The sequence below is a fragment of the Somniosus microcephalus genome, unplaced genomic scaffold (genome assembly GCF_052327205.1).
Source record: "Somniosus microcephalus isolate GS21.2 unplaced genomic scaffold, FLI_Smic_1.0 unresolved_chr9, whole genome shotgun sequence".
Classification (NCBI taxonomy): Eukaryota; Metazoa; Chordata; class Chondrichthyes; order Squaliformes; family Somniosidae; genus Somniosus; species Somniosus microcephalus.
The window spans coordinates 11,609,688-11,898,045 of NW_028225187.1; the positions used below are offsets into that span (position 1 = coordinate 11,609,688).

Below are 288,358 nucleotides of genomic sequence, written 5' to 3' on the forward strand. Positions count from 1 at the left end.
ACCAGGATCCTGCCAGGTGTGTATGGGGTTTCACAGTGTGTCAGGATCCTGCCAGTTGTGTATGGAGTTTCACAGTGTATCGGGATCCTGCCAGGTGTGTATGGGGTTTCACAGTGTATCAGGATCCTGCCAGGTGTGCATGGGGTTTCACAGTGTATCAGGATCCTGCCAGGTGTTTATGGGGTTTCACAGTGTATCATGATCCTGCCAGGTGTCTATGGGGTTTCACAGTGTATCAGGATACTGCCAGTTGTGTATGGGGTATCAGTGTATAAGGATCCTGCCAGGTGTGTATGGGGTTTCACAGTGTTTCAGGAACCTGCCGGGTATGTATGGGGTTTCATAGTGCATCAGGATCCTGCCAGTTGAGAATGCGGTTTCACAGTGTATCAGGATCCTGCCAGGTGTGTATGGGGTTTCACAGTGTATCAGGTTCCTGCCAGGTGTGTATGGGGTTTCGCAGTGTATCAGGATACTGCCATGTGTGTATGGGGTTTCACAGTGCATCAGGTTCCTGCCAGGTGTGTTTGGGGTTTCGCAGTGTATCAGGATCCTGCCAGGTGTGCATGGGGTTTCACAGTGTATCAGGTTCCTGCCAGGTGTGTATGGGGTTTCGCAGTGTATCAGGATACTGCCATGTGTGTATGGGGTTTCACAGTGCATCAGGTTCCTGCCAGGTGTGTATGGGGTTTCGCAGTGTATCAGGATACTGCCATGTGTGTATGGGGTTTCACAGTGCATCAGGTTCCTGCCAGGTGTGTTTGGGGTTTCGCAGTGTATCAGGATCCTGCCAGGTGTGTTTGGGGTTTCGCAGTGTATCAGGATCCTGCCAGGTGTGTATGGGGTTTCACATTGTATCAGGATCCTGCCAGGTGTGTATGGGGTTTCACATTGTATCACGATCCTGCCAGGTGTGCACAGGGTTTACCAGTGTAACAGGATCCTGCCAGGTGTGTATGGGGTTTCACAGTGTATCAGGACCCTGCCAGGTTTGCCTGGGTTTTAACAGTGTATCAGGATCCTGACAGGTTTGTATGTGGTTTCACAGTGTATCAGGATCCTGCCAGGTGTGTATGAGGTTTCACAGTGTATCAGGATCCTGCCAGGTGTGTATGGGGTTTCACCGTGTATCAGGACCCTGCCAGGTGTGTGTGGGGTTTCACAGTGTATCAGGATCCTGCCAGGTGTGTATGGGGTTTCACAGTGTATCAGGTTCCTGCCAGGTGTGAATGGGGTTTCGCAGTGTATCAGGATCCTGCCAGGTGTGAATGGGGTTTCAAAGTGTATCAGGATCCTGCCAGGTGTGTATAGGGTTTCACAGTGTATCAGGATCCTGCCAGGTGTGAATGGGGTTTCAAAGTGTATCAGGATTCTGCCAGGTGTGTATGGGGTTTCACAGTGTATCAGGATCCTGCCAGGTGTGTATGAGGATTCACAGTGTATCAGGATCCTGCCAGGTGTGTATGGGGTTTCAAAGTGTATCAGGATCCTGCCAGGTGTGTATGGGGTTTCACAGTGTATCAGGATCCTGCCAGGTGTGTATGGGGTTTCACAGTGTATCAGGATCCTGCCAGGTGTGTATGGGGTTTCAAAGTGTATCAGGATCCTGCCAGGTGTGTATTGGGTTTCACAGTGTATCAGGATTCTGCCAGGTGTGTATGGGGTTTCACAGTGTATCAGGATCCTGCCAGGTGTGAATGGGGTTTCAAAGTGTATCAGGATCCTGCCAGGTGTGTATGGGGTTTCAAAGTGTATCGGGATTCTGCCAGGTGTGTATGGGGTGTCACAGTGTATCAGGATCCTGCCAGGTGTGTATGGGGTTTCACATTATATCAGGATCCTGCCAGGTGTGTATGGGGTTTCACGGTGTATCAGGATCCTGCCAGGTGTGTATGGGGTTTCACAGTATATCAGGATCCTGCCAGGTGTGTATGGGGTTTCAGTGGATCAGGATCCTGCCAGGTGTGTATGGGGTTCCACAGTTTATCAGGATCCTGCCAGGTGTGTATGGGGTTTCAGTGGATCAGGATCCTGCCAGGTGTGTATGGGGTATCAGTGTATAAGGATCCTACCAGGTGTGTACGGGGTTTCACAGTGTTTCAGGATCCTGCCGCGTATGTATGGGGTTTCATAGTGTATCAGGATCCTGCCAGGTGTGTATGGGGTTTCACAGTGTATCAGGATCCTGCTAGGTGTGTATGGGGTTTCACAGTGTAACAGGATCCTGCCAGGTGTGTATGGGGTTTCACGGTGTATCAGGATCCTGCCAGATGTGTATGGGGTTCCACGGTGTATCAGGATACTGCCAGGGGTGTATGGGGTTCACAGTCTATCAGGATCCTGCCAGGTGTGTATGGGGTTTCACAGTGTATCAGGGTCCTGCCAGGTGTGTATGGGTTTTCACAGTGTATCAGGATCCTGCCATGTGAGTATGGGGTTTCACAGTGTATCAGGATCCTGCCAGATGTGTATGGGGTTTCACAGTGTATCAGGATCCTGCCAGGTGTGTATGGGCTTCACAGTGTATCAGGATCCTGCCAGGTGTGTATGGGGTTTCACAGTGTATCAGGATCCTGCCAGGTGTGTATGGGGTTTCACAGTGTGTCAGGATCCTGCCAGGTGTGTATGGGGTTTCACAGTGTATCAGGATCCTGCCAGTTGTGTATGGGTTTTCACAGTGTATCAGGATCCTGCCAGGTGTGTATGGGGTTTCACAGTGTATCAGGATCCTGCCAGGTGTGTATGGGGTTTCGCAGTGTATCAGGATCGTTCCAAGTGTGTATGGGGTTTCACAGTGTATCAGGTTCCCGCCAAGTGTGTATGGGGTTTCACAGTGTCTCAGGATACTGCCAGGTGAGTATGGGGTTTCACAGTGTATCAAGATCCTGCCAGGTGTGTATGGGGTTTCACAGTGTATCAGGACCCTGCCAGGTGTGTATGGGGTTTCACATTCTATCAGGATCCTGCCAGGTGTGTATGGGGTTTCACAGTGTATCAGGATCCTGCCAGGTGTGTATGGGGTTTCACTGTTTATCAGGATCCTGCCAGGTGTGTATGGAGTTTCACAGTGTAACAGTATCCTGCCAGGTGTATATGGGGTTTCACGGTGTATCAGGATCCTGCCAGGTGTGTATGGGGTTTCACGGTGTATCAGGATCCTGCCAGGTGTGTATGGGGTTTCACAGTGTATCAGGATCCTGCCAGGTGTGTATGGGGTTTCACAGTGTATCAGGATCCTGCCAGGTGTGTATGGGGTTCCACAGTTTATCAGGATCCTGCCAGGTGTGTATGGGGTTTCAGTGGATCAGGATCCTGCCAGGTGTGTATGGGGTATCAGTGTATAAGGATCCTACCAGGTGTGTACGGGGTTTCACAGTGTTTCAGGATCCTGCCGCGTATGTATGGGGTTTCATAGTGTATCAGGATCCTGCCAGGTGTGTATGGGGTTTCACAGTGTATCAGGATCCTGCTAGGTGTGTATGGGGTTTCACAGTGTAACAGGATCCTGCCAGGTGTGTATGGGGTTTCACGGTGTATCAGGATCCTGCCAGATGTGTATGGGGTTTCACGGTGTATCAGGATACTGCCAGGGGTGTATGGGGTTCACAGTCTATCAGGATCCTGCCAGGTGTGTATGGGGTTTCACAGTGTATCAGGGTCCTGCCAGGTGTGTATGGGTTTTCACAGTGTATCAGGATCCTGCCATGTGAGTATGGGGTTTCACAGTGTATCAGGATCCTGCCAGATGTGTATGGGGTTTCACAGTGTATCAGGATCCTGCCAGGTGTGTATGGGCTTCACAGTGTATCAGGATCCTGCCAGGTGTGTATGGGGTTTCACAGTGTATCAGGATCCTGCCAGGTGTGTATGGGGTTTCACAGTGTGTCAGGATCCTGCCAGGTGTGTATGGGGTTTCACAGTGTATCAGGATCCTGCCAGTTGTGTATGGGTTTTCACAGTGTATCAGGATCCTGCCAGGTGTGTATGGGGTTTCACAGTGTATCAGGATCCTGCCAGGTGTGTATGGGGTTTCGCAGTGTATCAGGATCGTTCCAAGTGTGTATGGGGTTTCACAGTGTATCAGGTTCCCGCCAAGTGTGTATGGGGTTTCACAGTGTCTCAGGATACTGCCAGGTGAGTATGGGGTTTCACAGTGTATCAAGATCCTGCCAGGTGTGTATGGGGTTTCACAGTGTATCAGGACCCTGCCAGGTGTGTATGGGGTTTCACATTCTATCAGGATCCTGCCAGGTGTGTATGGGGTTTCACAGTGTATCAGGATCCTGCCAGGTGTGTATGGGGTTTCACTGTTTATCAGGATCCTGCCAGGTGTGTATGGAGTTTCACAGTGTAACAGTATCCTGCCAGGTGTATATGGGGTTTCACGGTGTATCAGGATCCTGCCAGGTGTGTATGGGGTTTCACGGTGTATCAGGATCCTGCATGGTGTGTATGGGGTTTCACAGTGTATCAGGATCCTGCCAGGTGTGTATGGGGTTTCACAGTGTATCAGGATCCTGCCAGGTGAGTATGGGGTTTCACAGTGTATCAGGCTCCTGCCAGGTGTGTATGGGGTTTCACAGTGTATCAGGATCCTGCCAGTTGTGTATGGGGTTTCAGTGAATCAGGATCCTGCCAGGTATGTATGAGATTTCACAGTGTATCAGGATCCTGCAAGGTGTATATGGGGTTTCACAGTGTATCAGGATCCTGCCAGGTGTGTATGGGGTTTCACAGTGTATCAGGATCCTGCCAGGTTGGTATGGGTTTTCACAGTGTATCAGGATCCTGCCAGGTTGGTATGGGTTTTCACAGTGTATCAGGATCATGCCAGGTGTGTATGAGGTTTCACAGTGTATCAGGATCCGGACAGGTGTGTATGGGGTTTCACAGTGTATCACGATCCTGTCAGGTGAGTATGGGGTTTCACAGTGTATCATGATCCTGCCAGGTGTGTATGGGGTTTTACAGTGTATCAGGATCCTGCCAGGTGTGTATGAGGTTTCACAGTGTATCACGATCCTGTCAGGTGAGTATGGGGTTTCACAGTGTAACAGGATCCTGCCAGGCGTGTATGGGGTTTCACAGTGTACCAGGATACTGTCAATTGCGTATGGGGTTTCACAGTGTATCAGGATCCTGCCAGGTGTGTATGGGGTTTCAGTGAAGCAGGATCCTGCCAGGTATGTATGAGATTTCACAGTGTATTAGGATCCTGCCAGGTGTATATGGGGTTTCACAGTGTATCAGGATCCTGCCAGGTGTGTATGGGGTTTCACAGTGTATCAGGATCCTGCCAGGTGTGTATGGGGTTTCACAGTGTATCAGGATCCTGACAGGTGTATATGGGGTTTCACAGTGTATCAGGATCCTGCCAGGTGTGTATGGGGTTTCACAGTGTACCAGGATACTGCCAGGTGTGTAATGGGTTTCACAGTGTATCAGGATCCTGCCAGGTGTGTCTGGGGTTTCACAGTGTATAAGGATCCTGCCAGGTGTATATGGGATTTCACAGTGTATCAGGATCCTGCCAGGAGTGTATGGGGTTTCACAGTGTCTCAGCATCCTGCCAGGAGTGTGTGGGGTTTCACAGTGTGTCAGGATCCTGCCAGGTGTGTGTGGGGTTTCACAGTGTATCACGATGCTGTCAATTGCGTATGGGGTTTCACAGTGTATCAGGATCCTGCCAGGTGTGTATGGGGTTTCAGTGAATCAGGATCCTGCCAGGTATGTATGAGATTTCACAGTGTATTAGGATCCTGCCAGGTGTATATGGGGTTTCACAGTGTATCAGGATCCTGCCAGGTGTGTATGGGGTTTCACAGTGTATCAGGATCCTGCCAGGTGTGTATGGGGTTTCACAGTGTATCAGGATCCTGCCAGGTGTGTATGGGGTTTCACAGTGTATCAGGGTCCTGCCAGGTTGGTATGGGTTTTCACAGTGTATCAGGATCCTGCCAGGTTGGTATGGGTTTTCACAGTGTATCAGGATCATGCCAGGTGTGTATGAGGTTTCACAGTGTATCAGGATCCAGACAGGTGTGTATGGGGTTTCACAGTGTATCACGATCCTGTCAGGTGAGTATGGGGTTTCACAGTGTATCATGATCCTGCCAGGTGTGTATGGGGTTTTACAGTGTATCAGGATCCTGCCAGGTGTGTATGGGGTTTCACAGTGTATCAGGATCCTGCCAGGTGTGTATGGGGTTTCACAGTGTGTCAGGATCCTGCCAGGTGTGTATGGGGTTTCACAGTGTATCAGGATCCTGCCAGTTGTGTATGGGTTTTCACAGTGTATCAGGATCCTGCCAGGTGTGTATGGGGTTTCACAGTGTATCAGGATCCTGCCAGGTGTGTATGGGGTTTCGCAGTGTATCAGGATCGTTCCAAGTGTGTATGGGGTTTCACAGTGTATCAGGTTCCCGCCAAGTGTGTATGGGGTTTCACAGTGTCTCAGGATACTGCCAGGTGAGTATGGGGTTTCACAGTGTATCAAGATCCTGCCAGGTGTGTATGGGGTTTCACAGTGTATCAGGACCCTGCCAGGTGTGTATGGGGTTTCACATTCTATCAGGATCCTGCCAGGTGTGTATGGGGTTTCACAGTGTATCAGGATCCTGCCAGGTGTGTATGGGGTTTCACTGTTTATCAGGATCCTGCCAGGTGTGTATGGAGTTTCACAGTGTAACAGTATCCTGCCAGGTGTATATGGGGTTTCACGGTGTATCAGGATCCTGCCAGGTGTGTATGGGGTTTCACGGTGTATCAGGATCCTGCCAGGTGTGTATGGGGTTTCACAGTGTATCAGGATCCTGCCAGGTGTGTATGGGGTTTCACAGTGTATCAGGATCCTGCCAGGTGTGTATGGGGTTCCACAGTTTATCAGGATCCTGCCAGGTGTGTATGGGGTTTCAGTGGATCAGGATCCTGCCAGGTGTGTATGTGGTATCAGTGTATAAGGATCCTACCAGGTGTGTACGGGGTTTCACAGTGTTTCAGGATCCTGCCGCGTATGTATGGGGTTTCATAGTGTATCAGGATCCTGCCAGGTGTGTATGGGGTTTCACAGTGTATCAGGATCCTGCTAGGTGTGTATGGGGTTTCACAGTGTAACAGGATCCTGCCAGGTGTGTATGGGGTTTCACGGTGTATCAGGATCCTGCCAGATGTGTATGGGGTTTCACGGTGTATCAGGATACTGCCAGGGGTGTATGGGGTTCACAGTCTATCAGGATCCTGCCAGGTGTGTATGGGGTTTCACAGTGTATCAGGGTCCTGCCAGGTGTGTATGGGTTTTCACAGTGTATCAGGATCCTGCCATGTGAGTATGGGGTTTCACAGTGTATCAGGATCCTGCCAGATGTGTATGGGGTTTCACAGTGTATCAGGATCCTGCCAGGTGTGTATGGGCTTCACAGTGTATCAGGATCCTGCCAGGTGTGTATGGGGTTTCACAGTGTATCAGGATCCTGCCAGGTGTGTATGGGGTTTCACAGTGTGTCAGGATCCTGCCAGGTGTGTATGGGGTTTCACAGTGTATCAGGATCCTGCCAGTTGTGTATGGGTTTTCACAGTGTATCAGGATCCTGCCAGGTGTGTATGGGGTTTCACAGTGTATCAGGATCCTGCCAGGTGTGTATGGGGTTTCGCAGTGTATCAGGATCGTTCCAAGTGTGTATGGGGTTTCACAGTGTATCAGGTTCCCGCCAAGTGTGTATGGGGTTTCACAGTGTCTCAGGATACTGCCAGGTGAGTATGGGGTTTCACAGTGTATCAAGATCCTGCCAGGTGAGTATGGGGTTTCACAGTGTATCAGGACCCTGCCAGGTGTGTATGGGGTTTCACATTCTATCAGGATCCTGCCAGGTGTGTATGGGGTTTCACAGTGTATCAGGATCCTGCCAGGTGTGTATGGGGTTTCACTGTTTATCAGGATCCTGCCAGGTGTGTATGGAGTTTCACAGTGTAACAGTATCCTGCCAGGTGTATATGGGGTTTCACGGTGTATCAGGATCCTGCCAGGTGTGTATGGGGTTTCACGGTGTATCAGGATCCTGCATGGTGTGTATGGGGTTTCACAGTGTATCAGGATCCTGCCAGGTGTGTATGGGGTTTCACAGTGTATCAGGATCCTGCCAGGTGAGTATGGGGTTTCACAGTGTATCAGGCTCCTGCCAGGTGTGTATGGGGTTTCACAGTGTATCAGGATCCTGCCAGTTGTGTATGGGGTTTCAGTGAATCAGGATCCTGCCAGGTATGTATGAGATTTCACAGTGTATCAGGATCCTGCAAGGTGTATATGGGGTTTCACAGTGTATCAGGATCCTGCCAGGTGTGTATGGGGTTTCACAGTGTATCAGGATCCTGCCAGGTTGGTATGGGTTTTCACAGTGTATCAGGATCCTGCCAGGTTGGTATGGGTTTTCACAGTGTATCAGGATCATGCCAGGTGTGTATGAGGTTTCACAGTGTATCAGGATCCGGACAGGTGTGTATGGGGTTTCACAGTGTATCACGATCCTGTCAGGTGAGTATGGGGTTTCACAGTGTATCATGATCCTGCCAGGTGTGTATGGGGTTTTACAGTGTATCAGGATCCTGCCAGGTGTGTATGAGGTTTCACAGTGTATCACGATCCTGTCAGGTGAGTATGGGGTTTCACAGTGTAACAGGATCCTGCCAGGCGTGTATGGGGTTTCACAGTGTACCAGGATACTGTCAATTGCGTATGGGGTTTCACAGTGTATCAGGATCCTGCCAGGTGTGTATGGGGTTTCAGTGAAGCAGGATCCTGCCAGGTATGTATGAGATTTCACAGTGTATTAGGATCCTGCCAGGTGTATATGGGGTTTCACAGTGTATCAGGATCCTGCCAGGTGTGTATGGGGTTTCACAGTGTATCAGGATCCTGCCAGGTGTGTATGGGGTTTCACAGTGTATCAGGATCCTGACAGGTGTATATGGGGTTTCACAGTGTATCAGGATCCTGCCAGGTGTGTATGGGGTTTCACAGTGTACCAGGATACTGCCAGGTGTGTAATGGGTTTCACAGTGTATCAGGATCCTGCCAGGTGTGTCTGGGGTTTCACAGTGTATAAGGATCCTGCCAGGTGTATATGGGATTTCACAGTGTATCAGGATCCTGCCAGGAGTGTATGGGGTTTCACAGTGTCTCAGCATCCTGCCAGGAGTGTGTGGGGTTTCACAGTGTGTCAGGATCCTGCCAGGTGTGTGTGGGGTTTCACAGTGTATCACGATGCTGTCAATTGCGTATGGGGTTTCACAGTGTATCAGGATCCTGCCAGGTGTGTATGGGGTTTCAGTGAATCAGGATCCTGCCAGGTATGTATGAGATTTCACAGTGTATTAGGATCCTGCCAGGTGTATATGGGGTTTCACAGTGTATCAGGATCCTGCCAGGTGTGTATGGGGTTTCACAGTGTATCAGGATCCTGCCAGGTGTGTATGGGGTTTCAAAGTGTATCAGGATCCTGCCAGGTGTGTATGGGGTTTCACAGTGTATCAGGATCCTGCCAGGTTGGTATGGGTTTTCACAGTGTATCAGGATCCTGCCAGGTTGCTTTTGGTTTTCACAGTGTATCAGGATCATGCCAGGTGTGTATGAGGTTTCACAGTGTATCAGGATCCAGACAGGTGTGTATGGGGTTTCACAGTGTATCACGATCCTGTCAGGTGAGTATGGGGTTTCACAGTGTATCATGATCCTGCCAGGTGTGTATGGGGTTTTACAGTGTATCAGGATCCTGCCAGGTGTGTATGAGGTTTCACAGTGTATCACGATCCTGTCAGGTGAGTATGGGGTTTCACAGTGTAACAGGATCCTGCCAGGCGTGTATGGGGTTTCACAGTGTACCAGGATACGGCCAGGTGTGTCATGGGTTTCGCTGTGTATCAGGATCCTGCCAGGTGTGTCTGGGGTTTCACAGAGTATCAGGATCCTGCCAGGTGTATATGGGATTTCACAGTGTATCAGGATCCTGCCAGGTGTGTATGGGGTTTCACAGTGTCTCAGCATCCTGCCAGGAGTGTGTGGGGTTTCACCGTGTGTCAGGATCCTGCCAGGTGTGTGTGGGGTTTCACAGTGTATCACGATACTGTCAATTGCGTATGGGGTTTCACAGTGTATCAGGATCCTGCCAGGTGTGTATGGGGTTTCAGTGAATCAGGATCCTGCCAGGTATGTATGAGATTTCACAGTGTATTAGGATCCTGCCAGGTGTATATGGGGTTTCACAGTGTATCAGGATCCTGCCAGGTGTGTATGGGGTTTCACAGTGTATCAGGATCCTGCCAGGTGTGTATGGGGTTTCACAGTGTATCAGGATCCTGACAGGTGTATATGGGGTTTCACAGTGTATCAGGATCCTGCCAGGTGTGTATGGGGTTTCACAGTGTTTCAGGATCCTGCCAGGTTGGTATGGGTTTTCACAGTGTATCAGGATCATGCCAGGTGTGTATGAGGTTTCACAGTGTATCAGGATCCGGACAGGTGTGTATGGGGTTTCACAGTGTATCACGATCCTGTCAGGTGAGTATGGGGTTTCACAGTGTATCATGATCCTGCCAGGTGTGTATGGGGTTTTACAGTGTATCAGGATCCTGCCAGGTGTGTATGAGGTTTCACAGTGTATCACGATCCTGCCAGGTGAGTATGGGGTTTCACAGTGTAACAGGATCCTGCCAGGCGTGTATGGGGTTTCACAGTGTACCAGGATACTGCCAGGTGTGTAATGGGTTTCACAGTGTATCAGGATCCTGCCAGGTGTGTCTGGGGTTTCACAGTGTATCAGGATCCTGCCAGGTGTATATGGGATTTCACAGTGTATCAGGATCCTGCCAGGTGTGTATGGGGTTTCACGGTGTATCAGGATCCTGCCAGGTGTGTATGGGGTTTCACAGTGTATCAGGATCCTGCCAGGTGTGTATGGGGTTTCACAGTGTATCAGGATCCTGCCAGGTGAGTATGGGGTTTCACAGTGTATCAGGCTCCTGCCAGGTGTGTATGGGGTTTCACAGTGTATCAGGATCCTGCCAGTTGTGTATGGGGTTTCAGTGAATCAGGATCCTGCCAGGTATGTATGAGATTTCACAGTGTATCAGGATCCTGCAAGGTGTATATGGGGTTTCACAGTGTATCAGGATCCTGCCAGGTGTGTATGGGGTTTCACAGTGTATCAGGATCCTGCCAGGTTGGTATGGGTTTTCACAGTGTATCAGCATCCTGCCAGGTTGGTATGGGTTTTCACAGTGTATCAGGATCATGCCAGGTGTGTATGAGGTTTCACAGTGTATCAGGATCCGGACAGGTGTGTATGGGGTTTCACAGTGTATCACGATCCTGTCAGGTGAGTATGGGGTTTCACAGTGTATCATGATCCTGCCAGGTGTGTATGGGGTTTTACAGTGTATCAGGATCCTGCCAGGTGTGTATGAGGTTTCACAGTGTATCACGATCCTGTCAGGTGAGTATGGGGTTTCACAGTGTAACAGGATCCTGCCAGGCGTGTATGGGGTTTCACAGTGTACCAGGATACTGTCAATTGCGTATGGGGTTTCACAGTGTATCAGGATCCTGCCAGGTGTGTATGGGGTTTCAGTGAATCAGGATCCTGCCAGGTATGTATGAGATTTCACAGTGTATTAGGATCCTGCCAGGTGTATATGGGGTTTCACAGTGTATCAGGATCCTGCCAGGTGTGTATGGGGTTTCACAGTGTATCAGGATCCTGCCAGGTGTGTATGGGGTTTCACAGTGTATCAGGATCCTGACAGGTGTATATGGGATTTCACAGTGTATCAGGATCCTGCCAGGTGTGTATGGGGTTTCACGGTGTATCAGGATCCTGCCAGGTGTGTATGGGGTTTCACAGTGTATCAGGATCCTGCCAGGTGTGTATGGGGTTTCACAGTGTATCAGGATCCTGCCAGGTGAGTATGGGGTTTCACAGTGTATCAGGCTCCTGCCAGGTGTGTATGGGGTTTCACAGTGTATCAGGATCCTGCCAGTTGTGTATGGGGTTTCAGTGAATCAGGATCCTGCCAGGTATGTATGAGATTTCACTGTGTAACAGTATCCTGCCAGGTGTATATGGGGTTTCACGGTGTATCAGGATCCTGCCAGGTGTGTATGGGGTTTCACGGTGTATCAGGATCCTGCATGGTGTGTATGGGGTTTCACAGTGTATCAGGATCCTGCCAGGTGTGTATGGGGTTTCACAGTGTATCAGGATCCTGCCAGGTGAGTATGGGGTTTCACAGTGTATCAGGCTCCTGCCAGGTGTGTATGGGGTTTCACAGTGTATCAGGATCCTGCCAGTTGTGTATGGGGTTTCAGTGAATCAGGATCCTGCCAGGTATGTATGAGATTTCACAGTGTATCAGGATCCTGCAAGGTGTATATGGGGTTTCACAGTGTATCAGGATCCTGCCAGGTGTGTATGGGGTTTCACAGTGTATCAGGATCCTGCCAGGTTGGTATGGGTTTTCACAGTGTATCAGGATCCTGCCAGGTTGGTATGGGTTTTCACAGTGTATCAGGATCATGCCAGGTGTGTATGAGGTTTCACAGTGTATCAGGATCCGGACAGGTGTGTATGGGGTTTCACAGTGTATCACGATCCTGTCAGGTGAGTATGGGGTTTCACAGTGTATCATGATCCTGCCAGGTGTGTATGGGGTTTTACAGTGTATCAGGATCCTGCCAGGTGTGTATGAGGTTTCACAGTGTATCACGATCCTGTCAGGTGAGTATGGGGTTTCACAGTGTAACAGGATCCTGCCAGGCGTGTATGGGGTTTCACAGTGTACCAGGATACTGTCAATTGCGTATGGGGTTTCACAGTGTATCAGGATCCTGCCAGGTGTGTATGGGGTTTCAGTGAAGCAGGATCCTGCCAGGTATGTATGAGATTTCACAGTGTATTAGGATCCTGCCAGGTGTATATGGGGTTTCACAGTGTATCAGGATCCTGCCAGGTGTGTATGGGGTTTCACAGTGTATCAGGATCCTGCCAGGTGTGTATGGGGTTTCACAGTGTATCAGGATCCTGACAGGTGTATATGGGGTTTCACAGTGTATCAGGATCCTGCCAGGTGTGTATGGGGTTTCACAGTGTACCAGGATACTGCCAGGTGTGTAATGGGTTTCACAGTGTATCAGGATCCTGCCAGGTGTGTCTGGGGTTTCACAGTGTATAAGGATCCTGCCAGGTGTATATGGGATTTCACAGTGTATCAGGATCCTGCCAGGAGTGTATGGGGTTTCACAGTGTCTCAGCATCCTGCCAGGAGTGTGTGGGGTTTCACAGTGTGTCAGGATCCTGCCAGGTGTGTGTGGGGTTTCACAGTGTATCACGATGCTGTCAATTGCGTATGGGGTTTCACAGTGTATCAGGATCCTGCCAGGTGTGTATGGGGTTTCAGTGAATCAGGATCCTGCCAGGTATGTATGAGATTTCACAGTGTATTAGGATCCTGCCAGGTGTATATGGGGTTTCACAGTGTATCAGGATCCTGCCAGGTGTGTATGGGGTTTCACAGTGTATCAGGATCCTGCCAGGTGTGTATGGGGTTTCACAGTGTATCAGGATCCTGCCAGGTGTGTATGGGGTTTCACAGTGTATCAGGATCCTGCCAGGTTGGTATGGGTTTTCACAGTGTATCAGGATCCTGCCAGGTTGGTATGGGTTTTCACAGTGTATCAGGATCATGCCAGGTGTGTATGAGGTTTCACAGTGTATCAGGATCCAGACAGGTGTGTATGGGGTTTCACAGTGTATCACGATCCTGTCAGGTGAGTATGGGGTTTCACAGTGTATCATGATCCTGCCAGGTGTGTATGGGGTTTTACAGTGTATCAGGATCCTGCCAGGTGTGTATGAGGTTTCACAGTGTATCACGATCCTGTCAGGTGAGTATGGGGTTTCACAGTGTAACAGGATCCTGCCAGGCGTGTATGGGGTTTCACAGTGTACCAGGATACGGCCAGGTGTGTCATGGGTTTCGCTGTGTATCAGGATCCTGCCAGGTGTGTCTGGGGTTTCACAGAGTATCAGGATCCTGCCAGGTGTATATGGGATTTCACAGTGTATCAGGATCCTGCCAGGTGTGTATGGGGTTTCACAGTGTCTCAGCATCCTGCCAGGAGTGTGTGGGGTTTCACCGTGTGTCAGGATCCTGCCAGGTGTGTGTGGGGTTTCACAGTGTATCACGATACTGTCAATTGCGTATGGGGTTTCACAGTGTATCAGGATCCTGCCAGGTGTGTATGGGGTTTCAGTGAATCAGGATCCTGCCAGGTATGTATGAGATTTCACAGTGTATTAGGATCCTGCCAGGTGTATATGGGGTTTCACAGTGTATCAGGATCCTGCCAGGTGTGTATGGGGTTTCACAGTGTATCAGGATCCTGCCAGGTGTGTATGGGGTTTCACAGTGTATCAGGATCCTGACAGGTGTATATGGGGTTTCACAGTGTATCAGGATCCTGCCAGGTGTGTATGGGGTTTCACAGTGTTTCAGGATCCTGCCAGGTTGGTATGGGTTTTCACAGTGTATCAGGATCATGCCAGGTGTGTATGAGGTTTCACAGTGTATCAGGATCCGGACAGGTGTGTATGGGGTTTCACAGTGTATCACGATCCTGTCAGGTGAGTATGGGGTTTCACAGTGTATCATGATCCTGCCAGGAGTGTATGGGGTTTTACAGTGTATCAGGATCCTGCCAGGTGTGTATGAGGTTTCACAGTGTATCACGATCCTGCCAGGTGAGTATGGGGTTTCACAGTGTAACAGGATCCTGCCAGGCGTGTATGGGGTTTCACAGTGTACCAGGATACTGCCAGGTGTGTAATGGGTTTCACAGTGTATCAGGATCCTGCCAGGTGTGTCTGGGGTTTCACAGTGTATCAGGATCCTGCCAGGTGTATATGGGATTTCACAGTGTATCAGGATCCTGCCAGGTGTGTATGGGGTTTCACGGTGTATCAGGATCCTGCCAGGTGTGTATGGGGTTTCACAGTGTATCAGGATCCTGCCAGGTGTGTATGGGGTTTCACAGTGTATCAGGATCCTGCCAGGTGAGTATGGGGTTTCACAGTGTATCAGGCTCCTGCCAGGTGTGTATGGGGTTTCACAGTGTATCAGGATCCTGCCAGTTGTGTATGGGGTTTCAGTGAATCAGGATCCTGCCAGGTATGTATGAGATTTCACAGTGTATCAGGATCCTGCAAGGTGTATATGGGGTTTCACAGTGTATCAGGATCCTGCCAGGTGTGTATGGGGTTTCACAGTGTATCAGGATCCTGCCAGGTTGGTATGGGTTTTCACAGTGTATCAGCATCCTGCCAGGTTGGTATGGGTTTTCACAGTGTATCAGGATCATGCCAGGTGTGTATGAGGTTTCACAGTGTATCAGGATCCGGACAGGTGTGTATGGGGTTTCACAGTGTATCACGATCCTGTCAGGTGAGTATGGGGTTTCACAGTGTATCATGATCCTGCCAGGTGTGTATGGGGTTTTACAGTGTATCAGGATCCTGCCAGGTGTGTATGAGGTTTCACAGTGTATCACGATCCTGTCAGGTGAGTATGGGGTTTCACAGTGTAACAGGATCCTGCCAGGCGTGTATGGGGTTTCACAGTGTACCAGGATACTGTCAATTGCGTATGGGGTTTCACAGTGTATCAGGATCCTGCCAGGTGTGTATGGGGTTTCAGTGAATCAGGATCCTGCCAGGTATGTATGAGATTTCACAGTGTATTAGGATCCTGCCAGGTGTATATGGGGTTTCACAGTGTATCAGGATCCTGCCAGGTGTGTATGGGGTTTCACAGTGTATCAGGATCCTGCCAGGTGTGTATGGGGTTTCACAGTGTATCAGGATCCTGACAGGTGTATATGGGGTTTCACAGTGTATCAGGATCCTGCCAGGTGTGTATGGGGTTTCACAGTGTACCAGGATACTGCCAGGTGTGTAATGGGTTTCACAGTGTATCAGGATCCTGCCAGGTGTGTCTGGGGTTTCACAGTGTATCAGGATCCTGCCAGGTGTATATGGGATTTCACAGTGTATCAGGATCCTGCCAGGTGTGTATGGGGTTTCACAGTGTCTCAGCATCCTGCCAGGAGTGTGTGGGGTTTCACAGTGTGTCAGGATCCTGCCAGGTGTGTGTGGGGTTTCACAGTGTATCACGATGCTGTCAATTGCGTATGGGGTTTCACAGTGTATCAGGATCCTGCCAGGTGTGTATGGGGTTTCAGTGAATCAGGATCCTGCCAGGTATGTATGAGATTTCACAGTGTATTAGGATCCTGCCAGGTGTATATGGGGTTTCACAGTGTATCAGGATCCTGCCAGGTGTGTATGGGGTTTCACAGTGTATCAGGATCCTGCCAGGTGTGTATGGGGTTTCACAGTGTATCAGGATCCTGCCAGATGTGTATGGGGTTTCACAGTGTATCAGGATCCTGCCAGGTGTGCATGGGGTTTCACAGTGTATCAGGATCCTGCCAGGTGTGTATGGGGTTTCACAGTGTATCAGGATCCTGCCAGGTGTGTATGGGGTTTCACAGTGTATCAGGATCCTGCCAGGTGTGCATGGGGTTTCACAGTGTATCAGGTTCCTGCCAGGTGTGTATGGGGTTTCACAGTGTATCAGGATCCTGCCAGGTGTGTATGGGGTTTCACAGTGTATCAGGATCCTGCCAGGTTGGTATGGGTTTTCACAGTGTATCAGGATCCTGCCAGGTTGGTATGGGTTTTCACAGTGTATCAGGATCATGCCAGGTGTGTATGAGGTTTCGCAGTGTATCAGGATCCTGACAGGTGTGTATGGGGTTTCACAGTGTATCACGATCCTGTCAGGTGAGTATGGGGTTTCACAGTGTATCATGATCCTGCCAGGTGTGTATGGGGTTTTACAGTGTATCAGGATCCTGCCAGGTGTGTATGAGGTTTCACAGTTTATCACGATCCTGTCAGGTGAGTATGGGGTTTCACAGTGTAACAGGATCCTGCCAGGCGTGTATGGGGTTTCACAGTGTACCAGGATACTGCCAGGTGTGTCATGGGTTTCGCAGTGTATCAGGATCCTGCCAGGTGTGTCTGGGGTTTCACAGAGTATCAGGATCCTGCCAGGTGTATATGGGATTTCACAGTGTATCAGGATCCTGCCAGGTGTGTATGGGGTTTCACAGTGTCTCAGCATCCTGCCAGGAGTGTGTGGGGTTTCACAGTGTGTCAGGATCCTGCCAGGTGTGTGTGGGGTTTCACAGTGTATCACGATACTGTCAATTGCGTATGGGGTTTCACAGTGTATCAGGATCCTGCCAGGTGTGTATGGGGTTTCAGTGAATCAGGATCCTGCCAGGTATGTATGAGATTTCACAGTGTATTAGGATCCTGCCAGGTGTATATGGGGTTTCACAGTGTATCAGGATCCTGCCAGGTGTGTATGGGGTTTCACAGTGTATCAGGATCCTGCCAGGTGTGTATGGGGTTTCACAGTGTATCAGGATCCTGACAGGTGTATATGGGGTTTCACAGTGTATCAGGAACCTGCCAGGTGTGTATGGGGTTTCACAGTGTATCAGGATCCTGCCAGGTTGGTATGGGTTTTCACAGTGTATCAGGATCATGCCAGGTGTGTATGAGGTTTCACAGTGTATCAGGATCCGGACAGGTGTGTATGGGGTTTCACAGTGTATCACGATCCTGTCAGGTGAGTATGGGGTTTCACAGTGTATCATGATCCTGCCAGGTGTGTATGGGGTTTTACAGTGTATCAGGATCCTGCCAGGTGTGTATGAGGTTTCACAGTGTATCACGATCCTGCCAGGTGAGTATGGGGTTTCACAGTGTAACAGGATCCTGCCAGGCGTGTATGGGGTTTCACAGTGTACCAGGATTCTGCCAGGTGTGTAATGGGTTTCACAGTGTATCAGGATCCTGCCAGGTGTGTCTGGGGTTTCACAGTGTATCAGGATCCTGCCAGGTGTATATGGGATTTCACAGTGTATCAGGATCCTGCCAGGTGTGTATGGGGTTTCACAGTGTCTCAGCATCCTGCCAGGAGTGTGTGGGGTTTCACAGTGTGTCAGGATCCTGCCAGGTGTGTGTGGGGTTTCAAAGTGTATCACGATACTGTCAATTGCGTATGGGGTTACACAGTGTATCAGGATCCTGCCAGGTGTGTATGGGGTTTCAGTGAATCAGGATCCTGCCAGGTATGTATGAGATTTCACAGTGTATTAGGATCCTGCCAGGTGTATATGGGGTTTCACAGTGTATCAGGATCCTGCCAGGTGTGTATGGGGTTTCACAGTGTATCAGGATCCTGCCAGGTGTGTATGGGGTTTCACAGTGTATCAGGACCCTGCCAGGTTGGTATGGGTTTTCACAGTGTATCAGGATAATGACAGGTGTGTATGGGGTTTCACAGTTTATCACGATCCTGTCAGGTGAGTATGGGGTTTCACAGTGTATCATGATCCTGCCAGGTGTGTATGGGGTTTTACAGTGTTTCAGGATCCTGCCAGGTGTGTATGGGGTTTCACAGTGTATAAGGATCCTGCCAGGCTGGTATGGGTTTTCACAGTGTATCAGGATCATGCCAGGTGTGTATGAGGTTTCACAGTGTATCAGGATCCTGACAGGTGTGTATGGGGTTTCACAGTGTATCACGATCCTGTCAGGTGAGTATGGGGTTTCACAGTGTATCATGTTCCTGCCAGGTGTGTATGGGGTTTTGCAGTGTATCAGGATCCAGCCAGGTGTGTATGAGGTTTCACAGTGTAACAGGATCCTGCCAGGCATGTATGGGGTTTCACAGTGCACCAGGATACTGCCAGGTGTGTATGGGGTTTCACAGTGTATCAGGATCCTGCCAGGTGAGTATGGGGTTTCACAGGGTATCAGGATCCTGCCAGGTGTATATGGGATTTCACAGTGTATCAGGATCCTGCCAGGTGTGTATGGGGTTTCTCAGTGTCTCAACATCCTGCCAGGAGTGTGTGGGGTTTCACAGTGTATCAGGATCCTGCCAGGTGTGTGTGGGGTTTCACAGTGTATCACGATACTGTCAATTGTGTATGGGGTTTCACAGTTTATCAGGATCCTGCCAGTTGTGTATGGGGCTTCACAGTGTATCAGGATCCTGCCAGGTGTGTATGTGGTTTCACAGTGTATCAGGATCCTGCCAGGTGTGTATGGGGTTTCACAGTTTATCAGGTTCCTGCCAGGAGTGTATGGGGTTTCACAGTGTATCAGGATCCTCCCAGTTGTATATGGGGTTTCACAGTGTATCAGGATCCTGCCAGGTGTGTTTGGGGTTTCACAGTGTACCAGGATCCTGCCAGGTGTGTATGGTGTTTCACAGTGTGTCAGGGTCTTGCCAGGTGTGTATGGGGTTTCAAAGTGTATCAGGATCCTGCCAGGTGTGTATGGGGTTTCACAGTCAATCAGGATCCTGCAAGGTGTGTATGAGGTTTCGCAGTGTATCATTATCCTGCCAGGTGTGTTTGGTGTTTCACAGTGTATCAGGATCCTGCCAGGTGTGTATGGGGTTTCACAGTGTATCAGGGCCTGCCAGGTGTGTATGGGGTTTCACAGTGTATCAGGATCCTGCCAGGTGTGTCTGGGGTTTCACATTGCATCAGGATCCTGCCAGGTGTGTATGGGGTTTCATAGTGTATCAGGATCGTGCCAGATGTGTATGGGTTTTAACAGTGTATCAGGAGCCTGCCAGGTGTGTATGGGGTTTCACATTGTTTCAGGATCCTGCCAGGTATGTATGCGGTTTACCGGTGTAACAGGATCCTGCCAGGTGTGTATGGGGATTCACAGTGTATCAGGATCCTGCCAGGTGTGTCTGGGGTTTCAAAGTGTATCAGGACCTGCCAGGTGTGTATGGGGGTCCACAGTGTATCAGGATCCTGCCAGGTGTGTATGGGGTTTCACAGTGTGTCAGGATCCTGCCAGGTGTGTATGGAGTTTCACAGTGTATCGGGATCCTGCCAGGTGTGTATGGGGTTTCACAGTGTATCAGGATCCTGCCAGGTGTGCATGGGGTTTCACAGTGTATCAGGATCCTGCCAGGTGTGTATGGGGTTTCACAGTGTATCATGATCCTGCCAGGTGTCTATGGGGTTTCACAGTGTATCAGGATACTGCCAGGTGTGTATGGGGTATCAGTGTATAAGGATCCTGCCAGTTGTGTATGGGGTTTCACAGTGTTTCAGGAACCTGCCGGGTATGTATGGGGTTTCATAGTGCATCAGGATCCTGCCAGGTGAGAATGCGGTTTCACAGTGTATCAGGATCCTGCCAGGTGTGTATGGGGTTTCACAGTGTTTCAGGTTCCTGCCAGGTGTGTATGGGGTTTCGCAGTGTATCAGGATCCTGCCAGGTGTGTATGGGGTTTCACAGTGTATCAGGTTCCTGCCAGGTGTGTTTGGGGTTTCGCAGTGTATCAGGATCCTGCCAGGTGTGCATGGGGTTTCACAGTATATCAGGATCCTGCCAGGTGTGTATGGGGTTTCACATTGTATCAGGATCCTGCCAGGTGTGTACAGGGTTTACCAGTGTAACAGGATCCTGCCAGGTGTGTATGGGGTTTCACAGTGTATCAGGACCCTGCCAGGTTTGCCTGGGTTTTAACACTGTATCAGGATCCTGCCAGGTGTGTATGGGGTTTCACAGTGTATCAGGTTCCTGCCAGGTGTGTATGGGGCTTCACAGTGTATCAGGATCCTGCCAGGTGTGTATGGGGTTTCAAAGTGTATATGGTTTCTGCCAGGTGTGTATGGGGTTTCACAGTGTATCAGGATCCTGCCAGGTGTGTATGAGGTTTCACAGTGTATCAGGATCCTGTCAGGTGTGTATGGGGTTTCACAGTGTATCAGGATCCTGCCAGGTGTGTATAGGGTTTCACAGTGTATCAGGATTCTGCCAGGTGTGTATGGGGTATCAGTGTATAAGGATCCTGCCAGGTGTCTATGATGCTTCTCAGTGTATCAGGATCCTGCCAGGTGTGTATGGGGTTTCACAGGGTATCAGGATCCTGCCAGGTGTGTATGGGGTTTCAATGTTTATCAGGTTTCTGCTAGGTGTATATGGGGTTTCACAGTGTAACAGTATCCTGCCAGGTGGATATGGGGTTTCACGGTGTATCAGGATCATGCCAGGTGTGTATGGGGTTTCACGGTGTATCAGGATCCTGCCAGGTGTGTATGGGGATTCACAGTGTGTCAGGATCCTGCCAGGTGTGTATGGGGTTTCACAGTGTATCAGGATCCTGCCAGGTGAGTATGGGGTTTCACAGTGTATCAGGCTCCTGCCAGGTGTGTATGGGGTTTCACAGTGTATCAGGATCCTGCCAGATGTGTCTGGGGTTTCAGTGAATCAGGATCCTGCCAGGTATGTATGAGGTTTCACAGTGTATCAGGATCCTGCCAGGTGTATATGGGGTTTCACAGTGTATCAGGATCCTGCCAGGTGTGTATGGGGTTTCACAGTGTATTAGGATCCTGCCAGGTGTGTATGGGGTTTCACAGTGTATAAGGATCCTGCCAGGCTGGTATGGGTTTTCACAGTGTATCAGGATCATGCCAGGTGTGTATGAGGTTTCACAGTGTATCAGGATCCTGACAGGTGTGTATGGGGTTTCACAGTGTATCACGATCCTGTCAGGTGAGTATGGGGTTTCACAGTGTATCATGTTCCTGCCAGGTGTGTATGGGGTTTTGCAGTGTATCAGGATCCTGCCAGGTGTGTATGGGGTTTCACAGTGTATCACGATCCTGTCAGGTGAGTATGGGGTTTCACAGTGTAACAGGATCCTGCCAGGCGTGTATGGGGTTTCACAGTGCACCAGGATACTGCCAGGTGTGTATGGGGTTTCTCAGTGTATCAGGATCCTGCCAGGTGAGTATGTGGTTTCACATGGTATCAGGATCCTGCCAGGTGTATATGGGATTTCACAGTGTATCAGGATCCTGCCAGGTGTGTATGGGGTTTCTCAGTGTCTCAGCATCCTGCCAGGAGTGTGTGGGGTTTCACAGTGTATCAGGATCCTGCCAGGTGTGTGTGGGGTTTCACAGTGTATCACGATACTGTCAATTGTGTATGGGGTTTCACAGTGTATCAGGATCCTGCCAGGTGTGTATGGGGCTTCACAGTGTATCAGGATCCTGCCAGGTGTGTATGTGGTTTCACAGTGTATCAGGATCCTGCCAGGTGTGTATGGGGTTTCACAGTTTATCAGGTTCCTGCCAGGAGTGTATGGGGTTTCACAGTGTATCAGGATCCTCCCAGGTGTATATGGGGTTTCACAGTGTATCAGTATCCTGCCAGGTGTGTTTGGGGTTTCACAGTGTACCAGGATCCTGCCAGGTGTGTATGGTGTTTCACAGTGTGTCAGGGTCTTGCCAGGTGTGTATGGGGTTTCAAAGTGTATCAGGATCCTGCCAGGTGTGTATGGGGTTTCACAGTCTATCAGGATCCTGCCAGGTGTGTATGGGGTTTCACAGTGTATCATTATCCTGCCAGGTGTGTTTGGTGTTTCACAGTGTATCAGGATCATGCCAGGTGTGTATGGGGTTTCACAGTGTATCAGGGCCTGCCAGGTGTGTATGGGGTTTCACAGTGTATCAGGATCCTGCCAGGTGTGTCTGGGGTTTCACATTGCATCAGGATCCTGCCAGGTGTGTATGGGGTGTCACAGTGTATCAGGATCGTGCCAGATGTGTATGGGTTTTAACAGTGTATCAGGAGCCTGCCAGGTGTGTATGGGGTTTCACATTGTTTCAGGATCCTGCCAGGTATGTATGCGGTTTACCGGTGTAACAGGATCCTGCCAGGTGTGTATGGGGATTCACAGTGTATCAGGAACCTGCCAGGTGTGTCTGGGGTTTCACAGTTTATCAGGACCTGCCAGGTGTGTATGGGGGTTCACAGTGTATCAGGATCCTGCCAGGTGTGTTTGGGGTTTCACAGTGTACCAGGATCCTGCCAGGTGTGTATGGGGTTTCACAGTGTGTCAGGATCCTGCCAGGTGTGTATGGAGTTTCACAGTGTATCGGGATCCTGCCAGGTTTGTATGGGGTTTCACAGTGTATCAGGATCCTGCCAGGTGTGCATGGGGTTTCACAGTGTATCAGGATCCTGCCAGGTGTGTATGGGGTTTCACAGTGTATCATGATCCTGCCAGGTGTCTATGGGGTTTCACAGTATATCAGGATACTGCCAGGTGTGTATGGGGTATCAGTGTAAAAGGATCCTGCCAGGTGTGTATGGGGTTTCACAGTGTTTCAGGAACCTGCCGGGTATGTATGGGGTTTCATAGTGCATCAGGATCCTGCCAGGTGAGAATGCGGTTTCACAGTGTATCAGGATCCTGCCAGGTGTGTATGGGGTTTCAGAGTGTATCAGGTTCCTGCCAGGTGTGTATGGGGTTTCGCAGTGTATCAGGATCCTGCCAGGTGTGTATGGGGTTTCACAGTGTTTCAGGTTCCTGCCAGGTGTGTTTGGGGTTTCGCAGTGTATCAGGATCCTGCCAGGTGTGCATGGGGTTTCACAGTGTATCAGGAGCCTGCCAGGTGTGTATGGGGTTTCACATTGTATCAGGATCCTGCCAGGTGTGTATGGGGTTTCACAGTGTATCAGGTTCCTGCCAGGTGTGTATGGGGCTTCACAGTGTATCAGGATCCTGCCAGGTGCGTATGGGGTTTCAAAGTGTATCAGGATTCTGCCAGGTGTGTTTGGGGTTTCACAGTGTATCAGGATCCTGCCAGGTGTGTATGAGGTTTCACAGTGTATCAGGATCCTGCCAGGTGTGTATGGGGTTTCACAGTGTATCAGGATCCTGCCAGGTGTGTATAGGGTTTCACAGTGTATCAGGACCCTGCCAGGTGTGTATGGGGTTTCACAGTGTATCAGGATCCTGCCAGGTGTGAATGGGGTTTCAAAGTGTATCAGGATCCTGCCAGGTGTGTATGGGGTTTCACAGGGTATCAGGTTCCTGCCAGGTGTGTATGAGGTTTCACAGTGTATCACGATCCTGTCAGGTGAGTATGGGGTTCCACAGTGTATCAGGATCCTGCCAGGTGTGTATGGGGTTCCACAGTTTATCAGGATCCTGCCAGGCATGTATGGGGTTTCAGTGGATCAGGATCCTGCCAGGTGTGTATGGGGTTTCACAGTGTATCAGGTTCCTGCCAGTTGTGTATGGGGATTCACAGTGTGTCAGGATCCTGCCAGGTGTGTATGAGGTTTCACAGTGTATCAGGATCCTGCCAGGTGTTTATGGGGTTTCACAGTGTATCAGGATCAGGCCGGGTGTGTGTGGGGTTTCACAGTGTATCAGGATTCTGCCAGGTGTGTATGGGGTATCAGTGTATAAGGATCCTGCCAGGTGTGTACGGGGTTTCACAGTGTTTCAGGATCCTGCCGCGTATATATGGGGTTTCATAGTGTATCAGGATCCTGCCAGGTGTGTATGGGGTTTCACAGTGTATCAGGATCCTGCTAGGTGTGTATGGGGTTTCACAGTGTAACAGGATCCTGCCAGGTGTGTATGGGGTTTCACGGTGTATCAGGATCCTGCCAGATGTGTATGGGGTTTCACGGTGTATCAGGATCCTGCCAGGGGTGTATGGGGTTCACAGTCTATCAGGATCCTGCCAGGTGTGTATGGGGTTTCACAGTGTATCAGGGTCCTGCCAGGTGTGTATGGGTTTTCACAGTGTATCAGGATCCTGCCATGTGAGTATGGGGTTTCACAGTGTATCAGGATCCTGCCAGATGTGTATGGGGTTTCACAGTGTATCAGGATCCTGCCAGGTGTGTATGGGCTTCACAGTGTATCAGGATCCTGCCAGGTGTGTATGGGGTTTCACAGTGTATCAGGATCCTGCCAGGTGTGTATGGGGTTTCACAGTGTGTCAGGATCCTGTCAGGTGTGTATGGGGTTTCACAGTGTATCAGGATCCTGCCAGTTTTGTATGGGTTTTCACAGTGTATCAGGATCCTGCCAGGTGTGTATGGGGTTTCACAGTGTATCAGGATCCTGCCAGGTGTGTATGGGGTTTCGCAGTGTATCAGGATCGTTCCAAGTGTGTATGGGGTTTCACAGTGTATCAGGTTCCCGCCAAGTGTGTATGGGGTTTCACAGTGTCTCAGGATACTGCCAGGTGAGTATGGGGTTTCACAGTGTATCAAGATCCTGCCAGGTGTGTATGGGGTTTCACAGTGTATCAGGACCCGGCCAGGTGTGTATGGGGTTTCACAGTCTATCAGGATCCTGCCAGGTGTGTATGGGGTTTCACAGTGTCTCAATATCCTGCCAGGTTTGTATGGTGTTTCACAGTGTATCAGGATCCTGCCAGGTGTGTATGGGGTTTCACAGTGTATCAGGATCTGCCAGGTGTGTATGGGGTTTCACAGTGTATCAGGATCCTGCCAGGTGTGTTTGGGGTTTCACACTGTACAAGGATCCTGCCAGGTGTGTATGGTGTTTCACAGTGTGTCAGGATCCTGCCAGGTGTGTATGGGGTTTCACAGTGAATAAGGATCCTGCCAGGTGTGTATGGAGTTTCACAGTGTATCAGGATCCTGCCAGGTGTGCATGGGGTTTCACAGTGTATCAGGATCCTGCCAGGTGTGTATGGGGTTATACAGTGTATCAGGAAGCTGCCAGGTGTGTATGGGGTTTCACAGTGTATCAGGATCCTGCCAGGTGTGTGTGGGGTTTCACAGTGTATCAGGATTCAGCCAGGTGTGTATGGGGTATCAGTGTATAAGGATCCTGCCAGGTGTATATGGGGTTTCACAGTGTTTCAGGATCCTGCCGGGTATGTATGGGGTTTCATAGTGTATCAGGATCCAGCCAGGTGTGTATGGTGCTTCACAGTGTATCAGGATCCTGCCAGGTGTGTATGGGGTTTCACAGTGTATCAGGATCCTGCCAGGTGTGTATGGGGTTTCACTGTTTATCAGGATCCTGCCAGGTGTGTATGGAGTTTCACAGTGTAACAGTATCCTGCCAGGTGTATATGGGGTTTCACGGTGTATCAGGATCCTGCCAGGGGTGTATGGGGTTTCACGGTGTATCAGGATCCTGCCAGGTGTGTATGGGGTTTCACAGTGTATCAGGATCCTGCCAGGTGTGTATGGGGTTTCACAGTGTATCAGGATCCTGCCAGGTGAGTATGGGGTTTCACAGTGTATCAGGATCCTGCCAGGTGTGTATGGGGTTTCACAGTGTATCAGGATCCTGCCAGGTGAGTATGGGGTTTCACACTGTATCAGGCTCCTGCCAGGTGTGTATGGGGTTTCACAGTGTATCAGGATCCTGCCAGGTGTGTATGGGGTTTCAGTGAATCAGGATCCTGCCAGGTGTGTATGGGGTTTCACAGTGTATCAGGTTCCTGCCAGGTATGTATGAGATTTCACAGTGTATCAGGATCCTGCCAGGTGTATATGGGGTTTCACAGTGTATCAGGATCCTGCCAGGTGTGTATGGGGTTTCACAGTGTATCAGGATCCTGCCAGGTTGGTATGGGTTTTCACAGTGTATCAGGATCCTGCCAGGTTGGTATGGGTTTTCACAGTGTATCAGGATCATGCCAGGTGTGTATGAGGTTTCACAGTGTATCAGGATCCGGACAGGTGTGTATGGGGTTTCACAGTGTATCACGATCCTGTCAGGTGAGTATGGGGTTTCACAGTGTATCATGATCCTGCCAGGTGTGTATGAGGTTTTACAGTGTATCAGGATCCTGCCAGGTGTGTATGAGGTTTCACAGTGTATCACGATCCTGTCAGGTGAGTATGGGGTTTCACAGTGTAACAGGATCCTGCCAGGCGTGTATGGGGTTTCACAGTGTACCAGGATACTGCCAGGTGTGTAATGGGTTTCACAGTGTATCAGGATCCTGCCAGGTGTGTATGGGGTTTCACAGTGTATCAGGATCCTGCCAGGTGTATATGGGATTTCACAGTGTATCAGGATCCTGCCAGGTGTGTATGGGGTTTCACAGTGTCTCAGCATCCTGCCAGGAGTGTGTGGGGTTTCACAGTGTGTCAGGATCCTGCCAGGTGTGTGTGGGGTTTCACAGTGTATCACGATACTGTCAATTGCGTATGGGGTTTCACAGTGTATCAGGATCCTGCCAGGTGTGTATGGGGTTTCAGTGAATCAGGATCCTGCCAGGTATGTATGAGATTTCACAGTGTATTAGGATCCTGCCAGGTGTATATGGGGTTTCACAGTGTATCAGGATCCTGCCAGGTGTGTATGGGGTTTCACAGTGTATCAGGATCCTGTCAGGTGTGTATGGGGTTTCACAGTGTATCAGGACCCTGCCAGGTTGGTATGGGTTTTCACAGTGTATCAGGATAATGCCAGGTGTGTATGAGGTTTCACAGTGTATCAGGATCCTGACAGGTGTGTATGGGGTTTCACAGTTTATCACGATCCTGTCAGGTGAGTATGGGGTTTCACAGTGTTACATGATCCTGCCAGGTGTGTATGGGGTTCTACAGTGTATCAGGATCCTGCCAGGTGTGTATGGGGTTTCACTGTGTATAAGGATCCTGCCAGGCTGGTATGGGTTTTCACAGTGTATCAGGATCATGCCAGGTGTGTATGAGGTTTCACAGTGTATCAGGATCCTGACAGGTGTGTATGGGGTTTCACAGTGTATCACGATCCTGTCAGGTGAGTTTGGGGTTTCACAGTGTATCATGTTCCTGCCAGGTGTGTATGGGGTTTTGCAGTGTATCAGGATCCAGCCAGGTGTGTATGAGGTTTCACAGTGTATCACGATCCTGTCAGGTGAGTATGGGGTTTCACAGTGTAACAGGATCATGCCAGGCATGTATGGGGTTTCACAGTGCACCAGGATACTGCCAGGTGTGTATGGGGATTCACAGTGTATCAGGATCCTGCCAGGTGAGTATGGGGTTTCACAGGGTATCAGGATCCTGCCAGGTGTATATGGGATTTCACAGTGTATCAGGATCCTGCCAGGTGTGTATGGGGTTTCACAGTGTCTCAGCATCCTGCCAGGAGTGTGTGGGGTTTCACAGTGTGTCAGGATCCTGCCAGGTGTGTGTGGGGTTTCACAGTGTATCACGATGCTGTCAATTGCGTATGGGGTTTCACAGTGTATCAGGATCCTGCCAGGTGTGTATGGGGTTTCAGTGAATCAGGATCCTGCCAGGTATGTATGAGATTTCACAGTGTATTAGGATCCTGCCAGGTGTATATGGGGTTTCACAGTGTATCAGGATCCTGCCAGGTGTGTATGGGGTTTCACAGTGTATCAGGATCCTGCCAGGTGTGTATGGGGTTTCACAGTGTATCAGGACCCTGCCAGGTTGGTATGGGTTTTCACAGTGTATCAGGATAATGCCAGGTGTGTATGAGGTTTCACAGTGTATCAGGATCCTGACAGGTGTGTATGGGGTTTCACAGTTTATCACGATCCTGTCAGGTGAGTATGGGGTTTCACAGTGTATCATGATCCTGCCAGGTGTGTATGGGGTTTTACAGTGTATCAGGATCCTGCCAGGTGTGTATGGGGTTTCACAGTGTATAAGGATCCTGCCAGGCTGGTATGGGTTTTCACAGTGAATCAGGATCATGCCAGGTGTGTATGAGGTTTCACAGTGTATCAGGATCCTGACAGGTGTGTATGGGGTTTCACAGTGTATCACGATCCTGTCAGGTGAGTATGGGGTTTCACAGTGTATCATGTTCCTGCCAGGTGTGTATGGGGTTTTGCAGTGTATCAGGATCCAGCCAGGTGTGTATGAGGTTTCACAGTGTATCACGATCCTGTCAGGTGAGTATGGGGTTTCACAGTGTAACAGGATCCTGCCAGGCATGTATGGGGTTTCACAGTGCACCAGGATACTGCCAGGTGTGTATGGGGTTTCACAGGGTATCAGGATCCTGCCAGGTGTATATGGGATTTCACAGTGTATCAGGATCCTGCCAGGTGTGTATGGGGTTTCTCAGTGTCTCAGCATCCTGCCAGGAGTGTGTGGGGTTTCACAGTGTATCAGGATCCTGCCAGGTGTGTGTGGGGTTTCACAGTGTATCACGATACTGTCAATTGTGTATTGGGTTTCACAGTGTATCAGGATCCTGCCAGGTGTGTGTGGGGTTTCACAGTGTATCACGATACTGTCAATTGCGTATGGGGTTTCACAGTGTATCAGGATCCTGCCAGGTTTGTATGGGGTTTCAGTGAATCAGGATCCTGCCAGGTATGTATGAGATTTCACAGTGTATCAGGATCCTGCCAGATGTATATGGGGTTTCACAGTGTATCAGGATCCTGCCAGGTGTGTTTGGGGTTTCACAGTGTATCAGGATCCTGCCAGGTGTGTATGGGGTTTCACAGTGTATCAGGACCCTGCCAGGTTGGTATGGGTTTTCACAGTGTATCAGGATCATGCCAGGTGTGTATGAGGTTTCACAGTGTATCAGGATCCTGACAGGTATGTATGGGGTTTCACAGTTTATCACGATCCTGTCAGGTGAGTATGGGGTTTCACAGTGTATCAGGATCATGCCAGGTGTGTATGAGGTTTCACAGTGTATCAGGATCCGGACAGGTGTGTATGGGGCTTCACAGTGTATCACGATCCTGTCAGGTGAGTATGGGGTTTCACAGTGTATCAGGATCATGCCAGGTGTGTATGAGGTTTCACAGTGTATCAGGATCCTGACAGGTGTGTATGGGGTTTCACAGTTTATCACGAACCTGTCAGGTGAGTATGGGGTTTCACAGTGTATCATGATCCTGCCAGGTGTGTATGGGGTTTTACAGTGTATCAGGATCCTGCCAGATGTGTATGAGGTTTCACAGTGTATCACGATCCTGTCAGGTGAGTATGGGGTTTCAAAGTGTAACAGGATCCTGCCAGGCGTGTATGGGGTTTCACAGTGTACCAGGATACTGCCAGGTGTGTATGGGGTTTCACAGTGTATCAGGATCCTGCCAGGTGTGTATGGGGTTTCACAGTGTATCAGGATCCTGCCAGGTGTATATGGGATTTCACAGTGTATCAGGATCCTGCCAGGTGTGTATGGGCTTTCACAGTGTCTCAGCATCCTGCCAGGAGTGTGTGGGGTTTCACAGTGTGTCAGGATCCTGCCAGGTGTGTGTGGGGTTTCACAGTGTATCACGATACTGTCAATTGCGTATGGGGTTTCACAGTGTATCAGGATCCTGCCAGGTGTGTATGGGGTTTCACAGTGTATCAGGATCCTGCCAGGTGTGTATGGGGTTTCACAGTTTATCAGGATCCTGCCAGGTGTGCATGTGGTTTCACAGTGTATCAGGATCCTGCCAGGTTTCTATGGGGTTTCACCGTGTATCAGGATCCTGCCAGCTCTGTATGGGGTTTCACAGTGTATCAGGATCCTGCCAGATGTGTATGGAGTTTCACAGTGTATCAGGATCCTGCCAGGTGTGTATGGGGTTTCAGAGTGTATCAGGATCCTGCCAGGTGTGTATGGGGTTTCACAGTGTATCAGGATCCTGCCAGGTGTGTATGGGGTTTCACAGTGTATCAGGATCCTGCCAGGTGTGTATGGGGTTTCACAGTGTATCAGGTTCCTGCCAGGTGTAGGCAATGTGCAGTTAGTTTAACTGGAGCATACAAGACCTGCAAATTTGCCAATAATTCCAAAATCGGAGTTAATTGTAAATTGAACCTATGCAGAACTTTTGTGGATTAATCACAAATCCAAATGACGTTTAAGGCTTTTTTCTCTGGCCTTTGTACCTCTGACTGCCAGATTCTGACAACCTCTCACCAAACAGCTACTGTCAAATACTTGGATTCTATAGTGAAATAAACGGTTTTATCTCCCCATTTCATCACTTACCTCTCAGCTTACTGGGTATTTCGGATAAACCTTCTGCGATGTTCATGTAATCAAATGGATCGGAACCTGTTTAAAACAATTAACTTTCATCAATTCAGATCTGGGTGATATTATAGTAAAATCTGCAGTGTTAGAATCTGTCATTGAATTCAGTGGGTGATGTTAACGTACCAAGTTCCTGTATCTCTTTCAGTATTTTGTTCAGCTTTGGTAACCTGTGGCGCATTTTCACCAAGGATTCCCACATCACCCTTCGGGCCCCAGAGCATTTCTCCATCACCAGAGTTAGGAGAAGTTTGGAACTGTCCGCCCGGTTTCCCTTCTCCGTGAGCTCAGTGACTATCTGTAAAGAATAATAATGAATATATTGAGGAGTGGAGTGAATGACAAACACTGATAATGAGAAGGAAAGGATCTGCTCAGTGATATGATCTCCCAATTGTTTTGAGCACAGAAAGCAATCACTGGGACGGGTACTGATCCATTCTGAACATGGGCTGAATATTCTGTGAACATCTTGATTCACTCATTAACGGGAAATAAATGAGATAAAAGGAAAATAGAAATCAGGAATATTGTTCTCGGAGAGTGAGCAGTCACTGAGAATCGGCAATAGTTTCAATGGGATTAGTATTCTCTGTGCTTCAGTGACCAACATGACATCAGCTTCCTGATTAACAATATGATGCACTCGTTTCTCACTCTTACTTCCTGCTGTCACACTTTGTTATTTACCAAGAACTGAACCAACAGCGAATCGGAATTCGAGTGGCAGGGAAGGGACGATTCTGAAGTCAGGGAAGCTGCTAGAAAACTACCTGAGGAATTACATCGAATAATCGACACAACCACTGTTGATTTATTCGAAATAACAACAGAAAACCCTGGAAAAACTTAGCAGGCCAGACAACATTCGTGCAGAGAGAAACAAGAGTTAATGTTTCAGGTCGAAACCCTTCCTCAGAACTGAGAAAAAAGCAGGAAATGAGACAGATTGAACAGCGAGTTTGGGGGCTGGGAAATGGTGGAAGGGATGAAAGGGAAGGTCTGAGAGGTGGAGAGACATTAAGAGATATTCAAGGTGAGACGAGATGGTAATAGGACAGGTAAGGAGACAGAGGATGGCTCTAGATGAAGTGTGAAATGCGCTGGCATATTGGTCAGCAGAATCAAAAATAAGAATAATAATGATGACAAATCCAATCACTCCAATCGCATGCTTCTTCGGCAATTGAAATGACAGGCACTCAATTTTTTGCACAATCGCTACCGGTATGAAACCTCAGTAACCAGGATCACGTGTCCACCAATGGATAGTCAGCACTTCAATCACCAACTTACATTTATATGGGGCTTTTAAAGTAGAAACTAGTCCCAGGGTGTTTCAGAGAGGTGGAATCAGACAATGAACCCGAGACAAAGCAGGATAAGTTAGCAGAGGTGCTCAGAAGCTGGAGGAAAGATAAGGATTAAGGAGAAGAGGGAGGTGGAGAGGCCGAGGGGTTGATGGAGTGATTTCCTGAGCGTGGGGCCCAAGACAACTGAACGCGCAGCCACCAGTGGTGGTGTGAAGGACTGGGTGCACAAGAGGCCAGATTCAATGGAGAATTCCAGTGGCATAGGAGGTTGTAGGGCTGGAGTGGGTTACAGAGTTAGGAAGGGTCGAGGTCCTTAATTTGTTTCAAGAGCAGCATGGGAATTTTAAATTAAGGCATTCGAGGAGCGGGTGCCATGAAAGGTGATGGAGCACACGAGTGATATCTGAATGACTCCTGGGCAGGTTGCAGAATTTGGGAGTTACTGAAGATTAGAGAGGGTGCAAGGATGGAGGCTGGCCAGGGGAGCATCGGGACAGTCGGGATAAGAGATGGGCCGAGGCAGGGGCGGGCAATGTTACGGGGACAGAAGTAGGCGATCTTTGTGATGGCGAGTATATGGTGCAGGGAGTTCAGCTCAAGGTTGGACGTGGAATTTGCGAACAGCCTGGCTAGTCTCCGGCAGTGGCCAGGGAGGGAGATGGACTCAAGCAATGAGGAGACAGAATTTGTGGTGGGTTAGCAGACGATGGCATCAGTCTTCCTAAATGGAGGAAATAGGGAGTGACGTTCCACACCAAGAGCGCTGGGGCAGGTCATTTACCCAGATGAATATAGTTTTGGAAACTCAATTATAGAAAGGAAATAAAATTCCTTGAGGAACTGCTCAGCGGGTTTACTGGGATGTGGAATTCCTGTTAGAGGGGATTTGAGAATTTAGGAATTATGCTTTGCGAGTTGAGCAGATTAGGTGAGGAGTTGATGGAAGTCTTCAGTTTCTCAAAGCTTATGATGAAAGAAATGTTTACAGATTTTCTCCACTGTTTGGTCAGAAGGCTTATTCGAAGTATTAAGGGTGAGGGTGGATACATTCATTTCTGTACATGGCGGTTAGATGTATAATTTATTCCCACAAACTGTTGAGGAACCAAGTCAATCAATTTCTTTGATTGTTGACTGTTGCCTCACAGCGCCAGAGACCCGGGTTCGAATCCGGCCTCGGGCGACTGTCTGTGTGGAGTTTGCACATTCTCCCCGTGTTTGCGTGGGTTTTCTCCGGGTGCTCCGGTTTCCTCCCACAGTCCAAAGATGTGCGGGTTAGGTTGATTGGCTATGATAAATTGACCCTTAGTGTTGGGGGATTAAATACGTGGGGTTACAGGGATAGGGTGGGATATGTGTTGGTGTAGGGGTTACGGGGATCGGGTGGGATATGTGTCGGTGCAGGCTCGATGGGCCGAAATGGCCTCTATCTGCACTGTGGGGTTTCTGTGATTCTGTGATTCTGAAAAAGGACGGTTAGAGTTCAGGGAGTGAGCAGAAGGTTGGGATTAGACTAGATGGGATATTAACGGTAATGGGTAGTGAGCAGGAGGTTGGGATTAGACTGGTGGGATATTAAACATAATGAGCAGTGAGCAGGAGGTAGGGATTAGACTAGGTGGGATATTAACAGTAATGGGTAGTGAACAGGAGGTTGGGATTAGACTAGGTGGGATATTAACGGTAATGGGCAGTGAGCAGGAGGTTGGGATTAGACTAGGTGGGATATTAACGGGAATGGACAGTGAGCAGGTGGTTGGGATTAGACTAGGTGGGATATTAACAGTAATGGGCAGTGAGCAGGAGGTTGGATTAGTCGAGGTGGGATATTAACTGTAATGGGTAGTGAGCAGGAGGTTGGATTAGACTAGGTGGGATATTAACAGTAATGTGTATTGAGCAGGGGGTTGGGATTAACCTCGGTGACTCGATGGAGAAAACTAACAATTGCACTGTACTGAATGGGGACTGTCCGGTTTTTCCATCCTCAGTGCTTTTGTTGGCTTGTTTCCTTTCTTTGTGTCTCAATATTTCACCGTATGAGTGAACTCTCCTGTTTTTAACGTCTTTTCTTTAACCCAGAGGGATTTTTTCGTGTCATCTAACCTTTCCCCGATTTACTATGAAGTAGTTTCCTGGTCACTCAGCACATTGCCTTCCCTCTAACTCCTGTCTGTTGCCTCTGGTCTCTCCTTTCCCAGTCCCACTAAAACCATTTCCCTTTGTTTTCAGTCCACACCAGTGTTATACCCGACCCGTTCCCCTGTTCTTTGTCCAGATACTGATGGATCCGCTGGGTATTTTCACCTCTTCGTATCATTGTTTCAGTTTCACAATAATTGCAGTTTTATCCATCTATTTGATATTTTGCCAATTCCATTCTGTAACATTCTCAGATTCCAATATTTGATATTGGAACAATTCTCAGTGGCAGTGAGGAAAGAAAATCAGATTTTGGATGTGCTCACAGATCAATATTGAGCAGATGTAGTGAGATAATCCCACTACTTTATTAATCATTGGTGTGACCGCACTGAGAATATTGTGTACAGTTCTGATTGCCTCAGTACAAAAAGGTTATCACAGCTATTGAAGTGATCAACTAGAGTGACTGAGGGAATGGAGGGGTTGGATTAGGAGGAGCTATTGTCTAAATTGAGCATGTTCTCACTGGAAGAGAAAAGGTTGAGAGGTGATATGATCGCTGATTCACTTTGTCCAGTATATGAAGGAGGGTAATTCCAAAACTAGTCTGTGGAAAACGATTTCAGTGAGCGAGTGGTCAATCTGGGGAACAGGCTCCCTAGGGAGACGGTGGAAGCGTTAATATTGAATCATTAAACAGCAAATTAGATAGATTTACTTCAGAAAATCACATTTTGGGATGCAGTATATGAGTAATTTGAAATATGACGTGGTAAGTATAGAATGCGTGAGGGGAACAGGTGACTTTTGGACTCTGGTTCCCAAAGTGCTCCACCTCTGGGGTTTCCTCACCTCATGTCTGGGTCTGTTGTAGATTAATTGATATAGATCGATTAGTCAACAACTCCATTATCATTGTAGCAGTCGATTATCAGCATGTTAGGATGGGGAATTACATAGACCATGATCTTTTTTCAATCGAGTTCCTATGTTAGGATATTTTCAGTTCTGTGATGTTAGAATAAACTAAACTCATTCCGTGTCCCTCCCACTCACAGAAATCACAGAAATCACAGAAACCCCACAGTGCAGATAGAGGCCATTTCGGCCCATCGAGCCTGCACCGACACATATCCCACCTGATCCCCGTAACCCCTACACCAACACATATCCCACCCTATCCCCATAACCCCACGTATTTAATCCCCCTAATACTAAGGGTCAATTTATCATAGCCAATCAACCTAACCCGCACGTCTTTGGACTGTGGGAGGAAACCGGAGCACCCGGAGGAAACCCACGCAAACACGGGGAGAATGTGCAAACTCCACACAGACAGTCACCCGAGGCCGGATTCGAACCCGGGTCCCTGGCGCTGTGAGGCAACAGTGCTAACCACTATGCCACGTGATACTCTTCTCCACTGAAATGTTCCTCGCCTGTTAACCAGAGACCGAGTCCCTCCACACCATCTTCAATCGCCTGTTCCAGTCTGTTCCGGTAGAATTTCGTCAACTGGAACAGCTGGTAATCGTTGTATTTTGTCAAGAACTTATTGATTGTCGAGTTTGGATCTGTGAACACAAAGAACCACATTAACAAACAGATTCTGAAAACCCACATGCATCGCATGTGCTAAATTCCTCAATCTATAAAGTCAATTCTGTGTGCAAATTTGTCAAACACGACTTATCGACAGCTTATCGGATCCAGCCAACCCGATCATCCCCTGTATCAGTAAATGTTTACTAATATACCTTCATAGAAACATAGATATAGAAACATAGAAGATAGGAGCTGGAGTAGGCCATGCGGCCCCTCGAGCCTGCTCCGCCTTTTAATGAGATCATGGCTGTTCATCCAAATTCACTACCTGATCCCTGCTTTCTCCCCATATGCCTTGATCCTTTTAGCCTTAAGAAATATATCCAACTCCTTCTTGAATATATTTAATGTATTGGCCTGTTCTGCCTTCTGAGGTAGAGAATTCCACAGGTTCACCACTCTCTGGGTGAAGAAATTCCTCCTCATTTCTGTCCTAAATGGGCTACCCCTTATCCTTAGACTGTGACCCCTGGTTCTGGACTCCCCGAACATCGGGAACATCCTTCCTGCATCTAGTCTATCCAGTCCTGTTAGAATTTTATAAGTTTCAATGAGATCTGCTCTCATTCTTCAAAACTCCAGCGAATACAAGCCCAATCGACCCAATCTCTCCTCATACGTCATTCCTGCCATCCCAGGTATCAGTCTGGTGAATCTTCGCTGAACTCCTTCCATGGCAAGAACATCCTTCCTCAGATAAGGCGACCAAAACTGCACACAATAATCAAGATGTGGTCTCACCAAGGCCCTGTACAACTGCCGCAAGACATCATTGTTCCTGTACTCAAACCCTCTCGCTACGAAGGCCAAAATACCATTTGCCCTCTTAACCGCCTGCTGCACCTGCATGCTTACCTTCAGCGACTGGTGCACAAGGACACCCAGGTCTCGTTGCACTTCCCCTTCTGCCAATCTAGTGCCATTCAAATAATAATCTGTCTTCCTGTTTTTGCCACCAAAGTGGATAACCTCGCATTTATCCACATTATACTGCACCTGCAATGATTCTGCCCAATCAACCAACCTGTCCAAATCATCCTGTAATTTCTCGGCATCCTTCTCACAGCACACACGCCCACCCAGCTTTGTGTCGTCTGCAAATTTGGAGATATTACATCTGGTTCCCTTGTCCAGATCATTAATATATATTTTGAATAGCTGGGGTACAAGGACCGATCCCTGCGGTACCCCACTAGTCACTGCCTGACACTTGGAATAAGACCCATTTATTCCAACTCTTTGCTTTCTGTCTGCCAACCAGTTTTCTATCCAAGTCAATACCTTGCCCCCAATCCCATGTGCCTTAACTTTACATGCCAATCTGTTATGCGGGAACTTATCGAAAGCCTTCCGAAAGTCCAAATACACCACATCCACTGGTTCTCCCTGATCTATTTTACCAGTTACATCCTCAAAAAATTCCAGATTAGTCAAGCACGATTTGCCTTTCGTAAATCCATGTTGACTTTGTCCGATCCTGTCACTGTTTTCGAAGTGCTTTGCTATTACACCTTTTATAATGGACTCTTGCATTTTCCCCACTATCGATGTCAGGCTTACCAGTCTGTAATTCACCATTTTCTCTCTACCACCTATTCTGAATAGTGGGGTAACATTAGCTGCCCTCCAATCCATGGGTACTGTTCCAGATTCCATTGAATGTTGGAAGATGACCAGTAATGCATCTACTATTTCTAGGGCCACTTCCTAAAGCACCCTAGGATGTAGATTATCAGGCCCTGGGGATTTATCGGCCTTCAATCCCATCAATTTCCCTAACACAATTTCCCTACAAATACTGATTTTATTCAGTTCCTCCCTTTCATCAGACCCTATGTTCCCCGACATCTCTGGTAGGTTATTTGTGTCCTCCTTTGTGAAGACAAAACCAAAATATGTATTTAATTTGTTTGCCATTTCTTTGTTCCCCTTTATATATTCCCCTGGTTCTGACTGCCAGGGACCTACGCTTGACTTCATCAATCTTTTTCGCTTCACATATCTATAAAAGCTTTTACAGTCAGTTTTTATGTTCTCTGCAAGCTTACTCTCATATTCTATTTTCCCTTTCTTAATTAATCCCTTTGTCCTCCTTTGTTGAATCCTAAACTGCTCCCAATCCTCAGGTTTACTGCGCCTTCTGGCCAATTTATATGTCCTCTCCTTAGATCTTATGCTATCCCTAATTTCCCTTGTTAGCCATGGTTAAATCACCTTTTTTGTTTTATTTTTATGCCAAATTGGGATGAGCAAATTCTGTAGTTCATCCATGCGGTCTTTGAATGTTTGCCATTGCCTATCCACCGTCAACCATTTGAGTGAAATTCCCCAATCAATCCTACCCAACTCGCGCCTCAGACCATCGTAGTTTCCTTTATTTAAATTCAGGACCCTAGTCTCTGAGTCAACTACTTCATTCTCCATCTTAATGAAGAATTCGATCATATTATGATTGCTCCGACCCAAGGGGCCTCGTACAACAAGATTGCTAATTAGTCCTTTCTCGTTACATAATTCCCAGTCTAAGATGGCCTGATGTCTAGTTGGTTCCTCGACATATTGGCCCAGGAAACCATCCCGTAAATGCTCCAGGAATTCATCCTCCACAGTATTGTTACTAATTTGGTTAGCCCAATCTATATGTAGATTAAAGTCACCCATGATGACTGCTGTGCCCTTATTGCACACTTCTCTAATTTCCCTTTTAATGCCATCCCCAACCTCCGCATTACTGTTTGGAGGTCTATATACCACTCCCACTAACGTTTTCTGCCCCTTGGTATTTCTCAGTTCTACCCATACAGATTCCACATCATCAGAGCTAATATCCTTCCTTACAATTGTGTTAATCCCTTCTTTAACCAGCAATGCTACCCCACCTCCCTTTCCTCTTTGCCTATAATTCCTGAATATCGAATACCCCTGGATGTTGAGTTCCCAGCCTTGGCCACCCTGGAGCCATGTTTCCGCTATCCCAATCAAATCATATTAGTTTACCTCTTTTTGCGCAGCTAATTCATCCACCTTATTTCGAATGCTCCTCGCATTAAGACACAAAGGCCTAGAAATTCAGTTGATAGCGCCACCGATTAGCGCCGAAAATAAGCGTTAAAAGGGGCTATAAGCAATTTCAGGTGGGTCGCAGGGAGTTTAGCACCATGTCCCATATTGGTGATGGGTAAGGCGCACACTGGTCATGATGTCATTTCAAGGTGCAACGCCTCTTTAACGCCCCCTGCCAAAAATTGGGTAGTTCCAGAACTGTTTGCGCCTGGCGCTATTAGTGACAGCTCAAGGGAACATTACCAAGGCACTCTCGCCGTCCAGTGGCGCTATTTAAAGGGGACACCACTGCTGTGAGAAGGTCAGCCCTTCTGTGAGCACTACCTGTTGGGTGCTTACATCTTGTGGCGCTTCTGCATTTGGAGATCCTTACAGCCTTTGCCCCAGCGGCGCCAGAGGATCTTTGGCCCTTTGAGCAGCACCTAGCTGCTGATAAGACATTTAGGTCCCTTATTCACTGGTATGATGGGGGCTGCTTTGGAAGGGAACCTTATTCTGCTGGATCATTTTGAGAGGGCACAGAGACGGATGGAGAGGGGCCCAGGAGTGGGCAGATGGAGGAGGTCCAACAGACATCGACACACCAGACCTTACGCAGCGAAGGTTTTCAGAGACCACTTCCACTACAACAACATGTCGGAGGAGCAGTTTGTCAGCAGGCTCCTATTACATTAGGAAGTACTGACTGAGCTGTTCCAACTGCTTCAGGATGATCTTCTGCCACGCATACGGTGCAGGACATCTCTGTCGGTGCCTGTAAATGTTCCCCTTTAAGAGCTGGCCGGCTACTGACTCTCTCGTGATCATCGATGAATGACAGCACCTGCACTGCACCCAGCCGCCCCGATATTCGGTAGCGCCACCATGTTAGCACCTTTATTCGACCGTGCAATGCCAGAATTAGTGCCATGATCACTTTAGGCAGGCTACAACCCAATATCGCGGTAGATGGCGCTAAAAATTAGTCCTGTGCCTTCTCCAGCACCCCACTGGTGGCTATAACCAATTTCTTGGCCAAAGCCTTCAGGGTTATTTTTTTTAACGCTTTTAGACATTTTAGAATTATTATTTACTGTGGCCATGTTTGATTTAAACCATTGATTTCTCTGACTGCCACTTTTGTTTTTCTCCTTCATATCTTTTGCTTTTATCCTTGTTTCCCTTTCCTCTGTCCCGCTGCTCAGGTTCCCAAACACCTGCCATTTTAGTTTAAACCCTCCCCCAGAGCACTAGCAAACACTCCCCCTAGGACATCGGTCCCAGCCCTGCTCAGGTGCAAACCGTCCGGTTTGAACTGGTCCCAACTCCCCCAGAACCGGTTCCAAAGTCCCAGGAATTGAGTATTGTGTGCAGTTTTGGTCACCTTATCTGAGGAAGGATGTTCTTGCCATGGAAGGAGTTCAGCGAAGATTCACCAGGCTGATACCTGGGATGGCAGGAATGACGTATGAGGAGAGATTGGGTCGATTGGGCTTGTACTCGCTGGAGTTCAGAAGAATGAGAGGGGATCCCATTGAATCTTTTAAAATTCTGACACGACTGGACAGACTAGATGCAGGAAGAATGTTCCCGATGGTCAGGGAGTCCAGAAACAGGGGTCACGGTCTAAGGATAAGGGGTAGGCCATTTAGGACAGAAATGAGGAGGAATTTGTTCACGCAGAGAGTGGTGAACCTGTGGAGCTCACTACCACAGAAGGCGTGGAGGCCAGTTCATTAAATATATTCAAGAAGGCGTTGGATATATTTCTTCAGGCAAAAGGGATCAAGGGGTATGGGAAGAAAGCAGGGACCGGGTACTAAATTTGGATGCTCAGCCATGATCGCATTGAATGGCGGAGCAGGCTCGAGGTGCCGAATGGCCTACTCCTGCTCCTATTTTCTGTGAATGTTTCTGCACTCCTTCAGCAGCCCAATGCAAAACAATCCGGAGTTTAACAGCTTGACGCCTTGTTTCTCAGTTTAATGCCTCAGTCTCAATAGTCCCTCTATAAACGTATTTCTGTCCGTGTTATTGGTTCTGACCATGGCTATTTTCTGCTCCCCTTTGCTTCCCTGAGACAGTCACATATGTTTCAGGATGTTCTTCCCTCTGGCAGCAGGGAGGTAACTAATCATACCTGACCTGCTCAGGGCTGCAGAAAAGTCTGTCTATTCCGCCGACGATAGAATTTCTCACCAGTATCGCTCTCCTATCCCTGGGCCCCACCTGCCTCTCACCCCCGCCCCACTGCGTGTCCTCCTGCTCTCTGGTGCCGCTGATACTCAGGAAGACGATCCTCTGAGTCACTCTCTCTCGTTACCTTACAATCCCCAATACCAGGTATCTATTGGACAGTTCCAGTACTCAGGGGCTTCCTCCACTGTGACTGTGATCCTCTGAGTCACTGTCTCTCTCCACCTTACAGTCTCCAATACCAGGTATCTTTTGGACAGTTCCAGTACTCAGGGGCTTCCTCCACCTGTGACTGTGATCCTCTGAGTCACTGTCTCTCTCCACCTTACATTCTCCAATACCAGGTATCTTTTGGACAGTTCCAGTACTCAGGGGCTTCCTCCACCTGTGACTGCGGTGTCCCTCTAGATGGTCACTCACTTCCCTCTTTGTACTCAGCCCCTGTCCTGTTCCCTCGACCTGTGAGAGCTTCAGGTTCAGGCAATAGATCTGGACCTTTTGTCAGGACAGAAATTGTATTTTAAAGTATTTTGTGAATCTACCTATTTCAATTCTCATTCTTCTTGAAGATGTTGGTTCTTCTCCCCTGTCTGGACCTTCAGCCATGGTGGTGACAGGCGTTCCCAGGCTCTGTTGCTCTGTAACAAATATAATATAAATGGGAGGGTTAGACGGAAATATTAAAATGAGGAGAATGTTGCCTTGTTAAACATGATATCAAGGCCTCCTCCCCCATCAGTACAGCAGCTGGTAGCTCTGGGATCTCAGAAAACACCATGAATATACAACTGGTGGATGTGACTGCTGTTTTACAATCATAATTCCCCATTTGTGTGTTTGCCCGTGCACGTGTGTCCATTGAAACAATCAATCAGTGGCCTTTCATTTCCCCACTGTGGAAATGTAAAAGTGATTCAGTTAATTCAGTACCAGTTTCAGACTTTGTGACTTTGTAAAATTCATTACATTGCTGTTTCACTAACGCTGCCACTAGTGGAATAAACACACAAAAGCAACAGAGGGGCAAGGAGAATGTATGAGAAATGATTAGTGGTAACATAATATGGAACACAAACGCCTTTTATAAACAATATAAATAGTGAAAGCGTAGTCCAAGCAAAGGTGGGGCTGATTAAGGACCAAAAAGGCAATCATCTTGTGGAAGCAGAGGACATGGCTGAGGTATAAATTAACACTTTGCATCCGTATTCACTAAAGGAGAGGATGCGGCCAATCGTACAATAAAGGAGGAGGTGGTAGAGAAATTGGACAGGATATAAATAGATTAGAACGATGTACTCAAATGGTCGACAGGGCTCAAAGTTGAAATGTCACCCGCTCTGCCACAATTTTCCAATCCTTGGATATGGGAAAGGTGCCAGCGGACGGGAGGGCTGCAAACATTACTTCCCTTTTCAAAAAAAGAGTGATGAACCAAATAACTACAGGCGACTCAGCTTAACATCGGTTTTGAGGAAACTCTTCGGGACAACATTTCCGAAACAAAATTAACTGTCACTTGGAAGAACATGGGTTAATTAGCAACAGCCAAAATTGATTTTTTTTTAAAGGCAAATCTAACCTGGCTGACTTGAATGAGCTAATGGATGAAATAGGAGAGGGTTGATGAAGGCGGTGCAGTTGATGTTCTGTATATGAACTTTCAGAAGGCGTTTGATAAAGTACCTCGTAATAGACTTGTTAACAAAATTGGAGCCAATGATATTAAAGGAGCAGTGGCAGCGTGGATACTAAATTGGTGAAGGGACAGAAAACAGACAGAAGTTGTGAACCGATATTGTTCACACTGGAGGGAAGTTTACAGTGTCCCCAGGGGTCGGTATTAGGACCACTGCTCTTTTTGATATATTTCAGTGACATGGACTTAGGTATACAGGGCATAAGTTAAAAGTTTGTCGGTGACACGAATCTCGGAAAAGTCGTAAACCATGAGGGGGATAGCAGAAGAGTTGAGGAGGAAATAGAGACACTGGTGAAATGGGCAGACACATGGCAGGTGAAATTTAATGCAGAGAAGTGTGAAATGCTGCATTTTGGAAGGAGGAATGAGGAGATGCAATTTAAACCAACTGGTAAAATTTAAAGGGGTTGCAGGAACAGTAAAACTTGGGGGGATAGATAGAAATATCTTTGACAGTGGCAGGACAGCACGATAAAGCTTTTAGAAAAGTATATGGGAGCATTGGCTTTGTAAATTGTGGCACAGGAACATAGGAACAGGAGTAGGCCACTCATTCGTTCCAGCTTGTTCCTCCATTCAATTCGATCATGGCTGAGCTGTATCTTAACTCCATCTCCCCACCTTGGTTCCATAACCCTAAATACCATTGCCTAACACAAATCTATCAATCACAGTTTTGCCAATTTCAATTGACCGAGACTCAACAGCTTTTTGAGAGCGAGTGTTCCAGATTTCCACTAAACTGTGTCTGAAGAAATGCTTTCTAACATCACCCCTGAACGGCCTCGCTCTGAGTTTAAGGTTATGCCCACTTTTTCTGGACTGGTCCACCGAAGGACATAGTTAACTCTTTCTGTCCTAGCCATTCGTTTGATCATCTTAAACACCTCAATTAGATCACCCCTTAATCTTATATAATCAATGGAATAAAAGCTTCATCTGTGCAATCTATCCTCATAATTTAAAGCTTTTAGCCCCGGTATCGTTCTGGTGAATCTGAACTGCACCACCTCCAAAGCCAAGATATTGTTGCCGAGGTGCGGTTCTCTAAATGGGTCTAACCAGAGCTCTGTACAGCTGGAACAGGACTTCTACCCATTTGTATTCCAGCCCTCGAGATAAAGCCCAACGTTTCATTCGACTTTTACTTATTTTTGGTACCTATCAACTAGCTTCTAGTGATTCCTGTACTTGGACCCCTAGGTCTCTCTGCTCATCCACAGTTCCTAACTTATAACCATTTAGAAAATTCTCTGATTTATCCTTTTGAGCTCCAACGTGAATGAGCTAATTTTTCTGAAGTGAGGGGAGTGCGACAAACTCACTCAATCCATTCCAGGAGGACGGGTTCTCCGGCGTTCTGAATGTTATTTAATGTTGGTGTCGCGAGTCTAACGCTCTCGAATGTATATGTGGATACGGTGCCAAGATGTAATTAGAGTGGGAGGAGGCTCCCGTGGAGTACAAAGACAGCATAGACCACTTGAGCCGAATGGACTGTTTCTCTGCTGCAGTTTCTATGTAAATCTAATCTGCCCTGAACAGTCAAAAACTACAATCTCTGTGACTGTGACCATGGTGTGTAACCCTTCCTTGTCCATGACTCACCTTCCAACAGCATTCGATATAGTCTCATCTGGCATCCTTTTCCATGTTCCCTGTCTCCATTGTCCATCCCATAAAAATGTTTTTTAATTTGCTAATGGCATCTGGCGTCGCTGGCAAGGCCAGCATTTATTGACCATCCCTAGTGGTCCTCGAGAAGGTGGTGGTGAGCCACCTTCTTCAACTGCTGCAGTCTGTGTGGTGAAGGTACTCCCACAGCGCTGTTAGGGAGTTCCAGGATTTTGACCCAGCGACGAAGGATCGGTGATATACTTCCAAGTCAGGATGGTGTGTGACTTGGAGGGGAACTTGGAGGTGGTGGTGTTCCCATGCACCTGCTGCCCTTCTCCTAGGTGGAAGTGGTCGCGGGTTCGGGAGGTGCTGCTGAAGAAGCCTTGGCGAGTTGCTGCAGTGCATCTTGTAGATTGTACACACTGCAGCCACGGTACGCTGGTGGTGGAGGGAGTGAATGTTTAAGGTGGTGGATGGGGTGCCAATCAAACGTGCTGCTTTGTCCTGGATGGTGTCGAGCTTCTTGAGTGCTGTTGGAGCTGCACTAATCCAGGCAAGTGGAGAATATTCCATCACAGTCCTTACTTGTGCCTTGTAGATGGTGGAAAGGCTTTGGGGAGTCAGGAGGTGCGAAACGCCGCAGAATACCCAGCCTCTGACCTGCTCTTTTTGTCACAGTATTTATGTGGCTGGTCCAGTTAAGTTTCTGGTCAATGGTAAGCCCCAGGATGTTGATGGTGGGGGATTCGGTGATGAAAATGCCTTTGAATGTCAAGGGGAGGCGGTTAGACTCTCACTTGTTGGAGATAGTCATTGCCTGGCACTTCTGTGGTGCGAACATTACCTGTCACTTATAAGCCCAAGCCTGAACGTCGTCCGGGTCTTGTTGCATGTGGGCATGGACTACTTCATTATCTGATGAATTGTGAATGGCGCTGAACACTGTGCAGTCATCAGCGAACTTCCCCATTTCTGACCTTATGTTGGAGGGAAGGACGTTGATGAAGCAGCTGAAGATGGTTGGGCCTAGGAAATTGCCCTGAGGAACTCCTGCCTCGGTATCCTGGGGCTCTGATGATTGACCTTCAACCACCACAACCATCTTCCTTTGTGCTAGGTATGACTCAAGCCAGTGGAGTGTTCCCCCGATTCCCACTGACTTCAGTTTTACGAGGCCTCCTTGATGCCACAGTTGGTCAAATGCTGCCTTGATGTCAAGGGCAGTCACTCTCACTTCCCCTCACGTCTGGAATTCAGCTCCTTTGTCCATCTTTGGACCAAGGTCGGAAGCCGAGTGGTTTTTGTGGAACCCAAACTGGGCATCATTGAGCAGGTTATTGGTAAGTGCCGCTTGGTAGCACTGTCGACGACACTTTCCATCAATTGGCTGATCATTGAGGGTAGATTGATGGGGCGGTAATTGGCCAGGTTGGATTTGTCCTGCTTTTTGTGGACAGGACATACCTGGGCAGTTTTCCACATTGTCGGATAGATGCCAGTGTTGTAGCTTTACTGGAACAGCTTGGCTAGAGGCGCGACTAGTTCTGGAGCACAAGTCTTCAGCATGATAGCTGGGATGTTGTCGGGGCCCATATCCATTGCTGTGTGCAATGCAGTCAGCCATTTCTTGATGTCACGTGCGAACAGTATGTTTAAATCTGAGACACTGATTGGGATGGGGAGGGAACAGAATTCCTGGCAGCGGCCAAAGACCATGTCTTTGGTCTTCCCAATGTTTAATTGGAGAAATGTGTAGCTCATCACAGATGGATGTTGGACAAGCAGCGTGAGAAAGCAGAGTCAGTGGAGTGTTCGAGAGAGCCAGTGGAGATGTGGAGCAGAGTGTCGTCAGGGTACATGTGAAAGCTGACCACTTGTCTTCGGCTGTCTCCAAGGGGTAGCACGTAGATGAGAAATAGGAGGGGGTGAGGATAGATCCATGGGGGACTCCAGAGGGAATAGTGCGGGAGCGGGAAGAGAAGCCATTGATGGAGATTCTCTGGCTACGACTGGATGGGCAAAAGTGGAACCAAGTGACTGCAGTCCCACTGAGCTGGACAACGGGGGTGAGGCGTTGGAGGATGTTGCGCTCGACCGTGTCAAATATGGCAGAGGTCGAGAAGAATGAGGAGGGATGGTTTACCACAGTCACAGTTTCAGAATGTATCGATTGGGACTTTCGTTACTGCCATTTCAGTGCTGTGGCAGGAGCAGAAACCCGATTGGAGAGACTCAAATATGAGGCTGTGAAAAAGATGGGCAGAAATTCGGGAGGTGACAAAGCATTGAGGAAAGGGAGGCTGGAGATGGAGATGCATCTGCCTGACTCTTCACCCACGTGTCAAACGGGACCAGTCTCTGATCAAACCCTCTTCTGTGACATACACAAGCCTTATTTGTGATTTAATATTTTAGAAGTAGTTAAACTCATTTCACTTTTACAGAATATACTACGCGCTCTGGCTGGGCGACTGGAATCTCCCAGTTCCACCGGAGGAGTTTGCTTGTTCCAGCTACAGAATTAGAGCAAAGTTTCTTGTGTTCTCTTTATACCAAACTGTCTCAGAAAATGCAGCATCGTCACCTCCTGTTTTACATCGAATTAACAGCAGAGAAACAAGCTATTCAGCCAACGTGGTCTGTGCCACTTTATGGTCCACACGAGCCTGCTGCCAGCGCTCTTCATCTAACCCCATCAGCATTACCTTATAATCCTTTCTCCCTCATGCAGTTATAATGGGGAACAAAGAAATGGCAGACCAATTAAATACAAATTTAATGGCATAGTGGTTAGCACTGTTGCCTCACAGCGCCAGGGACCCGGGTTCGAATCCGGCCTCGGGTGACTGTCTGTTTGGAGTTTGCACATTCTCCCCATGTTTGCGTGGGTTTCCTCCGGGTGCTCCGGTTTCCTCCCACAGTCCAAAGATGTGTGGGTTAGGTTGATTGGCTATGATAAATTGACCCTTAGTGTTAGGGGGATTAAATACATGGGGTTACGGGGATAGGGTGGGATATGTGTTGGTGTAGGGGTTACGGGGATCGGGTGGGATATGTGTCGGTGCAGGCTCGATGGGCCGAAATGGCCTCTATCTGCACTGTGGGGTTTCTGTGATTCTGTGATTCTGTGAAATTCTGGTTCTGTCTTCACAAAGGAGGACACATTGAAACGTATAATATTCTAACAGGTCTAGACAGACTAGATGCAGGAAGGATGTTTCCGATCGTGGTGGAGTCCAGAACCAGGGGGTCACAGTCTAAGGATAAGGGGTAAGCCATTTAGGACTGAGATGAGGAGGAATTTCTTCACGCAGAGAATGGTGAACTTGTGGAATTCCCTGCCACACAAGGCAGTTGGGGCCAATTCATTAAATATATTCAAGAAGGAGTTAGATATATTTCTTAAGGCTAAAGGGATCAAGGGGTATGGGGAGAAAGCAGGGACAGGGTACTGAATTTGGATGATCAGCCATGACCTCATTGAATGGCGGAGCAGGCTCGAGGCATCGAATGGCCTGCTCCTGCTCCTATCTTCTATGTTTCTATCAAACACCTCATTCAATGTATATTTTACTTGGTGAGGCTCAGCAACATGGAACTTTCCTTCTGACCGACCCTGTACAATTCAAGTGATGTTGTTCATCCGTACCCCCACAGGATCAGCGCCCCCTCCCCCAAACTGACTCAGCCCCCCGCCACCTCACTGGCCCAGATACCCGGCCCTATGGCCCATCACTCCGCACTCTCCCACGCTGGTCCAGGCCTCCGCCCCCCACACCCACTGGCCCACCCCCCGCCACCTCACTGGTTTCAGATACCCGCCACCTCTGGCCCAGATAACCACCACCTCACTGGCCCAGATACCCAACCCCCCCTCTGACCCAGCCCCCGCCACCTCATTGGTGCACGTGCCCGCTACCTCACTGTCCCAGCCCCCTGTAGCCCCCGCACTCCGCAACCCCCCCACACTGGCCCAGGCCTCCGCCCCCTACGACCCAGCACTCCACAGCCCCCCAACACTGGCCCAGCCCCCTGCCACCTCAGTGGCCCAGCCACCCGCCACCTCTGCCCCTGCACTCCACACCCCCCACACGCACTGGCCCAGGCCTCCACCCCCCACACGCACTGGCCCAGACCCCCGCACCCTCACCATAACTGAAGAAGTTACGGATAGCATTAGATTGAAAGAAGAAGATTATAATGTTGCAAAGAATAATAGTAAGCCTGAGGATTGGGGGAGATTCAAAAACCAGCAAAGCTTGACCAAAACATTGATGAGGGGAAAAAAAAATTGAGAGAAAACTAGCAAGAAATATAAAAGCAGATTGTAAGAGCCTCTACAAGTATGTAAAAAGGAAGAGAGTAGTAAAAGTAAACATTGGTCTCTTAGAGGCTGAGACAGGAGAAATTATTAAGGGGAATAAGGAAATGGCAGAAACGTTAAACAAATACAAACTTTGTATCTGTCTTCACAGTAGAAGACACAAAAAGCATACCAAAAATGGTAGGGAACCAAGGGTCTAATGAGGGTGAGGAACTTAACGTAATTAATATAAGTAGAGAAAAAGTACTAGAGAAACTAATAGGACTGAAAACCGACAAATCCCCTGGACCTCTCGGCCTACATCCTAGGGTTCTAAAAGAGGTGGCTGAAGAGATAGTGGATGCATTGGTTTTGATCGTCCAAAATTCCCTAGATTCTAGAATGGTCCCAGCGGATTGGAAGGTCGCAAATGTAACACCGCTATTCAAGAAAGGAGGGAGAGAGAAAACAGGAAACTACAGGCCAGTCATCGGGAAAATGCTGGAATCCATTGTTAAGGAAGTTGTATCAGGGCACTTAAAAATCATAACATGATTAGGCAGAGTCAACATGGTTTTATGAAAGGGAAATCATGTTTGACAAATTAGAGTTTTTTGAGGATGTAACTAGCAGGATAGATAAAGGGGAAACAGTGGATGTAGTATATTTGGATTTCCAAAAGGCATTCGATAAGGTGCCACATAAAAGGTTAGGGCTCTTAGGGTTGGGGGTAATAAAGCAGCATGGATAAAGGATTTGTTAACGGACAGAAAACAGAGTGTAGGGATAAATGATCTTTTTCAGTTTGGCAGGCTGTACCAAGTGGGGTGCCACAAGGATCAGTGTTGGGGCCTCAGCTATTTACAATCTACATTAATGACCTAGATGAAGGGATCGAGTGTAATGTATCCAAGTTTGCTGACGATACAAATCTAGGTGGGACAGTAAGCTGCGAGGGGAACACAGAGCCTGCAAAGGGATATAGAGAGACTAATTGAGTGGGTAGGCAGGTGGCAGATGCAGTATAATGTAGGGAAATGTGAGGAAGAATAGAAAAACACAATACTTTTTAAATGGTGAAAAACTTTCAAATGCTGGTGATCAGAGAGGTTTGGGTGTTCACATGCAAGAAACACAGAAAGCTAACATGCAGGTAGAGCAAGCATAAGGAAGGCAATGGTATGTTGGCCTTCATTGCAAGCGGCCTGGAGTATAAGAGTAAGGAATTCTTGCCACAGTTGTACAGGGCCTTGGTGAGACCACACCTGGAGTACTGTGCAGAGTTTTGGTCTCCTTATCTAAGGAAGGATATACTTGCCTTAGAGGCGGTGCAACGAAGGTTCACTAGATTGATTCCTGGGATGAGAGAGCTGTCCTATGAGGAGAGACTGTGTAGAATGTGCCGATACTCTATGGAGTTTAGAAGAATGAGGTGTGATCTCATTGAAACATATAAGATTCTGAAGGAGATTGACAGGGTAGATGCTGCGAGGTTGTTTCCCCTGGCTGGAGTGTCTAGAACTAGGGGGCATAGTCTCAGGATAAGTGGTCGGCCATTAAAGACTGAGGTGAGGAGGAATTTCTTCACTCAGAGGGTTGTGACTCTTTGGAATTCTCTGCCCCAGAGGGCTGTAAATGCTGAGTCATTGAGTACATTCAAGACTGAGATAGATAGATTTTAGAACTCTAGGGGAATCAAGGGATATGGAGATCGGGCGGGAAAGTGGAGTTGAGGTCGATGATCAGCCATGATCGTATTGAACGGTGGAACAGGCTCTAGAGGCTGTGTTGCCTACTCCTGCTCCTACTTCTTACGTAATAACGCTGTGTTCAGCATTCAGTATCTGACAATACTCCATATCTGCTGGTCACAGGCTATAGGTTTGTCTCTGAATCGTGATCAATGAATTGATTTTTATTAGATTCCCTGTTCAACCTTTGCCCTTGATTTGTCACCAGATCTGAGCTATTTTAACACTGAGATCTGAAGGTGTCGGTGTGAGTTCTGCCCCACCTAACAAACAGACACGTGTCCATCTGCTGGGCTCTGCCCCAGAGTCACTTCTTAGATAAAACCACTTTACTTTAAAACATGCAAAAGATTCAGTGTGACTGTGTGTTTAGAGACAGAAACGGATCTCACTTCACATCCCATTGCACAGCCTCATGCTGGATAATTGTGCTCGGTGGTCAGACTTGCCCAGTCTCATTCTCACCATTTCCTGCCTCACTTTGTAACCTGTGTGTACTGTCCCCAGGACCAGTGTGTATCTGAGTCAATGGGACTCTCTCTGAACTTTCTCCCCATTCCATCTCTAGGACCAGTGTGTATCTGAGTCACTGGGACTGTCTCTGACCTTTCTCCACAGTCCATCTCCAGGACCAGTGTGTATCTGAGTCAATGGGACTCCCTCTGACAATTCTCGCCAGTCCATCCCCAGGACCAGTGTGTATCTGAGTCAATGGAACTCCCTCTGACCATTCTCGCCAGTCCATCTCCAGGACCAGTGTGTATCTGAGTCAATGGGACTGTCTCTGACCTTTCTCCCCGGTCCATCTCCAGGACCAGTGTGTATCTGAGTCAGTGGGATTCTCTCTGACCTTTCTCCCCAGTCCATCTCCAGGACCAGTGTGTATCTGATTCACTGGGACTTTCTCTCTGCCCATTCTCCCCAGTCTAACTCCAGGACCAGTGTGTATCTGAGTCAATGGGACTCTCTCTGACCTTTCTCCCCAGTCCATCTCCAGGACCAGTGTGTATCTGAGTCAATGGGACTCTCTCTGACCTTTCTCCCTGGTCTATCTCCAGGACCAGTGTATATCTGAGTCAATGGGACTTTCTCTTACCTTGCTCCCCAGTCCATCTCCAGGACCAGTGTGTATCTGAGTCAATGGGACTCTCTCTGACCTTTCTCCCCAGTCCATCTCCAGGACCAGTGTGTATCTGAGTCAATGGGACTCTCTCTGACCTTTCTCCCCAGTCCATCTCCAGGACCAGTGTGTATCTGAGTCAATGGGACTCTCTCTGACCTTTCTCCCTGGTCTATCTCCAGGACCAGTGTGTATCTGAGTCAATGGGACTCTCTCTGACCTTTCTCCCTGGTCTATCTCCAGGACCAGTGTGTATCTGAGTCAATGGGACTCTCTCTGACCTTTCTCCCTGGTCTATCTCCAGGACCAGTGTATATCTGAGTCAATGGGACTCTCTCTGACCTTTCTCCCCAGTCCATCTCCAGGACCAGTGTGTATCTGAGTCAATGGGACTCTCTCTGACCTTTCTCCCTGGTCTATCTCCAGGACCAGTGTGTATCTGAGTCAATGGGACTCTCTCTGACCTTGCTCCCTGGTCTATCTCCAGGACCAGTGTGTATCTGAGTCAATGGGACTCTCTCTGACCTTTCTCCCCAGTCCATCTCCAGGACCAGTGAGTATCTGAGTCAATGGGACTCTCTGACCTTTCTCCCTGGTCTATCTCCAGGACCAGTGTGTATCTGAGTCAATGGGACTCTCTCTGACCTTTCTCCCCAGTCCATCTCCAGGACCAGTGTGTATCTGAGTCAATGGGACTCTCTGACCTTTCTCCCTGGTCTATCTCCAGGACCAGTGTATATCTGAGTCAATGGGACTCTCTCTGACCTTTCTCCCCAGTCTATCTCCAGGACCAGTGTGTTTCTGAGTCAATGGGACTCTCTCTGACCTTTCTCCCTGGTCTATCTCCAGGACCAGTGTGTATCTGAGTCAATGGGACTCTCTCTGACCTTTCTCCCCAGTCTATCTCCAGGACCAGTGTGTTTCTGAGTCAATGGGACTCTCTCTGACCTTTCTCCCTGGTCTATCTCCAGGACCAGTGTATATCTGAGTCAATGGGACTCTCTCTGACCTTTCTCCCCAGTCTATCTCCAGGACCAGTGTGTTTCTGAGTCAATGGGACTCTCTCTGACCTTTCTCTCCAGTCTATCTCCAGGACCAGTGTGTATCTGAGTCAATGGGACTCTCTCTGACCTTTCTCCCCAGTCTATCTCCAGGACCAGTGTGTTTCTGAGTCAATGGGACTCTCTCTGACCTTTCTCCCTGGTCCATCTCAAGGACCAGTGTGTATCTGAGTCAATGGGACTTTCTCTGACCTTTCTCCCTGGTCTATCTCCAGGACCAGTGTATATCTGAGTCAATGGGACTCTCTCTTACCTTTCTCCCTGGTCTATCTCCAGGACCAGTGTATATCTGAGTCAATGGGACTTTCTCTGACCTTTCTCCCTGGTCTATCTCCAGGACCAGTGTGTTTCTGAGTCAATGGGACTCTCTCTGACCTTTCTCCCTGGTCTATCTCCAGGACCAGTGTATATCTGAGTCAATGGGACTCTCTCTTACCTTTCTCCCTGGTCTATCTCCAGGACCAGTGTATATCTGAGTCAATGGGACTTCCTCTGACCTTTCTCCCTGGTCTATCTCCAGGACCAGTGTATATCTGAGTCAATGGGACTCTCTCTTACCTTTCTCCCTGGTCTATCTCCAGGACCAGTGTATATCTGAGTCAATGGGACTTTCTCTGACCTTTCTCCCTGGTCTTTCTCCAGGACCAGTGTGTTTCTGAGTCAATGGGACTCTCTCTGACCTTTCTCCCTGGTCTATCTCCAGGACCAGTGTGTATCTGAGTCAATGGGACTCTCTGACCTTTCTCCCTGGTCTATCTCCAGGACCAGTGTATATCTGAGTCAATGGGACTCTCTCTGACCTTTCTCCCCAGTCTATCTCCAGGACCAGTGTGTATTTGAGTCAATGGGACTCTCTCTGACCTTTCTCCCTGGTCTATCTCCAGGACCAGTGTGTATCTGAGTCAATGGGACTCTCTCTGACCTTTCTCCCCAGTCTATCTCCAGGACCAGTGTGTATTTGAGTCAATGGGACTTTCTCTGACCTTTCTCCCCTGTCTATCTCCAGGACCAGTGTGTATCTGAGTCAATGGGACTTTCTCTGACCTTTCTCCCCCGTCTATCTCCAGGACCAGTGTATATCTGAGTCACTGGGACTCTCTCTGACCTTTCTCCCCAGTCTATCTCCAGGACCAGTGTGTATCTGAGTCACTGGGACTCTCTCTGACCTTTCTCCCCAGTCTATCTCCAGGACCAGTGAGTATCTGAGTCAATGGGACTCTCTCTGACCTTTCTCCCCAGTCTATCTCCAGGACCAGTGTGTATCTGAGTCAATGGGACTCTCTCTTACCTTTCTCCCTGGTCTATCTCCAGGACCAGTGTATATCTGAGTCAATGGGACTCTCTCTGACCTTTCTCCCCAGTCTATCTCCAGGACCAGTGTGTATCTGAGTCAATGGGACTCTCTCTGACCTTTCTCCCCGGTCCATCTCCAGGACCAGTGTGTATCTGAGTCAATGGGACTCTCTCTGACCTTTCTCCCCAGTCCATCTCCAGGACCAGTGTGTATCTGAGTCAATGGGACTCTCTCTGACCTTTCTCCCCAGTCCATCTCCAGGACCAGTGTGTATCTGAGTCAATGGGACTCTCTCTTACCTTTCTCCCCAGTCTATCTCCAGGACCAGTGTGTATCTGAGTCAATGGGACTCTCTCTGACCTTTCTCCCCAGTCCATCTCCAGGACCAGTGTGTATCTGAGTCAATGGGACTCTCTCTGACCTTTCTCCCCAGTCCATCTCCAGGACCAGTGTGTATCTGAGTCAATGGGACTCTCTCTGACCTTTCTCCCCAGTCCATCTCCAGGACCAGTGTATATCTGAGTCAATGGGACTCTCTCTGACCTTTCTCCCCAGTCCATCTCCAGGACCAGTGTGTATCTGAGTCAGTGGGACTCTCTGACCTTGCTCCCCAGTCCATCTCCAGGACCAGTGTGTATCTGAGTCAATGGGACTTTCTCTGACCTTGTTCCCCAGTCTATCTCCAGGACCAGTGTGTATCTGAGTCAATGGGACTCTCTCTGACCTTTCTCCCCAGTCCATCTCCAGGACCAGTGTGTATCTGAGTCAATGGGACTCTCTCTGACCTTTCTCCCCAGTCCATCTCCAGGACCAGTGTGTATCTGAGTCAATGGGACTCTCTCTGACCTTTCTCCCTGGTCTATCTCCAGGACCAGTGTGTATCTGAGTCAATGGGACTCTCTCTGACCTTTCTCCCCAGTCCATCTCCAGGACCAGTGTGTATCTGAGTCACTGGGACTCTCTCTGACCTTTCTCCCCAGTCCATCTCCAGGACCAGTGTGTATCTGAGTCAATGGGACTCTCTCTGACCTTTCTCCCTGGTCTATCTCCGGGACCAGTGTATATCTGAGTCAATGGGACTCTCTCTGACCTTTCTCCCCAGTCCATCTCCAGGACCAGTGTGTATCTGAGTCAATGGGACTCTCTCTGACCTTTCTCCCCAGTCCATCTCCAGGACCAGTGTGTATCTGAGTCAATGGGACTCTCTCTGACCTTTCTCCCTGGTCTATCTCCGGGACCAGTGTGTATCTGAGTCAATGGGACTCTCTCTGACCTTTCTCCCCAGTCCATCTCCAGGACCAGTGTGTATCTGAGTCACTGGGACTCTCTCTGACCTTTCTCCCCAGTCCATCTCCAGGACCAGTGTGTATCTGAGTCAATGGGACTCTCTCTGACCTTTCTCCCCAGTCCATCTCCAGGACCAGTGTGTATCTGAGTCAATGGGACTCTCTCTGACCTTTCTCCCTGGTCTATCTCCGGGACCAATGTGTATCTGAGTCAATGGGACTCTCTCTGACCTTTCTCCCTGGTCTATCTCCAGGACCAGTGTGTATCTGAGTCAATGGGACTCTCTCTGACCTTTCTCCCCAGTCCATCTCCAGGACCAGTGTGTATCTGAGTCAATGGGACTCTCTCTGACCTTTCTCCCTGGTCTATCTCCAGGACCAGTGTGTATCTGAGTCAATGGGACTCTCTCTGACCTTTCTCCCCAGTCCATCTCCAGGACCAGTGTGTATCTGAGTCACTGGGACTCTCTCTGACCTTTCTCCCCAGTCCATCTCCAGGACCAGTGTGTATCTGAGTCAATGGGACTCTCTCTGACCTTTCTCCCCAGTCCATCTCCAGGACCAGTGTGTATCTGAGTCAATGGGACTCTCTCTGACCTTTCTCCCCAGTCCATCTCTGGAAGCTCTGTGAATCGGAAGGGTTCTCTCCGGTCGGTGCTCACAATCCTGCGCTGGTTCACCTACTGTCGTTCCTCAGTCTAAAATCCCTGTTTCCTTCCAGCTGTGGACCTTCCTCAATCACTCCGTCATTCACCAGGAGATCTAATTATGTTAGAGCAGAAAATTAGAACAATATATATTGAAAGCGTGAAATAATGTAATGTAGGCTTTTAATCTGCTTACTAAAAATCCAATTTGAAGGCCGAGTATTTGTTTGATTTTGTGCCTTTCCTCAGATCCCCAGTTGCGAGGCTGTGTGTTTAGTTTGGAAATTTTCCTCATAGTAAATTTCCGCCCTCCTGAGACTCCCCAATTCTCACTGCTCTGGGTGGAAATGCGCCATTTTCTGTGCGGAGTTACTGCCCAGAACGGTGACCCTGTGAATCCGCTCCCTCCCTCGCTGTGATCTAAACTCGGGGCTGAGCAGCCACTATCGGGCCGGGTGCTGAATGGAGACGAGTTCCCTCAGTCACAGAGCAGGCCCTGTAACCCGGACAACCAGCCTGTGTCTGAGCCTCACTCACCGACCAACCCACGCCATGCCGCACTGCCCAGCACTGCGCCTGCGCGGAATGGCAAGAGAGTGGCACTGCGCCTGTGCGGTATTGTGATCATTAATAACTAGACATTCTTATTATGAACACAGCTAGCTTCTAATCTAGTCACTTTATTTAGTAATATGAGGACTTCAGCCCATGAGGACTTCTACAGCATCATTCTAGATGTTTCCATCTTGACTACTGCCTTGTGGGTAGCCTAGTGCATCGTGGGTAGTGTAGTCTTAAACACATACAGCTGGGTAGTGTAGTCTTATATACATACAGCTATATACAGCTCTACGGCTCCACCTAGTGTCCACTATAGAATGACATGTTATTGATCATTACATCCCCCTTTCTTTGAGGTTAAACAAAATCAATATCAATCAACTTTCAAGAAAAACAATAAAGATGATATCAGTAACACTTTTGTTAGTGCTCTATAAACATATAAACATTTTCACAACAGTCAACACATTTTCATAGCTTTACATTATATTCAAAGGTTAAGCCTATCAGGCTTCTTTACTTCACGTGTGGATCTTCTCAACACGGGAAAGTCTGATGTGTATTCATGAGATGGTTCTGGTGGTGATTGACAAGATGCAGTTGTGGCATTGTCATCAATCTGCTCTTGGATAGTTTCTTGTGTTTTCAGGAGGGAACGGCGGTTCCTCCTGAGAATCAGTCGTCAGTCGTTCCTCAGTTCTAACAGTGTATGACCTTGGTCGTACTTCCTCAAGAACTGTAGCTTTCCTGCTCCATGCATCTGGATCCTCAATCCTGACAACACCATCCCTTGTCAATGGTTTTAGAGGTTTGGATGACTTGTCTTAGTATGATTTCTGTTTCAGCTTTAACAGTTGATGTCTCTGTCTCAGTTCCTTACTTTGCTTTTCTTCTGCACTGCAGGGTAGTGTGGTGCACAACTTGCGACCCATTAGTAGTTCCCCAGGAGAAGAACCACAGTCTAAAGGTGAGGCTCGGTAGCTCAGCAGGGCGAGATAAGGATCAGACTTGCTTTCTGTCGCTTTCTTCAATAGCTGCTTGAGAACCTGAACTACTTTCTCTGCCTTACCATTTGACTGAGCATACAGAGGACTGGATGTGATGTGCTGAAAGTCATACTGTGCTGCAAACCGTTGCCACTTCTTACAGTTGAAGCGCGGACCATTGTCGCTAATGGCAATCCTGGGAATTCCATGTCTGGCGAAGATGGATTTCACATGCATTATGACACTGCTTGCTGTGGTGCTTGAGAGCAGTGCCATCTCAGGATAGTTAGAATAGTAGTCAATCACTAATAGATATTCTTTACCATTTAAATGAAAAAGGTCCATACCAAACTTATGCCATGGTGCTGTTGGTATGTCAGCTACTATCTTTGGTTCCTTTGTTTGTTTGTTTTGGTGTTTCTGACATGTCTCACATTTGCCTATCATGTTCTCAATGTCCTGATTTATGCCAGGCCAATAAACAGTGTCTCTTGCTCTCCTTTTGCATTTATCAATTCAGAGGTGTCTCTCATGAATCCTTTTGAGCATGTCTTGATGTAGAGCCTGTGGAATGACTATTCTGCTCTGTTTTAGTAATAGTCCACTTGCGACACTCAATTCTGACCTTATGTGAAAATATTTCGGACAGGAACCTTTTGGCCAACCATGATGAATGTTCTCTATTACTGTTTGTAATACTGTATCATTTACTGTTTCTTCTGCTATTTGCTTTGATTTTGCGTCGGACATGGGCAGCGCAGCAGTAACCATACTCACATGAACATCCACGTCTTCTTCAGTAGAGCTCACATGACTCAATGTGGGTGCTCGGGATCGTGCATCTGCTAACACTATATATTTGCCTGGTGTGTAGATCAGTTCAAAGTCATATCTTTGCAGCTTCATCATGAGTTGTTGAATCCTTGGAGACACCTCATTCAGATTTTTTTTATGATGGCAACCAGTGGGCTATGGTCTGTCTCAACTGTGAAGGTGGGAAGTCCATATATGTAGCCATGAAACTTTTCTAGTCCAACTACCAAGCCTAGACATTCCTTTTCAATCTGGGCGTATCAACACTCAGTATCAGTCATAGACCTGGAGGCATAGGCAGCAGGTTTCCAATCTTCACCCTCTGCTTGTAGCAAGACCGCGCCTAGGCCATCTTTTGATGCATCCATTGACACTTTGATTCTCTTTGTTGGGTCAAAGAAGGTGAGTACAGGTGTGGTTGTCAGCACTGTTTTGAGATTCATCCAACCTTGTTCATGCCTTTCCGTCCATGCAAACTCATTTCTTTTATGTAGCACGTCTCGCAGACAGGCTGTCTTGGCTGACAAGTTAGGAATGAACTTTCCAATGAAGTTTATCATCCCCATGATGCGTAGCACTCCTTTTTTGTCAGTGGGTCGGGGCATTTTGAGTATGGCGTTTACTTTTTCCATATCTGGCTCTATTCCTTTACCAGATAGATTATCTCCTAGGAAAGTGACTTCCTGGACGCCAAACTGACACTTCGCTTTGTTGAGCTTCAGTCCATTCCGGTGTATGCTCTGTAGCACTTTAGTCAGCCTCTCATTGTGTTCTTTCAGTGTGGAGCCCCAGATGATGATATCATCAACATAGACCCGAACTGCTTCCAGACCTTCAATTATGTGTTCCATCACTCTATGAAAGATTTCAGAAGCAGATATTATCCCGAAAGGCATTCTGAGGAAATAATACCTGCCAAATGGTGTGTTGAAGGTACAGTATTTGGTGCTCTCTTCATCCAGTTTTAGTTGCCAAAATCCTTGTGAGGCATCGAACTTTGTAAAGTATCTGGCACCTGACATTTCACTGGTGATTTCTTCTCGCTTGGGAATCTGGTAGTGTTCACGTTTTATGTTTGCATTTAAGTCCTTTGGATCCATGCATATTCTTAGATCGTTGTTCTTTTTCTTTACACATACCATGGAGTTAACCCAGTCTGTTGGCTCTTCAACTTTCCTGATGACTCCTAGTGTGGTCATTCTGTCCAGTTCATTCTTGAGCCGGTCACGCAGGGGTGCTGGAACTCTTCGTGGAGCATGTACCACTGGCTGAGCATTCTCTTTTAGCTGGATCTTGTAAGTGAATGGTAGAATTCCAAATCCTTTGAACACATCCTGGAAGTTATTTACTACAGAATCCACTGAGTCATCTGGTCTGCTTATTGTACAGTTTATACGGTATACTCTCTTGACCAGTTCTAAGTCATCACAAGCTTTGTCACCCAGTAGTGAATCAAGTCATTCAGCCACAACAGAAAACATGAGATGATGCACTTTGTCTTTGACTGTCACTTTAAGTCTGCATACACCTAAGCTATCTATTTTCTGTCCATTATAGTCCTTCAGTAGTACTGACTGTTTCTGTATTTTGGGCTTTTCCTTCATGTTTTTAATGTCACCCATACTGATTAAGTTTGCTTTTGCCCCAGTGTCCAGTTTCAATGTAACTAATGCTCCATTTACCTGCAGTGGGATCATCAATTTGTCCTCTTTTACTGCATTAATTTTATGTTCAGCATTGTCCATATCTGAGGGCTGCACATTTTCTGTATCCTTTTTGATATTGTCACATGACACCATTCGTACAAAAAATGTCTCACTTAAATCAGTGTCCTCAATCACATTGACTTGGACTTATTGCCCTTTCTTTGTTTTTACTTTAGAAAAGCATTGTTTGGCAAAGTGATTCTTTCCATGACATTTTGTTCACATTTTTCCAAACGCTGGACATTGTTTTAACTGGTGTTTGTAACCACAGCGTTTACAATTAAAAATTCCTTCCTCCGATTGCTTTTCATTTCTGTTCTGCCCACGTTTCTTCCCTTTGTAGGACACAGCACCGACAGCAATCGCATCATTATTGATTTCACTGAAAGTCTTCGCATGCTTTTGAGCTAGCTCGCTGGCTTGGCATATTGTCACAGCATTTTCCAATGTTACTTCGGTTTCTCTCAACAGACGTTCCCTGACCTTTTTATCATGAATACCGAACACAATTTGATCACGAATCATGGATGCTTTCAGCTCAGAGAAATTACATGTCTGTGCTTTCAGTTTTAGATCGGTCACAAAGCTATCAAAAGCTTCATTTTGCCCCTGTGTCCTCGAACAGAACAGGAACTTTCATAGGTTCCATTCTTTTTGGGAGAACAATGTGTATCAAATTTGTTTAGCACTTCATCTAATTTTCCTCTGTTCTCCTCTGGATTAAATACACATGTATTAAATACCTGCATCGCCTGTGGGCCTGCAAACTTGAGCAGCAACGCTATCTTCCTTGTGCCTGGCTTCGTACCGAACCCGATGGCAGCAATGTAGAGTTCGAATTGTTGTTTAAAACTCTGCCAATTGTAGTCAACATTTCCCATGAGATTCAAACCTCCTGGTGGCTTCAAAGACTCCATGTCGTGTTTCACAATGTTTAGCAGATTTTCACAACTCCTGTTACCATATTATGTTCATTAATAACTAGACATTCTTATTATGAACACAGCTAGCTTCTAAGCTAGTCACTTTATTTAGTAATATGAGGACTGCAGTCCATGAGGACTTCTACAGCATCATTCTAGAGGTTTCCATCTTGACTACTGCCTTGTGGGCAGCCTAGTGCATCGTGGGTAGTGTAGTCTTAAACACATACAGCTGGGTACTGTAGTCTTATATACATACAGCTATATACAGCTCTACGGCTCCACCTAGTGTCCACTATAGAATGACATGTTATTGATCATTACACGCGGGACAATGGAGCAGCACTGCACCTGTGCGGGAGGGCAAGGGAGTGGCACTGCACCTGACGGCAAGGGAGCAGCACTGCGCCTGTGCGGGACGGCAATGGCGCGGCACTGCGCCTGCGTGGGAGGGTAACACAGCAGGAGAGTATCACTATCGCTCCCCCAGCGTTGGGAGGTCTTCATCGGAACACAGCAACAGGAGGCGGCCATTCAGCCCCTCCAGCCTGTTCCACCATTCATTTAGACCATGGCTGATCTGTGTCTTAACCACATGGACCTGTCTTGGTTCTGTAACCATTAATGACCAGCAAACATCTATTAATACAATAGCAAAATACTGTGGATGTTGAAATCTGAAATAACAACAGAAAATGCTGGAAACACTAAACAGGTCAGGCACCATCCGTGGCGAGAGGAAAACATCTATTAATCTCAGTTTTGATATTTTCAATTATCCCCCAGCCTGAACAGCTCTTTGGGGGAGAGATTTCCAGATTTTTACTACCCTTTGTATTAAGAAATGCTTTCTGCCCTCCAAATGGAACTGGAGAATTACCTGAAAAAATTGCAGGGCTACGGAGAAAGGGCGGGGGATTGAGCTGAAGTGCTCTTGGAGAGAGCCAGCACTGGCTGGACGGGCCAAATGGCCACCTACTGTGCCATGACAATTTTTCTATGATTCTATCCCCCCTGAACAGCCTCGCTCTAAGTTGAAGTTTAAGCCTCATTATTCAGGACTCCCCCAGCAGAGGAAAAATAGTTTTTCTCGATCTATCCTGTCAACTCCTTTAATCATCTTAAACACCTCAATTAGATCACCCCTTGATCTTCTATATTCAAGGGAATACAAGCCTAGTCTTTGCAACCTGTCCTCATAATTTAACACTTTTAGCTCAGGTATCATCCGATGAATTGGCGCTACATCCCCTCCAAGGCCAAAATCTCTTTCCTGAGGGGCGGTGCCCAGAACTGAATAACATGTGAACAATATTCCCGACTCAAAAATATATTGTGACAGAGGTTATCAAATTTAAAAAAGAACATTACATACCATTGCTAGAGGAAGTCTGACCAATTATATGTATCTACATACCTACTGCTCAGAAACAACAGGTTCCTACTCCTGGACTGCCGAGTACATAGACAAGAGTTTACACTGAATGTTTCACGGTCTTTCAGATATAAATTGGAGCCAAGGCCTCTTGTACTGAGATCTGACAGATTGTTACCCTGGCAATAGAGGAAATCACGCACCGACAATAACTGAAGACGGAAATATCTAAACCAACATCACATTTTCGGAGTTTAGTGAAGAACATTAACCCTGAACATTCAGCCAGTGTTTCTAACCATGAAGCTGCGATTCCAATAACGGATTTTTTACAACACCAGACCTGACACTGCGGGTTCACTGAATCCACCGTCAGTTCCAGCTGTACAGAATATTAAGCAGTGCCGCATCTACAGAAGTACATCAATAAAATAGTGATATTGTTGGAGATTCACCCTGTGACCGCTGAAAATCAGATTGTCTTAAACCATCTAAATCTGTTACTGTTATGGAATTGTATGTATCTATACACCTGGATCATGGGACCAACAAGAAACTTTTCTGACAACACAAAATAAATTTACTAATAATCATTAAAATATATGATTTACATATCATTTTATCAGTTTATACTTAAACAATAATCATTTAATTCAACTGCCATCGTGAAATTCAGAAATAGATTTGCTGATAGAAAATAACTCAGTAAATCCAGCGTCCAGTTCAGAATTGTAATTCACAACTGATGCAGTTTGTCATGGAGTGCAGCTTAGAACAGAAACATAGAAACATAGAAGATAGGAGCAGGAGTAGGCCATTCGGCCCCTTGAGCCTGCTCCACCATTCAATGGGATCATGGCTGATCATCCAAATTCAGTACCCTGTCCCTGCCTTCTCTCCATATCCCTTGATCCCTTTAACATTAAGAAATATATCCAACTCCTTCTTGAATATATTTAATGAATTGGCCTCTACTGCCTTCTGTGGTAGAGAATTCCACAGGTTCACCACTCTCTGGGTGAAGAACTTCCTCCTCATCTCTGCCCTAAATGGCTTACCCCTTATCCTTATACTGTGACCCCTGGTTCTGGACTCCCCCACCATCGGAAACATGCTTCCTGCATCTAGTCTGTCTAGTCCTGTTAGAATGTTATAAGTTTCAATCAGATACCCTCTCATTCTGCTAAACTCCAGTGAGTATAAGCCCAATCGACCCAATCTCTCCTCATACGTCCTTCCTGCCATCCCAGGTATCAGTCTGGTGAATCTTCGCTGAACTGCCTCCATGGCAAGAACATCCTTCCTCAGATAAGGCGACCAAAACTGTACACAGAACTCAAGATGTTGTCTCACCAAGGCCCTGTACAACTGCAGCAAGACATCCTTGTTCCTGTACTCAAACACTCTCGCTACGAATGCCAACATAACATTTGTCTTCTTACCCACCTGCTGCACATGCATGCTTACCTTCAGCGACTTTTGCACAAGGACACCCAGGTCTCGTTGCACTTCCCCTTCTCCCAATCTATAGCCATTCAGAAAATAATCTGCCTTCTTGTTTTTGACACCAAAGTGGATAACCTCGCAAGTATCGCCGTTATATTGCATCTGCCACGATTCTGCCCAATCACCCAACCTGGCCAAATCATCCTGGAGTTTCTTGGCATTCTCCTGACAGCACACAGTGGGAGACTTTCAGAAGGGAAATAGAGAGAGTACAACACCAACATGTTCCTGTAAAGGTCAAGGGTGGGACCAACAAGCAAAGGGAACCTTGGATGACAAGGGATATACAAAAATGCATTAGGAGAAAAAGGGGGGCTTTTGGCAATTACAAAAGACTAAAGACGGAGGAAGCCCTAGAGGGGTATAAAAAGTGCAGGGCCATGAAATAACACTGGCGAGCAAAATAAAGGAAAATCCTAAGATGTTTTATAAGTATATTAAGGTCAAGAGGATAACCAGGGAAAGGGTAGGGCCGATTAGGGACCAAAGTGGCAATCAGTGTGTTGAGCCAGATGATGTAGGCGGGGTTTTAAATGAATTATTTGCATCTGTGTTCTCTATGGAGAAAGACGATGTAGACATATAAATCGGGCAAGGGGACTGTGACATACTTGAACATATTAGCATCGAGAGGGAGGAGGTACTAGCGGTTTTAGCATGCCAAAAAGTGGATAAATCCCCAGGCCCGGACGAGATGTATCCCAGGCTGTTGTGTGAGGCAAAGGAGGAGATTGCAGGGGCTCTGACACAAATTTTCAGAACCTCTCTGGCCACAGGAGATGTACCAGAGGACTGGAGAACAGCTAACATAGTACGATTATTCAAGAAGGGAAGCAGGGATAAATCAGGGAATTACAGGCCAGTGAGCCTAACATCTGTGGTAGGGAAATTATTGGAAAAAATTCTGAGGGACAAAATTAGTCACCACTTGGAAAGGCAAGGATTAATTGGGGATAGTCAGCATGGCTTTGTCAAGGGTAAATCATGTCTGACCAATCTGATTGAATTTTTCGAGGGGGTGACAAGGTGTGTGGATGAGGGGAATGCTGTGGATGTGGTTTACATGGACTTCAGTAAAGATTTTGACAAAGGCCCGCATAGGAGACTGTTCAAGAAGGTAAGAGCCCATGGGATCCAGGGTGCTTGGCGCGTTGGATCCTAAACTGGCTGAGTGGCAGGAGGCAGAGGGTGATGGTCGAAGGTTGCTTTTGTGACTGGAAGCCTGTGTCCAGTGGGGTACCTCAGGGATCGGTGCTGGGTCCCTTGCTGTTTGTGATCTACATAAATGATTTGGATGAGAATGTAAAAGGTATGATCAGTAAGTTCGCAGATGACACGAAAATTGGTGGGGTGGTAAATTGCGAGGAGGAAAGCCTCAGGCTACAGGACGATATAAATGGGTTGGTCAGATGGGCGGAAAAGTGGCAAATGGAATTTAACCCTGAAAAGTGCGAGGTGATGAATTTTGGAATGACAAATAAGGCAAGGGAATACACAATGAGTGGTAGGACCCTAGGAAGTACAGAGGGTCAGAGGGACCTTGGTGTACATGTACATAGATCCCTGAAGGCAGCGGAACAGGTAGATAAGGTGGGTAAAAAGGCATATCGGATACTTGCCTTCATTAGCCGAGGCATAGAATATAAGAGCAGGGAGGTAATGATGGAGCTGTACAAAACGCTGGTGAGGCCACAGCTTGAGCACTGTGTGCAGTTCTGGTCGCCTCACTATAGGAAGGATGTGATTGCTTTGGAGAGGGTGCAGAGAAGATTCACCAGGATGTTACCTGGGATGGAGCGCCTCAGCTATGAAGAAAGGCTAAACAGGCTGGGGTTGTTTTCCTTGGAGCAAAGAATGCTGAGGGGGGACCTGATTGAGGTGTACAAAATGATGAGGGGCATAGATAGGGTAGATAAAGAGGAACTTTTCCCCTTAGTGGGGGGTCAGTAACAAGGGGGCATAGATTCAGTGTAAGGGGCAGGAGATTTAGAGGGGATTTGAGGAGGAACTTTTTCACCCAGAGGGTGGTTGGAGTCTGGAACTCACTGCCTGAAAACGTGGTAGAGGCAGGAACCCTCAAAACATTCAAGAAGCATTTGGATGAGCACTTGAAATGCCATTGCATACAAGGCTATGGACCAAATGCTGGAAAATGGGATTAGACTGGACAGGGATTGATGGACGGCGCAGACACGATGGGCCGAAGGGCCTCTTTCTGCGCTGTAAAACTCTATGACTCTGTGACTCACACACGCCCACCCAGCTTTGTGTCGTCTGCAAACTTGGAGATATTACATCTAGTTCCCTCTTCCAGATCATTAATATATATTGTGAATAACTGGAGTCCTAGCACAGATCCCTGTGGTACACCACTAGTCACTAACTGCCACTCAGAAAAAGACCCATTATTTCCAACTCTTTGCTTTCTATCTGCCAGCCAGTTCTCAATCCAGTCAATACCTTGCCCCCAATCCCATGTGACTTAACTTTACACAGAGTGTAAACCTGCGTGTTTGATGAGAAATGGAGTTAGGCGAGGAGTGAAAAGAGGTGCTCCTTTCTTTATCTATCCCTTGCCCTCCCACGCAGGCGCAGTGCCACTCCCTTGTTGTGCGCAGGTGCAGTGCCGTGCAGTGCCGGGCGGTGCGGCATGGGTTGATCGGTGAGTGAGGGTCAGACAGAGCGAGCATAAAACACGTGCTGCAAATAGTTGAGCTTAAGTCTAATATGGAAGCAGGTGAGAAGGTTAAGATTTAGCTCTGATCCTTCATGAAAGACTCATGGTTACTAGCAGATCTGTTAGATTAGCATCATGGCAGCGGGATATGATGTGAGGTAACTGCTGCAGTTTCCTGTGTTTGCAAACTGTTTGTCTAATACGAACACATCTTCATGCTTCAGGCCTAGTTCATTTGGTCGCACTCTCACTCTGATATGGCAGTCCCTGGGTTTGAGCCCCACTCTAGAGATTTGAGCCTCGATATAGCCGAGGTTGACACTCCCACAGTTGAGGGAGTGCTGCACTGTCGGAGGCGCCGTCTTTAGAATGTAAAAGTCCCACGGCACTATTGGAAGAACAGAAAGAGTGTTTCCCAGATTATAACAGTGTCTACACTCCAAAAAGTACTTAATTGGCTGTAAAGCGCTTTGGGACGTCTTGGGAACGAGAAAGACGCTTTCTTTCTTTCATGAAGTTCAGAACACCCATTGAAAATCGAGGATTGATTTGAGTTAAACAACACGATTCACCAACTGTAACTGTAACTGAGGAGAAACAGGAATGTATTGTTGCGGTGATACACCGAGATGAATAAAAGCGAGCGATAAATTGCAGTGAATGAAAGGAATAGCTCTTAAACTAATGCAAAATCAAAAATAAAAGCTGCATATGCTTGAAATTTGAAAAAAGAGACAATGCTGGAAATGCTCAGCAGGTCAGGCAGCATCTATGAGAGGAGAGCAGAGCAGACGACCTTCCATCAGGCCTGAAACGTTAACTCTATTACTCTCTCCACAGATGCTGCCTGACCTGCTGAGTATTTCCAGCATTGCATTTGTTTTTATAACACGGATTGTGTTTAGGTGCCAGAGTGAGTGGAAATAACTGGAATAGATAAGTGTGTGCTGCTGTGTATATGAGTGTCTGTACATCACCTGTGCAGTAATCAATCCCCTCACCCTCTTCTCCATTGTAGTCAACCTGCCAGGAGCAGAAATAGGCCATTGGGTTCTGTCTGAAGTGCAATTACCCACCATAGCTCAATAATATATCTCTATCCGTTTGCCCCCCGCCCCTCCATTAGTGACCATGCCTTTAGCCGCCTGAGCTCTAAGCTCCGGAATTTCATCACTCAACCTCTCTGCCTCTCCCTCCTCCTTTAAGGCACTCATTAAAACCTACCTCTTTGAAGAATGTTTTGGTCACTCGCCATAATATTTAGCTCGGTGTCAAATTGTATTTGATTATCGCTCCTGTGAAGAGCATTGGGACGTTTTACTACGTCAGAGGCGCTATACAAATGACAGTTATTGTTGCTGATACCGTTACATAACAGAAACCTAGCGATTTCACTTTTGAAAGCATCAATTGACCCCTGCTTCCACAGCCTTTTTTTGGGTACAAATGCCAGTTTTAACTACCTCTGTTTCAAAAAGTGCTCCCCGAATGAACAAGCTCTATTGTTAAATTTAAGTCCTACTTTCTTAATTATAGAGAGCTGTTTTTAACTCCACATTGCTCCTTAACCTCCCCAATCTCCACATCCCATACCACTTTTAACCTTTATGACCTCCCTCCCATACTTTCTGTTAGCCTTCCTTATCTCCATCCAATACACAATTTCATCCTTGCTAATCTCCCTCTCATACTCCATCTTCTCCTTTCCTATGCTTCCTCCCATACTATCCCCATTTTCCTAATCGCGCTACCATAACCCTACATCCTTACTAATCACCCAACCACACCTCCGCATTCTTCTTCATTGTCCTCCTATACTCTCCCAAGTCTTCCTAATCACCATCCTTTACTCTATTTTAACCTTCCTAATTTCGGTTTCATGCGGATTTACATTTCCTGAACTCCCTTCCGTATTCCTCTCAAACATGCTAATCTCCACAATTGTCCCTCTTAGCATTCCCAATGACCACACCATATTCCCATTATCCTTATTGATCTGCCCTTTCGTCCTTATCCATATTAGCCTCTCTGTATTTATATTGTGCTTATTTGAATCTATTTTTGTTCTACTCTATCTCCATCAGTGGAACCCTAATCTATAGATTCACACTCAGTCCTAGTTAGAATGTTTTAATAGGTAAACGGTCTTTGTTATTCTTAAATAACTCCCACTGCAACTCAGCTGGTTGATCTGTCTATTCCAGCTGGTTAATATAAACCAGGCCATCTGCGTATCGCACTGAGAAGAACTTATTTCCTGACAAACTATTCTGTTTGATTCATTTCTTTCTAAATTTCTATCGTGCAACTCATTAATTTACTGGCAGTAATTGCTAACAGTTATCCTACCGTTAGGTTGTTAACATGCTCTGCTGGTTCCTTAAGGTCAGCTTATAAGATTCCAGAGGGACCCAGGCTCCAAATGATTCGAGATTGACCAGGAGTGCAGACAATGACTTAACTTGATTCAGCACAAGCAGGACTCAATAAAATACAGTATTCGAAAAGCAGTTCACAGAATATAATTTAGACTTATATTACCATGTATACTTTGAGTAGAAGCCGTAACCATGTGTAAGCTGCACCCTGTGTCTCTTGCCACTCTCTCTCTCTCCGCCTCGCGGGTGTCTCCTTGCTTCATCCTGTAATCTTTTACTCCTGAAATCCACTACTCCTGAAATCTTCTGCAATTTGTAGCTTTTAAGTCCCCCTTCTTATACACTCACTCTCAATCAAAACGTATGGAGTCCTCCTGAACCAATCAAAGTCTGACACCCAACCCCAAAATTCAATCGTTTAGATAACCTGATCGTAGCACATAGGCTTATGCAGGTATTTGGTCTGATGACACTCTTACCCCGGTTGCTTTTGACCATCAAGTCTCATATCTGTGATAATTATGTAAATACACAAGGAATATGTCTCCATGGGGTGAGACACGGCCCTTGCTGTTGGCCTTTTTTTTATAATTCACTGCGGATGTTATTATATTCCAGCACAATGGCAAACTGCAGCTAACCTTCGTTCCCAGTCTAACTGCAGTCTATTCGACCATGGCAATCTCATTCTCACCCCAGGCTGTCTGGTTACATCTTTCTTACAGACTTTTAGACAAAAGGAATAGAGTTACATGTTATACATAATTCAGGTTATACTTGCATGCAGTTGATGATTAGAAACAGTTAACTGTTACACCCGATTATAGATCTATTACTGATGATTATAAGATAATAATGTTTACAAGAAGTCGAAACAAATATTCAAAAAAAACAACTAACAAGTAATTCTTAACAATCCCACAGTCCCTGCCTCATGCCTAATCCTCTGGAAATCCTGCAATTCTCTCAACTGTTCGCACAGACTGCTAGCAAGTCTTGTTGAAGTCTGTATTTTTAATATTTTGACAAGAAGGCCTAAAGTAAGAACATAAGGTTATAAGAACATAGTAAGAAACAGGAGCAGGAACAGGCACATCTGGCCCTCAGCACCTGCCCCGCCGTTCAATAAGATAATGGCTGGTCATCTATATCATTTCCATTTCCCTGCACTATCCCCATATACCTTTCACTATCCCCATATCCCTTGCACTATCCCCATATCCCTTGCACTATCCCCATATCCCCTTGCACTATCCCCATATCACTTGCACTATCCCCATATCCATTGCACTATCCCACATCCCCTTGCACTATCCTCATATCCCCTTGTACTATCCCCATATCCCTTGCACTATCCCATATCCCCTTGCACTATCCCCATATCCCCTTGTTCTATCCCCATATCCCCTTGCACTATCCCCACATCCCTTGCTCTATCCCCATATCCCTTGTACTATCCCCATATCCCCTTGCACTATCCCCATATCCCTTGCTCTATACCCATATCCATGCACTATCCCCATATCGCTTGCACTATCCCCATACCCTTGCACTATCCCCATACCCTTGCACTATCCCCATACCCTTGCACTATCCCCATATCCCTTGCACTATCCCCATACCCTTGCACTATCCCCATACACTTGCATTATCCCCATATCCCTTGCACTATCTCCATACACTTTCACTATTCCCATATCCCTTGCACTATCCCCATATCCCTTGGACTATCCCCATATCCCTTGCACTATCCCCATACTCTTGCATTATCCCCATATCCCTTGCACTATCCCCATACCCCTTGCACTATCCCCATATCCCTTGCACTATCCCCATATCCCTTGCACTATCCCCATACCCTTGCACTATCCTCATACCCTTGCACTATCCTCTTCTACCTTGCACTATCCCCATATCCATTGCACTATCCCCATACCCTTGCACTATCCCCATACCCTTGCACTATCCCCATACCCTTGCACTATCCCCATATCCATTGCACTATCCCCATATCCCTTGCACTATCCCCATACCCATGCACTATCCCCATACCTTTGCACTATCCCCATATCCCTTGCAATATCCCCATATCCCTTGCACTATCCCCATACCCTTGCACTATCCCCATATCCATTGCACTATCCCCATACCCTTGCTCTATCCCCATATCCCTTGCACTATCCCCATATCCCTTTCACTATCCCCATACTCTTGCACTATCCCCATATCCTTTGCACTATACCCATATCCCTTGCACAATCCCCATATCGCTTGCACTATCCCCATATCCCTTGCACTATCCCCATACTCTTGCAGTATCCCCATACCCTTGCACAATCCCCATATCCCTTGCACTATCCCCATATCCCTTGCATTATCCCCATACCGTTGCACTATCCCATACCCTTGCACAATCCCCATACCCTTGCACTATCCCCATACCCTTGCACTATCGCTATATCCCTTGCACTATCCCCATATCCCTTGCACTATCCCCATATCCCCTTGCACTATCCCCATACCCCTTGCACTATCCCCATAACCTTGCACTATCCCCATATCTCTTGCACTATCCCCATATCCCTTGCACTATCCCCATATCCCTTGCACTATCCCCATATCCCCTGCACTATATCCTTATCCCTTGATTTCCTTAATATTCAAAATCTATATATCTCTGCCTTGAATATACTCAATGACTGAGCATCCACAGCCCTCTATGGTAGAGAACTCCAAAGATTCACCACCCTCTGAGTGAAGAAATTCCTCCTCATCTCAGTCCTAAATGGTCGATTTGGCGTAAGGCCTGCTTTTACTAACATAAAAGTTTAAAAGATTAAAATAAAGTCTGTTTTCACTCATTTATAATTTTAAAATACTTTTTAAAAAAGTAAGTTTATTTTTAGCCCCGTAAAAAAATTACTTTTTCCAAAAAATTAATTTAAAAAAAAATTAATTCAATATAATTAACTAATTTTAAATATTAGATTTTTTTAATTGATTTAACATTTTAGTGTGTTTTTGAGTCATTCCCCATTCATACTTTTCACAGGTCTATCTGGAGAGACCTGTCAAAAGTGTGCACGGGGATTCTCATCTTCCATTGGTTCCCCGTGGCCAACGTGATCCCAGGGATGCTTGAGAACTGCCTGCTCCGCTGGGATACCTGTGCCTCTGCACGCGCGCACCTGGAGAGGCCCAGGAGGGGAAGTGTCGGGACCTACAAAGCTAGCAGATAACTTCGTAGATTTTGTCCAGATCATAGGCATCCGCACGCAGGAAGCCTCTGATTGGAAAATCCGGGCCCTTATGTTATTAACACAGATAAAAAAAGTAGTCAATTTCACTGTTAATAAAGAGGAAAGGAAATCTTCTTGCAAGATCTAATGAAATCAGCCAGAATTCTGAAAATTTTACACCAATCGGAAGTCTGGTAGGGGGTGCCATCGAAATTTTGCAGAGGTTTGATGGTTGGCTCGTGGGCCGAGCGCAGTAACGGTAATACCGTGTCCTAACTCGCACGAAGTCTAGTTCACTCATCTCTCCTGTGCTCGATGAACTACCTTTGCCCTCGGTCCGGCAACAACTCGATGTAAAAATGTTCGTCCTTCTTTTGAAATCCCTCCGTGGCTTACCTCCCCGACCCCCCACTAGCTGTGTAACATCCTTCAGCCCAACCAACATCCGCGATCTCTGCGCTCCACCAAATCTGGCCTTTTGAGCACCATTGGTGGCCGTGCCTTCAGCTGCCTTGGCCCAAAGCTCTGGAATTACCACCCTAGACCTCTTTGCATCTCTACCTCTCTTTCCTCCTTTAAGTTGCCCCTTTAAACTTATCTCTTACATGAGACTTTTGGTCACCTGACCTAATATCTGCTTATATTGTTCGATATATATAGTGGTACTGAAATTGGATGATCAGCCATGATCTCATTGAATGGCGCAGCAGGCTCGAGGGGCCGAATGGCCTACTCCTGCTTGTATCTTCTATCTTTCTATGTTTCTATGATATCAGTTTTTGTCCCATTGACGTTCCTGTGCACGCCTTGGTGACGTTTTACATTAAAGGCGCTATCTAACTTCAAGTTGTTGTTGTTGTGCCTGACGTTGGTTCTGGGGAGATGGGGTAAGATCACACGGATGCAACAGAGCCCTCGGTTTCTCGGTCGACTGTAATTGATACTTTCAGACGCTTCACCTAGCGATCCATCCCACCAGATATTCCACTTTCCGTTCCTCATATGTGTTGCAGAATGCCCGGGCCTGAAGTCGAAAATCCGATTCCATTAGTGAAGCTTCACAAAGGCTTTGAAAATTATTTTCTGGGCAAGTATCCACTCCCAGTGAGAGTGTGAGCAGCACAAAAGACGGCCCTGATACCTGGCTAAATGGATAGACATCACAAACCTATACTCGTTTACCTGGTTCAGGCATCTGTGCCTTTCAGTCCAGGAAAGTTCCGGGGAGTCATTTAAATCTGGCTGGTATCAGCCCAGCAACAAGTATTCTGTCCAAGATGTCCCGGTGATGCCCCACCCAGTTAAATAGTCGTCCTTACCACAACATTGCAAATAAAGCACTGTGGTTCATTTGTAGGTCAATAGAATTTAAATGAAGAGATGCTATGTTAAAGTTAAGTAGAATCTTGGTTAGACCACTCTTAGAGCATTGTGCACAGTTGTGGCCTCCAGATTACAGAAAGGATAAAGAAGTACTGCAGAAGGAGCAAAAATATTTAAACAGATGATACCAAAACTGAGAGGAAAGACTGATCACGCAAGGGCAAAGAGAAGGCTGAGAGGTGGCCTGACAGAGGTCTTCAAATCGTTGAAGGGATTTGACAGGGCAGAGGTAGAGAAAATGTTTCCCCTTGTGGGGCGTGCAACACTGGGGCCATAAATATAAGATAGTCAGTAATAAATCAAATAAGGAATTCAGGGTGAACTTCATTACTCAGAGAATGGTTAGCATGTGAGATGTGTTACAAGAGGGGGTAATAGAGGTGAATAGCACCGATACCTTTAAGGGGAATTTAGATAAACTCACGAGAGAGAAAGGAATACAAGAATGTGCTAACATGGTGAGATGAAGAGCGGTGGGACGAGGCTCCTGTGGAGCAGAAACACCGGCATACACCAGTTGAACCCAATGGCCTGTTAATGCGCTGTAATTTCTATGTAATACTTTGTAGCCTGATTGAGCTGACGAGTGGCGAGGCATCAGCTGATTGAGGCACTAGACGACCCTCAGCAGAAGCATCAATCTCTCCGGGGAAAGGGGAAAGGGCCAATTGTTTTTTGGAAATGAGAGAAAGGAAATTCTCCTTTTCTTAAAAAAAAACGTGTGGTTTGGAGCCAGTTCTTAACAGAATGGAACACGGTTTCCGCCCAGGGTTTGAGATTTCCTGAGGCTCCAAGATCTCTGCTCGGCCGTTGAACTTTTTGAAGTTTGATTGTTCACTTCAGAGTTGAGCACTTGCGGTCACAATTTCTAAAACTTTTCTTGTTTCGCCGAATAATGCAGTTTCGTTCACACATTTCTCCAACTGAAAACTGCAACTTGCAATTCTCTCGGCCTCTGATTTCACAACTAACTGTCCATTTATCGAATCACTTCCTTATAGGTTTTGTGTTTACACTATAAAACTCTGCTTTCTGACTGCTGTCTGTGAGCGGAAACTCCCTTTCTTTGCGGTCAAAACCTGCTAAACCCAGATACTAACTAAGGACAGCTTCCTCTCAGCCTGTCAGCTAACGGTCACAGTCCATCTCTTCAGAGACAGAGTTCCAACTGCGAGTTGTGTAACAGTAGGTAAGCAGCAATGTGGTGGCCCCTGTGCTTGTTTTAAGGAGACGGTGAAAGTGTCCTGTCCCGTCTTTACTGGAACGGCTGCGAAACTGACTTGTAAAGCCCACGAGTGCTGTGCCGTTGTCTGTCCCTGGGGATTGCCACTTCCCTCCGAGATTATAAGCTGTGCAGCGCCGCTCCGTGCCGTGCTATTGTCCCCGTGCCATCGTCTCTTTGTCCAATAGTTCTGGCTTCATTGTTTTTGGCTGATTTGGTGAGTTTGTGTTTGTGTGTGTGTTACTAGGCTAGCGGGTTCCTCTAGAGCACACGATGCTTTTGAATACCTCGTCTATCTCTTTCAAACTCGCTGCTCTTCCGTGGCTCAGAACTGAAAAGAAAACGAGCAGAGAAAGTCATGCAGATTTCGGCAGTGCTGACGCGGCTCTGAGTTGGTGAAGCAATTTCTGTTACAGAGAGAGAGCAAGATGTATCTTCCATTGGCTTTTGTACTACTCTGTAAGTATCGCGATTTATTATTATGGTTATAATTGTGTCTCTTGAAGCTTACCTCACCTCACATCAAGCGTAGAATCTGAAAAAAATAAATAATTTTCGAAGGTGCAGCCTGGTTTCCTTACGAAAGTGCTCAGTGGATTGTAATCCTTTACAAATAAGCGAGACAGGAAATTGCAACTGGCTAAATCAATGCCCGGCGATTGATCCCAGGGCACCGTGAGCGAGTGATGTAGGCGGGAAGAGCGCCCTTAGTGGACATAAGGGTCTGGGAAAATGCCTTGATTTACCGTTGTTACATTCGGTGAGATTTGAAAGCAAACTTGGCGTGACTGAGCGCCACTTGCACAACGAGGGAAATGGAATTTGTGTTTTGTGTCTGTGCGGATGTGTGAAAATGTGTGTGTGTGTGTGAGAGAGAGAGTGTGCGTGTATATGTTTAGTGGGGAGAAGGGGCCGAGAAGGACGGTCGGGAGCAGAAAGGTTAGCCCGTAACCTGCCGCCCCTCCGTGTGTGTACGAGGTGCGCACGCACCCGTAAGGGTCGCGCAAGTTCCGGGTTTTCGCGTATGCACATTCGAAATGTCAATATCAATTCCCTTGACAGATGATCCAAATCCCCGGGAAAGAGGCCTACGCGGGCGGAGGGTTGGGCTATTTCCTCAACTTCTGTCCAGTGAATGACTGTGAAATTCTAGAGTTAAAAATAAACATAACACATGTATTTTTGTTCCATCATTTAAACATTATAAAACCTCTACAGTAAGGTGACGTTATCTTATCCCCTCTAAAACATATAATTATATTTTTCAAAAAATTACATTTTTGTTTTAAATATTTAATTAAGTGAATTTTAATACATTTTAAATATGTAATTTTTAATTGACTTAAGGTGTAGATGTATTATTAGGGTATTCCCAGTCATGCCTAAGGGGTTTCCATACATACGGAATCCCCTTCATGCATTGCTTGGGCCGGCCCATGTGATCAGAGGGGCGTCTGTTCTGAGATAGTGGATACACATATAACAGGAGTGGGAGGAAGTCTGCAAAGGGAATTCAGGATTTTAGACGCATGAGTAGGCCTCTCTCTGATATGGTAATCAGTGATGAAGTATCGTGATTTTGGAAGAAGGGAGGAATGTCTGGTAGGGGACATGGATAATGAGGCGCCAAGAGGTGGTGTGGTAAGGGCTGAGATTGGGAATCATTGAATCGTAGAATTATACAGCACAGAAGGAGTCCATTCGGCCCCTTGCCTGTGCTGCTGGAAAAGCTATCCATTTAGTCCCACGCCCATGTTTGTACAATATAGACCTGCAAAATTTTACCCGACAAGTACTTATCCAATTCTCTTTTAATATTTTATTTTTTTAAACTGTTGCCTCCACACTTTCAGGCAGGGCTTTCCAGTTCATAACAAATGCATGTTTATTTTTTTCCCACTTGTCGTCTCTGGCTCTGACACCAATTACCTTAAATGCGTTTTCTATCAGTAACAACCCTGCTGCCATTGGAAGCAATTTTTCCTTATTTACTCTATCAAAACCCGTCATGATTTTGAACAACTCTATCAAATATCGCCTTAGCCTTCTCTGCTCCAAGAAGAACAATCCCAGTTTCTCCACGTAGCTGAAGTCTTTCAGCCCTGCTACCATTCAAGTAAAGGTCCCCTGCACCCTCTCCAAGGCCTTGACATCCTTCCTAAAGTGTGGTTCCCAGAATTGAAATTGCAGCATAACCAGTAATTCATAAAGTTTTAGCAGAACCTCCTTGCTTTTGAACACTGTGCCACTATTTAATAAAGCCAAAGATTCTGCTCGCCTTTTTAATAACCTTCCAAACCAGTCCTGCCGCCTTCAAGGAGCTGTGCACATACACCCCCAGGTCTTGCTGTTCCTGTGCCACCTTAAAAATTGAACCACTTTGTTTAAAATGCCTCTCCTGATTCTTCCCATTTCCCACTACTTTAGGTTAAATTTGATCTGCTATATTTTCAATGACTGAAGTGTCGACAACCAGAGGGCACAGGTTTAGGATGATTGGCAAGAGAACCACAGGAGATTGAAGAAAAATTCTTGTTTGCAACGATTCGTTAGGATTTGGAATGGACTGCCTGATAGGGTTTTGGATATAGATTCAATAGTAGCCTTCAAAGGGAGATTGGATAAATGTTTGAAGGAGAAAATATTGCAATGCTATGGGAAAAGAGTGGGGTGGGGGTAAGTGGGACTAACTAGATTTCTCTTCAAAAGATTCAGCGCAAACTCGATAGGCCGAATTGCCTTCTACTGTGCCGCACTATTCTCTGATTCTCTTGTCCGTCCATGACAAATGTCTGCCTATGTCCTCCTGAAGTCTATTGCTATCCTCCTCAATAAAGACATTAAGAACATAAGAAATAGGAGCACGAGTAGACCATTCGGCTCTACGAGCCTGCTCCATAGCTGATCTTCTACCTCAACTCCACTGTCCCGCATAATCACCTTGATTCCCCTTGAGTCCAAAAATCTATCGATCACAGTCCTGAATATACTCAACGACTGAGCATCCACAGCCCACTGGGGTAGATAATTCCAAAGATTCACAATCCTTTGATTAAAAAAATAATTCCTCATCTCAGTCCTAAATGGTTGAACACTTATTCTGTGACTGTTACCCACAGTTCTAGACTAACCAGCCGGGGGATATATCCTCCCAGAGTCTACTCTGTCAAGCCTTGTAAGAATTGTATATGTTTCAATGAGTTCACTCCAGGTGTGATCAAAACAAAGCCCAATGTAATTGCATAAACACTTATTTACTCTAACACTCCACACCTTTTCCAATAAAGTCTAACATCGCATTTGCTTCCCTAGGTACTTGCTGCACCTACAGGTTAACTTTCATTGATTCATGTATACAGACACCAACGAACCTCTGAATACCAACATTTCCAAACTCTCAAAATCCTTGTTTTCAAATCCCTCCAATGTCTCACCCCTTGCTAACTCGGTAAGCTCCTTCAGCCCCAACACCCACCAAGTTATCTGTGCTCCTCCAATTCTGCCCCCTTGAGCATCCCTGATTATAATCGCTCAACCTTTGGTGGTCGTGCTTTCTGTTGCCTAGGCCCTAACCTCTGGAATTCCCTTCCTAAACCTCTCCGCCTCTCTATCTCTCTTTCCTCCTTTAAGACACTCCTTATAACCTATCTCTTTACCAAGCTTTTGGTCACCTGCCCTAAGTTATCCTAATGTGCATCTGTGTCAAATTTGTTGTCTTAAAATACCCCTGTGCAGCGCTTTGGAATATTTTATTACGATAAAGGCGCTACATAAAAACATATTGTTGTTGTTGTTCAAAATGTTTTACTATTCTATATTTCCTACCAAAGTTGATAATTTCATATTTCTCCACATTATACTCCATCTGCCATGTTGTTTCCCACAGATAAACCTGTCTATATACGTTTGCATCCTCTTTACATCCTCCTCTCAAAGTTATCAAATTCCTTCTGAAAGTTCATATATGGTGCATCCACTTCACTACCCTCATCAACACTGCCCATTACACCACCAAAGAACTCCATCAAATTATTCATAAACGATTTGCCGTTAAAGCATCCGTGCTTTATTGGATATTTGATCCCACATTTTTCCAAGTGGCAGTTTGCTGTGTCCCAGTTTATTGTCGCTTGGAGTTTTCCCACCAATGTTAGAATTACTGGCCTGTCATTGCCGGGTTCATGCATCTCCCCTTCTTTGAACAGGGGTGTAATATTTGTAATCATCCAGTCCTCAGGCATCATTACCATATGGAAGGAGAATTGCCTCTGCAATTTTGATCCTATTATTTATTTATGTATTTAACTATTTAGTGCTGCACTTTGGTTGCACCTCTGCACCGAATTCCCATTCTCACCAAATTCCCACTTTCATGTTTTCACTCTGTTTGCAGTTCACTCCGTTTGGCATAAACGTCAAGCTCTGTGCTCAAGCTCTGTGCTTTTGCAGACTTCTCTCTAATATATAAATTTCAGCAGCATGCTAGCTACAACTGAGCAGCCAGCTTTCATCCAGGAAACTCACACATAGTCATGGACCCACTTACAGCTGGTTGGCTGTTACCTGCTACAGATCTTGTGTTTTTAAAGTTAGAAAACGTATTTAAATGACAGTTTCATAAACACAGCATTACTATACTACTCACCCACTACTTACCAGAAAGTTCCCTCTCACCAAATTCCTGTTTTACTTTTTTCTTGCAATGGACTCCGTTTTTCAGATTCACCCAACTCTCACCAATTTCTCTGCCAAAGTACTGGAAAGACAGCCTTGATTCTAATAATTACCATTCGGGATCAGTGATAATTTAAACAGAGCTTTTGGTCAAAGGCTCATTTCTAAGTTTGTGGATTCAAACAATGTCAATTAACAACTATGAATGAGTTCATCGCTTACTCTCCTTTGTCAGACTAACATTACTATAAATCACAGGAAACTTATACTTTATATTTCTGTTTATCCCTCCAGTGGGAATGATGCCCTCGGAGACAGCACCAGGTAGGTTGAGTTGAAAACTTTCTGATATAAGCATGTTGTGTGTCCTTTAACAATCTGTTATTGAACTCATAGTCATAGAGTCATAATGGCACACAGGAGGCCATTCGGCCCATCGATTCAGTGCCAGCTCTCTGTAGAGCAATCCAGTCAGTCCTATTCCCCCGCTTTATCCCCGTAGCCCTGCAAGTTTATTTCCCTCAATTGCCTATCCACTCTCCCGTTTGAAAACTTTGAGTGTCTCCGCTTCCACCACGTCTGTCAGCAGCGAATTCCAGGTCCTCAACACTCGCTGTGTAAAAAAGTTTTTCCTCACATCCCCCCCGCATCTCTTGCCCAAAACCTTAAATCTATGTCGCCTAGTCCTTGAGCCATCAACTAGTGGGAACAGCCTTTCCCTGTTTAGCCTATCGAAACCCGTCATAATCTTGTACACCTCTATCAAATCGCCCATCAAATTCCTTTGCTCTAATGAAAAAAATTGCAGCTTCCCCAACCTGGCCCTGTAGCTAAGATCCCCCATCCCCAGAAACATTCTGGAAAATCTCCTCTGCACCCCCTCAAGGGAATTCACATCCTTCCTAACGTGTGGTGAACCAGAACTGGACGCAAAACTCATGCTGTGGTCTAACCAGTGCTTTATAATGATTCAGCATAACTTCTCTACCTTTGTACTCAATACATCTATTTATGAAGCCCAAGATCCAATATGCTATATTAAGCACATCCTCAATATGTCCTGCCACATTCAGGGATTCATGCAATTGAATTCCCAGCTCCCTCAGTCCCTGCACAGCATTTAAAACTGTGCCATTACGTTTATATTGCCGCGCCCGGTTGCTTCTATGAAAATGCATCACCTCACAGTTCTCTGTATTAAATAATACCTGCCACTTGTCTGCCCATTCTGCTAGCATTTCTATGTCCTTTTGCAGTAGATTGATATCATCACCACTGTTTGCCACACCCCCAAATTTGGTGTCATCGGCAAAGTTAGAAATTGTACTCTGTATTCCAGTATCCAGGCCATTTATATATATCAAAAGAAGCAGTGGCCCCAGCACTGAACCTAGGGGAACACCACTGACTACCATCCTCCAGTCTGTAAAACAGCAAATTAACACAACTCGCTGTTTTCTGTCCTTAAGACAATTCCTTATCCAAGCTGTCACTGATCCACCTATTCCCAAGAGCCTCAATTTTGTTAACCAACCTCCTATGTGGTACTTTTTCAAACGCCTGCCGAATTTCCATGTAGACAACATCCACTGCATTCCATTCATCAATTCCTCTCCCTCCTTTCCCTTGACCCGAGCATTATACCAATCAATATTTGGGTAATTAAAGACCCCAATATCACCACTCAATAGCTCTTGCATATCCCTGCAGTTTACGTGCAAATTTGCTCCTGTACTTCACTCTCACTATTTGGAGGCCTACAGGAGGCTCCCAATAGCACGTGTGATAGCGGCATGACATCTGCCAGTAAATGTGCTCTAACTTAAAATAAGGAACAGGCATAGCCTTAATTAAGGGGCATTTTTTAGATTCGTTCACGTGGGCGTCGCTGGCAAAGGCCAGCATTTATTGTCCATCCCTAGATAAGAACATAAGAACATAAGAAATAGGAGAAGGAAGAGGACACTTTGCCCCTCGAGCCTGCTCTCCCATTCAATAAGATCTTGGGTGATCTTGGGCTCAGAGCCACTTCCCCACCCGCTACACATAACCCTTCATAGAGTCATAGAGTTTTACAGCACAGAAAGAGGCCCTTCGGCCCATCGTGTCTGCGCCGCCCATCCATCCCTGTCCAGTCTAATCCCATTTTCCAGCATTTGGTCCATAGCCTTGTATGCAATGGCATTCCAAGTGCTCATCCAAATGCTTCTTGAATGTTGTGAGGGTTCCTGCCTCTACCACCCTTTTGGGCATTGAGTTCCACATCCCAACCACCCTCTGGGTGAAAAAGTTCCTCCTCAAATCCCCTCTAAATCTCCTGCCCCTTACCCTGAATCTATGCCCCCTTGTTATTGACCCCCCTACTAAGGGGAACAGTTCCTCTTTGTCTACCCTGTCTATGCCCCTCATCATTTTGTATACCTCAATCAGGTCCCCCCTCAGCCTTCTTTGCTCCAAGGAAAACAACCCCAGCCTGTTTAGTCTTTCTTCATAGCTGAGGCGCTCCATCCCAGGTAACATCCTGGTGAATCTTCTCTGCACCCTCTCCAAAGCAATCACTTCCTTCCTATAGTGAGGCGACCAGAACTGCATACAGTACTCCAGCTGTGGCCTCACCAGCGTTTTGTACAGCTCCATCATAACCTCCCTGCTCTTATATTCTATGCCTCGGCTAATGAAGGCAAGTATCCCATATGCCTTTTTAACCACCTTATCTACCTGTTCCGCTGCCTTCAGGGATCTATGTACATGTACACCAAGGTCCCTCTGACCCTCTGTACTTCCTAGGGTCCTACCACTCATTGTGTATTCCCTTGCCTTATTTGTCCGTCCAAAATGCATCACCTCGCACTTTTCAGGGTTAAATTCCATTTGCCATTTTTCCGCCCATCTGGCCAACCCATTTATATCGTCCTGTAGCCTGAGGCTTTCCTCCTCGCAATTGACCACCCCACCAATTTTCGTGTCATCTGCGAACTTGCTGATCGTACCTTTTACATTCTCATCCAAATCATTTATGTAGATCACAAACAACAAGGGACCCAGCACCGATCCCTGAGGTATCCCACTGGACACAGGCTTCCAGTCACAATAGCAACCTTCGACCATCACCCTCTGCCTCCTGCCACTCAGCCAGTTTAGGATCCAACGCGCCAAGGCACCCTGGATCCCATGGGCTCTTACCTTCTTGACCAGTCTCCTATGCGGGACTTTGTCAAAGGCTTTACTGAAGTCCATGTAAACCACATCCACAGCATTTCCCTCATCCACCCCCCTCGTCACCCCCTCGAAAAATTCAATCAGATTTGTCAGACATGATTTACCCTTGACAAAGCCATGCTGACTATCCCTGATTAATCCTTGCCTCGCCAAGTGGAGACTAATTTTGTCCCTCAGAATTTTTTCCAATAATTTCCCTACCACAGATGTTAGGCTCACTGGCCTGTAATTCCCTGGTTTATCCCTGCTACCCTTCTTGTATAATGGTACTACATTAGCTGTTCTCCAGTCCTCTGGTACATCCCCTGTGGCCAGAGAGGTTCTGAAAATTTGTGTCAGAGCCCCTGCAATCTCCTCCTTTGCCTCCCACAGCAGCCTGGAATACATCTCGTCCGGGCCTGGGGATTGATCCTCTTTTTGGCCTGCTAAAACCGCTCGCACCTCCTCCCTCTCGATGCTAATATGTTCAAGAGTGTCACAGTCCCCTTGCCCGATTTCTATGTCTGCATCGTCTTTCTCCATAGTGAACAGAGATGCAAAAAATTCATTTAAAACCCCGCCTACATCATCTGGCTCTACACACAGATTGCCACTTTGGTCCCTAATGGGCCCTACCCTTTCCCTGGTTATCCTCTTGCCCTTAATATACTTATAAAACATCTTAGGATTTTCCTTTATTTTGCTCGCCAGTGTTATTTCATGGCCCCTCCTCGCCCTCCTAATTTCTTTTTTAAATATGCCCCTGCACTTTTTATACTCCTCTAGGGCTTCTTCCGTCTTTAGTCTTTTGTAACTGCCAAAAGCCCCCCTTTTATTTCTAATGCATTTTTGTATATCCCTTGTCATCCAAGGTTCCCTTTGCTTGTTGGTCCCACCCTTGACCTTTACAGGAACATGTTGGCGCTGTACTCTCTCTATTTCCCTTCTGAAAGTTTCCCACTGTTTTGATGTGGATTTTCCTATAAGTAGCTGCTCCCAGTCCACTTTGGCCAGATCCTGCCTTATCATATTAAAATCGGCCTTCCCCCAATTTAGAACCCTTATTTCCGGGCCGTCTTTGTCTTTTTCCATGACCACCTTAAATCTCACCGAATTATGGTCACTGTCGCCAAAATGTTCTCCTACTGATACTTCCACCACTTGCCCGGCTACATTCCCCAGAATTAGGTCCAGTACCACCCCCTCTCTTGTAGGACTTTCTACATGTTGGCTCAAACAGCTCTCCTGGATGCACTTTATGAATTCTGCACCCTCTAAGCCTTTCACACTCTGACTATCCCAATTTATATTGGGGAAGTTGAAATCCCCCACTATTATTACCCTATTATTTTCGCACTTCTCTGAGATTTGCCTACATATCTGTTCCTCTATCTCCCCCTGACTGTTTGGGGGCCTATAGTACACTCCCAGCAAAGTGCTTGCCCCCTTTTTGTTTTTAAGTTCTACCCATATGACCTCATTAGAGGAACACGCTAATATATCGTCCCTCCTTACAGCAGTAATTGACTCCTTAATTAATATTGCAACACCCCCTCCCCTTTTACACCCCCCTCTGTCTCGCCTGAAGATTCTATACCCCGGAATATTGAGCTGCCAGTCCTGACCCTCCCTCAACCATGTCTCTGTGATAGCAACAATATCGTACTCCCATGTGTTCAACAACAACTTCAGTTCATCCACCTTATTTGTAAGACTCCTTGCATTAAAATATGTGCCTTCCAGCCCTGCCATATTCCCTTTTGCCTTCACATATTTGCTCTGCCTTCCCAGCTGACTTGTTTTTTCCTCTGTATTTGGCTGTAAATCACCCCCTACTATAGCTCCACTCTGTACCCCATCCCCCTGCCAAGTTAGTTTAAACCCCCCCCAGCAGTGCTAGCAAACCTCCCCGCAAGGATGTTGGTTCCCCTCTGGTTCAGGTGTAAACCGTCCGACTTGTACAAGTCCCACCTTTCCCAGAAGCAGACCCAGTGATCCAGGAAACTAAAGCCCTCCCCCCTGCACCATCCCTTTAGCCACGCATTCATCTGTTCTATCTTCCTATTCCTATACCCACTAGCACGTGGCACGGGGAGTAATCCAGAGATTACAACCTTTGAGGTCCTGCTCTTTAATCCTTCACCTAGCTCCTTAAATTCTTGCTGCAGGACCTCATCCCTCTTTTTACCTATGTCGTTGGTACCAATGTGGACCACGACCTCCGGCTGTTCACCCTCCCCCTCCAGAATGCCCTGCAGCCGCTCAGTGATATCCTTGACCCTTCACTTCCTTAACTTGCAAAAATCTATCTATCTCCACCCTAAATGTATTTAATGACCGAGCCTCCAGGACTCTCTGAGGCAGAGAATTCCACAGATATAACTCCCTCTGAGAGAAGAATTTCCTCATTATCTCAGTTCTAAAAGGGCGACCCTTTATTCTGAAATTATGAGTTCCAAATTTCCGCACGAGGGTATATATACTCTCTGCATCGACATTTTCGAGCCCCCTCAGTATCTTATATATTTCAATAAGATCACCTCTCATTCTTCTAACTTCCAATGAGTATATGGCCAACCTGCTCAACCTTTCATCATAATCAACCCCGCATCTCTGGATTTAACCTCCAATGCAAATATATCCTTCCTTTCATAAGGAGACAAAGTTTGCATGGTGTACTCAAGGTGTGGGCTCACAAATACCCTGAACAGTTGACCTTGAGAAGGTGGTGGTGTGCCGCTTTCTTTAAACACTGCAGTCCATTAGGTGAAGCTACTCCCACAGTGCTGCTAGGGAGGGAGTTGCAGGATTTTGACCCAGGGATGATGAAGGAACGGCCGATATATTTTCAAGTCAGGATGGCGTGTGACTTGGAGGAGAACTTGGAGGTGGTGGTGTTCCCATTCGCCTGCTGTCCTTGTCCTTCTAGTTTGTAGATGTTGTTAGGTTTGGGAGGAGCTGCCGAAGAAGCCTTGCAGATAATCTTGCAGATGGTACACACAGCAGCCATGGTGCGCCTGTGTTGGAGGGAGTGACTGTTTCTTATTTCTGTATTATTTGATTAATAAGCTATTTATGCTGTTGATGAGGATATAAACGCTTCTAGCAATGAAAATATTGTTTCCATTTCGATACTGACACTCGCTTTCAGAAGTTACGGCAGCCATATAGCACAGAAATGTTTTCTAAAGAACTTAGGAATAGAGATAAGCAGAGAAATCTCCAATGTGGTCAATCCTGCTAGTCCCAGTTCTTTACTATCTTTCCTCAGTTATTTTCTATTGTCACCAAATACGTGCTCGCCTGCCTCTTAAAATGATGGTTATTATTGAAATCTTCATTCTCTAGTTAATTTTACCCACAAATTCACTAATCTCTGCGTGAACTAGCAGAATCGTTTCAGGGCGTTTGTCACCGTTTGCTGGAGTCCCTTAGGAGGACGCAAGGAGTCTGCAAAGCGATGTAAACAAGTTATGTGGGTGGGCAAGAGCGCGGCATATGGAACATGATGGGGAGAAATGTGAAGTTATCCACTTTGGTAGGACAAACATAAAAGCAGAATGTTTTTATAAAAGGTGAGAGATTGGAAAATGTTGATATTCAGAGGAACCTGGATGTCCTTGCACACGAATAACTGAAAGCTAACATGTAGGTACAGCAAGAAATTATGAAAGCAAATTGTATGTTAGCCTTTATTACAAAGGTATTGGAGTAAATACAGCTTACTACAATTATATAGGGTCATGGCGAGACCACACCTGGGGTTCTGTGTCCAGTTTTGTTCTCCTTACCAAAGGAACGATATACTTACCTTGGAAAGAGTTCAACGGAGGTTCACCAGACTGTTTCCTGGGATGAGAGGATTGTCCCATGAGGACAGATTGAGTGGATTAGGCCTATATTCCCTAGACTTTGGAGAAATGATAGGTGATCTCATTGAAACATATACAATTCTTAAGGGGCTTCACAGGGTAGATACTGGGATGATGATTCCCCTTGCTGGGGATTCTAGAAATAGGGGTCACAGTCTCAGAATAAGGGGTCAGTAATTTCGGACTGAGGTGAAGAGAAATATCTTTATTCGAAAGGCTGTGAATCTTTGGAAATCTCTACCCCAGGTGGTTGTGGATGCTCAGTCATTGATTATATTGATGACTGATATCGATATATTTTTGGTTACTAAGGGAATCATGGGATATGGGAATAGTGCGGGAGATGGAGTTCTGGTAAGAGATCTGCCATGATCTTATTGAATAGCGGAGCTGGCTCGCGGGCTGCATGGCCTAATCCTGCAATATTTCATATGTTCTGATGTTATTAACATTTAGGGGACATGGGGATTCTTACAGAAGCAATACATTGAAGCCATGGTAGAATATAAACATGCCTGTAGTGTATAATAAAAACCTTAATCTGTGTACATGGTCTGTTTACATATCTTATATCCTGGTGTCATAGGTATGTCAAACTTCCGTGTCAGCTTTTTCTATTATAATATACATGGTATTTATCACATTGTACAAACAGTTTCTCTTTTCGAACCCTCAAGTAAATCGGGCTTGTCTTGTCTAATATTATCCGTGAGGGCAATGCATGGGGTGTGGCCGCATCGTGGTTATGTTGCTGGATAAGTAATCCAAAGCCTGGACTGATAATTTGTAAACATGAATTCAAATCCCACCATAGCAGTTTGTGAATTTAAATTCTGTTAATTGAATAAAAAGCATGATTTATTTATAAGGGAGAACCAGTGGATGTGGTGTATTTGGACTTTCAGAAGGCTTTTGATAAGGTCCCACATAAGAGATTAGCGTGCAAAATTAAGGCACATGGGATTGGGGCAAGGTATTGACTTGGATAGAGAACTGGTTGGTGGACAGAAAGCAAGGAGTTGGAATAAACGGGTCGTTTTCCGAGTGGCAGGCAGTGACTAGTGGGGTACCGCAAGGATCGGTCCTAGGCCCCCAGCTGTTCAAAATATATATTAATGATCTGGACGAGGGAATTGGGTGTAATATGTCCAAATTTGCAGATGACACAAAGCCGGGTGGGAGGGTAAGCTGTGAGGAGGATGTCGTGAAACTCCAGTACGATTTGGACAGGTTGGGTGATTGAGCAGAAACATGGCAAATGCATTATAATGTGGATAAATGTGAGGTTATCCACTTTGGTGGCAAAAACAGGAAGGCAGATTATTATTTGAATGGCAATAGATTGGGAGAAGGGGAAGTGCAAAGAGACCTGGGTGTTCTTGTGCACCAGTCGCTGAAGGTAAGCATGCAGGTGCAGCAGGCGGTTAAGAAGGCAAATGGTATGTTGACCTTCGTAGCAAAAGGGTTCGAGTACAGGAACAAGGATGTCTTGTTACAGTTGTACAGGGCCTTGGTGAGACCACACCTTGGGTATTGTGTGCAGTTTTGATCGCCTTACCTGAGGAAGGACGATCTTGCCATGGAAGGAGTGCAGCGAAGATTCACCTGGCTGATACCTGGGATGGCGGGAAAGACGTATGAGGAGAGATTGTGTCGATTGGGCTTATACTCACCGGAGTTTAGAAGATTGAGAGGGGACCTCATCGAAACCTATAAAATTCAGTCAGGCCAGGACAGACTAGATGCAGGAAGGATGTTTCTGATGGCCGTGGAGTCCTGAACCAGGCGTCATAGTCTAACGATAAGGGGTAAGCCATTTAGGACTGAAATGAGGAGGAATTTCTTCATGTAGAGAGTGGTGAACCTGTGGAATTCTCTGCCACAGAGGGCGATGGAGGCCAGTTCATTAAATATATTCAAGAAAGAGTTGGATATATTTCTTAAGGCTAAAGGGATCAAGGGATATGGGGAGAAGGCAGCGACAGGGTACTGAATTTGTATGATCAGCCATGATCTCATTGAATGGCGGAGCAGGCGCGAAGGGCCGAATGGCCTACTCCAGCTCCAATCTTCTATATTTCTATGTTTCTATGTTTCTTTGTTGATCAAGACTGCCTCCCCTCCTGCTTTTCTCCCTTCCTATCACTCCTGAATATTTTGTAGCCGAGAATGTTTAATTCGCATTCCAGCCCTGTTGAAAATAGTTCTCTGTTAAATCAACAATATTATAACCCCCGCGTGTCAACTTGCGACTGTAGCTCCTCATCCATATTTGTAAAGCTCCTTGCATTAAAACACATGTGTTCCAACAGAATGCTGGTCTGCTCTACTCTCCCCACCTCAACTATTTCGTGCACTTTCTACATTTTTCCTTGTTCTGTTGTTGTTTTTCTCTCTTGCTTTTCCATGTGCCTTGTCTCTACTACCTACTGTCGTGTCCTGGTGCCCCTACATCAGCCAAATTAGGCTAAATGCTCCCTCACAGCATTCGTTAACCTCCCCGTCAGGACATTGGTCCCAGCCCTGTTCAGGTGCAACGCATCCAGCTTGTCCATGTCCCTCCTGCCACTGGACCTGGAATCTGAACCTCTCCCTCCTGCACCACCTCTCGTGCTACACATTGACCGGCACTATCTTACTATTTTCTATACTCACTAGCACGTTGCACTGGGATCAACCCACAGATTAACACCATTGAGGTCCTGTGTTATAATCATTTTTTAGCTCCTGATACTGTACCACTAGGGCCTCAACCCTTTCCCTACGTATGTCATTGGCTCAACACGGGCCACGACTTCTGGCTGCTCCCCTTCCCCTCGCAGCGTGTCCTGTACCTACTCATTGATATCCTTTACCCTAGCACATTAACCTGCAAATTCATTTTCCAACTGTCCATGGATAAACATCGATGCTATTAATATCTTAAAAAGGTCGCTCTCTTCGTGCTCGGCAGATATTGAACCACCTGCAATTCTGCCGTGCATTCTTCACTGGAATTGCTCTCATGCAGCTTTCGATTTGAACTTACCACTTTGTATGCATAGAGTATAATCTATCTCATTTAGCAAGCTTTTGCTCACCTGTCCTAATATCTCTTTCTGTGGCTTGGTGTCAAGCTCAGTTTGATCAAAGCATGAGTGCCCTGGGTCGTCCATGTCATGTGGTTTTGCACATTTTCCCAACGGCAGAAACCAGTTGAGGCTGAACTGTTGCTGACATATTTTGTTCTGAGATGAGTCACGAGCCTCCTGATATCCGGACTTGGGCAGGACGGATTGTGTCAGCCAGAAATCTTTGAGCAGCGCAGTCCAAAATTCAAAATGAATCCAGAGAAAAAGGAACAAGTAAACACAGAAACGGGAAATAGTTCACTACCTAAAATAACATCACGATTACATAGAAACATAGAAACATAGAAGATAGCAGCAGGAGTAGGACATTCGGCCCCTCGAGCCTGTTCTGCTATTAAATGAGATCGTGGCTGATCATCCAAATTCAGTACCCTGTCCCTGCTTTCTCCAAATATCCCTTGATCCCTTTAGCCATAAGAAATATATCTAACTCCTTCTTGAATATATTTAATGAACTGGCCTCCACTGCCTTGTGTGGTAGAGAATTCCACAGGTTCACCACTCTCTGGGTGAATAAATTCCTCCTCATCTCTGTCCTAATTGGTTTACCCCTTAACTTTAGACAGTGATCCCTCGTTCTCGACTCCCCCGCCATCGAGCTCATCCTTCCTGCATCTAGTCTGTCTAGTCCTGTTAGCATTTTATAAGTTTCAATGAGATCCCCTCTCATTCTTCTAAATCCCAGCGAATATAAGCCCAATCGACCCAATGTCTCCCCTACGTCCTTCCTGCGATCCCAGGTATCAATCTGATGAATCTTCGCTGCACTCCCTCCATGGCAAGAACATCCTTCCTCAGATAAGGCGACCAAAACGGCACTCAATACTAAAGGTGTGGACTCACCAAGGCCCTGTGCAACTGCAGCAAGATATTTTTGCTCCTGTACTCGAATCCTCTGGCTATGAAGGCCAACATACCATTTGTCTTCTTAACCGTCTGCTGCACCTGTATGCTTACCTTCAGTGACTGGTACACAGGGACACACAGGTCTCCTTTCACCTCCCCTTGTTCCAATCTATTGCCGTTCAGATAATAATCTGACTTCCCGTTTTTGCCACCAAAGTGGATAACCTCGCCTTTATCCACATTATACTGCATCTGTCATGCATCTGCCCAATCACCTAAAGAGTCCAAATCATATTGGAATTTCTCAGCATCCTCCTCACAACATACACGCACACCCAGCTTTGTGTCGTCTGCAAACTTGGAGATATTACATCTAGTTCCCTCGTCTAGATCATTAATATATATTGTGAACAGCTGGGGACCTCGCACCGATCCCTGCAGTACCTCACTAGACATTCGGAAAAAGAGCCATTTATTCCAATTCTTTTCTTCCTGTCTGCCAACCAGTTGTCTATCCAAGTCAGAACCTTACCCCAAATCCCATGTGCTTTAACTTAACGCACTATTCTGTTATGCTGGACCTTATTGAAAGCCTTCAGAAAGTCCAAATACACCACATCCACTGGTTCTTCCTTATCTATTCTACAAGTAACGTCATCAAAAAATTCCTGTAATTGGTCAATCACGATTTACCTTTCGTAGATTTATGTTGACTTTGTCCGATCCTGTCATGGTTTTCCAGGTGCTCTGCTATTACATTCATTGTGCTCAATGAAACTTAAAAATTCTAACAGGACTAGATGCAAGAAGGATGTTTCCGATGGTGGGGGAGTCCAGAACCATGGGTCGCAGTCTAAGGATAAGGGGAAAGCCATTTAGGACTGAGAGGAGGAGGTATTTCTACACCCAGAGAGTGGTGAACCTGTGGAATTCTCTGCCACACAGGGAAGTTGAGGCCAAATCATTAAATATATTCAAGAAGGAGTTGGATATATTTCTTGAGGCTAATGTGATCAAGTGATATGTGGAGAAAGCAGCGACAGGGTGCTGAATACGGATGATCAGCCATGATCTCATTAAATCACTCGAGGGGCCGAATGGCCTACTCCTGGTCCAATCTTCTATATTTCTATACATCTTTTATAATGGGTTCTAGCATTTTCCCACTACCGATGTCAGGCTTACTGGACTATAATTCCCCATTTTCTCTCCACCACCTTTTTTGAAAAGTGGGGTTACATTAGCTACACTCCAATCCATGGGAACTGTTACAGAGTCTATAGAATTTTGGAAGATGACCAGCAATGCATCTACTATTTCTAGGGCCTCTTCGTTAAGCAACCTAAGAGGTAGATTATCAGATCCTAGTGATTTACCGGCCTTCAATCCTGTCAATTTCTCTAACACGATTTCCCTACAAATACTGATTTCATTCATGTCCTCCCACTCATTAGACCCCATGATACTCGACATCCCTGGGAGGTTAGATGTGTCATCTTTTGTGAAGACAGAACCAAAGTATGTATTTAATTTGTCTGCCAACATAAATTCCCCTGATTCTGACTGCAAGGGACCTGCGCTTGACTTCACCAATCTTTTTCTCTTAACAGATCTATAAAAGCTTTTACAGCCAGTTTTTATGTTCCTCGCTGGCTTACTCTCATATTCTACTTTCCACCTCTTAATTAACCCCTTTGTCCTCGTTTGCTGAATCCTAAACTTATCCCAATCTTCAGGTTTGCTGATGTTTCTGTTCAATTTATATGTCCTCACCTTGTATCTTATGCTATCCCTAATTTCCCTTGTTAGCCACGTTTGAGTCAACTTTTTTGTTTATTTTTATGCCAAACAGTGATGAACAAATTCTGTAGTTCATCCATGAGACCTTTAAATGTTTGCCATTGCCTTTCCACCATCTAGCCTCAAAGCAACTTTTCCCAATCCATCCTAGATAACTCACGCTTCATACCATTGTAGTTTCCTTTATTAAACTTCAGGACCCTAGTTGTTGAGTCAAATACATCACTCTCCATCTTAATAAAGAATTCTATCATATTATGATCGCTCCACCCCAAGGGGCCTTGCACAACAAGATTGCTAATAAATCCTTTCGCATTACATAATACCCAGTCTAAGATGGCCTGATCTCTAGCTGGTTCCTTGACATATTGACCCAGGAAAGCACCCCATATACACTCTAGGAATTCATCCTCCGTAGTATTATTACAAATTTGGTTAGCCCAATCCATATGTAGATTAATGTCACCCATGATAACTGCTGTGCCCTTATTGCACACATCTCTAATTTCCCGTTTAATGCCATCCCCAACCTCAGCATTAATGCTTGGGGGTCTGTAAACAATTCCCTCTAATATATTCTGCCCCTTGGTATTCTCAGCTCTACCCATACAGATTCCACCTCATCCGAGCTACTATCCTTCCTTAATATTGTGTTATTCTCCTCCTTAACCAGCAATACTACCCCACCTCCTTTTCCTTTTTGCCCCTCTTTCCTGAATATTGAATAACCCTGGATGTTGAGTTCCCAGCCTTCGTCACCCTGGAGCCATGGCTCCGTAATCACAATTACATCATATCTGTTTACATCTATTTGCGGAGCTAATTCCTCCACCTTATTACGAATGCTCCTCACATTAAGACTCAAAGACTTCAGGCTTGTTGTTTAGCACTCTTAGACCTTTTCGAATTATTATTTACTGTGGCCATGTTTAATTTAAACACATGATTTCTCTGACTGACACTTATGTTTTTCTCCTTCCTGTCTTTTGCTTCTAACCTTTCTTCACTTTCCTCTCTCTCCCTGCACAGTTTCCCCACCTCCTGCCATTTTATTTAATCCCTCCCCAGCAGCACTAGCAAACACTCCCCCTAGGTCATCGGTCCTGGTCCTGCCCAGGTGCAAACCGTCCAGTTTGTACTGGTCCCACCACCCCCAGAAACGGTTGCAATGTCCCAGGAATTTGAATCACTCCCCCTTGCACCATTCCTCTAGCCACGTATGCATCTGCAATATCCTTCTATTTCTACTCTGACTAGCACGGGGTACTGGTAGCAATCCATAGAGTAGTGTCATTTAAATGTTAATTCACACAGTTTGAAGGAAGCTCGGGTTTATGGGGGCCTGCAGGAGAGTGCTTTGCTACAAACTTTACAGGGGCTAAGCTTTGGATCAGTACCATAGAGGGAAACACATCAGAGATTTCTTGACAGATCGGAAATGCCGGTTTCCAGCGCATGCACAGTGCATGCCTGAACACGGCATTTCTGATGTCCCTACGGGGGAGTACACAATGCATACACACCCGTAGTGATTGGAATATCCAGCCCATTGACTATAACTGTAACCGATATTGTAGACCTCATCTCATGAATGGTTTGTCATTATTTCAATTATTTTCACTTCAATCCAGTGCATTCCTGATAAGGAAAATTTGTATGTATAGTGTCGCCTTCCAATTATTTCTTTCTTTCAATTGCTTGGCCTGTATTTACCGACCGCAGGCATCCCGCAGGTGGACACTTGTGAGCTGGAGAAATCTACGCCCTTACCTGATGGCTCCGGGGACCCATATGTTTCCACTGCTGGGACTCGCCAATCTTGAAGTGTGCAGGGCCCAGGTATCCCAGAGGCGCATGTAGTTCACAGCATCTCTGAAATTAAGTGGGCCACGGGCAGACAATCACAGAATGGAATCTCCCTTCATACATTTGTCAGGAAAACCTGTCAAATATATGAATGGAGATCACCCCAAAAACATAGTAAAACTTTAAATCAATTTAAAAAACACCATATTTTTTAACTGACTTGAAATTACAATAAATTAAGTACTTTAAAGAAAAAAATTAATTTTTGGAAAAAAATAATTCAAGATTTTTACGGGGCAAAAAATAAACTTACCTTTTCTAAATATATTTATAAATGACAAATCAGTGAAAAAAATGTGTTTTTCCTTTTTCGAGCTCCTTTCCTGGAAAAGCAGGTCTTATGCCTGCTTTTACCAGGCCTAAGAATTGTAAGTGTTTTCTGCGGGTGGAGGGTCTCCAAAAAGCAGAACTACCCACCCACAGATGCCCTTCTCCATGGTAGCCACAGGATCTGTCAAGAGCATTCTTGACAGATCGGAAATGCCGCTTTTCAGTGCACGCGCTGTGCATGCCTGAAACCAGCATTTCCGATGTCCCTATGGGTGGGTGCACAGCTCGAATATACCCGTAAGGATCGGAATATCTGTGCCAATATACACAACCAAATACAATGTGGAATCATAGAACAGTACGGCACAGGTGGGGGCCATTCGGCCCATCGAGACACTGCCCACTCGTTGGAAGAGCGACGCAGTAAATCCCACTCCCCCGCTCTGTCCCCATACCTCTGCAATTTTTCCTCCTTCAAGTGTTGATATAATTTCCCTTTAAAAGCTACTATTGAATCTATATCCACTACCCTATCAGGATGTGCATTCAATATCCCAAACACTCCTTATGTAAAAGAGATTTTTCTCCGATTCTTTTGCCAATTTCCTTCTCCAATTTCTATTTTCTTACGTTATTAACATTTAGGTGGCAAGGGGATTCTTACAGAAGCAATACATGGAAACCATGGTAGAATATACATCTGGATGTAGTATATAAAAAAACCTTAATATGTGTACACAGTCTGTCTACAAAGCCTATATCCTGGCGTCATAGATATGTCCAACATCTGTGTCACCTTTTTCTATTATAATATCTATGGCCTTTATCTCATTCTACAAACAGATTGTGTTTTCAAGCCCTCAAGTAAATTGTTCCACTCTAGAACTCTAATATTAGCCTTGATCAAGACTGCCTTCCCTCCTTCTTTTCCCCCTCCCTAGCCCTCCTGTATAATTTGTAGCCAGGAATGTTTAATTCGCATTCCAGCCCATGTTTAACATAGTTCTCTGTTAAAGCCACAATATTATAACCCCACGTGACAACTTGTGACTGTAGCTCCTCACCCTTATTTGTAAAGCTCCTTGCATTAACACACATGAGTTCCAAAGTAATGCTGGTCTGCTTTACTCTCCACCCCTCAACTACTTTGTGCACCTTCTACATTTGTCTTTGTTCTATTGCTGTTTGTCCCTCGTGATTTTCCATTCACCTTGACTCTCCTGTCTGCTGGTGCCCCGCCCTCTGCCAAATTAGGCTAAATGCTCCCTCACAGCATTAGTAAACCTCCCTGTCAGGTCATTGGTCCCAGCCCTGTTCAGGTGCAACCCCTCCAGCTTGTCCATGTCCCTCCTGCCCCAGTAATATTCCAATACCACTGGAATCTGAAACGCTCCCTCCTGCACCACCTCTCCTGCTACACATTCACCGGCACTATCTTACTTTTTTCTATGCTCATTAGCACGTGGCACTGGGATCAATCCACATATTACCACCATTCAGGTCCTTTTCTTTAATGTTGTTCTTAGCTTCTGACACTGTTCCTGTAAGACCTCAACCCTTTCCCTAAATATGTCATTGCTTCAACATGGGCCACGACTTCTGGCTGTTGTCCTTCCCCTCGCAGAGTGTCCTGTACCCGCTCATTGATATCCTTTATCCTAGCAAGTTAACCTGCAAGTCGATTTTCCAACTATCCATGGATAAACAGCCATGCTATTAATATGTTAAAAGCTCTCAATGTTCGTGCTTGGCAGATATTGAACCATCTGCAATTCTGCCATTCACTCTTCACTGGAATTGCTCCCATGCAGCTTTCGAGTTGAACTACCACTCTGTAAGTATAGAGTATAATCTGTCTCATTTACCAAGCGTTTGGTCACCTGTCCTAATATCTCTTTCTGTGCCTAGTTGTCAAGTTTTGGTTGATCAGATCAAGAGTGCCACTAGGTCGTCCAAATCATAACCTGGTGCACATTTTCTCAATGGCAGAAAGCATTTGAGGCCGAACTGTTGCTGATATATTTTGCGCTGAGAAAGTCACGAGGCTCCTGATATCCTGATTTGGGCAGAACAGCGTGTGTCAGCCAGAAATCCTTGAGAAGCGCTGTCCAAAATTCAAAGTGAATCCACAGAAAAAGGAACAACTAAACACTGAAACGGGAAACAGTTCACGACCTGAAATAAAATCACGATTAGTATCATTCAAATGTCAGTTCACACAGTTTAGAAGCAGCTCGGGTTTCTAGGGGCCTGCAAGACTGTGCTTTGCTAGAATCTTTTCAGGGGCTAACCTTTGTATCAGTTCCATAGAGGGAAATCCATCATAATTTCTTCAGCAGCAACGACACGCCCCAAATAAATGCACTGATAGTGACATATTGTAATCAAACCTCCAGTTCTCTGTGTTCATGTCCATTGCACAATCCGGAGCAAGTGCCTTCTAGCTGCATTGGTACTCATCCTTCTTTCTGCTCTCTCCATCCTCACTATATGTCCGAACCCACAAAGCACAGAAGTGCGATTTCAGCCCCATATTGACGTTAACTGTATGCTGTATTGTAGCCCTGACCTCATCAATAAATTATCCTCATTTCAATTATTTTCCCTTCAATCCAGTGCATTCCTGATAAGGAAAAGCAGTGTCGCCATACAATTATTTCGTTCAATTGCAGGAATAATATACACAATCGAACACAATGTAGAATCATAATATCATAGAACAGTACAGCACAGAAGAAGGCCATTCAGCCCATCGAGTCGGTGCCTGCTCTTTCGAAGAGCGACCCAGTTAGTTCCACTCCCCGCTCTTTCCCCATGTCCCTGCAATTTTTTCTCCTTCAAGCATTTAACTAATTTCCCTTTGAAAGCTGCTACTGAATCTGTATCCACCACCCTATCAGGAAGTGCATTCAATATCCTAACCACTCCTTGTGTAAAAGAACTGTTTCTCTGGTTCTTTTGCAAATTACCTTAATTTTGTGACTTCTTGTCATCTATTGTGAAAACATAGATCTAACTTGATACCGTAAAAATAGTTCTTAATGCTCCTCCAATTATTTACCCTTGTTTTAATAAATGAATAATCTACCAGCTTCTGTACTAAGCTTCCTGTTAAAATAAATGTGAACTTTTAGCTGAATGCTCGCCTTCCCCCCCCCGTCCCATAATTTAATATTTTAAGTATATAAGCCAATATAAACAATTGCATATAAAACGGCCATCAAAGCACAAATTACATGGACAAAGGTGTCCTTTACAGCCCAGTCCAAAAGGGCGAGTCTGAACAAATGTTAGCAGCACCGCAGCAAAGTTGCTCAGGAAGAGAGGGACAGGAGAAAGACAAACGGCAGGAAATGAATGGAGAACCTGAGCAATGGGGCCACAGAGAAAACATGCCAAACTCCTGCAGTGCCAGAAAGAATTGGCCCGCTGACCAACAGGTCCAAAAATGCTCCACCTGTGGATTAGAGGGCTACTGGCGTACTGTAGGGGGAATAATATGACACTGTAGGAACGGAGGTTCCTAACTGAAGAATTGAGATCGACTCAGAGAATCAAAAACAATAAAATTTAATGAACAGTTGAAAAGTAAACTGCTGGATACAATATAAAGAGGTCTGGTCTTGCTGGAAGCTCCTCGAGGACTGCTAGAATGTTCCGAACGCTGACGTCATGACGTCATCACGTTCTTCCCGCCATTGGGAGATCACGTGACGGGCTGCATGACGTCGTCACGCAGAGTAAAAGTAACAAGCCATAGTACAGTTAACAGATACATTAAAGGTACAGCCACAGGCTGCACTACATTGCTGTTAAAGGAATTATGTACAACTGTCCTGAGTCCCCTGCTGGCTCCGCCACATGCAACCCCCAGAAATGTCTTTAACAGAAAAGGTAAGACAAGAATGGGGTCTGGCGAGTCTGTCCGAATGACTTCGAGAACCTGGCAGCTGCAATGGAGCACTGGAGGACGAGCTGGTAGTCGGCCATGGCTGCGGTGGTGCAGCCGGCATAGGTGAAGAGGTGGCTGGCTATGGTTGAACCAGTGCGGTGGGCATACGTGAACTAGCAGATGGCTGTAGCTGCCCTTGACCAGCCCCTGTATTGTGAGCTGGTTCAGCTCATTCCCCAGGACCAGATGAACGCACCACGCTGTCCACCCCCGGACCACTCCTGTATTGTGAGTCGGTTCAGCTCATTCCCCGGGACCTGATGAACCCACAGCGCCCTCCACCCCCGGACCAGCCCCTGTATTGTGAGCAGGTTTAGCTCATTCCTGGACCTGATGAACCCACCGCACCCTCCACCCCCTGACCAGCCCCTGTAATGTGAGCCGGTTCAGTTCATTCCCCGGGACCTGATGAACCCACCGAGCCCTCCACCGCTGGACCAGCATCTGTACTGTGAGCCATTTCAGCTCATTCCCCGGGACCTGATGAATCCACCGCGCACTCCAACCCCGGACTAGCCCCTGTATTGAGAGCTGGTTCAGCTCATTCCCCGGGACCTGATGAAGCTACTGCGCCCTCCACCCCCGGACCAGCCCCTGTATTGTGAGCCAGTTCAGCTCAAACCCCGAGACCTGATGAGCCCACCGCGCCCTCCAACCCCGGTCCAGCACTTGTATTGTGAGCTGGTTCAGCTCATTCCCCGGAACCTGATGAACCCACCGCAACCTCCACACTCGGACCAGCCCCTGTAATGTGAGCTGGTTCTGCTCATTCCCCGGGACCTGATGAACCCACCACGCCCTCCACCCACGGACCAGCACCTGTATCGTCAGCCAGCTCAGCTCATTCTCCAGGACCTGATGAACCCACCACGCCCTCCACCCCCGGACCAGCCCCTGTATTGTGAGTCAGTTCAGCTCATTCCCCGGGAACTGATGAAGCCACCGCGCCCTTCACCCCCGGACCAGCCCCTGTATTGTGAGCTGGTTCAGCTCATTCCCTGGGACCTGATGAACCCACCGTGCCCTGCACCCCCGGACAAGCCCCTGTATTGTGAGCCAGTTCAGCGTATTCCTTGGGACCTGATGAACCCACCCTGCCCTCAAACCCCGGACCAGCCCCTGCATTGTTGGGCAGTTCAGCTCATTCCCCAGGATGTGATGAACCCACCGTGCTCTCCTCCCCCGGAGTAGCCCCTGTATTGTGAGATCGTTCAGCTCATTCACGGGGACCTGTTGATCCCACCGCGCCCTCCACCACCGGACCAGCCCCTGTATTGTGAGACAGTTCAGCTCATTCCCCGGGACCTGATGAACACACCGCGCCCTCCTCCACTGGATCAGCCCCTGTATTGTAATATGGTTCAGGTCAATCCCCGGGACCTGATGAACTCACTGCGCCCTCCACCCCCAGACCAGCCCCTCTATTGTGAGGTGGTTCAGCTCATTCCCCGGGACCTCATGAACCCACCGCGCCCTTCACCCACGGACCAGCACCTGTATCGTCAGCCAGTTCAGCTCATTCTCCAGGACCTGATGAACCCACCACGCCCTCCACCCCCGGACCAGCCCCTGTATTGTGAGTCAGTTCAGCTCATTCCCTGGGAACTGAAGAAGCCACCGCGCCCTCCACCCCCGGACCAGCCCCTGTATTGTAAGCTGGTTCAGCTCATTCCCCGGGACCTGATGAACCCACCGTGCCCTCCACCCCCGGACAAGCCCCTGTATTGTGAGCCGGTTCAGCTCATTCCCCGCGACCTGATGAATCCCCCGCGCCCTCCACAGATGGACCAGCCCCTGTATTGTGAGCCAGTTCAGCGTATTCCTTGGGATCTGATGAACCCACCCTGCCCTCAAACCCCGGACCAGCCCTTGCATTGTGAGCCGGTTCAGCTCATTCCCCAGGATGTGATGAACCCACCGTGCTCTCCACCCCCGGAGCAGCCCCTGTATTGTGAGATCTTTCAACTCATTCACGGGGACCTGTTGAACCCACCGCGCCCTCCACCACCGGACCAGCCCCTGTATTGTGAGACAGTTCAGCTCATTCCCTGGGACCTGATGAACACACCGCGCCCTCCACCATTGGATCAGCCCCTGTATTGTGAGATGGTTCAGCTCAATCCCCGGGACCTGATGAACTCACCGCACTCTCCACCCCCGGACCAGCCCCTGTATTGTGAGGCGGTTCAGCTCATTCCCCGGGACCGGATGAACCCACTGCACCCTCCACTCCCGGACCAGCCCCTGTAGTGTGAGCTGGTTCAGCTCATTCTCCAGGACCTCATGAACCTACTGTGCCCTACACCACCGGGCCACCCCCTGTATTGTGAGCTGATTGAGAACATTCCCTGGGACCTGATGAACCCTCCGCGCCCTCCACCCCCGGAACAACTCCTGTTTTGTGAGCCAGTTCAACTCATTCCCTGGGACCTGATGAACCCACCGCCCCATCCACCCCCAGACCAGCCCCTGTATTGTGAGCCAGTTCAGCTCATTCCCCGGGACCTGATGAACCCACCGCAACCACTCCCCACGTACCAGAACCTGTATTTTGAGCCAGTTCAACTCATTCCCCGGGACCTGAGGAACCCACCGCTCCCTCCACCCACGGACCAGACCCTGTATTGTGAGCCATTTCAGCTCATTCCCCAGGACCTGATCAACCTACCGTACCCTCAAAACCCGGACCAGCCCCTGTATTGTGAGCCGATTCAGCTCAATCCCCAGGACCTGATGCAACACCCGCACCTCCATCACCGGACAAGCCCCTGTATTGTGAACCAGATCAGCTCATTCCCCGGAATATGATGAACCCTCCGCACCCTCCACCACCGGACTAGCCCCTGTATTGTGAGCCGGTTCAGCTCATTCCCCGGTACCTTATGAACCCACAGCAGCCTCCGCCCCTGGACCAGCACCTGTATTGTGAGCCAGATCAGCTCATTCCCCGGAACATGATGAGCACTCTGCGCCCTCCAACACCGGATTAGCCCCTGTATTATGAGCTGGTTCAGCTCATTCCCCTGGAACTGTTGAACCCACCGCGCCCTCCACCCCCGGACTAGCCCCTGTATTGTGAGCTGGTTCAGCTCATTCCCCGGGTCCTGATGAACCCACCGCACCCTCCTCACCCGGACCAGCCCCTGTAATGTGAGCTGGGTCAGCTTATTCCCCTGGACCTGGTGAACCCACAGCGCCCTTCACCCCCTGGACCAGTCCCTGTATCGTCAGCCAGTTCTGCTCATTCTCCGAGACCTGATGAATCCACCGCGCCCTCAACCCCCGGACCAGCCCCTGTATTGTGAGTCTTTTTAGCTCTTTCCCCGGGATCTGATGAAGCAACCACTCCCTCCACCCCCGGATCAGCCCCCGTATTGTGAGCAGGTTGAGCTCATTCCCCGGGACCTGATGAACCCCCTGCGCCCTCCACAGATGGACAGACCCTGTATTGTGAGCCGGTTCAGCACATTCCTCGGGACCTGGTGAACGCACCGTGCCCTCAAACCCCGGACCAGCCCCTGCGTTGTGAGCCTGTTCAGCTCATTCCCCTTGATGTGATGAACGCACCTCGGTCTCCACCCACGGAGTAGCCCCTGTACTGTGAGCTGGTTCAGCTCATTCCCCGGGACCTGATGAACCCACCGAATCCTCCACCCCCGGACCAGCCCCTGCATTGGGAGCTCGTTCAGCTCATTCACGGGGAACTGTTGAACCCACTGCGCCCTCCACCCCTGTACCAGCCCCTGTATTGCGAGCTGGTTCAGCGCATTCCTCGGGGCCTGCTGAATCAACCGCGCCCTCCACCCCCGGACCAGCCTTTGTATTGTGAGCCATTTCAGCTCATTTCCCAGGACCTAATGAACCCACCGCGCCCTCCACCAACGGACCAGCCCCTGTATTGTGAGATGGTTCAGCTCATTCCCCGGGACCTGATGAACCTACCGCGCCCTTCACCCCCGGACCAGCCCCTGTATTGTGAGCCAGTTCAGCTCATTCCCTGGGACCAGATGAACCCACTGCGCCCTCCACTCCCGGACCAGCCCCTGTATTGTGAGCTGGTTCAGCTCATTCCCCGGGACCTGATGAACCCACCGTGCCCTCCACCCCCGGACCAGCCCCTGTATTGTGAGCCGGTTCAGCTCATTCCCCGGGAATGATGAACCCACAGCGCCCTCCACCCCCGGACCAGCCCCTGTATTGTGAGCTGGTACAGCTCATTCCCCGGGACCTGATGAACCCACTGCGCCCTCCACCACTGGACCAGTCCCTGTATTATGAGCTGGTTCAGCTCATTCTCCGGGACCTGATGAACCTACTGCACCCTACACCACTGGACCAGCCCCTGTATTGTGAGCCGATTGAGATAATTCCTCGGGACATGATGAACCCACCGCGCCCTCCACCCCCGGACCAACCCTAGTATTGTGAGTTGGTTCAGCTCATTACCCAGGACCTGATGAACCCTCCAAGCCCTCAAACCCGGACCAGCACATGTATTGTGAGCCAGTTCAACTCATTACCCGGGACCTGATGAACCCACCGCGCCATCCACCCCCAGACCAGCCCTTGTATTGTGAGCCAGTTCAACTCATTACCCGGGACCTGATGAACCCACCGCGCCTCCACCCCCGGACCAGCCCCTGTATTGTGAGCTGGTTCAGCTCATTCTCCAGGACCTCATGAACCTACTGTGCCCTACACCACCGGACCAGCCCCTGTATTGTGAGCTGATTGAGATCATTCCCTGGGACCTGATGAACCCTCCGCGCCCTCCACCCCCGGAACAACCCCTGTATTGTGAGCCAGTTCAACTCATTCCCTGGGACCTGATGAACCCACCGCCCCATCCACCCCCAGACCAGCCGCTGTATTGTGAGCCAGTTCAGCTCATTCCCCGGGACCTGATGAACCCACCGCAACCACTCCCCACGTACCAGAACCTGTATTTTGAGCCAGTTCAACTCATTCCCCGGGACCTGAGGAACCCACCGCTCCCTCCACCCACGGACCAGACCCTGTATTGTGAGCCATTTCAGCTCATTCCCCAGGACCTGATCAACCTACCGTACCCTCAAAACCCGGACCAGCCCCTGTATTGTGAGCCGGTTCAGCTCAATCCCCAGGACCTGATGCAACACCCGCACCTCCATCACCGGACAAGCCCCTGTATTGTGAACCAGATCAGCTCATTCCCCGGAATATGATGAACCCTCCGCACCCTCCACCACCGGACTAGCCCCTGTATTGTGCGCCAGTTCAGCTCATTCCCCGGTACCTTATGAACCCACCGCAGCCTCCGCCCCTGGACCAGCACCTCTATTGTGAGCCAGATCAGCTCATTCCCCGGAACATGATGAACACTCTGCGCCCTCCAACACCGGATTAGCCCCTGTATTGTGAGCTGGTTCAGCTCATTCCCCTGGAACTGATGAACCCACTGCGCCCTCCACCCCCGGACTAGCCCCTGTATTGTGAGCTGGTTCAGCTCATTCCCCGGGACCTGATGAACCCACCGCACCCTCCACACCCGGACCAGCCCCTGTAATGTGAGCTGGGTCAGCTTATTCCCCTGGACCTGGTGAACCCACAGCGCCCTTCACCCCCCGGACCAGTCCCTGTATCGTCAGCCAGTTCTGCTCATTCTCCGAGACCTGATGAACCCACCGCGCCCTCAACCCCCGGACCAGCCCCTGTATTGTGAGTCTTTTTAGCTCTTTCCCCGGGATCTGATGAAGCAACCACTCCCTCCACCCCCGGATCAGCCCCCGTATTGTGAGCTGGTTGAGCTCATTCCCCGGGACCTGATGAACCCCCGCGCCCTCCACAGATGGACAGACCCTGTATTGTGAGCCGGTTCAGCACATTCCTCGGGACCTGGTGAACCCACCGTGCCCTCAAACCCCGGACCAGCCTCTGCATTGTGAGCCGGTTCAGCTCATTCCCCTTGATGTGATGAACGCACCTCGGTCTCCACCCACGGAGTAGCCCCTGTATTGTGAGCTGGTTCAGCTCATTCCCCGGGACCTGATGAACCCACCGAATCCTCCACCCCCGGACCAGCCCCTGCATTGGGAGCTCGTTCAGCTCATTCACGGGGAACTGTTGAACCCACTGCGCCCTCCACCCCTGTACCAGCCCCTGTATTGCGAGCTGGTTCAGCGCATTCCTCGGGGCCTGCTGAATCAACCGCGCCCTCCACCCCCGGACCAGCCTTTGTATTGTGAGCCATTTCAGCTCATTTCCCAGGACCTAATGAACCCACTGCGCCCTCCACCAACGGACCAGCCCCTGTATTGTGAGATGGTTCAGCTCATTCCCCGGGACCTGATGAACCTACCGCGCCCTCCACCCCCGGACCAGCCCCTGTATTGTGAGCCAGTTCAGCTCATTCCCCGGGACCAGATTAACCCACTGCGCCCTCCACTCCCGGACCAGCCCCTGTATTGTGAGCTGGTTCAGCTCATTCCCCGGGACCTGATGAACCCACCGTGCCCTCCACCCCCGGACCAGCCCCTGTATTGTGAGCCGGTTCAGCTCATTCCCCGGGAATGATGAACCCACAGCGCCCTCCACCCCCGGACCAGCCCCTGTATTGTGAGCTGGTACAGCTCATTCCCCGGGACCTGATGAACCCACTGCGCCCTCCACCAGTGGATCAGTCCCTGTATTATGAGCTGGTTCAGCTCATTCTCCGGGACCTGATGAACCTACTGCACCCTACACCACCGGACCAGCCCCTGTATTGTGAGCCGATTGAGATAATTCCTCGGGACATGATGAACCCACCGCGCCCTCCACCCCCGGACCAACCCTAGTATTGTGAGTTGGTTCAGCTCATTACCCAAGACCTGATGAACCCTCCAAGCCCTCAAACCCGGACCAGCACATGTATTGTGAGCCAGTTCAACTCATTAACCGGGACCTGAGGAACCCACCGCGCCATCCACCCCCAGACCAGCCCTTGTATTGTGAGCCAGTTCAACTCATTACCCGGGACCTGATGAACCCACCGCGCCTCCACCCCCGGACCAGCCCCTGTATTGTGAGGCGGTTCAGCTCATTCCCCGGGACCGGATGAACCCACTGCACCCTCCACTCCTGGACCAGCCCCTGTATTGTGAGCTGGTTCAGCTCATTCTCCAGGACCTCATGAACCTACTGTGCCCTACACCACCGGACCAACCCCTGTATTGTGAGCTGATTGAGATCATTCCCTGGGACCTGATGAACCCTCCGCGCCCTCCACCCCCGGAACAACCCCTGTATTGTGAGCCAGTTCAACTCATTCCCTGGGACCTGATGAACCCACCGCCCCATCCACCCCCAGACCAGCCCCTGTATTGTGAGCCAGTTCAGCTCATTCCCCGGGACCTGATGAACCCACCGCAATCACTCCCCACGTACCAGAACCTGTATTTTGAGCCAGTTCAACTCATTCCCCGGGACCTGAGGAACCCACCGCTCCCTCCACCCACGGACCAGACCCTGTATTGTGAGCCGTTTCAGCTTATTCCCCAGGACCTGATCAACCTACCGTACCCTCAAAACCCGGACCAGCCCCTGTATTGTGAGCCGGTTCAGCTCAATCCCCAGGACCTGATGCAACACCCGCACCTCCATCACCGGACAAGCCCCTGTATTGTGAACCAGATCAGCTCATTCCCCGGAATATGATGAACCCTCCGCACCCTCCACCACCGGACTAGCCCCTGTATTGTGAGCCGGTTCAGCTCATTCCCCGGTACCTTATGAACCCAGCGCAGCCTCCGCCCCTGGACCAGCACCTGTATTGTGAGCCAGATCAGCTCATTCCCCGGAACATGATGAACACTCTGCGCCCTCCAACACCGGATTAGCCCCTGTATTGTGAGCTGGTTCAGCTCATTCCCCTGGAACTGATGAACCCACCGCGCCCTCCACCCCCGGACTAGCCCCTGTATTGTGAGCTGGTTCAGCTCATTCCCCGGGACCTGATGAACCCACCGCACCCTCCACACCCGGACCAGCCCCTGTAATGTGAGCTGGGTCAGCTTATTCCCCTGGACCTGGTGAACCCACAGCGCCCTTCACCCCCCGGACCAGTCCCTGTATCGTCAGCCAGTTCTGCTCATTCTCCGAGACCTGATGAACCCACCGCGCCCTCAACCCCCGGACCAGCCCCTGTATTGTGAGTCTTTTTAGCTCTTTCCCCGGGATCTGATGAAGCAACCACTCCCTCCACCCCCGGATCAGCCCCCGTATTGTGAGCTGGTTGAGCTCATTCCCCGGGACCTGATGAACCCCCCGCGCCCTCCACAGATGGACAGACCCTCTATTGTGAGCTGTTTCAGCACATTCCTCGGGACCTGGTGAACCCACCGTGCCCTCAAACCCCGGACCAGCCCCTGCATTGTGAGCCGGTTCAGCTCATTCCCCTTGATGTGATGAATGCACCTCGGTCTGCACCCACGGAGTAGCCCCTGTATTGTGAGCTGGTTCAGCTCATTCCCCGGGACCTGATGATCCCACCGAATCCTCCACCCTCGGACCAGCCCCTGCATTGGGAGCTCGTTCAGCTCATTCACGGGGAACTGTTGAACCCACTGCACCCTCCACCCCTGTACCAGCCCCTGTATTGCGAGCTGGTTCAGCGCATTCCTCGGGGCATGCTGAATCAACCGCGCCCTCCACCCCCGGACCAGCCTTTGTATTGTGAGCCATTTCAGCTCATTTCCTGGGACCTAATGAACCCACCGCGCCCTCCATCAACGGACCAGCCCCTGTATTGTGAGATGGTTCAGCTCATTCCCCGGGACCTGATGAACCTACCGCGCCCTCCACCCCCGGACCAGCCCCTGTATTGTGAGCCAGTTCAGCTCATTCCCCGGGACCAGATGAACCCACTGCGCCCTCCACTCCCGGACCAGCCCCTGTATTGTGAGCTGGTTCAGCTCATTCCCCGGGACCTGATGAACCCACCGTGCCCTCCACCCCCGGACCAGCCCCTTTATTGTGAGCCGGTTCAGCTCATTCCCTGGGAATGATGAACCCACAGCGCCCTCCACCCCCGGACCAGCCCCTGTATTGTGAGCTGGTACAGCTCATTCCCCAGGACCTGATGAACCCACTGCGCCCTCCACCACTGGACCAGTCCCTGTATTATGAGCTGGTTCAGCTCATTCTCCGGCACCTGATGAACCTACTGCGCCCTACACCACCGGACCAGCCCCTGTATTGTGAGCCAATTGAGATAATTCCTCGGGACATGATGAACCCACCGCGCCCTCCACACCCGGACCAACCCTAGTATTGTGAGTTGATTCAGCTCATTACCTAGGACCTGATGAACCCTCCAAGCCCTCAAACTCGGACCAGCACATGTATTGTGAGCCAGTTCAACTCATTACCCGGGACCTGATGAACCCACCGCGCCATCCACCCCCAGACCAGCCCTTGTATTGTGAGCCAGTTCAGCTAAATCTCCGGGACCTGATGAACCCTCCGCAACCACCCCCCATGTAACAGAACCTGTATTTTGAGCCAGTTCAACTCATTCCCCGGGACCTGATGAACCCACCGCTCCCTCCACCCCCGGACCAGCCCCTGTATTGTGAGCCAGTTCAGCTCATTCCCCGGGACCTGATGAACCCACTGCACCCTCCAAACCCGGACCAGCCCCTGTATTGTGAGCCAGATCAGCTCATTCCCCGGAAAATGATTAACCCTCCGCGCCCTCCACCACCGAACTAGCCCCTGTTTTGTGAGCCGGTTCTGCTCATTCACCGGTACCTTATGAACTCACCGCAACCTCCACCCCCGGACCAGCCCCTGTATTGTGAGCCAGATCAGCTCATTCCCCGGAACATGATGAACCCTCCGCGCCCTCCACCACTGGATTAGCCCCTCTATTGTGAGCCGGTTCAGCTCATTCCCCTGGAACTGATGAACCCACCGTGCCCTCCACCCCCGGACTAGCCCCTGTATTGTGAGCTCATTCAGCTCCTTACCCGGTAACTTATGAACCCACCGCGCCCTCCACCACCGGACCAGCCCTTGTATTGTGAGCCAGTTCAGCTCATTCCCCGGGACCAGATGAACCCACTGCGCCCTCCACCCCCGGACCAGCACCTGTATTGTGAGCCAGTTCAGCTCATTCCCCTGGAACTGATGATCCCACCGTGCCCTCCTCCCCCGGACAAGCCCCTGTATTGTGAGCCAGTTCAGCTCATTCCCCGGGACCTGATGAACCCACCGCGCCCTCCACCACCGGACCAGCCCCTGTATTGTGTGCCAGTTCAGCTCAATTCCCAGGACATGATGATCCCACCGTGCCCTCCACCCCCGGACCAGCCCCTGTATTGTGAGTTGGTTCAGCTCATTCCCCGGGACCTGATGAATGCACCGTGCCGTCCACCCCTGGACTGGCCTCTGTTTTGTGAGCTGGTTCAGCTCATTCCCCGGGACCTGATAAACCCACTGCGCCCTCCACTCCAGGACCAGCCCCCGTATTGTGAGCTGGTTCAGCTCATTCCCCAGGACCTGATGAACCCACCGCTCCCGCCACCATCGGACCAGCCCCTGCATTCTGAGCTGGTTCATCTCATTCCCCGGGAATGATGAACCAACAGACCCCTCCACCACTGGACCAGCTCTTGTATTGTGAGCTGGTTCAGCTCATTCCCCGGGAATGATGAACCAACAGCGCCCTCCACCACTGGACTAGCCACTGTATTGTGAGTCAGTTCAGCTCATTCCCGGGACCTGGTGAACCCACCATGCCGTACATCCCAGGACCAGCCCCTGCATTGTGAGCTGGTTCAGCTCATTCCCTGACAACTGATGAACCCACCGCTCCCTCCACCCCCAGACCAGCTCTTGCATTGTGAGCTTGTTCAGCTCATTCCCCGGGACCTGATGAATGCACTGTGCCCTCCACCCCTGGACTGGCCCCTGTATTGTGAGTTGATTCAGCTCATTCACCGGGACCTGATCAATCCACTGCGCACTCCACTCCCGGACCATCTCCTGTATTGTGAGCTGGTTCAGCTCATTCTCCGGGACCTGATGACCCCCCGTGCCCTCCACCCCCGGACCAGCCCCTGTATTGTGAGCCGGTTCAGCTCATTCCCCGGGAATGATGAACCCACCGCGCCCTCCACCCCCGGACCATCCCTATATTGTGAGCTGGTTCAACTCATTACCTAGGACCTAATGTACCCTCCGAGCCCCCCACACCCGGACCCGCACCTGTATTGTGAGTCAGTTCAACTCATTCACCGGGACCCGATGAGCCCACCGCGCCATCCACCCCCACACCAGCCCTTGTATTGTGAACCAGTACAGCTCATTCCCCGGGACCTGATGAACCCTCCGCAACCACCCCCCACGTACCAGAACCTGTATTTGGAGCCAGTTCAACTCATTCCCCGGGACCTGATGAACCCACCGCTCCCTCCACCCCCGGACCAGCCCCTGTATTGTGAGCCGGTTCAACTCATTCCCCGGGACCTGATGAACCCACCGCAACCTCCAAACCCTGACCAGCCCCTGTATTGTGAGCCAGTTCTGCTCAAACCCCAGGATCTGATGCAACACCAGGACCGCAACCCCCGGACAAGCCTCTGTATTGTGAGCCAGATTAGCTCTTTCCCCGGAACATGATGAGCCCACCGCGCCCTCCACCACCGGACTAGCCCCTGTATTGTGAGCCAGTCCAGCTCATTCACCGGTACCTTATGAACCCACCGCAACCTCTACCCCCGGACCAGCCCCTGTATTGTGAGCCAGATCAGCTCATTCCCCGGAACATGATGAACCCTCCACGCCCTCCACCACTGGATTAGCCCCTGTATTGTGAGCCGGTTCAGCTCATTCCCCTGGAACTGATGAACCCACCGCGCCCTCCACCCCCGGACCAGCCCCTGTATTGTGAGCCAGTTCAGCTCATTTTCCGGGGCCTTGTGAACCCACTGTGCCCTCCACCCCTGGACCAGCCCCTGTATTGTGAGCCAGTTCATCTCATTCCCCTGGAACTGATGAACCTACCGCGCCCTCCACCCCTGGACCAGCCCCTGTATTGGGAGCCGGTTCAGCTCATTCCCCGGGACCTGATGAACCCACTGTGCCCTCCACCCCTGGACCAGCCCCTGTATTGTGAGCCAGTTCAGCTCATTCCCCTGGAACTGATGAACCCACCGCGCCCTCCACCCCCGGACCAGCCCCTGTATTGGGAGCCGGTTCAGCTCATTCCCCGGGACCTGATGAACCCACCGTGCCCTCAACGCCCGGGCCAGCACTTGTATTGTGAGCTGTTTCAACTAATTCCCCGGGACCTGATGAAACCACAGTGCCATCCACTCCCGGACCAGCCCCTGTATTTTGTGCCCGTTCAGCTCAATCCCCAGGACATGATGATCCCACCGTGCCCTCCACCCCCGGACCAGCCCCAGTATTGTGAGCCAGTTCAGCTCATTCCCCGGGACCTGATGAACCCACCGCGCCCTCCACCACCGGACCAGCCCCTGCATTCTGAGCCGGTTCATCTCATTCCCCGGGAATGATGAACCCACAGCGCCCTCCACCTTCGGACCTGCCACTGTATTGTGAGTCAGTTCAGCTCATTCCCGGGACCTGGTGATCCCACCGCGCCCTACACCCCAGGGCCAGCCCCTGTATTCTGAGCTGGTTCAGCTCATTCCCTGGCACCTGATGAATCCACTGCCCCCTCCACCCCCGGACCAGCCCCTGTATTGTGAGCTGGTTCAGCTCATTCCCTGGGAGCTGATGAACCCACCGCATCCTCCACCCCCGGACTAGCTCCTGTATTGTGAGCAGGTTCAGCTCATTTCCCGGGACCTGATGAACCCACCACGCCCTCCAACACCGGACCAGCCCCTGTATTGTGAGCAGGTTCAGCTCATTCTCCGGGTCTTGATGACACTGTGAATCTGCTCCATCCCTTTTCTGTGCAGTGTTACTGGCCGGAGTTGGGACCCTGTGTATCCGCTCCCCCCTCGCTGTGACTTAAACTCGGGGCTGAGCAGCAGCTGTTGGGCCAGGTGCTAAATGGAGCTGAGTTTCCTCAGTCACAGAGCAGGCCCTGTAACCCGGGCAACCAGCCTCTGTCTGGCCCTCACTCACCGATCAACCCATGCCACACCACCCGGCACTGCAACTGCGTGCTTTTGGGTGTGGCACTGCGCCTGCGTGTGAGGGCAAGGGATAGATAAAGAAAGGAGCACCGCCTTCCACTCCTCCCTTTACTCCCTTTCTCATCAAACACGCAGGTTTACACTCTGTGTAAAGTTAAGTCACATGGGATTGGGGGCAAGGTATTGACTTGGATAGAGAACTGGTTGGCAGATAGAAAGCAAAGAGTTGGAAATAATGGGTCTTTTTCTGAGTGGCAGTTAGTGACTAGTGGTGTACCGCAGGGATCTGTGCTAGGACTCCTGTTATTCACAATATATATTAATGATCTGGAAGAGGGAACTAGATGTAATATCTCCAAGTTTGCAGATGACACAAAGCTGGGTGGGCGTGTGTGCTGTGAGGAGGATGCCAAGAAACTCCAGGATGATTTGGACAGGTTGGGTGATTGGGCAGAAGCATGGCAGATGCAATATAACGGCGATAAATGCGAGGTTATCTACTTTGGTGTCAAAAACAAGAAGGCAGATTATTATCTGAATGGCAATAGATTGGGAGAAGCGGAAGTGCAACGAGACCTGGGTGTCCTTGTGCAAAAGTCGCTGAAGGAATGCATGCAGTTGCAGCAGGTGGTTAAGAATACAAATGTTATGTTGGCCTTCGTAGCGAGAGGGTTTGTGTACAGGAACAAGGATGTCTTGCTGCTGTTGTACAGGGCCTTGGTGAGACAATATCTTGAGCAGTGTGTGCAGTTTTGGTCGCCTTATCTGAGGAAGGATGTTCTTGCCATGGAGGGAGTTCAGCGAAAATTCACCAGACTGATACCTGGGATGGCAGGAAGGACGTATGAGGAGAGATTGGGTCGATTGGGCTTATACTCACTGGTGTTTAGCAGAATGAGAGGGGATCTCATTGAAACTTATAAAATTCTAACAGGACTAGACAGACTAGATGCAGGAAGGATAAATGAATTTTTTGCATCTGTTTTCACTATGGAGAAGGACGATGTAGACATAGAAATAGGGCGGGGGGACTGTGATATGCTCGAACATATTAACATCGAGAGGGAGGAGGTATTGGCGGTTTTAGCTGGCCTAAAAATGGATAAGTCCCCAGGCCCGGATGAAATGTATCCCAGGCTGCTGTGTGAGGCAAAGGAGGAGATTGCGGGGGCTCTAACACATATATTCAGGACCTCTCTGGCCACAGGGGATGTGCCAGAGGACTGGAGAACCGCTAATGTAGTACCATTATTCAAGAAGGGTAGTAGGGAAAAACCGGGGAACTACAGGCCAGTGAGCCCAACATCAGTGGTAGGAAAATTATTGGAAAAAATCCTGAGGGACAAAATTTGTCTCCACTTGGAGAGGCAAGGATTAATCAGGGATAGTCAACATGGCTTTGTCAAGGGAAGATCATGTCTGACTAATTTGATTGAATTTTTTGAGGGGGTGACTAGGTGCGTGGATGAGGGTAACGCAGTGGATGTGGTATACATGGATTTCAGTAAGGCCTTCGATAAAGTTCCGCACAGGAGACTGGTCAAGAAGGTAAGAGCCCATGGAATCCAGGGTGCCTTGGCACATTGGATACAAAACTGGTTAGTGGCAGAAGGCAGAGGGTGATGGTCGAAGGTTGTTTTTGTGATTGGAAGCCTGTGGCCAGTGGGGTACCACAGGGATCAGTGCTGGGTTCCTTGCTGTTTGTGGTCTACATTAATGACTTGGATATGAATGTAAAGGGTATGATCAGTAAGTTCGCGGATGATACAAAAATTGGTAGGGTGGTAAATAGCGAGGAGGGTAGCCTCAGTCTGCAGGACGATATAGATGGGTTGCTCAGATGGGCGGAACAGTGGCAAATGGAATTTAACCCGGAAAAGTGCGAGGTGATGCACTTTGGGGGACTAACAAGGCAAAGGAATACACAATGAATGGAAAGACCGTAGGCAAGACGGAGGGTCAGAGGGATCTGGGTGTGCAAGTACACAGATCCCTGAAGGCGGCGGAACAGGTGGATAAGGTGGTAAAAAAAGGATATGGGATACTTGCCTTCATTAGCCGAGGCATTGAATATAAGAGCAAGGAGGTTATGATGGAGCTGTATAAAACACTGGTTAGGCCACAGCTGGAATACTGTGTGCAGTTCTGGTCGCCACACTACAGGAAGGATGTGATCGCATTAGAGAGGGTGCAGAGGAGCTTCACCAGGATGTTACCAGGGCTGGAGTGCTTCAGCTATGAAGAGAGACTGGGCAGATTGGGTTTGTTTTCCTTGGAGCAGAGGAGGCTGAGGGGGGACATGATTGAGGTGTACAAAATTATGAGGGGCATAGATAGGATGGATGCTGAGGAGCTTTTTCCCTTAGTAGAGGCGTCAATAACTAGGGGGCATAGATTCAAGGTAAAGGGCGGGAGGTTTAGAGGGGATTTGAGAAAGAACTTTTTCACCCAGAGGGTGGTTGGAGTCTGGAACTCACTGCCTGAAAGGGTTGTGGAGGCAGAAACCCTCACAACATTTAAGAAGCATTTGGATGTGCACTTGAAATGCCATAGCATACAAGGCTACGGGCCAAATGCTGGAATATGGGATTAGATTAGACAGGGCTTGATGGCCGGCGCGGACACGATGGGCCGAAGGGCCTCTAACAGTGCTGTATTACTCTATGACTCTATGACTCTATGTTCCCGATGGTGGGGGAGTCCAGAGCCAGAGGTCACAGTCTAAGGATTAGGGGTAAGGCATTTATGACAGGGATGAGGAGGAAGTTCTTCACCCAGAGAGTGTTGAACCTGTGGAATTCTCTACCACAGAAGGCAGTAGAGGCCAATTCATTAAATATATTCAAGAAGGAGTTGGATATATTTCTTAAGGTTAAAGGGATCAAGGGCTATGGAGAGAAGGCAGGGACAGGGTACTGAATTTGGATGATCAACCATGACCCCATTGAATGGCGGAGCAGGCTCAAGGTGCCGAAAGGCCTACTCCTGCTCCTATCTTCTATGTTTCTATGTTTCTGTTCCAAGCTGCACTCCGTGACAAACTGCACTCAGTTGTGAATTACAATTCTGAACTGGACGCTGGATTTACTGAGTTATTTTCTATCAGTGAATCTATTTCTGAATTTCACGATGGCAGTTGAATTAAATGATTATCGTTTAAGTATAAACTGATAAAATGACATGTAAATCTTATATTTTAATGATTATTAGTAAATTATTTTGTGTTGTCAGAACAGTTTCTTGTTGGTCCCATGATCCAGGTGTATAGATACATACAATTCGATAACAGTAACAGATTTAGATGGTTTAAGACAATCTGATTTTCAGCGGTCACAGGGTGAATCTCCAACAATGTCACTATTTTATTGATGTACTTCTGTAGATGCGGCACTGCTTAATGTTCTGTGCAGCTGCAACTGACGGTGGATTCAGTGAACCCGCAGTGTCAGGTCTGGTGGTGTAAAATTCTGTTATTTGAATCGCAGCTTCATGGTTGGAAACACTGGTTGAATGTTCAGGGTTAATGTTCTTCACTAAATTCCGAACATGTGATGTTGGTTTTGTTATTTCCGTTTTCAGTTATTGTCGGTGAGTGATTTCCTCTATTGCCAGGGTAGCAATCTGTCAGATCTCAGTACAAAAGGCCTTGGCTCCAATTTATATCTGAATGACTGTGAAACATTCAGTGTAAACTCCTGTCTATGTACTCGGCAGTCCAGGAGTAGGAACCTGTTGTTTCTGAGCAGTAGGATATGTAGATACATATAATTGGTAAGACTTCCTGTTGCCATGGTTTATTAAGTTATTTTTAAATTTGATAACCTCTGTCACATTATATTTTTGAGTGGGGAATATCGTTCCACATGTTATTCAGTTCTGGGCACCGCCCCTCAGGAAAGAGATGTTGGCCTTGGAGGGTATGTAGCGCCGATTCATCGGATGATACCTGAGCTAAAATGGTTAAATTATGAGGACAGGTTGCAAAGACTAGGCTTGTATTCCCTTGAATATAGAAGATCAAGGGGTGATCTAATTGAGGTGTTTAAGATGATTAATGGAGTTGACAGGATAGATCTTGAAAAACTATTTTTCCTCTGGTGCGGGAGTCCTGAACAATGAGGCTTAAACTTCAACTTAGAGCGAGGCTGTTCAGGGGGGATAGAATCATAGAATAATTGTCATGGCACAGTAGGAGGCCATTCGGCCCGTCCAGCCAGTGCTGGCTCTCTCCAAGAGCACTTCAGCTCAATCCCCCGCCCTTTCTCCGTAGCCCTGCAATTTTTTCAGGTAATTCTGTAGTTCCATTTGGTTGGCAGAAAGTATTTCTTAATACAAAGGGTAGTAAAAAGCTGGAAATCTCTCCCCCAAAGAGCTGTTCAGGCTGGGGGACAATTGAAAATGTCAAAACTGAGATTAATAGACGTTTTCTCTCTCCACGGATGGTGCCTGACCTGCTTAGTGTCTCCAGCATTTTCTGTTGTTATTTCAGATTTCAACATTACAGTATTTAGCTATTGTATTAATAGATGTTTGTTGGGCATTAAGGGTTACGGAACCACGACAGGTCCATGGGGTTAAGATACAGATCAGCCATGGTCTAAATGATTGGTGGAACAGGCTGGAGGGGCTGAATGGCCGCATCCTGTTGCTGTGTTCGATGAAGACATTCCACCACTGGGGGACCGACAGTGATACTCTCCTGCTGTGTCACTCTCCCGCGCAGGTGCAGTGCCACGCCCTTGCTGTCCCGCGCAGGTGCAGTGTCGCTCCCTTACTGACCCGCGCAGGCGCAGTGCCACTCACTTGCTGTCCCATGCAGGCACACTGCCGCTCCCTTGCCACGCAGCAGAGGCGCAGTGCCGGGCCCCTGCCGTGCCACGCAGAAGCAGTGCCGGGCCCTTGCCGTGCCACGCAGTGCCGAGCCCTTGCCGCGCAGGTGCAGTGCCGGCCCCTTGCCGCATAGCAGAGGCGCAGTGCCAGGCCCCTGCCACACCGCCCATGCACAGTGCCAGGCCCGCACAGGCGCAGTGGCCGGACTCTTGCAAAACGCGCAGGCGCAGTGGCCGGGCCCTTGCCACGCAGGCTCAGTGGCCAGGCCATTGCGGCACAGGTGCAGTGGCTGGACCCTTGCCATGCATCGCAGGCACGGTGGCCGGACGCTTGCCGTGCCACGCAGGCACAGTGGCCGGGCCCTTGCCACGCAGGTGCAGTGGCCGGGCCCTTGCCGCGCAGGCGCAGTGGCCAGGCCCTTGCCACGCAGGCGCAGTGGCTGGGCACTTGCCATGCAGGCGCAGTGGCCGTGCCCTTGCCACGCAGAAGCAGTGGCTGGGCCCTTGCCGTGCCATGCAGGTGCAGTGGACGGGCCCTTGCCGCACAGGCGCAGTGGCCGGGCCCTTGCCGCGCATGCGCAGTGGCCGGGCCCTTGCCGTGCAGGTGAGTGGCCGGGCCCTATCCGCACAGGCGCAGTGGCCGGGCCCTTGCCACGCCGACGCAGTGGCCGGGCCCTTGCCGCGCAAGTGTCAGGTCCTTTCCACCGTGCAGGCACCGTGCCCACGCCGCGCAAGCGCCGGGCCCTCGCCGTGCAGGCGCCGGGCCCTCACGGCACCATGCCCACTGGTCAGCCAGGCCCTTGCCGCGCCGCGCAGTCGCAGTGCTGCGCAGGCGCCGGGCCGTGGCGTGCCCATGCCATGCAGGCGCAGTGACGGGCCGTTTCACTCTCCCACACAGGCGCAGTGCCGCTCCCCTGGTGATCATGGGTTTGCTGTGTGCTGGGCCGCGCGGCGCCGGCCGCTCAGTAACAGGATCATTGCCCGGGTTACAGGTCCTGCTCTGTGACTGAGGGAACTCGGCTCCATCCAGCATCCGGCCCGACAGTGGCTGCTCAGCCCCGAGTTCAGATCAAAGCGAGGGAGCAAATTCACACGGTCACCGCTGCGGTCAGTAACTCCGCACAGAAAATGGCGCATTTCCGCCCAGAGCAGTGAAAATGGGGGAGTCTCAGGGGGCCGGAATTTTACTGTGAGGAAAATCTCCAAACTAAACACACAGCCCTGCAACTGGGGATCTGAGGAAAGGGACAAAATCAAACAAATACTCGGCCTTCAAATTGGATTTTTAGTAAGCAGATTAAAAGTCGACATTACATTATTTCACGCTTTCAATAAATATTGTTCTAATTTTCTGTTCTACCATAATTAGATATCCCAGTGAATGATGGAGTGATTGAGGAAGGTCCACAGCTGAGAGTAAACAGGGTTTGTAGACGGAGGAATGACAGCAGGTGAACCAGCACAGGATTGTGAGCACCAACCAGAGAGAACCCTTCCGATTGAAAGAGCTTCCAGAGATCGACTGTGGAACAAGGTAAGAGAGAGTCCCATTGACTGAGATACACACTGGTCCTGGAGATGGACTGGGGAGAAAGGTCAGAGAGAGTCCCATTGACTCAAATAGACACTGGTCCTGGAGATGGACTCGGGAGAAAGGTCAGAGGTCGTCCCATTGACTCAGATACACACTGGTCCCGGAGATGAACTGGGGAGAAAGTTCAGAGAGAGTCCCATTGACTCAGAGACACACTCGTCCTGGAGATGGACTGGTGAGAAAGGTCAGAGAGAGTCCCATTGACTCAGATACACACTGGTCCTGGAGATGGACTGGGGAGAAAGGTCAGAGAGAGTCCCTTTGACGCAGATACACATGGGTCCTGGAGATGGACTGGGGAGAAAGGTCAGAGAGAATCCCATTGACTCAGATACACACTGGTCCTGGAGATAGACTGGGGGGAAAGGTCAGAGAGAGTCCCATTGACTCAGACACACACTGGTCCTGGAGATGGACTGGGGAGAAAGGTCAGAAACACTGATCCTGGAGATGGACTGGGGAGAAAGGTCAGAGAGAGTCCCATTGACTCAGATACACACTGGCCCTGGAGATGGATTGGGGAGAAAGGTCAGAGAGCGTCCCATTGACTCAGATACACACTGGTCCTGGAGATGGGCTGGGGAGAAAGGTCAGAGAGAGTCTCATTGACTCAGGTACACTCTGGTCTTGGGGACAGTACATACAGGTTACAAAGTGAGGCAGGTATTGGTGAGAATGAGGCTGGTAATGTCTGACCACCGAGCACAATTATCCAGCATGAGGCTGTGCAATGGGATGTGAAGTGAGACCTGTTTCTGTCTCTGAACACACAGTCACACTGAATCTTGTGTATGTTTTAAAGTAAAGGGGTTTGATCTAAGAGGTGACTCTGGAGCAGAGCCCAGCAGATGGACACGTGTCTGTTTGTTAGTTGGGACTGCACTCACACTGACACCTTCAGATCTCAGTGTTAAAATAGTTCAGATCTGGTGACAAATCGAGGGGAAAGATTGAACAGGCAATCTAATTAAAGTCAATTCATTGAACAGGATTCAGAGACAAACTTATAGCCTGTGACCAGCAGATATGGAGTATTGTCAGATAGTGAATGCTGAGCACAGCGTTATTACGTAAGGAGCAGGTGTAGGCCACACAGCCCCTAGAGCCTGTTCCACCATTCAATAAGATCATGGCTGATCATCGACCTCAACTCCACCCTCCCGCCCGATCTCCATATCCCTTGATTCCCCTAGAGTCCAAAAATCTATCTATCTCAGACTTGAATGTACTCAATGACTCAGCATTCACAGCCCTCTGGGCAGAGAATTCCAAAGAGTCACAACACTCTGAGTGAAGAAATTCCTCCTCACCTCAGTCTTTAATGGCCGACCACTTATCCTGAGACTATGCCCCCTAGTTCTAGAAACTCCAGCCAGGGGGAGCAACCTCGCAGCATCAACCCTGTCAATCCCCTTCAGAATCTTATATGTTTCAATGAGATCACCACTCATTCTTCAAATCTCCCGAGAGTATAGGCCCATTCTACACAATCTCCCCTCATAGGACAACCCTCTCATCCCAGGAATCAATCTAGTGAACCTTCGTTGCACCGCCTCCAAGGCAAGTATATCCTTCCTTAGATAAGGAGACCAAAACTGTGCACAGTACTCCAGGTGTGGTCTCACCAAGGTCCTGTACAATTGCAGCAAGACTTCCTTACTCTTGTACTCCAGGCCCCTTGCGATAAAGGCTGACATACCATTGCCTTCCTTATGCTTGCTCTACCTGCATGCTAGCTTTCTGTGTTTCTTGCATGAGGACACCCAAACCTCTCTGATCACCAACATTAGAAAGTTTCTCACCATTTAAAAACTATTGTGCTTTTCTATTCTTCCTCACGTTTCCCTACATTATACTGCATCTGCCACCTGACTGCCCACGCAATTAGTCTCTCTATATCCCTTTGCAGACTCTGTGGTCCCCTCGCAGCTTACTGTCCCACCTAGATTTGTATCGTCAGCAAACTTGGATACATTACACTCGGTCCCTTCATCTAGGTCATTAATGTAGATTGTAAATAGCTGAGGCCCCAGCACTGATCCTTGTGGCACCTCACTAGTTACAGCCTGCCAAACTGAAAAAGATCCGTTTATCCCTACTCTCTGTTTTCTGACCGTTAACGAATCCTCTATCCATGCTGCTTTATTACCCCCAACCCCATGGGCCCTAATCTTGTGTAGTAACCTTTTATGTGGCGCCTTATTGAATGCCTTTTGGAAATCCAAATATACTACATCCACTGGTTCCCCTTTATCTACCCTGCTAGTTACATCCTCAAAAAACTCTAATTTGTCAAACATGATTTCCCTTTCATAAAACCATGTTGACTCTGCCTAATCATGTTATGATTTTTCTAAGTGCCCTGATACAACTTCCTTAACAATGGATTCCAGCATTTTCTGAATGACTGATGTCAGGCTAACTGGCCTGTAGTTTCCTTCTTTCTCTCTCCCTCCTTTCTTGAATAGCGGTGTTACATTTGCAACCTTCCAATCCACTGGGACCGTTCTAGAATCTGGGGAATTTTGGAAAATCGATACCAATCTATCCACTATCTCTTTGGCCACCTCTTTTAGAACCCTAGGATGTAGGCCGTCAGGTCCAGGGGATTTGTCTGCTTTTAGCCCCATTAGTTTATCTAGTACTTTTTCTCTACTTATATTAATTACGTTAAGTTCCTCACCCTTGGTTCCCCATCATTATTGGTATGCTTTTTGTGTCCTCTACTGTGAAGATAGATACAAAGTTTGTATTTGTTTAATGTTTCTGCCATTTCCTTTTTCCCCTTAATAATTTCTCCTGTCTCAGCCTCTAAGAGACCAATGTATACTTTTACTACTCTCTTCCTTTTTACATACTTGTAGAGGCTCTTACAATCTGCTTTTATATTTCTTGCTAGTTTTCTCTCATTCTATTTTTTCCCTTATTAATTTTTTGGTCAATCTTTGCTGGTTTTTGAATCTCTCCCAATCCTTAGGCTTACTATTATTCTTTGCAACATTATAAGCTTCTTCTTTCAATCTAATGCTATCCCTAACTTCTTTAGTTAGGGCGGGGGGATGGGCCAGTGGGTGTGATGGGCGGAGACCTGGGCCAGTGTTGGGGGGTGTGGAGTGCGGGTGCGGAGGGAGCGGGTATGTGGGCCAGTGAGGTGGTGGGGGGCTGGGCCAGTGTGGGGGGGGGGTTGCAGTGTTGGGCCAGAGGGGGCAGTGGGGACCTGGGCCAGTGAGGTGGCTGGTATCTGGGCCAGTGAAGTGGTGGGTATCTGGGCCAGTGAGGTGGCGGGGGGCTGGGTCAGTGGAGGGGGCCTGTATTTGAGCCAGTGAGATGGTGGGGGCTGGGCCAGTGTGTGTGGGGGGCGGAGGCCTGGGCCAGTGTGGGAGGCTGCGGAGTTCTGGGCCTTAGGGGGCGGGTATCTGGGCCGGAGGTGGTGGCTATCTGGGCCAGTGAGGTGGCGGGTGGTGGGCCAGTGGGTGTGGGGGGCGGAGGACTGGGCCTGTGTGGGGGATGTGGAATGCTGGGCCAAAGGGGGCGGGTATCTGGGCCAGTGTGGTGGTGGGGGGCTGAGCCAGTTTGGGGGAGGGGGCGCTGTGCCCGTGGGGTGACGGAGGAACAACATCACTTGAATTGTACAGGGTCGGTCAGAAGGTAAGTTCCATGTTGCTGAGCCTCACTGCAAGTAAAATATGCTTTGACTGAGGTGTTTGATAGAAACATAGAAGAAAGGAGCAGGAGTAGGCCATTTGGCGCCTCGAGTCTGCTCCGCCATTCAATGAGATCATGGCTGATCAACCAAATTCAGTACCCTGTCCCTGCTTTCTCCGCATATCCCTTGATCCCTTTAGCCTTAAGAAATATATTTAACTCCTTCTTGAATATATTTAATGAATTGGCCTCAACTGCTTTGTGTGGCAGGGAATTCCACAAGTTCACCACTCTCTGGGTGAAGAAATTCCTCCTCATCTCAGTCCTAAATGGCTAACCCCTTATCCTTAGACTGTGACCCCTGGTTCTGGACTCCCCGACCACCAGAAACATCCTTCCTGCATCTAGTCTGTCTAGTCCTGTTAGAATTTTATACGTTTCAATGTGTCCTCCTTTGTGAAGACAGAACCAAAGTATGTATTTAATTGGTCTGCCATTTCTTTGTTCCACATTATAAATGCATGAGGGAGAAAGGAATCTAAGTTTATGCTGATGGGGTTGGATGAAGAGCGCTGGCAGCAGGCTCGTGTGGAACATAAAGTGGCACAGACCACTTGGGCTGAATAGTTTGTTTCTCTGCTGTTAATTCCATGTAAAACAGGAGGTGACGATGCTGCATTTTCTGAGACAGTTTGGTATAAAGAGAACATCAGAAGCTTTGCTCTAATTCTGTAGCCTGCAACAAGCAAACTCCTCCGGTGGAACTGAGAGATTCCAGTCGCCCAGCCAGAGCACGTGGAATATTCTGTAAAAGTGAACTGAGTTTAACTGTTTCTTAAACATTGAATCACAAATAAGGTTTGTGTATTTCACAGAGGAGGGTTTAATCAGAGACTCGTCCCATTTGGCACGTGGGTGAAGAGTTAGGCAGGTACATCTCCATCTCCAGCCTCCCTTTCCTCAATGTTTTGCCGCCTCCCGAATTTCTGCCCATCTTTTTCACAGCCTCATGTTTGAAGCTCTCCAATCGGGTTTCTGCACCTGCCACAGCACTGAAATGACAGTAACCAAAGTCCCAATCGACACAATCTGAGACTGTGACCGTGGTAAACCATCCCTCCTCATTCTTCACGACCTCTGCCGTCTTTGACACGGTCGAGCACAACATCTTCCAACGCCTCACCCCCATTGTCCAGCTCAGTGGGACTGCCCTCAATTGGTTCCTCTTTTACCCATCCAGTCGTAGCCAGAGAATCACCATCAATGGCTTCTCTTCCCGCTCCCACACTGTCCCCTCTGGAGTCCCCCGTGGATCTATCCTCGCCCCCTTCTATTTCTCATCTACGTGCTACCCCTTGGAGACAGCCAAAGACAAGTGGTTAACTTTCACATGTACCCTGACGACACTCTGCTCCACATCGCCACCAGCTCTCTCGAACCCGCCACTGACTCTGCTTTCTCACGCTGCTTGTCCGACATCCATCTGTGATGAGCTACACGTTTCTCCAATTAAACTTTGTGAAGACCAAAGACATGGTCTTTGGCCCCTGCCAGGAATTCTGTTGCCTCCCCATCCCAATCAGAGTCTCAGATTTAAACAGACTTTTTGCACGTGATATCAAGAAATGTCTGACTGCATTGGATACAGCAAAGGATATGGGCCCCGACAACATCCCAGCTATCGTACTGAAGACTTGTGCTCCAGAACTAGTCGCGCTCTAGCCAAGCTGTTCCAGTACAGCCACAACACTTGCATCTATCCGACCATGTGGAAAACTGCCCAGGTACGTCCTGTCCACAAAAAGCAGGACAAATCCAACCAGGCCAATTACTGCTCCATCAGTCTACCCTCAATGATCAGCAAAGTGATGGAAGGTGTCGTCGACAGTGCTATCTTGCGGCACTTAGTCACCAATAACCTGCTCAATGATGTCCAGTTTGGGTTCCACCAGGACCACTCGGCTCCCGAGCTCATTACAGCCTTGGTCCAAACATGGACAAAGGAGCTGAATTCCAGAGGTGAGGGGAGAGTGACTGCCGTTGATATCAAGGCAGCATTTGACCAACTGTGGCATCAAGGAGCCCTAGTAAAACTGAAGTCAATGGGAATCGGGGGGAGCACACCACTGGCTGTAGTCATACCTAGCACAAAGGAAGATGGTTGTGGTGGTTGAAGGTCAATCATCAGAGCCCCAGGATATCGAGGCAGGAGTTCCTCAGGGCAATATCCTAGGCCCAACCATCTTCAGCTGCTTCATCAACGTCCTTCCCTCCAACATAAGGTCAGAAATGGGGATGTTCGCTGTTGACTGCACAGTGCTCAGCGCCATTCACAACTCCTCAGATAATGAAGCAGGCCATGCCCGCATGCAACAAGACCTGGCCGACGTTCAGGCTTGGGCTGATAAGTGGCAGGTAATGTTCGCACCACAGAAGTGCCAGGCAATGACTATCTCCGACAAGTGAGAGTCTAAACGACTCCCCTTGACATTCAATGGAATTTTCATCACCGAATCCCCCACCATCAACATCCTGGGGTTCACCATTGACCAGAAACTTAACTGGACAAGCCACATAAATACTGTGGCAACAAGAGCAGGTCAGAAGCTGGGTATTCTGCAGCGAATATCTCACCACCTGACTCCCCAAAGCCTTTCCACCATCTACAAAGCACAAGTAAGGAGTGTGATGGAATATTCTCCACTTGCCTGGATGAGTGCAGCTGCAACAACACTCAAGAAGCTCAACACCATCCAGGATAAAGCAGCCCGCTTGATTGACACCCCATCCACCACCTTAAACATTCACTCCCTCCACCACCGGCGTACCGTGGCTGCAGTGTGTACCATCTACAAGATGCACTGCAGCAACTCGCCAAGGCTTCTTCGGCAGCACCTCCCAAACCCGCGACCTCTTCCACATAGAAGGACAAGGGCAGCAGGCGCATGGGAACTCCACCACCTCCAAGTTCCCCTCCAAGTCACACACCATCCTGTCTTAAAAGTATATCGCTGATCCTTCATCGTCACTGGGTCAAAATCCTGGAACTCCCTCCCTGACGGCACTGTGGGAGTACCTTCACCACACGGACTGCAGCGGTTCACGAAGGCGGCTCACCATCACCTCCTCAAGGACAAGTAGTGATGGTCAATAAATGCTGGCCTTGCCAGTGACGCCAGATGCCATTAACGAATAAAAAAACAGTTTTATGGAATGGATAATGGAGACATAGAACATGGAAAAGGATGCCAGATGAGACTATCGAATGCCGTTGGAAGGTGAATGATGGATAAGGAAGGGTTACACACCATGGTCACAGTTTGCGACGGTTCAGGGCAAATTAGAGTTGCATAGAAACTGCAGCAGAGAAACAGTCCATTCACCTCAAGTGGTCTATGCTGTGTTTATACTCCACAGGAGCCTCCTCCTACTCTAATTACATCATGACACTGTATCCACATATACATTCGAGAGCGTTAGACTCGCGACACCAATATTAATAAACATTCAGAAAGCCGGAGAACCCGTCCTCCTGGAGTGGATTGAGCGAGTTTGTCGCACTCCCCTCACTTCAGAAAGAAATGAGGTCATTCACGTTGGACCTAAAAAGGATTGATCAGAGAATTTTCTAAATGGTTAGAAGTTAGGAACTGTGGATGAACAGAGAGAACTAGGGGTCCATGTAAAATTAACCGCAGAGCTCAGCCGTTCAGGGGTGATGTTAGAAAGCATTTCTTCAGACACAGTGTAGTGGAAATCTGGAACACTCGCCCTCAAGTAGCTGTTGAGTTTCGGTCAATTGAAAATGACAAAACTGTGATTGATAGATTTATGTTCGGCAATGGTATCTGGGTTATGGAACCAAGGCGGGGAAATGGAGTTAAGATACAGCTCAGCCATGATCGAATTGAATGGAGGAACAAGCTGGAACGAATGAGTGGCCTACTCCTGTTCCTATGTTCCTGGGCCTCTATTTATAAAGCCAATGCTCCCATATACGTTTCTAAAAGCCTTCTCGCCCTGTCCTGCCACCATCAAAGATTTCTGTGTCTATACCCCAAGTTTTTCTGTTCCAGCAACCCCTTTAAATTGTACCAGTTGGTTTAAATTGCATCGCCTCATTCTTCCTTCCAAAATGCAGCATTTCACACTTCTCTGCATTAAATTTCACCTGCCATGTGTCTGCCCATTTCACCAGTGTCTCTATTTCCACCTGAAGTCTCCTGCTATCCTCCTCACGGTTTACGACTTTTCTGAGATTCGTGTCATCGACAAAATTTTAAATTATGCCTTGTATACCTAAGTCCATGTCACTGAAATAATTCAAAAAGAGCAGTGGTCCTAATACCGACCCCTGGGGACACTGTAAACTTCCCTCCAGTGTGAACAATATCGGTTCACAACTACTGTCTGTTTTCTGTCCCTTCGCCAATTTAGTATCCACGCTGCCACTGCTCCTTTAATATCATTGGCTCCAATTTTGTTAACCAGTCTATTATGAGGTACTTTATCAAACGCCTTCTGAAAGTCCATATACAGAACATCAACTGCACTACCTTCATCAACCCTCTCCTATTTCATCCATTAGCTCATTCAAGTCAGCCAGGTTTGATTTGTCTGTCGCTAATTAACCCATGTTCTTCCAAGTGACAGTTAATTTTGTTTCAGAAATGTTGTCCCGAGGAGTTTCCTCAACACAGATGTTAAGCTGAGTCGCCTGTAGTTGTTTGGTTCATCACTCTCTCCTTTTTTGAAGAGGGAAGTAACCTTTGCAGCCCTCCCGTCCTCTGGCACCTTTCCCATATCCAAAGATTGGACGATTGTGGCAGAGCGGGTGACATTTCTACTTTGAGCCTTGTCCACTGTTTTAGTACATCGTTCTAATTGATTTATATCCTGTCCAATTTCTCTACCACCTTCTCCTTTACTGTACGATTGGCAGCATCCTCTCCTTTTGTGAATGCATTGGCAAAATGTTAATTTAGTACCTCAGCCATGCCCTCTGCTTCCACAAGATGATTGCCTTTTTGGTCCTTAATCGGCCCCACCTTTACTTGGACTATTCTTTCCCTATTTATATGTATAAAAAAGGCGTTAGTGTTCCCTATTATGTTACCACTAATCATTTCTCATACATTCTCCTTGCCCCTCTGTTGCTGTTGTGTGTTTATTCCACTCGTAAGAAGTCACACAACACCAGCTTATAGTCCAACAGTTTTATTTGAAATCACAAGCTTTCGGAGCGCTGCTCCTTCGACAGGTGAAGTGGAGAGATGCATAAAGACACAGCGTATAAAGTCGGAGAATAATGTCAGATGATTACAGGTAATCTTTCTAGCTGCCATTTATCACACCTTGGCAGAGAGATAATCACAGCGATCAACGGTGTGAATGGTGTCCAAACATGTTAGTCAGGAAAACATTACATCAAAGAACAATGAGGTGGGGTCACAAGGTGTCAAATGTTGCAGATGCTGGGGTCTGTATGAAAAACAAAAAACAGGCAAAAAATCATATTTTTTTGCTGGAAATCACAGCAGGTCCGGCCGCGTCTGTGTGGAGAGAACAAGCCAACGACAACTCCACTATTGGCAGCGTTAGTGAAACAGCAACATACTGAAATTTACAAAGCCTCAAACTGGTACTGAATTAATGAATCGCTTTTACATTTCCACAGTGGGGAAAAGAAAGACGGCTGATTGATAGTTTCAATGCACGCACGAGCACGGGCACACACACAAATTGAGAATTATGATTGTAAATCAGCAGTCACATCCACCAGTTGTATATTCATGGTATTTTCTGAGATCCCAGAGCTACCAGCGGCTGTACTGATGGGGGAGGAGGGACTTGATATAATGTTAACAAGGCAATGTTCTCCTTCTCATTTTAATATTTCCATAGATCCCCCTGTTAATATTATATTTGTTACAGAGCATCAGAGCCTGGGAACACCTGTCACCAGCATGGCTGAAGGTCCAGACAGGGGAGAAGATCCAACATCTTCACCAAGAATGAGAATGGACAGAGGTAGGCTCAGAAAACTCTGTAAAATACAATTTCTGTCCCGACAAAAGGTCCAGATCTAGTGCATGAACCTGCAGCTCTCACAGGTCGAGGGAACAGGACAGGGGCTGAGTACAAAGAGGGGAGTGAGTGACCATCGAGCGGGACACCGCAGTCACAACTGTCCAATAGATACCTGGTATTGGGGACTGTAAGGTGGATAGAGACTGTGACTCAGAGGATCATAGTCACAGGTGGAGGGGCCCCCTGAGTACTGGAACTGTCCAGTAGATACCTGGTATTGGAGACTGTAAGGTGGATAGAGACAGTGACTCAGAGGAGGGTCATCCTGAGCATCAGTGGCACCAGAGAGCAGGAGGCCACCCCGAGTGTGTCGGGGTGAGAGGCAGGTGCGACACAGGATTAGGAGAATGATAATGGTGGGAGATTCTCTCGTCAGCGGAATGGACAGACTCTTCTGCAGTTCTGAGCAGGTCCCGAATGGTAAGCTGCCTCCCTGGTGCCAGAGGGAAGAAGAACCTTGAACATGTGGGGCCATCTCTGGGAAGGAAAGTAGAGCAGAAAATATCAATGGTTGGAGCCAGTTACACGGATAGAAATACGTTTATAGAGAGAATTTTTAGCCTCGGTTTAACGTCTCCTCCGAAAGACGGCACCTCCGACAGTGCAGCACTCCCACAGTACTCCACTGGAGTGTCAGCCTAGATTTATGTGCTCAAGTCCCAGTTATGAACCCACAACCTTCTGACTCAGAGGCGAGTGTGCTACCCACTGAGACACAGATGACACTCTGGGAATGAGTGAGTGGAGCAGTGGGAGGGTGAAACGGGGGCGAATGTGTTGTCCACTGAGACACAGCTGACACACTGGAATGGGTGAATGGAGCAGTGGGAGGGTGACTCGGGCGAGTGTGCTGTCCACTGAGACACAGCTGACACTCTGGGAATGGGTGAGTGGAGCAGTGGGAGGGTGACACAGGGGCAAGTGTGTTACCCACTGAGACACAGCTGACACTCTGGGAATGGATGAGTGGAGCAGTGGGAGGGTGACTCGGGCGAGTGTGCTACCCACTGAGACACAGCTGACACTCTGGGAATGGGTGAGTGGAGCAGTGGGAGGGTGACTCAGGGGCGAGTGTGCTGTCCACTGAGACACAGCTGACACTCTGGGAATGGGTGAATGGAGCAGTGGGAGGGTGATTCGGGCGAGTGCGCTGTCCACTGAGACACAGCTGACACTCTGGGAATGGGTGAGTGGAGCAGTGGGAGGGTGACTCAGGGGCGAGTGTGCTGTCCACTGAGACACAGCTGACACTCTGGGAATGGGTGAATGGAGCAGTGGGAGGGTGACTCGGGCGAGTGTGCTGTCCACTGAGACACAGCTGACACTCTGGGAATGGGTGAATGGAGCAGTGGGAGGGTGACTCAGGGGCGAGTGTGCTGTCCACTGAGACACAGCTGACACTCTGGGAATGGGTGAGTGGAGCAGTGGGAGGGTGACTCGGGCGAGTGTGCAGTCCACTGAGGCACAGCTGACACTCTGGAAATGGGTGAGTGGAGCAGTGGGAGGATATCAGCTTATATGACTGGAGGGTGAGAAATATCCGGATTTGGGGCTAGAATGCAGAATGACTAAAACTGTTGAAAGAGGAACACTTGGGTAGGGGTTTCCATGATGTTGACCTAGCGATGATGACGAATGGCGATATATGTCTAAGTCAGGTGGGTGCATGACTTGGAGTGTAAATGGGAGCCGGTGGTGTTGCCATGCACATTCTGCCTTTGTCCTCCTGGGTGATGTGATTGATTAACTATGAGACAGCAGTTAGGTTTGAACGGGACTCGGAGCAAAACGATCCTGATTATAACATTTTGAGGAGTGTGAAAATATATTTGTGGATGCCAGTATTACTAAAGGGTTCTATTTCTCTATTTCTGCCCTGGAACACTAGGATGTTCCCTGGAGCTATGTTATGATAGAATCTATATTCTATACAGCTAAGGCATAGGAAGGGCAATAGCACATTTCGCGGTGGGTTTTGCAGGCTATCGAGCAGTGGAGATGAGATAGAGCGAGGACTGTGTTGTGAGTAAACTCCTGGAATCTGTATTTGAAGGTCAAATTCGTGAACATTTATTGATACAGGGGATGATCGCGGTGGCTGGAACCGATAAGCTGTAGGCAAGTCGTGTTTGACAAAGTTCACACTGTTTTTAAGAATTGTCTACATAGATCGATGGAATGAAACACATGCGATGTATGTGGGTTTTCAGAAGGTATTTATTAATTTGGTTCTTTGTGTTCACAGATCCGAACTCCACAGTCAATAAGTTCTTCACAAAGTGCGACGATTACCAGCTGTTTCAGTTGACGAAATTCTACCGGGACAGACTGGAACAGGCGATTGAAGAGGGTGTGGAGGGACTCGGTCTCTGGTTAACAGGCGAGGACCATTTCAGTGGACAAGAGTATCACGTAAGTGGTAGGGACACAGAATGGGTTTAGATTATTCTAATATCACAGAACTGACAGAATATCCTAACATAGGAACAAAGAAATTACTCGATTGAAAAAAGATCAAGGTCTGTGTAATTCCCCTCCTCACACCTTGATAATCGAATGCTACAATGATAATAGAGTTGTTGACTAATCAATCTATCAATTAATCTACAACAGACCCAGACATGAGGTGAGGAAAACCCCAGAGGTCAAAGGTCACCTGTTCCCCTCAAGCATGCTACACTTACCACATCTCATATCTCAAATTACTCATACTGCATCCCCAAATGTGATTTTCAGAAATAAATTTACCTTTTGAAGAATCAAGGCAAACTGTTTCTGCCATCTCCCTAGGGAGCCTGTTCCCCAGATTGACCACTCGCTCACTGAAATATTGTTTCCACAGACTAGTTTTGAATTTACCCTCCAAGCGCAGGCCGTGTCCTCTGTTTCTACTTTATTGGACAAAGTCAATCAGCGAACATACCGCCTCTCAAACTTTTCTAATCCAGTGAGAACAGGCCTAATTTACACACGAGCTCCTCCTAATCCAACCCCTCCACCCTCTCGATCACTAGTTGCTGTCTTCATTAGCTGTGATAACCTTTGTACAGAGGCAAGCAGAACTGTACACCGTATTCTCAGTGCGGTCACACCAATGATTTATAAATAGCAGGATTATCTCACTATTAGCCCTCAAAAATGTTAATAAACGCCAACATCGCATTTACTTTATTCACTGCCACCGAGAATAGTTGAAACAACAAATTTTAGAATCATATTGTAATGATCATTTACATGTCATTCTAGAATGGTACACTAGGTAGAGCTGTATGTATATAAGACTAGGCTACCCACAAGGCAGTAGTCAAGATGGAGGCTGTAGAAGTCCACATGTGCTCAATAAAGTGACTATCTCGAAGCTAGCGGTTCCTAATGAAAACGACTAGTTATTAATGAACATAACAGTAGTGACCCTCTCTCCCCCCGTAGTGACTCTCTCCCAATGTATGTAATGATCAGTAACATGTAATTCTAGAATGGTACACTAGGTGGAGCTGTATGTTTAGTGTTGGCTACCCACGATGCAGCAGTCAAGATGGATGCTGTACACTAGTCCACATGGCTGAATAAATGACTAGCTCAAGCTAGCTGATCATAATGAAAACGTCTATATATCTATGAACATAACACATATAATGTTACAGAACATGAACCTGAAAAATAGGGAAGGAATTAATAAAACAGCAAATATTGTGAATCTGAAACAATGATACGAAGAGGTGAAAATACCCAGCGGATCCGTCAGTACCTGTACAAATGACAGGGGCACGGTTCGGTATAACTCTTGAGTGGATGGAAAGCAAAAGGGAAACGGTTTTATTGGGACTGGGAAAAGGAGAGACCGGAGACAATTGACAGGAGTTAGAGGGAAGGCAATGAAGGGAGTGACCAGGAAACTACTTCATACTAAATCGGGGAAAGGTTAGATGAAACAAAAAACATCCCTTGTGGATTAAACAAATGGTATTTAAAAAACACAGGAGCTCAAATGATGTAAATGCAAAAGACACAAACCGGGAAAACAACCCAGAAATAACTGTGGATGGAAAAGTCAGGCCGTTCCTTCCTGGATACTGCTTTCTCCTCCCTTAGTCACGGAGTCTAATTCCCAACCTCCTGCTCACTACCCATTACCGCTAATACCCCACCTAGTTGAATCCCAACCTCCTGCTCACTACGCATTACCGCTAATATCCCACCTAGTCTAATCCCAACCTCCTGCTCACCGCCCATTACCGCTAATATCCCACCTAGTCTAATCCCAACCTCCTGCTCACCACCCATTACCGTTAATATCCCACCTAGTCTAATCCCAACCTCCTGCTCATTGCCCATTACTGTTAATATCCCACCTAGTCTAATCCCAACATCCTGCTCACTACCCATTACTGTTAATATCCCACCTAGTCTAATCCCAACCTCCTGCTCACTACCCATTACTGTTAATATCCCACCTAGTCTAATCCGAACCTCCTGCTCACTACACGTTACTGTTAATATCCCACCTAGTCTAATCCCAACGTCCTGCTCACTGCCCATTATCGTTAATATCCCACCTAGTCTAATCCCAACCTCCTGCTCACTGCCCATTACTGTTAATATCCCACCTAGTCTAATCCCAACCTCCTGCTCACTACACATTACTGTTAATACCCCACCTAGTCTAATCCCAAACTCCTGTTCACTGCCCATTACCGTTAATATCCCACCTAGTCTAATCCCAACCTCCTCCTCACTACCCATTACTGTTAATATCCCACCTAGTCTAACTCCAACCTCCTGCTCACTGCCCATGACTGTTAATATCCCACCTAGTCTAATCCCAACCTCCTGCTCCCTGCCCATTACTGTTAATATCCCACCTAGTCTAATTCCAACCTCCTGCTCACTACCCATTACTGTTAATATCCCACCTGGTCTAATCCCAACCTCCTGCTCACTGCCCATTACTGTTAATATCCCACCTAGTCTAATTCCAACCTCCTGCTCACTACCCATTACTGTTAATATCCCACCTGGTCTAATCCCAACCTCCTGCTCACTACCCATTACTGTTAATATCCCACCTAGTTTAATCCCAACCTCCTGCTCACTGCCCATTACTGTTAATATCCCTCCTAGTCTAATCCCCAAATCCTGCTCACTACCCATTACTCTTAATATCCCACCAAGTCTAATCCCAACCTCCTGCTCACTGCCCATTACCGTTAATATCCCACCTAGTCTAATCCCAACCTCCTGCTCACTGCCCATTACTGTTAATAGCCCACCAAGTCTAATCCAAACCTCCTGCTCACTGCCCATTACTGTTAATAACGCACCTATTCTAATCCCAACCTCCTGCTCACTGCCCATTACTGTTAATATCCCACCTAGTCTAATCCCAACCTCCTGCTCACTGCCCATTACTGATAATATCCCTCCTAGTCTAATCCCAGCCTCCTGCTCACTACACATTACTGTTAATATCCCACCTAGAATAATCCCAACCTCCTGCTCACTGCCCATTACCGTTAATATCCCACCTAGTCTAATCTCAACCTCCTGCTCACTACGAATTACTGTTAATATCCCACCTAGTCTAATCCCAACCTCCTGCTCACTGCCCATGACTGTTGATATCCCACCTAGTCTAATCCCAATCTCCTGCACACTACCCATCAATGTTAATATCCCACCTGGTCTAATCCCAACCTCCTGCTCACGACCCATTACCGTTAATATCCCACCTAGTCTAATCCCAACCACCTGCTCACTGCCCATTACAGTTAATATCCCACCTAGTCTAATCCCAACCTCCTGCTCACTACCCATTACAGTTAAAATCCCACCTTGTCGAATCCTAACCACCTGCTCACTGCCCATTACCGATAATATCCCACCTAGTCTAATCCCAACCTCCTGCTCACGACCCATTACAGTTAATATCCCACCTAGTCTAATCCCAAACTCCTGCTCACTACCCATTACAGTTAAAATCCCACCTTGTCGAATCCTAACCACCTGCTCACTGCCCATTACCGATAATATCCCACCTAGTCTAATCCCAACCTCCTGCTCACGACCCATTACTGTTAATATCCCACCTAGTCTAATCCCAACCTCCTGCTCACTGCCCATTACTGTTAATATCCCACCTAGTCTAAACCCAACCTCCTGCTCACTACACCTTACTGTTAATATCTCACCTAGTCTAATCCCAAACTCCTGCTCAACACCCATTACAGTTATAATCCCACCTAGTCGAATCCTAACCTCCTGCTCACTGCCCATTACCGATAATATCCCACCTAGTCGAATTCCAACCTTCTGCTCACTGCCCATTACCGTTAATATCCCACCTAGTCTAATCCGAACCAGCTGCTCATTGCCCATTACCGTTAATATCCCACCTAGTCTAATCCCAATCTCCTGCTCACTGCCCATTACTGTTAGTAACCCACCTAGTCTAATCCCAACCTCCTGCTCACTGCTCATTACAGTTAATATCCCATCTAGTTTAATCCCAGCCTCCTGCTCACTGCCCATTACCGTTAATATCCCACCTAGTCTAATCCGAACCAGCTGCTCATTGCCCATTACCGTTAATATCCCACCTAGTCTAATCCCAATCTCCTGCTCACTGCCCATTACTGTTAGTAACCCACCTAGTCTAATCCCAACCTCCTGCTCACGAACCATTACTGTTAATATCCCACCTAGTCTAATCCCAACCTCCTGCTCACTGCGCATTACTGTTAATATCCCACCTAGTCTAAACCCAACCTCCTGCTCACTACACCTTACTGTTAATATCTCACCTAGTCTAATCCCAAACTCCTGCTCACTACCCATTACAGTTATAATCCCACCTAGTCGAATCCTAACTTCCTGCTCACTGCCCATTACCGATAATATCCCACCTAGTCTAATTCCAACCTCCTGCTCACTGCCCATTACCGTTAATATCCCACCTAGACTAATCCCAACCTCCTGCTCACTGCCCATTACCGTAAATATCCCACCTAGTCTAATCCCAACCTCCTGCTCACTACACATTACTGTTAACATCCCACCTAGTCTAATCCCAACCTCCTGCTCACTGCCCATGACTGTTAATATCCCACCTAGTCTAATCCCAACCTCCTGCTCACTGCCCATTACCGTTAATACCCCACCTAGTCTCCTCCCAACCTCCTGCTCACTGCCCATTACCGCTAATATCCCACCTAGTCTAATCCCAACCTCCTGCTCACCGCCCATTATTGTTAATATCCCACCTAGTCTAATCCCAACCTCCTGCTCACTGCCCATTACCGCTAATATCCCATCTAGTCTAATCCCAACCTCCTGCTCACCGCCCATTATTGTTAATATCCCACCTAGTCTAATCCCAAACTTCCGCTCACTGCCCATTACCGCTAATATCCCACCTAGTCTAATCCCAACCTCCTGCTCACTGTCCATTACCGTTAATATCCCACCTAGTCTCTTCCCAACTTCCTGCTCAAGGCCCATTACTGTTACTCTCCACCTGGTCTAAACTCAACCTCCTGCTCACTGCCCATGACTGTAAATATCTCACCTAGTCTAATCCCAACCTCCTGCTCACTACCCATTACTTTTAATATCCCACCTAGTCCAAACCCAACCTCCTGCTCACTGCCCATTACAGTTAATATCCAACCTTATCTAATCTCAACCTCCTGCTCACTGCCCATTACCGTTAGTATCCCACCTAGTCTAATCCCAATCTCCTGCTCACATCCCACTACATTTAATATCCACCTAGTCTAATGCCTGCCTCCTGCTCACTACCCATTACTGTTAATATCCCACCTAGTCTAATCCTAACCTCCTGCTCACTGCCCATTACTGTTAATATCCCACCTAATCGAATTCCAACCTCCTGCTCATTACCCATTACTGTTAATATCCCACATGATCTAATCCCAACCTCCTTCTCACTACCCATTACTGTTAATATCCCACCTAATCTAATCCCAATCTCCTGCTCACTGCCCATTACCTTTAATATCCCACCGAGTCTAATCCCAACCACCTGCTCAATGATCATTACCGTTAATATCCCACCTTAGTCTAATCCCAAACTCCTGCTCACTGCCCATTACTGATAATATCCCACCTAGTCTAATCCCATACTCCTGCTCACTACCCATTACAGTTAAAATCCCACGTCGTCTAATCCCAACCTCCTGCTCACTGCCCATTACCGATAATATCCCACCTAGTCTAATCCCAACGTCCTGCTCACTACCCATTACTGTTAATATCCCATCTAGTCTAATCCCAACCTCCTGCTCACTGCCCTTGACTGTTAATATCCCACCTAGTCTAAACCCAACCTCCTGCTCACTACACCTTTCTGTTAATATCTCACCTAGTCTAATCCCAACCTCCTGCTCACTGCCTATTACCGTTAATATCTCACCTAGTTTAATCCCAACCTCCTGCTCACCGCCCATTACTGTTAATAACCCACCTAGTCTAATCCCAATCTCCTGCTCACTGCCCATTACCGTTAATATCCCACCTAGTCTAATCCCAACCTCCTGCTGACTGCCCATTACCGTTAATATACCACCTAGTCTAATCCCAACATCCTGCCCACTACACATTACCGTTAATATCCCACCTAGTCTAATCCCAACCTCCTGCTCACTGCCCATTACCGTTACTATCCACCTAGTCTAATCTCAACCTCCTGCTCACTGCCCATTACTGTTAATATCCCACCTAGTATAATCCCAACCTCCTGCTCACTGCCCATTACCGTTAATATCCCACCTAGTCTAATCCCAATCTCCTGCTCACTACCCATTACATTTAATATCAACCTAGACTAATGCCAACATCCTGCTCACTACCCATTACTGTTAATATCGCACCTAGTCTAATCCTAACCTCCTGCTCACTGCCCATTACTGTTAATATCCCACCTTATCTAATTCCAACCTCCTGCTCACGACCCATTACTGTTAATATCCCACCTGGTCTAATCCCAACCTCCTGCTCACTACCCATAACTGTTAATATCCCACCTAGTCAAATCCCATACTCCTGCTCACTACATATTACAGTTAAAATCCTACGCAGTCTAATCCCAACGTCCTGCTCACTGCATATTACCGATAATATCCCACCTAGTCTAATCCCAACCTCCTGCTCACTACCCATGACTGTTAATATCCCACCTAGTCTAAACCCAACCATCTGCTTACTACACCTTTCTGTTAATATCTCACCTAGTCTAATCCCAACCTCCTGCTCACTGCCCATTACCGTTAATATCCCACCTAGTTTACTCCCAACCTCCTGCACACTACCCATTATCGTTAATATCCCACCTAGTCTATTCCCAACCTCCTGCTCACCGCCCATTACTGTTAATATCCCACCGAGTCTAATCCCAACCACCTGCTCACTGCCCATTACTGTTAATATCCCACCTAGTCTAATCCCAACCTCCTGCTCACTGCCCATTTCCGTTAATATCCCACCTAGTCTAATCCCAACCGCCTGCTCACTAACCATTACTGTTAAAATCCCACCTAGTCTAATCACAACCTCCTGCTCACTTCCCATTACTGTTAATATCCCACCTAGTCTAATCCCAACCTCCTGCTCACTACCCATTACTGTTAATATCCCACCTAGTCTAATCCCAACCTCCTGCTCACTGCCCATTACTGTTAAAATCCCACCTAGTCTAATCCCCACCTCCTGCTCACTGCCCATTACCGTTAATATCCCAACTAGTCTAATCCCAACCTCCTGCTCACTGCCCATTACCGTTAATATCCCAACTAGTCTAATCCCAACCTCCTGCTCACTACACCTCACTGTTAATATCACACCAAGTCTAACCCCACCTCCTTGTCACTGCCCATTACCGTTAATATCCCACCTTGTTTAATCCCAACCTCCTGCCCACTAGCCATTACGGTTAATATCCCACCAAGTCTAATCCCAACCTCCTGCTCACTGCCCATGACTGTTAATATCTCACCTAGTCTAATCCCAACCTCCTGCTCACGACCCATTACTGTTAATATCCCACCTAGTATAATCCCAACCTCCTGCTTACTGCCCATTACCGTTAATATCCCACCTAGTCTAATCCCAATCTCCTGCTCACTACCCATTACATTTAATATCAACCTAGACTAATGCCAACATCCTGCTCACTACCCATTACTGTTAATATCGCACCTAGTCTAATCCTAACCTCCTGCTCACTGCCCATTACTGTTAATATCCCACCTAATCTAATTCCAACCTCCTGCTCACTAACCATTACTGTTAATATCCCACCTGGTCTAATCCCAACCTCCTGCTCACTACCCATTACTGTTAATATCCCACCTAGTCAAATCCCATAATCCTGCTCACTACATATTACAGTTAAAATCCCACGCAGTCTAATCCCAACGTCCTGCTCACTGCACATTACCGATAATATCCCACCTAGTCTAATCCCAACCTCCTGCTCACTACTCATGACTGTTAATATCCCACCTAGTCTAAACCCAACCATCTGCTCACTACACCTTTCTGTTAATATCTCACCTAGTCTAATCCCAACCTCCTGCTCACTGCCCATTACCGTTAATATCCCACCTAGTTTACTCCCAAACTCCTGCACACTACCCATTATCGTTAATATCCCACCTAGTCTAATCCCAACCTCCTGCTCACCGCCCATTACTGTTAATATCCCACCTAGTCTAATCCCAACCTCCTGCTCACTGCCCATTACTGTTAATATCCCACCTAGTCTAATCCCAACCTCCTTCTCACTGCCCATTTCCGTTAATATCCCACCTAGTCTAATCCCAACCTCCTGCTCACTACCCATTACTGTTAAAATCCCACCTAGTCTAATCAGAACCTCCTGCTCACTGCCCATTACTGTTAATATCCCACCTAGTCTAATCCCAACCTCCTGCTCACTACCCATTACTGTTAATATCCCACCTAGTCTAATCCCAACCTCCTGCTCACTGCCCATTACTGTTAATATCCCACCTAGTCTAATCCCAACCTCCTGCTCACTGCCCATTACCGTTAATATCCCAACTAGTCTAATCCCAACCTCCTGCTCACTGCCCATTACCGTTAATATCCCAACTAGTCTAATCCCAACCTCCTGCTCACTGTCCATTACTGTTAATATCCCACCTAGCCTAATCCCAACCACCTGCTCACTGCCCATTACCGTTAATATCACACCTAGTCTAATCCCAACCTCCTGCTCACTACCCATTACAGTTAATATCCCACCTAGTCTAATCCCAAACTCCTGCTCACTACCCATTACAGTTAAAATCCCACCTATTCAAATCCCAACCTCCTGCTCACTGCCCATTACTGTTAATATCCCACCTAGTCTAAACCCAACCTCCTGCTCACTACACCTTACTGTTAATATCTCACCTAGTCTAACCCCACCTCCTTGTCACTGCCCATTACCGTTAATATCCCACCTTGTTTAATCCCAACCTCCTGCCCACTAGCCATTACGGTTAATATCCCACCTAGTCTAATCCCAACCTCCTGCTCACCGCCCATTATTGTTAATATCCCACCTAGTCTAATCGCAACCTTCTGCTCACTGCCCATTACCGCTAATATCCCACCTAGTCTAATCCCAACCTCCTGCTCCCTGCCCATTACCGTTAATATCCCACCTAGTCTCCTCCCAACCTCCTGCTCACTGCCCATTCCCGTTACTATCCACCTAGTCTAATCTCAACCTCCTGCTCACTGCCCATGACTGTTAATATCTCACCTAGTCTAATCCCAACCTCCTGCTCACTGCCCATTACAGTTAATATCCAACCTTGTCTAATCTCAACCTCCTGCTAACTGCCCATTACCGTTAGTATCCCACCTGGACTAATCCCAATCTCCTGCTCACTACCCACTACATTTAATATCCACCTAGTCTAATGCCGACCTCCTGCTCACTACCCATTACTGTTAATATCCCACCTAGTCTAATCCTAACCTCCTGCTCACTGCCCATTACTGTTAATATCCCACCTAATCTAATTCCAACCTCCTGCTCACTACCCATTACTGTTAATATCCCACATGATCTAATCCCAACCACCTGCTCACTACCCATTACTGTTAATATCCCACCTAGTCTAATCCCAACCACCTGCTCAATGCCCATTACCGTTAATATCCCACCTTAGTCTAATCCCAACCTCCTGCTCACTACCCATTACAGTTAAAATCCCACGTCGTCTAATCCCAACCTCCTGCTCACTGCCCATTACCGATAATATCCCACCTAGTCTAATCCCAACGTCCTGCTCACTACCCATTACTGTTAATATCCCATCTAGTCTAATCCCAACCTCCTGCTCACTGCCCTTGACTGTTAATATCCCACCTAGTCTAAACCCAACCTCCTGCTCACTACACCTTTCTGTTAATATCTCACCTAGTCTAATCCCAACCTCCTGCTCACCGCCCATTACTGTTAATAACCCACCTAGTCTAATCCCAAACTGCTGCTCATTGCCCATTACCGTTAATATCCCACCTAGTCTAATCCCAAGCTCCTGCTCACTGCCCATTATCGTTAATATCCCACCTAGTCTAATCCCAACATCCTGCCCACTACACATTACCGTTAATATCCCACCTAGTCTAATCCCAACCTCCTGCTCACTGCCCATTACCGTTACTATCCACCGAGTCTAATCTCAACCTCCTGCTCACCGCACATGACTGTTAATATCTCACCTAGTCTAATCCCAACCTCCTGCTCACTACCGATTACTGTTAATATCCCACCTAGTCTAATCCCAACCTCCTGCTCACGACCCATTACTGTTAATATCCCACCTAGTATAATCCCAACCTCCTGCTCACTGCCCATTACAGTTAATATCCCACCTAGTCTAATCTCAACCTCCTGCTCACTGCCCATTACCGTTAATATCCCACCTAGTCTAATCCCAATCTCCTGCTCACCACCCATTACATTTAATATCCACCTAGTCTAATGCCAATCTCCTGCTCACTACCCATTGCTGTTAATATCCTACCTAGTCTAATCCTAACCTTCTGCTCACTGCCCATTACTGTTAATATCGCACCTAGTCTAATCCTAACCTTCTGCTCACTGCCCATTACTGTTATTATCCCACCTAATCTGATCCCAACCTGCTGCTCACTACCCATTACTGTTAATATCGCACCTAGTCTAATCCCAACCTCCTGCTCAATGCCCATTACAATTAATATCGCACCCAGTCTAATCCTAACCTCCTGCTCACTGCCCATTACCGTTAATATCCCACCTAGTCTTATCCCAACCTCCTGCTCACTGCCCATTACATTTAATATCCCACCTAGTCTAATCCCAACATCCTGCGCACTGCCCATTACCGTTAATATCCCACCAATCTAATCCCAACCTCCTGCTCACTGCCCATTACAGTTAATATCCCACCTAGTCTAATCCCAACCTCCTGCTCATTGCCCATTACTGTTAATATCCCATCTAGTCTAATCCGAACCTCCTGCTCACTGCCCATTACCGTTAATATCTCACCTAGTCTAATCCCAACCTCCTGCTCACTGCCCATTACTGTTAACATCCCACCTATTCTAATCCCAACCTCCTGCTCACTGCCCATTACCGTTAATATCCCACTTAGTCTAATCCCAACCTCCTGCCCACTACCCATTACCGTTAATACCCCACCTTGTCTAATCCCAACCTCCTGCTCACTGCCCATTACCGTTAATATCCCATCTAGTCTAAACCCAACCTCCTGCCCACTACCCATTACCGTTAATATCCCACCTTGTCTAATCCCAACCTCCTGCTCACTGCCCATTACCGTTACTATCCACCTAGTCTAATCTCAACCTCCTGCTCAATGCCCATGACTGTTAATATCTCACCTAGTCTAATCCCAACTACCTGCTCACTGCCGATTACTGTTAATATCCCACCTAGTCTAATCCCAACCTCCTGCTCACTACCGATTACTGTTAATATCCCACCTAGTCTAATCCCAACCTCCTGCTCACGACCGATTACTGTTAATATCCCACCTAGTATAATCCCAAACTCCTGCTCACTGCCCATTACAGATAATATCCCACCTAGTCTAATCTCAACCTCCTGCTCACTGCCCATTACCGTTAATATCCCACCTAGTCTAATCCCAATCTCCTGCTCACCACCCATTACATTTAATATCCACCTAGTCTAATGCCAACCTTCTGCTCACTACCCATTACTGTTAATATCCTACCAAGTCTAATCCTAACCTGCTGCTCACTGCCCATTACTGTTAATATCGCACCTAGTCTAATCCTAACCTCCTGCTCACTGCCCATCACTGTTATTATCCCACCTAATCTGATCCCAACCTCCTGCTCACTACCCATTACTGTTAATATCGCACCTAGTCTAATCCCAACCTCCTGCTCAATGCCCATTACAATTAATATCGCACCCAGTCTAATCCTAACCTCCTGCTCACTGCCCATTACCGTTAATATCCCACCTAGTCTTACCCCAACCTCCTGCTCACTGCCCATTACTTTTAATATCCCACCTAGTCTAATCCCAACCTCCTGCGCACTGCCCATTACCGTTAATATCCCACCTAGTCTAATCCCAACCTCCTGCTCACTGCCCATTACCGTTAATATCCCACCTAGTCTAATCCCAACCTCCTGCTCATTGCCCATTACTGTTAATATCCCATCTAGTCTAATCCGAACCTCCTGCTCACTGCCCATTACCGTTAATATCTCACCTAGTCTAATCCCAACCTACTGCTCACTGCCCATTACTGTTAATATCCCACCTAGTCTAATCCCAACCTCCTGCTCACTGCCCATTACTCTTAATATCCCACCTAGTCCAATCCCAACCTCCTGCTCACTGCCCATTACCGTTAACATCCCACCTAGTCTAATTCCCACCTCCTGCTCACTACCCATTACTGTTAATATCCCACCTAGTCTAATCCTAACCTCCTGCTCACTGCCCATTACTCTTAATATCGCACCTCGTCTAATCCTAACCTCCTGCTCACTGCCCATTACTGTTGATATCCCACCTAATCTAATCCCAACGTCCTGCTTACTGCCCATTACTGTTAATATCCCACCTAGTCTAATCCCAAACTCCTGCTCAATGCCCATTACTGTTAATATCCCACCTAGTCTAATCCCAAACTCCTGCTCAATGCCCATTATTATTAATATCGCACCCAGTCAAATCCTAACCTCCTGCTCATTGCCCATTACTGTTAATATCCCACCTAGTCTAATCCCAACCTCCTGCTCACCATCCATTACTGGTAATATCCCACCTAGTCTAATCCCAACCTCCTGCTCACTACCAATTACTGTTAATATCTCACCTAGTCTAATCCCAACCTCCTGCTCACTGCCCATTACCGTTAATATCACAACTAGTCTAATCCCAACCTCCTGCTCACTGCTCATTACCGTTAATATCCCACCTAGTCTAATCCCAACCTTCTCCTCACTGCCCATTACTGTTAATAACCCACCTAGTCTAATCCCAACCTCCTCCTCACTGCCCATTACTGTTAATATCCCACCTAGTCTAATCCCAACCTCCTGCTCACTGCCCATTACAGTTAATATCCCACCTAGTCTAATCCCAGCCTCCTGTTCACTACCCATTACCGTTAATATCCCAACAAGTCTAATCCCAGCCTCCTGCTCACTGCCCATTACTGTTAATATCCCACCTCGTCTCATCCCAAATTTCCTGCTCACTGCCCATTACTGTTAATATCCCACCTAGTCTAATCCCAACATCCTGCTCACTGCCCATTACAGTTAATATCCCACCTTGTCTAAACCCAACCTCCTGCTCCCTACACCTTACTGTTAATATCTCACCTAGTCTAATCCCAACCTCCTGCTCACTGCCCATTACCGTTAATATCCCACCTAGTTTAATCCCAGCCTGCTGTTCACTAACCATTACCGTTAATATCCCACTAAGTCTAATCCCAACCTCCTGCTCACTGCCCATTACTGTTAATATCCCACCTCGTCTAATCCCAACCTTCTGCTCACTGCCCATTACTGTTAATATCCCACCTAGTCTAATCTCAACCTCCAGCTCACTGCCCATTACTGTTTATATCCCATCTAGTCTAATCCCAACCTCCTGCTCACTACACATTACTGTTAACATCCCAACTAGTCTAATCCCAACCTCCTGCTCACTGTCCATTACCGATATATCCCACCTAGCCTAATCCCAACCTCCTGCTCACTATCCATTACTGTTAACATCACGCCTAGTCTAATCACAACCTCCTGCTCACTGCCCATTACAGTTAATATCCCACCTAGTCTAAACCCAACCTCCTGCCCACTACCCATTACCGTTAATATCCCACCTTGTCTAATCCCAACCTTCTGCTCACTGCCCATTACCGTTACTATCCACCTAGTCTAATCTCAACCTCCTGCTCACTGCCCATGACTGTTAATATCTCACCTAGTCTAATCCCAACCTCCTGCTCACTGCAAATTACTGTTAATATCCCACCTAATCTAATGCCAACCTCCTGCTCACTACCCATTACTGTTAATATCCCACCTAGTCTAATCCCAACCTCCTGCTCAATGCCCATTACCATTAATATCGCACCCAGTCTAATCCTAACCTCCTGCTCACTGCCCATTACTGTTAATATCCCACCAAGTCTAATCCCAACCTCCGGCTCACTACCCATTACAGTTAATATCCCACCTAGTCTAATCCCAACCTCCTGTTCACTACCCATTACTGTTAATATCCCACCTAGTCTAATCCCAACCTTCTGCTCACTACCCATTACCGTTAATATCCCACCAAGTCTTATCCTAACCTCCTGCGCACTGCCCATTACCGTGAATATCCCACCTATTCTAATCCCAACCTCCTGCTCACAGCCCATTACCGTTAATATCCCACCTAGTCTAATCCCAACCTTCTGCTCATTGCCCATTAATGTTAATATCCCATCAAGTCTATCCCAACCTCCTGCTCACTGCCCATTACCGTTAATATCTCACCTAGTCTAATCCCAACCTCCTGCTCACTGCCCATTACTGTTAATATCCCACCTAGTCTAATCCCAACCTTCTGCTCACTGCCCATTACTCTTAATATCCCACCAAGTCCCATCCCAACCTCCTGCTCACTGCCCATTACCGTTAATATCCCACCTCGTCTAATTTCAACCTGCTGCTCACTACCCATTACTGTTAATATCCCACCTAGTCTAATCCCAACCTGCTGCTCACTGCCCATTACCGTTAATATCCCACCTAGTCTAATCCCAATCTGCTGCTCACTACCCACACTGTTAATAACCCACCTAGTCTAATCCCAACATCCTGCTCACCAACCATTACCGTTTATATCCCACCTAGTCTAATCCCAACCTCCTTTTCACTGCCCAATACCGTTAATATCCCACCTATTCTAATCCCAACCTCCTGCTCACTGACAATTACCGTTAATATCCCACCTAGTCTAATCCCAACCTCCTGCTCACTGCCCATTACTGTTAATAACCCATCTAGTCTAATCCCAACCTCCTGCTCACTACCCATTACTGTTAATATCCCACCTAGTCTAAGCCCAACCTCCTGCTCACTGCCCATTACTGTTAATATCCCGCCTAGTCTAATCCCAACCTTCTGCTCACTACCCATTACTGTTAATATCCCACCTATTCTAAGCCCAACCTCCTGCTCACTGCCCATTACTGTTAATATCTCACCTAATCTAATCCCAACCTCCTGCTCACTGCCCATTACTGTTAATATCCCACCTAGTCTAATCACAACCTCCTGCTCACTGCCCATTACCGTTAATATCTAAAACTAGTCTAATCCCAACCACCTGCTCACTGCCCATTACCGTTAATATCCCACCTAGTCTAATCCCAACCACCTGCTCGCTGCCCATGACTGTTAATATCCCACCTAGTCTAATCCCAACCTCCTGCTCACTGCCCATTACTGTTAATATCCCACCTAGTCTAATCCCAACCACCTGCTCACTGCCCATTACCGTTAATATCCCACCTAGGCTAATCCCAACCTCCTGCTCACTACCAATTACAGTTAATATCCCACCTAGTCTTATCCAAACCTCCTGCTCACTGCCCATTACCGTTAATATCCCACCTAGGCTAATCCCAAACTCCGTCTCACTACCCATTACAGTTAAAATCCCACCTAGTCTAATCCCAACCTCCTGCTCACTGCCCATTACCGATAATATCACACCTAGCCTAATCCCAACCTCCTGCTCACTACCCATTACTGTTAATATCCCACCTAGTCTAATCCCAACCTCCTGCTCACTGCCCATTACTGTTAATATCCCACCTAGTCTAAACCCAACCTCCTGCTCACTACACCTCACTGTTAATATCTCACCTAGCCTAATCCCAACCTCCTGCCCACTACCCATTACCGTTAATACCCCACCTAGTCTAATCCCAACCTCCTGCTCTCCGCACATTACTGTTAATATTCCACCTAGTCTAATCCCAACCACCTGCTCACTGCCCATTACCGTTAATATCCCACCTAGTTTAATCCCAACCTCCTGCCCACTACCCATTACCGTTAATATCCCACCTAGTCTAATCCCAACCTCCTGCTCTCCGCGCATTACTGTTAATATCCCACCTAGTCTAATCCCAACCTGCTGCTCACTGCCCATTACCGTTCATATCCCACCTCGTCTAATCCCAATCTCCTGCTCACTACCCATTACATTTAATATCCACCTAATCTAATGCCAACCTCCTGCTCACGACCCATTACTGTTAATATCCCACCTAGTCTAATCCTAACCTCCTGCTCACTGCCCATTACTCTTAATATCGCACCTAGTCTAATCCTAACCTCCTGCTCACTGCCCATTACTGTTGATATCCCACCAAATCTAATCCCAACCTCCTACTTACTACCCATTCCTGTTAATATCCCACCTAGTCTAATCCCAACCTCTTGCTCAATGCCCATTACTAATAATGTCGCACCCAGTCTAATCCTAACCTCCTGCTCATTGCCCATTACTGTTAATATCCCACCTAGTCTAATCCCAACCTCCTGCTCACTATCCATTACTGTTAATATCCCACCTAGCCTGATCCCAACCTCCTGCTCACTACCCATTACTGTTAATATCTCACCTCGTCTAATCCCAACCTCCTGCTCACTGCCCATTACCGTTAATATCACAACTAGTCTAATCCCAACCTCCTGCTCACTGCTCATTACCGTTAATATCCCACCTAGTCTAATCCCAACGTCCTCCTCACTGCCCATTACTGTTAATAACCCACCTAGTCTAATCCCAACCTCCTGCTCACTGCCCATTACTGTTAATATCCCACCTAGTCGAATCCCAACCTCCTGCTCACTGCCCATTACAGTTAATATCCCACCTTGTCTAATCCCAGCCTCCTGTTCACTACCCATTACCGTTAATATCCCAACAAGTCTAATCCCAACCTCCTGCTCACTGCCCATTACTGTTAATATCCCACCTCGTCTCATCCCAACCTCCTGCTCACTGCCCATTACTGTTAATATCGCACCTAGTCTAATCCCAACATCCAGCTCACTGCCCATTACTGTTTATATCCCATCTAGTCTAATCCCAACCTCCTGCTCACTACACATTACTGTTAACATCCCACCGAGTCTAATCCCAACCTTCTGCTCACTGCCCATTCCCGATAATATCCCACCTAGCCTAATCCCAACCTCCTGCTCACTATCCATTACAGTTAATATCCCACCTCGTCTAAACCCAACCTCCTGCTCACTACACCTTACTGTTAATATCTCACCTAGTCTAATCCCAACCTCCTGCTCACTGCCCATTACCGTAAGTATCCCACATAGTTTAATCCCAGCCTCCTGTTCACTACCCATTACCGTTAATATCCCACCAAATCTAATCCCAACCTCCTGCTCACTGCCCATTACTGTTAATATCCCACCTAGTCTAATCCCAACCTCCAGCTCACTGCCCATTACTGTTTATATCCCATCTAGTCTAATCCCAACCTCCTGCTCACTACACATTACTGTTAACATCCCACCTAGTCTAATCCCAACCTCCTGCTCACTGCCCATTACCGATAATATCCCACCTAGCCTAATCCCAACCTCCTGCTCACTATCCATTACTGTTAATATCCCACCTCGTCTAATCCCAACCTCCTGCTCATGCCCATTACAGTTAATATCCCACCTAGTCTAAACCCAACCTCCTGCTCACTACACCTTACTGTTAATATCTCACCTAGTCTCATCCCAACCTCCTGCTCACTGCCCATTACCGTTAATATTCCACCTAGTTTAGTCCCAACCTCCTGCCCACTACCCATTACCGTTAATATCCCACCTAGTCTAATCCCAACCTCCTGCTCACTACTCCTTACTGTTAATATTCCACCTAGTCTAATCCCAACCTGCTGCTCACTGCCCATTACCGTTAATATCCCACCTAGTCTAATCCCAACCTCCTGCTCACTACCCATTACCGTTAATATCCCACCTAGTCTAATCCCAACCTCCTGCCCACTACCCATTACCGTTAGTATCACACCTAGTCTAATCCCAACCTCCTGCTCACTGCCCATTACCGTTACTATCCACCTAGTCTAATCTCAACCTCCTTCTCACTGCCCATGACTGTTAATATCTCACCGAGTCTAATCCCAACCTACTGCTCACTACCGATTACTGTTACTATCCCACCTAGTCTAATCCCAACCTCCTGCTCACGACCCATTACTGTTAATATCCCACCTAGTCTAATCCCAACTTCCTGCTCACTGCCCATTACAGTTAATATCCACCTAGTCTAATCCCAACCTCCTGCTCACTACCCATTACTGTTAATATCCCACCTAGTCTAATCCTAACCTCCTGCTCACTGCCCATTACTCTTAATATCGCACCTAGTCTAATCCTAACCTTCAGCTCACTGCCCATTACTGTTAATATCCCACCTAATCTAATCCCAACCTCCTGCTCACTACCCATTACTGTTAATATCCCACCCAGTCTCACCCAACCTCCTGCTCAATGCCCATTACTATTAATATCCCACCTAGTCTAATCCCAACCTCCCGCTCACTACCCATTACTGTTAATATCCCACCTAGTTTAATCCCAACCTACTGCTCACTACCCATTACTGTTAATATCCCACCTAGTCTAATCCCAACCTCCTGCTCACTACCCATTACCGATAATATCCCACCTAGTCTTATCCCAATCTCCTGCTCACTGCCCATTACTGTTAATATCCCACCTAGTCTAATCCCAACCTCCTGCGCACTGCCCATTACCGATAATATCCCACCTAGTCTAATTCCAACCTCCTGCTCACTGCCCATTACCGTTAATATCCCACCTAGTTTAATCCCAACCGCCTGCTCATTGCCCATTACTGTTATTATCCCATCTAGTCTAATCCCAACCTCCTGCTCTCTGCCCATTACCGTTAATATCTCACCTAGTCTAATCCCAACCACCTGCTAACTGTCCATTACTGTTAATATCCCACCTAGTCTAATCCCAACCTCCTGCTCACTGCCCATTACTCTTAACATCCCACCTAGTCCAATCCCAACCTCCTGCACACTGCCCATTACCGTTAATATCCCACCTAGTCTAATTCCAACCTCCTGCTCACGACCCATTACTGTTAATATCCCACCTAGTCTCATCCCAGCTTGCTGCTCACTGCCCATTACCGTTAATATCCCACCTAGTCTAATCCCAACATCCTGCTCACTGCCCATTACTGTTAATAACCCACCTAGTCTAATCACAACCTCCTGCTCACTACCCATTACTGTTAATATCCCACCTAGTCTAATCCCAACCTCCTGCTCACTGCCCATTAATGTTAATATCCCACCTAGTCTAATCCCAACCTCCTGCACACTACCCATTACTGTTAATATCCCACCTAGTCTAATGCCAATCTCCTGCTCACTGCCCATTACTGTTAATATCCGACCTAATCTAATCCCAACCTCCTGTTCACTGCCCATTACAGTTAATATCTCACCTAGTCTAATCCCAGCCTTCTGTTCACTACCCATTACCGTTAATATCCCACCAAGTCTAATCCCAACCTCCTGCTCACTGCCCATTACTGTTAATATCCCACCTAGTCTAAGCCCAACCTCCTGCTCACTTCCCATTACTGTTAATATCCCACCTAGTCTAATCCCAACCTCCTGCTCAATGCCCATTACTATTAATATCGCACCCAGTCTAATCCTAACCTCCTGCTCATTGCCCATTACTGTTAATATCCCACTTAGTCTAATCCCAACCTCCTGCTCACTATCCATTACTGTTAATATCCCACCTAGTCTAATCCCAACCTCCTGCTCACTATCCATTACTGTTAATATCTCACCTAGTCTAATCCCAAACTCCTGCTCACTGCCCATTACCGTTAATATCTCACCTAGTCTAATCCCAACCACCTGCTAACTGCCCATTACTGTGAATATCCCACCTAGTCTAATCCCAAACTCCTCCTCACTGCCCATTACCGTTAATATCTCACCTAGTCTGATCCCAACCTCCTGCTCACTGCTCATTACCGTTAATATCCCACCTAGTCTAATCCCAACCTCCTCCTCACTGCCCAAGACTGTTAATAACCCACCAATCTAATCCCAACCTCCTGCTCACTGCCCATTACTGTTAATATCCCACCTAGTCTAATCCCAACCTCCTGCTCACTGCCCATTACAGTTAATATCCCACCTAGTCTAATCCCAGCCTCCTGTTCTCTACCCATTACCGTTAATATCCCAACAAGTCCAATCCCAACCTCCTGCTCACTGCCCATTACTGTTAATATCCCACCTCGTCTCATCCCAACCTCCTGCTCACTGCCCATTACTGTTAATATCCCACCTAGTCTAATCCCAACATCCAGCTCACTGCCCATTACTGTTTATATCCCATCTAGTCTAATCCCAACCTCCTGCTCACTACACATTACTGTTAACATCCCACCTAGTCTAATCCCAACCTCCTGCTCACTGCCCATTACCGATAATATCCCACCTAGCCTAATCCCAACCTCCTGCTCTCTATCCATTACAGTTAATATCCCACCTAGTCTAAACCCAACCTCCTGCTCACTACACCTTACTGTTAATATCTCACATAGTCTAATCCCAACCTCCTGCTCACTGCCCATTACCGTAAGTATCCCACATAGTTTAATCCCAGCCTCCTGTTCACTACCCATTACCGTTAATATCCCACCAAGTCTAATCCCAACCTCCTGCTCACTGCCCATTACTGTTAATATCCCACCTAGTCTAATCCCAACCTCCGGCTCACTGCCCATTACTGTTTATATCCCATCTAGTCTAATCCCAACCTCCTGCTCACTACACATTACTGTTAACATCCCACCTAGTCTAATCCCAACCTCCTGCTCACTGCCCATTACCGATAATATCCCACCTAGCCTAATCCCAACCTCCTGCTCACTATCCATTACTGTTAATATCCCACCTAGTCTAATCCCAACCTCCTGCTCATGCCCATTACAGTTAATATCCCACCTAGTCTAAACCCAACCTCCTGCTCACGACACCTTACTGTTAATATCTCACCTAGTCTCATCCCAACCTCCTGCTCACTGCCCATTACCGTTAATATCCCACCTAGTTTAGTCCCAACCTCCTGCCCACTACCCATTACCGTTAATATCCCACCTAGTCTAATCCCAACCTCCTGCTCACTACTCCTTACTGTTAATATTCCACCTAGTCTAATCCCAACCTGCTGCTCACTGCCCATTACCGTTAATATCCCACCTAGTCTAATCCCAACCTTCTGCTCACTACCCATTACCGTTAATATCCCACCTAGTCTAATCCCAACCTCCTGCCCACTACCCATTACCGTTAGTATCACACCTAGTCTAATCCCAACCTCCTGCTCACTGCCCATTACCGTTACTTTCCACCTAGTCTAATCTCAACCTCCTTCTCACTGCCCATGACTGTTAATATCCCACCGAGTCTAATCCCAACCTACTGCTCACTACCCATTACTGTTAATATCCCACCTAGTCTAATCCCAACTTCCTGCTCACTGCCCATTACAGTTAATATCCACCTAGTCTAATCCCAACCTCCTGCTCACTACCCATTACTGTTAATATCCCACCTAGTCTAATCCTAACCTCCTGCTCACTGCCCATTACTCTTAATATCGCACCTAGTCTAATCCTAACCTCCAGCTCACTGCCCATTACTGTTAATATCCCACCTAATCTAATCCCAACCTTCTGCTCACTACCCATTACTGTTAATATCCCACCCAGTCTAACCCAACCTCCTGCTCAATGCCCATTACTATTAATATCCCACCTAGTCTAATCCCAACCTCCCGCTCACTACCCATTACTGTTAATATCCCACCTAGTTTAATCCCAACCTACTGCTCACTACCCATTACTGTTAATATCCCACCTAGTCTAATCCCAACCTCCTGCTCACTACCCATTACCGATAATATCCGACCTAGTCTTATCCCAATCTCCTGCTCACTGCCCATTACTGTTAATATCCCACCTTGTCTAATCCCAACCTCCTGCGCACTGCCCATTACCGTTAATATCCCACCTAGTCTAATTCCAAACTCCTGCTCACTGCCCATTACCGTTAATATCCCACCTAGTTTAATCCCAACCGCCTGCTCATTGCCCATTACTGTTAATATCCCATCTAGTCCAATCCCAACCTCCTGCTCTCTGCCCATTACCGTTAATATCTCACCTAGTCTAATCCCAACCACCTGCTAACTGCCCATTACTGTTAATATCCCACCTAGTCTAATCCCAACCTCCTGCTCACTGCCCATTACTCTTAACCTCCCACCTAGTCCAATCCCAACCTCCTGCTCACTGCCCATTACCGTTAATATCCCACCTAGTCTAATTCCAACCTCCTGCTCACTACCCATTACTGTTAATATCCCACCTAGTCTCATCCCAGCCTGCTGCTCACTGCCCATTACCGTTAATATCCCACCTAGTCTAATCCCAACATCCTGCTCACTGCCCATTACTGTTAATAACCCACCTAGTCTAATCACAACCTCCTGCTCACTACCCATTACTGTTAATATCCCACCTAGTCTAATCCCAACCTCCTGCTCACTGCCCATTAATGTTAATATCCCACCTAGTCTAATCCCAACATCCTGCACACTACCCATTACTGTTAATATCCCACCTAGTCTAATCCCAATCTCCTGCTCACTGCCCATTACTGTTAATATCCGACCTAATCTAATCCCAACCTCCTGTTCACTGCCCATTACAGTTAATATCCCACCTAGTCTAATCCCAGCCTTCTGTTCACTACCCATTACCGTTAATATCCCACCACGTCTAATCCCAACCTCCTGCTCACTGCCCATTACTGTTAATATCCCACCTAGTCTAAGCCCAACCTCCTGCTCACTACACATTACTGTTAATATCCCACCTAGTCTAATCCCAACCTCCTGCTCACTACCCATTACTGTTAATATTCCACCTAGTCTAATCCCAACCTCCTGCTCACTGCCCATGACAGTTAATGTCCCACCTAGTTTAATTCCAAACTCCTGCTCACTACCCATTACTGTTAATATCCCACCTGGACTCATCCCAACCTCCTGCTCACTACCCATTACTGTTAATATCCCACCTAGTCTAATCCTAAGCTCCTGCTCACTGCCCATTACTGTTAATATCCCACCTAGTCTAATCCCAACCTCCTGCTCACTGCCCATTACCGTTAATATCCCAACTAGTCTAATCCCAACCTCCTGCTCACTGCCCATTACCGTTAATATCCCACCTAGTCTCATCCCAACCACCTGCTCACTGCCCATTTCCGTTAATATCCCACCTAGTCTAATCCCAACCTCCTGCTCACTACCCATTACAGTTAATATCCTACCTAGTTTAATCCCAACCTCCTGCTCACTGCCCATTACCGATAATATCCCACCTAGGCTAATCCCAAACTCCTGCTCACAACCCATTACAGTTAAAATACCACCTAGTCTAATCCCAACCTCCTGCTCACTGCCCATTACTGTTAATATCCCTTGTAGTCTTTCCCCAACCTCCTGCTCACTACACTTTACTGTTAATATGTCACCTAGTCTAATCCCAACCTCCTGCTCACTGCCCATTACCGTTAATATCCCACCTTGTCTAATCCCAACCTCCTGCTCATTGCCCATTTCCGATAATATCCCACCTAGTCTAAAACAACCTCCTGCCCACTACCCATTACCGTTAATATCCCAACTAGTCTAATACCAACCAGCTGCTCACTGCCCATTACCGTTAATATCCACCTAGTCTAATCCCAACCTCCTGCTCACTGCCCATTACCGATAATATCCCATCTAGTTTAATCCCAACCTCCTGCCCACTACCCATTACCGTTAATATCCCACCTAGACTAATCCCAACCTCCTGCTCACTACCCATTACTGATAATATCTCACCTAGTCTAATCCCAACCTCCTCCTCACTACCCACTACTGTTAATATCCCACCTAGACTAATCCCAACCTCCTCCTCACTGCCCATTACCGTTAATATCCCACCTCGTCTAATCCCAACCTCCTGCTCTATAGCCGTTACTGTTAATATCCCACCTAGTCTTATCCCAACCTCCTGCTCTCTGCCCATTACTGTTAATATCCCAACCAGTCTAATCCCAACCTCCTGCTCACTACCCATTACAGTTAATATCCTACCTAGTTTAATACCAACCTCCTGCTCACTGCCCATTACCGATAATATCCCACCTAGGCTAATCCCAAACTCCTGCTCACTACCCATTACAGTTAAAATCCCACCTAGTCTAATCCCAACCTCCTGCTCACTGCCCATTACCGATAATATCCCACCTAGTCTAACCCCAACCACCTGCTCACTACCCATTACTATTAATATCCCACCTAATCTCATCCCAACCTCCTGCTCACTGCCCATTACTGTTAATATCCCACCTAGTCTAAACCCAACCTCCTGCTCACTACACCTTACTGTTAATATGTCACCTAGTCTAATCCCAACCTCCTGCTCACTGCCCATTACCGTTAATATCCCACTTAGTTTAATCCCAACGTCCTGCCCACTACCCATTACCATTAATATCCCACCTAGTCTTATCCCAACCTCCTGCTCACGGCCCATTACTGTTAATATCCCACCTAGTCTAATCCCAACCTCCTGCTCACTGCCCATTACCGTTAATATCCCACCTAGTCTAATCCCAACCTCCTGCTCACTGCCCATTACCGATAATATCCCACCTAGTCTAATCCCAACCTCCTGCCCACTACCCATTACCGTTAATATCCCACCTCGTCTAATACCAACCACATGCTCACTGCCAATTACCGTTAATATCCAACTAGTCTAATCCCTACCTCCTGCTCACTGCCCATTACCGTTAATATCACACCTAGTTTAATCCCAACCTCCTGCCCACTACCCATTGCCGTTAATATCCCACCTAGCCGAATCCCAACCTCCTGCTCACTACCCATTACTGATAATATCTCACCTAGTCTAATCCCAACCTCCTGCTCACTGCCCATTACCGACAATATCCCACCTAGTCTTATCCCAACCTCCTGCTCACTGCCCATTACTGTTAATATCCCACCTAGTCTAATCCCAACCTCCTGCTCACTACCCATTACCATTAATTTCCCACCTAGTCTAATCCCAACCTCCTGCTCTCTGCCCATTAATGTTAATATCCCACCTAGTCTTATCCCAACCTCCTGCCCTCCGCCCATTACTGTTAATATCCCACCTAGTCTAATCCCAATCTCCTGCTCAATGCCCATTACCGTTAATATCCCACCTAGTCTAATCCCAACCACCTGCTCACTGCCCATTACCGTTAATATCCACCTAGTCTAATCCCAACCTCCTGCTCACTGCCCATTACCGTTAATAACCCACCTAGTCCAATCCCAACCTCCTGCCCACTACCCATTACCGTTAATATCCCATCTCGTCTAATCCCAACGTTCTGCTCACTACCCATTACTGATAATATCTCACCTAGTCTAATCCCAACCTCCTCCTCACTACCCATTACTGTTAATATCCCACCTAGTCGAATCCCAACCTCCTGCTCACTGTCCATTACCTTTAATATCCCACCTAGTCTAATCCCAACCTTCTGCTCTCTAGCCGTTACCGTTAATATCCCTCCTACTCTTAACCCAACCTCTTGCTCACTGCCCATTCCTGTTAATATCCCACCTAGTCTAATCCCAACCTCCTGCTCACTACCCATTACCGTTAATATCCCACCTAGTCTCATCCCAACCTCCTGCTCTCTGCCCATAACTGTTAATATCCCACCTAGTCTTATCCCAACCTCCTGCTCACTGCCCATTACTGTTAATATCCCACCTCGTCTAATCCCAACCACCTGCTCTCTACCCATTACCGTTAATATCCCACCTAGTCTAATCCCAACCTCCTGCTCTCTAGCCATTACCATTAATATCCCACCTAGTGTGTTCCCAACCTCCTGCTCACTACCTATTACTATTAATATCCAACCTTAGCTATTCCCAACTTCCCAGTTTCCTAGTATGATAGCAAAATACTGCAGATGCTGGAAATCCAAAATAACAACAGAAAATGCTGGAAAAACTCAGCAGGCCAGGCAACATCCGTGGAGAGAAATTAGAGTCGTCGTTTCGGCCAAAGGGTTTTGACCCGAAATATCGACTCTAATTTCTCTCCACGGGTGTTGCCTGGCCTGCTGAGTTTTCCAGCACTTTCTGTTGTTGTTCACTCCACAAACACTAACAACTCAATTTTTCAAAAACAATAGAATTATCTATTGTTATAATTTATCAAGTGCTTCAGGTTGTGGGAGTAAATTATGCATTCTAACCACAATGTAGGTAAATAAATGGATCTAACCTTACCCGTAATACTTCGAATTGGCCGACGTTTGCCCCTCTGTACAGACAGTGGAAACACTCTGCGGTCGGAGGCCTACCTCGGGAGTACATTCCGACCCATTAAATAATTCTGAAAGTACCTGCTGGGGTCCAGGCTGTGATGAGTTCTGGTCTTGGGCCTCCAGGTTGAGGCAGTGTAAGGGCCAACAGATCACAGTGACACAGGTGGTTCAGAAACATGCCTGGGATCTCGTGCGCCCGGTTCTCCAATGACAAAGGAGGATTCCTTTTCTATCATCTATAAAGGGAATCCCCTAATGATAAGCAATGTAATCTCCAAATAATTATAAATGTACAGAATAATAATAATGATAAATGTACTGAACTGCAATTTTATGCAAAAGATCCTTCATTGCACCAACCTCAATAAAAATTTAATTTTTTGATAAATAATTTTAGCCATCTGAATCCGGGTCAATATTCGCAAAAACTCATTTGACATGTATGTGCATAATATTGGATTTTTACATGTTTTATTTAAGCCTTATATAAACCATTATGCTGATGCAAGCAGGCCCTGGGCCTGCTTTTAGCAGCCATAAGAGCTGGGTGGGCAATTGTTGGGCAAATAGCCCATCTCTGCTCCAGCAATGCTCATTTTACAGGCGGTTTGGATGATCTGTCAAGGCGTAAATTGACGGATTGCAAGTTTCGGCTCCAAAAGTTGCAAGGCCTTTCAAATGGATTACAGAGACCGTAATTTAAGGGCTATTTATTTCATCATGTGCGTTCAGAATCTTGAAGACTTCCCTCAACTCCTCACTTAATCTTCTTGACTCTTGTGGCATGAGCCCAGATGATCAAATCCCCACCAAAACACGCGACGTACCGAGGCTGCAGTGTGTACCATCTACAAGATGCATTGCAGCAACTCACCAAGGTTTCTTCGGCAGCACCTCCCAAACCCGCGACCGCTCCCACCTCGAAGGACAAGGGCAGCAGGCACATGGGAACACCATCACCTCCACGTTCCCCTCCAATTCACACACCATCCTGACTTGGAAATATATCACCGTTCCTTCATCGTCGCTGGGTCGAAATCCTGGAACTCCCTCCCTAACAGCACTGTGGGAGTACCTTCACCACACGGACAGCAGCAGTTCAAGAAGGCAGCTCACCACCACCTTCTCAATGCAACTAGGGATGGGCAATACATGCTCACTTTGCCAGCAACGCCCACATCCCATGAATGAATTAAAAAATAACACATAGCTCCTCATTTCTGATAACACCCCAGTGAATCCGCAAGACTGTTCCCCATTTGTTAAAATGTCCTTCCCATAAATGGAGCGTCCAAAATGGAGTTTGCACTACTGGGTAAATTACCTCCTCCTGTGCTCTGGGTCTGGATCCTCACTCCCCAGAGGAACATTAGGAAATTGAGCTCATTCAGTCTGCAAATGTCAATTAAATTTATGTGGATGAATTTCCGCTCCACTCTGGTTATAGAGAGGATGACTGACGGATGAAATATTAATAGTTGCATAGTTTAATGTTCTTCCACGTTTTAGATTCAGTATTTTTATTAGATCGTGCCGTTTTTTGAGTTTGAACTTTTATCCAATTAAACAGTGTGAAAACTGAAGCCATCGTATTCTACAAACTCCGCCTCCTCACCACTTCATTTCATCCTCCTACTAGACCACTGAGGCTGAAGCAAACTGTCCAATATCTCTTCATCCAACCTCAATCTGAACTCCCCACCCCATATACATTCCTTTTCAAAGACCACCTACTTCTGTCTCTAATATTGTCCGTCTTCAGCCCTACCTCATTCCATCTGCTGCTGAACCCTCACCCATGCTTTTTTCAACTCCAGCCTCGACTATTCCAATGCTCCCCTAGTCGGCCTCCCACCCTGCCCCTCCATAAACTTCAGCTACTCCAAACTATGCTGCCTTTGCCCTGTTGTTCTGATTCTGGCCTCTTGTGCACCCCTTCCTTTACAACACCACTGGTGGCCAAGCGTTCAGTTGTCTAAGGCTCCACACTCTGTAATTCACTCTCTGAACCCCTCTGCCTCGCCACCTCTCTCCTTAAAATTTACCGTTCCTCTAGTTTTTGGTCATCTTTAATAGTATATCCTGCTTTCTCTCGGGTCCATTGTCTGATTCCGTCTATGTGAAGGGCCTTGGGACATTCTTCGACGTTAAAGCCGCTATTTAAATAAAAGTTGTTGATGATAAAGGTCCTGATTATATGCTGCACGTGTGCCTGGGTTACTGCGGTTTCATACTGGCAGCGTGCGTGCAAAATAATGGTTGTCAAACATGTCTATCACCGACGGACATGTAATTGGATTTTTCATTTTTTTGGTCGATTTATGTGACCGATAAATCAACAGTGGTTGCTTTGATTTGTCGATGTAATTGCTCAGGTAGTTTTCTAGCAGCTTCCCTCACTTCAGAATCGTCCCTTCCCTGCCACTCGAGTTCCGATTCGCTGTTGGTTTAGTTCTTGGTAAATAACAAAGTGTGAAAGCAGGAAGTAAGTGTGAGAAACGAGTGCATCTTATTGTCAATCAGGAATCTGATGTCATGTTGGACACTGAAGCACAGAGAATACTAATCACATTAAACCTATTGCAGATTCTCAGTGATTCCTCACTCTCCGAGAACAATATTCCTGATTTCTATTTTCCTTTTATCTCATTTATTTCCCGTTAATGAGTGAATCAAGATGTTTACAGAATCCTCAGCCCATGTTCAGAATGGGTCAGTACTCGTCCCAGTGACTGCTTTCTGTGCTCAAAACAATTGGGAGATCCCATCACTGAGCAGATCCTTTCCTTCTCATTATCAGTGTTTGTCTTTCACTCATCTCCTCAATATATTCATTACTATTCTTTACAGGCAGTCACTGAGCTCGCGGAGAAGGGAAACCGGGCAGACAGTTCCAAACTTCTCCTAACTCTGGTGATGGAGAAAGGCTCTGGGGCCCGAAGGGTGATGTGGGAATCCTTGGTGAAAATGCGCCACAGGTTACCAAAGCTGAACAAAATACTGAAAGAAATACAGGAACTTGGTACGGTAACATCACCCACTGAATTCAATGACAGATTCAAACACTGCAGATTTTACTATAATATCACCCAGATCTGAATTGATGAAAGTTAATTGTTTTAAACAGGTTCTGATCCATTTGATTACATGAACATCGCAGAAGGTTTATCCGAAATACCCGGTAACCTGAAAGGTAAGTGACGAAATGGGGAGTTCAAACCTGTCTGCATGTACAATCTTTACCTGTGGTGTGACCACCTCGTTAAACGTGCTATCCACATAGATCTCAGCCTCGTGGATGCTCCACAGTGACTCCAGATCTGAAACGCGGAACAGCTAGTGGAGAATATTCCCCCCGTTTTGCATTTACTTCAGCTTTACTAGGGCTCCTTGATGCCACACTCGGTCAAATGCTGCCTTGATGTCAAGGCAGTCACTCTCACCTCACCTCTGGAATTCAGTTATTTGTCCATGGTTGGACCAAGGCTGCAATGAGGTTGGAAGCCGAGTGGTCTTGGCGGAACCCAAACCGGCCATCAGTGAGCAGGTTATTGGTGAGTAAGTGCTGTTGATAGCACTGTCGAAGACAGCTTCCATCACGTTGCTGATGATTGAGAGTAGACTGATAGGGTGGCTCGTTCTGGAGCACAGGTCTTCCGCACGACAGCCGGGCTGTTGTCAGGGCCCATAGCCTTTGCTGTATCCAGTGCACTTTCATGATATCTGGAGTGAATTGTATAGGCTGAAGACTGGCTTCTGTGATGGTGGGGCCCTCGGGGAGGCTGGCTGCAAAGTTATTTTCGCAGAAGATTCTCACGTTCACCGTGTCGAGAATGTTGGGTTTTCTGAACTTTAACTCAAATCAAAATTTAAAAAAAAATCGTTTATGAGATCAGGGTGCCGCTGGCAAGGCCTGCATTTATTGCCCATCCCTAGTTGCCCTTGAGAAGGTGGTGGTGAGCCGCCTTCTTGAATCGCTGCAGTCCGTGTGGTGAAGGTACTCCCATGGTGCTGTTTGGGAGGGAGTTCCAGGAATTTGATCTAGCGATGATGAAAGATCGGTGATACACTTCTAAGTCAGGATGGTGTGTGACTTGGAGGGGAACTTGGAGGTCGTGGTCCCATTTGTCTGCTGCCCTTGTCCTTCTAGGTGGAAGAGGTTGCGGTTTTGGGAGGTGCTGCCGAAGAAGCCTTGGCGAGATGCTGCAGTGTTTCTTGTAGATGGTACACACTGCAGCCACGGTGCGCCGGTGGTGGAGGGAGTGAATGTTTAAGGTGGTGGATGGGGTGACAATCAAGCAGGCTGCTTTGTCCTGGATGGTGTCGAGCTTCTTGAGTGTTGTTGGAGCTGCACTCATCCAGGCAAGTGGAGAGTTCAATCACACTCCTTACTTGTGCCTTGTAGATGGTGGCAAGGCTTTGGGGAGTCTGAAGGTGAGACACTCGCCATAGTATTTATGAGGCTGGTCCAGTTATTTTCAAAATAAATATTTCAATGTTTGCCCAAACCTGATATAAAGATTGGCAAACATTAAAATATTTCTTTTGAAAATCTTCTTAAAACAAATATTTCTATTAAAATGGACAAATTTCAAACTGTGCAAAAGTAAAATTAGTTTCCAGACCCTTAACAGTTGTTTACTAGTAATAACGCTTTAATTCCCCAGTTTCAGCAATTCCTTTCTATCTCACGTTTTGTGAGGAATTGGACAGTGTGCATACTGTCGAAGAGCTGAATTTCTCTTCAGTTTCCCTGATCTGGTATTGACACTGATTCCCGGCTCTGTGGGGTGGGGGGGGGGGCACAGCGCAGTTAGTTCCGTAGCTGTCATTGACAAGACCACAACTTCAGGATTTTCGCATGCACCTGCTCATGTGCCAAAATCCCGAAGTTGCAGTCAGCTTCAAAGGAGGAATCATGGCAAATGCTGTCAGTTCGCCATCATTCCGACCGCAAATTCTGGGTTCACAATTTCTGAAACACAATATAACAGGATATGATTTCAAAAAGCCTTCGATAAGGTACCCCATAATAGACTGATGAGCAAGGTCAGAGAATGTGGAGTCAGGGGACAAGTAGCAGAATGGATTGCTGGCTGGCTTCAGGACAGAAAGCAGAGAGTAGGAGTAAAGGATAGCTATTCACAGTGGCAGAAGGTGGGTAGTGGTGTTCCACAAGGATCACTGCTGGGACCACTGCTGTTCACAATTCACATTAATGATTTAGACATAGGAATTAAAAACACAATTTTTAAATTTGCAGATGACACCAAATTCTGGGGGGAGGATAGTCAGTACTGAGAAGGACTGCAACAAGTAACAGGAGGCCATTAATAAACTTGCAGAATGGGCATATAATTGGCAGATAAAGTGCAACACAGAAAGATGTGAGGTACTACATTTTGGTAGGAAGAATAGGGAGGTCGCCCATCACTTGGAGGGTGCGAGTCTAGGTGGGGTAGAGCAACAAAGGGATCCCTGAGTAGAAATACACAAATCACTAAATGTTGCGACACAGGTTAGCTAGGCCAAGCACTAGGGTTTATTTCTAGAGGGATAGAATTGAAAAGTAGGGAAGTTATGCTAAACCTGTGTCGAACCTTGGTTAGATCACACTAAGAATACAGTGTACAGTTCTGGTCACCATATTATAAAAAGGCACTGGAGAGGGTGCAGAGAAGATTTACAAGGATGATAACAGTAATGCGAGGGTATACATCTCAGGAAAGGATGAAGAGGCTGGGTCTATTTTCTCTTGATTAAAAGAAGGCTAAGGGGTGACCTAATATATGTCTTTAAAATTATGATACATTTTGATAGAGTGGATACAGAGAGAATGTTTTCACTTGTGGGGAAGAGCATAACTAGAGCCCATCAAGAAAGACAGTCACCAAGAAATCCAACAGGGAATTCAGAAAAACTTCTTTACCCAGAGAGTGGTGAGAATGTGGAACTCGCTACCACAGGGAGTGGTTGAAGCGAATAGTATAGGTACATTTAAGGGGAGGCTGGACAAGCATATGAGGGAGAAGGGAATAGAGGGTTCTGCTGATAGATTTAGATGAGGAAAGGCGGGAGGAGGCTCATGTGAAGCATAAACACCGGCATGGACTGGTTGGGTTTAATGGCCTGTATCCTATGTAATGATTAGGGACAGCAAATGGCCATTTGTCCCAAATGAGCATTTCTCTATTATAGAGATGAACCCAACTAGCCCTCCTCTCAGTGTATCCACAGAATCGCATTTACTTGTCTCCGTACTCCACTAACACTGCCCCTTTAGTGTTCTTCCCTGATAACTGTTCCCCCGCCCTATAACCCTTGGGGTAAAAAGTTACCTTGGTTTCCCTTCCTACTTCTGACTTTCAATTTTCTCGGTTACTAATTAATTTGTAAATGTGAGCCTGTTTCTTGCACTAATGTTGGGAATTCCATTAAAACGTTTCAACACAGAAGTCTCTTGCCCAAACAAAGCACAACTAGCCCCCTCAACCTAAACTCCTAATACCTTGAATAATCTTTCTCATTCGCCTCTGTACCTTCACAATGACAGTAACCTTCACCAGTGATCAGGTGACTGTGGAAGTGGAGTTAATACACCAGATAAACAGAGTCCTGAAGCAACAGCAAATTATCTCCTGTTCTTTCACAGCCTGTCTCTCGCTCAGTGCCCACAATACCACAGATAACATGTTCGAGTCCTGATATAAGGACAGTGGATTTCTGTTAAGGATCTGTGAGGATTAAAGAGAGAATTCCAGAGTTTAGGACCAAGAAAGCTGAAAAAAGGCTGGCAATGATGGAATGATGAAAATTTGGAATGCGTAAGAGGCTAGAATTGGAGGAGTGCAGCGATCTCGGGATGTAGGGCTGGAGGAAGCTACAGGGATTGGGAGAGTGAGGTCATGGAGGGATCGGAATGCAAAAATGATTAATTTTAAAATGAGGCATTGCTGGACGCAGTGCTGATGTATGTCAGCGACGAATGGGGTGAGGGGTGAACGGGACTTGGGGCAAGTTAGGTTAGGGGCAGCAGAGTTTTGAATGACCTCAAGTTTCTGGAGGGTGCAAGGTGGGAGGCTGACCAAGAGTGCTTTGGAATAGGGAGGCTGATCAGGAGAGGGTTGGGGTTGTTCATCTGGAGGTAACGTAGACATTGGTATGGGTTTCAGCAGCAGATGAGCTGAGGCAAGAGCGGAGACAGCCAATATTATGGAGGTGGAAGTAGGCGGTCTTGGTGATGGACAGGATATGGGGTTGGGATCTCAGTTAAGGATCAAATAATCTGCCGATTGGAACTTACTTCCCTTCCCAGTCTGTCCATCACCCAATGTACAAAATATCATAAATAACGTGCCCAAGTTCTGATAAAATAATCGTGGGCTTCTGACCATTCACAGTCTGTCCCTCTTCCACAGATATCCAATGTCCCATTTCCCATTTCTGAAGATTGTAAGCACCACTGACTGTGCGAATGATTGATCCACTAGAAGTCTACTGTCTTATAACCAGGATTGTGTGTGGATTTGTAATGAACATAATAAATCAGAGCAGGAGGAGGCCATTTGATCCTTCGAGCCTGCTCCGCCATTCAATAAGATCATCGTTGTTCTTCTACCTCATCTCCACTTTCCTGCACTAGCCCCATATCCCTTGATTCCCTTAATATTCAAAAATCTATCAATCTCTGTCTTGAATATACTCAACGACTGAGCCTCCACAGCCCTCTGGGGTAGAGAATTCCAAAGATTCACCACCCTCTGAGTGAAGAAATGTCCCATCATCTCAGTCCTAAATGGTCACCCCTTATTCTGAGACTGTGACCCCTGGTTCTAGACTCCCCAGCCAGGGGAACCATCCTCCCTGCATCTACCCTCTCAAGCTCTGTAAGAATTTTGTATGTTTCAATGAGATCAGCTCCCACTCTTCTGAACTGTAGAGAATATAGGCCTAGTCTACTCAATCTCTCCTCATAGGAAAATCCCCCCATCCCAGGAACCAGGCTGGAGAACCTTTGTTACTCTGTCTCTATGCCAAGTATATCTTTCCATGGGTAAGGAGACCAAAACTGTACAAAATACTCCAGCTGTGGTCTCACCAGGGTCCTATACAACTGCAGTAAGATGTCTTTACTCTTGTACTCAAATCCTCTTGTAATAAAGGCTAACATACCATTTGCTTTCCTAATTGCTTGCTTTACCTGCATGTTAAATTTGTGATTTGTGTAAAAGGGCACCCAGGTCCCTCTGAACACCAACATTTCCCAATCTCTCACCATTTAAAAATTTCTGCTTTTCTATTTTTCCTACCAAATTGGACAAATTCACTTTTCTCCACGTAATATTCCATGTTCTTGCCCACGCACTTAGCCTGTCTTTATCCCCTTGAAGCCTTCTTGCAACCTCCTCAGCTTACATTCCCACCCAGCATTGAATCATCAGCAAACTTAGATATATAACATTTGGTTTGCTGATCCAAATCATTGATGTAGACTGTGAATAGCTGAGGCCCAAGCTCTAATCCTTGCGGTACCCTACTAGTTACAGCCTGCCAACGAGAAAATGACCCGTTTATTCCTACTCTCTTCTGTCCGTTAACCAATCCTCAATCCATGCTGGTATATTATCCCCCAATCCCATGAGCCCTAATTTTGTTTAACAACCTCTTGTGTGGTACCTTACTGAATGCCTTCTGAAAATCCAAATACAGGAAACTTTGGTTTATCCGGAGGTTACCTGTCCGGAATGCTCGATCCACCAGCAAATGTCAGGAGCCGTTTCATTAGGTTTTTATTCTTCACGTTCCTTTTTTTTCACCAGTCAGGCTCTGCAAGGTCTCACAAAAGCTGTTGCTAATTTACAGAGATGCTTGCAAGGTACGGGCCGACTGTTTAGAAGCTGTTGCTAAGCAACAGGGTTTGTTGATTCACACGGAGCTGAAAACCTCCATATGTTTCAACATTAGCACTGGTTTGTCCAGCAGTTTTGATGGGACGGTAACAGCTCGGTCCCGTCAGTGCCGGATATCACAAAGTTTCCTGTACACCATATCTACTGGTTCCCCCTTATCTATTCTGCTAGTTACACCCTCAAAAATCTCTAACAGATTCGTCAAACACGATTTCCCTTTCATAAATCCATTTTGAATCTGCCCAATCCTATTATTATTTTCTAAGTGCCCTGTTATCACTTCCTTATTAATAAATTCTATCATCTTCCCTATGGCTGATATCAGGCTAACCGGTCTGTAGTTCCCCATTTTCTCTCTCCCTCCTTTCTTAAATAATGCGATCACATTTGCTACCTTCCAATCTGCGGGGACCGTTCTAGAATCAAGGGAATTTTGGAAAATGGCATCCAGTGCATCCACTATCTCTATAGCCAACTCTTTCAAAACCCTATGCTGCAGGCTATCAGGTCCAAGGGATTTGTCGGCTTTCAGTCCCATTAATTTCTCCAGTACTTCTTTTTACTAATACTAATTTCTTTCAGTTCCTCATTCTCGCTGAACCCTTGGTTCTCCACTATTTCCAGGAATTATTTTGCATTTTTCTTCCGCGAAGAGAGACACAACCTATTTATTTAATTTATCTGCCATTTCCTTATTCCCCATTAAAATTTCTCCTGTCTCAGCCTGTAAAGACCCCACATTTACTTTCGCAAATCTTTCCCTTTTTACATAACTACAACAGATTTTGCAGTCTGTTTTTATGTGTCCTCTCATTCTATTTTCCCTTTCATTATCAGTTTCTGGTCCTCTTTTGCTGAATTCTAAAATACACTCCTTAGGCTTACTCCTCTTTTTGGCAACAATGTAAGCATCTTCCTTTGATCTAATACTATCTTTAACGTCTCTTGTTAGCCACGGTAGGAACACTTTTCCTGTGGGGTTTTTGTGCCTTAAAGGAATGTAAATTATGTATTAAATCTTTAAATGCTAGCCATTGTTTGTCTACCATCATAGCTTTTAATGTAGTTTCCCAATCTATCTTAGCCAACTCGTCCCTCATAACTACATAGTTTGCTTTGTTTAGATTTAAGACCCTAGTTTCAGATTTAACTAAATCACTTTTAAACGCAATGTAAAATTCTATCATATTATGGTCACTCTTCCCTAAAGGCCCCTTTACTACAAGGTTATTAATTAATGCTTTCTTATTGCACAATACTAGATCTAAAATAGCCTGTTCCCTAATTAGTTCCTCAACATACTGATCTACAAACCTAACTTGCATACATTCCGTGAATTCGTCCTCCACAGTATTACTGCACATTTGGATTGCTCAGTCTTTCTGTAGGTTAAAGTCCCCCATGATTATTGTATTACCCTTGTTACATTCGCCTCTAATTTCCTGATTTGTACTCTGCCCTACGTTACAACTACTGTTTGGGGTGCCGAAACACAACTCCCACCAATGTTTTCAGCCCCTTGCTGTTTCTTAGCTTCACCCAAACTGACTCCACTTCTTAATTCTCAGACGTAAGATGCTTTCTCTCTACGGTCTTTATTCCATCCTTTATTATCAGGGCTAACCCTCCTCCTTTTCCATTTTGCTTAACTCTTCTAGAAGTTAAGTATCCTGAAATATTTAGTTCCCAACCTTGGCCACTTTGCAACTACGTCTCCATTATGGCTATTCGATCATACCTGTTAATTTCTGTCTGCAGTATTAATTCATCCAGATTGTTGTAAATGCTTCACACATTCAGATATAGTGCCATTAGCTTTAGCTTATTTCTGTTTTTCCCTGATGTCACCTTAGTCACTGATGCCTTATTACCTTTGTTAATCTCTCAGTCCCATCCTGGCGCTCTCTGCTTATTTTTACTCAAAACTCTACTCTGTTCTAGAGCCTTGACATTTCTCTCACTGCTTTTAAATTTACTCTTTCCTGAAGCCTCCCACCCCCCTCCCCTTCATTAGTTTAATGCCCTGTCTGCTGCCCCAGTTATTCGGTTCACCAGGGCACTGGTCCCAGTCCCGTGGAGCCCATGCCAAAGGAACAGCTCCCTCTTTCCCCAGTACTGGTGCCAGTGCCCCATAAATTGACAGCCCTTCCTCCCACACCACTCGTTGAGCCATACAGTTAAACCTCTATTCTGTTTCTCCCTATGTCAATTTGTGCGGCGTTCAGGTACCAATCCATAGATTATTACCTTTGAGGTTCCTTTTTTTAATTTGGAACCTAGCTCCTCAAACTTCCTCAGCAGAACCTCTTTCCTAGTTATACCTCTGTCTTTGGTTCCTACGTGGGCCAGGACAACTGGATCCTCCCCCTCCCACTGCAAGTTCTTCTCCAGCCTCGAGGAGATCAATAGTAAAGGGCAGGCTGGAAAGTATTAACCATCAGAGGGAAAAGTCATATCATTGAAACCTGCATGTTCAGTGAATATTAGAATCAAGTGAGGATTGAAACTCTTCTCGGCCATTGTTCACTTTCAAACGAGGTTTCCATTAACTGAGATTTAATTTCTACACGCACCTCTATTGAAGCTGTGAATTAAACCTTGCAAAATTTTACTGAATAATGAAATGTTATTGAGATGTTGTCTTTATGTCAATTCAACTAACATAGAGACCACTTTCTCTCTGTTCTAATTGAAGATGTTCAACAGAAACACAAGGAAACACTCCGGGTACAAACTGAAACCTTGAGAGTGAACACTATCCTATTTAAGGAGAAGGTTAAGATTTTCCAGCTGATTGATCGATACGCTGAAGTAACGATCATTTCTACTGTTCGAGATCGGACACTTGTGGAACATGAATTGCTGGCAAGAGGCCGAGACCATGAAGAGTGGAGAGAGAAACATCTCCGGGGAGAGCTGGAAAAAATCCGAACTGATCAATTGTTCCAGAGCTGTTTTTCCCGGAGAAAATCCAAATCTGGGAGTTCAGGAGCAGTGAGCGGAGTCCCGGGGATTGGAAAAACAACAATGGTACAAAAGATTGTTCATGACTGGGCCACTGGGAAAATATACCCAAACTTTCAATTTGTTTTCAGTTTTAAATTCCGGCATTTGAACGCTATTAACTGTAGAATAAACCTGAGGAATCTGATACTGGATCTGTATCCTTACTTTGGGAATATTCTTAGGGAGCTCTGGAAGAACCCAGAGGGATTGCTGTTTATATTCGATGGTTTGGATGAATTTAAGGACAGCATCGATTTTGCTGACAATCGGAGAAATACTGAACCTCAGCACATGTGCACAGATCCTGAAGACTGGTGTGAAGTGTCTGACATTGTGTACAGTTTAATACAGCACAAGCTGCTCCCAGGATGTTCAGTGCTAGTGACCAGCCGCCCCACTGCATTACATTTATTGGAAAAGGCTGAGATCAGTGTCTGGGCTGAAATCCTGGGATTTGTTGAAGAGCGGAAGGAATTTTTCAACAAGTTTTTTGAAGCTCAGACGGTGGCAGCAGCTGTTTTCAAACACGTGGAAGAGAACGAGATCCTGTACACCATGAGCTACAACCCTTCCTACTGCTTGATACTCGGCCTCTCGCTGGGTCCCTTCTTTACACAAAGAGACAGGAATCAGCAGCGAGTTCCCAAGACCATCACCCAACTATATTCCTGCTTTATATACAACATTCTGAAAAGCCATGGCCGAGAGATTGAAAGCCCACGTGATGTGTTACTGAAGCTTGGTGAGATGGCCTTCACAGGAGTCTCCGAGAAGAAGATTGTGTTTGGAAATGGAGATTTGATTAAGTACAATCTGCAACCTTCCCAGTTCCTGTCTGGGTTCATGATGGAACTTTTGGAGAGAGATGAATCTGTCCAGAGCGTGGTGTACACGTTCCCGCACCTCACCATCCAAGAGTTTGTAGCCGCACTCGCACAATTCCTGACTCCAGATCCCGGGGACATCCTGAAACTCCTCAGAGAAGCCCACAGCAAGGAAGATGGGCGATTTGAGATATTTCTCCGTTTTGTTGCTGGTCTCTCCTCCCCACAGGCAGCTCGGCCCCTGGAGTTGTTTCTGGGTCGATTTCTTCATCAAACAACCTACCGAGTGATTGACTGGGTGAAGGAGAAGATTGAAGGACAGATTGGAGACACAGAGAATGGAACTGGTAAAAGGAACCTCCTGAAAACATTCCACTACCTGTTTGAGTCTCAGAATAATGCACTAGCTCGGGCCACAGTGGGATCTGTGGAATCACTTACATTTCGTGGATTGACATTGACCCCGATTGACTGTGCGGTCCTGTCTCACATCATTGGATTCTGTGATACAATAAAAGAACTCGATCTAGGAGACTGCTACATTCAGTGTGAAGGACTCCAGCGGTTGGGACCCGTACTGCACAAATGCAATGTGTTGAGGTAACTGTTTATTTGTCTCTAACTGTTGGGCGATTTGAAGAACAGTCAGGGATTGTGTTGTGGCTCCGTAATGTAGGGAAACAAACAGTTCAGTTAAACCAGAGAGAATCAGATTCAACAAAAATATGACCAATAATAAGGGGCTCAGTTAGTAATTCCCTAAGGAGTGGAGAAACTAAAATGGACCCTTGTGAACAAGTAGGGATTTTACAGTCTTTATCAGATCAGCAAACACAGGTCACTTCCAGTCTGATAATTTAATTAAATTAATCATATTTAATAAGCATGGCAGCAGAATGTAAACATAAAACATAATCCGGCAGTAAAGATAAAATTGATTTAAAATGTTTTCCACATCCACCATTTCAACTAGAAACAGGAAAGAAACCCGAGTTTAAATCACTAACAGTTCGATATTTACTCCAATACCGTGCAGGGTGTTTCCTGTCGAGGGGGTAGTTTCCTGGATTGGGAATATTGGGGAATCGGGAATTCTTTCAGCTGTAATTGTTTACAATTATTCACAGTCCTGAACATTGAGTAAAGATTGATATTCAGGATCTTAAACCTGCTGGTGAAAAGGTTCTAATCTAAACGGAGTGCAGACACACACCAGCCAGCGGTGGGGCCTCGCACACAGCGAGCGGCTCCTGAGTAAACCGGGGGCAGTGAATCCAGGAATTCCCCATGATCCACCCCGTGTGTGTGAGGCCCCGCTCAGGGAGGGAACTTCCAGAAATTCCGCAAAAACATTCGGGCCAGTTGCACCTGAAATATATGTAGGGCCAGTTTAATAGGTATAAAGTGAGCAGTAGTAGCTAACTCCCTGGCACCATGGGTGTGGTTCTGCTGCACAGGACGGGAGGAAAAAGAACGGGAGAGCTATAGTGATAGGGGATTCTATTGTAAGGGGAACAGATAGGAATTTCTGCGGCCGCAAACGAGACTCCAGGATGGTATGTTGGCTCTCTGGTGCAAGGGTCAAGTATGTCTCAGAGAGGCTGCAGGGCATTCTGGAGGGGTAGGAAGAACAGCCAATTGTCATGGTGAATATATGGACCAACAATATAGGTAAAAAAACGGGATGAGGCCCTAAAAGCTTAATATAGAGAGTTAGGAGGTAAATTAAAAAGTAGACCCTCAAAAGTAGTAATCTCAGGATTGCTACCAGTGCCACGTGCTAGTCAGAGTAGAAATAGAAGGATATTTCAGATGAATACGTGGCTAGAGGAATATGCAAGGGGGAGCCATTCAAATTCCTGGGACATTGGAACCGGTTCTGGGGGAGGTGGAACCAGTACAAACTGGATGGTTTGCACCTGGGCAGGAATGGGATCGATGTTCTAGGGGGAGTGTTTGCTAGTGCTGTTGGTGAGTGTTTTAACTAAAATGGCAGCGGGTTGGGAACCTGTGCAGGGAGACAGATGAAATGGAAGCAAGCATAGAAGCAAAAGACAGGAAGGAGAAAAGCAAAAGTGGAAGGCAGCGAAATCAAGAGTGTAAATCAAACAGGGCCACAGTAAATAATAATTCAAAAAGGACTAAGAGTGTTAAAAAACAAGCCTTAAGGCTTTGTGTCTGAATGCGAGGAGCATTCATAATAAGGTGGAGGAATTAGCTGCACAAATAGATGTAAACGGACATGATATAATCGGGATTACGGAGACGTGGCTGCAGGGTGACCAAGGCTGGAAATTCAACATCCAGGGTATTCAATATTCAGGAAGGACAGGCCAAAAGGAAAAGGAGGTGAGGTAGCATTTCTGGTTAAAGAGGAGATTAAAACAATAGAAAGGAAGGATATTGGCTCTGATGATGTGGAATCTGTATGGGTAGAGATGAGAAATACCAAGGGGCAGAAAAAGTTAGTGGGAGTTGTATACAGAACCCCAAACAGTAATGCTGAGGTTGGGGATGGCATTAAACGGGAAATTAGAGACGTGTGCAATAAGGGCACAGACGTTATCATGGGTGACTTTAATCTACTTATAGGTTGCACTAACCAATTAGTAACAATACTGTGGAGGAGGAATTCCTAGAGTGTATACGGGTTGGTTTCCTGGACCAATATGTCAAGGAACCGGCTGGAGATCAGGCCATCTTAGACTGGGTATTAATAATGAGAAAGAATTAATTAGCAACCCTATTGTGCGAGGCCCCTTGCGGAGGAGCGATCATTAGATGATAGAATTCTTCATTAAGATGGAGAGTGAAGTAGTTGACTCAGAGAATAGGGTGCTTATATTTTATATAAAGGAAACTATGATGGTATGAGGCACGAGTTGGCTAGGATGGATTGGGGAACGTTACTTAAGTGGTTGATGGTGGAGAGGCAATGGCAAACATTTAAAGATCACATGGATGAACTACAGAATTTGTTCATCACTGTCTGGCATAAAAATAAAACAAAAAAGTTGACGCAACCGTGGCTAACAAGGGAAATTAGCCAGAAAAATCAGCAAACTTGAGGATCGGGAGCAGTTTAGGATTCAGCAAAGGAGTTATTTTACAACTTCCAAAAAATCAGCAAACTTGAGGATCGGGAGCAGTTTAGGATTCAGCAAAGGAGTTATTTTACAACTTCCAAAAAATATATATTCCACTGAGAAGAAAAGGGTGTAAAAGAAAAGACAGCCATCCGTGGCTAAGTAAAGAAATTAAGGATAGTATTCGACTAAAAGCAAGGGCTTATAAGGTAGCCAAATCTAGTGGGAGGATAGAGGATTGGGAAAACTTTAAAAGACATCAAAAAATAACAAAAAGATTGATTAAGAAAGGGAAGATGGATTATGAAAGTAAATTAGCATAAAATATAAAAAACAGATAGTAAGAGTTTTTATAGTTATATAAAAAGAAAAAGGGTGGCTAAAGTAAATGTTGGTCCCTTAGAGGATGAGACCGGGAAATTAATGGTGGGAAATATGGACATGGCAAAGACACTGAATGAATATTTTGCATCAGTCTTTACAGTAGAAGACAGTAAGAATATCCCAACACCGGACAAACAGGAGGCTAAAGGGGGGGAGGAGCTAAACACGATCAAAATCACTAAGGAAGTGGTACTCGGTAAAATAATGGGACTCAAGGCAGATAAATCACCTGGACCTGATGGCTTACATCCTAGGGTCTTGAGGGAAGTGGCGGCAGGGATTGTGGATGCATTGATAATAATTTTCCAAAACTCCCTGGACTCAGCAAAGGTCCCGGCAGACTGGAAAATTGCTAATGTAACACTCTTATTTAAAAAGGGCAGTAGACAGAAGGCTGGAAACTATAGACCGGTTAGCCTAACATCTGCGGTAGGTAAAATTTTGGAGTCCATTGTAAGGAGACAGTAACAGGACATTTGGATAATCATCATTTAATAGGACAAAGTCAGCATGGTTTTATGAAGGGGAAGTCATGTTTGACAAATTTGCTTGAGTTCTTTGAGGAAGTAACATAGAGGGTGGATAAAGGGGAACAAGTGGACGCAGTGTATTTAGACTTCCAAAAGGCATTTGACAAGGTGCCACACAAAAGATTCTTGCTAAGCTAAAAAATCACGGGATTGGGGTAATATTCTGGCATGGATAGAGGATTGGCTATCTAACAGAAGGCAGGGAGTTGGGTTAAATGGATAATTCTCAGAATGGCAATCAGTAACTAGTGGTGCTCCGCAGGGGGCGGTGCTGGGCCCCAACTCTTTACAATCCTTTTTACCGATATGGAGGAGGGGACCGAGTGTAACATATCAAAGTTTGCAGATGATACTAAGATGGGAGGGAATGTAGTGAGTGAGGAGGACATAAAAAACCTGCAAGGGGACATAGACAGGCTAAGTAAGTGGGCAGAGATTTGGCAGATGGAATACAATACTGGAAAGTGTGAGGTTATGCACTTTGGCAGGAAAAATCGTAGAGCAAGCTATTATCTTAATGGCAAGAAATTGGAAAGTACTGAAGAACAAAGGGATCTGGGGGTCCTGGTGCACGAAACTCAAAAGATTAGTATGCAGGTGCAGCAAGTGATTAAGAAGGCCAATGGAATGTTGGCTTTCATTGCTAAGGGGATAGAATATAAAAATATGGAGGTATTGCTTCAGATGTACAAGGTATTGGCGAGACCGCACCTGGAATATTGCATACAGTTATGGTGTCCATACTTAAGAAAAGACATACTTGCTCTCGAGTCAGTACAAAGAAGGTTCACTCGGTTAATCCCGGGGATGAGGAGATAGACATATGAGGAGAGGATGAGTAGATTGGGACTCTACTCATTGGAGTTCATAAGAATGAGAGGCGATCTTACTGAAACATATGTGAAGGGGTTGGATCAGGTGGATGCGGGGAGGATGTTCCCGATGATGTGTGAAACTAGAACTAGGGGGCATAGTCTTAGAATAAGGGGCTGCTCTTTCAAAACTGAGATGAGGAGGAACTACTTCACTCAGAGGGTGGAAGGTCAATGGAATATGCTGCCTCAAAAAGCTGTAGAAGCTACATCATTACATAAATTTAAAATAGAAATAGACAGTTTCCTAGAAGTAAAGGGAATTAAGGGTTACGGGGAGCGGGCAGGGATTTGGACATGAGTCTAGTTTCGGATCGGACATGGCCCTGTGGGTAGCGGAGCGGGCCCAGGGGCCGTGTAGCCTTATCCTGCTCCTATTTCGTGTGTCTAATTCTGTTAGATTCAGGAGATGGTTCTGTGATAGTGGATTGGCGGTTAGGATCAGATCAGCCATGATCTTATTAAATGGCTCGAGGGGCCGATTGGCCTACTCCTGCTCCTATTTCTTATGTTCTTTTGTTCTTATGACAAAATGATAAATTAAGAGGGGGAAAATAGAGTATGAGAGTAACTTTTCGGGGAACATAAAAACTGATTGTAAAAGCTTCTACAGATATGTGAAGAGAAAAAGATTATTGAATCAAGCGTAGGTCCCTTGCAGTCAGAATTGGGGGGACTTATATTGGGTAAAAAAGAATGGTTGACCAATTAAATGCATAATTTGGTTCTGTCTTCACAAAGGAGGACACAGATAACCCCCCAGAGATGTCGAGGAACATAGGGTCTAATGAGAGGGAGGAACTGAATGAAAACAGTGACAGGATCTGAAAAAGTCAACATGTATTTACAAAGGGTAAATCGTGCTTGATTAATCTACTGGAATATTTTGAGGATGTAACTGGTAAAATAGATAAGTGAGAACCAGTGGATGTGGTGTATTTGGACTTTCAGAAGGCTTTCGATAAGTTCGTGTATAACAGATTAGCGTGTAAAGTTAAGGCACATGGGATTGGGGCAAGGTACTGACTTGGATAGAGCACTGGTTGGCAGACAGAAAGCAAAGAGTTGGAATAAACTGGTCTTTTTCCGAGTGGCAGGCAGTGACTAGTGGGGTACCGCAACCCCTTCGAGCCTGCTCCGCCATTCAATTGGATCATGGCTGATCATCCAAATTCAGTACCCTGTCCCTACCTTACATAAGAACATAAGAAATAGGAGCAGGGGTAGGCCAACCGGCCCCTCGAGCCTGCTCCACCATTCAATAAGATCATGGCTGATCTGATCCTAACCTCAAATCTTCTATCACCGTGCATCCACCCGAACCCATGTGATCTCCCGGGAGAGGCGAGAAACCAGATAAAGACCCAATGGCCAATTTGGGAAAAAAAATCTGGGAAATTCCTCTCTGACCCATCTAGGCGATCGAAATTCTTCCAGGAGATCACTCTATCCCTATATTTTCTACAGTACTTACCTTCTGTAAAGGCGATCTCCACCCCAGCCAGGAACAGGAATAAAACCATCTCCTGAAATCTAACACAGAATTAGAACACAGTAGGAGCAGAACCAGGCTGCACGGCCCCTGGGCCCACTCCACTACCCACAAGGCCATGACCATTCCGAACCTAGACTCATGTCCAATTTCCTGCCCACTCCCCGTAACCCTTAATTCCCTTTACTTCTTGGAAACTATCTATTTCTGTTTTAAATTTATATAATGATGTAGCTTCCACAGCTTTCTGGGGCAGCAAATTCCACAAACCTACCACCCTCTGAGTGAAGAAGTTTCTCCTCATCTCAGTTTTGAAAGAGCAGCCCCTTATTTTAAGATTATGCCCCCTAGTTCTAATTTCACCCATCATTGGGAACATCCTCACCGCATCCACCCGATCAAGCCCCTTCACAATCTTATATGTTTCAATAAGATCGCCTCTCATTCTTCTGAACACCAATGAGTAGAGTCCCAATCTACTCAACCTCTCCTCATATGACCACCCCCTCATCCCCGGGATTAACCGAGTCAACCTTCTTTGTACTGACTCGAGAGCAAGTATGTCTTTTCTTAAGTATGGACACCAAAACTGTATGCAATATTCCAGGTGCGGTCTCACCAATACCTTGTACAACTGCAGCAATACCTCCCTGTTTTTATATTCCATCCACCTAGCAATAAAAGCCAACATTCCATTGGCCTTCTTGATCACTTGCTGCACCTGCATACTAACTTTTTGAGTTTCGTGCACCAGGACCCCCAGATCCCTTTGTACTACAGTACTTTCCCGTTTCTTGCCATTAAGATAATAACTTACTCTATGATTTTTCCTGCCAAAGTGCATAACCTCACACTTTCCAGTATTGTATTCCATCTGCCAAATCTCTGCCCACTTACTTAGCCAGTCTATGTCCCTTTGCAGGTTTTTTATGTCCTCCTCACTCACTACTTTCCATCCCATCTTTGTATCATCTGCAAACTTTAACATGTTGCACTCGGTCCCCTCCTCCAAATCGTTAATATAGATTGTAAAGTTTTGGGGACCCCTGTGGAACACCACTAGTTACTGATTGCCTGTCCGAGAATGAATCATTTATCCCAGCTCTCTGCCTTCTGTCAGATAGCAAAGAGTTGGAATAAATGGGTCTTTTTCTGAGTGGCAGGCAGTGACTGGTGGGGTACTCCGGGGATCGATGCTAGCATCCCAGCTATTCACAATATACATTAATGATCTAGACGAGGCAATTAGAAGTCATATCTTCAAGTTTGCAGGTGACACAAAGCTGGGTGCGCGTGTGTATGCTTTGAGGAAGATGCCGAGAAACTCCAGTTTGATTTGGACAGGCTGGGTGATTGGGTGGTTGCATTGCAGATGCAGTATAATGTGGATAAATGCGAGGTTATCCACTTTGCTGGCAAAAACAAAAAGGCAGTTTATTATTTGAAAGGCAATAGATTGGGAGAAGGGGATGTGCAACGAGACCTGGGTGTCCTTGTGCACCAGTCGCTGAAGGTAAGCATGCAGGTGCAGCAGGCGGTTAAGAAGGCAATTTGTATGTTAGCCTTCATAGCGAGAGGGTTCGAGTACAGGAAGAAGGATGACTTGCTGCAGTTGTAGAGGGCCTTGGTGAGACCACACCTTAAGTAATGTGTGCAGTTTTGGTCGCCTTATCTGAGGAAGGATGTTCTTGCCATGGAGGGAGTGCAGCGAAGATTCACCAGACTGATACCTGGGATGGCAGGAATGATGTATGAAGAGAGATTGGGTCGATTGGGCTTGTATTCGCTAGAGTTTAGAAGAATGAGAGGGGATATCATTGAAACTTATAAAATTTTAACAGGACTAGACAGACTAGATGGAGGAAGGATGTTCCCGATGGTGGGTACGTCCAGAACCAAGGGTCACAGACTAAGGATACGGGGTAAGCCATTTATGGCTGAGATGAGGAGGAATTTCTTCACCCAGAGGGTGGTGAACCTGTGGAATTCTCTACCACAGAAGGCAGTTGAAGTCAATTCTTTAACTGTATTCAAGAAGGAGTTAGATATATTCCTTAAGTCTAAAGGGATCAAGGGATATGGGGAGAAAGCAGGGAAAGGGTACTGAGTTTGGATGATCAGCTATGATCTCATTAAATGGCGGAGCAGGCTCGAGCGTCTGAATGGCCTACTCCTGCTTCTATCTTCTATGTTTCTATGTTCCTGTGACTCCCCTCCCCTATCAACTTGGAGCACAGGGACATTTAAAACTTGTAACGGGGCAAATTAAACTCTATTGCTGCTATTGACTAACATTCATTATAAGCCCTCTGAATCCCACAGCTACCTGGAATACAGTTCCTCCCACCTCACTTTCTGTAAGGACGCTGGCCCATTCTCCCAGTTTTTCTGACGATACTATGTTCCATAGTATTGAATCCGACGTATCATCCTTGGTCCTCAACCGAGAATATCTCTCTACCGTGGTTGACATGGCTCTTGACCGTGTCCATTCTGTTTCATGCACTTCCACTCTCACCCCTTCCCATGACACCCGAAACCACGATAGGCTTCTCCTTGTCTTCACCTTTCACCCCACTGGCCTCCGCATTCAACGGATCATCCTCCGCTATTTCTGCCACATCCAGCGTGATCCCACCAGCAAACACATCTTCCCCTCACCTCCCCTTTCAGCATTCGGAAGGGGTCGCTCCCTGCACGACACCCTGGATCACTCCTCAATCACCCCCAACAACCCTTCCCCTTTGCCCGGCGCCTTCCCATGCAAGTGCAGGAAATGCAACACGTGCCCTTTTACCTCCTCCCTTCCTACTGTCCAGGGCCCCAAACACCCCTTCCAGGTGAAACAGTGATGTACTTGTTGTACTTGCAATTTAGTATATGGTATGCGCTGCTCACGCTGCAGTCTCCTCTACATTGGGGAGACCAAACGGAGATTGGGCGACTGCTTTGCGGAACACCTCTGCTCAGACCGTAAGTCTGACCCCGAGCTTCTGGTCGCCTGTCACTTGAAGTCTCTGCTCCACTCCCACTCTGATCTCTCCGTTCTCGGCCTCTTACAGTCTTCCAACAATGTTCATCATAAGATCGAGGAACAGTATCTCATCTTTCAATTAGGCACTTTACAGCAGAAATGAGACAAGTTTCTGCCAACATGCCATGGCCGGTCACTGAGCTCCAGGAGGGTAATACTGTGAGGGTAATTCCCAGTGTGGGCGAGCTGTCAACCCGCCGCCACGCGCTTTTCACAAATGTCGGGTCTGTCAGCGCTAAGCAGACCCGACACGTAGCGGCAGGAGAGGCAATTCAGGTCATTATGACCTTGTTAACAAAGGATTAACAACTATTATCAGCTCAGCTTCAGAGTTTTCCAGTTCACCCATGTGGTCCACGCTGCTCGGGGATCACGTCAGGTAAGCAGGGCAGGAGTTGAATGGCCATGGAATCATTTCATTACTTGACAGCTGGAAATGTGCTATAAAAGATCCCATCACACAGCTGTTCACTTTTCAAGCAAAGAGGCTGTTGCTTTCTGCATTTGGAAGACAGATTTAACTTTATGCAGGTTGCATGTGCTTGGAGCAAACTCTCTATCCAGTGTCACCTCATTGGAACAACCTCTCTCACCATTGACAGATTGCTTCTGACGTCTCAAATTCACCTGCCATCTATGACATCAGCATGGGTATGGTTTATACTGACTCACCTTGGGCCTCAGAATCCCACCACCATCAGCCCCAACACCCGCAGCACCAGTCATACCAGCAGCACCAACAACAACACCAACCTTCTCCGCAACTCCTGATGCTGCACAGCACAGAGGGCATCAACACCCGACCACATTGCTGACCGGGTCGCCAGAGATGGCCTCACCATGGCCAGAATTTCTTCACTTGACGCTGCATGCCCTGGATGACACATGATGCGCCAGGTTAACACCAGCCCACACCAATAACACAAAGCATCCCTACAATGCCCAAACCATTCCTGTCACACTCATCAACATTGCAAGGGGTTCCGTTATGTCTCACCATTCACTGCAACTCACTAAGCCACTTCGAAACGTGCACACAATTATGTCCAGGAACGGAAAGTGTTGAAAATAAAGATTTCAATGTTAGACACCATATTAAAAGAAACCTCGCATGAACATGGGCTAAAACACACAATTGCCTACCCTTGTGTGTTGTTAGTTGGTATGATTGGACTAGGTTGAGGGTGAGTGTGAGGGTTGGCGAGTGAGATGGGGATGTGATAATATAGATAGAGATGGGTGGATGTGCAAGGTAAGTTGGTGAGAGTAAAAATGTGCAGGAGTAGGGTAGGGAAGGCAGAGTGATGGGGATGTGATAATATAGAGGGAGATGGGGGAGGTGCAAGGTAAGTTGGTGTGAGTAAGGATGTTCAGGAGTAGGGTAGGGAAGGCAGAGTGATGGGGATGTGATCAGAGGCACAGCCGGATGAGGTGAAGTGTGGCTTTGCAGTAAAGTTTTGTGATCTACTCAAACCATTGAAAGGTTTGTGTCACTGCAGGCTGGTCCTCCCGACGACATCCCTGCTTGAGACCCACTGTGCAATGTGCAACCAGGCTGTGTGGGTCTCTTCCACCCCTTCGAAGTGACGAGAAACTCCCTGCGGGCTGTGGCTCCCTCCATAATCATCGAGAGGGAGTTCTGGGAGAGCCTGGGTGCAGCCGAGCTCCTCTGTGCAGATGTTGTCAGTGTTTGTAGAACCTCAATACTGTAGAACACTGAGAGCACAATAGGCAAAGTCAATGTGTGTGTCTTCAAATGAGGTCATCAAACGCGCTTCCTGCAATTCCCCAGAGCGAGGCCGCGAACCCCGGCCCAACCCGACCCCGGCCGCACCAGACACTCCCCCGAACACGACACCGCCCCCCCGACCCCGGCCATCCCCTGACCCCGACCCTCCCCTGACCCCGACCCGACCCTCCCCCGACCTCGACCCCGCCCCCGACGCTCCCATGACCCCGATCCGACCCTGGCCTCGCCCGACCCGGCCCCAGCCCCACCTGACCCTCCCCTGGCACCGGCCCCCCGACCCCGGCCCCCCGAACCGGCCCCACCCAACCCTCCCCCGACCCAGACACCGACCTCCCTCGCCCCTCCCTCGACCCTCCACCGACCCCGACCTCCTCCGACCCCCAACTGACCCCGGCACCACCCGACCGCCACAGACCTCGGATCCCCAACCCTCCACCGACCCCAGCCTCACCCGAACCACCCAGGTGGGAAATCGCGGGGGAAACTGGATAATTAATGTCCTGAAGCACTTTCAGTGATTGCTGTAATAACCCAGAGAGAAAAATATGTCAGATCCGGGCTATGATTCAGTTTGTTTCTCTCTCTATTTGTGTTTAGACTGAGTGGCAATAAACTGGGAGATTCAGGAGTGAAACGACTGTCTGCAGCTCTGAAGAACCCGGACTGTAAAATACAGACACTGCAGTAAGTACCAGACTGTGTGAGATTGTGTTTGTAATAACTGGATGTCTGACACTGAACTTTATTATTAGAATCAGTAATAGTGTTATTAATAAACTCTGGGGATTTACTCTGATTCCTGTTATTTCTTTCTCTGATCCCCAGGCTGGATTCTGTCGGTCTCACATATTCTTGTGTAAAGGATCTCACCTCCGCTCTCAGTACAAACCGCTCACTGACGGATCTGAACCTGAGTTATAATAAACTGGGAGATTCAGGAGTGAAACTATTGTCTGTGGCTCTGAGGAACACGGACTGTAAAATACAGAAACTGGGGTAAGTTCCAGACTGTGTGAGATTATGCTTATAATAACTGGATGTCGGACACTGAACATTATTTGTATCAATAATAGTGTTATTAATAAACGCTGGGGATTGACTCTGAATCCTTTTATTTCTCTCTCTGATCCCCAGTCTGGATGGTGTGGGTCTCACAGATTCTTGTGCCGAGGATTTCGCCTCTGCATCCAACCCCGGCCCCATCCCGATCCTCCACCGACCCCAACCTCCGGCGAACCTCCAACGTCCCCGGCCCCATCCCGACCCTCATCGCCCCCAACCCTCCCCTGACCCCACCCGAACCCGACCTCCCACGACCCTCCACCGAGTCCGACCTCCCCCGACCCTCCACCAAACCCGACCCCACCTGACCCTCCACCGACCACGACCTCCCCTGAAACTCCCCCATACCCGACCCCACCTGACCCCGACCTCACCCGACCCTCCACTGACCCCGACCCCGACCTCCTCCGACACTCCACCGACCCCGACCTCCACCGACCCTGATGCCACCCGACCCCGACCTCCCCCGAACTTCTCCCGACCCCGACCCCACCCTATCCTCCAGAGACCCTGACCTCCCCCGACCCTCCACCGACCCCAGCCCCACTTGACCCTCCTCCGACCCCGACCCAACCTCCCATGACACTCCACCGACCCCGACATGCCCCGACCCTCCACCAATCCCACCATCCCCGACCCTCCACCGACTCCGACCCCACCTGACACTCCTCAGAACCCGAAACTACACTGACCCCGGCCCCGACCTCCCCGGACCTGCCACCAAACCCGAACCCACCCAACCCCGACCTCCCCCGACCATCCACCGACCGCGACCACACACTACCCTCCACCGAACCCGACACCCCCGACCCTCCACCGACCCCGGACCCACCCAAACCCGAACTCCCCCGATCCTCCAGCGGCCCCAACCTTCCCGGACCCTAACACTCCCCCGTCCCCACCCGACCCTCCACCGTCCACAACATCCCCCGTTCCGACCCCAACCCCAGCTGACCCCGACCCCACCCGACCCTCCACCAACCCCGGCCCCAACCGACACTCCACTGACCACGGCCCCACCCAACCTTCCACCCGCCACCGGACCCACCCGACCCGACCACGGCCCCACCCGACCCTCCACTGGCCCCGGCCCCACTCGAACCTCCACTGAACCTGGCCCCACCTGACCCTCCACTGAACCTGGCCCCACCCGACCCTCCACCGACCCCGTCCCCCCCGACCCGAGCCCCACACAACCCCGACGTTCCCCGACCCGCAACCGACCACACCCGATCCCGGCCTCCCCCGACCTTTCACCAACCCCGACCTCCCCGACCCTCCCCCTACCCTGACCCCACCCGAAACCAACCTCCCCCGACCCGCCACCGACACCGACCCCACCCCACCCTCCACATACCCTGGCCTCACCAGACCTGACCCTCCACTTGCCCCGACACCATCCGACCCTCCACCAACCCCGACCACACCCGACCCTCCACCGACCCCGGCCCCGCCCGACCCTCCACCGACCCCGAACCCACCCGGCCCTGACAACGACCTACCCGACACCCCACCAACCCCGACCTCCCCCGACCCACCGCTGACCCTCTCCCCACCTGACCATCCCCTGACCCCGACCCCACCCGACATCGGCCACGACCCCACCCGCCCCTCCACTGACCCTGGCCCCACCCGGCCCTCCACTGACCCCATCCGACCTTCCACTGACACCGGCCCCACCTGACCCTCGCCCGAACCTCCCCTGACCCCGGCCCAACCCGACCCTCCACCGAACCCACCCAACCTTCCACCGACCCCGGCCACACCTGACCCTCCACTGTCCCCACCCGACCCCCCCCCAACCTCGGCCCAACCCTAAAATCCACCGACCCTGGCCCCACCCGACCCTCCACTGACCCCAGCCCCACCCGATCCTCCACCGATCACGGCCCCACCTGACACTCCACTGACCCCGACCCCATCTGACCCTCCGCTGACCCCGGCCCCACCCGACCCTCCATTGAACCCGGCCCCCACCCAATCCTCCGCCTACCCCGAACCTCCACCGACCCCGACACCAGCCGACCCCGGCACCACCCGACCCTCCACCGACCCCTGCCCCACACGACCCACATGCAACCCCGGCCTCACCCGACCCCCACCGAACCTGGCCCCACCCGACACTCCACCAACCCCGACCTCAGCCGACCCTGACCCCACCCGACCCTCCACCAACCCCGGCCCCACCCGACACTCCACCAACCACGGCCCCATCCAACATTCCACTGACCCCGGCCCCACCCGACCCTCCACCGACCCCCGCCCCACCCGACCCTCCACCGACCTCACCTTATTAATAAACTCTGGGGATTTCCTCTGATTCCTGTTATTTCTTTCTCTGATCCCCAGGCTGTGCGGTGTCGGTCTCACAGATTCTTGTGCTGAGGGTCTCACCTCCGCTCTCAGTGCAAACCACTCACTGACGCATCTGGATCTGAGCAGCAGTGAAATGGGCGATAATAACCTGGGAGATTCAGGAGTGAAACAATTGTCTGCGGCTCTGAGGAACCCGGACTGTAAAATACAGAAACTGGGGTAAGTACCAGACTGTGTGAGATTGTGTTTATAATAACTGGGTGTCTGACACTGAACATAATTATTAGTATCAGTAATAGTGTTATTAATAAACTCTGGGGATTTTCTCTGAGTCCTGTTATTTCTCTCTGATCCCCAGGCTGTGTGGTGTCGGTCTCACAGATTCTTGTGCCGGGGATCTCGCCTCTGTTCTCAGTACAAACCGCTCACTGACTGATTTGGACCTGAGTTATAATAAACTGGGAGATTCAGGAGTGAAACTACTGTCTGTGGCTCTGAGGACCCCGGAGTGTAAAATACAGAAACTGGGGTAAGTACCAGATTGTGTGAGATTGTGTTTTTAATAACCGGATGTCTGACACTGAACATTATTATGAGTATCAGTAATAATGTTATTAATAATCTCTGGGGATTTACTCTGATTCCTGTTATTTCTCTCTCTGATCCCCAGGCTATGGGATGTCGGTCTCACAGATTCTTGTGTTGAGGATCTCGCCTCCGCTCTCAGTACAAACTGCTCACTGATGGATCTGAACCTGGGTTATAATAAACTGGGAGATTCAGGTGTGAAACTACTGTCTGCTGCTCTGAGGAACCCGGACTGTAAAATACAGAAACTGGAGTAAGTACCAGACTGTGTGAGCTTGTGTTTATAATAGCTGGATATCTGACACTGAACATTATTATTCGTATCAGTAATAATGTTGTTAATAAACTCTGATGATTTGCTCTGATTCCTGTTATTTCTCTCTCTGATCCCCAGGCTATGGGATGTCGGTCTCACAGATTCTTGTGCCGAGGATCTCGCCTTCGCTCTCAGTTCAAACCGCTCACTGATGGATCTGAACCTGGGTTATAATAAACTGGGAGATTCAGGAGTGAAACTACTGTCTGCGGCTCTAAGGAACCCAGACTGTAAAATACAGAAACTGGAGTAAGTACCAGATTGTGTGAGATTCTGTTTATAATAACTGGATGTCTGACACTGAACATTATTGTTAGTATCAGTAATAGTGTTATTAGTAAACTCTGGGGATTGACACTGATTCCTGTTATTTCTCTTTGACCCCCAGACTACAGGCTGTCGGTCTCACAGATTCTTGTGCCGAGGATCTCGCCTCCACTCTCAGTACAATCCAGTCACTGACGGATCTGGACCTGGGATCAAACTACTTCACAGACCGATCTGTCCCCGCTTTCCGCCGCCTCATATGCAACCGCGGGAGTCTGGAGTGGATCCGGTGAGTGCTTGTGTTAAAGTTTAATGTAATAATTAAAATATCAATGGGATTCAGTCACTTTTCTGGATAATTTTGTCTGTAATTATTATTGAAATATTAACCCCAATCTCGCGGTTATTTACACTTGTTCAATCTGTTTATTTCCTGTTTAATCTTTAATCTGTTTCAGGCTGGGGAATCAGTTCAGTTCATCCGGAAAACAACAGCTGGAGTTACTGCAGGGAACAAGATCCGGACTGAGAGTGATTGTGTGACCATTCCAAGTGATGACGTCACTGCTCCCATTGTGTGACCATTCCAAGTGATGACATCACTGCTCCCATTGTGTGACCATTCCAAGTGATGATGTCACTGCTCCCATTGTGTGAACATTCCAAGTGATGACGTCACTGCTCCCATTGTGTGACCATTCCAAGTGATGACGTCACTGCTCCCATTGTGTGAACATTCCAAGTGATGACGTCACTGCTCCCATTGTGTGACCATTCCAAGTGATGACATCACTGCTCCCATTGTGTGATCATTCCAAGTGATGACATCACTGATCCCATTGTGTGACCATTTCCGGCTGTTGATTTTATTTTAATTAAATTAAGGGTTTCCAGCTCGAGCTGATCGCGTCATCTCCCATTGTGAGGTCAGAGGCCCAGCCACAGAGTCACGTGACTCAGCCGCTCCCAGGCTGCACCCCTTTCAAAATGGATGTGAAAGTTTCTGCAAATTGCAGAATCTGTGAGTGTGTCTGTGTGAGTGGGTGTCTGTGTTTCTGCAAATTGCATAGTCTGTGAGTGTGTCTGTGTGTGAGTGGGTGTCTGTGTTTCTTCAAATTGCATAGTCTGTGAGTGTGTCTTTGTGAGTGGGTGTCTGTGTTTCTGCAAATTGCATAGTCTGTGAGTGTGTCTGTGTGTGAGTGGGTGTCTGTGTTTCTGCAAATTGCATAGTCTGTGAGTGTGTCTGTGTGTGAGTGGGTGTCTGTGTTTCTGCAAATTGCAGAGTCTGTGTGAATGTGTCTGTATGTGAGTGAGTGTATGCAAATTGCAGGGTCTGTGTGAGTGTGTCTGTATGTGAGTGGGTGACTGTGTGTCTGCAAATTGCAGAGTCTGTGTGAGTGTGTGTGTATGTGAGTGGGTGTCTGTGTGTCTGCAAATTGCAGAGTCTGTGTGAATGTGTCTGTATGTGAGTGAGTGTATGCAAATTGCAGGGTCTGTGTGAGTGTGTCTGTATGTGAGTGGGTGACTGTGTGTCTGCAAATTGCAGAGTGTGTGTGAGTGTGTGTGTATGTGAGTGGGTGTCTGTGTGTCTGCAAATTGCAGAGTCTATGTGAGTGTGTCTGTATGTGAGTGGGTGTCTGTGTTTCTGCAAATTGCAGAGTCTGTGTGAGTGTCTGTATGTGAGTGGGTGTCTGTGTTTCTGCAAATTGCAGAGTCTGTGTGAGTGTGTCTGTATGTGAGTGGGTGTCTGTGTTTCTGCAAATTGCAGAGTCTGTGTGAGTGTGTCTGTGTGTGAGTGGGTGTCTGTGTGTCTGTAAATTGTAGAGTCTGTGAGTGTGTGTGTATGTGAGTGGGTGTCTGTGTGTCTGTAAATTGCAGAGTCTGTGTGAGTGTGTCTGTATGTGAGTGGGTGTCTGTGTGTCTGTAAATTGTAGAGTCTGTGTGAGTGTGTCTGTATGTGAGTGAGTGTCTGTGTGTCTGCAAATTGCAGAGTCTGTGTGAGTGTGTCTGTATGTGAGTGGGTGTCTGTGTGTCTGCAAATTGCAGAGTCTGTGTGAATGTGTCTGTATGTGAGTGGGTGTCAGTGTTTCTGCAAATTGCAGAGTCTGTGTGAGTGTGTCTGTATGTGAGTGAGTGTCTGTGTGTCTGCAAATTGCAGAGACTGTGTGATTGTGTCTGTATGTGAGTGGGTGACTGTGTGTCTGCAAATTGCAGAGCCTGTGTGAGTGTGTCTGTATGTGAGTGGGTGTCTGTGTGTCTGCAAATTGCAGAGTCTGTGTGAGTGTGTCTGTATGTGAGTGGGTGTCTGTATGTCTGCAAATTGCAGAGAATGTGTGAGTGTGTCTGTATGTGAGTGGGTGTCTGTGTGTCTGCAAATTGCAGAGTCTGTGTGAGTGTGTCTGTATGTGAGTGGGTGTCTGTATGTCTGCAAATTGCAGAGAATGTGTGAGTGTGTCTGTATGTGAGTGGGTGTCTGCAAATTGCAGAGTCTGTGTGAGTGTGTCTGTATGTGAGTGGGTGTCTGTATGTCTGCAAATTGCAGAGAATGTGTGAGTGTGTCTGTATGTACGTGGGTGTCTGCAAATTGCAGAGTCTGTGTGAGTGTGTGTGTCAAGTCACTGTAAGTTTTTGTTCATTGTGGATGGGAGTGAGAGTGTGTGAGTGAGAGACAGACAGACAGATAGCCTGTGAGAGAGCGAGACATGAAATCAAAAGGCATGTTGCAGAATCGAAAGCCTGTTTCTGAAGGCCACAAAGTAAAAAGCTAAGATACAGAAAAGTGTATTTTTGGATTTAATGTTTCAACACGGCTGTCATCATTCTGCAAGCTGACCAGGGATGGTGTGTGTGTGTGTGTGAGTGTGTGTGTGTGAGAGAGAGAGGTAGAGAGAGAAATAGAGAGCAAATGCTGGTGTTTGTGTGAGACGTGGTCTGCTGTCTTATTACCTGCTATTGTTGTATTAAACCCTATTGATTTAATTCTGGTCTGCTCCACATGTAATGCTGCTGTGTGTCACTTTATTTCACTTCACTTCACTTCAAGACAGACAGTCAGTTATATACTGAAAAAATCTTTTTGGACTCTCTGACAGGAAAAGCTGCTCTGCGATCTTTGAATTATTTTTATTCCACTCCACTCAAATCAAGATAAGGCAGCCGGGCAATGAGAGAGACACATGAAATCAAGAAACAAGCAGAATAGAAATAAAAACAGAAAATGCTGGAAATTCTCAGCACGTCAGGCAGCATCTGTGGAGATAGGGAGAAGCAAAGTTAACGTTTCAGTTTGATGACCTGTCATCAGAACCTTGCCAGAATCTGATGAAAGGTCATCGAGCTGAATTAACTCCGTTTCTCTCTCTCCACAGAAGCTGCCTGACCTGCTGAGTATTTGCGGCATTTTCTGTTTTAATTTCTGATTTCCAGCATCTGCAGTATTTTGCTTTTGATGCAGAATAGAAAGCCTAATTCTGTAGGCTGCAAAATGAAAAGACAAGATACTGAAAAGTGTTTTTTTACTTTTAAACTGCCAAACACAGCAGAGCAATGAGAGAAATCAATCTTCTTTCATTGACAGTGTTGTGTGGAAATTTTGCAGGCTGGCCTGTGTGTGTGTGTGTGAGAGAGAGAGAGACAGAGAGCAAAAGCTGGTGTGTATGCAGGACTTGTCTGTGTTCAAGTTATCTGCCGTGTGCATTGGTACTGCATCTCATGTCTGTAAAAACAGAAAGTGTACACCATTAGATCATACTGATTTCATTCCAGACCGCACTGCCGTGGGATCTTACTTTGCCTTTCTTTCAAGACTTGTAAAAATGAAAGCTACATATATACAACAAGCCATTTGATATTTTTATGGACTGGACTTTATCGAGGAATATTTGTGGGAAGTGTCAGATCATATCCTGCTGTGGGACCTTACTCTCCCTTTTATTCCCAAACCAACTAAGACAAGACAAGACTTTTGTAAAAACAAAGTATATATATATTATATTTATTTTATTATTATTTTCAGAATAGTCCATTTAATGTTTTTCTGGACTGGGCTCTATTGGGGAATGTTTCAGGAGTGTTTTCAGAGCAAAAGCTGCTGTGGGATCTTTCCATTCATGTTATTCCACTCCACTCAAATCACAGAATGTATTTCATTTACAGAAGTACAGTCCATATGTTGTTATTATTATTATTTATTCTTGATTGCATTTGCTTCATTTCACACTCCCTCCGTGCCCATCTCCTGGGGCGTCAATCACCCCCTACATTCATTTTCACCCCCTCCAATCCCCCAGCCCCTTGTGGTCCTGAGCTCCACACTAACTCACACACAGGAGCCGAGTTGGCGAGCTGCAGCCGCCATTCCTTCCTTCCTTCCTTCCTGCACCATGAGCTGCCTGCCTGGGTATGTGTGAGCAGCTGCACAGCCCGTGAGCGGCTCCAGGCAATGGCACAAAGCAGCGGTGCGGGACCCCATCCTGCAACACAAGTGGCACCCATTTAAATTCACAGTGCACCGCAAAGCGCAATTATACTGCAAAGTGCTATTCCATTGCCAAGGACTATTATATTGCAAAGTGCTATTCCATTGCTAAGGACTATTCCATTGCAAGGTGCTATTCCAATATTGCAAAGGGCTATTCCATTGCAAAGTGCTATTTCATTGCAAAGGACTATTATATTGCAAAGGGCTATTCAATTGCAAATTACTATTATATTGAAAAGATCTATTCCATTGTAAAGTGCTATTCCATTGCAAAGGACAATAATAAAATTATATAAATACACCACTTGGAAAGGGGCCATTTGGCCCGTCGGGCCCCTGCCAGCTCTCTGCAAGAGAACTTCAATTAGACCCACTCCCCTTCCCTGTCCCCGTAGCCCTGATAATTTTTCCTTCATGTTCTTATCCAATTCCCTTTTAAAAGCCACGATTGAATCTGCCTCCACCATCTTCTCAGGCAGGGCATTTCAGATCATAATCACTCATGGCATAATTTTTTCCTCATGTCGTATCTGGTTCTTCTGCTAATCACCTTAAATCTGTGTCCTCTGGTTCTCGACCCTTCTGGAAATGGGAACAGTTTCCCTCTATCTACTCTGACTATACACCTCATGATTTTGAACACCTCTATCAAATCTCCTCTCAAAACTTCACTGCTCTAAGGAGAACAACCCAGCTTCTCCAGTCTATCCATGTGACTGAAGTCCCTCTTACCTGGAGCCGTTCTTGTAAATCTTTTCTGCATCCTCACTGAGGCCTTCACATCCTTCCTAAAGTGCCATAAATTGGACACAATGCTGCAGTTGAGACTGAAACAATGTTTTGTAAAGATTCATCATACCTTCCGTGCTTTTCTACTCTGATCCTCTATTTATGAAGCCCAGGATCCTGCTTTCTCAACCTACCCTGCCACCTTCAACGATTGGTCCACATATACCCCCAGGTTGCTCTCTTCATGCAACCCCTTTAGAATTGTACCCTTTAGTTTATATTGCCTCTTTTCATTCTTCCTACTGAAATGTATGATTCGCACATTTCTGGGTTAAATTTCATCTGCCAGGTGTCCACCGATTCACTCAGCCTGTCTATATCTTGACGTCTATCACTATCTGACTCACTGTTCACTATACTTCTAAGTTTTGTATCATCTGCAAATTTTGAAATTGTGCCCTGTATACTCAAGTCCAAGTCATTAATATATATCCAGTAAAGCAGTGGTCCTGGTACCGGCCCCTGGGGAACACCACTGCATATTTCCTCCAGTCTGAAAAACAACCGTTCACCACTACTCTCTGTGTACTGTCACTTAGCCAATTGCGTACCATGCTGCCACTGACCCTTTCATTCCATGGGCTTCAACTTTCCTGGCAATCCGATTATGTGGCACTTTATCAAACGCCTTTTGGAAGTCCATGTACACCACATCAACCACATTGCCCTCATCAACCCTCTCTGTTAACTCATCAAAAAACTAATCAAGTTAGTTAAACACGATTTGCCTTTGACAAATCCGTGCTGGCTTTCCTTAGTTAATCCACACTTGTCCAAGTGACTGTTACTTATGTCCCGGATTATCGTTTCTAAAAGCTTCCCCACTATCGGGGTTAAACTGGCTGGTGTGTAGTTGCTGGATTTATCCTTCCAGCCTTTTTTTGAACAAGGGTGTAACATTTTCAATTCTCCTTTCATCTGACATCACCCCTGTATCTGAAGAGCATTGGAAGATTATGGCCAGTACCTCTGCAATTTCCACCATTACCTCCCTCAGTATCCTAGGATGCATCCCATCCCGTCCTGGTGACTTATCTACTTTAAGTTCTGCCAGACATTTTAGTACCTCCTCTTTATCAATTTTTATCCCATCCAGCATCTCATCTCCTCCTCTTTCACCATGACTTTGACAGAATTTCTTCCTTGGTAAAGACAGATGCAAAGTACTCATTTGGTGCCTCAGCCAAGCCCTCTGCTTCCATGCGTAGGTCTCCCTTTTGGTCCCTAATCAGCCCCACCCTACCTCTTACCACCCGTTTATTATTTATATGCCAATATAAGACTTTCGGATTCCATTTTATGTCAGCTGCCAGTCTATTCTCATACTCTCTTTGCCCCTCTTATTAACCTTTTCACTTCTCCTCTGAACTTTCTATATTCAGCCTGGTTCTCAATTGTATTCTCAACCAGAGATCTGTCATACTCCCCCTTTTTCTGCTTCATTTTATTCTTTATCTCTTTCATCATCCAGGGAGCTCTGGCTTTGTTTGCCCTATCGTTCCCCCTTGTGGGAAAGTACCTTGACAGTACCCAAACCATCTCTTCTTTAAAGGCAGCCCCTTGTCAATTACAGATTTGCCTGCCAATCTTTGATTCCAATTTACCCGGGTAAGATCAGTTCTCAATGCATTGAAATTGGCCTTCCTCCCAAAAAGTATGTTACTCTAGATTGCTCCCTGTCCTTTTCTATAGCTAATCTAAACCTTATGATTCTATGATCACTGTTCCCTAAATGTTCCCCTACAGACATTGCTCCACTTGACCCACCGAAGCCCCCAGAACCAGATTTAGCAATATCCCCTTCCTCACTGGGCCAGAAACATACTAATCAAGAAGGTTCTCCTGAACACACTTCAGAAATTGCTTCCCCTTTCTGCCCTACACAATTCCCCTCACTCCTCCTGTTCACTGTTTCTAATTAAACAGTTAACGTGTTCCCCTTACTTCCCATGATTCCTGTTTCTAATTAAACAGTTACTGTGTACCCCTTACTTCCCCTGTTCTCTGTTTCTAATTAAACAGTTACCGTGTTCCCATGACTCCCGCTGTTCAATGTTTCTAATTAAACAGTTACTGTGTTCCCCTTACTTCCCCTGTTCACTGTTTCTAATTAAACAGTAACTGTGTTCCCCTTACTTCCACTGTTCTCTGTTTCTAATTAAACAATTACTGTGTTCCCCTGACTTCCCCTGTTCACTGTTTCTAATTAAACAGTTACTGTGTTCCCCTTACTCCCCCTGTTCAATGTATCTAATTAAACAGTTATTGTGTTCCCCTTACTCCCCCTGTTCACTGTTTCTAATTAAACAGTTACTGTGTTCCCATTACTCCCCCTGTTCAATGTTTCTAATTAAACAGTTACTGTGTTCCTCTTACTCCCCCTGCTCACTGTTTCTAATTAAACAGTTACGGTGTTCCCCTTACTCCCCCTGTTCTCTGTTTCTAATTAAACAGTTACTGTGTTCCGCTTACATCCCCTGTTCACTGTTTCTAATTAAACAGTTATTGTGTTCCCCATACTTCCCCTGTTCACTGTTTCTAATTAAACAGTTACCGTGTTCCCATTACTCACCCTGTTCAATGTTTCTAATTAAACAGTTACTGTGTTCCCCTTACTTCCCCTGTTCACTGCTTCTAATTAAACAGTTACTGTGTTCCCCTGACTTCCCCTGTTCACTGTTTCTAATTAAACAGTTACTGTGTTCCTCTTACTCCCCCTGTTCTCTGTATCTAATTAAGCAATTACTGTGTTCCACTTACTCCCCCTGTTCTCTATTTCTAATTAAACAGTTACCGTGTTCCCCTTACTCACCCTGTTCACTGTTTCTAATTAAACAGTTACTGTATTCCCCTTACTTCCCCTGTTCACTGTTACTAATTAAGCAGTTACCGTGTTCCCCTTACTCCCCCTGTTCAATGTTTCTAATTAAACAGTTACTGTGTTCCCATTACTTCCCCTGTTCACTGTTTCTAATTAAACAGTTACTGTGTTCCCCTTACTTCCCCTGTTCACTTTTTCTAATTAAACAGTTACTGTGTTCCCATTAATCCCCCTGTTGACTGCTTCTAATTAAACAGATACTGTGTTCCCCTTACTCCCCCTGTTCTCTGTTTTTAGTTAAACAGTTACTGTGTTCCCCTTACTCCCTCTGTTCACTGTTTCTAATTAAACAGTCACTGTGTTCCCCTTACTCCCCTGTTCTCTGTTTCGAATTAAACAGTTACTGTGTTCCCCTGACTTCCCCTGTTCACTGCTTCTAATTAAACAGTTACTGTTTTCCCCTTACTTCCCCTGTTAACTGTTTCTAATTAAACAATTACTGTGTTCCCCTTACTCCCTCTGTTCTCTGTTTCTAATTAAACAGTTACTCTGTTCCCCTTACTCACCCTGTTCTCTGTTTCTAATTAAACAGTTACTGTGTTCCCCTTACTCCCCCTGTTCTCTGTTTCTAATTAAACAGTTACTGTGTTCCCTTTACTCCCCCTGTTCTCTGTTTCTAATTAAACAGTTACTGTGTTCCCCTTACTCCCCTGTTCTCTGTTTCTAATTAAACAGTTACTGTGTTCCCCTTACTTCCCCTCTTCACTGTTTCTAATTAAACAGTTACTGTTTTCCCCTTACTTCCCATGTTCACTGTTTCTAATTAAACAGTTACTGTGTTCCCCTTACATCCCCTGTTCACTGTTTCTAATTAAACAGTTACTGTGTTCCCCTTACTCCCCCTGTTCACTGCTTCTAATTAAACAGTTACCGTGTTCACCTTGCTCCTCCTGTTCACTCGTTCTAATTAAAAAGTGACTGTGTTCCACTTACTCCCCCTGTTCACTGCTTCTAATTAAACATTTACTGTATTCCCCTTACTCCCCCTGTTCTGTGTTTCTAATTAAACAGTTACTGTGTTCCCCTTACTTCCTCTGTTCACTGTTTCTAATTAAACAGTTACTGTGTTCCCCTTACTCCCCCTGTTCACTGTTTCTAATTAAACAGTGACTGTGTTCCCCTTACTCCCCCTGTTCACTGTTTCTAATTAAACAGTTACTGTGTTCCCCTTACTTCCCCTGTTCTCTGTTTCTAATTAAACAGTTACCATGTTCCCCTTACTTCCCCTGTCCTCTGTTTCTAATTAAACAGTCACTGCGTTCCCCTTACTTCCCCTGTTCCCTGTTTCTAATTAAACAGTTACTGTGTTCCCCTTACTCCCCCTGTTCACTGTTTCTAATTAAACAGTTTCTGTGTTCCCCTTACTCTCCCTGTTCACTGTTTCTAATGAAGCATTTATTGTGTTCCCCTTACTTCCCCTGTACACTGTTTCTAATTAAACAGTTATTGTGTTCGCCTTACTCCCCCTGATCACTGTTTCTAATTAAACAGTTACTTTGTTCCCCTTACTCCCCCTGTTCACTGTTTCTAAGTAAACAGTTACTGTGTTCCCCTTACTCCCCCTCTTCACTGTTTCTAATTAAACAGTTACTGTGTTCCCCTTACTCCCCCTGTTCACTGTTTCTAATTAAACAGTTACTGTGTTCCCCTTACTTCCCCTGTTCTCTGTTTCTAAATAAACTGTTATTGTGTTCCCCTTACTTCCCCTGTTAACTGTTTCTAATTGAACAGTTATTGTGTCCCCCTTACTTCCCCTGTCCTCTGTTTCTTATTAAACAGTTACTGTGTTCCCCTTACTCCCCCTGTTCACTGTTTCTAATTAAACAGTTACTGTGTTCCCCTTACTCCCTCTGTTATCTGTTTCTAATTAAACAGTTACTGTGTTCCCCTTACTCCCTCTGTGCAATTTTTCTAATTAAAAAGATACTGTGTTCCCATTACTCCCCCTGTTCACTGTTTCTAATTAAACAGTTACTGTGTTCCCCTTACACCCCTGTTCACTGTTTCTAATTCAACAGTTACTGTGTTGTCCTTACTTCCCCTGTTCACTGTTTCTAATTAAAACGTTACCGTGTTCCCCTTATTAACCCTTTTCACTGTTTCTAATTAAACAGTTACTGTGTTCCCCTTACTCCCCCTGTTCTCTGTTTCTAATTAAACAGTTACTGTATTCCCCTTACTCCCCCTGTTCACTGTTTCTAATTAAGCAGTTACTGTGTTCCCCTTACTCCCCCTGTTCACTGTTTCTAATTAAACAGTTACTGTGTTCCCCTTACTCCCCCTGTTTACTGTTTCTAATTAAACAGTTACTGTGTTCCCCTTACTCCCCCGTTCACTGTTTCTAATTAATAAGTTACTGTGTTCCCCTTACTCCCCCTGTTCACTGTTTCTAATTAAACAGTTACTGTATTCCCCTTACTCCCCCTGTTCTCTGTTTCTAATGAAACAGTTACTGTGTTCCCCTTACTTCCCCTGTTCACTGTTTCTAATTAAACAGTTACTGTGTTCCCCTTACTCCCCCTGTTCTCTGTTTCTAAATAAACAGTTACTGTGTTCCCTTATCCCCCTGTTCTCTGTTTCTAATTAAACAGTTACTGTGTTCCCCTTCCTTGCCCTGTTCTCTGTTTCTAAATAAACAGTTACTGTGTTCCCCTTACTCCCCCTGTTCTCTGTATCCAATTAAACAGTTACAGTGTTCCCCTTACTCCCCCTGTTCACTGTTTCTAATTAAAAAGTTACAGTGTTCCCCTTACTCCCCCGTTCACTGTTTCTAATTAAACAATTACTGTGTTCCCGTTACACACCTTGTTCACTGTTTCTAATTAAACAGTTACTGTGTTCCCCTTACTCCCCCTGTTCTCTGTATCTAATTAAACAGTTACAGTGTTCCCCTTACTCCCCCTGTTCACTGTTTCTAATTAAAAAGTTACAGTGTTCCCCTTACTCCCCCGTTCACTGTTTCTAATTAAACAATTACTGTGTTCCCGTTACACACCTTGTTCACTGTTTCTAATTAAACAGTTACTGTGTTCCCCTTACTCCCCCTGTTCTCTGTATCTAATTAAACAGTTACAGTGTTCCCCTTACTCCCCCTGTTCACTGTTTCTAATTAAAAAGTTACAGTGTTCCCCTTACTCCCCCGTTCACTGTTTCTAATTAAACAATTACTGTGTTCCCGTTACACCCCTTGTTCACTGTTTCTAATTAAACAATTACTGTGTTCCCGTTACACCCCTTGTTCACTGTTTCTAATTAAACAGTTACTGTGTTCCCCTTACTTCCACTGTTCACTGTTTCTAATTAAACAGCTACTGTTTTCACCTTACTCCCCCTGTTCACTGTTTCTAATTAAACAGTTACTGTGTTCCCCTTACTTCCCCTGTTCTCTGTTTCTAATTTAACAGTTACTGTGTTCCCCTTACTCCCCCTGTTCTCTGTTTCTAATTAAACAGTTACTGTGATCCCCTTACTCCCCCTGTTCACTGTTTCTAATTAAACTTTTACTGTGTTCCCCTTACTTCCCCTGTTGACTGTTTCTAATTAAACAGTTACTGTGTTCCCCTTACTCCCCCTGTTCTCTTTTTCTAATTAAACAGTAACTGTGTTCCCCTTACTCCCAATGTTCTCTGTTTCTAATTAAAAAGTTACTGTGTTCGCCTTACTCCCCCTGTTCACTGCTTCTAATTAAACAGTTACTGTGTTCCCCTTACTCCCCCTGTTCACTGTTTCTAATTAAAGAGTTACTTTGTTCCCCTTACTTCCCCTGTTCTCTGTTTCTAATTAAACAGTTACTGTGTTCCCCTTACTTCCCCCGTTCACTGTTTCTAATTAAACAGTTACTTTGTTCCCCTTACTCCCCCTCTGTTTGTAATTAATAGTTCCTGTGCTCCCCTTACATCCACTGTTCACTGTTTCTAATAACCAGTTACCGTGTTCCCTTTACTTCCCCTGTTCACTGTTTCTAATTAAACAGTTACTGTGTTCCCCTTACTCCCCCTGATCTCTGTTTCTAATTAAACAGTTACTGTGTTCCCCTTACTCCCCCTGTTCACTGTTTCTAATTAAACAGTTACTTTGTTCCGCTTCCTCCCCCTGTTCACTGTTTCTAATTAAACAGTTATTGTGTTCCACTTACTCTCCCTGTTCTCTGTTTCTAATTAAACAGTTACTGTGTTCCCCTTACTCCCCCTGTTCACTGTTTCCAATTAAACAGTTACTGTGTTCCCCTTAATCCCCCTGTTCTCTGTTTCTAATGAAACAGTTACTGTGTTCCCTTATCCCCCTGTTCTCTGCTTCTAATTAAACAGTTACTGTGTTCCCCTTACTTCCCCGGTTCACTGTTTCTAATTGAACAGTTACTCTGTTCCCCTTACACCCCCTGTTCACTGTTTCTAATTAAACAGTTACCGTGTTCCCCTTACTCCCCCTGTTCACTGTGTCTAATTAAACAGTTACCGTGTTCACCGTACTCCCCCTGTTCACTGTTTCTAATTAAACAGTTACTGTGTTCCTCTTACTCCCCCTGTTCACTGTTTCTAATTAAACAGTTACTGTGTTCACCTTACTCCCCCTGTTCACTGTTTCTAATTGAACAATTACTGTGTTCCCCTTACTCCCCCTATTCACTGTTTCTAATTAAACAGTTACTGTATTCCCCTTACTCCCCCTGTTCTCTGTTTCTAATTAAACAGTTACTGTGTTCCCCTTACTCCCCCTGTTCACTGTTTCTAATGAAACAGTTACTGTGTTCCCCTTACTACCCCTGTTCTCTGTTTCTAATTAAACAGTTACTGTGTTCCCCTTACTCCCACTGTTCTCTGATTCTAATTAAGCAGTTACTGTGTTCCCCTTACTTGCCCTGTTCTCTGTTTCTAATTAAACAGTTACTGTGTTCCCCTAACTCCCCCTGTTCCTTGTTTCTAATTTAACAGTTACTGTATTCCCCTTACTCCCCCTGTTCACTGTTTCTAATTAAAAAGTTACTGTGTTCACCTTACTCCCCCTGTTCACTGTTTCTAATTAAACAGTTACTGTGTTCCCCTTACTCCCCCTGTTCACTGTTTCTAATTAAACAGTTACTGTGTTCCCCTTACTCCCCCTGTTCTCTGTTTCTAATTAAACAGTGACTGTGTTCCACTTACTCCCCCTGTTCACTGTTTCTAATTAAACAGTTACTGTGTTCCCCTTACTCCCCCTGTTCTGTTTCTAATTAAACAGTTACTGTGTTCCCTTATCCCCCTGTTCTCTGTTTCTAATTAAAAAGTTACTGTGTTCCCCTTACTTGCCCTGTTCTCTGTTTCTAATTAAACTGTTACTGTGTTCCCCTTACTCCCCCTGTTCTCTGTATCTAATTAAACAGTTACAGTGTTCCCCTTACTCCCCCAGTTCACTGTTTCTAATTAAAAAGTTACAGTGTTCCCCTTACTCCCCCGTTCACTGTTTCTAATTAAACAATTACTGTGTTCCCGTTACACCCCTTGTTCACTGTTTCTAATTAAACAATTACTGTGTTCCCCTTACACCCCCTGTTCACTGTTTCTAATTAAACAGTTACTGTGTTCCCCTTACTTCCACTGTTCACTGTTTCTAATTAAACAGCTAGTGTTTTCACCTTACTCCCCCTGTTCACTGTTTCTAATTAAACAGTTACTGTGTTCCCCTTACTTCCCCTGTTCTCTGTTTCTAATTTAACAGTTACTGTGTTCCCCTTACTCCCTCTGTTCTCTGTTTCTAATTAAACGGTTACTGTGATCCCCTTACTCCCCCTGTTCACTGTTTCTAATTAAACATTTACTGTGTTCCCCTTACTTCCCCTGTTCACTGTTTCTAATTAAACAGTAACTGTGTTACCCTTACTCCCAATGTTCTCTGTTTCTAATTAAAAAGTTACTGTGTTCGCCTTACTCCCCCTGTTCACTGCTTCTAATTAAACAGTTACTTTGTTCCCCTTACTTCCCCTGTTCTCTGTTTCTAATTAAACAGTTACTGTGTTCCCCTTACTTCCCCCGTTCACTGTTTCGAATTAAACAGTTACTGTGTTCCCCTTACTCCCCCTGTTCACTGTTTCTAATTAATCAGTTACTGTGTTCCCCTTACTCCTCCTGTTCACTGCTTCTAATTAAACAGTTACTGTGTTCCCCTTACTCCCCCTGTTCTGTTTCTAATTAAACAGTTACTGTGTTCCCTTATCCCCCTGTTCTCTGTTTCTAATTAAACAGTTACTGTGTTCCCCTTACTTGCCCTGTTCTCTGTTTCTAATTAAACTGTTACTGTGTTCCCCTTACTCCCCCTGTTCTCTGTATCTAATTAAACAGTTACAGTGTTCCCCTTACTCCCCCTGTTCACTGTTTCTAATTAAAAAGTTACAGTGTTCCCCTTACTCCCCCGTTCACTGTTTCTAATTAAACAATTACTGTGTTCCCGTTACACCCCTTGTTCACTGTTTCTAATTAAACAATTACTGTGTTCCCCTTACACCCCCTGTTCACTGTTTCTAATTAAACAGTTACTGTGTTCCCCTTACTTCCACTGTTCACTGTTTCTAATTAAACAGCTACTGTTTTCACCTTACTCCCCCTGTTCACTGTTTCTAATTAAACAGTTACTGTGTTCCCCTTACTTCCCCTGTTCTCTGTTTCTAATTTAACAGTTACTGTGTTCCCCTTACTCCCCCTGTTCTCTGTTTCTAATTAAACGGTTACTGTGATCCCCTTACTCCCCCTGTTCACTGTTTCTAATTAAACATTTACTGTGTTCCCCTTACTTCCCCTGTTCACTGTTTCTAATTAAACAGTTACTGTGTTCCACTTACTCCCCCTGTTCTCTTTTTCTAATTAAACAGTAACTGTGTTCCCCTTACTCCCAATGTTCTCTGTTTCTAATTAAAAAGTTACTGTGTTCGCCTTACTCCCCCTGTTCACTGCTTCTAATTAAACAGTTACTGTGTTCCCCTTACTCCCCCTGTTCACTGTTTCTAATTAAAGAGTTACTTTGTTCCCCTTACTTCCCCTGTTCTCTGTTTCTAATTAAACAGTTACTGTGTTCCCCTTACTTCCCCCGTTCACTGTTTCGAATTAAACAGTTACTGTGTTCCCCTTACTCCCCCTGTTCACTGTTTCTAATTAATCAGTTACTGTGTTCCCCTTACTCCTCCTGTTCACTGCTTCTAATTAAACAGTTACTGTGTTCCCCTTACTCCCCCTGTTCACTGTTTCTAATTAAACAGTTACTAAGTTCCCCTTACTCCCCCTGTTCACTGTTTCGAATTATACAGTTACTGTGTTCCCCTTACTTCCCCTGTTTTCTGTTTCTAGTTAACCAGTTACTGTGTTACCCTTGCTCCCCCTGTTCTCTGTTTCTAATGAAACAGTTACTGTGTTCCCTTATCCCCCTGTTCTCTGCTTCTAATTAAGCAGTTACTGTGTTCCCCTTACCTGCATGTTCTCTGTTTCTAATTAAACTGTTACTGTGTTCCCCTTACTCCCCCTGTTCTCTGTTTCTAAATGAACAGTTACTGTGTTCCCCTTGCTCCCCTTTTTCACTGTTTCTAATTAAAAAGTTACTGTGTTCACCTTACTCCCCCTGTTCACTGTTTCTAATTAAACAGTTACCGTGTCCCCTTACTCCCCCTGTTCACTGTTTCTAAGTAAACAGTTACTGTGTTCCCCTTACTCCCCCTGTTCACTGTTTCTAATTAAACATTTACTGTGTTCCCCTTAATGCCCCTATTCACTGTTTCTAATTAAACAGTTACTGTATTCCCCTTACTCCCCCTGTTCTCTGTTTCTAATTAAACAGTTACTGTGTTCCCCTTACTCCCCCGTTCATTGTTTCTAATTAAACAGTTACTGTGTTCCCCTTACTCCCCCTGTTCTCTGTTTCTAATTAAACAGTTACTGTGTTCCCTTATCCCCCTGTTCTCTGTTTCTAATTAAACATTTACTGTGTTCCCCTTACTTGCCCTGTTCTCTGTTTCTAATTAAACAGTTACTGTGTTCCCCTTACTCCTCCTGTTCACTGCTTCTAATTAAACAGTTACTGTGTTCCCCTTACTCCCCCTGTTCTGTTTCTAATTAAACAGTTACTGTGTTCCCTTATCCCCCTGTTCTCTGTTTCTAATTAAACAGTTACTGTGTTCCCCTTACTTGCCCTGTTCTCTGTTTCTAATTAAACTGTTACTGTGTTCCCCTTACTCCCCCTGTTCTCTGTATCTAATTAAACAGTTACAGTGTTCCCCTTACTCCCCCTGTTCACTGTTTCTAATTAAAAGTTACAGTGTTCCCCTTACTCCCCCGTTCACTGTTTCTAATTAAACAATTACTGTGTTCCCGTTACACCCCTTGTTCACTGTTTCTAATTAAACAATTACTGTGTTCCCCTTACACCCCCTGTTCACTGTTTCTAATTAAACAGTTACTGTGTTCCCCTTACTTCCACTGTTCACTGTTTCTAATTAAACAGCTACTGTTTTCACCTTACTCCCCCTGTTCACTGTTTCTAATTAAACAGTTACTGTGTTCCCCTTACTTCCCCTGTTCTCTGTTTCTAATTTAACAGTTACTGTGTTCCCCTTACTCCCCCTGTTCTCTGTTTCTAATTAAACGGTTACTGTGATCCCCTTACTCCCCCTGTTCACTGTTTCTAATTAAACATTTACTGTGTTCCCCTTACTTCCCCTGTTCACTGTTTCTAATTAAACAGTTACTGTGTTCCACTTACTCCCCCTGTTCTCTTTTTCTAATTAAACAGTAACTGTGTTCCCCTTACTCCCAATGTTCTCTGTTTCTAATTAAAAAGTTACTGTGTTCGCCTTACTCCCCCTGTTCACTGCTTCTAATTAAACAGTTACTGTGTTCCCCTTACTCCCCCTGTTCACTGTTTCTAATTAAAGAGTTACTTTGTTCCCCTTACTTCCCCTGTTCTCTGTTTCTAATTAAACAGTTACTGTGTTCCCCTTACTTCCCCCGTTCACTGTTTCGAATTAAACAGTTACTGTGTTCCCCTTACTCCCCCTGTTCACTGTTTCTAATTAATCAGTTACTGTGTTCCCCTTACTCCTCCTGTTCACTGCTTCTAATTAAACAGTTACTGTGTTCCCCTTACTCCCCCTGTTCACTGTTTCTAATTAAACAGTTACTAAGTTCCCCTTACTCCCCCTGTTCACTGTTTCGAATTATACAGTTACTGTGTTCCCCTTACTTCCCCTGTTTTCTGTTTCTAGTTAACCAGTTACTGTGTTACCCTTGCTCCCCCTGTTCTCTGTTTCTAATGAAACAGTTACTGTGTTCCCTTATCCCCCTGTTCTCTGCTTCTAATTAAGCAGTTACTGTGTTCCCCTTACCTGCATGTTCTCTGTTTCTAATTAAACTGTTACTGTGTTCCCCTTACTCCCCCTGTTCTCTGTTTCTAAATGAACAGTTACTGTGTTCCCCTTGCTCCCCTTTTTCACTGTTTCTAATTAAAAAGTTACTGTGTTCACCTTACTCCCCCTGTTCACTGTTTCTAATTAAACAGTTACCGTGTCCCCTTACTCCCCCTGTTCACTGTTTCTAAGTAAACAGTTACTGTGTTCCCCTTACTCCCCCTGTTCACTGTTTCTAATTAAACATTTACTGTGTTCCCCTTAATGCCCCTATTCACTGTTTCTAATTAAACAGTTACTGTATTCCCCTTACTCCCCCTGTTCTCTGTTTCTAATTAAACAGTTACTGTGTTCCCCTTACTCCCCCGTTCATTGTTTCTAATTAAACAGTTACTGTGTTCCCCTTACTCCCCCTGTTCTCTGTTTCTAATTAAACAGTTACTGTGTTCCCTTATCCCCCTGTTCTCTGTTTCTAATTAAACAGTTACTGTGTTCCCCTTACTTGCCCTGTTCTCTGTTTCTAATTAAACAGTTACTGTGTTCCCCTTACTCCCCCTGTTCTATGTATCTAATTAAACAGTTACTGTGTTCCCCTTACTCCCCCTGTTCACTGTTTCTAATTAAAAAGATACTGTGTTCCCCTTACTCCCCCTGTTCACTGTGTCTAATTAAACAGTTACCGTGTTCCCCTTACTCCCCCTGTTCACTGTTTCTAATTAAACAGTTACTGTGTTCCCCTTACTTCCACTGTTCACTGTTTCTAATTAAACAGTTACTGTGTTCCCCTTACTCCCCCTGTTCACTGTTTCTAATTAAACAGTTTCTGTGTTCCCCTTACTCTCCCTGTTCACTGTTTCTAATGAAGCATTTATTGTGTTCCCCTTACTTCCCCTTTACACTGTTTCTAATTAAACAGTTATTGTGTTCGCCTTACTCCCCCTGATCACTGTTTCTAATTAAACAGTTACTTTGTTCCCCTTACTCCCCCTGTTCACTGTTTCTAAGTAAACAGTTACTGTGTTCCCCTTACTCCCCCTCTTCACTGTTTCTAATTAAACAGTTACTGTGTTCCCCTTACTCCCCCTGTTCACTGTTTCTAATTAAACAGTTACTGTGTTCCCCTTACTTCCCCTGTTCTCTGTTTCTAAATAAACTGTTATTGTGTTCCCCTTACTTCCCCTGTTAACTGTTTCTAATTGAACAGTTATTGTGTCCCCCTTACTTCCCCTGTCCTCTGTTTCTAATTAAACAGTTACTGTGTTCCCCTTACTCCCCCTGTTCACTGTTTCTAATTAAACAGTTACTGTGTTCCCCTTACTCCCTCTGTTATCTGTTTCTAATTAAAAAGTTACTGTGTTCCCCTTACTCCCTCTGTGCAATTTTTCTAATTAAAAAGATACTGTGTTCCCATTACTCCCCCTGTTCACTGTTTCTAATTGAACAGTTACTGTGTTCCCCTTACACCCCTGTTCACTGTTTCTAATTAAACAGTTACTGTGTTGTCCTTACTTCCCCTGTTCACTGTTTCTAATTAAAACGTTACCGTGTTCCCCTTATTAACCCTTTTCACTGTTTCTAATTAAACAGTTACTGTGTTCCCCTTACTCCCCCTGTTCTCTGTTTCTAATTAAACAGTTACTGTATTCCCCTTACTCCCCCTGTTCACTGTTTCTAATTAAGCAGTTACTGTGTTCCCCTTACTCCCCCTGTTCACTGTTTCTAATTAAACAGTTACTGTGTTCCCCTTACTCCCCCTGTTTACTGTTTCTAATTAAACAGTTACTGTGTTCCCCTTACTCCCCCGTTCACTGTTTCTAATTAAACAGTTACTGTGTTCCCCTTACTCCCCCTGTTCACTGTTTCTAATTAAACAGTTACTGTATTCCCCTTACTCCCCCTGTTCTCTGTTTCTAATGAAACAGTTACTGTGTTCCCCTTACTCCCCCTGTTCCCTGTTTCTAATTAAACAGTTACTGTGTTCCCCTTACTCCCCCTGTTCTCTGTTTCTAAATAAACAGTTACTGTGTTCCCTTATCTCCCTGTTCTCTGTTTCTAATTAAACAGTTACTGTGTTCCCCTTACTTGCCCTGTTCTCTGTTTCTAAATAAACAGTTACTGTGTTCCCCTTACTCCCCCTGTTCTCTGTATCTAATTAAACAGTTACAGTGTTCCCCTTACTCCCCCTGTTCACTGTTTCTAATTAAAAAGTTACAGTGTTCCCCTTACTCCCCCGTTCACTGTTTCTAATTAAACAATTACTGTGTTCCCGTTACACACCTTGTTCACTGTTTCTAATTAAACAGTTACTGTGTTCCCCTTACTCCCCCTGTTCTCTGTATCTAATTAAACAGTTACAGTGTTCCCCTTACTCCCCCTGTTCACTGTTTCTAATTAAAAAGTTACAGTGTTCCCCTTACTCCCCCGTTCACTGTTTCTAATTAAACAATTACTGTGTTCCCCTTACACCCCCTGTTCACTGTTTCTAATTAAACAGTTACTGTGTTCCCCTTACTTCCACTGTTCACTGTTTCTAATTAAACAGCTACTGTTTTCACCTTACTCCCCCTGTTCACTGTTTCTAATTAAACAGTTACTGAGTTCCCCTTACTTCCCCTGTTCTCTGTTTCTAATTTAACAGTTACTGTGTTCCCCTTACTCCCCCTGTTCTCTGTTTCTAATTAAACAGTTACTGTGATCCCCTTACTCCCCCTGTTCACTGTTTCTAATTAAACTTTTACTGTGTTCCCCTTACTTCCCCTGTTCACTGTTTCTAATTAAACAGTTACTGTGTTCCCCTTACTCCCCCTGTTCTCTTTTTCTAATTAAACAGTAACTGTGTTCCCCTTACTCCCAATGTTCTCTGTTTCTAATTAAAAAGTTACTGTGTTCGCCTTACTCCCCCTGTTCACTGCTTCTAATTAAACAGTTACTGTGTTCCCCTTACTCCCCCTGTTCACTGTTTCTAATTAAAGAGTTACTTTGTTCCCCTTACTTCCCCTGTTCTCTGTTTCTAATTAAACAGTTACTGTGTTCCCCTTACTTCCCCCGTTCACTGTTTCTAATTAAACAGTTACGTTGTTCCCCTTACTCCCCCTCTGTTTGTAATTAATAGTTCCTGTGCTCCCCTTACATCCACTGTTCACTGTTTCTAATAACCAGTTACCGTGTTCCCTTTACTTCCCCTGTTCACTGTTTCTAATTAAACAGTTACTGTGTTCCCCTTACTCCCCCTGATCTCTGTTTCTAATTAAACAGTTACTGTGTTCCCCTTACTCCCCCTGTTCACTGTTTCTAATTAAACAGTTACTTTGTTCCGCTTCCTCCCCCTGTTCACTGTTTCTAATTAAACAGTTATTGTGTTCCACTTACTCCCCCTGTTCTCTGTTTCTAATTAAACAGTTACTGTGTTCCCCTTACTCCCCCTGTTCACTGTTTCCAATTAAACAGTTACTGTGTTCCCCTTAATCCCCCTGTTCTCTGTTTCTAATGAAACAGTTACTGTGTTCCACTTACTCCCCCTGTTCTCTGTTTCTAATTAAACAGTTACTGTGTTCCCCTTACTCCCCCTGTTCACTGTTTCCAATTAAACAGTTACTGTGTTCCCCTTAATCCCCCTGTTCTCTGTTTCTAATGAAACAGTTACTGTGTTCCCTTATCCCCCTGTTCTCTGCTTCTAATTTAACAGTTACTGTGTTCCCCTTACTCCCCCTGTTCTCTGTTTCTAATTAAACAGTTACTGTGATCCCCTTACTCCCCCTGTTCACTGTTTCTAATTAAACTTTTACTGTGTTCCCCTTACTTCCCCTGTTCACTGTTTCTAATTAAACAGTTACTGTGTTCCCCTTACTCCCCCTGTTCTCTTTTTCTAATTAAACAGTAACTGTGTTCCCCTTACTCCCAATGTTCTCTGTTTCTAATTAAAAAGTTACTGTGTTCGCCTTACTCCCCCTGTTCACTGCTTCTAATTAAACAGTTACTGTGTTCCCCTTACTCCCCCTGTTCACTGTTTCTAATTAAAGAGTTACTTTGTTCCCCTTACTTCCCCTGTTCTCTGTTTCTAATTAAACAGTTACTGTGTTCCCCTTACTTCCCCCGTTCACTGTTTCTAATTAAACAGTTACTTTGTTCCCCTTACTCCCCTTTTGTTTGTAATTAATAGTTCCTGTGCTCCCCTTACATCCACTGTTCACTGTTTCTAATAACCAGTTACCGTGTTCCCTTTACTTCCCCTGTTCACTGTTTCTAATTAAACAGTTACTGTGTTCCCCTTACTCCCCCTGATCTCTGTTTCTAATTAAACAGTTACTGTGTTCCCCTTACTCCCCCTGTTCACTGTTTCTAATTAAACAGTTACTTTGTTCCGCTTCCTCCCCCTGTTCACTGTTTCTAATTAAACAGTTATTGTGTTCCACTTACTCCCCCTGTTCTCTGTTTCTAATTAAACAGTTACTGTGTTCCCCTTACTCCCCCTGTTCACTGTTTCCAATTAAACAGTTACTGTGTTCCCCTTAATCCTCCTGTTCTCTGTTTCTAATGAAACAGTTACTGTGTTCCCTTATCCCCCTGTTCTCTGCTTCTAATTAAACAGTTACTGTGTTCCCCTTACTTCCCCGGTTCACTGTTTCTAATTGAACAGTTACTGTGTTCCCCTTACTCCCCCTGTTCACTGTTTCTAATTAAACAGTTACTGTGTTCACCTTACTCCCCCTGTTCACTGTTTCTAATTAAACAGTTACCGTGTTCCCCTTACTCCCCTTGTTCACTGTGTCTAATTAAACAGTTACCGTGTTCACCGTACTCCCCCTGTTCACTGTTTCTAATTAAACAGTTACTGTGTTCCCCTTACTCCCCCTGTTCACTGTTTCTAATTGAACAGTTACTGTGTTCCCCTTACTCCCCCTGTTCACTGTTTCTAATTAAACAGTTACTGTGTTCCCCTTAATCCCCCTGTTCTCTGTTTCTAATGAAACAGTTACTGTGTTCCCTTATCCCCCTGTTCTCTGCTTCTAATTTAACAGTTACTGTGTTCCCCTTACTCCCCCTGTTCTCTGTTTCTAATTAAACAGTTACTGTGATCCCCTTACTCCCCCTGTTCACTGTTTCTAATTAAACTTTTACTGTGTTCCCCTTACTTCCCCTGTTCACTGTTTCTAATTAAACAGTTACTGTGTTCCCCTTACTCCCCCTGTTCTCTTTTTCTAATTAAACAGTAACTGTGTTCCCCTTACTCCCAATGTTCTCTGTTTCTAATTAAAAAGTTACTGTGTTCGCCTTACTCCCCCTGTTCACTGCTTCTAATTAAACAGTTACTGTGTTCCCCTTACTCCCCCTGTTCACTGTTTCTAATTAAAGAGTTACTTTGTTCCCCTTACTTCCCCTGTTCTCTGTTTCTAATTAAACAGTTACTGTGTTCCCCTTACTTCCCCCGTTCACTGTTTCTAATTAAACAGTTACTTTGTTCCCCTTACTCCCCTTTTGTTTGTAATTAATAGTTCCTGTGCTCCCCTTACATCCACTGTTCACTGTTTCTAATAACCAGTTACCGTGTTCCCTTTACTTCCCCTGTTCACTGTTTCTAATTAAACAGTTACTGTGTTCCCCTTACTCCCCCTGATCTCTGTTTCTAATTAAACAGTTACTGTGTTCCCCTTACTCCCCCTGTTCACTGTTTCTAATTAAACAGTTACTTTGTTCCGCTTCCTCCCCCTGTTCACTGTTTCTAATTAAACAGTTATTGTGTTCCACTTACTCCCCCTGTTCTCTGTTTCTAATTAAACAGTTACTGTGTTCCCCTTACTCCCCCTGTTCACTGTTTCCAATTAAACAGTTACTGTGTTCCCCTTAATCCTCCTGTTCTCTGTTTCTAATGAAACAGTTACTGTGTTCCCTTATCCCCCTGTTCTCTGCTTCTAATTAAACAGTTACTGTGTTCCCCTTACTTCCCCGGTTCACTGTTTCTAATTGAACAGTTACTGTGTTCCCCTTACTCCCCCTGTTCACTGTTTCTAATTAAACAGTTACTGTGTTCACCTTACTCCCCCTGTTCACTGTTTCTAATTAAACAGTTACCGTGTTCCCCTTACTCCCCTTGTTCACTGTGTCTAATTAAACAGTTACCGTGTTCACCGTACTCCCCCTGTTCACTGTTTCTAATTAAACAGTTACTGTGTTCCCCTTACTCCCCCTGTTCACTGTTTCTAATTAAACAGTTACTGTGTTCCCCTTACTCCCCCTGTTCACTGTTTCTAATTGAACAATTACTGTGTTCCCCTTACTCCCCCTATTCACTGTTTCTAATTAAACAGTTACTGTATTCCCCTTACTCCCCCTGTTCTCTGTTTCTAATTAAACAGTTACTGTGTTCCCCTTACTCCCCCTGTTCACTGTTTCTAATGAAACAGTTACTGTGTTCCCCTTACTCCCCCTGTTCTCTGTTTCTAATTAAACAGTTACTGTGTTCCCCTTACTCCCACTGTTCTCTGATTCTAATTAAGCAGTTACTGTGTTCCCCTTACTTGCCCTGTTCTCTGTTTCTAATTAAACAGTTACTGTGTTCCCCTAACTCCCCCTGTTCATTGTTTCTAATTTAACAGTTACTGTGTTCCCCTTACTCCCCCGTTCACTGTTTCTAATTAAAAAGTTACTGTGTTCACCTTACTCCCCCTGTTCACTGTTTCTAATTAAACAGTTACTGTGTTCCCCTTACTCCCCCTGTTCACTGTTTCTAATTAAACAGTTACTGTGTTCCACTTACTCCCCCTGTTCTCTGTTTCTAATTAAACAGTGACTGTGTTCCACTTACTCCCCCTGTTCACTGTTTCTAATTAAACAGTTACTGTGTTCCCCTTACTCCCCCTGTTCTGTTTCTAATTAAACAGTTACTGTGTTCCCTTATCCCCCTGTTCTCTGTTTCTAATTAAACAGTTACTGTGTTCCCCTTACTTGCCCTGTTCTCTGTTTCTAATTAAACTGTTACTGTGTTCCCCTTACTCCCCCTGTTCTCTGTATCTAATTAAACAGTTACAGTGTTCCCCTTACTCCCCCTGTTCACTGTTTCTAATTAAAAAGTTACAGTGTTCCCCTTACTCCCCCGTTCACTGTTTCTAATAAAACAATTACTGTGTTCCCGTTACACCCCTTGTTCACTGTTTCTAATTAAACAATTACTGTGTTCCCCTTACACCCCCTGTTCACTGTTTCTAATTAAACAGTTACTGTGTTCCCCTTACTTCCACTGTTCACTGTTTCTAATTAAACAGCTACTGTTTTCACCTTACTCCCCCTGTTCACTGTTTCTAATTAAACAGTTACTGTGTTCCCCTTACTTCCCCTGTTCTCTGTTTCTAATTTAACAGTTACTGTGTTCCCCTTACTCCCCCTGTTCTCTGTTTCTAATTAAACGGTTACTGTGATCCCCTTACTCCCCCTGTTCACTGTTTCTAATTAAACATTTACTGTGTTCCCCTTACTTCCCCTGTTCACTGTTTCTAATTAAACAGTTACTGTGTTCCCCTTACTCCCCCTGTTCTCTTTTTCTAATTAAACAGTAACTGTGTTCCCCTTACTCCCAATGTTCTCTGTTTCTAATTAAAAAGTTACTGTGTTCGCCTTACTCCCCCTGTTCACTGCTTCTAATTAAACAGTTACTGTGTTCCCCTTACTCCCCCTGTTCACTGTTTCTAATTAAAGAGTTACTTTGTTCCCCTTACTTCCCCTGTTCTCTGTTTCTAATTAAACAGTTACTGTGTTCCCCTTACTTCCACCGTTCACTGTTTCGAATTAAACAGTTACTGTGTTCCCCTTACTCCCCCTGTTCACTGTTTCTAATTAATCAGTTACTGTGTTCCCCTTACTCCTCCTGTTCACTGCTTCTAATTAAACAGTTACTGTGTTCCCCTTACTCCCCCTGTTCACTGTTTCTAATTAAACAGTTACTAAGTTCCCCTTACTCCCCCTGTTCACTGTTTCGAATTATACAGTTACTGTGTTCCCCTTACTTCCCCTGTTTTCTGTTTCTAGTTAACCAGTTACTCTGTTACCCTTGCTCCCCCTGTTCTCTGTTTCTAATGAAACAGTTACTGTGTTCCCTTATCCCCCTGTTCTCTGCTTCTAATTAAGCAGTTACTGTGTTCCCCTTACCTGCATGTTCTCTGTTTCTAATTAAACTGTTACTGTGTTCCCCTTACTCCCCCTGTTCTCTGTTTCTAAATGAACAGTTACTGTGTTCCCCTTACTCCACTTTTTCACTGTTTCTAATTAAAAAGTTACTGTGTTCACCTTACTCCCCCTGTTCACTGTTTCTAATTAAACAGTTACCGTGTCCCCTTACTCCCCCTGTTCACTGTTTCTAATTAAACAGTTACTGTGTTCCCCTTACTCCCCCTGTTCACTGTTTCTAATTAAACATTTACTGTGTTCCCCTTAATGCCCCTATTCACTGTTTCTAATTAAACAGTTACTGTATTCCCCTTACTCCCCCTGTTCTCTTTTTCTAATTAAACAGTTACTGTGTTCCCCTTACTCCCCCGTTCATTGTTTCTAATTAAACAGTTACTGTGTTCCCCTTACTCCCCCTGTTCTCTGTTTCTAATTAAACAGTTACTGTGTTCCCTTATCCCCCTGTTCTCTGTTTCTAATTAAACAGTTACTGTGTTCCCCTTACTTGCCCTGTTCTCTGTTTCTAATTAAACAGTTACTGTGTTCCCCTTACTCCCCCTGTTCTATGTATCTAATTAAACAGTTACTGTGTTCCCCTTACTCCCCCTGTTCACTGTTTCTAATTAAAAAGTTACTGTGTTCCCCTTACTCCCCCTGTTCACTGTGTCTAATTAAACAGTTACCGTGTTCCCCTTACTCCCCCTGTTCACTGTTTCTAATTAAACAGTTACTGTGTTCCCCTTACTTCCACTGTTCACTGTTTCTAATTAAACAACTACTGTTTTCACCTTACTCCCCCTGTTCACTGTTTCTAATTAAACAGTTTCTGTGTTCCCCTTACTCCCCCGTTCTCTGATTCTAATTAAACAGTTACTGTGTTCCCCTACTCCCCCTGTTCTCTGTTTCTAATTTAACAGTTACTGTGTTCCCCTTACTCCCCCTGTTCACTGTTTCTAATTAAAAAGTTACTGTGTTCACCTTACTCCCCCTGTTCTCTGTTTCTAATTAAACAGTTACCGTGTTCCCCTTACTCCCCCTGTTCACTGTTTCTAATTAAAAAGTTACTGTTTTCCCCTTACTCCCCCTATTCACTGTTTCTAATTAAACAGTTACCGTGTTCCCCTTACTTCCACTGTTCACTGTTTCTAATTAAACAGCTACTGTTTTCACATTACTCCCCCTGTTCACTGTTTCTAATTAAACAGTTTCTGTGTTCCCCTTACTCCCCCTGTTCTCTGATTCTAATTAAACAGTTACTGTGTTCCCCTTACTCCCCCTGTTCTCTGTTTCTAATTTAACAGTTACTGTGTTCCCCTTACTCCCCCTGTTCACTGTTTCTAATTAAAAAGTTACTGTGTTCACCTTACTCCCCCTGTTCACTGTTTCTAATTAAACAGTTACTGTGTTCCCCTTACTCCCCCTGTTCACTGTTTCTAATTAAACAATTACTGTGTTCCCCTGACTCCCCCTATTCACTGTTTCTAATTAAACAGTTACTGTATTCCCCTTACTCCCCCTGTTTTCTGTTTCTAATTAAACAGTTACTGTGCTCCCCTTACTTCCCCTGTTTTTTGTTTCTAGTTAACCAGTTACTGTGTTACCCTTACTCCCCCTGTTCACTGTTTCTAATTAAACAGTTACTGTGTTCCCTTACTCCCCCTGTTCTCTGTTTCTAATTAAACAGTAACTGTGTTCCCCTTACTCCCCCTGTTCACTGTTTCTAATTAAACAGTTACCTTGTTCCGCTTACTCCACCTGTTCACTGTTTCTAATTAAACAGTTATTGTGTTCCACTTACTCTCCCTGTTCACTGTTTCTAATTAAACAGTTACTGTATTCCCCATACTCCCCCTGTTCACTGTTTGAATTAAACAGTTACTGTGTTCCCCTTACTCCCCCTGTTCACTGTTTCTAATTAAACAGTTACTGTGTTCCCCTTAATCCCCCTGTTCTCTGTTTCTAATTAAAAAGTTACTGTGTTCCCTTATCCCCCTGTTCTCTGCTTCTAATTAAACAGTTACTGTGTTCCCCTTACTCCCCCTGTTCACTGTTTCTAATTAAAAAGTTACTGTGTTCCCCTTACTCCCCCTGTTCACTGTTTCCAATTAAACAGTTACCGTGTTCCCCTTATTCCCCCTGTTCTCTGTTTCTAATTAAACAGTTACTGTGTTCCCCTTACTCCCCCTGTTGACTGTTTCTAATTAAACAGTTACTTTGTTCCGCTTACTCCCCCTGTTCACTGTTTCTAATTAAACAGTTATTGTGTTCCACTTACTCTCCCTGTTCACTGTTTCTAATTAAACAGTTACTGTATTCCCCTTACTCCCCCTGTTCACTGTTTGAATTAAACAGTTACTGTGTTCCCCTTACTCCCCCTGTTCACTGTTTCTAATTAAACAGTTACTTTGTTCCGCTTACTCCCCCTGTTCACTGTTTCTAATTAAACAGTTATTGTGTTCCACTTACTCTCCCTGTTCCCTGTTTCTAATTAAACAGTTACTGTATTCCCCTTACTCCCCCTGTTCACTGTTTGAATTATACAGTTACTGTGTTCCCCTTACTCCCCCTGTTCACTGTTTCTAATTAAACAGTTACTGTGTTCCCCTTAATCCCCCTGTTCTCTGTTTCTAATTAAACAGTTACTGTGTTCCCCTTACTCCCCCTGTTCTCTGTTTCTAATGAAACAGTTACTGTGTTCCCTTATCCCCCTGTTCTCTGCTTCTAATTAAACAGTTACTGTGTTCCCCTTACTCCCCCTGTTCACTGTTTCTAATTAAAAAGTTACTGTGTTCCCCTTACTCCCCCTGTTCACTGTTTCCAATTAAACAGTTACCGTGTTCCCCTTACTCCCCCTGTTCACTGTTTCTAATTAAACCGGTACTGTTTTCCCTCTAACTCCCCCTGTTCACTGTTTCTAATTAAACAGTTACCGTGTTCCCCTTACTTCCACTGTTCACTGTTTCTAATTAAACAGCTGCAGTTTTCACATTACTACCCCGTTCACTCTTTCTAATTAAACAGTTTATGTGTTCTCCTTACTCCCCCTGTTCTCTGATTCTAATTAAACAGTTACTGTGTTCCCCTTACTCCCCCTGTTCTCTGTTTCTAATTTACCAGTTACTGTGTTCCCCTTACTCCCCCTGTTCACAGTTTCTAATTAAAAAGTTACTGTGTTCCCCTTACTCCCCCTGTTCACTGTTTCTAATTAAACAGTTACCGTGTTCACCTTACTCCCCCTGTTCACTGTTTCTAATTAAACAGTTAATGTGTTCCCCTTACTCCCCCTGTTCACTGTTTCTAATTAAACAATTACTGTGTTCCCCTTACTCCCCCTATTCACAGTTTCTAATTAAACAGTTACTGTATTCCCCTTACTCCCCCTGTTCTCTGTTTCTAATTAAACAGTTACTGTGTTCCCCTTACTTCCCCTGTTTTCTGTTTCTAGTTAACCAGTTACTGTGTTACCCTTACTCCCCCTGTTCACTGTTTCTAATTAAACAGTTACTGTGTTCCCTTACTCCCCCTGTTCTCTGTTTCTAATTAAACAGTTACTGTGTTCCCCTTACTCCTCCTGTTCACTGTTTCTAATTAAACAGTTACTTTGTTCCGCTTACTCCCCCTGTTCACTGTTTCTAATTAAACAGTTATTGTCTTCACCTTACTCCCCCTGTTCACTGTTTCTAATTAAACAGTTACTTTGTTCCGCTTACTCCCCCTGTTCACTGTTTCTAATTAAACAGTTATTGTGTTCCACTTACTCTCCCTGTTCACTGTTTCTAATTAAACAGTTACTGTATTCCCCTTACTCTCCCTGTTCACTGTTTCTAATTAAACAGTTACTGTATTCCCCTTACTCCCCCTGTTCACTGTTTGAATTAAACAGTTACTGTGTTCCCCTTACTCCCCCTGTTCTCTGTTTCTAATTAAACAGTTACTGTGTTCCCCTTACTCCCCCTGTTCTCTGTTTCTAATGAAACAGTTACTGTGTTCCCTTATCCCCCTGTTCTCTGCTTCTAATTAAACAGTTACTGTGTTCCCCTTACTCCCCCTGTTCACTGTTTCTAATTAAACAGTTACTGTGTTCCCCTTACTCCCCCTGTTCTCTGTTTCTGATTGAACAGTTACTGTGTTCCCCTTACTCCCCCTGTTCACTGTTTCTAATTAAACAGTTAATGTGTTCCCCTTACTCCCCCTGTTCACTGTTTCTAATTAAACAGTTACCGTGTTCCACTTACTCCCCCTGTTTACTGTTTCTAATTAAACAGTTACTGTGTTCCCCTTACTCCCCCTGTTCACTGTTTCTAATTAAACAATTACTGTGTTCCCCTTACTCCACCTATTCACTGTTTCTAATTAAACAGTTACTGTATTCCCCTTACTCCCCCTGATCTCTGTTTCTAATTAAACAGTTACTGTTTTCCCTTATCCCCCTGTTCTCTGTTTCTAATTAAACAGTTACCGTGTTCCCTTATCTCCCTGTTCTCTGTTTCTAATTAAACAGTTACTGTGTTCCCCTTACTTGCCCTGTTCTCTGTTTCTAATTAAACAGTTACTGTGTTCCCCTTACTCCCCCTGTTCTCTGTATCTAATTAAACAGTAACTGTGTTCCCCTTACTCCCCCTGTTCACTGTTTCTAATTAAACAGTTACCGTGTTCCCCTTACTCCCCCTGTTCACTCTTTCTAATTAAACAATTACTGTGTTCCCCGAACTCACCCTGTTCACTGTTTCTAATTAAACAGTTACTGTGTTCCCCTTACTTCCACTGTTCACTGTTTCTAATTAAACAGCTAATGTTTTCACCTTACTCCCCCTGTTCACTGTTTCTAATTAAACAGTTTCTGTGCTCCCCTTACTCCCCCTGTTCTCTGATTCTAATTAAACAGTTCCTGTGTTCCCCTTACTCCCCCTGTTCTCTGTTTCTAATTTAACAGTTACTGTGTTCCCCTTACTCCCCCTGTTCACTGTTTCTAATTAAAAAGTTACTGTGTTCACCTTACTCCCCCTGTTCACTGTTTCTAATTAAACAGTTACCGTGTTCCCGTTACTCCCCCTGTTCACTGTTTCTAATTAAACAGTTACTGTGTTCCCCTTACTCCCCCTGTTCACTGTTTCTAATTAAACAATTACTGTGTTCCCCTTACTCCCCCTATTCACTGTTTCTAATTAAACAATTACTGTGTTCCCCTTACTCCCCCTGTTCTCTGTTTCTAATTAAACAGTTACTGTGTTCCCTTATCCCCCTGTTCTCTGTTTCTAATTAAACAGTTACTGTGTTCCCCTTACTTGCCCTGTTCTCTGTTTCTAATTAAACAGTTACTGTGTTCCCCTTACTCCCCCTGTTCTCCGTATCTAATTAAACAGTTACTGTGTTCCCCTTACTCCCCCTGTTCACTGTTTCTAATTAAAAAGTTAATGTGTTCCCCTTACTCCCCCTGTTCACTGTTTCTAATTAAACAGTTACCGTGTTCCCCTTACTCCCCCTGTTCACTGTTTTAAATTAAACAATTACTGTGTTCCCCTTACACCCCTTGTTCACTGTTTCTAATTAAACAGTTACTGTGTTCACCTTACTCCCCCTGTTCACTGGTTCTAATTAAACAGTTACTGTGTTCCCCTTACTTCCCCTGTTCACTGTTTCTAATTAAACAGTTACTGTGTTCCCCTTACTCCCCCTGTTCACTGTTTCTATTTAAACAGTTTCTGTGTTCCCCTTACTCCCCCTGTTCTCTGATTCTAATTAAACAGTTACTGTGTTCCCCTTACTCCCCCTGTTCTCTGTTTCTAATTTAACATTTACTGTGTTCCCCTTACTCCCCTGTTCACTGCTTCAAATTAAACAGTTACTGTGTTCCCCTTACTCCCCCTCTTCACTGTTTCAAATTAAACAGTTGCTGTGTTCCCCTGACTCCCCTGTTCACTGTTTCTAATTAAACAGTTACTGTGTTCCCCTTACTTCCCCTGTTCTCTGTTTCTAATTTAACAGTTACTGTGTTCCACTTACTCCCATTGTTCACTGTTTCTAATAAACAGTTACTGTGTTCCCCTTACTCCCCCTGTTCTCTGTTTCTAACTTAACAGTTACTGTGTTCCCCATACTCCCCCTGTTCACTGTTTCTAATTAAGCAGTTACTGTGTTCCCCTTACTTCCCCTGTTCACTGTTTCTAATTAAACAGTTACTGTGTTCCCCTTACTCCTTTTGTTCACTGTTTCTAATTATACAGTTACTGTGTTCCACTTACTCCCCCTGTTCACTGTTTCTAATTAAACAGTAACTGTGTTCCCCTTACTCCCCCTGTTCACTGTTTCTAATTAAACAGTTACTTTGTTCCGCTTACTCCACCTGTTCACTCTTTCTAATTAAACAGTTATTGTGTTCCACTTACTCTCCCTGTTCACTGTTTCTAATTAAACAGTTACTGTATTCCCCATACTCCCCCTGTTCACTGTTTGAATTAAACAGTTACTGTGTTCCCCTTACTCCCCCTGTTCACTGTTTCTAATTAAACAGTTACTGTGTTCCCCTTAATCCCCCTGTTCTCTGTTTCTAATTAAAAAGTTACTGTGTTCCCTTATCCCCCTGTTCTCTGCTTCTAATTAAACAGTTACTGTGTTCCCCTTACTCCCCCTGTTCACTGTTTCTAATTAAAAAGTTAGGGCTAGATTTTCAGTTTAGGCAGTTTTGGGGCGCTAGCTTTAGCGCCCGCCCGAAGTTAGCGCCCGCCCCAAAGTAGCGCCCCGTTGCCGGGAATTCAGTGGCTTCGCCCTAAGAGGTTGGTGGAGCGCTAAAAGAGGCGTTCCACTACTCTCTTTAGGCGCTAAGCCGGCGGTCCAGAGGGATAGCGCCCAGGCGGGGCGCAGCACGGGTGCGGTCATTTTTGCACTGACAGCAGACCCCGTGGTGCCGACCAGCTCTTAAAGGGGGAAGGGACGAATTAGTCTGCTGCCACGCCCTGCACAATGCAGCCTTGCAAAGAGGCCTCAACACTACTGCTCAGCCCCAGGGAGTCATGGCAACGCCAGAGAAGGCCCGTCAGCGTGCCCTGCGCTTCTCAGAGGGTGATCTGGACATCATGCTCACAGCTCTGGAGGTGAGGCGCAAGATCTTGTTTCCAGACAGTGGGAGGAATCCAACCCACCACGACTACACCAAAGCCTGGAAGCAGATCGCCCAGAGGGTGACATTCACCGGCGAGGCCCCCAGGACCCACACACAATGCCGTAAGAAGTACAACGATCTGACCAGGATTGTGAGGGTGAGTAGCCTTTCCAGTCTCCTCCTCATTCTTGCATGTACACCTGACATGATGGGCAAAGGGACCTGAAAGTCCTTTTGGCCAGCCCTCAGCCAGCAGCATTGGGACAGTCATGAGCATCAAATGGCCATTCGGCACTCTACACTTTGGCCAAGCTATTCCACCATGGGAGGCAGTGCACACTACATCAGGGCTTCACTCTGTCCAAGCTATTCCACCATGGGAGGCAGTGCACACTACATCAGGGCTTCACTCTGTCCAAGCTATTCCACCATGGGAGGCAGTGCACACTACATCAGGGCTTCACTCTGTCCAAGCTATTCCACCATGGGAGGCAGTGCACACTACATCAGGGCTTCACTCTGTCCAAGCTATTCCACCATGGGAGGCAGTGCACACTACATCAGGGCTTCACTCTGTCCAAGCTATTCCACCATGGGAGGCAGTGCACACTACATCAGGGCTTCACTGCGCCCTTACAGCCCGTCCTTTCTCTTGCAGGCTAAAGTAGCGTTTAATCGCCAGGCCCGTGCCAGGGGTGGCCGCGCCAAGCTGCAGGAGCTCACTCGGCTGGAGGAGCGCGTGTGTGTGCTCATGGGAGCACGTGTGATTGTCCCCACAGCGTGCGGTGTATCCGACCCTCCACTGCCCGGCAATGGTAAGGACCTCGCCTTTTGGCCCTCTCGCGTCGCACTGGCCCATCCGAGCTATCTCCTTTGCCACTGTCCCACCAATGCGCTGAATCCCACCAGTCCTAACTCCCTCGCTGACGCCGTCTCCTCACTCTGAAGCTACTCTTGTGCATTCCTGCTTTCAGCTGGTGACGACCAGGACCCTGAGGCTGCCAGTGACAGCACCTCCAACCAGGAGGAGGAGGAGGAGCAAGCCGGACCTTCGGGGGAACAGTCACGTCCCGCAGGAGAGGAGGAAATGCTCGACACCTCCTCACTGGACGAGTGCCTGGAGGAACTGTCGCAGGGCAATGCAGCTTCTGGGACCAGTGGCGTCCAGCCACCCAGCAGCCGTGCGCGTGGCCCGCGGCCTTCCCCCCAAAGGGGGGAAGGATCAGAGGGGAGTGCTGCTGCTCGGCAAACTCGCCGTCACCAACGCGGCAAGGGTCCCCTAGTTCGGCCCCCTCCTCCCCAGCGGGAGAGTCGCGACTCCAGTCCGGACACCTTCACTTCGGAGGAGGTGCGGAAGCTCGATCAGATGGCCGACGACTCGGACCGGCGCCACACGGAGCTCATGAGCGTGGTGGGGCGCATGCCTGAGGCCATCGAGTCGCTGGCGACCAGTGTGCGCGAGTTCGGGGCAGCAACTGCCGCGACTGGCCGCATGCTAACTGATGCCATCAAGACCCTGGCGGATGTGATGCGCGCGCACACCAGGACCAGAGGGCCACTCACTGCTGCCACACGCGCTGTCTCAGGCAGGCATCGCCAGGGCAGGCGCCGCGCTGGACCATCCCAGCAAGCCGGCCGTCGGCTGATTGCTGCGGATCCTGCAGTGCGGGCCCGGCCGAGTGCCACCGCGCCACAGCACCAGCCAGCGCATCCCAGACGCCAGCTGGCCCACATTGCACCATCCGTCGCCGCCATTCCCCCTCTGGGGCGTCAAGGGCAAGCGGCTGCAGCTGATGGTGGCCAGGCTCAGGCGCGCCACTCAGGAGACGGCCCCTCGAGGCCCAAACGCCGTGTAGGCCGCCCCCCAGTGGCATCTGGCGGAAGGGCATCTGAGCCTCAGGCGCCTTCCCCCAGCCTCGCAGCAGCCACTGGGCAGAGCTTGCGAAGGAGCAGCAGGCAGGGCAGGGGAGGCAAAATGCTGGGCAAGGTCTCGCCCTCGCGGGCCACTCAGTAGAGGGTGTGGCCAGCTTTCCTTTAATATGGCGGTGGCCATCTTTATTTTGCCCATGGTTGTGCTTTTGGAGGGCTTTTTTTTTGCGTTAGGCCGACGTTGAGGCCCGGTTTCAATAAAGGTGGAGTGGCTCCTCCCCAGTTTGTGGGAGTGAGTCGTTTGTTGGGCTTTTTGTGGGGCCCGTTTATTGTTTTTGGGGATTCATGTGGGAAGGGCTTCTCATTTTTGTTTAATAAAAAATTATCTTTATTCATGCAGTCTCCATGGTTGTTCTTCTTAGTGTTTGTTGGCTTCGCCGGCTGAGGGCTTGCGGAGCGGCTGCATTCATCTTCCCTCATGGCCCCTGGCCATTCCCTGACAGGGGGCTTAGAAGTACCGTGTAATAAGGTGGCGTCGTGCGGCCCTTGGCCCTGGTCGCTCCCTCCTGGGAACGTACTCCTGCTCCTCCTCCTCCTCCTCCTCCTCCTCCTCATGCTCCTCCTGCTCCTCCTCCTGAGGTGCTGGTCCAACGTCAGGTGGCAGTGCCTGAGTCCTGCGGATAGCCAGGTTGTGTAGCATGCAGCAAACCACCACAAATTGGGAGACCCGGTCCGGCGAATACTGGAGAGCTCCTCCGGAGCGATCAAGGCAGCGGAACCGCTGCTTGAGGACCCCAATAGTTAGCTCGATGATGTTGCGGGTGGTTTGATGGCTCTCGTTGTAGGCCTCTTCAGCAGCGGTCCTGGGCGCGCGGAGCGGGGTCATGAGCCAGGTGCACAAAGGATAGCCTTTGTCCCCGAGTAGCCATCCTCTTGGGGGAGGCTGTGCCTGGAACATGTCATGCACAGTACTCTGCCGCAGGATAAAGGCATCGTGGCTGCTGCCTGGGAAGCTGGCATTGACTGCCATGATGCGCTGCTTGTGGTCACAGACCAGCTGCACATTCAGAGAATGGTAGCCCTTCCTGTTGCGATACTGCTCGCCATGCTCCAGAGGGGCCCGCAAAGCCACATGCGTACAGTCAATGGCGCCCTGCACCAAGGGGAATTCCCCGAGTCTGGAAAATCCCAATGCGCGCTGATGCTGGCTCTCCAGGGCCATGGGGAAGGAGATGAATTGGCTTCTCCTTCTGAACAGTGCTTCGGTCACCTGGCGGATGCAGCGATGCGCGCCGTACTGGGAGATGTTTGCTATGTCCCCAGCAGCGTATTGGAAGGAGCCGGTGGCATAGAAGTTCAATGCCACCGTCACCTTCACTTCCACCGACAGAGACGTCCTGCACCTGAGCTTTGGCCGCAGATCTCGGCGAAGCAGGTGGCAGATCTCTGCAATCACCCCCTTCCGGAATCGGAGCCTTTTAACACATCGCGCGGCACTCATGTTTAGGTAGGAGCGCTGCTGGCGGTATAGCCTGACTGGGTAAGGCCTACGTGGCCGACGCCTGTAGCCCCCTCTGCCTCTAGCCAGGGCTGCCCCTCTCACAATGCGTCTGCGAGCCCTACGGACATGGAGCTGCAGCTCCGCGTTGGCACCCCATGCAACCCCCATCAAATCCTGGCAAACACTCTAATTTCCAAATGGCCACTTGCAGCGCTGTTGCCTGAGTCCAAAAATACCTGGCTCTTGCTGCTTGAAACCAGTTAGCTATCCTCCTTGTTGTGTCTCCAGAAATGCGTTGCACAAGACTGTTTTCTGAAATAATGGATGGCCTTTATACTGGAGAGGACGTTCCCTTTAATTAGCGCCCCCCGGGGCCCGCGCTGGTTGTGTTGCGTTCCTTTTTCCAAACGCTCCGGCCGCCCGCCGCACAATGGGGCGGTCCGACTGAAGTTTGCAATCGGGGCGGCCAAAGGGCGTTGCACGAGGATGTGACGTCATTTTCTGCGCGCGCATCCGGGCGGGCGCTAAACTTTGCGCCGGCGCTAACGGGCAACTTAATTTGGGGCGGGGCGCAAACTGCGCTGCGCCCGGGCGCTACACGCATAGCGCCCGGAAATCACTTCTCTTAAGGCGCTAACTGCTGGCGCAAGCAACTGAAAATCTAGCCCTAGCTGTTTAATTAGAGACAGTGAACAGTGGAAGTAAGGGGAACACAGTAACTGTTTAATTAGAAACAGTGAACAGGGGGTGTAAGGGGAACACAGTAATTGTTTAATTAGAAACAGTGAACAAGGGGTGTAACGGGAACACAGTAATTGTTTCATTAGAAACAGTGAATGGGGGAGTAAGGGGAACACTGTAACTTTTTAATTAGAAACAGTGAACAGGGGGAGTAAAGGGAACACTGTAACTGTTTAATTAGATACAGAGAACAGGGGGAGTAAGGGGAACACAGTAACAGTTTAATTAGAAACAGAGAACAGGGCAAGTAAGGGGAACACAGTAACTGTTTAATTAGAAACAGAGAACAGGGGGATAAGGGAACACAGTAACTGTTTAATTAGAAACAGAACAGGGGGAGTAAGGGGAACACAGTAACTGTTTAATTAGAAACAGTGAACAGGTGGAGTAAGTGGAACACAGTCACTGTTTAATTAGAAACAGTGAACAGGGGGAGTAAGGTGAACACAGTAACTTTTTAATTAGAAACAGTGAACAGGGGGAGTAAGGGGAACACAGTAACTGTTAAATTAGAAACAGTGAACAGGGGGAGTTAGGGGAACACAGTAACTGTTTAATTAGAAACAGAGAACAGGGCAAGTAAGGGGAACACAGTAACTGTTTAATTAGAATCAGAGAACAGTGGGAGTAAGGGGAACACAGTAACTGTTTAATTAGAAACAGAGAACAGGGGGAGTAAGGGGAACACAGTAACTGTTTAATTAGAAACAGTGAACAGGGGGAGTAAGGGGAACACAGTAACTGTTCAATTAGAAACAGAGAACAGGGGGAGTAAGGGGAATACAGTAACTGTTTAATTAGAAACAGTGAACAGGGGGAGTAAGGGGAACACAGTAACTGTTTAATTAGAAACAGTGAACAGGGGGAGTAAGGGGAACACAGTAACTGTTTAATTAGAAACAGTGAACAGGGGGAGTACGGTGAACACGGTAACTGCTTAATTAGAAACAGTGAACAGGGGGAGTAAGGGGAACACGGTAACTGTTTAATTAGAAACAGTGAACAGGGGGAGTAAGGTGAACACAGTAACATTTTAATTAGAAACAGAGAACAGGGGGTGTAAGGGGAACACAGTAACTGTTCAATTAGAAACAGTGAACCGGGGAAGTAAGGGGAACACAGTAACTGTTGAATTAGAAGCAGAGAACAGGGGGATAAGGGAACACAGTAACTGTTTCATTAGAAACAGAGAACAGGGGGATTAAGGGGAACAGAGTAACTGTTTACTTGGAAACAGTGAACAGGGGGAGTAAGGGGAACACAGTAACTGTTTAATTAGAAACAGAGAACAGGGGGAGTAAGTGGAACACAATAACTGTTTAATTAGAAACAGTGAACAGGGGGAGGAAGCGGAACAAAGTAACTGTTTAATTAGAAACAGTGAACAGGGGGAGTAAGGGGAACACAGTAACTGTTTAATTAGAAACAGAGAACAGGGGGAGTAAGGGGAACACAGTAACTGTTTAATTAGAAACAGTGAACAGGGGAAGTAAAGGGAACACGGTAACTGGTTATTAGAAACAGTGAACAGTGGATGTAAGGGGAGCACAGGAACTATTAATTACAAACAGAGGGGGAGTAAGGGTAACAAAGTAACTGTTTAATTAGAAACAGTGAACGGGGGAAGTAAGGGGAACACAGTAACTGTTTAATTAGAAACAGAGAACAGGGGAAGTAAGGGGAACAAAGTTACTCTTTAATTAGAAACAGTGAACAGGGGGAGTAAGGGGAACACAGTAACTGTTTAATTAGAAGCAGTGAACAGGGGGAGTAAGGCGAACACAGTAACTTTTTAATTAGAAACAGAGAACATTGGGAGTAAGGGGAACACAGTTACTGTTTAATTAGAAAAAGAGAACAGGGGGTGTAAGGGGAACACAGTAACTGTTTAATTAGAAACAGTGAACAGGGGAAGTAAGGGGAACACAGTCAAAGTTTAATTAGAAACAGTGAACAGGGGGAGTAAGGGGATCACAGTAACTGTTTAATTAGAAACAGAGAACAGGGGGAGTAAGGGGAACACAGTAACTGTTAAATTAGAAACAGAGAACAGGGGAAGTAAGGGGAACACAGTAACTGTTTAATTAGAAACAGTGAACAGGGGGAGTAAGGTGAAAACAGTAGCTGTTTAATTAGAAACAGTGAACAGTGGAAGTAAGGGGAACACAGTAACTGTTTAATTAGAAACAGTGAACAGTGGGTGTAATGGGAACACAGTAATTGTTTAATTAGAAACAGTGAACAAGGGGTTAACGGGAACACAGTAATTGTTTAATTAGAAACAGTGAACGGGGGAGTAAGGGGAACAATGTAACTTTTTAATTAGAAACAGTGAACAGGGGGAGTAAGGGGAACACTGTAACTGTTTAATTAGATACAGAGAACAGGGGGAGTAAGGGGAACACAGTAACTGTTTAATTAGAAACAGTGAACAAGGGGTGTAACGGGAACACAGTAATTGTTTAATTAGAAACAGTGAACGGGGGAGTAAGGGGAACACTGTAACTTTTTAATTAGAAACAGTGAACAGGGGGAGTAAGGGGAACACTGTAACTGTTTAATTAGATACAGAGAACAGGGGGAGTAAGGGGAACACAGTAACTGTTTAATTAGAAACAGAGAACAGGGGGATCAGGGAACACAGTAACTGTTTAATTAGAAACAGAGAACAGGGGGAGTAAGGGGAACACAGTAACTGTTTAATTAGAAACAGTGAACAGGGGGAGTAAGGGGAACACAGTAACTGTTTAATTAGAAACAGAGAACAGGGGGAGTAAGGGGAATACAGTAACTGTTTAATTAGAAACAGTGAATAGGGGGAGTAAGGGGAACACAGTAACTGTTTAATTAGAAACAGAGAACATGGGGAGTAAGGGGAACACAGTAAAGGCTAGATTTTCAGTATAGACAGTTTTGGGGCGCTAACCTTAGCGCCCGCCTGAAGTTAGCGCCCGCCCCAAAGTAGCGCCCCGTTGCCGGAAATTCAGTGGCTTCGCCCTAAGAGGTTGGTGGAGCGCTAAAAGAGGCGTTCCACTACTATCTTTAGGCGCTAAGCCGGCGGTGCTGAGCGCAACACCCGAGCTCAGGCGCAGCGCACGGCAGACACTCTGGTGCCAGTGAGCTCTTAAAGGGGAAGGGTGCATGTGTTTTTTTCAAAGGCAGAGTCTGGGGAGGAGGAGGAGGAGGAGGAGGAGGAGGAGGAGGTGTTGGTGGGAAACATAAATACACCGTTCACAACAACACACTGGATCCTTCCACACAACACATGCAGACTGCCTTTTATAGTGCAGGAGGAGTGCCCTTTAATTTGCGCTCCCCAGGGTGTGTTGCGTTCCATTTTACAAACGCTCTGGACGCCAGCCGCACAATGGGGCGGTCCGACTGAAGTTTGGATTCGGGGCGGCCAAAGGGCGTTGCACGAGGATGTGACGTCATTTTCTGCGCGCGCATCCGGGCTGCCGCTAAACTTTGCGCCAGCGCTAGCGGGCAACTAAATTTGGGGCGGGGCGCAAACTGCGCTGCGCCCGGGCGCTACACGCATAGCGCCCGAACATCACTTCTCTTAAGGCGCTAACTGCTGGCGCAAGCAACTGAAAATCTAGCCCTTACTGTTTTCCCCTTACTTCCCCTGTTCACTGTTTCTAATCAAACAGTTACTGTGTTCCCCTTACTTCCCCTGTTCTCTGTTTCTAATTAAAGAGTTACAGTGTTCCCCTTACTCACCCTGTTCTCTCTTTCTAATTAAACAGTTACTGTGTTCCCCTTACTCCCCCTGTTCACTGTTTCTAATTAAACAGTTACTGTGTTCCCCTTACTCCCCCTATTCTCTGTTTCTAATTAAACAGTTAATACGTTCCCCTTACTCCCCCTGTTCACTTATTCTAATTAAACAGTCACTGTGTTCCCCTTACTTCCCCTGTTCACTGTTTCTAATTAAACAGTCACTGTGTTCCCCTTACTCACCATGTTCTGTTTCTAATTAAAGAGTTACTGTGTTCCGCTTACTTCCCCTGCTCAGTGTGTCTAATTAAACAGTTACTGTGTTCCCCTTACTTCCCCGTTCTCTGTTTCTAATTTAACAGTTACTGTGTTCCCCTTACTCCCTCAGTTCACTGATTCTAATTAAACAGTTACTGTGTTCCCCTTACTGCCCCTGTTCGCTGTTTCTATTTAAACAGTTACTTTGTTCCCGTTACTTCCACTGTTCACTGTTTCTAATTAAACAGTTACTGTGTTCCCCTTCCTCCTCCTGTTCGCTGTTTCTAATTAAACAGTTATTGTGTTGCCCTTACTCCCCCTGTTCACTGTTTCTAATTAAACAGTTAATGTGTTCCCCTTACACCCCCTGTTCTCTGTTTCTAATTAAACAATTACTGTGTTCCCCTTACTTCCCCTGTTCTCTGTTTCTAATTAAACAGTTACTGTGTTCCCCTTACTTCCCCTGTTCACTGTTTCTAATTAAACAGTTACTGTGTTCACCTTACTCCCCCTGTTCACTGTTTCTAATTAAAAAGTTACTGTGTTCCCCTTACTTCCCCTGTCCTCTGCTTCTAATTAAACTGTTACTGTGTTCCCCGTACTCCCTCTGTTCACTGTTTCTAATTAAAAAGTTACCGTGTTCCCCTTACTCCCCCGTTCTCTGTTTCTAATTTAACAGTGACTGTGTTCCCTTACTTCCCCTGTTCTCTGTTTCTAATTAAACAGTTACCGTGTTCCCCTTACTTCCCTTGTTCACTGTTTCTAATTAAACAGTTATTGTGTTCCCCTTACTTCCCCTGTTCTCTGTTTCTAATTAAACAGTTACTGTGTTCCACTTACTCCCCCTGTTCTCTGTTTCTAATTAAACAGTTACTGTGTTCCCCTTACTCCCCCTGTTCACTGTTTCTAATTAAAAAGTAACTGTGTTCCCCTTACTTCCCCTGTTCACTGTTTCTAATTAAACAGTTTCTGTATTCCTCTTACTTCCCCTGTTCTCTGTTTCTAATTAAACAGTTACTGTGTTCCCCTTACTTCCCCTGTTCACTGTTTCTAATTAAACAGTTACAGTGTTCCCCTTACTTCCCCTGTCCTCTGTTTCTAATTAAACAGTTACTGTGTTCCCCTTACTCCCCCATGTTCTCTGTTTCTAATTAAACAGTTACTGTGTTCCCCTTACTCCCCCTGTTCTCTGTTTCTAATTGAACCGTTACTGTGTTCCCCTTACTTCCCCTGGTCTCTGTTTCTAATTAAACAGTTACTGTGTTCCCCTTACTTCCCCTGTTCACTGTTTCTAATTAAACAGTTATTGTGTTCCCCTTACTTCCCCTGTTCACTCTATCTAATTAAACAGTTACTGTGTTCCCCTTACTCCCCCTGTTCACTGTTTCTAATTAAACAGTTACAGTGTTCCCCTTACTCCCCCTGTTCTCTGTTTCTAATAAAACAGTTACTGTGTTCCCCTTACTTCCCCTGTTCACTGTTTCTAATTAAACAGTTACTGTGTTCCCCTTACTCCCCCTGTTCTCTTTTTCTAATGAAACAGTTACTGTGTTCCCCTTACTTCCCCTGTTCACTGTTTCTAATTAAACAGTTACAGTGTTCCCCTTACTCCCCCTGTTCACTGTTTCTAATTAAACAGTTACTGTGTTCCCATTACTTCCCCTGTTCTCTGTTTCTAATTAAACAGTTACTGTGTTCCCCTTACACCCCCTGTTCACTGTTTCTAATTAAACAGTTGCTGTGTTCCCCTTACTTCCCCTGTTCACTGTTTCTAATTCAACAGTTACTGTTTTCCCCTTACTCCCCCTGTTCACTGTTTCTAATTAAACAGTTACTGTGTTCCCCTTACTCCCACTGCTCTCTGTTTCTAATTAAACAGTTACTGTGTTCCCTTACTCCCCCTGTTCTCTGTTTCTAATTAAACAGTTACTGTGTTCCCCTTGCTCCCCCTGTTCACTTTTCCTAACTAAACAATTATTGTGTTCCCCTTACTCCCACTGCTCTCTGTTTCTAATTAAACAGTTACTGTGTTCCCCTTACTCCCCCTGTTCACTGATTCTAATTAAACAGTTACTGTGTTCCCCTTACTCCCCCTGTTCACTGTTCCTAATTAAACAGTTACTGCGTTCCCCTTACTCCCCCTGTTCACTGTTCCTAATTAAACAATTACTGTGTTCCCCTTACTCCCACTGCTCTCTGTTTCTAATTAAACAGTTACCGTGTTCCCCTTACTTCCCTTGTTCACTGTTTCTAATTAAACAGTTATTGTGTTCCCCTTACTTCCCCTGTTCTCTGTTTCTAATTAAACAGTGACTGTGTTCCTCTTACTCCCCCTGTTCTCTGTTTCTAATTAAACAGTTACTGTGTTCCCCTTACTCCCCCTGTTCACTGTTTCTAATTAAACAGTTACTGTGTTCCCCTTACTCCCCCTGTTCTCTGTTTCTAATTAAACAGTTACTGTGTTAACCTTACTCCCCCGATCTCTGTTTCTAATTAAACAGATACTGTGTCCCCCTTACATCCCCCGTTCTCTGTTTCTAATTAAACTGTTACTGTGTTCCGCTTACTTCCCCTGTTCACTGTTTCTAATTAAACAGTTACTGTGTTCCGCTTACTCCCCCTTTTCACTGTTTCTAATTGAACAGTTACTGTGTTCCCCTTACTCCACCTGTTCACTGTTTCGAATTAAACTGTGAGTGTGCTCCCCTTCCTCCCCCTGTTTTCTGTTTCTAATTAAACAGTTACTGCGTTCCCCTTACTCCCCCTGTTCACTGTTTCTATTTAAACAGTTACTGTGTTCCCATTACTTCCCCTCTTCACTGTTTCGAAATAAAAAGTTACTGTGTTCCCCTTACTCCCCCTGATCACTGTTTCTAATTAAACAGTTATTGTGTTCCCCTTACTCCCCCTGTTCACTGATTCTAATTAAACAGTTACTGTGTTCCCCTTACTCACCATGTCCTGCTTCTAATTAAAGAGTTTCTGTGTTCCGCTTACTTCCCCTGCTCAGTGTGTCTAATTAAACAGTAACTGTGTTCCCCTTACTCACCATGTTCTGTTTGTAATTAAAGATTTACTGTGTTCCGCTTACTTCCCCTGCTCAGTGTGACTAATTAAACAGTTACTGTGTTCCCCTTACTTCCACTGTTCACTGTTTCTAATTAAACAGTTACTGTGTTCCCCTTACTTCCCCTGTTCACTGTTTCTAATTAAACAGTTACTGTGTTCCCATTACTTCCCCTGTTCGCTGTTTCTAATTAAACATTTACTGTGTTCCCCTTACTCCCCCTGTTCACTGTTTCTAAGTAAACAGTTACTGTGTTCCCCTTAGACCCCCTGTTCACTGTTTCTAATTAAACATTTACTGTGTTCCCCTTACTTCCCCTGTCCTCTATTTCTAATTAAACAGTTACTGTGTTCCCCTTACTCCCTCTGTTCACTGTTTCTAATTAAACAGTTACTGTGTTCCCCTTACTTCCCCTGTTCACTGTTTCTAATTAAACAGTTACTGTGTTCCCCTTACTCACCATGTTCTGTTTCTAATTAAAGAGTTACTGTGTTCCGCTTACTTCCCCTGCTCAGTGTGTCTAATTAAACAGTTACTGTGTTCCCCTTACTTCCCCGTTCTCTGTTTCTAATTTAACAGTTACTGTGTTCCCCTTACTCCCTCAGTTCACTGATTCTAATTAAACAGTTACTGTGTTCCCCTTACTGCCCCTGTTCGTTGTTTCTATTTAAACAGTTACTTTGTTCCCGTTACTTCCACTGTTCACTGTTTCTAATTAAACAGTTACTGTGTTCCCCTTCCTCCCCCTGTTCTCTGTTTCTAATTAAACAGTTACTGTGTTCCCCTTACTTCCCCTGTTCACTGTTTCTAATTAAACAGTGACTGTGTTCCCCTTACTCCCCCTGTTCACTGTTTCTAATTAAACAGTTACTGTGTTCCCCTTACTCCCCCTGCTCACTATTTCTAATTAAACAGTTACTGTGTTCCCCTTACTCCCCCTGTTCTCTGTTTCTAATTAAACAGTTACTGTGTTCCCCTTACTCCCCCTGTCCACTGTTTCTAATTAAACAGTTACTGTGTTCCCCTTACTTCCCCTGTTCACTGTTTCTAATTAAACAGTTTCTGTGTTCCCCTTACTTCCCCTGTTCACTGTTTCTAATTAAACAGTTACTGTGTTCCCCTTACTCCCCCTGTTCACTGTTTCTAATTAAACAGTTACTGTGTTCCCCTTACTCCCCCTGTTCACTGTTTCTAATTAAACAGTTACTGTGTTCCCCTTACTTCCCCTGTCCTCTGTTTCTAATTAAACAGTTACTGTGTTCCCCTAACTCCCCCTGTTCTCTGTTTCTAATTAAACAGTTACTGTGTTCCCCTTACTCCCCCTGATCTCTGTTTCTAATTAAACAGATACTGTGTCCCCCTTACATCCCCCGTTCTCTGTTTCTAATTAAAGTGTTACTGTGTTCCGCTTACTTCCCCTGTTCACTGTTTCTAATTAAACAGTTACTGTGTTCCGCTTACTCCCCCTTTTCACTGTTTCTAATTGAACAGTTACTGTGTTCCCCTTACTCCACCTGTTCACTGTTTCTAATTAAACTGTTAGTGTGCTCCCCTTACTCCCCCTGTTTTCTGTTTCTAATTAAACAGTTACTGTGTTCCCCTTACTCCCCCTGTTCACTGTTTCTAATTAAACAGTTACTGTGTTCCCATTACTTCCCCTCTTCACTGTTTATAAATAAACAGTTACTGTGTTCCCCTTACTCCCCCTGTTCACTGTTTCTAATTAAACAGTTATTGTGTTCCCCTTACTCCCCCTGTTCACTGTTTCTAATTAAACAGTTACTGTGTTCCCCTTACTCACCATGTTCTGCTTCTAATTAAAGAGTTTCTGTGTTCCGCTTACTTCCCCTGCTCAGTTTGTCTAATTAAACAGTAACTGTGTTCCCCTTACTCACCATGTTCTGTTTGTAATTAAAGATTTACTGTGTTCCGCTTACTTCCCCTGCTCAGTGTGTCTAATTAAACAGTTACTGTGTTCCCCTTACATCCCCTGTTCACTGTTTCTAATTAAACAGTTACTGTGTTCTCCTTACTTCCCATGTTCACTGTTTCTAATTAAACAGTTACTGTGTTCCCATTACTTCCCCTGTTCACTGTTTCTAATTAAACAGTTAATGTGTTCCCCTTACTCCCCCTGTTCTCTGGCTCTAATTAAACAGTTACTGTGTTCCCCTTACTCCCTCTGTTCACTGTTGCTAATTAAACAGTTACTGTGTTCCCCTTACTCCCTCTGTTCACTGTTGCTTATTAAACAGTTACTGTGTTCCCCTTACTCCCCCTGTTCACAGTTTCTAATTAAACAGTTACTGTGTTCCCCTTAATCACCCTGTTCACTGTTTCTAATTAAACATTTACTGTGTTCCCCTTACTCCCTCTCTTCTCTGTTTCTAATTAAACAGTTACTGTGTTCCCCTTACTCCCCCTGTTCACTGTTTCTAATTAAAAAGTTACTGTGTTCCCCTTACTTCCCCTGTTCACTGTTTCTAATTGAACAGTTACTGTTTTCCCCTTACTCCCCCGTTCACTGTTTCTAATTAAACAGTTACTGAGTTCCCCTTACTCCCCTGTTCAATGTTTCTAATTATACAGTTACTGTGTTCCCCTTACTTCCCCTGTCCTCTGCTTCTAATTAAACAGTTACTGTGTTCCCCGTACTCCCTCTGTTCACTGTTTCTAATTAAACAGTTACCGTGTTCCCCTTACTCCCCCTGTCCTCTGTTTCTAATTAAACAGTGACTGTGTTCCCCTTACTTCCCCTGTTCTCTGTTTCTAATTAAACAGTTATCGTGTTCCCCTTACTTCCCTTGTTCACTGTTTCTAATTAAACAGTTATTGTGTTCCCCTTACTTCCCCTGTTCTCTGTTTCTAATTAAACAGTTACTGCATTCCCCTTACTCCCCCTGTTCACTGTTTCTAATTAAAAAGTTACTGTGTTCCCCTTACTTCCCCTGTTCACTGTTTCTAATTAAACAGTTTCTGTGTTCCCCTTATTTCCCCTGTTCTCTGTTTCTAATTAAACAGTTACTGTGTTCCCCTTACTTCCCCTGTTCACTGTTTCTAATTAAACAGTTACAGTCTTCCCCTTACTTCCCATGTCCTCTGTTTCTAATTAAACAGTTACTGTGTTCCCCTTACTCCCCCATGTTCTCTGTTTCTAATTAAACAGTTACTGTGTTCCCCTTACTCCCCCTGTTCTCTGTTTCTAATTGAACCGTTACTGTTTTCCCCTTACTTCCCCCGGTCTCTGTTTCTAATTAAACAGTTACGGTGTTCCCCTTACTTCCCCTGTTCACTGTTTCTAATTAAACAGTTATTGTGTTCCCCTTACTTCCCCTGTTCACTCTTTCTAATTAAACAGTTACTGTGTTCCCCTTACTCCCCCTGTTCACTGTTTCTAATTAAACAGTTACTGTGTTCCCCTTACTTCCCCTGTTTACTGTTTCTAATTAAACAGTTACTGTGATCCCCTTACTCCACCTGTTCACTGTTTCTAATGAAACAGTTACAGTGTTCCCCTTACTCCCCCTGTTCTCTGTTTCTAATAAAACAGTTACTGTGTTCCCCTTACTTCCCCTGTTCACTGTTTCTAATTAAACAGTTACTGTGTTCCCCTTACTCCACCTGTTCTCTGTTTCTAATAAAACAGTTACTGTGTTCCCCTTACTTCCCCTGTTCACTGTTTCTAATTAAACAGTTACAGTGTTCCCCTTACTCCCCCTGTTCACTGTTTCTAATTAAACAGTTACTGTGTTCCCATTACTTCCCCTGTTCTCTGTTTCTAATTAAACAGTTACTGTGTTCCCCTTACTCCCCCTGTTCACTGTTTCTAATTAAACAGTTGCTGTGTTCCCCTTACTTCCCCTGTTCACTGTTTCTAATTAAACAGTTACTGTGTTCCCCTTACTCCCACTGCTCTCTGTTTCTAATTAAACAGTTACTGTGTTCCCTTACTCCCCCTGTTCTCTGTTTCTAATTAAACAGTTACTGTGTTCCCCTTACTCCCCCTGTTCACTGTTCCTAATTAAACAGTTATTGTGTTCCCCTTACTCCCACTGCTCTCTGTTTCTAATTAAACAGTTACTGTGTTCCCCTTTCTCCCCCTGTTCTCTGATTCTAATTGAACAGTTACTGTGTTCCCCTTACTCCCCCTGTTCACTGTTCCTAATTAAACAGTTACTGTGTTCCCCTTACTCCCCCTGTTCACTGTTCCTAATTAAACAATTACTGTGTTCCCCTTACTCCCACTGCTCTCTGTTTCTAATTAAACAGTTACTGTGTTCCCCTTACTCCCCCTGTTCTCTGTTTCTAATTAAACAGTTACTGTGTTCCCCTGACTCCCCCTGTTCACTGTTTCTAATTAAACAGTTACTGTGTTCCCCTTACTCCCACTGCTCTCTGTTTCTAATTAAACAGTTACTGTGTTCCCCTTACTTCCCCTGTTCTCTGTTTCTAATTAAACAGTTACTGTGTTCCCCTTACTTCCCCTGTCCTCTGTTTCTAATTAAACAGTTACTGTGTTCCCCTTACTCCCCCTGTTCACTGTTTTTAATTAAACTGTTACTGTGCTCCCCTTACTCCCCCTGTTCTCTGTTTCTAATTAAACAGTTACTGTGTTCCCCTTACTCACCCTTTTCACAGTTTCTAATTAAACAGTTACTGTGTTCCCCTTACTCCCCCTGTGAACTGTTTCTAATTAAACAGTTACAGTGTTCCCCTTACTCCGCCTGTTCTCTGTTTCTAATTAAACAGTTACTGTGTTCCCCTTACTTCCCCTGTTCTCTGTTTCTAATTAAACAGTTACTGTGTTCCCCTTTCTCCCCCTGTTCTCTGATTCTAATTAAACAGTTACTGTGTTCCCCTTACACCCCCTGTTCACTGTTTCTAATTAAGCAGTTGCTGTGTTCCCCTTATTCCCCTGTTCTCTGTTTCTAATTAAACAGTTACTGTGTTCCCCTTACTCCCCCTGTTCTCTGTTTCTAATTAAACAGTTGCTGTGTTTCCCTTACTCCCCCTGTTCTCTGTTTCTAATTAAACAGTTAGTGTGTTCCCCTTACTTCCCCTGTTCTCTGTTTCTAATTAAACAGTTACTGTGTTCCCCTTACTCCCCCTGTTCACTGTTTGTAATTAAACAGTTACTGTGTTCCCCTTACTCCCCCTGATCACTGTTTCTAATTAAACAGTTACCGTGTTCCCTTTACTTCCCCTGTTCACTGTTTCGAATTAAACAGTTACCGTGTTCCCCTTACTCCCCCGTTCTCTGTTTCTAATTAAACAGTTACTGTGTTCCCATTACTCCCCCTGTTCTCAGCTTCTAATTAAACAGTTACTGTGTTCCCCTTACTCCCCCTGTTCACTGTTCCTAATTAATCATTTACTGTGTTCCCCTTACTTCCCCTGTTCACTGTTTCTAATTAAACAGTTACTGTTTTCCCCTTACACCCCCTGTTCACTGTTTCTAATTAAACAGTTACTGTGTTCCCCTTACTTCCCCTGTTCACTGTTTCTAATTAAACAGTTACTGTTTTCCCCTTACTCCCCCTGTGAACTGTTTCTAATTAAACAGTTACAGTGTTCCCCTTACTCCGCCTGTTCTCTGTTTCTAATTAAACAGTTACTGTGTTCCCCTTACTTCCCCTGTTCTCTGTTTCTAATTAAACAGTTGCTGTGTTTCCCTTACTCCCCCTGTTCTCTGTTTCGAATTAAACAGTTAGTGTGTTCCCCTTTCTCCCCCTGTTCTCTGATTCTAATTAAACAGTTACTGTGTTCCCCTTACTCCCCCTGTTCACTGTTTCTAATTAAACAGTTGCTGTTTTCCCCTTACTCCCCCTGTGAACTGTTTCTAATTAAACAGTTACAGTGTTCCCCTTACTCCGCCTGTTCTCTGTTTCTAATTAAACAGTTACTGTGTTCCCCTTACTTCCCCTGTTCTCTGTTTCTAATTAAACAGTTACTGTGTTCCCCTTTCTCCCCCTGTTCTCTGATTCTAATTAAACAGTTACTGTGTTCCCCTTACACCCCCTGTTCACTGTTTCTAATTAAGCAGTTGCTGTGTTCCCCTTACTCCCCCTGTTCTCTGTTTCTAATTAAACAGTTACTGTGTTCCCCTTACTCCCCCTGTTCTCTGTTTCTAATTAAACAGTTGCTGTGTTTCCCTTACTCCCCCTGTTCTCTGTTTCTAATTAAACAGTTAGTGTGTTCCCCTTACTTCCCCTGTTCTCTGTTTCTAATTAAACAGTTAATGTGTTCCCCTTACTCCCCCTGTTCACTGTTTCTAATTAAACAGTTACTGTGTTCCCCTTACTCCCCCTGATCACAGTTTCTAATTAAACAGTTACCGTGTTCCCCTTACTTCCCCTGTTCACTGTTTCGAATTAAACAGTTACCGTGTTCCCCTTACTCCCCCGTTCTCTGTTTCTAATTAAACAGTTACTGTGTTCCCATTACTCCCCCTGTTCTCAGCTTCTAATTAAACAGTTACTGTGTTCCCCTTACTCCCCCTGTTCACTGTTCCTAATTAAACATTTACTGTGTTCCCCTTACTTCCCCTGTTCACTGTTTCTAATTAAACAGTTACTGTTTTCCCCTTACTCCCCCTGTTCACTGTTTCTAATTAAACAGTTACTGTGTTCCCCTGACTCCCCCTGTTCACTGTTCCTAATTAAACAGTTACTGTGTTCCCCTTACTCCCCCTGTTCACTGTTCCTAATTAAACAGTTACTGTGTTCCCCTTACTCCCACTGCTCACTGTTTCTAATTAAACAGTTACTGTGTTCCCCTTACTTCCCCTGTCCTCTGTTTCTAATTAAACAGCTGCTGTGTTCCCCGTCCTACCTCTGTTCACTGTTTCTAATTAAACAGTTACCGTTTTCCCCTTACTCCCCCTGTTCTCTGTTTCTAATTAAACAGTTACTGTGTTCCCCTTACTTCCCCTGTTCACTGTTTCTAATTAAACAGTTACTGTGTTCCCCTTACTCCCCTGTTCACTGTTTCTAATTAAACAGTTACTGTGTTATCCTACTCCCCCTGTTCACTGTTTCTAATTAAACAGTTACTGTGTTCCCCTTACTCCCCCTGTTCCCTGCTTCTAATTAAACAGTTAATGTGTTCCCCGTACTTCCCCCGGTCTCTGTTTCTAATTAAACAGTTAGTGTGTTCCCCTTACTTCCCCTGTTCACTGTTTCTAATTAAACAGTTATTGTGTTCCCCTTACTTCCCCTGTTCACTCTTTCTATTTAAACAATTACTGTGTTCCCCTTACTCCCCCTGTTCACTGTTTCTAATTAAACAGTTACTGTGTTCCCCTTACTTCCCCTGTTTACTGTTTCTAATAAAACAGTTACAGTGTTCCGCTTACTACCCCTGTTCTCTGTTTCTAATAAAACAGTTACTGTGTTCCCCTTACTTCCCCTGTTCACTGTTTCTAATTAAACAGTTACTGTGTTCCACTTACTCCCCCTGTTCTCTGTTTCTAATAAAACAGTTACTGTGTTCCCCTTACTTCCCCTGTTCACTGCTTCTAATTAAACAGTTACAGTGTTCCCCTTACTCCCCCTGTTCACTGTTTCTAATTAAACAGTTACTGTGTTCCCATTACTTCCCCTGTTCTCTGTTTCTAATTAAACAGTTACTGTGTTCCCCTTACTCCCCCTGTTCACTGTTTCTAATTAAACAGTTGCTGTGTTCCCCTTACTTCCCCTGTTCACTGTTTCTAATTCAACAGTTACTGTTTTCCCCTTACTCCCCCTGTTCACTGTTTCTAATTAAACTGTTACTGTGTTCCCCTTACTCCCACTGCTCTCTGTTTCTAATTAAACAGTTACTGTGTTCCCTTACTCCCCCTGTTCTCTGTTTCTAATTAAACAGTTACTGTGTTCCCCTTACTCCCCCTGTTCACTGTTCCTAATTAAACAGTTACTGTGTTCCACTTACTCCCCCTGTTCACTGTTCCTAATTAAACAATTACTGTGTTCCCCTTACTCCCACTGCTCTCTGTTTCTAATTAAACAGTTACTGTGTTCCCCTTACTCCCCCTGTTCTCTGTTTCTAATTAAAAAGTTACTGTTTTCCCCTGACTCCCCCTGTTCACTGTTTCTAATTAAACAGTTACTGTGTTCCCCTTACTCCCACTGCTCTCTGTTTCTAATTAAACAGTTACTGTGTTCCCCTTACTTCCCCTGTTCTCTGTTTCTAATTAAACAGTTACTGTGTTCCCCTTACTTCCCCTGTCCTCTGTTTCTAATTAAACAGTAACTGTGTTCCCCTTACTCCCCCTGTTCACTGTTTTTAATTAAACTGTTACTGTGCTCCCCTTACTCCCCCTGTTCTCTGTTTCTAATTAAACAGTTACTGTGTTCCCCTTACTCCCCCTTTTCACAGTTTCTAATTAAACAGTTACTGTGTTCCCCTTACTCCCCCTGTGAACTGTTTCTAATTAAACAGTTACAGTGTTCCCCTTGCTCCGCCTGTTCTCTGTTTCTAATTAAACAGTTACTGTGTTCCCCTTACTTCCCCTATTCTCTGTTTCTAATTAAACAGTTACTTTGTTCCCCTTTCTCCCCCTGTTCTCTGATTCTAATTAAACAGTTACTGTGTTCCCCTTACTCCCCCTGTTCACTGTTTCTAATTAAACAGTTGCTGTTTTCCCCTTACTCCCCCAGTTCTCTGTTTCTAATTAAACAGTTACTGTGTTCCCCTTACTCCCCCTGTTCTCTGTTTCTAATTAAACAGTTGCTGTGTTCCCCTTACTCCCCCTGTTCTCTGTTTCTAATTAAACAGTTACTGTGTTCCCCTTCCCCTGTTCTCTGTTTCTAATTAAACAGTTACTGTGTTCCCCTTACTCCCCCTGATCACTGTTTCTAATTAAACAGTTACCGTGTTCCCCTTACTTCCCCTGTTCACTGTTTCTAATTAAACAGTTACCGTGTTCCCCTTACTCCCCCGTTCTCTGTTTCTAATTAAACAGTTACTGTGTTCCCATTACTCCCCCTGTTCTCAGTTTCTAATTAAACAGTTACTGTGTTCCCCTTACTCCCCCTGCTCACTGTTTCTAATTAAACATTTACTGTGTTCCCCTTACTCCCCCTGTTCACTGTTCCTAATTAAACAGTTACTGTGTTCCCCTTACTCCCACTGCTCTCTGTTTCTAATTAAACAGTTACTGTGTTCCCCTTACTTCCCCTGTCCTCTGTTTCTAATTAAACAGTTACTGTGTTCCCCGTCCTACCTCTGTTCACTGTTTCTAATTAAGCAGTTACCGTTTTCCCCTTACACCCCCTGTTCTCTGTTTCTAATTAAACAGTTAGTGTGTTCCCCTTACTTCCCCTGTTCACTGTTTCTAATTAAACAGTTACTGTGTTCCCCTCTCTCCCCCTGTTCACTGTTTCTAATTAAACAGTTACTGTGTTACCCTACTCCCCCTGTTCACTGTTTCAAATTAAACAGTTACTGTGTTCCCCTTACTCCCCCTGTTCACTGTTTCTAATTAAACAGTTACTGTGTTCCCCTTACTCCCCTTTTCACTGTTTCTAATAAAACAGTTACTGTGTTCCCCTTACTTCCCCTGTTCTCTGTTTCTAAGTAAACAGTTACTGTGTTCCCCTTACTTCCCCTGTTCACTGTTTCTAATTAAACAGTTACCGTGTTCCCCTAACTTCCCCTGTACTCTGTTTCTAATTAAACAGTTACTGTGTTCCCCTTACTCCCCCTGTTCTCTGTTTCTAATGATACAGTTACTGTGTTCCCCTTACTCCCCCTGTTTTCTGTTACTAATTGAACAGTTTCTGTGTTCCCCTTACTTCCCCCGTGCTCTGTTTCTAATTAAACAGTTACTGTGTTCCCCTTATTTCCCCTGTTCACTGTTTCTAATTAAACAGTTACTGTGTTACCCTACTCCCCCTGTTCACTGTTTCTAATTAAACAGTTACTGTGTTCCCCTTACTCCCCCTGTTCACTGTTTCTAATTAAACTGTTACTGTGCTCCCCTTACTCCCCCGTTCTCTGTTTCTAATTAAACAGTTACTGTGTTCCCCTTAGTCCCCCTTTTCACTGTTTCTAATTAAACAGTTACTGTGTTCCCCTTACTCCCCCTGTGAACTGTTTCTAATTAAACAGTTACAGTGTTCCCCTTACTCCGCCTGTTCTCTGTTTCTAATTAAACAGTTACTGTGTTCCCCTTTCTCCCCCTGTTCTCTGATTCTAATTAAACAGTTACTGTGTTCCCCTTACTCCCCCTGTTCACTGTTTCTAATTAAACAGTTGCTGTGTTCCCCTTACTCCCCCTGTTCTCTGTTTCTAATTAACCAGTGACTGTGTTCCCCTTACTTCCCCTGTTCTCTGTTTCTATTTAAACAGTTACTGTGTTCCGCTTACTCCCCCTGTTCTCTGTTTCTAATTAAACAGTTGCTGTGTTCCCCTTACTCCCCCTGTTCACTGTTTCTAATTAAGCAGTTGCTGTGTTCCCCTTACTTCCCCTGTTCACTGTTTCTAATTAAACAGTTACTGTGTTCCCCTTACTCCCCCTGTTCTCTGTTTCTAATTAAACAGTTACTGTGTTCCCCTTACTCCCCCCGTTCTCTGTTTCTAATTAAACAGTTACTGTGTTCCCCTTACTCCCCCTGTTCACTGTTTCTAATTAAACAGTTACTGTGTTCCCCTAACTCCCCCTGTTCACTGTTTCTAATTAAACAGTTACCGTGTTCCCCTTACTACCCCTGTTCACTGTTTCTAATTAAACATTTACCGTGTTCCCCTTACTCCCCCGTTCTCTGTTTCTAATTAAACAGTTACTGTGTTACCCTACTCCCCCTGTTCACTGTTTCTAATTATACAGTTACTGTGTTCCCCTTACTCCCCCTGTTCACTGTTTCTAATTAAACTGTTACTGTGCTCCCCTTACTCCCCCTGTTCTCTATTTCCAATTAAACTGTTACTGTGTTCCCCTTACTCCCCCTGTTCACTGTTTCTAATTAAACAGTTACTGTGTTCCCCTTACTTCCCCTGTTCACTGTTTCTAATTGAACAGTTACTGTGTTCCCCTTACTCCCCCTGTTCACTGTTTCTAATTAAACAGTTACTGTGTTCCCCTTACTTCCCCTGTTCACTGTTTCTAATTAAACAGTTACTGTGTGTTCCCCTTACTCCCCCTGTTCACTGTTCCAATTAAACAGTTACAGTGTTCCCCTTACTCCCCTTTTCACTGTTTCTAATAAAACAGTTACTGTGTTCCCCTTACTTACCCTGTTCTCTGTTTCTAATTAAACAGTTACTGTGTTCCCCTTACTTCCCCTGTTCACTGTTTCTAATTAAACAGTTACCGTGTTCCCCTTACTTCCCCTGTCCTCTGTTTCTAAATAAACAGTTACTGTGCTCCCCTTACTCCCCCTGTTCACTGTTTCTAATTAAACAGTTACTGTGTTACCCTACTCCCCCTGTTCACTGTTTCTAATTAAACAGTTACTGTGTTCCCCTTACTCACCCTGTTCACTGTTTCTAATTAAACTGCTACTGTGCTCCCCTTACTCCCCCTGTTCTCTGTTTCTAATTAAACAGTTACAGTGTTCCCCTTACTCCGCCTGTTCTCTGTTTCTAATTAAACAGTTACTGTGTTCCCCTTACTTCCCCTGTTCTCTGTTTCTAATTAAACAGTTACTGTGTTCCCCTTTCTCCCCCTGTTCTCTGATTCTAATTAAACAGTTACTGTGTTCCCCTTACTCCCACTGTTCACTGTTTCTAATTAAACAGTTGCTGTGTTCCCCTTACTCCCCCTTTTCACTGTTTCTAATTAATCAGTTACTGTGTTCCCCTTACTTCCCCTGTCCTCTGTTTCTAATTAAACAGTTAATGTGTTCCCCGTCCTACCTCTGTTCACTGTTTCTAATTAAGCAGTTACCGTTTTCCCCTTACTCCCCCTGTTCTCTGTTTCTAATTAAACAGTTAGTGTGTTCCCCTTACTTCCCCTGTTCACTGTTTCTAATTAAACAGTTACTGTGTTCCCCTTACTCCCCCTGTTCACTGTTTCTAATTAAACAGTTACTGTGTTACCCTACTCCCCCTGTTCACTGTTTCAAATTAAACAGTTACTGTGTTCCCCTTACTCCCCCTGTTCACTGTTTCTAATTAAACAGTTACTGTGTTCCCCTTACTCCCCTTTTCACTGTTTCTAATAAAACAGTTACTGTGTTCCCCTTACTTCCCCTGTTCTCTGTTTCTAAGTAAACAGTTACTGTGTTCCCGTTACTTCCCCTGTTCACTGTTTCTAATTAAACAGTTACCGTGTTCCCCTATCCTCTGTTTCTAATTAAACAGTTACTGTGTTCCCCTTACTCCCCCTGTTGTCTGTTTCTAATGATACAGTTACTGTGTTCCCCTGACTCCCCCTGTTCACTGTTTCTAATTAAACAGTTACTGTGTTCCCCTTACTCCCACTGCTCTCTGTTTCTAATTAAACAGTTACTGTGTTCCCCTTACTTCCCCTGTTCTCTGTTTCTAATTAAACAGTTACTGTGTTCCCCTTACTTCCCCTGTCCTCTGTTTCTAATTAAACAGTTACTGTGTTCCCCTTACTCCCCCTGTTCACTGTTTTTAATTAAACTGTTACTGTGCTCCCCTTACTCCCCCTGTTCTCTGTTTCTAATTAAACAGTTACTGTGTTCCCCTTACTCACCCTTTTCACAGTTTCTAATTAAACAGTTACTGTGTTCCCCTTACTCCCCCTGTGAACTGTTTCTAATTAAACAGTTACAGTGTTCCCCTTACTCCGCCTGTTCTCTGTTTCTAATTAAACAGTTACTGTGTTCCCCTTACTTCCCCTGTTCTCTGTTTCTAATTAAACAGTTACTGTGTTCCCCTTTCTCCCCCTGTTCTCTGATTCTAATTAAACAGTTACTGTGTTCCCCTTACACCCCCTGTTCACTGTTTCTAATTAAGCAGTTGCTGTGTTCCCCTTATTCCCCTGTTCTCTGTTTCTAATTAAACAGTTACTGTGTTCCCCTTACTCCCCCTGTTCTCTGTTTCTAATTAAACAGTTGCTGTGTTTCCCTTACTCCCCCTGTTCTCTGTTTCTAATTAAACAGTTAGTGTGTTCCCCTTACTTCCCCTGTTCTCTGTTTCTAATTAAACAGTTACTGTGTTCCCCTTACTCCCCCTGTTCACTGTTTGTAATTAAACAGTTACTGTGTTCCCCTTACTCCCCCTGATCACTGTTTCTAATTAAACAGTTACCGTGTTCCCTTTACTTCCCCTGTTCACTGTTTCGAATTAAACAGTTACCGTGTTCCCCTTACTCCCCCGTTCTCTGTTTCTAATTAAACAGTTACTGTGTTCCCATTACTCCCCCTGTTCTCAGCTTCTAATTAAACAGTTACTGTGTTCCCCTTACTCCCCCTGTTCACTGTTCCTAATTAATCATTTACTGTGTTCCCCTTACTTCCCCTGTTCACTGTTTCTAATTAAACAGTTACTGTTTTCCCCTTACACCCCCTGTTCACTGTTTCTAATTAAACAGTTACTGTGTTCCCCTTACTTCCCCTGTTCACTGTTTCTAATTAAACAGTTACTGTTTTCCCCTTACTCCCCCTGTGAACTGTTTCTAATTAAACAGTTACAGTGTTCCCCTTACTCCGCCTGTTCTCTGTTTCTAATTAAACAGTTACTGTGTTCCCCTTACTTCCCCTGTTCTCTGTTTCTAATTAAACAGTTGCTGTGTTTCCCTTACTCCCCCTGTTCTCTGTTTCGAATTAAACAGTTAGTGTGTTCCCCTTTCTCCCCCTGTTCTCTGATTCTAATTAAACAGTTACTGTGTTCCCCTTACTCCCCCTGTTCACTGTTTCTAATTAAACAGTTGCTGTTTTCCCCTTACTCCCCCTGTGAACTGTTTCTAATTAAACAGTTACAGTGTTCCCCTTACTCCGCCTGTTCTCTGTTTCTAATTAAACAGTTACTGTGTTCCCCTTACTTCCCCTGTTCTCTGTTTCTAATTAAACAGTTACTGTGTTCCCCTTTCTCCCCCTGTTCTCTGATTCTAATTAAACAGTTACTGTGTTCCCCTTACACCCCCTGTTCACTGTTTCTAATTAAGCAGTTGCTGTGTTCCCCTTACTCCCCCTGTTCTCTGTTTCTAATTAAACAGTTACTGTGTTCCCCTTACTCCCCCTGTTCTCTGTTTCTAATTAAACAGTTGCTGTGTTTCCCTTACTCCCCCTGTTCTCTGTTTCTAATTAAACAGTTAGTGTGTTCCCCTTACTTCCCCTGTTCTCTGTTTCTAATTAAACAGTTAATGTGTTCCCCTTACTCCCCCTGTTCACTGTTTCTAATTAAACAGTTACTGTGTTCCCCTTACTCCCCCTGATCACAGTTTCTAATTAAACAGTTACCGTGTTCCCCTTACTTCCCCTGTTCACTGTTTCGAATTAAACAGTTACCGTGTTCCCCTTACTCCCCCGTTCTCTGTTTCTAATTAAACAGTTACTGTGTTCCCATTACTCCCCCTGTTCTCAGCTTCTAATTAAACAGTTACTGTGTTCCCCTTACTCCCCCTGTTCACTGTTCCTAATTAAACATTTACTGTGTTCCCCTTACTTCCCCTGTTCACTGTTTCTAATTAAACAGTTACTGTTTTCCCCTTACTCCCCCTGTTCACTGTTTCTAATTAAACAGTTACTGTGTTCCCCTGACTCCCCCTGTTCACTGTTCCTAATTAAACAGTTACTGTGTTCCCCTTACTCCCCCTGTTCACTGTTCCTAATTAAACAGTTACTGTGTTCCCCTTACTCCCACTGCTCACTGTTTCTAATTAAACAGTTACTGTGTTCCCCTTACTTCCCCTGTCCTCTGTTTCTAATTAAACAGCTGCTGTGTTCCCCGTCCTACCTCTGTTCACTGTTTCTAATTAAACAGTTACCGTTTTCCCCTTACTCCCCCTGTTCTCTGTTTCTAATTAAACAGTTACTGTGTTCCCCTTACTTCCCCTGTTCACTGTTTCTAATTAAACAGTTACTGTGTTCCCCTTACTCCCCTGTTCACTGTTTCTAATTAAACAGTTACTGTGTTATCCTACTCCCCCTGTTCACTGTTTCTAATTAAACAGTTACTGTGTTCCCCTTACTCCCCCTGTTCCCTGCTTCTAATTAAACAGTTAATGTGTTCCCCGTACTTCCCCCGGTCTCTGTTTCTAATTAAACAGTTAGTGTGTTCCCCTTACTTCCCCTGTTCACTGTTTCTAATTAAACAGTTATTGTGTTCCCCTTACTTCCCCTGTTCACTCTTTCTATTTAAACAATTACTGTGTTCCCCTTACTCCCCCTGTTCACTGTTTCTAATTAAACAGTTACTGTGTTCCCCTTACTTCCCCTGTTTACTGTTTCTAATAAAACAGTTACAGTGTTCCGCTTACTACCCCTGTTCTCTGTTTCTAATAAAACAGTTACTGTGTTCCCCTTACTTCCCCTGTTCACTGTTTCTAATTAAACAGTTACTGTGTTCCACTTACTCCCCCTGTTCTCTGTTTCTAATAAAACAGTTACTGTGTTCCCCTTACTTCCCCTGTTCACTGCTTCTAATTAAACAGTTACAGTGTTCCCCTTACTCCCCCTGTTCACTGTTTCTAATTAAACAGTTACTGTGTTCCCATTACTTCCCCTGTTCTCTGTTTCTAATTAAACAGTTACTGTGTTCCCCTTACTCCCCCTGTTCACTGTTTCTAATTAAACAGTTGCTGTGTTCCCCTTACTTCCCCTGTTCACTGTTTCTAATTCAACAGTTACTGTTTTCCCCTTACTCCCCCTGTTCACTGTTTCTAATTAAACTGTTACTGTGTTCCCCTTACTCCCACTGCTCTCTGTTTCTAATTAAACAGTTACTGTGTTCCCTTACTCCCCCTGTTCTCTGTTTCTAATTAAACAGTTACTGTGTTCCCCTTACTCCCCCTGTTCACTGTTCCTAATTAAACAGTTACTGTGTTCCACTTACTCCCCCTGTTCACTGTTCCTAATTAAACAATTACTGTGTTCCCCTTACTCCCACTGCTCTCTGTTTCTAATTAAACAGTTACTGTGTTCCCCTTACTCCCCCTGTTCTCTGTTTCTAATTAAAAAGTTACTGTTTTCCCCTGACTCCCCCTGTTCACTGTTTCTAATTAAACAGTTACTGTGTTCCCCTTACTCCCACTGCTCTCTGTTTCTAATTAAACAGTTACTGTGTTCCCCTTACTTCCCCTGTTCTCTGTTTCTAATTAAACAGTTACTGTGTTCCCCTTACTTCCCCTGTCCTCTGTTTCTAATTAAACAGTAACTGTGTTCCCCTTACTCCCCCTGTTCACTGTTTTTAATTAAACTGTTACTGTGCTCCCCTTACTCCCCCTGTTCTCTGTTTCTAATTAAACAGTTACTGTGTTCCCCTTACTCCCCCTTTTCACAGTTTCTAATTAAACAGTTACTGTGTTCCCCTTACTCCCCCTGTGAACTGTTTCTAATTAAACAGTTACAGTGTTCCCCTTGCTCCGCCTGTTCTCTGTTTCTAATTAAACAGTTACTGTGTTCCCCTTACTTCCCCTATTCTCTGTTTCTAATTAAACAGTTACTTTGTTCCCCTTTCTCCCCCTGTTCTCTGATTCTAATTAAACAGTTACTGTGTTCCCCTTACTCCCCCTGTTCACTGTTTCTAATTAAACAGTTGCTGTTTTCCCCTTACTCCCCCAGTTCTCTGTTTCTAATTAAACAGTTACTGTGTTCCCCTTACTCCCCCTGTTCTCTGTTTCTAATTAAACAGTTGCTGTGTTCCCCTTACTCCCCCTGTTCTCTGTTTCTAATTAAACAGTTACTGTGTTCCCCTTCCCCTGTTCTCTGTTTCTAATTAAACAGTTACTGTGTTCCCCTTACTCCCCCTGATCACTGTTTCTAATTAAACAGTTACCGTGTTCCCCTTACTTCCCCTGTTCACTGTTTCTAATTAAACAGTTACCGTGTTCCCCTTACTCCCCCGTTCTCTGTTTCTAATTAAACAGTTACTGTGTTCCCATTACTCCCCCTGTTCTCAGTTTCTAATTAAACAGTTACTGTGTTCCCCTTACTCCCCCTGCTCACTGTTTCTAATTAAACATTTACTGTGTTCCCCTTACTCCCCCTGTTCACTGTTCCTAATTAAACAGTTACTGTGTTCCCCTTACTCCCACTGCTCTCTGTTTCTAATTAAACAGTTACTGTGTTCCCCTTACTTCCCCTGTCCTCTGTTTCTAATTAAACAGTTACTGTGTTCCCCGTCCTACCTCTGTTCACTGTTTCTAATTAAGCAGTTACCGTTTTCCCCTTACACCCCCTGTTCTCTGTTTCTAATTAAACAGTTAGTGTGTTCCCCTTACTTCCCCTGTTCACTGTTTCTAATTAAACAGTTACTGTGTTCCCCTCTCTCCCCCTGTTCACTGTTTCTAATTAAACAGTTACTGTGTTACCCTACTCCCCCTGTTCACTGTTTCAAATTAAACAGTTACTGTGTTCCCCTTACTCCCCCTGTTCACTGTTTCTAATTAAACAGTTACTGTGTTCCCCTTACTCCCCTTTTCACTGTTTCTAATAAAACAGTTACTGTGTTCCCCTTACTTCCCCTGTTCTCTGTTTCTAAGTAAACAGTTACGGTGTTCCCCTTACTTCCCCTGTTCACTGTTTCTAATTAAACAGTTACCGTGTTCCCCTAACTTCCCCTGTACTCTGTTTCTAATTAAACAGTTACTGTGTTCCCCTTACTCCCCCTGTTCTCTGTTTCTAATGATACAGTTACTGTGTTCCCCTTACTCCCCCTGTTTTCTGTTACTAATTGAACAGTTTCTGTGTTCCCCTTACTTCCCCCGTGCTCTGTTTCTAATTAAACAGTTACTGTGTTCCCCTTATTTCCCCTGTTCACTGTTTCTAATTAAACAGTTACTGTGTTACCCTACTCCCCCTGTTCACTGTTTCTAATTAAACAGTTACTGTGTTCCCCTGACTCCCCCTGTTCACTGTTTCTAATTAAACTGTTACTGTGCTCCCCTTACTCCCCCGTTCTCTGTTTCTAATTAAACAGTTACTGTGTTCCCCTTAGTCCCCCTTTTCACTGTTTCTAATTAAACAGTTACTGTGTTCCCCTTACTCCCCCTGTGAACTGTTTCTAATTAAACAGTTACAGTGTTCCCCTTACTCCGCCTGTTCTCTGTTTCTAATTAAACAGTTACTGTGTTCCCCTTTCTCCCCCTGTTCTCTGATTCTAATTAAACAGTTACTGTGTTCCCCTTACTCCCCCTGTTCACTGTTTCTAATTAAACAGTTGCTGTGTTCCCCTTACTCCCCCTGTTCTCTGTTTCTAATTAACCAGTGACTGTGTTCCCCTTACTTCCCCTGTTCTCTGTTTCTATTTAAACAGTTACTGTGTTCCGCTTACTCCCCCTGTTCTCTGTTTCTAATTAAACAGTTGCTGTGTTCCCCTTACTCCCCCTGTTCACTGTTTCTAATTAAGCAGTTGCTGTGTTCCCCTTACTTCCCCTGTTCACTGTTTCTAATTAAACAGTTACTGTGTTCCCCTTACTCCCCCTGTTCTCTGTTTCTAATTAAACAGTTACTGTGTTCCCCTTACTCCCCCCGTTCTCTGTTTCTAATTAAACAGTTACTGTGTTCCCCTTACTCCCCCTGTTCACTGTTTCTAATTAAACAGTTACTGTGTTCCCCTAACTCCCCCTGTTCACTGTTTCTAATTAAACAGTTACCGTGTTCCCCTTACTACCCCTGTTCACTGTTTCTAATTAAACATTTACCGTGTTCCCCTTACTCCCCCGTTCTCTGTTTCTAATTAAACAGTTACTGTGTTACCCTACTCCCCCTGTTCACTGTTTCTAATTATACAGTTACTGTGTTCCCCTTACTCCCCCTGTTCACTGTTTCTAATTAAACTGTTACTGTGCTCCCCTTACTCCCCCTGTTCTCTATTTCCAATTAAACTGTTACTGTGTTCCCCTTACTCCCCCTGTTCACTGTTTCTAATTAAACAGTTACTGTGTTCCCCTTACTTCCCCTGTTCACTGTTTCTAATTGAACAGTTACTGTGTTCCCCTTACTCCCCCTGTTCACTGTTTCTAATTAAACAGTTACTGTGTTCCCCTTACTTCCCCTGTTCACTGTTTCTAATTAAACAGTTACTGTGTGTTCCCCTTACTCCCCCTGTTCACTGTTCCAATTAAACAGTTACAGTGTTCCCCTTACTCCCCTTTTCACTGTTTCTAATAAAACAGTTACTGTGTTCCCCTTACTTACCCTGTTCTCTGTTTCTAATTAAACAGTTACTGTGTTCCCCTTACTTCCCCTGTTCACTGTTTCTAATTAAACAGTTACCGTGTTCCCCTTACTTCCCCTGTCCTCTGTTTCTAAATAAACAGTTACTGTGCTCCCCTTACTCCCCCTGTTCACTGTTTCTAATTAAACAGTTACTGTGTTACCCTACTCCCCCTGTTCACTGTTTCTAATTAAACAGTTACTGTGTTCCCCTTACTCACCCTGTTCACTGTTTCTAATTAAACTGCTACTGTGCTCCCCTTACTCCCCCTGTTCTCTGTTTCTAATTAAACAGTTACAGTGTTCCCCTTACTCCGCCTGTTCTCTGTTTCTAATTAAACAGTTACTGTGTTCCCCTTACTTCCCCTGTTCTCTGTTTCTAATTAAACAGTTACTGTGTTCCCCTTTCTCCCCCTGTTCTCTGATTCTAATTAAACAGTTACTGTGTTCCCCTTACTCCCACTGTTCACTGTTTCTAATTAAACAGTTGCTGTGTTCCCCTTACTCCCCCTTTTCACTGTTTCTAATTAATCAGTTACTGTGTTCCCCTTACTTCCCCTGTCCTCTGTTTCTAATTAAACAGTTAATGTGTTCCCCGTCCTACCTCTGTTCACTGTTTCTAATTAAGCAGTTACCGTTTTCCCCTTACTCCCCCTGTTCTCTGTTTCTAATTAAACAGTTAGTGTGTTCCCCTTACTTCCCCTGTTCACTGTTTCTAATTAAACAGTTACTGTGTTCCCCTTACTCCCCCTGTTCACTGTTTCTAATTAAACAGTTACTGTGTTACCCTACTCCCCCTGTTCACTGTTTCAAATTAAACAGTTACTGTGTTCCCCTTACTCCCCCTGTTCACTGTTTCTAATTAAACAGTTACTGTGTTCCCCTTACTCCCCTTTTCACTGTTTCTAATAAAACAGTTACTGTGTTCCCCTTACTTCCCCTGTTCTCTGTTTCTAAGTAAACAGTTACTGTGTTCCCGTTACTTCCCCTGTTCACTGTTTCTAATTAAACAGTTACCGTGTTCCCCTATCCTCTGTTTCTAATTAAACAGTTACTGTGTTCCCCTTACTCCCCCTGTTGTCTGTTTCTAATGATACAGTTACTGTGTTCCCCTTACTCCCCCTGTTTTCTGTTACTAATTGAAACGTTTCTGTGTTCCCCTTACTTCCCCCGTGCTCTGTTTCTAATTAAACAGTTACTGTGTTCCCCTTATTTCCCCTGTTCACTGTTTCTAATTAAACAGTTACTGTGTTACCCTACTCCCCCTGTTCACTGTTTCTAATTAAACAGTTACTGTGTTCCCCTTACTCTCCCTGTTCACTGTTTCTAATTAAACTGTTACTGTGCTCCCCTTACTCCCCCTGTTCTCTGTTTTTAATTAAACAGTTACTGTGTTCCCCTTAGTCCCCTTTTTCACTGTTTCTAATTAAACAGTTACTGTGTTCCCCTTACTCCCCCTGTGAACTGTTTCTAATTACACAGTTACAGTGTTCCCCTTACTCCGCCTGTTCTCTGTTTCTAATTAAACAGTTACTGTGTTCCCCTTACTACCCCTGTTCACTGTTTCTAATTAAACAGTTACTGTGTTCCCCTTTCTCCCCCTGTTCTCTGATTCTAATTAAACAGTTACTGTGTTCCCCTTACTCCCCCTGTTCACTGTTTCTAATTAAACAGTTGCTGTGTTCCCCTTACTCCCCCTGTTCTCTGTTTCTAATTAACCAGTTACTGTGTTCCCCTTACTTCCCCTGTTCTCTGTTTCTAATTAAACAGTTACTGTGTTCCCCTTACTCCCCCTGTTCTCTGTTTCTAATTAAACAGTTGCTGTGTTCCCCTTACTCCCCCTGTTCACTGTTTCTAATTAAGCAGTTGCTGTGTTCCCCTTACTTCACCTGTTCACTGTTTCTAATTAAACAGTTACTGTGTTCCCCTTACTCCCCCTGTTCTCTGTTTCTAATTAAACAGTTGCTGTGTTCCCCTTACTCCCCCCGTTCTCTGTTTCTAATTAAACAGTTACTGTGTTCCCCTTACTCCCCCTGTTCACTGTTTCTAATTAAACAGTTACTGTGTTCCCCTAACTCCCCCTGTTCACTGTTTCTAATTAAACAGTTACCGTGTTCCCCTTACTACCCCTGTTCACTGTTTCTAATAAAACATTTACCGTGTTCCCCTTACTCCCCCGTTCTCTGTTTCTAATTAAACAGTTACTGTGTTACCCTACTCCCCCTGTTCACTGTTTCTAATTAAACAGTTACTGTGTTCCCCTTACTCCCCCTGTTCACTGTTTCTAATTAAACTGTTACTGTGCTCCCCTTACTCCCCCGTTCTCTATTTCTAATTAAACTGTTACTGTGTTCCCCTTACTCCCCCTGTTCACTGTTTCTAATTAAACAGTTACTGTGTTCCCCTTACTTCCCCTGTTCACTGTTTCTAATTGAACAGTTACTGTGTTCCCCTTACTCCCCCTGTTCACTGTTTCTAATTAAACAGTTACTGTGTTCTCCTTACTTCCCCTGTTCACTGTTTCTAATTAAACAGTTACTGTGTTCCCCTTACTCCCCCTGTTCACTGTTTCTAATTAAACAGTTACACTGTTCCCCTTACTCCCCTTTTCACTGTTTCTAATAAAACAGTTACTGTGTTCCCCTTACTTACCCTGTTCTCTGTTTCTAATTAAACAGTTACTGTGTTCCCCTTACTTCCCCTGTTCACTGTTTCTAATTAAACAGTTACCGTGTTCCCCTTACTTCCCCTGTCCTCTGTTTCTAAATAAACAGTTACTGTGCTCCCCTTACTCCCCCTGTTCACTGTTTCTAATTAAACAGTTACTGTGTTCCCCTTACTCCCCCTGTTCACTGTTTCTAATTAAACTGTTACTGTGCTCCCCTTACTCCCCCTGTTCTCTGTTTCTAATTAAACAGTTACTGTGTTCCCCTTACTCCCCCTGTTCACTGTTTCTAATTAAACAGTTACTGTGTTCCCCTTACTTCCCCTGTTCACTGTTTCTAATTGAACAGTTATTGTGTTTCCCTTACTCCCCCTGTTCACTGTTTCTAATTAAACAGTTGCTGTGTTCCCCTTACTCCCCCTGTTCTCTGTTTCTAATTAAACAGTTACTGTGTTCCCCTTACTTCCCCTGTTCTCTGTTTCTAATTAAACAGTTACTGTATTCCCCTTACTCCCCCGTTCTCTCTTTCTAATTAGACAGTTGCTGTGTTCCCCTTACTCCCCCTGTTCATTGTTTCTAATTAAGCAGTTGCTGTGTTCCCGTTACTTCCCCTGTTCACTGTTTCTAATTAAACAGTTACTGTGTTCCCCTTACTCCCCCCGTTCTCTGTTTCTAATTAAACAGTTACTGTGTTCCCCTTACTCCCCCTGTTCACTGTTTCTAATTAAACAGTTACTGTGTTCCCCTAACTCCCCCTCTTCACTGTTTCTATATTAAACAGTTACCGTGTTCCCCTGACTACCCCTGTTCACTGTTTCTAATTAAACAGTTACCGTGTTCCCCTTACTCCCCCGTTCTCTGTTTCTAATTAAACAGTTACTGCGTTACCCTACTCCCCCTGTTCACTGTTTCTAATTAAACAGTTACTGTGTTCCCCTTACTCCCCCTGTTCACTGTTTCTAATTAAACTGTTACTGTGCTCCCCTTACTCCCCCTGTTCTCTATTTCTAATTAAACTGTTACTGTGTTCCCCTTACTCCCCCTGTTCACTGTTTCTAATTAAACAGTTACTGTGTTCCCCTTACTTCCCCTGTTCACTGTTTCTAATTGAACAGTTACTGTGTTTCCCTTACTCCCCCTGTTCACTGTTTCTAATTAAACAGTTACTGTGTTCCCCTTACTTCCCCTGTTCACTGTTTCTAATTAAACAGTTACTGTGTTCCCCTTACTCCCCCTGTTCACTGTTTCTAATTAAACAGTTACAGTGTTCCCCTTACTCCCCTTTTCACTGTTTCTAATAAAACAGTTACTGTGTTCCCCTTACTTACCCTGTTCTCTGTTTCTAATTAAACAGTTACTGTGTTCCCCTTACTTCCCCTGTTCACTGTTTCTAATTAAACAGTTACCGTGTTCCCCTTACTTCCCCTGTCCTCTGTTTCTAAATAAACAGTTACTGTGCTCCCCTTACTCCCCCTGTTCACTGTTTCTAATTAAACAGTTACTGTGTTACCCTACTCCCCCTGTTCACTGTTTCTAATTAAACAGTTACTGTGTTCCCCTTACTCCCCCTGTTCACTGTTTCTAATTAAACTGTTACTGTGCTCCCCTTACTCCCCCTGTTCTCTGTTTCTAATTAAACAGTTACTGTGTTCCCCTTACTCCCCCTGTTCACTGTTTCTAATTAAACTGTTACTGTGCTCCCCTTACTCCCCCTGTTCTCTGTTTCTAATTAAACTGTTACTGTGCTCCCCTTACTCCCCCTGTTCTCTGTTTCTAATTAAACAGTTACTGTGTTCCCCTTACTCCCCCTGTTCACTGTTTCTAATTAAACAGTTACTGTGTCCCCCTTACTCCCCCTTTTCACTGTTTCTAATTAACCAGTTACTGTGTTCCCCTTATTCCCCCTGTGAACTGTTTCTAATTAAACAGTTACAGTGTTCCCCTTACTCCGCCTGTTCTCTGTTTCTAATTAAACAGTTACTGTGTTCCCCTTACTTCCCCTGTTCTCTGTTTCTAATTAAACAGTTACGGTGTTCCCCTTTCTCCCCCTGTTCTCTGATTCTAATTAAACAGTTACTGTGTTCCCCTTACTCCCACTGTTCACTGTTTCTAATTAAACAGTTGCTGTGTTCCCCTTACTCCCCCTGTTCTCTGTTTCTAATTAAACAGTTACTGTGTTCCCCTTACTTCCCCTGTCCTCTGTTTCTAATTAAACAGTTAATGTGTTCCCCGTCCTACCTCTGTTCACTGTTTCTAATTAAGCAGTTACCGTTTTCCCCTTACTCCCCCTGTTCTCTGTTTCTAATTAAACAGTTAGTGTGTTCCCCTTACTTCCCCTGTTCACTGTTTCTAATTAAACAATTACTGTGTTCCCCTTACTCCCACTGTTCACTGTTTCTAATTAAACAGTTACTGTGTTACCCTACTCCCCCTGTTCACTGTTTCAAATTAAACAGTTACTGTGTTCCCCTTACTCCCCCTGTTCACTGTTTCTAATTAAACAGTTACTGTGTTCCCCTTACTCCCCTTTTCACTGTTTCTAATAAAAACAGTTACTGTGTTCCCCTTACTTCCCCTGTTCTCTGTTTCTAAGTAAACAGTTACTGTGTTCCCCTTACTTCCCCTGTTCACTGTTTCTAATTAAACAGTTACCGTGTTCCCCTATCCTCTGTTTCTAATTAAACAGTTACTGTGTTCCCCTTACTCCCCCTGTTGTCTGTTTCTAATGATACAGTTACTGTGTTCCCCTTACTCCCCCTGTTTTCTGTTACTAATTGAACCGTTTCTGTGTTCCCCTTACTTCCCCCGTGCTCTGTTTCTAATTAAACAGTTACTGTGTTCCCCTTATTTCCCCTGTTCACTGTTTCTAATTAAACAGTTACTGTGTTACCCTACTCCCCCTGTTCACTGTTTCTAATTAAACAGTTACTGTGTTCCCCTTACTCCCCCTGTTCACTGTTTCTAATTAAACTGTTACTGTGCTCCCCTTACTCCCCCTGTTCTCTGTTTTTAATTAAACAGTTACTGTGTTCCCCTTAGTCCCCCTTTTCACTGTTTCTAATTAAACAGTTACTGTGTTCCCCTTACTCCCCCTGTGAACTGTTTCTAATTAAACAGTTACAGTGTTCCCCTTACTCCGCCTGTTCTCTGTTTCTAATTAAACAGTTACTGTGTTCCCCTTACTACCCCTGTTCACTGTTTCTAATTAAACAGTTACTGTGTTCCCCTTTCTCCCCCTGTTCTCTGATTCTAATTAAACAGTTACTGTGTTCCCCTTACTCCCCCTGTTCACTGTTTCTAATTAAACAGTTGCTGTGTTCCCCTTACTCCCCCTGTTCTCTGTTTCTAATTAACCAGTTACTGTGTTCCCCTTACTTCCCCTGTTCTCTGTTTCTAATTAAACAGTTACTGTGTTCCCCTTACTCCCCCTGTTCTCTGTTTCTAATTAAACAGTTGCTGTGTTCCCCTTACTCCCCCTGTTCACTGTTTCTAATTAAGCAGTTGCTGTATTCCCCTTACTTCCCCTGTTCACTGTTTCTAATTAAACAGTTACTGTGTTCCCCTTACTCCCCCTGTTCTCTGCTTCTAATTAAACAGTTACTGTGTTCCCCTTACTCCCCCCGTTCTCTGTTTCTAATTAAACAGTTACTGTGTTCCCCTTACTCCCCCTGTTCACTGTTTCTAATTAAACAGTTACTGTGTTCCCCTAACTCCCCCTGTTCACTGTTTCTAATTAAACAGTTACCGTGTTCCCCTTACTACCCCTGTTCACTGTTTCTAATAAAACATTTACCGTGTTCCCCTTACTCCACCGTTCTCTGTTTCTAATTAAACAGTTACTGTGTTACCCTACTCCCCCTGTTCACTGTTTCTAATTAAACAGTTACTGTGTTCCCCTTACTCCCCCTGTTCACTGTTTCTAATTAAACTGTTACTGTGCTCCCCTTACTCCCCCGTTCTCTATTTCTAATTAAACTGTTACTGTGTTCCCCTTACTCCCCCTGTTCACTGTTTCTAATTAAACAGTTACTGTGTTCCCCTTACTTCCCCTGTTCACTGTTTCTAATTGAACAGTTACTGTGTTCCCCTTACTCCCCCTGTTCACTGTTTCTAATTAAACAGTTACTGTGTTCTCCATACTCCCCCTGTTCACTGTTTCTAATTAAACAGTTACTGTGTTCCCCTTACTCCCCCTGTTCACTGTTTCTAATTAAACAGTTACACTGTTCCCCTTACTCCCCTTTTCACTGTTTCTAATAAAACAGTTACTGTGTTCCCCTTACTTACCCTGTTCTCTGTTTCTAATTAAACAGTGACTGTGTTCCCCTTACTTCCCCTGTTCACTGTTTCTAATTAAACAGTTACCGTGTTCCCCTTACTTCCCCTGTCCTCTGTTTCTAATTAAACAGTTACTGTGTTCCCCTTACTCCCCCTGTTCTCTGTTTCTAATTAAACAGTTACTGTGTTCCACTTTCTCCCCCTGTTCTCTGATTCTAATTAAACAGTTACTGTGTTCCCCTTACTCCCACTGTTCACTGTTTCTAATTAAACAGTTGCTGTGTTCCCCTTACTCCCCCTGTTCTCTGTTTCTAATTAAACAGTTACTGTGTTCCCCTTACTTCCCCTGTTCTCTGTTTCTAATTAAACAGTTACTCTATTCCCCTTACTCCCCCGTTCTCTCTTTCTAATTAGACAGTTGCTGTGTTCCCCTTACTCCCCCTGTTCATTGTTTCTAATTAAGCAGTTGCTGTGTTCCCGTTACTTCCCCTGTTCACTGTTTCTAATTAAACAGTTACTGTGTTCCCCTTACTCCCCCCGTTCTCTGTTTCTAATTAAACAGTTACAGTGTTCCCCTTACTCCCCTTTTCACTGTTTCTAATAAAACAGTTACTGTGTTCCCCTTACTTACCCTGTTCTCTGTTTCTAATTAAACAGTTACTGTGTTCCCCTTACTTCCCCTGTTCACTGTTTCTAATTAAACAGTTACCGTGTTCCCCTTACTTCCCCTGTCCTCTGTTTCTAAATAAACAGTTACTGTGCTCCCCTTACTCCCCCTGTTCACTGTTTCTAATTAAACAGTTACTGTGTTACCCTACTCCCCCTGTTCACTGTTTCTAATTAAACAGTTACTGTGTTCCCCTTACTCCCCCTGTTCACTGTTTCTAATTAAACTGTTACTGTGCTCCCCTTACTCCCCCTGTTCTCTGTTTCTAATTAAACAGTTACTGTGTTCCCCTTACTCCCCCTGTTCACTGTTTCTAATTAAACTGTTACTGTGCTCCCCTTACTCCCCCTGTTCTCTGTTTCTAATTAAACTGTTACTGTGCTCCCCTTACTCCCCCTGTTCTCTGTTTCTAATTAAACAGTTACTGTGTTCCCCTTACTCCCCCTGTTCACTGTTTCTAATTAAACAGTTACTGTGTCCCCCTTACTCCCCCTTTTCACTGTTTCTAATTAATCAGTTACTGTGTTCCCCTTATTCCCCCTGTGAACTGTTTCTAATTAAACAGTTACAGTGTTCCCCTTACTCCGCCTGTTCTCTGTTTCTAATTAAACAGTTACTGTGTTCCCCTTACTTCCCCTGTTCTCTGTTTCTAATTAAACAGTTACTGTGTTCCACTTTCTCCCCCTGTTCTCTGATTCTAATTAAACAGTTACTGTGTTCCCCTTACTCCCACTGTTCACTGTTTCTAATTAAACAGTTGCTGTGTTCCCCTTACTCCCCCTGTTCTCTGTTTCTAATTAAACAGTTACTGTGTTCCCCTTACTTCCCCTGTTCTCTGTTTCTAATTAAACTGTTACTGTATTCCCCTTACTCCCCCGTTCTCTCTTTCTAATTAGACAGTTGCTGTGTTCCCCTTACTCCCCCTGTTCATTGTTTCTAATTAAGCAGTTGCTGTGTTCCCGTTACTTCCCCTGTTCACTGTTTCTAATTAAACAGTTACTGTGTTCCCCTTACTCCCCCCGTTCTCTGTTTCTAATTAAACAGTTACTGTGTTCCCCTTACTCCCCCTGTTCACTGTTTCTAATTAAACAGTTACTGTGTTCCCCTAACTCCCCCTCTTCAATGTTTCTATATTAAACAGTTACCGTGTTCCCCTGACTACCCCTGTTCACTGTTTCTAATTAAACAGTTACTGTGTTCCCCTTACTCCCCCTGTTCACTGTTTCTAATTAAGCAGTTGCTGTGTTCCACTTACTCCCCCTGTTCACTGTTTCTAATTAAACAGTTACTGTGTTCCTCTTACTCCCCCTGTTCTCTGTTTCTAATTAAACAGTTACTGTGTTCCCCTTACTCCCCCTGTTCACTGTTTCTAATTAAACAATTACTGTGTTCCGCTTACTCCCCCTGTTCAATGTTTCTAATTAAACAGTTACCGTGTTCCCCTTACTTCCCCTGTTCACTGTTTCTAATTAAACATTTACCGTGTTCCCCTTACTCCCCCGTTCTCTGTTTCTAATTAAATAGTTACTGTGTTCCCCTAACTTCCCCTGTTCTCTGTTTCTAATTAAACAGTTACTGTGTTCCCCTTACTCCCCCTGTTCACTGTTTCTAATTAAACAGTTACTGTGTTCCCCTTACTCCCCCTGTTCACTGTTTCTAATTAAACAGTCACTGTGTTCCCCTTACTCCCCCTGTTCACTGTTTCTAACTAAACAGTTACTGTGTTCCCCTTACGCCCCCTGTTCACTGTTTCTAATTAAACAGTTACTGTGTTCCCCTTACTCCCCCTGTTCACTGTTTCTAATTAAACAGTTACTGTGTTCCCGTTACTCCCCCTGTTCACTGTTTCTAACTAAACAGTTCCCGTGTTCCCCTTACTTCCCCTGCTCACTGTTTCTAATTAAGCAGTTACCGTGTTCCCCTTACTCCCCCTGTTCACTGTTCCTAATTAAACAGTTACTGTGTTCCCCTTACTCCCCCTGTTCACTGTTTCTAATTAAACAGTTACTGTGTTCCCCTTACTTCCCCTGCTCACTGTTTCTAATTAAACAGTTACCGTGTTCCGCTTACACCCCCTGTTCACTGTTTCTAATTAAACAATTACTGTGTTCCCCTTACTCCCCCTGTTCACTGTTTCTAATTAAACAGTTACTGTGTTCCCCTTACTTCCCCTGTTCACAGTTTCTAATTAAACAGTTACTGTGTTCCCCTTACTCCCCCTGTTCACTGTTTCTAATTAAACAGTTACTGTGTTCCCCTTACTCCCCCTGTTCACTGTTTCTAATTAAACAGTTACTGTGTTCCCCTTACTCCCCCTGCTCACTGTTCCTAATTAAACAGTTACTGTGTTCCCCTTACTCCCCCTGTTCACTGTTTCTAATAAACAGTTACTGTGTTCCCCTTACTCCCCCTGTTCACTATTTCTAATTAAACAGTTACTGTGTTCCCCTTACTCCCCTGATCAGTATTTCTAATTAAACAGTTACTGTGTTCCCCTTACTCCCCCTGTTCACTGTTTCTAATTAAACAGTTACTGTGTTCCCCTTACTCCCCCTGTTCACTGTTTCTATTTAAAAAGTTACTGTGTTCCCCTTACTTCCCCTGTGTACTGTTTCTAATTAAACAGTTACTGTGTTCCATTTACTTCCCCTGTTCACTGTTTCTAATTAAACAGTTACTGTGTTCCCCATACTTCCCCTGTTCACGTTTTCTAATTAAACAGTTACTGTGTTCCCCTTACTCCCCCTGTTCTCTGTTTCTAATTACACAGTTACTGTGTTCCCCTTACTCCCCCTGTTCACTGTTTCTAATTAAACAGTTACTGTGTTCCCCTTACTCCCCCTGTTCTATGTTTCTAATTAAACAGTTACTGTGTTCCCCTTACTCCCCCTGTTCACTGTTTCTAATTAAACAGTTACTGTGTTCCCCTTACTTCCCCTGTTCACTTTTTCTAATTAAACAGTTAGTTTGTTACCCTACTCCCCCTGTTCACTGTTTCTAATTAAACAGTTACTCTGTTCCCCTTACTCCCCTATTCTCTGTTTCTAAATAAACAGTTACTGTGTTCCCCTTACTCCCCCTGTTCACTGTTTCTAATTAAACAGTTACTGTGTTCCCCTTACTCCTCCTGCTCACTGTTTCTAATTAAATAGTTGCCGTGTTCCCCTTACTACCCCTGTTCACTTTTTCTAATTAAACAGTTACTGTGTTCCCCTTATTCCCCTTTTCACTGCTTCTAATTAAACAGTTACTGTGTTCCCCTTACTCCCCCTGTTCACTGTTTCTAATTAAATAGTTACCGTGATCCCCTTACTCCCCCCGTTCTCTGTTTCTAATTAAACAGTTACTGTGTTCCCCTTACTCCCCCTGTTCACTGTTTCTAATTAAACAGTTACTGTGTTCCCCTTATTTCCCTTTTCACTGTTTCTAATTAAACAGTTACTGTGTTCCCCTTACACCCTCTGTTCTCTGTTTCTAATTAAACAGTTACTTTGTTCCCCTTACTCCCCCTGTTCTCTGTTTCTAATGAAACAGTTACTGTTTTCCCCTTACTCCCCCTGTTCTCTGTTTCTAATTAAACAGTTACTGTGTTCCCCTTACTCCCCCTGTTCACTGTTTCCAATTAAACAGTTACTGTGTTCCCTTTACTCCCCCTGTTCTCTGTTTCTAATTAAACAGTTACTGTGTTCCCCTTACTCCCCCTGTTCACTGTTTCTAATTAAACAGTTACCGTGTTCCCCTTACTTCCCCTGTTCTCTGTTTCTAATTAAACAGTTGCCGTGTTCCCCTTACTTCCCCTGTTCTCTGTTTCTAATTAAACAGTTGCTGTGTTCCCCTTACTCCCCCTGTTCACTGTTTCTAATTAAACAGTTACTGTGTTCCCATTACTCCCCCTGTTTCTGTTTCTAATTAAACAGTTACTGTGTTCCCCTTACTCCCCCTGTTCACTCTTTCTAATTAAACAGTTACTGTGTTCCCCTTACTCCCCCTGTTCACTGTTTCTAATTAAACAGTTACTGTGTTCCCCTTACTCCCCCTGTTCACTGTTTCTAATTAAACAGTTACTGTGTTCCCCTTACTCCCCCTGTTCACTGTTTCTAATTAAAAAGTTGCTGTGTTCCCCTTACTTCCCCTGTTCACTGTTTCTAATTAAACAGTTACTGTGTTCCCCTTACTTCCCCTGTTCACTGTTTCTAATTAAACAGTTACTGTGTTCCCCTTACTTCCCCTGTTCACTGTTTCTAATTAAACAGTTACTTTGTTCCCCTTACTCCCCCTGTTCTCTGTTTCTAATTAAACAGTTACTGTTTTCCCCTTATTCCCCCTGTTCTCTGTTTCTAATTATACAGTTACTGTGTTCCCCTTACTCCCCCTGTTCACTGTTTCCAATTAAACAGTTACTGTGTTCCCTTTACTCCCCCTGTTCTCTGTTTCTAATTAAACAGTTACTGTGTTCCCCTTACTCCCCCTGTTCACTGTTTCTAATTAAACAGTTACCGTGTTCCCCTTACTTCCCCTGTTCTCTGTTTCTAATTAAACAGTTGCCGTGTTCCCCTTACTCCCCCGTTCTCTGTTTCTAATTAAACGGTTACTGTGTTCCCCTTACTCCCCCTGTTCACTGTTTCTAATTAAACAGTTGCTGTGTTCCCCTTACTCCCCCAGTTCTCTGTTTCTAATTAAACAGTTACTGTGTTCCCCTTACTTTCCCTGTTCTCTGTTTCTAATTAAACAGTTACAGTGTTCCCCTTCCACCCCCTGTTCTCTGTTTCTAATTAAACAGTTACTGTGTTACCCTTACTCCCCCTGTTCACTGTTTCTAATTAAGCAGTTGCTGTGTTCCCCTTACTCCCCCTGTTCACTGTTTCTAATTAAACAGTTACTGTGTTCCCCTTACTCCGCCTGTTCACTGTTTCTAATTAAATAGTTACCGTGTTCCCCTTACTTCCCCTGTTCACTGTTTCTAATTAAACATTTACCGTGTTCCCCTTACTCCCCCGTTCTCTGTTTCTAATTAAATAGTTATTGTGTTCCTCTTACTTCCCCTGTTCTCTGTTTCTAATTAAACATTTACCGTGTTCCCCTTACTCCCCCGTTCTCTGTTTCTAATTAAATAGTTATTGTGTTCCTCTTACTTCCCCTGTTCACTCTTTCTAATTAAACAGTTACTGTGTTCCCCTTACTCGCCCTGTTCACTGTTTCTAATTATACATTTACTGTGTTCCCCTTACTCCCACTGTTCTCTGTTTCTAATTAAACAGTTAGTTGGTGACAGCAGAAACAGGTCGTCTGCATAGAGGAGGAATTTAACCTTGGATTCATATAGGGTGAGGCCGGGTGCTGTAGATTGTTCAAGTAGTTTTGCCAATCCATTTATGTAAATATTAAAGAGTGTCGGTGAGATTGGCGAGCCCCGCGTCACCCCCCGCCCCTGTGGGAAGTATTTTGTTTGTTTGTCTCCAATTTTAACTGCACATTTGTTGTTTGTATTCATTGATTTAATGACATCACATGTTTTCTCTCCTACCCCGCTTTCGATAAGTTTCAGGAATAAACCATCATGCCAGATGGAGTCGAAAGCCTTCTGGAAATCTACAAAGCATGCGTAGATTTTGCTTTTGTTATGGTGAACGTGTTTGTCAATTAGGGTCTGTAGGGTGAAAATATGATCGGATGTTCTATAGTTTGGCAGGAATCCAATTTGGCTTTTACTCAAGACATTGTGCTCCTCAAGGAAGTTTATAAGTCTTTTGTTTATGATGCTACAGAATACCTTCCCCAGGTTACTGTTTACACAGATTGCTCGATAGTTGTTTGGGTCGATTTTGTCCCCACTTTTGTATATGGGCGTTATGAGTCCTTTGTTCCAGATGTCAGGGAAATAACCGACACTCAGAACCAAGTTGAAGAGTTTTAGGATAGCCACTTTCATTTTGTCGTCTGTGTGTTTAATCATCTCGTTTAGTATGCCATCTGTCCCGCAAGCTTTTCCTGGTCGCAGGTCCTTGAGTTTTTCAAGAAGTTCTTTTTCTGTTATTATGGCGTCTAGCGGGTTTTGGTTATCTTTTATGGCCATTTCTAGCTTTTCCAGTTTTTTGCATATTTGGTGTTGCTCTGGTCTTAGTGTGTTTTTCTGGTATAATTTTTCAAAGTGGTTTACCCATGTGTCCCCATTTTGAATGGCCAAATCGTCGTGTTGTTTTTTGTGTAGTGTATTCAAGTTGTCCCAGAAACAATTGGAATCAATGGATTCCTCCATGGAGCTGAGTGTATTCTTAATATATTGCTCTTTTTTGGTTCAGAGTGTGTTTCTGTATTGTGTTAGTGTCTGACAATAAGTAAGGCGTAATTCATCGTTTTCTGGATGTCTGTGTTTTTGGTTTGATATTTTTCTAAGTTTTTTCCTCATGTTATGGCAATCTGAGTCAAACCATTTTTCATATTTTTTTGTTTTGTGTTTGTTCTTGCGAGCTTTCAAGATTGCACTTGTTGCCAAATTATCAAAAATATTGTTTAGGTTAATAACTGCCCGGTTTACGCCTTCCTTATTGTGAGTGTATATGTTATCCAGAAAGGTATCTCAGAGAGCTTGAGTTGATGCATTGCTAATTGTTTTCTGGTATTTTTCCATGTCGTTTTGGCCCATCTGTACGATTTTTTGGTGTTGTACAGTTTACTGGGTTGTTTTTCTATGTTGTTTGTTTCTGTCTTTTTGAGATACATAGTAATTTGACTGTGATCTGACAGTGTTGTTTGTGGTTTGACTGTGAATGCTCTGAAAGAGGATGGGTCTAAATCTGTAATCATATAGTCTACTGTGCTGCAGCCAAGAGGTGAGCAATAGGTCGATCTTACAAGGAGGTCTCCTATGAACCTACCATTGACAATGTACAGACCCAGGTTTCGACAGAGCTGTAGTAGCTGTTTTCTGTTGGTATTTGACTGCTTGTCGCAGTTATGCCTGTATGGAAGGGAAGGGATGTCAAAGTGGTTATTCCCGAATACGTAATTGTTTCCCTGATTATTGGTGAAGTCTGGTTCTTCGCCCGTTCTTGAATTGAGGTCCCCACAGATCAACACGTTCCCCTGGGCCTGGTATTGGATAATTTCCCCCTCCATGTTGGAGAAGGTGTCCTCTTTAAAGTACGGGGAATCAATTGGAGGGATATAAAGTGCGCAAATGTAAACATCTTGGGTGTTTGAGATAATCTCCCTCTCAAGTTTGAGCCACATGTGGTTTTCGCCCTTTTTTATAAATTTGATGTAATTCTTAAGTTCTGTTTTAACCAGATCAGTATGCCTCCGGAGTCTCTGCCTTGGGTTGCACTTGGTAATTTATTGGAGGGGACCACCAGCTCAGTGTACCCTTGGGGACAGCCAGTGTGTCCTTTTCCTTTATACCACGTTTCCTGTAAAATGTTAATATCTAGATCTTTAGTTTCATCTATGAACTCTGGGGTCCTACTCTTCACGTCTAGCACTGAAGAGCGTAGACCTTGGATGTTCCAGGTCGAAATATATAAGGATTTCATGTTAAGTTTGATCTTTTACTATGATAGGTTAAAGAGTGGTACGTGTTTGTCATGTCTAAGTGTGGGAAAAAAAGATCACTTCAGTTGTCTATAAAAGTTAATACTATTTGGTTACAGTTCTTTCTATTAATTAGTCCTTGATCCATAAGGCGGAAGTAGATGCTGCTGCACATCTGCTTATTGTCTCTTAATGGATTGTTTCTGTCTGAGGTATTGCGTACGTCCTGTGCATCTCTCCCTCTGTCTGGCTGGGAGCGGTCCTGTTCCCCTGTGGGACAGGAGTGGTGCAGGTCTGATATTGTTGTTTTGCATGGGGATCCTCCCTGGTCTCGGTTGGTGTGGTGGTGGCCTTTGTAGTGGTCCTGATATGTACCCCACTGATCTCTGGTGGTCGGGGGGTCCTCTTGGAGTCTGGGTATGGACCCGGTTAAAAGCGACGTCCTTCAGGGCTTTAGCAAAGATCGATATTCTTTTCCTTTGGATGTGGACGTGGTCGTAAAGACATTCCTCATCGAGGGTGGGGTGTTGGGCCAGGTGCACGTTGTGTTGTGATTCGCAGTCTCTTGCTATGCTGGCATTTATCTCATGAATTGTGTTGTTGTTGAAGTCTGTTCTCGGCAATATTGTGGAAACAGTGATTCCAGTGTTTGGAAATGTACTGCTTGCCTTCCTAATCATTGCTCTGAGCGATTTTGCTACCTCTTTCTGTTGGGCCTTTAGGTCATTTGTGCCCGTGAGTATTATTATGTGTTGGGGGAGCCTAATCTGGCTTTGGTCAGCCATCCCATGGCTCTGTCTGTTGTTGGGCACCAGATCTTTTCTACTTTACTTCGAGGGAAGAGCTTTTTCTCCCATAGAAATTTCCCTTTTGAGTCTATGAGTTTTATGATGTCAGCCTTGTTTGTGTTTACTGTCTGGTGGCTTTCGCCTGGACTCATAGTGTGTGTGCTGGGCTGGGGTGTCTGGTGTGTGCGTACCTCTTGTGAGCGGCACTCCCAGGGCAGGTACAGCACGGGTTTGATACATAGTAACGCTCCCTCTACACTGCCCCATCAAACACTCCCAGGGCAGGTACAGCACGGGTTAGATACAGAGTAAAGCTCCCTCTGCACTGTCCCATCAAACACTCCCAGGGCAGGTACAGCACGGGTTAGATACAGAGTAAAGCTCCCTCTACACTGTACCATCAAACACTCCCAGGGCAGGTACAGCACGGGGTTAGGTACAGATTAAAGCTCCCTCTACACTGTCCCATCAAACACTCCCAGGGCAGGTTAAGCACGGGCTAGATACAGAGTAAAGCTCCCTCTACACTGTCCCATCAAACACTCCCAGGGCAGGTACAGCACGGGTTAGATACAGAGTAAAGCTTCCTCTACACTGTGCCATCAAACACTCCCAGCGCAGGTACAGCACGGGTTAGATACAGAGTAAAGCTCCCTCTACACTGTCCCATCAAACACTTCCAGGGCTGGTACCGCACGGGTTAGATACAGAGTAAAGCTCCCACAACACTGCCCCATCAAACACTCCCAGGGCTGGTAAAGCACGGGTTAGATACAGAGTAAAGCTCCTTCTACACTGTCCCATCAAACACTCCCAGGGCAGGTACAGCACGGGTTAGATACAGAGTAAATCTCCCTCTACACTGTCCCATCAAACACTCCCAGGGCAGGAACAGCACGGGTTAGATACAGAGTAAAGCTCCCTCTACACTGTCCCATCAAACACACCCAGGGCAGGAACAGCACGGGTTAGATACAGAGTAAAGCTCCCTCTACACTGTCCCATTAAACACTCCCAGGGCAGGAACAGCACGGGTTAGATACAGAGTAAAGCTCCCTCTACACTGTCCCATCAAACACGCACGGGGCAGGTACAGCACAGGTTAGATACAGAGTAAAGCTCCCTCTACACTGTCCCATCAAACACTCCCAGGGCAGGTACAGCACGGGTTAGATACAGAGTAAATCTCCCTCTACACTGTCCCATCAAACACTCCCAGGGCAGGAACAGCACGGGTTAGATACGGGGATAACTCCCTCTACACTGTCCCATCAAACACACCCAGGGCAGGAACAGCACGGGTTAGATACTGAGTAAAGCTCCCTCTACACTGTCCCATCAAACACTCCCAGGGCAGGAACAGCACGGGTTAGATACAGAGTAAAGCTCCCTCTACACTGTCCCATCAAACACGCCCGGGGCAGGCACAGCACGGGTTAGATACAGAGTAAAGCTCCCTCTACACTGTCCCATCAAACACTCCCAGGGCAGGTACAGCACGGGTTAGATACAGAGTAAACCTCCCTCTACACTGTCCCATCAAACACTCCCATGGCAGGTACAGCACGGGTTAGATAGAGAGTAAAGCTCCCTCTACATGTTGCATCAAACACTCCCAGGGCAGGTACAGCACGGGTTAGATACAGAGTAACGCTCCCTCTACACTGTCGCATCAAACACTCCCAGGGCAGGTACATCACGGGTTAGATACAGAGTAACGCTCCCTCTACACTGTCCCATCAAACACTCCCAGGGCAGGTACAGCACGGGTTAGATATAGAGTAAAGCTCCCTCTACACTGTACCATCAAACACTCCCAGGGCAGGCACAGCACGGTTATATACAGAGTAAAGCTCCCTCTCCACTGACCCATCAAACACTCCCAGGTCAGCTACAACACTGATTAGATACAGAGTAAATCTCTCTCTAAACTGTCCCATCAAATACAAATAGAAGTGGTACAGTATATATTAAATACCGATTAGAGGTACTTTTACAAATTCCCATAAAACACTCCCAGGTTAGGAAAAGCACGGGTCAGATACAGAATAAAGCTCCCTTGACGCTGTTCCACAAAACTCCCACATGATAGCTACAGCACGGATTAGATAAAAAGTAAAGCTCCCTGGACACTGTCCCATCAATACTCCTGTGCAGGTACAGTTTGAGTTGGTTACGGAGTTTAGCTCCCTCTACACTGCCCATTAAAAAGTGGAATTGCAAGTAAACAGGGTTAGATACAGTGTCAATCTCACTGTATAGTGAATCGCAAGTACAGACACCTCAGGTACATGTGGCCATTGCAACTTACAGCTCACCTGACACAACCAATGAAGCAGACCATCTCACGTGCAGCATAGTCGGTGAGTTCAAAGAGTCCCAAGTCAGGTATAGCACGAGTTAGATACAGACTAAAGTTCAATCAGCACTGTCCCATCAAACACACCTACGTTAGCTACATTCTGGGTTAAATAAAGAGTAAAGGTCACTCAAAAAAGTCACATCATAGACTCCCATGGCAGTTGCAGCACAGGCTAGAGCAGCACAATGCTCCCTCGACACTGTCCCAGAGTATAAAATCAAGGAGGTTGCGCTTACATTTATATATCATTTGTTAAGCCCCAGCTTGAGTATTGTGTCTGGTTCTGTGCAACTCACGTTAGGACGGCTATCAAGGCCTAGGAGAGGGTTCACAGGAGTATTACTAGAATGTTACCAGGGATTGGGTGTAATCAATGTTTTATAAATGTTTAGCATATATTCCTTGCTTTGCTCTCTATGCTGCCATTTATAGAGCCAATTATCCCGTATGACTTTTCAACAGCTTCTCAACTTGTCCTGCCACCTGCTAATATTTGAGTAGATATGCCGCCACGTTCGTCTGTTACCACAACACCTTCAAATTGTATAATTTTGTTCGTATTTCCTCTCCTCATTTTTCCTATCAAATTGAATCACTTCACACATCTGTGCATTAAATTTCATCTGCCAAGTGTCTGCCCATTTCACGGGTCTGTCTATACCCTCCACTGCACACTTGCCCCCTGTCTGAAGAACAACCGTTCACAACTGCTCTTTGCTTTCTGTCCTTTAGCCAATTTTGTGTCCATGCAGCCAGTACCCTTGTTAACCCCAATGGTGCAATTCTTGTAACAATTCCATTATCTGCTTTTTTATCCACACTTTATGAAGGTCCATATGCACAAGATCAACCACACTACCCTCATCTACATTTGCCGTGTCTTCATCAAATAACTCAATCAACTATATCAAACACGATTTGCCTTTAACGAATCCATGCTGGCTTTCATTAATAATCCATATTTTCCCAAGTGCCAATTAATTTTGTCACATATTAATGTCTCTAAAACTTACCCACAACTAACGTTAGGCTGACGGGCCTATAATTGCCGTGTTTATCCATCTCCCCTTTTTCAAACATGCGTATAACAATTGCAATCCTCCAGTCCTCTGGCACCACTCCCATATCAAAGTAGGATTGGAAGATTGTGGCCAGAGCCGCCACAATGTCCACCTTTACTTCCCTTAGAAACATATGATGCCTCCTTTCTGGACCGAGTGACTTTTCTACTTTGAGCGCTGCCAACCTTGTAACTATTTCCTCTTTATCGATTTTATTTTATCCAATTTCTCTACTAACCCCTCCTTCTGTGTGACTATGGCAGCATCCCCTTCTTTCATGAAAACAGATGCATGCGCTCCTTTGTGATTCCTAATCGGCCCCACCCTTCCTTTCACTACCATTTTAATATATATATTTTCATAAAAGATTTTTGGGTCCACTTTCATGTTAGCCGCTAATTTATTCTGATACACTCGCTTTGCCTCTCTTATTTATTTTTGTGTGCTCCTCTGTGCTTTTAGTATGCAGCTTGGTTCTCGAATGTATTATGAGGCTGACGTTTTTCATAAGCTTCCCTTTCTCTCTTTCGTTTAAATCTCTTTAGTCACCCAGAGAGATCTGGCTTCGCATTTATTTTTCTATTGTTCTGTATGGGACCATTGACTGAATTAATCTGTACACCCTCTACTCATGGATGCTCCCTAGCTTTGTAATTTTTGCATATGTCAATACACAAACACAAACACACTCACGCACTATATACATATACGGATTAGTAGGTCTGTCTGTGTTTCTATGTTTCACTTAGGAGCACGATTGTCCACACCTGAAACAATAACCTTTATTCTTTCTGAGCTGTTGTGTTTTCCAGCTTTTTCTGGGTGTTATTTCACATTGACAGGGTTTTGCTTGTTGTTATAGTGATATGGGACCATGTACAGTTTATTAACTCAGTGGATGGATAAGCGCACATTATGTTTATTACAGAATACATCAGGTCACTGGGAAAGTTACACATTGTACAGATCAGCTGGGGTAACCCCTCCAGTAATCATAGTCAGTAAAACAGACTGTGTGCTTTCATTGTGCAGCCTCCAGGCATCGCCATTGGAACTGTCAAAACTTAACCCGAAGGTGTGTGACCCCAGAACACACAACAACTGGCCCGCCTGCTTCTTTTTCTGCTGTCCTAGTTGTCTGCATTGCCAGAATCCAGGCTGATTGCAATGAGAGTTTGAAATGTTTTATCTAATGCTTTATGTGTGTTAATCCCGTTCCTTTCTCTACCACGCATTGCCAGAATCCAGGCTGATTGCAATGAGAGTTTGAAATGTTTTATCTAATGCTTTATGTGTGTTAATCCCGTTCCTTTCTCTACCAGGCATTGCCATAATCCAGGCTGATTGCAATGATAGTTTGGAATGTTTTATCTAATGCTTTATATCTGTTAATCCCGTTCCTTTCTCTACCATGCATTGCCAGAATCCAGGCTGATTGCAATGAGAGTTTGAAATGTTTTATCTAATGCTTTGTGTGTGTTAATCCCGTTCCTTTCTCTACCACGCATTGCCAGAATCCAGGCTGATTACAATGATAGTTTGGAATGATTTATCTAATGCTCTATGTGTGTTAAACCCGTTCCTTTCTCTGCCACGCAGAAAAGAGGCAGCGAGGATCAAACGAAATAGAGCGAGAGTGAGAGAATTGGAAAGAGGAGACAAGGGAGGGAGAGACAGAGCGGAGACAATTAAGATAATTGGCAAACGAAGCAGAGGTGAAATTAGGAGATTTTCTTGACACAGCCTGTCATTGAGATCTAGAATGCACTGGCTGAAAGGGAGGTGGAAGCAGATTCAACAGTAACTTTCAAAAATAAATTGGATAAAATCTTGAAGGGGGTAAACTTTCAGAGCGACAGTGAGAGAAATGGAAAGAGGAGACAAGGGAGGGAGAGACACAGAGGAGACTTTGTATATGTATCTATCTGCCTTTCATTGTCTCTGTCTCTCTGTGTATATTCTTCAATCTCAGTCTTTTTCTGTATTTTTCTGCCTCATTACTTGAAGCCTCTTTTAATTTGCGACTACCGCTGTTGCATCTCCCTTTCTATTACTCCCATTGCTTTCTGTCTCCATTGATGCAAGTCTTCATAATATCTTACAGCACCAAATAAGACCATTAGATCCGTCGTGCCTGCGCCGACTCTTTGAATGAGCTATCCAAATATTTCCACTCCCCTTTTTCCCCATTGCCAGGACATTTTCTTCCCTTCAAGATTTTATCCAATGTCTTTTTGAAAGTTACTATTGAATCTGCTTCCACCTCCCTTTCAGGCAGTGCATTCTAGATCTCAATGACAGTCTACCTTTCCCTCTCCTTCTGATCTCCACCTCTCTCTGTTCTGTCTCTCCATTTCTCCCTTTGTGCCGCTCTCTCTCTCTCCTGTCTCTCATTTTCTCCATCTCTCTCTCTCTTTGTCTCTCTGCATTTCCTCATTGCTGCCTTTCTCTCTCGCTCTCTCTCTCCCTCTCAATCTCTCTCTCTTCTGTTTGTCCTTTTGTTTATATCTTTCATTCTTCTTGTTTGTCGCTCTCTCTCTTCTGTCTCTCATTTTCACAGAATCACAGAAACCCCACAGTGCAGATAGAGGCCATTTCGGCCCATCGAGCCTGCACCGACACATATCCCACCCGATCCCCGTAACCCCTACACCAACACATATCCCACCCTATCCCCGTAACCCCACGTATTTAATCCCCCTAACACTAAGGGTCAATTTATCATAGCCAATCAACCTAACCTGCACATCTTTGGACTGTGGGAGGAAACCGGAGCACCCGGAGAAAACCCACGCAAACACGGGGAGAATGTGCAAACTCCACACAGACAGTCGCCCGAGGCCGGATTCGAACCTGGGTCCCTGGCGCTGTGAGGCAACAGTGCTAACCACTATGCCACCGTCTCTCTGTTCTGTCTCTGCATTTCCCCATTGCTGCCTTTCTCTCTCTCCCTCTCTCCCTCTCTCTCTCTCTCAATCTCTCTCTCTTCTGTTTGTCCTTTTGTTTATATCTCTCATTCTTCCTGTTTGTCGCTCTCTCTCTGTTGTCTCTCCATTTTCTCCTTTGTCACTCTCTCTGTCTCTGCAGTTCTCACTTTGAACATTTCTTTCTCCCTGCTGTCTGCTCTTTTCTTGCTCTCTTCTGTCCCAATTTCTCCTTTCATAATATTCACATTATTCTTTATTTGAATTTACAATGAACTTTAATTATTTGTTCACGGACTATATAAATGCACTACTAATTATGGTATATTTGTGGTACATTACCTTCCATACAAGTAAGAAAGACAAAGTTAACAGTGTAATTATAAATTTGTAATTGAATATAAAGACACGATATCCATCTGTTCAAACACAGATAAAGTAGTTATATTCATTAAGACATTTGCCTACATAGCCGTCTCCTCACTTCACAAGTAATTCATTGTCTGAAGGGCTTCAGATGTGTTAATATTAAAGGTTCCTTACAAATTCCTTCTTTATTAATGGCATTGTACTTTTATAGACCAGAAGATATCCGACACTTTAATTCATTGTTTCAGTTTGCTGGCTGTCATTCTCCTGCACAGATTATTTCAGTGTTTCTAGTTCTCTTTGATTGACTTCTTCTGTCCACATCTTTCTGTTTCCCTCTCTCTTTGTAATTTTCCCTGTGTCTCTCTCACTTTCTCCCTAACATTCCCTCCGCCCCTCTCAGTTTCTTTCTCAATTTGTGTGTCTGTTTCTCTCAACTGTCTCTCTCTCATGAACTCCCTTTTAATCTGTGTTACTCACTTTCTGTCTCTGTCTTTTAACGAATACATGCTCCTTTCTGTTTCTGGTTTTATTCTCCGTGGATTTCTTTCTCATTATATTTTCTCTTTCTATTTTTCTCCATCTCTATTTTTTCTATTTTTCATCCTGCCTTCTCTCTGTTTCTGCCCTTCTTCCTTTCTCTTCCTATTTCTGTGTATTATGTTTTCTTTCTCATTGCCTGTACCCGTGCCTTCATCTAGATATCTTACTCTCTGCCTCTTTATCACTTTCTAACGACACCGTGTTAACTGTCCCTTTCTGTCTGCCCCTGTCTGCTCTTCAGTCACTTTCCCTTTCCTTTCTCTCCATATTCATTTCTATTGCTCGCTTCCCTACTTCTTTCTGAGTGGGTTGTTTTTCTCTCTGTTCATGACACTCACTGTCTCATTTCCCCTTGAGATCTGCCTCTGTGAGTCTGATTGTCTCCATGTAACCCGCTCTATCTAGTTTCTATCTAAAATCTATCGATCTATCATCTATCAAATATCTATCAACTATCTACCTATCTAGATATATATTTATTTATCTATCTATCTCTCTATATTTCTATCATCTACCATCTCTCTCTCTCTACCATTCTTTACCATCTACCTATCTTTATATCCATCAATCTCTCTCCCCATTTCTGTGAAGTGCACCAATTCTGAACAGGCCCACAGCAGCGACTGTGATTGACGGGATTGATCATGTCCCTGTCGGTGCCAGGAGTCCATTTCCTGGAAGTCCAGCTGAGCTCTTTACTGCCGACTTTTTGAGAAACAATTCATGTGTCATCTGCAGAGCGAGCCCCACCTCAATAGCTCAGATCAGCAATACAATATAATATCTGAATCAGATTAAAGGTAATTTCAAGGCTCTGTGCTGCTAATATAAAATGTGCATTCGGCCCAGTGGGGTGTGTATGGGATGGAGTATGAAATGAGATTCATTTCTAGTGCTTGAAACCCTTCAGCTCTTTCTATGATTTAACTAATTTAACAATTAGTTTGAATGGATATTTCACCGCGTTCTTCAGCTCCTCTCTGAATTTAGACTGAGTCACAGCATAAATACACGTGTTTGTGCAGGAACTGAGAACTTGAAGCATTGTTGCTGTGGATTCTGTGATATAAAGCGGGTCGGCGGTGGAGGAAGAAAAAGTATTAGTAATCCGTTGATAGATGTAAAATACAGCCAGAGTTATCCATAACAATATAAAACTGCCGGTTATACTGAAGAGTAAAACGATGGATTTCCTCCGGTTCTCCATCTCTGGATCCATGTGATTCTCTCCATCGCTGCGGCCCCGGAGTCCCCTGCGGACTCTACTGGCCACTAAAATACGTCTTACCGTCAGAGTATTGAGCAACAAAATCAGAAAGAACGGGACACAAGGGGTTATAATAAGGTAAAACATGTCAAATGCTCCCCATGCGGGGGAAGTAAAGAAGTTCGGATTAAACATACAATCCCAGGGAACAATATCAATAATATACTTAGGTTTATAGACAAAGTACCAGGGGACAGACTCTAAACAGCCCAGCGCAGTCACTGTTCCAATAACCACAGCCGCCGTTACCTCAGTGCAATATTTTATTTTCAGCTTCTCACAACAAATGGCAACAAATCGATCAAAGGTGAAAGCGACTGTGAGCCAGACAGAAATCTCTGTGCTTGCAAACCCCAAGAAGGCAATAAAGCTACACACTGGAGTGATTCTCAGGAAAGAATATGGAAAATAAATCAGCCCAATCCAGTTCAATATGGGATCAGTGATGACGACCAGGAGATCGGACGCTGCCATTCCCACCAGGTAGCGAGTGATACATTTGGAGAGACCGCATTTTCCCCGGGACAGGATCACAATCGCCACCAGGTTAACTGTAAGAGAGAGAAAAGGAAGCAGAGAAATTACTGATCAGACCTGGAGCTAAAGCAGCAGTTTGACAGGATTCAGGTTGGAATTTCCAGCTCTGTTGCTGCATCGAACGGTGGAAACTGACTCACTGACCTGGATTGGGCTCTCGATGGAGGGGTGGAGCGATAAGTCTGCGAATTTTGGGGACGGGGAAGGTGCAGTTGGTTTGTTTATTCTGGGTTGAGAGAACCGACAGGGGCTGACACTAAACGGGAAAGCCGAGAGCCGAGTGTGAGGCTTCGGATCGGATTGTGAACGGCAACTGGAGGCCGAGCAAGTGAGTGAGAATGGGAGGGAGACAAGGATAAGGACATGTAGGAGCTAGAGGGGAGTCAGATGCTGAGTTTTGTGAAAGTGGACAAAAAATAGCAACGGATGAGGAGACAGAGTATTCAATGCATTGCGAGGAGAGGTTGAGATTCACAGGGAGAGACTGCAGCAGACTGTTGGAGGAAATCTAATTCATAGTAACACAACTCAATTAATGCATTCACAATTAATGTCTGTGGTTGTTGGTGTCAGCGAACAGATCGTTGGGACACAATATGTTCTGTAAATGTAAGTTGCACATTCAACTAAAATTACAATAAATATATTAATTAAATCAGCCTCGTTTATTACTGAATTAACTTGACACTGAGTTTTTAAAATACAGCATCCTAATAATTCATTGCGATCAAGAAATTCCTGTTTCTATTCTTTAAATACCTTTCAATTATCTTTATATATTCAGTCAGTGAACAGGTAAGAAGAACACTCAGCAAAACAGATTGAGACTTGATAGCGATACAGTAAAACACTCACAATCTGACAATATCCTAATATCACCTTCAAGTCACATTTCCTCATCACAGTTGTAGTGGAGATTCCAGCAGTTCATTCCGATAAATTGACACACCGTGCCGCTCTTTCTCTCTCTCTCCCTTCTCCACCTCCCTCTAGTTTTCCTCTCAGTCTAACACTCTATCGCTCCTCTACCTCACTGCACACTTTCCCAATCCTCTTTTTCACATCCGAATGAATCCGATCATCCTACACCCGCATTCTGTTCACCAGCGACAGCAAAATACTGCAGATGCTGGAAATCCGAACTAACAACAGAAAACGCTGGACAAACTCAGCAGGCCAGGGCAGCATCCGTGGAGAGAGATACGGAGTTAATGTTTCAGGTCGAAGACGAAGGGTCTTATGGCGAAGACTCTTCAACCTGAAATTTTGAACCAGTCCATTTTGGCCAGATCCGTCCTTATAATATTAAAATCGGCCTTCCCCCAATTTAGAACCATTATTTCTGGTCCATCTTTGTCCTTCTCCATGACTCCCTATAATCTCACCGAATTATGGCCACTGTCAGTAAAATGCTCTCCTACTGACACATCTACCACTTGCCCAGCTACATTCCCTAGAATTAGGTCTAGCACCGCCTCCTCTCTCATAGGACTTTCTACATGCCAGCCCAAAAAGCTCTCCTGAATGCACTTTAAGAATTCTGCACCCTCTAAGCCTTTCACTCTCAGACTATCCCAATTAATATTGTAACACTGAGATCGTGAGCTTTCTCATAATCAATCAATAACAACACATACATTGAACATATTCCAGGACAGGTTAGTTCCACAATATGAAACTATTAACAGCTCCTGATTGTCTGAATCCAGCTCTTAGCCCAGGCATCTGATTCCAGTATATTCAGTGCAGAGAATAATCCAGTAACACTGTCAGGGTTGGATAATCAAAGATCATTACAGATATAATGCAGCTGCTACAAGACCGAAAGACCAGAGACTGAGGGCATCCCATAATTCCACTGATTAAACAGGAAAGGCGGCTGTGTAAAGCAAACTGCGAGTAAAACATTACCAAGTACAGCAGCACATTTACAATTGTTTTACCCCAATAACGGCTTACCAGTAACTCCAACGGCTGCAATAACAGGATAGTAAATGTCTTCTATCCGACGGATTACTGGATAACTCATTTCTGCGAGAAGCAGCGACTTCTGTTGGAGTGGAACCCACAGCTCCGGCAGGCACTCTGAGCTGATCTACTCCAATGGGCCCTGATTTATACAGGGGATAATTCTCCACAGACACGATTATACCCCTGATCATTGCTATTAGTTACAGTCACATGAACAAACACATTACATCAGCAGATTTGGCTAAATAATGTGGTGGATTAAACACAAAAATCTCAATGTCCAGGACATTTAATTACTCAGACCTCTCTCAGGAATAAGGCTACAACTTCTGCACATACACGACAGATCCAAAAGTAATGAGCAGTTTCAGTATAATGTTCACTCCTGCTGACTCATTCCTAATTGTCACCGATTACTCTGCAGTTTTCCTGAATCCAGAGACAACCTCCTCCTTCCCTGCAGCAAACCCATCCGTGATCTCTCCATACCTCTGACACGGGCCTCTTTCGGTGAGACTGCCCTCACTTAGTTGCAGTCTTACTGATCAGATCGTAACCAGAGCATCACCAGCAATGGCTTCTCTTCCCACGCCATCACCGTTTACTCTCGAGTCTCTGATCTTTCCATTCTTGTCCCTCCTCTACCTCATCTATAAGCTGCCCTTTGTGACATCATCTGCAGACATGGGGTCAGAATCCTAATGTCTGCTGACAACACCCATTTCCAGCTCTCCACCATCACTCTCCACCCGCCACTGCCTCTGTGTTATCAGACTGCAACAGTCTGTTCTGCCTGAGCTGAGATTTGCTCCAATTAAACACGGTGAAGACTGAACCCCCACTTTTGGACCCACCACAAACTCCATACCCTTGTTACCGACCCCACCCTCTTCCCTGGTTGTTGTCTCAGGCTGAATATGACGATCTGTAACCTTTTATCCTTAAACACGCATTTAGACTACACGGAGGTGCGAATAGACAGGATGTCAGTCGTTTCTTCTTTCCCCGTGGGTAGTGAGCTCTGCAATACGTTGCCGGCTGGTGTGGTGATTGCTGTAAGATTCTATGATTCAAAATCCTTCAATAATGTGATACACCTCCATAAGATCTCCACTTACACTTCCTTTCCCCAGAGAGTAGAGTCCAAGGACTCCACCAATTCTTCCATCTCAACGTCCCTTTATCATTTCACTGAGTGATGAGGCCTGGTTTCTTCTGTTCACCCACAGTTGTGTCAGGTGCACATACTTCAGTACATACTTGAAGCACAAAAGGATATCTTTTAAGTCCAGTGTAACATTGCGTTTCATTAGGAAGATGATCTGTCTGTCTGAGCTTCGTTAGATGGCTTGCTCCTTTCTGTTTGTAGCTCAGTGGCAGAGCACATACTTAGCATGTATGATGGTCCTGACTTCAATACCCAGCATCTACACAAAGTATTTTCACACTAGTTACCCACACAAAGTTGCTTGACAAAAGCGAGTTCCAACGTCTGAGGTTCCCCGAAGATTGAATTGCCCCAAAGCTGGTCTTCATCTCACCATCCCTGATGCCGCTCAGCTAACACCAGCCACCAACTGACCGGATTGTGTGAAGTCACAATGCAGAGAGAGCCGTCACAGCTCCTGTTCCTGTTTGAGACCATGTCATTCCATCACCTCACTTTCTGATTAGAAGTTGCTCACTGAACTTTAGCGATTGCTTCCTTGTTGCAGACTTTATTTCTCAAATGCTCAAAGTAGAGGAGAAGATACCTTGTGATATGGAATTGTGAAAAGATCGTGTTGGTCGTGCACACCTTTACACACAGGGATTTGAAAAACTTTTGAGAAAGCAACACAGCTTAGGATGTAAATCAGTGGAGGAGCGCCCACACCCATTCAATGGCTCCCAACAGAGGACTGGATTGAGTGCCGAGATAAAAAAGTGAATGTTAACGGAATATTTCATAGAGGCGTTCAATATTATGAGTGTTTCTGATAGAGTAGAGAGGGAGAAACTATTTCCACTGTCAGGAGGCTCGGGAGCAAAAGGATCATAGATTGTCAAAAGAAGGTGAGAGGATGTTGAGGGGATTTACTTTTTATGCATCGAGTTATGATGATCTGGAAGGCACTTCCTGAAAGGTTGGTGGAAGCACATTCAATAATAACTTTCAAAAGGGAATTGGATAACTACTTGAAAAGGAAAACATTTACAGGGCTATGGGGAAAGATACTGGTTAGAGGGATAAATTGCACGCTCTTTCAGAGAACCGGCACAGGCAGGACAGGCCGAATGATTGCATTCTGTGCTTTAAGATTCTATGATTCTGTGACCTATGGCGGTGAGGCTGATGCACAACAGGTTGGAGGTATTTAAATTTTACACTTTCAGTAAATGTGAATTCGATTATTAAGAGATAAATTACTGTTGAAGAAATGCCTTTAATCACTGTAATATAAGGATGTGAGTCGCTTTGAAAATCCTATCTCGCCCATGATTTCCACCCAGCCTGTGGTTAGCAGGATTGAAGTGAGCATTCATTGGTAAGTGTAGCCTTTGCAATTGTCAGGAAACTTTCAGGAATCACAGAAAGTGGCTGTGCAAATATTGAGGCCTCTGACAGGACACGGCTCAGTGCATTTACCCCTGGGTTTTAAACAGCAGAGTCTGGATTCGGCCCGTATTTGGGCAGCTGGAGCCAATTGTTTGCTCCTGGGTTTGGGGTTCGCCATTCAGTCTCCGCCCACTGAGGTAACCCACTTCCGAGAGGAAGCGTCAGTTCCGGTTTTGTTGAGGCAATTAGTGGACTGAGCAGAAGGCAACTGTGTAACTAACAGAAGCACTGACACCGCTGTGTTGGCCAATGAGTTAGAGGTGGTGCGGGACTTATGGCAGGACTTACAGCAAACAGTCTATTTGAAGGCAAACAAAATCTATTTATGCAGCAAGCAGCAAACAGCAAACAGTGTCTATTTAAACCCTATAGCTATGCACTTAATCAAACAGAATCTATTTACACAGAGCCCCTACAGCAAGCAGATTCTTTTTAAACAAAGAGTCTACACACGACAGCACACAGTATCATGACCAAACCTACCAAAGCAGGGTCATGTGTCCAGCAACATGCGGTGAGTGGAGCACAGTTACACAATATAAATGAAGTGAGTAAAATCAATGCCATTCACTCAGAGCAGTGCAGTGTCCAGGCTTGACTGATGGGCAATTACCCAGAAATCTCCATTCTGGCAGGGAATGGTGGTGTCATTATCTGGGCCGTATATAAACTGCCAATCTTCATTACAAGCACTGTTGAGTCATTGCGGGCTAATTAACTAATGTAAAATTAGGAAACATCTTCCATTGGTCGGCAATCGAAACCGTGTCACATGCATGGGAAGCACGAATTCTATTATTGAACCACCAATGCTCCACCCAATATCAGTTGAACTTCTTCTCGCTTCAAGTAGCACTACCGTGCGTAGAACGGAAATAGCTCGCCACCGAGGTGTAGTATAGACTTGTTTCACGTAGAAATTGCTTCAAGCCTCACACAGATCCTCCAGCATGTAGCATCAAGCATCAAGCGCTCGTCTCCATCCATTTGCAACAAAATCGAGGTCGTTCAACCATAGAACTAATGGAAATGTCTGTGATAGTTTGGAGAACATTAGTGGTTAAATGACAAAAGGGTTGGCTGTACAATCGAAATATGCGTGATATTGGGGGGGAAATGGAAATGATGTGTCTAGGGGAGCTGTTACTGACTTAGATGATGCGTTTGAGAGCAAATTTGAGATCACACAAAGATGGTAGGAATTGTCGGCAGTGCAGACAGTAGCATGAAATTTTGAAGCGATATAAATAGATTAAATGAAAGGTGAAAAATTTGGCAGATGGATTTCAATGCAGGCAAGTGTGAGGTCATCAACTTTGGACCTAAGAAGAATGAATCAGCGTAATTTCTAAATGGTGAATATCTATAAATGGTGAACGTCCAAATATACTTAGGAGATCCACGTACATAGGGGAATAAGATGGTAGTAGTTGTGTTACAGCTATAAATAAACCTAATTAAACTATTCAGTTCTGGGCACCACACCATAGAAAATATATACTAGCCTCCGAGGGAGTGCAGTGAAGATTTACCAGAATGATATTTGGAATGCAAGGGTCAAATTACGAGAAAAAATTGCACAAACTCAGGTTCCATTCCCTGGAATTTAGATTAAGGGATGATTTGATTGAAGTTGTTCAAGTATTAAGGGGAACTGAGAGGGGGAGATAGAGAGAAACTGTTTCCGCCAGTTGGTGAGGCTAGGAATAGAGGACATACACTAAAATTAGAGCCAGGCCTTTCATGACTGAAATTAGGAAAGATTGCTTCACGCAAAGTGGGGTAGAGGTTTGGGACACTCTTCCAAAAACGGCAGTTGTTGCAAGGTCAATTGTTAATTTTATATCCTATTGATAGATTATTGTTAAATAATATACTGAGGGGTGTGGGCAAAAGCAGGTACATGGCAGATCAGCCATGATCCCATTGATTGACGGAATGGCCTCGAGGGGCTCAATGTTACTCTGTTCCTGTGCTGCCAATAGTTTTGCTGTAAACAGTTATAACTCTTCCTCACCAATCCTTTCTTTCTTTACTTGCAGCATTAGCTCACGCTTTTGCCTTTCTTCATCATGTTCCTAACATAGCAGTAACTTATCAGTGAAAATGCAGAGTTTCAGTCGAGCGCTTTACTTGCATGGATGTGCCTCTGGACTCAATCCCCACCATCAGCGGTTTAATTTCAGATACATTTGAAAAAGATTCTCTTGGGCGCATCTGACCTTCAGACACAAGGACAAGCAACGCTTCCTTTACCTGGAGAAAATCACTGTTGCACCGCACGGGATATAATTTAATGGAAGAGGCCACGCACCATTTCATCAGCTGCCAACTACAGCTCATCGAGGTCTGTTTAGTGAAGCGATCTGCAAGCACAAACACACAGCTGTGGCTTGACATATGTTCATGTAATGTGGAAATAATGACAATTATGAAGAACTGATCCGATATGTATGTGAAAGGGCTGGCACAGAAACGGTGGACTGAACGGCCTCCTTCCTTGCTGCATGAGTCCATAAGTCAGATTCACAACTCTCCACAACTCGCATTGAGAAACCTTTAAAGTTTAAGGAATCGAAATATTCTCGCTGGCTTCTGATACAATTTGCTTGAGAATTTCTGGTCCCAGCCAACCGTCAGCAACGTGACTGATAACGGGAGAGTTCTTAGAACGGCACCTTGATAAAGGAAGTTTGGTTCTATACAATCCCAAGGAATCTCTACACCTTTCCTAGCCTTTCCTGTCAATGCTACTTTGCTCATTACTCTGAGTGCCGAGGCCAGGATTCTTCTGATCATCCACAGTTGTAGTAGCTCTGCATAATTCAGGTACAGTTGTCGGCTTGGAGCAAGCAAGGAGATGGCTTATACCCTGAAATTCATTGAGTGACAGTGGTAAGTTAAGGCACTCAGTCGGTCTACACTTCACAGAATCACACAGAATCACAGAAACCCCACAGTGCAGATAGAGGCCATTTCAGCCCATCGAGCCTGCACCGACACATATCCCATCCAATCCCCGTAACCCCTACACCAACACATATCCCACCCTATCCCTGTAACCCCACGTATTTAATCCCCCTAACACTTAGGGTCAATTTATCATAGCCAATCAACCTAACCCGCACATCTTTGGACTTAGTTAGATGGCAGCGCTCTCTTTAGATGTAGCTCAGATGGTTGAGAATGAGATCCTGCGTTCAATTACCAGCTTATCTCAATAATATTTTTTCACCGGAGTTGTTCACAGAAAGCAACTTTATGAGTGTAACAACTTCCAAGACCTGATACTCCACAAGCGTTGAATGGGCCCGGAGCTGGTCTTCATGTCACGGACTCCTCACCAGCTCAGCTCATAGCAAATGCCCACTGACCAGTTCGTGTGACGTCACAATGCAGCACGAGCAGTCACAGCTCTTGTTCCAGTTTGACGCCCTGTCGTTCTTCCATCTCACTTTATGATTCAGAGATCAGGTATCAGTCTGATCATCTAAACTTAACAACTGCTTCTTTGATGCAGATTTTTTTTTCATTTTCAAAAGAAAGATGAGCAGAAACCTTGTGAAATGAAGTCGACAGCAGCAGAGGCCATCTGGAGCAGAGAGCAGACACCAGACAATCAGAGGGACACACAAAAAATTAGGTAGGTAAGTTAAAGTTAGTAGTTAGATTTTGGTTATTGTTTATGGTGATTAGTGTAAGTAGTTATTTCGATGGTTAGTGTTTTTAATGGTTAGAATTATGGTTTTGGTGATAGGTAAACAGTTAAATAGTCTTAAATATAAAAAAGATCTACAAATATTGAGACCAAGATATGGTAGAGCAGGTTGTATGTCTGGACTGGAATTTGTGGGAATATCTGGGCAGCGAGATGGTCCCAAACGTACACGTCTGAAGTAGATGTCTCTGCCTGGAACTCTCCGGCTCAGATTCATTGAGTGGGAGTGGGAGACACTCCGGCACATAAGGGAGGGGGAGGAGTGTCTGAACTGGTTGCTCCAGACCACGGTAATACCTCGTAGAGGACTACATGGTCAGAACGGTGTTCGTGTGACCGATAGTGGACTGAGTAAAGGGAACCGCGGCTTGATAGAGAATGAGGATCCACAGAAACTGATCCTCTCCAACAAGTACAATGTACTTGATACATGTGAGGATATGCATTCAGACTGTCAGAAGGATAGTTATGGGACAGATACTGGGCTGTGGGATTACATTGGGGAAGTAGCTCAGTGGTAAATCGCATGCTTTGTATATGATGTGGGTTCAATCCCCGGCATCTCTAAACAGGTGGTTTTCTCCAGAGTTGTCAACAGAAAGTTGTTTTATGAGGGCAGCAGGTTTCAACATCTGAGGTCACTGCAACATTCAACGGGCCCGAGGCTGGTCTTCCGCCACCCAGCTCACACCAGTCGCAGGAGTGACCGGTGTTGTGTATGTAACCTGTTCCACCTTAAGAGAGCTTAAGCCTGTTCCACCTTAAGAGATGTACTACTTTCTCAGGCTGCTGTAGACGTAATACCGGGGGTGAACACACCGGTATATAAGCACTGTGCAGTAATCTTGTATTCAGTATAGTCCCTACCTCCAACCAGTAAAGACCTGTTTTTATTGTTACTCATTAGTCTGTGTCTTAATTAACTAAATAATTCACAGACTTAACACTGGCGACGAGTCAGGTTCTTACCCTGCGGCAGTTATTCCACGGCGGTTGAAGAGAGGTTTCAAACCACAGCACCCCACTGGAAGCGACAGGCATTAGGACCCTGAAGCCTCCATCAGCTTGTGAACCGGAGTAGAAGACAGGGCTGGGGAAGACAGGTACAGGGCGATAGCGATCGGCAGATAAGTGCCGGGCCGCTTTGAAGTGAGGGGCGCAGCCGGGCCACCGATCGGGAGATAAGGGCGATCGCAATCCCTGATAAGAGCCGCGGTGAAATGCGCGAGTGGGTGAGCCAGAGGCCGGGAGCCGCTTCAAGTGCGAGGCGCAGTGCGGGCCAGCGATCGGGACCAAAGATAAGGGCCGCACTCGGACTGAAAGCGCAGCGCGGCGGCTGCAGAAGCTCAAGGTGCGAGAGCCGCGGTGCACAGCGTGGGCTATCGATCGCACAGAAGATAAGGGCCGAGAGCCGCTTCGGTCGGGAGCCACTTCGCGATCCAGCGATCGCATCCGCTGATAAGGGCCGCACTCGGGCGATCGCGGCGAAGATAAGGGCCGCACTCGGGGGCTGAAGGGAGACGGCGTCGGGGGACGGGTGAAGACCGCCAAGCGCGGGAAAACCGCAATTTTGTGGGCGGAGGACGACGGCAAGAGCGGGAAGCCGCCATCTTTGATAACAAGTAAAGAAAATAAAATCTGAGAAATTGCAAATCTACAATGCCTAAACACGGGAATATTAGCACCTTTGATAGTGACCTCGAAGATTGGGCCATATATGTTGAAAGAGTAAAAAATTATTGTAAGGCCAATAAAATTCGTGACCAAGATAAAGCTCTAACATTATTAAATTTAATGGGTGCGAAGACATACGGGCAATTGAAACACCTGTTATCACCAGATGAACCGGCGGATAAGACGTTCGATGGGATTGTTACTGTCCTGAAAGATCATCTAAACCCCACGCCGCTGATGCTAGCGGAACGATTTAAATTTTTCGACAGAAGGCAGCTACAGCATGAAAGCAATGCTGAATATTTGCTGGAATTGCGTAAATTAGCGAAATATTGCCAGTTTGGAACGGGACTGACAGATGCACTATGAGACAAATTTGTGTGTGGTTTATTTAAACAGGATACACAAAAGCGACTGCTCGAGGAGAATGAGCTGACGCTTGAGAAGGTGGTCACTATGGCAGCAGCACACGAAGCCGCAGCGAGATGCACGGCAGTAATGCAGCTACGGTCACCGGAGCTCAGTGCACACAAATTGGGTGTGAGTTCTGGCAAATGTTATCGTTGTGGAAAGACAACGCATGATCAGAACCAGTGTTGGTTTAAAAACCAAGAATGTAGAATATGTGGTAAGCTTGGACATATAGCTAGAGTATGCAGGTCAGGGAAAAAGACCAGCAACAAGAAGTCACCGCAAGGGAAATACACAAAAGTACACAAGGTGGCCGAACAGGAGTCCGATTCAGACGCTAGCAGTAATGAACTGGCTGGCTTAAGCAGTATTGAACTGGCTAGCTTAAGGGTACTCAACGTTGGTGAGGGTGCAGACCTCCAGATAATTTGGGTTACTCTTCAGATAGAAGGAGTCCAAGTAAAACTGGAATTGGACACTGGATCGGCATTGTCGGTCATGAATAAGAAAGATTACAGAAGGTTATTCCAACATATTCCCCTACAGGATACGGAGATTATATTGACAACCTACACGGGGCAGAGAGTGTACCCCATCGGGACAATAAAGGTTGCAGTAGCCAACAAGGGCGAAGGAAGTCAAATAATGGACTTATATGTGCTACCGGAGGGAGGTCCACCACTACTAGGCCGGGAGTGGTTTAGAAACATAAATATGGACTGGCATTCGCTAAAAGCCATAAAGAGTGAGAACTCGGTGCAGATAATCAGCCCAGACTCTAGAACTGATGATGGTAAGACCAACCCATGTGCAAAAGACAAAGTTTCAGCACAGAATTCCACTGAGCAACAACAACATAGTTTAACAGAGAATTCTGAGTCTGTCAAGTCTACTGATATGTACATTTTTGAGGGACACTGGGCTCGAACTCAACTCCATTTCAAACTACAACAGCAATTAGAACAAATGATTCGCCGTTTTGAGCAAGAGATGAATGAAATAAAAAAGTTCTTTGTTACAGAGTGGGAGAATCTGGAAAGTCAACAGAAGCAACTGATGGAGAAAATGGAGCAGGAGCACACCAACCATCTGCGCGAGGAGGCCGAACGAATCAAAGCTGATTCAGGTTCTGAACGTGCGTGCCATAATCTGGTGTCAGAAGAGTTAACGGTCAGCCAACTCCTTCATATGCTGAGGGACAAGACTCTGAAATGGGAAAAACTTGAACACGAGCTGCGATCTTCAAAGGAAAAGGGTTCGGAGCTCTCAAAACTCATTGAGATGGCTGATGTGACGACACAGACTGAAACGACTGCAACAGAGCAGCCATTGGATGCCAAAAGTACGCTGACTCACGTCAATGTAGAACAACAGACCGTTGAAACAGCTGCTCCGGTAGAGGGATTGCATAGTCCGATCAATCAATCTCCAAAATGAAGTTGAAGTATTAAAATCACAAATGAGGTCACTAGTAAACGTCTTGCTGAAAGCCCAGAAAAAGCTGGATGCAGAGGTACACATGAAGAAGTCTCTTCAGGAAAGATGTCTGGATTTGGAACAAGAGCTGGCTAACGTCCAGCTGGGTATGGAGGAAATAGACGACCCTCTCACTGGTCTAGCTCAGGACGACACCGAATATTACCATGACCTGGTGGACGACACCGAATATTACGATGTCCTGTCCTGCCCAGCTTGTAACTTCGACTCCCAAAGTGCAGAAATCATGGAGGAGCACCAAAAGTCTACGGAACATCGGGAGAAGCTGGCTCTACGACGGAAACAGGAGGAAGAGAAGGAGGAACTGCGCATGCAGCTGGCAGCTGTGGCAGCTGACAATGGAGCCAGAGAGTCTCAAAGAAGCAGAAAAGGAAAAGTAAAAACAGAAGATGACCCATCTGAACCATTATCACCTCTACCAGATCACACACGTGGCCCCTCCAAACGGAGCCAAATCAGTTCGGAAGTTCAAGCTGTTAAATCCATGAAAGGACTATTGAATGAGTAACGTGAACCGACTACACCACAGAGATTGAATCTGTGAACTGTTTTCCGCAGAGACTGAATCTGTGATATGTTACGTTAAACATGAAGTTATATATGTATATATGTTATTACGTTATGTTAAATGGGGGGGATGACTATAAAGCTAAGAAGGGAGGAGTGTTGTGTATGTAACCTGTTCCACCTTAAGAGAGCTTAAGCCTGTTCCACCTTAAGAGATGTACTACTTTCTCAGGCTGCTGTAGACGTAATACCGGGGGTGAACACACCGGTATATAAGCACTGTGCAGTAATCTTGTATTCAGTATAGTCCCTACCTCCAACCAGTAAAGACCTGTTTTTATTGTTACTCATTAGTCTGTGTCTTAATTAACTAAATAATTCACAGACTTAACAACCGGATTGTTCATCGTTGCAATGTACATCAGACTCAACACCTGCCTCCAGCGCAAAGGATTGATCTAAGTTAGAAAAAGGCTCACAACTAAAGTAATTATAAATGAGAATTTCAAAACAATGTAGATACTCTGCTGCTTAAAGAAAGAGAGCAACAGAAAATGGGATATCTTAGAATATGGAGTCAATTCTGGAACAGAAAACACATAAAGAAATTAAAATGTTGATATCAATTAATAGAATTTCACAGAACAGAATCAGCCCATTTGGTCCATCGTGCCTGTGCCAGCTCTTCGAAAGAGCTAAACAGTTCGTAACACACCTCTGCTCATTCCGCAGAGCCCTGCATTCTGTTTACAGTTTCGAGTGTTGAACACTACCCCTTTGAAAGTTACTATTGAATCTGCTTCCACCACAGCCCCAGAAGTGCGTTCCAGATCATAAAAACTCGCTGTGAATTTCCCATTATGAACTTACCTCTTGTTCATAGCCAGTAAACTTAAATCTATCTCCTCTGGTTACCCACCCTCCTGCCAGTGGAAATAATGGCCCAGAAAGTCGGCACTCCACGGGTGAGTACGCGCGGGGTACTCACCCATAGGCCGAATGGAAGTGCCGGATTCGTGCATACAATGTGCATGCGCGGGAAACCGGCACTTCCGATCCTCTGAATGAAGAGTTTCAGAGGTCGAACGTGCGTGCAGGAGAGGCTGCACGTGCGCTTTGAACTTAGTTTTTTTTTGCCGGTTTTCACGTGAGGGTAAGCCTGCAGGATTAACACATTTAAAAAGCAGGCATAAGGCCTGCTTTTTACAAGGTAAGTGGTCAATTAATTAAAATTAAAACATTTTTTCCACAGATTTATTATTTTTAAATACGTTAAAGCAAGGTAAGTTTATTTTTAGCCCCGTTAGAAAAAAAATTATTTTTTTCAAAAATTTAAATTATTATTTAAAGTAGTTATTTAATGCAATTTATAGTTTATTTAAAAAGTGTGATTTTTTTAAATTTATTTGAAGGTTTACTACTCTTCTGGGGCCCGTAGTATTCATAAGTTCTGACAGGTCTTTCTGTCAATCTTATGAATGGGCTTTTCCCTCCTCCGATTAGCTGCCCATGGCTCACGTGATCCCTTGGGATGCATCGCACTAACTACACCCCTGGGACACGCAAGCACTGTGCGCCGGCAGCTGGGCCAGGCCCCGGAGTGTAATTCCACGGGGCCCTACAGCTCAACTGCTGGTGCGCAAGGGGAAGCCCCCGACCCGAATTTCTGGGCCATTTTACCTCTATCTACTCGATGAAGACCCTTCATACTTTGAGCAGTTCTATTAAACCTCCCCTTAAACTTCTTTGCTCTAAGGAGAACAATCCCAGCCTCTCTTGCCGCTTCAAAGAAAATGACATGCAGGTCGGTGTGCAGATCGGAACTGGGTGTTAAGCTGCGAGTTTGGTGAGTGAGGGAGTGAATCTTAAAAGATAATCTCTTTTTTACATAAAATGTAGTCCTGTGCGTTTGCAATTAGCACTTAACTTAAATTTAAATTTAATGTTTCAAGTTTTAAGTATCTTCCAAGCTCTGTGCTGGAGAGCAGGTGAGAGTAATTAATTAATTAACTCGTCTAATCTGGTTCTATAACTGCCAGAGAGCTCACTTATTTAAATCACAGCAGAATAAATAAGGGAGGCTAGAGTGCAGTTTGTCACTGAGTGCAGATCAGAACAGAGTTTTAAACTGTGAGTTTGGTGAGTGCGTGAGGGAGTTCAGGGAAGGAGATGTTACTTTCTTTTTCTATCTTTTTCAGCTTACAGGAGAGCAGGAGCTAAAAAGCTGCACAAGAGAGGGCAGAGAACCAGCGGGAGTTCGGCTCTGTGACAGCCCCCAACCACATCTGGAGAAGAATAAAAGTGTGGTTTAAACAGAATGCTGCGAGTTGGGAATTGGTTCTTACTTTATGCAAAGGAAAGAGACCGAGAGCGGGAGCAGTCAAACAACAACAACTGCAAAACTGCTGAAGTGACGTCATAACCAGCGGAGGAGCTGATTAGTAATTAGGAATGGGTGTGTATTTCTACAGTCCATCGTTAAAGTAAAAGTAAGCTCTCTAGTGTAGAGTAAGTAGT

At 45.9% G+C, this 288,358-nt stretch overlaps 1 protein-coding gene across 2 annotated transcripts; it reads left to right on the forward strand.

Moving 5' to 3' along the window:
- The first annotated feature begins 74,726 nt into the window (after nucleotides 1-74,726).
- LOC147084778 (NACHT, LRR and PYD domains-containing protein 3-like) lies at nucleotides 74,727-188,246 on the forward strand. Of its 2 annotated transcripts, none has more exons than XM_085979498.1 (16): nucleotides 74,727-74,787; nucleotides 79,789-79,818; nucleotides 117,758-117,922; nucleotides 127,562-127,657; nucleotides 129,963-130,129; nucleotides 159,682-159,853; nucleotides 159,959-160,024; nucleotides 168,436-170,170; nucleotides 181,316-181,402; nucleotides 181,544-181,714; nucleotides 184,130-184,315; nucleotides 184,455-184,625; nucleotides 184,767-184,937; nucleotides 185,079-185,249; nucleotides 185,389-185,556; nucleotides 185,726-188,246. In XM_085979498.1, exons 4-16 carry the CDS (start codon nucleotides 127,594-127,596, stop codon nucleotides 185,808-185,810), a joined length of 3,414 nt encoding a protein of 1,137 aa, XP_085835624.1. In that variant the 5' UTR covers nucleotides 74,727-74,787; nucleotides 79,789-79,818; nucleotides 117,758-117,922; nucleotides 127,562-127,593; the 3' UTR covers nucleotides 185,811-188,246. The 2 variants fall into 2 exon arrangements, with proteins under 2 accessions (XP_085835624.1, XP_085835625.1); XM_085979499.1 differs by lacking the exon at nucleotides 74,727-74,787 and adding an exon at nucleotides 74,821-75,279.
- The last annotated feature ends 100,112 nt before the right edge of the window (nucleotides 188,247-288,358 follow it).

Bases quoted from the DNA above. Each gene is read 5' to 3' on its own strand.
- LOC147084778 (XM_085979498.1), top strand. From the start codon at position 127,594: ATGGCTGAAGGTCCAGACAGGGGAGAAGATCCAACATCTTCACCAAGA. The intron at 159,854-159,958 runs GTACGGTAACAT...TGTTTTAAACAG, and splicing joins GAAAGAAATACAGGAACTTG to GTTCTGATCCATTTGATTAC. The intron at 160,025-168,435 runs GTAAGTGACGAA...TTCTAATTGAAG, and splicing joins AATACCCGGTAACCTGAAAG to ATGTTCAACAGAAACACAAG.